The sequence below is a fragment of the Macaca mulatta genome, chromosome 9 (assembly GCF_049350105.2).
Source record: "Macaca mulatta isolate MMU2019108-1 chromosome 9, T2T-MMU8v2.0, whole genome shotgun sequence".
Lineage (NCBI taxonomy): Eukaryota > Metazoa > Chordata > Mammalia > Primates > Cercopithecidae > Macaca > Macaca mulatta.
Window position 1 is genome coordinate 7,419,488 of NC_133414.1, and position 222,078 is coordinate 7,641,565.

General features: G+C 45.9%; 4 protein-coding genes, 4 long non-coding RNA genes and 1 other non-coding gene across 36 annotated transcripts; 5 read left to right on the top strand and 4 right to left on the bottom strand.

Annotated features, from left to right (window-relative positions):
* Positions 1-3,580: 3,580 nt before the first annotated feature.
* ANKRD16 (ankyrin repeat domain 16) lies at positions 3,581-32,859 on the bottom strand. 5 transcript variants are annotated; one of them, XM_015146413.3, is made up of 8 exons: positions 31,904-32,859; positions 30,731-30,951; positions 28,616-28,658; positions 27,158-27,266; positions 26,196-26,357; positions 23,284-23,362; positions 20,807-20,997; positions 3,581-3,958 (listed from the first exon to the last, which is right to left on the bottom strand). In XM_015146413.3, the coding sequence occupies exons 1-7, from the start codon at positions 32,215-32,217 to the stop codon at positions 20,840-20,842; spliced, it is 1,086 nt and encodes a 361-aa protein (XP_015001899.2). In that variant the 5' UTR covers positions 32,218-32,859; the 3' UTR covers positions 3,581-3,958; positions 20,807-20,839. The 5 variants fall into 5 exon arrangements, 3 of the variants coding, with proteins under 3 accessions (XP_015001899.2, XP_015001898.2, XP_015001901.1); XM_015146412.3 differs by lacking the exon at positions 3,581-3,958 and adding an exon at positions 11,879-12,188; XR_013397906.1 differs by lacking the exon at positions 23,284-23,362.
* A 248-nt stretch (positions 32,860-33,107) lies between these two features.
* Positions 33,108-81,754, top strand: FBH1 (F-box DNA helicase 1). Of its 13 annotated transcripts, XM_077945682.1 has the most exons (24): positions 33,108-33,208; positions 33,970-34,135; positions 36,869-37,404; positions 37,951-38,081; positions 45,930-46,085; positions 49,008-49,609; positions 51,915-52,045; positions 52,147-52,282; positions 54,205-54,395; positions 57,297-57,389; positions 57,731-57,822; positions 58,954-59,122; positions 59,779-60,001; positions 61,258-61,345; positions 61,428-61,514; positions 62,179-62,315; positions 65,383-65,482; positions 65,573-65,694; positions 67,730-67,805; positions 68,418-68,615; positions 69,457-69,582; positions 71,536-71,642; positions 80,574-80,705; positions 81,271-81,754. In XM_077945682.1, exons 4-24 carry the CDS (start codon positions 37,991-37,993, stop codon positions 81,439-81,441), a joined length of 3,228 nt encoding a protein of 1,075 aa, XP_077801808.1. In that variant the 5' UTR covers positions 33,108-33,208; positions 33,970-34,135; positions 36,869-37,404; positions 37,951-37,990; the 3' UTR covers positions 81,442-81,754. The 13 variants fall into 13 exon arrangements, with proteins under 13 accessions (XP_077801808.1, XP_077801807.1, XP_077801809.1 ...); XM_077945681.1 differs by lacking the exons at positions 33,970-34,135; positions 36,869-37,404; XM_077945683.1 differs by lacking the exons at positions 33,970-34,135; positions 36,869-37,404; positions 37,951-38,081 and adding an exon at positions 45,383-45,685.
* Positions 81,755-95,467: 13,713 nt separating this feature from the next.
* On the bottom strand, positions 95,468-130,044 carry IL15RA (interleukin 15 receptor subunit alpha). Of its 10 annotated transcripts, none has more exons than XM_077945370.1 (8): positions 129,479-130,044; positions 115,274-115,391; positions 114,566-114,760; positions 112,113-112,211; positions 108,765-108,962; positions 108,151-108,183; positions 99,108-99,183; positions 95,468-96,279 (listed from the first exon to the last, which is right to left on the bottom strand). In XM_077945370.1, exons 1-8 carry the CDS (start codon positions 129,911-129,913, stop codon positions 96,168-96,170), a joined length of 1,266 nt encoding a protein of 421 aa, XP_077801496.1. In that variant the 5' UTR covers positions 129,914-130,044; the 3' UTR covers positions 95,468-96,167.
* Positions 128,014-131,391, top strand: LOC144331063 (uncharacterized). Its single transcript, XR_013397907.1, has 2 exons — positions 128,014-129,727; positions 131,200-131,391. It is a non-coding gene; the product is annotated as an uncharacterized LOC144331063 (long non-coding RNA).
* Positions 131,392-153,113: 21,722 nt separating this feature from the next.
* Positions 153,114-165,703, top strand: LOC144331064 (uncharacterized). 2 transcript variants are annotated; one of them, XR_013397909.1, is made up of 4 exons: positions 153,114-153,263; positions 156,483-156,697; positions 157,469-157,577; positions 161,827-161,962. It is a non-coding gene; the product is annotated as an uncharacterized LOC144331064 (long non-coding RNA). The 2 variants fall into 2 exon arrangements; XR_013397908.1 differs by lacking the exon at positions 156,483-156,697 and having other exon boundaries at positions 161,827-165,703.
* A 4,430-nt stretch (positions 165,704-170,133) lies between these two features.
* On the bottom strand, positions 170,134-221,776 carry IL2RA (interleukin 2 receptor subunit alpha). Of its 2 annotated transcripts, NM_001032917.2 has the most exon segments (8): positions 171,351-171,490; positions 176,585-176,651; positions 177,846-177,917; positions 178,288-178,359; positions 179,902-180,117; positions 182,662-182,772; positions 184,223-184,414; positions 221,467-221,530. In NM_001032917.2, coding segments are annotated over 8 exon segments (819 nt in total). In that variant the 3' UTR covers positions 171,351-171,465.
* On the top strand, positions 172,248-177,916 carry LOC107000025 (uncharacterized). Its single transcript, XR_001446968.3, has 4 exons — positions 172,248-172,370; positions 172,465-172,582; positions 174,865-174,933; positions 177,098-177,916. It is a non-coding gene; the product is annotated as an uncharacterized LOC107000025 (long non-coding RNA).
* On the bottom strand, positions 175,605-175,745 carry LOC114670218 (small nucleolar RNA SNORA14). Its single transcript, XR_003719700.2, has one exon. It is a non-coding gene; the product is annotated as a small nucleolar RNA SNORA14 (small nucleolar RNA).
* Positions 178,353-181,430, top strand: LOC144331065 (uncharacterized). The gene is made up of 2 exons (XR_013397910.1): positions 178,353-178,949; positions 179,767-181,430. It is a non-coding gene; the product is annotated as an uncharacterized LOC144331065 (long non-coding RNA).
* Positions 221,777-222,078: the final 302 nt, after the last annotated feature.

A 222,078-nucleotide genomic window follows, 5' to 3' on the forward strand; every position in this document is an offset into this window, starting at 1 on the left:
CCTGTAATCCCAACACTTTGGGAGGCCAAGGTGAAAGGATTGCTTAAGGCCAGGAGTTCGAGACCAGCCTGGCCAACACAGTGAGACACCCTACAAAAGTGGGATCTCTACAAAAATTTTAAAAATTAGCTGGGTGAGCTGGTGCGTGCTTGTGGTCCCAGCTGCTCAGGAAGCTGAGAAGGGAGGATTGCTTGAGCCCAGGAGGTCGAGGCTGCAGTGAGCTATGGTCACACCACTGCACACCAGTCTGGGTAACAGAGCAGGACCCTGCCTCTTAAAAAAAAAAAAAAAAAAGAAAAGAAATGCAAAATTAAAATCATGAAGTATTATCTCAAGTTAGTGGCCATTAAAAGTGTGATACCGTGGCTGGGCACAGTGGCTCACACCTGTAAGCCCAGTACTTTGGGAGGCCAAGGCGGGTGGATCACCTGAGGTCAGGAGTTTGAGACCAGCCTGGCCAACATGGTGAAACCCATCTCTGCTAAAAATACAAAAAAATCAGCCGGGGGTGGTGGTGGGCACCTGTAATCCCAGCTACTTGGGAGGCTGAGGCAGGAGAATCACTTGAACCCAGGTGACGGAGGTTGCAGTGAGCTGAGATTGCGCCCCAGCACTTCAGCCTGGACGACAGAGTGAGACTCCGTCTCAAAAAAAAAAAAAAAAAAGGAGTGATACCACACAGCTTTGGTGATGGGTATGCCTGGGAAGAAACCTTGGCAAAAGCGAGTGACGTGGATGTCTGTGGCGCTCGAGACCCATCCCAGCCTCCTGGGCATGTGAGCCCCACACTGCAGACACAGGGAAGTTACCAGCTACATGCCCCGGGCTCCCGTAGGTTCGGATTTTGAGATGTGACTTGGATTCTGCTAATTGCTTGAGTTTCGGAAGGCAGAAGCGAAAGCCGTATTTCTGCTTCCACTAACAATGGCTGCAAATGATTTTCTGTGCAGCGTTCTGATCATTTTGGCCTCTCGACTGCAGCAGATGAAGACAGCAAGCTTCTGGAGTTGGAAGCGGAGGCAGCAGCTTCCTAGACTGGCAAAGATTTTCCTGATTGAAAAGGAACTTCTTTTTGAGGCCCAGGTCTGAAGTACAGCCCTTGATACCGTCCCTGAAAGTTCAACGAGATTTGTTTTCCAGCCTTCCTGACAATTCTGTGCACCATCAGGACCCTGTAACAAATCTCCTCCTGCATAAGCTGGCTGCAGTGAATGCTAGTCGCTGCTAACTGAACTGTAACTGATACAGTTGGCAACCTAAAAAAAGGGACAGATCCTCTGATCCGCTTCTAGGAATCTATCTTTCAGTCATTCCCAGAAGGACACAAAGATGTATCCATGCCACTGCTCTTTATAATAACTTTAAAAACCCTAGAATGTCCTACAATGTCCAGAACCAGGGAACAGCTTAGAAAGATTGTGGCACATCTGAAAGATGGAATGTCAGAAAGAATGCAACATTATGCAAAGTTAAAAAGAATGAGGTAGATTGTTAAGAACTAATGAGAACATGAAAATAACAAAACAAAAAGAACTAATGAGAAACAATGCACTCAGTTTAAAAAGTTGCAAGAGTATTATATGATCTTATTTGGAATAATCTTTATTTGTACTGTCTGAATTATTTTTCACCAGGAGTAAATATTTTAGAATATAAACTCACTAAAAATGAAATAAAGCACATGAGTGTTACATCATATATAACCTTATTCAAATCCATGGGTAATTCCTTGAAGGTGTACCACGTGCAGGAGCTGTGTGCAGCCTTCTGGGGTTTGTAAGGTAAGATATAGTAACTGACTCAGGCTGGGTGCAGTGGCTCACACCTGTAATCCCAGCACTTTGGGAGGCCGAGACAAGTGGATCACCTGAGGTCACGAGTTTGAGACCCACCTGGTCAACATGGCAAAACCCAGTCTCTACTAAAAATACAAAAATCAGCAGAGCGCGGTGGTGGGAGCCTATAATTCCAGCTACTTGGAAGGCTGAGGCAGAAGAATCACTTGAACCCAGGGGGTGGAGGTTGCACTGAGCCGAGATTGTACCACTGCACTCCAGCCTGGGCGACAGAGCCACTCTGTCTCAAAAAAATAAATAGTAACTGACCTCCAGGGATGCACGACTCAGTGGCCTTGACTACCACTTATATAAATAGTTCTAACATTAGACAAACCATGTGGTAATTGCTACAAAGTGCAAAGCAGGAACAGGGGTGGAGAAATTAATTTTTGTGAATCTGGAAGACGTCTGAGGCTCTGCTGGGTGAGGATGAAGAGATTATGCCAAGAGCTAATTTTTATTAAATGCTTTTTCTACTCCTGGGTTCTTTGAGAATCATTGACATTTATTTATTTATTTATTTATTTATTTATTTTTATTTATTTTTTTTTTTTTTTGAGACGGAGTCTCACGCTGTTGACCAGGCTGGAGTGCAGTGGCGCGATCTCGGCTCACTGCAAGATCCGCCTCCTGGGTTCATGCCATTCTCCTGCCTCAGCCTCCTGAGTAGCTAGGACTACAGGCGCCCGCCACCGCGCCCGGCTAATTTTTTGTATTTTTAGTAGAGACGGGGTTTCACTGTGGTCTCGATCTCCTGACCTTGTGATCCGCCCGCCTCGGCCTCCCAAAGTGCTGGGATTACAGGCTTGAGCCACCGCGCCCGGCCATGACATTTATTATTTATTACATGCCAGACACGGTGCTAAGTGGCTTAGATGCAATGTCTTTTTTTTTTTTTTTTTTTTTTTGGTTATCAGATAACCCTTTATGAAAATATTTTCCTTTTCACTCTTTAACCACTGCTTCACTGTTGGTATCATCTGTGATACCATCAACATTGCAGCTCACAGACTGGGCAGTCCATGACCAGGAATTCCTTTTTTTTTTTTTTTTTTTGAGAGGGAGTCTCGCTCTGTCACCCAGGCTGGAGTGCAGTGGCGCGATCTCCGCTCACTGCAAGCTCCGCCTCTGGGGTTCACGCCATTCTCCTGCCTCAGCCTCCCGAGTAGCTGGGATTACCCGCACCCGCCACCACGCCCAGGTAATTTTTTTGTATTTTTAGTAGAGACGGGGTTTCACCGTGTTAGCCAGGACGGTCTCGATCTCTCTCGATCCTCTCGCCTCAGCCTCCCAAAGTGCTGGGATTACAGGCATGAGCCACCGCGCCCAGCCCCCAGGAATTCTTTAATGGTTCCAGAGAGTTCTCTGGCTAAAGACTGGTGCTGCAGCCGGGCGCAGTGGCTCACGCCTGTAATCCCAGCACTTTGGGAGGCCGAGGCGGGCGGATCACGAGGTCAGGAGATCGAGACCACGGTGAAACCCCGTCTCTACTAAAAATACAAAAAATTAGCCGGGCGCGGTTGTGGGTGCCTGTAGTCCCAGCTACTCGGGAGGCTGAGGCAGGAGAATGGCGGGAACCCGGGAGGCGGAGCTTGCAGTGAGCCGAGATCGCGCCACTGCACTCCAGCCTGGGCGACAGAGAGAGACTCCGTCTCAAAAAAAAAAAAAAAAAAGACTGGTGCTGCATCTGTTGGGCAATGTTGACAATCTCCTCAAAAGTGGTGCTTCCACTGTGTTTCATGTTTTTGTGTTTCTTTCCGTCTGTTGGTGGTTCCCGAAGGTTGTGACGATCAGGGCGGAGGCAGAAGGCACCACCTCAGTCTGGGCCTGTCTGTTGTGGCTGGTCAGTTTCACTGTCATCCTCAGACTCTTCCAGTCAATGGTTGGTGATGTCATCAGCAACCATTTTTGGAGACAGACCTAGGGAGCTGACCTTGGGGGCCAGTGCAGATGTGGCACCGACTTCGCCACTGACACACCTCAGATATACGACTTGGATCTCACTGGGGTCAAACATAGGCGGCTGCAGTCGGTTGAACTCAGGTTCAGGATGACTGAAGCAAGTTGCACTTTGCCTTCTCTGAGCCGAAAAGCGAAAGGTGCTCAGTCTCCGGGCAACTCTGTGAAGAAAGTTATTATCATCTTAGTTTACAGATGAAACTGAAGCTCAGAGAGGGCAAGCAGCTAGCGCAAGTCCCCACAGCTGGACTCAGGGCTGCTGGCCACAGGCCCTGGCTCTATATGCTGCACAGTCAGAGAGGGAGGGTCCCATGCGCGGTTGGAAGGCAGGAGGGAAGGTGAGGCTGGCGCTAGATAGTAACAAGCTGTTTGTTTTGGGCATTTCCCCCGTACCAGACACTGTGCTAAACGACCCTTCTGCTTTGTTTGCCTGGAAAAGTCCCCATCTTAGTGAATTCTGACTTTCCACCTACTGTCCCGGAGCAGCTGACCGTGGTGGAGAAAACTGCAGGACAGGGACCCTCAGCTGCCCCATACAGCCGGTGATACTGCCATGTCCCTGACTCCATGGGCTTTCAACACGAGGCCTCCCCAATGCAGTGTCCACACCAGCATTACCTGGGAACTTGGGAGACAAGCAGATCCCATAGGAGAGGGAAAGGGGAGCTGCCCTCAATTCAGATCGTTTCCCCTGTGCCAGAAGAATCAGTCCTCCAGATGGGTGAGCAGCACGAGGCCTGCAGTGAATGTTACTGTGCTGTGCGCTCACAAAGTTAGAGGGCAGAGCTCATATTAAAGGTTCATACTGAGAGGTGAAGCCAGCTGGACTTCCTGGGTCCAGTGGGGACTTGGAGAACTTTTCTGTCTAGCTAAAGGATTGTAAATGCACCAATCAGAACTCTGTAAAAATGTTGTCGGGCGCGGTGGCTCAAGCCTGTAATCCCAGCACTCTGGGAGGCCGAGACGGGCGGATCACGAGGTCAGGAGATCGAGACCATCCTGGCTAAAGCAGTGAAACCCCGTCTCTACTAAAAAAATACAAAAAAAACTAGACAGGCGAGGTGGCCGGCGCCTGTAGTCCCAGCTACTCGGGAGGCTGAGGCAGGAGAATGGCGTAAACCCGGGAGGCGGAGCTTGCAGTGAGCTGAGATCTCGCCACTGCACTCCAGCCTGGGCGACAGAGCGAGACTCCGTCTCAAAAAAAAAAAAAAAAAAAAGCACCCATCAGTGCTTTGTGTCTAAAGGATTGTAAACGCACCAATCAGCACTCTGTAAAATGGACCAATCTGCAGGACGTGGGTGGGGACAAATAAGAGAATAAAAGCTGGTCACCCCCAGCCAGCAGCAGCAACCCACTCGGGTCCCCTTCCACGCTGTGGAAGCTTTGTTCTTTCGCTTTTCATAATAAATCTTGCTGCTGCTCACTCTTTGGGTCTGTGCCAACTTTAAGAGCTGTAACACTCGTGGTGAGGGTCTGTGGCTTCCTGAAGTCAGCAAGACCACGAACCCACTGGGAGGAACTAACTCTAGATGCGCCATCTTTAAGACTGTAACACTCACCGCGAGGTCCGCAGCTTCATTCTTGAAGTCAGCGAGACCAAGAACACACCAGAAGGAATAAATTCTGGACACATTTTGGCGACCCCAATGGGAAACACTCAGGCATCAACAGGCTCACCCTTGAAATGCATCCTACACTGGGACCAATTTGACCCACAAACCCTGAAAAAGAGGCAGCTCATTTTTTTCTGCACTACAGCCTGGCCCCAGTATTCTCTCTCTGATGGTGAAAAATGGCCACCTGAAGGAAGTATAAATTACAATACTATCCTTCAGCTTGACCTTTTCTGTAAGAGGGACGGCAGATGGAGTGAAATACTTATGTCCAAGTTTTCATCAAAGGAGAATCCACAACTATGCAAAGCTTGCAATTTACATCCCACAAGAGGACCTCTCAGCTGACCTCCATATCCTAGCTTCCCTATAGCTCCCCTATTAATGATAAGCCTCCTCTAATCTCGCCCGCCCAGAAGGAAACAAGCAAAGAAATCTCCAAGGGACCACAACCTCCCCCACCCCCACTATCGGTTATGTCCCCTTCAAGCTGTAGTGGGAGGGGAATTTGGCCCAACCCAGGTACATGTCCCCTTCTCCGTCTCTGATTTAAAGCAGATCAAGGTAGACCTGGGGAAGTTTTCAGATGATCCCGATAGGTACATAGATGTCTTACAGTGTCTAGGGCAAACCTTCGATCTCACTTAGAGAGATGTCATTAGATCAAACCCTGGCCTTTAATGAAAAGAATGCGGCTTTGGCTGCAGCCCGAGAGTTTGGAGATACCTGGTATCTTAGTCAAGTAAATGACAGAATGACAGCTGAAGAAAGGGACAAATTCCCTACTGGTCAGCAAGCCGTCCCTAGTATGGATCCCCACTGGGACCTCGACTCAGATCATGGGGACTGGAGTCATAAACATCTGCTGATCTGTGTTCTAGAAGGACTAAGGAGAATTAGGAAAAAGCCTATGAATTATTTGATGATGTCCACCATAACTCAGGGAAAGGAAGAAAATCCTTCTGCCTTCCTCGAGCGACTAAGGGAGGCCTTAAGAAAATATACTCCCCGGGCCGGGCGCGGTGGCTCAAGCCTGTAATCCCAGCACTTTGGGAGGCCGAGACAGGCGGATCACGAGGTCGGGAGATCGAGACCATCCTGGCTAACACGGTGAAACCCCGTGTCTACTAAAAAAATACAAAAAACTAGCCGGGCGACGTGGCGGGCGCCTGTAGTCCCAGCTACTCGGGAGGCTGAGGCAGGAGAATGGCGTAAACCCGGGAGGCGGAGCTTGCAGTGAGCTGAGATCCGGCCACTGCACTCTAGCCTGGGCAGCAGAGTGAGACTCCGTCTCAAAAAAAAAAAAAAAAAAAAGAAAATATACTCCCCTGTCACCCGACTCACTCGAGGGTCAATTGATCCTAAAAGATAAGTTTATTATCCAGTCAGCCACAGATATCAGGAGAAAGCTCCAAAAGCGAGCCCGGGGCCCTGAACAAAATCTGGAGGCATTTTATTAAACCTGGCAACCTTGATGTTCTATAATAGGGACTGAGAGGAACAGGCCGAAAAGGAAAAGCGAGATCAGAGAAAGGCTGCAGCCTTAGTCATGGCCCTTAGACAAATAAACCTTGGTGGTTCAGAGAGGACAGAAAATGGAGCAGGCCATCACCTGGTAGGGCTCGTTACTAGTGTGGCTTGCAAGGACACTTTAAAAAAGATTGTCCAACAAGAAACAAGCTGCCCCCTCGCCCATGTCCACTATGCTGAGGCAATCACCAGAAGGTGCACTGCCCCAGAGGACAAAGGTTCTCCGGGCCAGAAGCCCTCAACCAGATGATCCAACAACAGGACTGAGAGTGCCCGGGGCAAGCGCCAGCTCATGTCATCACTCTCACTGAGCCCAGGGTACGTTTTGAGGGCCAGGAAATCGACTTCCTCCTGGCCACTGGCGTGGCTTTCTCAGTGTTAATCTCCTGTCCCGGACAGCTGTCCTCAAGGTCTGTTACCATCCAAGGAATCTTGGGATGGCCTATAACCAGGTATTTCTCCCACCTCCTCAGTTGTAATTGGGAGACTTTGCTCTTTTCACATGATTTTCTTGCTATGCCTGAAAGTCCCATACCCTTATTAGAGAGGGATATATTAGCCAAAGCTGAAGCTATTATCTACATGAATATGGGGGACAAGTTACCTATTTGTTGTCCCCTGCTTGAGGAGGAAATCAACCCTGAAGTCTGGGCATTGGAAGGAACAAACTCAAGCTCCAGCCTTAAGCCTCCCCACAGGACAACACTTCTCTTTATACATCACAGAGAGAGCAGGAATAGCTCTTGGGGTCCTTACTCAGACTCGTGGGACAACCCCACAACCAGTGGCATACCTAAGTAAGGAAATTGATGCAGTAGCAAAAGGCTGGCCTCACTGTTTACCGGTAGTTGCGGCGGTGGCCGTCTTAGTGTCAGTGGCTATCAAAATAATACAAGGAAAGGATCTCACTGTCTGCACCACTCATGATGTAATGGCATACCAGGTGCCAAAGGAAGTTTATGGCTATCAGACAACCACCTACTTAGATACCAGGCACTACTCCTTGAGGGACCAGTGCTTCAAATACGTATGTGTGTGGCCCTCAACCCTGCCACTTTTCTCCCAGAGGATAGGGAACCAATCGAGCATGACTGCCAACAAATTATAGTCCAGACTTATGCCACCTGGGAGGATCTCTTAGAAGTCCCCTTAGTTAATCCTGACCTTAACCTATATACCGATGAAAGTTCATTTGTGGAGAATGGGATACGAAGGGCAGGTTATGCCATAGTTAATGATGTAACCTTACTTGAAAGTAAGCCACTTCCCCCAGGGTGCAGCGCCCAGTTAGCAGATCTGGTGGCACTTACCCGAGCCTTAGAACTGGGAAAGTGAAAAAGAATAAATGTGTATACAGAGAGCAAGTATGCTTATCTAATCCTACATGCCCATGCTGCAATATGGAAAGAAAGGGGGTTCCTAACCTCTGGGGAGCCCCCATTAAATACCACAAGGAAATCATGGAGTTACTGCATGCAGTGCAAAAACCCAAGGAGGTGGCAGTCTTACGCTGCCGAAGCCATCAAAAAGGGGAAGGAGAGGGGAGAACAGCAGCATAAGTGGCTGGAAGAGGCAGGGAAAGACCAGCAGAAAGGAAAGAGAGAAAGAGACAGAGAGAGAGAGAGAGGGAGGAAGAGACAGAGACAAAGAAGGAGTCAAAAAGGGAGACAGAGAGAGGAAGCGACAGAGAGGCAGAAAGTCAAAGAGAGGAGAGAGAGGAAGAGACAGAAAAAGAAGAGTCAGAGAGAGAGAGAGAAAGAAAGTCAAGAAAGAGAGGAAGAGACAGACAAAGAGGGAGTCAGAAGGAGAGAGGGAGACAAAGAAGTCAAAGAGAAGGAAAGAGAGATGGAAGTAGTAAAGAAAAAACAGTGTCCCCTATTCCTTTAAAAGCCAGGGTAAATTTAAAACCTATAATTGATAATTGAAGGTCTTCTCTGTTACCCTACAACACTCCAATACCACCTTGTTTTCAGTGTAAGCAAGGGCGTAGCCTGAAAGCACTGAGGCCACTGACAACCCATTGCCTTCCTATCAAAAATCATTAACCCAGCAGGTTTCCTCACAAGGGATCTAAATCTTAACTAATTACCATACAAAGGTCCAACCGGACCTAGGAGGAACTCCCTTCAGGACAGGATGATAGATGGTTCCTCCCCTGTGGTTCCTCCCCAGAGTTTAAGGAAAAAAGACACAACGGGTATTCAGTAAGTGATAAGGAAACTCTTGTAGAAGCAGTTAGGAAAATTGCCTAATAATTACTCTGCTCAAAAGTGGGAGCTGTTTGCACTCAGCCAAACTTTAAAGTACTTACAGAATCAGGAAGGAGCCATCTATACCAATTCTAAGTTACTACGGACTGAACGAGGTTTTATTAATAGCAAAGAAAAATTAAAATCCCAAACTTATAAGTTTTTCAACAAAAGGAAAGTTTGCTAAAAGTTAACAGTGTAAGAAGTATTATCCTAACTTCTAATCTTATGGAAATCAGACCCTATCAATGCCCCTCCAAGCTCAACTCCTTCAGCTCAGAGCCATACAACTAATACCCTTACTTATAGGGTTAGGAATGGCCACTGCTACAGGAACCAGAATAGCAGATTTATCTACTTCATTATCCTACTACCACACACTTTCACAGGATTTCCCAGTTTGCAAGAAATAATAAAATCTATCCAGTAAGAATAGTAACTACAATCCCAAATAGACTCTTTGGCGACAGTGACTCTCCAAAACCACTGAGGCCTAGACCTCCTCACTGCTGAGAAAGGAGGACTCTGCACCTTCTTAGGGGAAGAGTGTTGCTTTTACACTAACCAGTCAGGGACAGTACGAGATGCCGCCTGGTGTTTACAGGAAAAGGCTTCTGAAATCAGACAATGCCTTTCAAACTCTTATACCAACCTCTGGAGTTGGGTGACATGACTTCTCCCCTTTCTAGGGGAGCCAGCTTGCTATTGCTCACCTTCAGGCACTGTTTTTTTTTTTTTTTTTTTTGAGACGGAGTCTCGCTGTGTCTCCCAGGCTGGAGTGCAGTGGCGTGATCTCGGCTCACTGCAAGCTCCGCCTCCCAGGTTCACGCCATTCTCCCGCCTCAGCCTCCCAAGTAGCTGAGACTACAGGCGCCCGCCACCACGCCCGGCTAGTTTTTTTTTGTATTTTTAGTAGAGACGGGGTTTCACCATGTTAGCCAGGATAGTCTCGATCTCCTGACCTCGTGATCCACCCGCCTCGGCCTCCCAAAGTGCTGGGATTACAGGCTTGAGCCACCGCGCCCGGCCCAGGCACTGTATTTTTAACCTCCTTGTCAAATTTATTTCCTCTAGGATTGAGGCCATCAAGCTACAGATGGTCTTACAAATGGAACCCCAAATGAGCTCAACTAACAACTTCTACTGAGGACCCCTGGACCAACCCGCTGGCCCTTTGTCTGGCCTAAAGGGATCCCCTTTGGAGGACACTACAACTGCAGGGCCCCTTTGTCACCCCTATCCAACAGGAAGTAGCTAGAGTGGTCATTGCCCAATTTCCAACAGCAGCTGGGGTGTCCTGTTCAGAGGGCGGATTGAGAGGTGATGCCAGCTGGACTTCCTGGGTCAAGTGGGGACTCTAGAAAGAGAACTTTTTTGTCTAGCTAAAGGATTGTAAATGCACCAATCAGCACTCTGTAAAAAATGCACCAATCAATGCTCTGTGTCTAGCTGATGGATTGTAAATGCACCAATCAGCAATCTAAAAATGCACCAATCAGCGCTTTGTGTCTAGCTAAAGGCTTATAAACGCACCTATCAGCACTCTGTAAAATGAACCAATCAGCAGGATGTGGGCGGGGACAAATAAGGGAAAAATAAAAGCTGGCCACCCCCAGACAGCAGCAGCAACCCACTCTGGTCCCCTTCCATGCTGTGGAAGCTTTGTTCTTTCACTCGTCATAATAAATCTTGCTGCTGCTCATTCTTTGGGTCCACGCCACCTTTAAGAGCTGTAACACTCACCACGAGGGTCTGTGGCTTCATTCTTGAAGTCAGCAAGACCAAGAACCCACCAGAAGGAATAAATTCCAGACACAATACCACAAAAAGACAAAAAAAGTGAAGGGGTGAGAAGAAACTTTTGGACAAGTTTGTACAACTTGTGGCCCAGGTGGCTTTGAATGCGGCCCAACCCAAATTTGTAAACTTTCTTAAAACATTGAGATTTTTTGCGATTTTCTTTTTTTTAAAGCTCATCAGCTATCCTTAGTGATAGTGTAGTTTATGTGTGGCCCAAGACAATTATTTTTCTTCCAATGTGCCCCAGGGGAGCCAAAAGATTGGATATCCTGTTTTTGGAGGTGAGGGATGTGTTTACTGCCTTGGCTGTGGTGATAGTTTCCTAGGTGCACAAATATGTCTGAATTAACTGTACATATCAAGGATGTGCAGCTTTGTGTACCAATTATACCTCAGTAAAACCATCACAAAAAGGAAAAGAACAAAAGAAATGCAAATTCCTAGACTCCACCCTGGACCTACAGGCCCAACCCTCTGGGGCTGCCCAGCCACCTGTCTCCAGCAAGGTGGGGGCCTGAGAAGCACTGCCCAGACCTTTGCTTCCCTAACGGACTATTTCACATCCTTCGCTAACTCCTCAGACCTCTTATACCGTGTCCTCACTCTCAGTCAATCACCTGCTTTCCTATTTCACTGAAGAGTCCAAGCACCTAGAAGACAGCTCGGTGTCTCCCAGCACCAAGTACCCCAGCTCCTGCTCAGCGCCCTTCTGCTTGGCTTTCCCTCTTGAGGCTGGAGAGGAACTGGCAGGGCAAACACGAATATTTGCCCTTGTGCACAAGAAGCTATTCAATGCAGCAGCCATGGCCGCCCCTGGGAACTAGCTGGAAGCAGCTGGGGGTTGCCGGGGCGGAGGGGTGGGTGGGTGGGAATCTGCATCTTTAAAAGTTTCTAATTTCAACTTTTATTTTAAATATAGGGGATACATGTGCAGGTTTGTTGCCTGTGTATATCATGTGATGCTGAGGTCTGCAGTAAGGATCGCATCCCTCAGACAACACGGTATCCAGTAGATAGTTTTATTGACTGGCCCCCACACCCCTGGACTCTCTCCCTCTGAGAATCTGCATTTTTCTTTTTTTCAGGATTCCTACATTTGAAGGAATCTGCATTTTAACAAGACTTTAGATGCTTCATAGGGACATTAGACTCATTCCTCCTCCTCACTTCCTGTCTGTTGGACCATTTTCTCAGCAATCTGTAAACATTAAAAAAAGAAACATTAAAAGAAACATTAAAAAAACATTAAAAAAAGAAACATTAAAAAAACATTAAAAAAAGAAACATTAAAAAAACATAAAAAAAAAATCTGCTCCATTAAAAAAAGAAACAAAAAACATCGATCCACATCCCTCTCCACTGCTTCATTTTCCAGCTCCAGGTCCTGCCTTCCCATTCTCTCTCAAACCTGCTCTGATCTTTGTCCAGCTCCTCACTGACCCCTTCACAGAGGCCCCCAGTGCACCCATGCGGTGAGATCAGCTTTGCAGAGGCCCCCAGTGCACCCACACAGTGAGGTAAGCTTTGGCTCTGGGCCTCTCCTCCCTGCGACTCTACCTGGGCACCAGCCAGCCCTCATTCCCTCCCTACTGCTTTTTTTTTTTTTTTTGAAACAGGGTTTTGCTCTGTCACCCAGGCTGGAATACAGTAGTGCAATCATAGCTCACTGCAGTCTTGACCTCCTGGGCTCAAGCAATTCTCCCACCTCAGCTTCCTTAGTAGCTGGGACTACAGGCACACCACGCCCAGCTAATTTTTTGTATTTTTTGTAGAGGCAGGGTCTCACCATGTTGCCCAGGCTGGTCTCGAACTCCTGACCTCAAGTGATCCGCCTGCCTTGGCCTCCCAAAGTGTTGGGATTACAGGGGTGAGCCACGGTGCCTAGCCATTGCTATTTTTAAAATGTTGTTTCAAATACCCCCATGGTGTCACTCCCCTTGAGGATGCATTGGGCCTTCCAGAGTAGGAAGAGGGAACAAGAGACCTGGTTCACTTATGGTGAAGCCAGGAGAGGTGTCATGTTGGTCAAAATGCCTGCAGGCCCCTCCTGTTGCTGTGCTCAGGCCAGAAGCTGCACAGGGCATGGGCTCATAAATGCATCCACTCCCCGTGCTTTCCCAGGAGCGCCCAGGCCTGTCCTCAGTATCAAGTCAATCACGTTTTCAGCATGGTGGAGGGAGGCAGGTTCTGCGAATGCCGCAGGGTAGGTTAATCACACAGGCCAATCAAGTCCCTGTCATTACCAGGATTGGCAGTGGCCAGCCCTCACTCCCTCTCGTTTCATTCTCGATAAAAATCACGTCACGTGGCCGGGCGTGGTGGCTCACACCTGTAATCCTAGCACTTTGGGACGCCAAGGTGGGTGGATCACCTGAGGTCGGGAGTTCGAGACCAGCCTAAGCAACATGGAGAAACCCCGTCTCTACTAAAAATAGAAAAATTAGCCGGGTGTGGAGGCGCGTGCCTGTAATCCCAGCTACTCAGGAGGCTGAGGCAGGAGAATCGCTTGAACCCGGGAGGTGGAGGTTGCTGTGAGCCGAGATCGCACCACTGCACTCCAGCCTGGGCAACATAGCTAGACTCTGTCTCAAAAACAAAACAAACAAACAAAAAATCACATCACTCTTTCCAACTGAAAGAGTATAATTTTAAAAAGTGTAAAAACTGCCAAATATAAGTCTACATTTTTATCCATTGAACGTGCTCCACAAATCCCCCACCCTCCAAGATACTGGCATTCAATGAGGCACCCATGTGGGCTCTGCCTTGGACTTCTTCTTCCTCCTTGCCCTGCTTCTTTCCTCCATGCCTCTGAGAAGGAAATGCTCCTTCTTCATCTGGAACTGAGCTTCCCAAGGGCTTCTAAGCCTACTTTCCACGCCTTCCGAAGGGCCTTCCCACAGAGCCCTCCCTTCCTCCCTGCTGGCTTCCTCCCTCTCTGGGCTCATTTCCCAGTCTGTAAACATGCCACACGCTCATCCCCTCACTCATCCTCTCGGAGAAAACTACTGTCCTGTCAAACCACTTTCTTCTTTCCTTTCCTTCATCACACAACGCAGCCAAGGGCGCAGAGTTGCTCAGGTCCCCGTGCAGCCCATGTCTCCCACCCACTCGCGCGGCCCAACCTCCGGTAATCAAATCCAACAGCCGTTTCTGTCCTCAACCTGCCACCCTTGCCTCCAGTTGAATTTGACAGAGCTCTACTGATTACTCTGTCTACATCTTAAAAACAAAATGGAAACCAACGAAAGAGGCAACACACACGACTCAATACGGACGGCAATACGATGGAGCATAAGACGGCCATGAAACACGACATTCACAAAGTTTTAAAGAGCATTAGGATTTGCTTGTAATGTAAAGTTAGAGAGCCAAGCATAGTGCTCACACCTGTAAACCTAGCACTTTGGGAGGCTGAGGTGGGCCGATCACTCGAGGTCAGGAGTTCGAGACCAGCCTGGCCAAAATAGTGAAACCCTGTCTCTACTAAAAATACAAAAATTAGCCAGGCGTGGTGGAGGGCGCCTGTAATCCCAGCTACATAGGAGGCTGAGGTATGAGAATTGCTTGAACCCAGGAGATGCAGGCTGCAGTGAGCCGAGATTGTGCCACTGCACCCCCGCCTGGGTGACAGAGCAAGACTGTCTCCAAAATGAATAAACAAAGTTAAGTGAAAAACTGCATATACAGCATCAGCTCAACTGTATGCATTTTATTTATTTTTTATTCATTTATTTTGAGACAGAGTCTCACTCTGTTGCCCAGGCTGCAGTGCAGTGGTGCAATCTCGGCTCACTGCAAGCTCTGCTTCCTGGGTTCATGCCATTCTCCTGCCTCAGCCTCCTGAGTAGCTGGGACTACAGGTGCCCGCCACCACACCTGGCTAATTTTTTCTATTTTTAGTAGAGATGGGGTTTCACTGTGTCAGCCAAGATGGTCTCGATCTCCTGACCTCGTGATCTGCCCTCCTTGGCCTCCCAAAGCGCTGGGATTGCAGGTGTGAGCCACTGCACCTGGCCCCACATTTTATTTTTTATTTCTTGGACGGAGTCTCACTCTCTTGCCAAGGTTGGAGTGCAGTGGTGTGATCTCGGCTCACTGCAGCCTCTGCCTCCTGGGTTCAAGCGATTCTATGCCTCAGCCTCCCAAGTAGCTGGGACTACAGGCGTGCCCCACCACACCCGGCTAAATTTTTTTTTTTTTTGGAGATGGAGTCTTGCTCTGTTGCCCAGGCTGGAGTGCAGTGGCATGATCTCAGCTCACTGCAACCTCCGCCTCCTGGATACAAGCAATTCTCCTGCCTCAGCCTCCCAAGTAGCTGGAACTATAGACACATACCACCACGCCCAGCTAACTTTTTTGTATTTTTAGTAGAGACAGGGTTTCACTGTGTTAGCCAGGATGGTCTCGATCTCCAGACATCATGATCCGCCTGCCTCGGCCTCCTAAAGTGCTAGGATTACAGGCGTGAGCCACCGTGCCCAGGATGGCTGGCCACTTTTTGTATGTTTAGTAGAGATGGGGTTTCACCATGTTAGCCAGGCTAGTCTCGAACTCCTGACCTCAAGGCCTGCCTCGGCCTCCCAAAGTGCTGGGATTATAGGTATGGGCCACTGTGCTCAGCCCTATATGCATTTTGAAAGACTAAGGGGAAATAAGAGTGGTTCCATCTGGCTGATGGAACTATAGATTATTTTTGTTTTCTCCTTTACTATCTTCTGTATTTTACAATAGGCTTTACAAACAAAAGTCAGAGATTAAAAGGGACATTTTTCTGGTCTGCCACCTGCTGGTGAATTCTAGCAACGTCCCAGGTTAAATTCAATTCAGTGCTTGCTCCTCCCTCTTCTCACTGTCTGAGCACCCTCCCTATAGTTCCCTCAGGCTTTAGCCTGACTTGCCATCTCGTTTCCATTCTGTGATCCTTTCCATCTTGTCTTGTGTATTTTCTGGTATAAATTGTTGTGGTAATATATGTTAGGTCCTCGCTATTTTCTTTTTTTTTTTTGAGACGCAGTCTTGCTCTGTAGCCCGGGCTGGAGTGCAGTGGCCGGATCTCAGCTCACTGCAAGCTCCGCCTCCCGGGTTTACGCCATTCTCCTGCCTCAGCCTCGGGAGTAGCTGGGACTACAGGCGCCCGCCACCTCGCCCGGCTAGTTTTTTGTATTTTTAGTAGAGACGGGGTTTCACCGTGTTAGCCAGGATGGTCTCGATCTCCCGACCTCGTGATCCGCCCGTCTCGGCCTCCCAAAGTGCTGGGATTACGGGCTTGAGCCACTGCGCCCGGCCGGTCCTCGCTATTTTCAAGTCATTACAACTTTTACCTCTTTCCATCTCTTTTCAGTGACTTTTTTTTTGAGGCGGAGTCTCACTCTGTTGCCAGGCTGGAGTGCAGTGGCGATCTTGGCTCACTGCAACCTCCAACTCCCGGGTTCCAGCGATTCTCCTGCCTCAGCCTCCCAAATTGCTGGGATTACAGGCGTTTGCCACCACGCCCAGCTAATTTTTGTATTTTTAGTACAGATGGGATTTCACCATGTTGGCCAGGATGGTCTCGATCTCCTGACCTCGTGATCTGCCCGCCTCGGCCTCCCATAATACTGGGATTACAGGCGTGAGCCACCGTGCCCGGCCGAGACTTCTGCTTTGATTGAGCTTCTTTTAATAACACACACTCACCATGGGAGCGGGTGTGCTTTTAGGACCAGCTGATAGCCCTGGCAGAAGTGGGCGTTAGTTGAGGCAATCAGAAATCCTGGCAAAAGTGTAGTACGTGCTCTGGGAGGCACGTTAAGCCACAATTGGCAATCAATGCCCTTGGTCACATTAGTGAGAACGCCCTGGCAGCCGTGTGGAGGGTGGATTTGAGGACGTGGAGAGGCGTGTTTAAGACATGGCTGCCACTCTCTAGGAGTGACAGTAGGGATGGTGTGGAACAGGCAGATTAGAGAGCCGCCCAGCAGCAGGCCTCCGCAGGGACCCCCGAAGAGGGAGCAGTCACGACTGACCCCCAGTTTTCCAACACGGTGGGGTGAGCTGTGGTGCCATCAACCAAGGCAGGAGTGCAGGCCTGTACGTCAGTGGGTTGTGGGGAAGGCTGGGTTTTGAATAAACTGAATATGAGACGGCCTCAGAACATCCATGCAGAAATGTAAGCAGGCGGTGGAAAGTAAGGGCTAGAGAGATCTGAGTGTTACTGACATTAGGGTGTCGCTGAAACCCGAGTCCTGGACAACAATGCTTCAAGAGAAAACCCAGAATGAGGGAGATGCTGGAGACAGAAGCTGGTACACATGAGCATGGAGGGTTGGCCTGACAGAGGAGTGCAGAGGCAGAGATGGAAAAGGCAGAAGGAAAAATCCAGGAGTGCATATTGCATGTGGCAAGACTCCAGAAGGGGGCAGTGATCAGTAAGTGAACTGAAAGGGTCAGTAACCTAAGGGCTAAAAGTACATCACTTGATATGGCAATTAGGATGTCGCTGGTATCTGAAAGGAAGAGTCTAAACAGAGCAGCAACAATGACGCAGGACTGCAGGGGGGTGGGTGGTGCCTACCAACTGAGGGTATCAAGCAGAGACTCTTCCTGAACGTGTGTATGGGAAAAGATGCTCCAGAGGGAATAACAATGAGAAGGGGCTGCAGGGTGCAAGAGTCAGAGGACAAAATGAGACAATCTAGGTAAGGGTTTAGCACTATCTTGCATATAGTAAGTGCTCGATGCACACAAAGGGCTTTTATCGCACATTCATTAACTATATAATACTTTTAAATTTAAAAGACAAAAATCAGTCCAAGGAGCCTGCATACCAGTGGGGGAGAAAAACAATGAACAAAATAAATAAATTATATGGTACATTTGCTAATAGCAAATGCTAAGAAGAAAAAATAAATTGGGGAAAGAAGATATCAAATGTTGAAGAAAGGATACAATTTTAGATAGGGTGGCCTGGGCAGGCCTCACTGAGAAGGTGGCTTGTAGGTAAAGACCCAAAGGAGGTGAGGAAAGTAACTATAATCAGGGAGTAATAGAAAAATATTATCATCATTGTCAGAGCATTCTTCATATATTATTGTTACGGAAACATCTGGTTATTATTCTATTATTGCTACTCTCTTTGCTGCAATTAATGTTTTTTTTTTTTTTTTTGAGATGGAGTCTCGCTCTGTCACCCAGGCTGGAGTGCAGTGGTGCAATCTCGGCTCACTGCAACCTCTGCCTCCCAGGTTCAAGCGATTCTTCTGCCTTAGCCTCCCAAGTAGCTGGGATTACAGGCGACTGCCACCATGCCAGGGTAATTTTGTTTTGTTTTGAGATGGAGTCTCGCTCTTGTCGCCCAGGCTGGAGTACAGTGGCACGATCTTGGCTCACTGCAAGCTCCCCCTCCTGGGTTAAAGTGATTCTCCTGCCTCAGCCTCCCAAGTAGCTGGGATTACAGGTGCATGCCACCATGCCGGGCTAATTTTCATATTTTTAGAAGAGATGGGGTTTCACCATGTTGGCCAGGCAGGTCTTGAACTCCTGACCTCAGGTGATCCACCTGCCTCGGCCTCCCAAAGTGCTGGGATTACAGGCATGAGCTACCATGCCCAACCCACGATTAATGTTCTTATAATCACTGCCATCTCTGGGTGTCTAGTAGTTTCAGCAGTGGCATCCGGTAACCATGGTTTCTATTACAAAAGTGCATGGAATCTTGGAAAACCGGGGACAACAGTGTAATATGCTGTGTTGTCATCATAAGCTGTTTGTAAGGGCAGAAGCAAAGCCAAATGGAAACTGATAGTGCATGCAGCTGCTGCAAACGCAAAGCTGCTCATGTGTGTGCTGAGGGGAAAGAGGGCAGCCCCAGACTGATCTTTCAGTCCCATCTGTACACGTGAAATATCCACACAACAGAACCATCTTCAGCCCCAGAGGGTATTGACGCAGGTATCTCTGGAACAACAGGAAAGTGGTAACTCATCTCAAATCAGTGCAGATGGAGAGTGTGTGTAATTTAGAGGTCACAAGACAGGAGTGTTTCTACCAGAACACTGATTTGGTGGTTAGAAACAGGAATCTGCTGATACCATCTGGGAATAATTAAGACGAACAGGAAATTCTTGCTCTGTGCCAAACCGAGCCCAACACTGAGAATAAGGTGGGTGTGCAATAAGCACTTGCTGGATCACACTCAACAAGAGGGTTCAATGTTGCTTGCGACTGATGCATACAATGATTAAGAAGCCTGATCTGGCCGGGCACGGTGGCTCAAGCCTGTAATCCCAGCACTTTGGGAGGCCGAGACGGGCGGATCACGAGGTCAGGAGATCGAGACCATCCTGGTTAACACGGTGAAACCCCGTCTCTACTAAAAAATACAAAAAACTAGCCGGGCGAGGTGGCGGGCGCCTGTAGTCCCAGCTACTCGGGAGGCTGAGGCAGGAGAATGGCGTGAACCCGGGAGGCGGAGCTTGCAGTGAGCTGAGATCCGGCCACTGCACTCCAGCCTGGGTGACAGAGCGAGACTCCGTCTCAAAAAAAAAAAAAAAAAAAAAAAGAAGCCTGACCTAAAATAATAATCATTCTTTGCAATTCAGAGAAAAGGATCAAAAAAGGAAAAGAAAAGGAAAAATGTAGAAAAAGAATCTAAATGCCTGAGGACTCATCCTATCTTTACTCCATTTAAGAGGCTACAATATCTTTTAAAGCTAAATGTCAAGTGTTTCATTCCTTAACAGTCAGAGGCTTCTGTGAGTGGACGGCACAGGACAGAAAATGGGTTTTAAAGACAAAACCCCATTCTTCAACTCAGTTTAACAGAAATTTTGTAAATATCTTAGTTACATTTTCTTTCTTTTTTTGAGACGGAGTCTCGCTCCATTGCCCAGGCTGGAGTGCAGTGGCGCAATCTCGGCTCACTGCAACCTCTGTCGGCTGGGTTCAGGCAATTCTCGGGCCTCAGCCTCCCTGGTAGCTGGGCCTACAGGCATGCACCAGCACACCTGGCTAATTTTTGTATTTTTGGTAGAGATGAGGTTTTATCATGTTGGCCAGGCTGGTCTTGAACTCCTGGCCTCAAGTGATCTGTCTGCCTCAGCCTCCCGAAGTGCTGGGATTACAGGCACAGGCCACCATGCCTGGTCCTTAGTTACATTTTCTACATGTATTTATTACTTGAAGGGGGCCAATACTGAATTTATCTATTAAAACAAACAAAAACCCTCAAGATTAAAACTTGATAGCTTAACGAGCAGTGTTTAGAATATATAAAAATCTTTATTAATTTCTTGTAAATGCCTGTGCAAACAGATTATAAGTATGTCCTTCTTGGCTACGAAACCAAAAGTGAACCATTGTAATGGCCAAGTAAAAGCTTATGAAGGAAGAAATTAAACAGGTCAACTACATTTTATGGCTCAAGTTAATAGCAATGTATGTGATATTTTTGTTATTATTATCATAGCCTTACCATGCAGCAGTTATTATATTTCATATATTTGTGAAAGTGTGCATACTATATTATATTCATTATATTCATGCATGGTGCGTGCTTCTCTAAGGATCCCACAATCTGATCTCACAAACATTATCTATTCTACTTTAAGAATACAAACAGTGAAATATGGACTACGGGAAGATTATGACTGTGCCCAGGACTCCATAATGTGCCTGTCATGGAGCTGGGAATTCAGCCCCCTGATCACTGGGAACTCCTCAGCAGGAGGGGAACATGCAGGAGGAGGGAAGGGAGGAAGAGGAGGAGATGGAAAACTGGCTTCCAACTCGTTTCGCTGAATCTGTGACTGACTTAAGAAGCAGGGTATGAATTACCATGCGCTTTACTGCCTCCTCTTGGAAACATCCTTATGTCATTGCGCTGTGGCCAGAGCCCTGAAGGACATCTGCTCTCCTTGGGAGGTGCTGAGCCAGTGTGCCCGTGACGTCTTCAGAATCCTTTAGTCCCGACTGTAGGAGAAACTTGGCACAGGCCAAATGCTGACCTGCACAGGCCAGATGCAGGGCTGAGGGGTGACAAAAATCATGTGGACTTAAAAACACAACCCCTGGAGCAATACTGACCTTGTGAGTTGATAGTGCCCAATAAGAATATCGATTCTTTCAATATCTTCCATAATTCATTTTCACAACTTCACCTACACTAGATCAAAATATTTTTCTTTTTAACCTGATTGGGTTGAAAATAGTTTTAAAGATAACAAAACCAGTTAGAGAGGATTTAAGAAATTGATCTAGGCCGGGCGCGGTGGCTCATGCCTGTAATCCCAGCACTTTGGGAGGCTGAGGTGGGCAGATCACGAGGTCAAGAGTGTGAAACCAGCCTGACCAACATGGTGAAACCCCATCTCTACTAAAATTAAAAAATTAGCCAGGCGTGGTGGTGCGTGCCTGTAATCCCAGCTACTCAGGAGGCTGAGGCAGGAAAATCACTTGAACCTGGGAGGTGGAGGTTGCAGTAAGCACTGCACTCCAGCCTGGGTGACAGAGCAAGACTGTCTCAAAAAAAAGAAAAAGAAAAAGAAACTGATCTAAAACAAGAAGCAACAGAGCAAGTTAACAAGATATAGGAGACATCCTCTCCATACTCCGGAATGCTCTAGAAACACACTTAAAATGGTACAAAAAACTTTCTAAAAGGTTTATTGAATTTGCTTTGTAAATAAAACTATCACCACAAATAATCATGTAACCAAAAAAACACTGTTGAACAAGCTTCCCACTCTGGGTATAGAAATCAATACTGAGGTTCCTGGTGTGCTGAGTTCAGGGGCACTGGTGGTTCTGCTGCCTTCCCTCCAGCAGAGAAGCGGTGTCCCTTCCTGGGCAGAGCAGCTGCCCTTTCCAGCCCTAGAGGGACTAGGTAGGTTCCTGCAAGTCTTTGAAGCATCAGAAAGATCTCACTAGGCCAAGTGCAGTGGCTCATACCTGTAATCCCTGCACTTTGGGAGGCCGAGGTGGGCAGATCACTTGAGGTCAGGAGTTTGAGACCAGCCTGGCCAACATGGTGAAACCTTGTCTCTACTAAAAATACAAAAATTGGCTGGGCATGGTGGTGGGCACCCGTAGTCCCAGCTACTTGGGAGGCAGAAGAATCGCTTGAACTTGGGAGGCAGAGGTTGCAGTGAGCCAAGACCATGCCACTACCCTCCTGACTGGGTAACAGCGTGACAAAAAAAAAAAAAAAAAAGATTCCACTAAACCCTTGCAAGATGGTCTTTGGCTCACAAAATGTTAGAGGGTTTATTTTAAAGTCCCAGTCTAAAGAATTCGCTCTCAGAATGTTTCTGAATATTCTAAATAAAAAAAAAATAATAGTGAATATAGTTCTATACTCCAAAATGGATGACCTGCGAAGAACTGATACAATACCTGGCTAGCAAGTGTCATCATGGATTAGAAAGAGACTGCTTTTATGACGCATATATTGTTATGGTTTAAAATAATAACAAAGGTTAACAACAGCAGTTGTAATGAGTGGCAGTCATCATCACTGCTATAATAACAATTATATGAAGAGAAACAGATATTTTAAGGAAAAGTAGCTGAGCTATTAGAAGAATAATATTAAGGCTGGTCGCAGTGGCTCATGCCTGTAATCCCAGCACTTTGGGAGGCCAAGGCAGGTAGATTGTTTGAGGTCAGGAGTTCAAGACTAGCCTGGCCAACACAGGGAAACCCTGTCTGTACTAAAAATACAAAAACTGGCCAGGCATCGTGGTGCATGCCTGTAATTCCAGCTACTCAGGAGGCTGAGGCACGAGAATCACTTGAGCCAGGAGATGCACGTTGCAGTGAGCTGAAATGGTACGCCACTGCACTCCAGCCTGGGCAACAGAGGGAAACTCTGTCTCAACAATACCACCACACGGCCGGGCGCGGTGGCTCAAGCCTGTAATCCCAGCACTTTGGGAGGCCGAGACGGGCGGATCATGAGGTCAGGAGTTCGAGACCATCCTGGCTAACACGGTGAAACCCCCGTCTCTACTAAAAAATACAAAAAACTAGCCGGGCGAGGTGGCGGGCGCCTGTAGTCCCGGCTACTCGGGAGGCTGAGGCAGGAGAATGGCGTAAAAACCCGGGAGGCAGAGCTTGCAGTGAGCTGAGATCCGGCCACTGCACTCCAGCCTGGGCGACACAGCGAGACTCCGTCTCAAAAAAAAAAAAAACAAAAAACCACCACAAAAAAAAAAAAAAAAAGGAAGAATATAAAATCAATGTTTTAAATATAAAAGTGTATTGGTTATACTCAGTTTACTAATTTCCAAGGCATATACAAAATTAAACGGTACCTGATCGATTTTTTTCATCTTTAGAATTGATGTCAGCTCCCAAGGATAAGAGAGTCTGAATTGTACTTGTATGTCCTTCCTGAATTGAAACAAATTTGTTATCACTGTGAGGGGGATAAAAGAAAACCTTTTGCAAACCAAAAAGTATCTGAGACAGGCCTCAATCAATTTAGAAGTTTATTTTGCCAAGGTTAAGGACATACCCGAGAGACAGATCTGTGTCTCTCTCCAAAGATGATTTTGAGGGCTTCAATATTTAAAGGGGATGAGGGCTGGAGTGAAAAGGAGGGGAGGGTACGGTCACATTACTGAATCCACGCTGCAGGATAAAAGGAGTAGGTGGGGGGAATAGGCAACGATACATTAAATATCTCCTTCTGCTCAGTAAATTGGCACTTTACATAAGATAAGGTGAATATAAAGTAGCTACCTGTGGAAATATTTAACCCTTTATCTGTAGCTATCTGCTTAGGAACAAAAGGAAAGGCAGCTTTCCGTATGACTCAGCTTTCAGTTTAATTTTTTTTTCTTTTGGCAGAGTGACTTGGGGATCTTAAGTTTTTATTTTCCTTTCACACTTTAAACCCAGACTCTAACATACATTAGGCACCTTTTCTAAAACAGTCAACTGCTAAAAGTGAATTTTCATATCTTTTTTCCCCTAATTTATTCTTTTTTTTTTGTAGAGACAAAGTCTCACTATGTTGTCCAGACTGATTGCAAACTCCTGGGCTCAAGGGATCCTCCCACCTCAGCCTCCCAAAGTGTTGGGATTAGAGGTGTGAGCCACTGTGCCTGGCCAAATTTTCATATCTAAAGTAAGATAGTGTATCATTCTCAATTCTAGTATAAATCATTAAATAAACATTTTGGTGACATTTAATTATTAGAATATAGATGATCAACTCTGTGGGCCAAATTACTGACCCAATGCAGTTAGTTTCCATCATTGTGAGCAGTACAAATCTTGTGATTTATACAGAACCCAAAACTCTAAAATTTCCCAAGCAAATACACTCTTCGTTAAAATATTTTTTTTTTTTTTTTTGAGACTGAGTCTGGCTCTGTCGCCCAGGCTGGAGTGCAGTGGCCGGATCTTAGCTCACTGCAAGCTCCGCCTCCCAGGTTTACGCCATTCTCCTGCCTCAGCCTCCCGAGTAGCTGGGACTACAGGCGCCCGCCACTTCGCCCGGCTAGTTTTTTGTATTTTTTAGTAGAGACGGGGTTTCACCGTGTTAGCCAGGAGGTCTGGATCTCCTGACCTCGTGATCCGCCCGTCTCGGCCTCCCAAAGTGCTGGGATTACAGGCTTGAGCCACCGCGCCCGGCCCTTCGTTAAAATCTTTAGGGCACAGATAAACTAGAAAAGATCATAACCTCTCATAAATGGGAATTCCTATTACAGCTAGTAGGAATTATTATATTTTGTAAAATAAAATATTATTTATAAAATAAATATATATATTTGAGATGTAGTCTTGAGATGTAGTCTGGGTGGGGTGCAGTGGCATGATCTTGGCTCACTGCAACCTCTGCCTCCTGGGTTCAAGTGATCCTTCTGCCTCAGCCTCCTTAGTTGCTGGGACTACCGGCATGCGTCACCACACCCAGCCTAAATTTTTTTGTAATTTTTTTAGCAGAGACAGGGTTTCACCATGTTGGCCAGGATGGTCTTGATCTTTTTTTTTTTTTCTTGCTCTGTTGCCCAGGCTGGAGTGCAGTGGCCGCGATCTCGGCTCCCTGCAAGCTCCTTCTCCCAGGTTCATGCCATTCTCCTATCTCAGCCTTCCTAGTAGCTGGGACTACAGGCACCTGTCACCACGTCCAGCTAATTTTTTGTATTTTTAGTAGAGATGGGGTTTCACCATGTTAGCCAGGATGGTCTTGATCTCCTGACCTCATGATCCACCTGCCTCGGCCTCCCAAAGTGCTGGGATTACAGGAGTGAGTCACCACGCTCGGCCTATGAAATAATTTATACACTCTTTGTCTAGCCAGTTAGTCTGCTACTATGTGATGAGACTACAATTAAGGTTCCAGGTTCACTCTTCCTATGGGAGGACCCTGTGGCCACAGAGCACATCCATGTGTATCTACCCAGCTGCTCGAAAGCAAGACATCAGGCAGGAGAATGTAATTGATTAGAAAAACAAGTAGGCCAGGCATAGTGGCTTACACCTGTAATCCCAGCACTTTGGAAGGCCGAGGTGGGTGGATCATGAGGTCAAGAGTTCAAGACCAGCCTGGCCAACATGGTGAAACTCCGTCTCTACTAAGAATACAAAAATTAGCCAGGCATGGTGGCACGCACCTGTAATCCAGCCTGGGCAACAGAGCAAGACTCCATCTCAAAACAAAAGCAAAAACAAAAACAAAAACAAATAAACAAAAAAACAAAAAATAAGTAAAGGCATAGAGCCAATAGATAATGTTAAGGATAATATGCAAAACGCTCCTAGCATTTAAAATAGCTACTTTTCCACTGAAAATGTTTGTTTATCTTCAATATTTCACACCCCAGAGAGCCTAGTAAATGCAATTCTCTTGCCCTGGCTGAAGAGTTCTTAACTTCTGGAATCCAGTATAAGAACGGAGAGCCAAGAATTTCATACAATGGGTATTTATGGCTTCAAATAACATTATTCCTGAAAACAAAAACCTGTGTGTGAGCGGGGAGGCACTTTATGGAGTAAAATTTTTTTTTTTTAAGTAAGTTTTTGCCTAGAAACAAATTCAAGTTAGGTTTCTGTTTGAAGAGATAAACTGCTTCAGAATCCTGACCATTTCAGAAGAATATCATGGGCAATTTCCTCCACAGAGATGGGGCCAAAGAAACCAGGCTACGGAGCTACCCATCAATGGAGTAAGGCAAGCCTCGGGGAAGCTGGGACAATGTTATAAGAAGTAACAAACCTTAGCTGCATAATGAAGTGCTGTGAGGTGGGTTGATGTGGCTCTCACATCTACATCGATACCAAGTTCAGAGACCAAGAATCGGATGGCTTTGTTCTGCCCTGTGACAGCTGCCCTGTGCAGAGCATGGGCACCCAGGCTGTCTTCTGCTGAAAGGCAAGCCTAGTGGGCAGAGGAGAGAAAGGAGCAAAGGTCAAAGATAAGAAACAGGGCAACTCAGATCTGGGCACCTGCTGGCGCTTCAGCAACACTGAGCTGTTTACGGATAGCTCTCTGGGTGGAGGATATGTAGCTTTTGTCTCATCCTCAAAGGACTCTTTTTTTTTTGAGACAAAGTCTCACTCTGTTGCTCAGGCTGGAGTGCAGTGGTGCAATCTTGGCTCACTGCAACCTCCATCTCCTTCATTCAAGCAAGTCTCCTGCCTCAGCCTCAGGTGTGTGCCACTACACCTGGCTAATTTTTATATTTTCAGTAGAGATGGGTTTTAACATGCTGGCCAGGCTAGTTTCAAATTCCTGACCTTAGGTTACCCACCTGCTTTGGCCTCCCAAAGTGCTGGGATTACAGGCATGAGCCATCATGCCCTGCTCTCAAAAAAGGGCTCTCTAATCAAAAAGATGGTTATGATTCAATGTTCCAGGCTATGGTGCCAAAAGCACTCTCAGCAGAGACAATTTGTTGTTATTATTGCTATAAAACAGCTACCATTTACTGAATATTTTGCCAACTGCTTTATGTACATTATATTATTTAATCCTCCTACAACTTTCTGAAGAAACTAAATTTCTCTCCATTTTACAGATGGGAACACTGGTGCTTAAAGAGGTCACCAAGTCGCAGAGAGAGTTTGGAAGGGCTGGGGAATGGAACCTGGGATCTGAGCAACGATGTGCTCTGTTTAGCCTGTGACCTAAAATGTGTAAGAAGAACCAAAAGAATAAAAACACAACCATTTTTATACCCCATGTTCATCAAGGAGCAGCCTAGCGACATCGATGTGACCACACTGGATTGCATCCATCAAGGGGGTGACGCCACAGTTGTCTCTGTAGTCTGGTTCATATTGGCACCTAGAGCCAAAACCCCAAGTAAGAGCTGAGAAAATTCACCACCTCAAACCCAAGGGACAGTTGACACCTGATCATCTGCAGGTGGACTGCATGTGTGGAAATGGCCTGTGAGCGTGGAGCTCTCTCTATTCTCCCCCACCTCAGTGTCCGAACTGAGCACTAAGCCTTCAGGAGCATGATAGTCTTCCCCAGCAGACCCGTTGTTCCTCTAACCTTCTCCATCCCATTTGACAGCACTTGGTCCTTCAGCTTCCTGCACCAGAGGCCCTGAAGTCATCCCTTGCCACTACCTTTCTCTCATCCTTCCTAATCAATTGATTACCCCCATCCCTCAATTCCACAGCCAAAATATTTAAGACATCTGTGTCCAAGCTGGGCACGGTGGCTCACGACTGTAATCCCAGCACTTTGGGAGACCGAGGTGGGTGGATCACCTGAGGTCAGGAGTTCAAGACCAGCCTGGCCAACATGGTGAAACCCTGTCTCTACCAAAAATATAAAAAATTAGCTGGGTATGGTGGTGTGCACCTGCAATCCCAGCTACTTAAGAGGTTGAGGCAGGAGAATCGCTTGAGCCTGGGAGGTGGAGGTTGCAGTGAGCTGAGATTGCGCCGCTGCAGTCCAGTCTGGGCAACAAGAGGGAAACTCCATCTCAAAAACTTAAAAAAAAAAAAAAAAAAAAAAGGGAAAATCCTCAATGTGGCTGATAGCATTCACCCTCCCCTTCAATGTTCAGGCTTCAGCATATTCTAGGCATCTTTCGGTTTCTTCAATCTACCACACTTTTTCCTGGCTGGGAGCATCCGTGGGTGCTGTTATTGCTGTCTGGAATGCTCCCTTGCCTCCCGCTTTCAGCTAATTTCTTTTTCTCCTTCAGGTCACAGCTTAAACACTGGCGCTGAGATTCTTTACTCTTAAGCCAAATTGGGTCTTCCCATTATTTGTTCTGTAAGGATCCTGCAAGTCCTTGTAATGCACACCGGACTTTCGGGACTCCTTCATGGTGCGTCTTTCCTGCCAGTCTGTGAGTTCCAGGAGGGTAGAAACTACATGTGTCTTGTTCTGTTGTGGCCCCCGCACCTGGTACAGGGCTTACTTTATATTAAGTGCTAAATGAATTTGTATAAATGCTTGTTGAAAAAAATAGAAAAATGGAGATTTTGCCACTGAAAACATTTCCCCAGATCTTTATTTTTTATATTCTTTAACTGCTTATGTCTTTTGTTTATTTTTCTTTTGAAAGCCTAATTTCTTTCTTAAAAATGTGTCTGAGCTCTTTACGTAGCACTGATAATAACTCTTTGTCATAGTTAGCAAATATTTTCCCCAACTTGTTGTATTGTTCTTACCTCTTAAGAAGCACCTTGACTGCCTCTAAATGGCCATGCATTGCTGGGAGGAGAAAGCTGACAATTAGAGCTTTTTAGTGCACACATAAAATACTTCCTGCCTCCTCGCTTTGCTCTCTGCCCCATTCTATTAGTGATAGCTTACAAGAAGGAGTCATTAAATAGGGTACACTGTTACTGCCCTACACAAATAAATATTTAACTGGATAAAGTGGTAAACAATGTTTTCACTTTATATGTATGCAGTCAACACTTGATTATCTTATCTTTACGTGCACTTTCACGGGAAACTTTCAATCCTAAACTTACGCTTCTGTGCTGCGAATCCCCAAGGCTAGTCCATTTTTGCCCAGGAAATGCAAAATATTGTAATAGTAATCCATGACAAAATAGCCTGGATTTAATTCCCCTACCAAAAGTAACTATACTCAAAGGTTATGACTATTTGTCTTCCCCTACTTTGGGTGAATGATGGAGTGCTGATTGTTTCTCCAGGGGAGAAACTGGTCAAATAATTTATGAGCTAAAAAAAAGTTTTCTACTTACTTGCAAAGCTTTAGAAAGGATTCCTTGGTCCCTAATTGCCAACTGTGGCTCATGCCTGTAATCCCAGCACTTTGGGGGGCCGAGGTGGGTGGATCACCTGAGGTCAGGAGTTCGAGACCAGCCTGGCCAACATGGTTAAACCCGTCTCTACTAAAAATATGAAAATTAGCTGGGCGTGGTGGCACGTGCCAGTAATCCCAGCTACTCAGGAGACTTAGGCACGTGAATCACTTGAACCTACAAGGCAGAGGTTGCAGTGAGCCGAGATCACACCACTGTATTCCAGCCTGGGCGGCAGAGCATGACCCTGTCAAAAAAAAAACCAAAAAACAAAAAACAAAAAGCAACACTATAAAATGTCACAAGTGATGATTTTTAGAGAAACTAAAAGCCCTGTATCCTAATCAGTGTACTATCTAGAAAGCTACAAGTTATTTTCTGAATTTTTTGATCTAGACTCTTGAGCTCCTTAATATCTAATTTCTGAAATTACAGTAGTTTTACTTTTTACTAATTGCTTTTCTTTTTACTTTCTTCAAACAAATGAGCAAATAGAAACTTTTTACTAATTTAAAATAATCTACAAATAGCTAATTCAGAGTTAAGAATTACTACTCCAAATAATAAAAACTGTAACCCAAATTTACATTAGATGTTATTGGGCCAAGGCATTTAATTATGAGTACTATATTTATTTAAATGTATAGCACTATGGTAGGTGTTACTAAGGCTATGAGGACATATATTTCCCTCCTTCAAGAGTAACGATGTAAACATGATAAAGAAAATAGCACTAACCAGTTACTTCGTGCTATGTGCCAAGCATCTTCTAAAGGATTTACATACATCACGCTCTTTAAACTCTACCACAACCCTGAGACATACCATCACTGACATTATTTGGTGGATGAGGAAACTTGCTCAAGAGAGAGACTGATTTCCTTGCCCAAGGCCAAAGACTATGTACCACAGAACCAGCTCATGGGCAAATAATCTAGGGAGGATAACACAGATACATACGAAAAATAAACTAATACAACAGCATGCTAGCCAAGTTATGTTAGTTTTAGAAATTGATTATATGCCAAAAGGCCCCTAAATGCTCTTCTTTTTTGAGATGGAGGTTTGCTCTTATTGCCCAGGCTGTAGTGTAATGTAGTGCAATCTTCGCTCAGTACTACCTCTGCCTCCTGGGTTTAAGTCATTCTCTGGCCTCAGACTCTAGAGCTCCCGAGTAGCTGGGATTACAGGGAGCCGCAACCATGCCCAGCTAATTTTTGTATTTTTAGTAGAGATGGGGTTTCACCATGTTGGCCAGACTGGTCTTGAACTCCTGACCTCAGGTGATCCACCTGCCTCCAGCATCCCAAAGTGTTGGGATTACAGGCGTGAGCCACCGTACCTGCGCACCCCCCACCCCCTCCTCCACCCAGATGTTCTTATTCTCTGCCTTCTGTTTTCCAAAATCCTCTTTTCCCCAGAAGGTAACCTGAACAAGATGAGGTTGGGCAGGGCTGGGTGAAGCAGCCACATGTGTGTACTGCACGCCTGCAGAGCTGTAGGCTGTACCTGCAGTGTGCAGAGGAGTCCTTCTAATTTTGCTCTCTGTCTTCCAGGCATCTGGGCAAACAGTGAGCAGGTACTGGAGGATCAGAGGGTCGCCTTCTCGACTGGCAATGTGGAAACTGTTCCAGCCATCTTTGTTCTTCAGGAGTGGATTGGCGCCATGTTCCACCAGCTCCTGGATCACCCCCAGGTTCTTCCTTGTGCAGGCCATCATCAGAGGAGTCCTAAGGCCAACCAGGAGAAGCTGTCAGATGGAAGCAGCTGAGACATTAGAAGCCAGGGGCCAGGTCTTCAAAACACACACATCCTTGGCACAGATAGGAAACCTAGAGGGTTGGGGCTCTGGCAGGCAGGAAACAGCTTTGACCGGCGACCTCTGTGCCTTCTGTGAGGACCCTGGGAGAAATAATAAGGGGAAAATGATTGTAACGAATGTGTACCTAGAGGAGAGGGTGCCTGGGAGACAAAGCTGCTTATGAGCTAGTTCACAGGAGAGCAGTGAATTGGGGCAGAGCTAAGAAAACCCACAGACAACCCTCAAAACAACCGGGTCTATTCCCCTGCCCCAGTGGGGAAGACGTACTTCCCCATGTTCCTAAAGAGGTTCACACCCTCTAACGAACCTGACCTAGTGAGTACTGAAATCAGCGTCAATCTAACAAATGAAATGCAATTGGCTTGTGTGATGGTGTGGTTTGACTGTGGTGGTTATCCATGGCTGCACGTATGTGATACAGCTGCACAGTGCTCTACACACACAAGTGCGTGAATAACTCAGGAATTCTGGATATTGATTGGAGCAATGTCAACTGAAACCATGCATTGATGCAGAAGTAACTGAGCTAAATGTCTCCAGAACGTCGCATCCAGGAGCTATCTGTACAGTGCACACACTTCATTGTTTGGTAACATTCTGTTTGGTTATATTCTACATTATTCTGTGCTCTAGAAAGGGAGGTGACTGGCCGGGTCAGTTAACCAACAAGGGCAAGAACGACAGACTCTGCAGGTCAACTGCGTTTTAAGGGAAAGTTGGGCAGGAGGTCCCTGCCGCTGGGTAGGCCTGGGGTGAGACTAGGAGCTGAAAATAGCTATGGTGTCCGAGGGGATGGAGAAGCACAAGGAACTCGCTACGACTCTGCGGGTAGAGACGAGGCTGGGTGTCTCCACACCTACCAGTCGGCCTTCTTCAGGCAGTCGACCGCTGCCCCCCGGCCCAGCAGGTAGCGCACGCAGTCTCGGTGGCCCATGGAGGCCGCCTCGTGCAGAGGCCTCTTGTAGTCTCGATTGGTGGCCTCGATGTCCATGCCCCAGGCCTCGGCCAGATAGGCTAGCACGTCCCGATGCCCGTGGCGCGCGGCGCAGTGCAGGAGGGTCTCCCCGGCTGGCCCCGGGCAGCCCCCCGCCGCCTGCAGCTCCTCCTGCAGGGCGCGCAGCCGGCCCTCCTGCACCAGCCTGTAGAGGCGCCGCGGGTCCCCAGGCTGGGCCATCGCCGCGGGTCGGGCCAGGCTGTGCGGGACGGCGGCGGGCGGGACACCGGCGGCCGGGCAGGGAGAGGCCGAGGGCGAGTGGAACTTTCCGCCTCTTCGCGCAACCTGCCCCGCGCGCCCCGGACCCGGCAGAACCGCCTCTCACGCCCCCGGCCTTGTCCCCGGCAGACCTGCCTCCTCACGCCCCCGGCCTAGTCCGCAGGCCGGCTGGCCCCTCACAACCCCGGCCTGCCCCGCATGGGAGAAGCCGCGGTCCCGGGCACCGGGCGGTTTTTCTTCAGGGACGGGGCGGTCCGGGGTGAGCGCGGAGGGGCCTGGGGATCCGAGAGTACTCGAGTCCGCCGTCCTGGAGCTGCCGGGGCCGATTCAGGACTGAACACGTGAAGGAGTGGGACGCGCCGTTACACCGCAAAGACCCGAAGCGGAGGGTCCGGCAGGGCGCGCACAGCCTCGCCCCGCGCCGGGCAGGGTGGCTCCTGAGGCAGTCGGGCCAAGCGTGACCTGCCCCACGCGCGTCCTCAGGGCCGCCCTAGCCTCCAGCCACTGGGGACCGCCGTTCCTGCGCTCCGCCCCAGTCCCCGCCCTTCGACAGCCGCGACTCCGCGGGAACCCAGGCAGCTCGAAGGAACTCTGGGAAAGTTTCCCCGCTCCGCCCCGGCCCGAGCGGAAGCGCAGATGGGGCGTGGCCCGGTAGCAGTGGCCGCGCCCCCATCGATTGCGCATTTCGATTGGCCTTAGGGGCCGTCTGTCAGCACGCCCCCTCCGGTCTCGTGTCCCGATTGGTCACAATGGCCGTCTGTCTGGCTCCGGCGGCGGGCGCTTCCCGGGACTGCGGCGGGGCGGAGCTCGCGGAGGAAGTCGGCGGGCGTCTCGGGTTCCAGGTCCCGGCCAGAGGAGGAGCTAGCTGCTGGGGGACGCTGGGCTGGGCGGCCGGCGGCGCGGGCCCGGCGGCGGCGGCGGCGGCGGCGGGGCCCGGGTCCGGAGCGCCACAGTGCGTGAGGCAGCAGACGTGGCAGGGAGTGTGGGAGGGGCTCCGCCGTGTGGAAAACTTAACCTTCGGTGTCCTGCGCTGGGGGTCCGGGCCCGGGGTGGGGCAGCGGGGGTCCGGGGGGCGCGAGGCTGGGCTCGGGCAAGCGCGGGCGTGGGGGCTCTGCCACCCGGGCCGTGGGCAGGTGGAGGGCACGGCGGGGGTGCGTGGGGGAGGCCAGGGCGCTCACTGAGCTCGTTCGGGAGCGGCCCCCGCGCTGCCCCCCAAGGCCAAGAAGGCTCAGCGTGTGGGTCCTCGGGGCTGGAGGGGCACGCGCGAGGACGTGGCCTCGGCTGCTGGCAGGCCAGCTTTCCCGTCTACTGTGACGTTTTGACCTTGGGCAAGTCATTTTTCGCTGCCCTCTGCCCCTGTGTCATCGGTAGCCTCTCTGTCCCTCACCTGAGCATGGGAAGCCTAAGGCGATATGGGAGGTCTGGCGCTGGTGGAGGGCACGGCGAGAGCTGGGTAGGCTGTGGGTGATGGAAGAGATCAGTAGGTATTGGGTTCCTTACCCGATCTGATTAGGTGCCAGTCACTTAACCTCTCCGTGTTTTCAATTCCTTTAGGGAGTAGAATGGGAGTCGCTCCTATTTGCCAGGCCTAAAAACGAGTACCATTTACATTTTTTATTGCACTTTGTGGTCCAAAGACAACCCTGTAAGGCATCAGTAGGGTTTTACAGGTGGGGAAGTGGAGGCCTAAGGAAGTCAGTGACTTTCTTACAGAATTACAGGTGATAAAGTCTTCTGGAAAGCAGGATGGTAGCATGTGGTGAGCGTCCGTCAGCGTCTGCCCCTGTGGTAAAATGAGCGGAGATAAATGAAAAGACTTCTGGAATGGGCCCATGAAGATAAGTCCGTTTTACTCCTGAGCAGATTGAGTTTCGTTAAGGTAACAGTGATGCGGATAAGCCGCTGGAGACAGAACTAGTCCAAGTGTCAGCTTTGCTGAGGTTATTGTTCTATCGTGCCTTGTCACTCAAAAAAATAAAAAAAAAATAAAAAAAGAAAAAGGCATAAAAGTTGTTTGAAATGCACAAAAGTGTAGGGCGTGCCAAGCAAGGTTCTGACTGCTGCCGTTGAAGTTAGTGCAAATTGGAAGTTGAGGCATCTGGTAGTTTCATACTTTTTGCTTTTACCCCCACCACCCTCCTAGTTTCAGATGACTCTATCTTCTCTTGCATTACGTCTCTAGTTTCCCTGTTTTTTAAACATAGTTGAGATACATGGGTTCACAATAGGTTGGAATATATATATATTTTTGAGACAGAGTCTTGCTCTGTTGCTCATGCTAGAGTGCAGTGACACGATCTCGGCTTACTGCAACCTCTGCCTCCTGGGTTCAAGTGATTCTCCTGCCTTAACCTCCCAAGTAGCTGAGATTACAGGCGTGTGCCACCATGCTTGGCTGATTTTTTTGTATTTTTTTGTATTTTTAGTAGAGACGGGGTTTCACCATGTTGGCCAGGCTGGTCTTTAAACTCCTGGCCTCAAGTGATTCACCCAGCTCAGTCTCCCAAATGCTGGGATTACAGATGTGAGCCACCATGCCTGGCTAGGTTGGAATATTTGAACCCAGGATAATTGGTTACTTCATTGGTGTTGCACATTCAGTTTGCCTCTTCTGTCTTCTCTATGAACTTATTTTGGTCTGTATCCCCCTTTGGATAACTAAATGATAATGTATGTGAATCTGTCCCGCAACTCCTGTAATTTTCTGGGGCAAAAGCTTGGTCTAGAGGGGTGGGATCTGAACAGTAAGCTAATGGATGGAGCTGTTTCCTGGGTCTTGCTGTTTTCCAGTTGGGCTGCTCATTTCTTTTGTGCAGGCTTTTGGAGGTTGTGGTCTGGCCTTTACTGTCACAACACACATAATGGTCATTGGCACTGACTTGCTCCCTGGCTCGCTTTCCTTTTCCTCCTGTTCTTTTTCATGAGTATGCTATTCAGCATGCCCATCGGTACACTGATCATTTGACAGGTTTCCTGATTTGTGAGTGTGTGTGGACACCACTATTGGTATTAGATTTAGAATTCCAATTTTGGGTTTGTTGCCATCATCGTTTCTCTGCTTGTCTCATTCCTCTATCCCTCGTAGGCTGATTTTATTTGGAAACTGAATTTGGATTCTGTCTTTGCCTTTCTGGCTGTGAAATTACCTACTTTTAGAAAGCATCTCAAATCTTATATCTGTAACTGTCATTCACATGCCTTTTGAAGACCAGTCTCAGATTTCAGAGGACCTCCTGGAGCATAAACATGGTATTCCACAGATAACTTAAAAAATTATTTTTAAAACTGGGACTTTCGGCCTCCCTCTCACTCCGGGGGGAAAAAGTGATTAAAACACAAACACTGTTTGTCTTTTATTCCTTAACATGGTTAATGACATTAACATCTTTTTTAACATTCTACTAGAAATGCCAGTTATCCTTGTTGCTTTTTATCTTTTATGTTTCTCTTTCAGTCTTGTCAAACAAAGCTATGCTCTTACTCACCTGTCCTCTGCCCAGGGTCTGCTGCTCTCAGGCCTTTGCCAGCTCTCATATAGGTTGGTATGGGGGCTTTCTGACTTGTTTTCCTGACAATCTCCATGTCTCTCCACCTTCTATCCTCTTTCCCGAGTCACTGCCCTAAAGTGTAAATTTGATTGTGTAATGACCCTGCTTTAAAAATTGGATGAGGCCAGGTGTGGTGGCTGATGCCTGTAATCCTACCACTTTGGGAGGCCAAGGCGGGTGGAATCCCTGAGCTCAGGAGTTCTAGACCAGCCTGGGCAACGCGGTGAAACCCTATCTCTACTACTAAAATACAAAAAATTAGCTGGGTGTGGCGGCGTGCACCTGTAGTTGCAGCTACTGGGGAGGCTGAAGCAGGAGAATCACTTTAACCTGAGAGGCAGAGGTTGCAGTGAGTGGAGATTGTGCCACTGCACCCCAGCCTGGACCACAGACAGAGTGAGCCTCCGTCTCAAAAATAATAATAATAATAATAATAATAATTGGATGATATCTTGAAGCTCCTACCGGATAAAGTCCAATTTCTTTTTTTGAAGCCCAGTTTCTTTATCATTATGTGTAAGGACTTTTGTAGTCTGTGGCTCCAAATTCCTTTTCCAGCCTTGTCTCCTGTCATTCCTCATCAGGGAACCTCTTGTTTTGATGAAGCCCAGCTTTCCTGCCACATGCCTCTGTATTTTTGCACACATTGTTTTCTTCCGCCTTACTGAATCCCACAATTCTTTCAAGGCTCAACTCTTCATAAAGCCTTTTTCAACTTGCCTAACTCTGTTTACGTTTCTTTACTATCACAACACTTCATGCATGCATTTATGTGGTTGTTATATTGCTTGATGTTTAGTAACTTGTGTTTGTTTTGGTAGCCGCCTTATGGGTAGGCTTATTCAGTTTTGTATCACTAATGTCTAAAATAGCATTTAACACCAAGGATACCACAAGACAAAGCCCTCACAGAGTTTATAATGAATCTGAGACATAGCAGATACGTAAAAGTAGTTGTGGAATGAATTGATTGTAGAAAAAACCCTTCAAATATATAAAATTATATTCTAGACCATAAGTAGTGATCTTTCTCATGTTTTTCACACATTCCTTCCTTTCCTTAGGAAAAACATAGACTGGAAAGCCCCGCCCATCCTTGTTGGCTGTCATACACGAGTGCTGTCTCCAAGGGAGTCATAGGTGTCTCAGATGTGAGAGGATCCCGGGGAGATTGAGCTTACTACCTGGGAACTTGTGGATTTCTGGAGAAGCAGACTGTGGTAGCCTGGCTGTGCGTCAGTGAATACCCGGGAAAGGAGCTGGAGCTCTATTTTGCTTGCTTTCTGTATTTGTTTCTTTTAGAGCTAATGGGGACACAATATTTTGAAGTTTTTCCATTTCAGGTCTATGGCATTTAGTGGTATTTTCCTTATAGTTATGTTTTCCAAATACTTTTCAATTTCTTTGGTTCTGACATTTCACAATGATTTTTTAAAAAATGTAATATGGAACTTAAACTTGAGGTTTTCAGAAGCTGCTTTCAAGGTTTCTAGATGCAGAGAAAAGAATATCACCGTAGGAAGTGCACTGGACTAGGGGAGTCAGGAGACCCGGGTTCTTGCATTGGCGCCGTCACTCATGAGCTACGAGATGAATTCAGGCGAGTCCTCCCGGAGCCCCAGTTTAATCATGGCACAATTATAGGATTGCTTTGAGGCTCAAATGAGAATATAGGAAAGAACTGCAAAAGCTGTAAAGCACTTAGGAGCTATTGGATAGTGGAGAGCTTCAAAACCAAGGAAGACAGCCTACACTGTAGAAGAAGTGCTGCAGCTGTGCATTTATTCGTTTAATCAGCAATTATTTATGAAGCAATGTATGTTGCATGCTGGGTGTAAGTACCTCTGTACTCCTTCCCACTAGAACAGAGAGCTTTTAGTCTGGGATGGAAGATGTATTAAATACAGACTTATACAAATAATTGTTACTAATATAAAATGTAATACATCGCAATTATATTAAAACAATAATTTGTATAAGACATGTTAAATGCACACTTAGCCAAAGAATTGTTACAAGTATCTCGGATGTGTGGGGTGGTTTTATTCCTGCGAAGTGCTTCCTGCCTTGAGTGAATACTTTTATGGTGCTGGAGTTGAGAGATAACACAGTTAACTGTTGAAACTGGGCCATTCCCATTTCACAGGCTGCCATTGGACCTGTGGAGTGCCTGAGTCATTGTGATAATGGGCCACATTGCAGGACCCCTGGGCCATCTCCACAGGAGATGCCAGAGGACAAGTGCCCACTTGCTGATCTTCACGGAGCACCCTGAAAGTAAGAGGCGTGTGGGAAACTGACCAGGGTGGTTAGCTGACTCCGAAATTGTCCAGAGGGCAACACTGCCCTCTGTGGATATTTGTTAAAGTTGGGTATGGTATTATAGCAGTTTCTCCAGTCAGATATCTTGTACTAGAGAGTCAAATTGATTTTTTTTTAAAGCAATTATTTAATAACAATTTTTTCCTTCCAGGAATTCTAAGTACTTATTGTCTTCATCTTGTCCATTTAGGTCTGTAATCTATAAGTTTTAAAGGACCTTTTGGTATGAATGCTGACTAGTAAAGGTAGGGGAAGAAAGGAAATTATTTGGTATCCATTTCAAATGATCCTGAATGGTTAGGGTAAGCTTTGCTGCATTAACAAATAGATCCAGACATGTAATGGCCTCACAGTAGAAGTTTATTTTTCAATCCCATAGCAATCTAAGGAGGCTGCAGGTCATGGTGGTGGTTGGAGTTTGTGTGTGTAGGTGTGGGGAGGGTTCTCTTTAAAGCAGTAGTCTGAGGATTGAGGCTGCTGGAGGCTCTTCTATTTCGAACACCCGGCTTCTAAGGATGTCCTGGGAATCAGCTTCCCAGTTAAGAGGAAGAGGAGAAGAGTGAAGGGCAGGTCTGGAAGAGGTGTGCACTGCTGCTGTTCCCACTGCATTGGCTGGCAGCCGGCGGTAAGGCAGCGTCCACCTGCACACAGGACGGGGAAGTATGGCCTGGCTGTGTGCTCAGGGAGAAGAGCAACAACATGCTTTGCAGCAAAACCTGAAACACTCAGTTTCACTTTCTGTGACTTGTTTTGTAAGTTGTTTTCAATAAAGAAGATTAAAAAAAGAAGGCAGGCAAACGAAAGCATAGGAGAGGAGTGGCAGACACGCAGTTCTCGTTCCGTGAGTGCGGGAGTGTCTCTTGTTTCCCGCTTGTGCACTTAGAGGGATGAGGGGATAGACGTGGTTCCTTCCTTTCAGTTCCCAGTAGTAGAGTTCTTGTAAGGACTCATTCAGGGGAGACTGATAAGGGTCTCCTCTCCATCGGGGACCTCACCAGGGCGTGGAGTGGGTCAGCGTGGGCTGGAAGGGGATAGGCTGTCATCAAGGTGAAGAGATTTGAGGGGTGGTGGAGGGCTAAACTCCACATCTGACCACTTCGAAGTCAGCAAAGGCCAGGAATTGCTGAGGTAGGGCTAAAAGCTGAGGGTTAGCAAAGAGGTGGGTCCTAGAATGGGGACCCCTGGGATGGAGGACAGAGAAGTCACACAGTTAGAAAGCCGTCTCAGAAAAGGCAGTGTGGGAATGAGCTTACTTAAGCCTGGGGAATATTCATTTGACAAAATGGTTTGTGTATGTTCTGGTTTTTCTGCCGTGACACCTGAGGGCTCTAACACGTTTCTGTTGGTAATTGTGGAAGACAGTGTCCAAGGGTGGGGGCACAGATGCCCAATTTGGTGTGTGGGAGACCAATTTCAACAACTCTGGGGGCCTTGTAGAGTTTGCAAAGCCCCATAAGTGATTCTAATCTCTCTGCACCCACAAGAACCCCTAGTTTAGACACAGCTTCCCTTTATCTGTGGTTGTTCACAACAGATAACTTCACTCCCTAAAGAATCACAAGCAGCTTCTAACAGTAAATGCCCTTTATGGGAGGTGTAAAGTGCACTTGCTATGTAGGGAGGGAGGCATACCATGAGCTTTGGGTGACTCAGGGAAGGAGGATTTTTATGGAAGAAGTAGCATTTGAGCATCTTTATTTTGATAAAATTATTTTTGAACTGCTTTTTAAAAAGGTATATTAGGAAGAACAGAATAGAAGGGTGATTAGAATTCCAGTGTAGTGTTTTGGTTTTATTTTTAACAATTTAGCAAGAACATTAATGCTGTTAAAACAAAACTGATGTGCCTTTTAGGAGACACTCAGATTGGTGTGGTAGTCACACAGTTCTTCTGATGCTTCTGTTGCTAGGTGTTGACATAGATTTAGAGGTAGGTGTTGTCACCCTCAATGTGAGTGGCTCGAGTACTTACATATATATTGTCTCATTCTCTGAATTCAGCGTGGCAGGTTATTATAATCCTCATTTTCATAAGCAAGGCTTTGGCGATGAATATACCTGCCAAGTGTGGGTCTTCTCCTGCACCCCACAGCCTTGGAGGGGCTTTAAGGGAACATTAAGTGTAATGCCTGCAATTGCAGAGGAGGTGGACACAGGGCTCTTGCGCAGGAGGTGGACACAGGGCTCCTGACTCCCAGTTCAGGGCATCACAGCATCTGTCTCTGAGACCAGAGATACAGTTTAGTTTTCCTGACCTCCAGCTGACGTCAGTAAAGTGATTTTTGATACATATATCCAATAAGTCCAAGGGGTGGGGGATCCAATAAAAGTGTTAATAAAAATCCAATAAAAGTACCAACTCTTCCCCCAGCCAAGCTATGGCTGGTAACGCCATTCCAGATATGTGATATAGGTTACTCGTCTTAGTGCACAGAGCCAGATCGCCAGTCTAAGCGCCCCTCCCCCAGGGCTGAACCTTAACTCCTCCCAGGGTGGCTTCATGCCAGAACATACTGGAATATACTGGAACTCCCTCGAAGCAGAACACAGTGTTCCAATGCTCCCATTAGCGCTTTCTGTTACTCCTGTGTCTTTGTTGGATTTTTGCAAACAATCTTTGCAACAAGCATTTTGGATTCAGATGTATTTTCTGAGATAAATACATAAATAAAAATCTATCATGTTCATATTACCTTTTCCAAAGCAGTTCCTTTTGGGACTGAACATTTTTGATGTTCTGTCATCAGTCTGTTGTGAGGTACCAGGGAGGTCTCCCTGTGGGAGCAGTTCTACAATATATGCCTAGGGATTAGAGTATAGGCTCCTGGACCTCCCAGCTGAACTCTTCTCCCTGCTCCTCACCCTCCTTGACCCACTCAGTATTCACAGAACGTGTGCTGCCTCAGTCCATTCGGGCTGGTATAACAAAATACCATAACTGGGCCGCTTATAAGCAGAAGTCTGTCTCTCCCAGATGTGGAGGCTGGAAGTCCAAGATCAAGGTGCCAGCAGATTTGGTGTCTGGTGAGGGCCGCTTCCTGGTTCATAGACGGCACCTTCTCTTTGTGTCCTCATATGTTGGCAGGAGTAAGGGAGCTCTCTGGGACCTCGCTTATAAGGGCACTAATCCCGTTTGTGGGGACTTCACCCTCGTGACCTTATCACTTCCTAGAATCCCACTTTTTTTTTTTTTTTTTTTGAGACACAGTCTCTCTCCATTGCCCAGGCTGGAGTGCAGTGGCACAATCTTGGGTCACTGCAGCCTCCACCTCCCAGGTTCAAGTGATTCTGGGGCCTCAGCCTCCTGAGTAGCTGGGGTTACAGGTGCCTGCCACCACACCTGGCTAATTTTTATATTTTTAGTAAAGATGGGGTTTCACCGTGTTGCCAGGCTGGTCTTGAACTCTAGACCTCAAGTGATCCACCTGCCTTGGCCTCTCAAAGTGCTGGGATTACAGGCGTGAGCCACCATGCCTGGCCCAGAGCCCCACCTCTTCATGCCATCACCTTGGGGGTGAGGATTTCAGTGTGTGGATTTTCAGGAACATGAACATTGAATCCATGGCACAGACTATGTGTCTGGCTCCACGCTGTCTACATACAGAGTTACGGCAGTGAACAAGGTGGGCTAGCTGCTTACCTTGGGGCATGCGTACTGTCTTTTTGACTCTCAGGCATTTGATTGAGACATCTCCATATAGTTGATGGTCATTATCAATGCACTGTTGTTACAGTGAGGTGGCTGCAGAAGGCTTCAATAAAGCCATTCTTACATACTTCACGAAAAACGTTCCAGGGTTCACCCTGCATGTGTAAGTACCTCTTCTATACAAATCTGCCAGCCTCTGTTTGTAGCTATTTCCAAAAGCCAAGTGTAGAAGGCCGTCATAGATTTGGGTGGGCGTCAGACCCTTCAACTGAGCCTAATTTTCTCGCTGGTTATGTGCCTTTTCATTGACTTTCAGAAGCCTTCTGGGACCTGACACACCATTCAGCTAAGCAGGCCTGCAGCTGGCCTGAGGTCCCGGGTCTCAGATTTGAGTGGTTTGACGTTGATCTTGCTGCTTTGTGATTTTTTTTTTTTCCTTCATGATTTTATCCATGAAAGCTTTTCCTCTGCAGGCCAGTTTGGCAGTAGATGTTCACCTCCTATTTAAGTGAGATATTCACTATTGGTAACTTTCTTTAGTGAGTGTCTCCAGTTATTTATTTTATTTTATTTTTTCCTTTTTTCCTTACCCTTCAGCAGGACACATAGTGTCTCCAGTTCTAATTATAGATACTGTACTGACCAGCTCTGAAGCAATTGGGACTGTTTGAGGAGAGAGAAAAGCAGGCATGAGTCCAGTCTCTTGGATCTGTAGGGCCTGTGGATTTGCTGCTGGGAATCCTGCAGCCACTCCTGCTGTTGAGCCGTGTGCGGGACACCTCACCCAGGATTTTCGGGTGTTCTAGAAGCCATGTTGCTGCTGTCCCGTATTTCTTTTGCCGATATGCCCAGAGGTCCCCATTCAGGCAAAATAGTCCTTGGGATATATTTGTAATACGAAGGGTTTTGAACAGAGGAAATAAAATTTCATGTCTTATTTTTTAAAAAGAGAACAATAAGACTTTATGTTTTCTTTCCAATGTAGAAAACTTCAAATTTGGTTTTTAATGTAGAAACACTTCACATTCATAGTTTGTTACTGTGTGAATAAGACGATGTGCTGTTGTTTTACTCTAGATAAACTGGTCAGCAACATTACAGAACCAGCACAAACCAGCACAAAACCATCAAAGTGGAGGGGTGTTTGGTTTTCTGTCCATAATAAGCGAGCCATGTTACTGGTTAGTTTAGAAGGGTGTTTCCAGTAATACAGAATTGGCTGTAATTGGGCTGCTAGTACACTTCCTGCTTTGCCATTAGGCGGCATCTTTATAATTTGAAAGATACTTCAACGTCTTATGCAAGCTACTCACATAAACCTCGTTAAATAGAGGGAACAGGTAAGTTTGTGTGCCTGCAGTTGGATAATTTGACAGACAGTTTTGAGCATTTTTTCTCATCTGTTCCTGGTGACACCTCTCAGACTTAGACGAGATCATGCACGTTCAGGGTGGGATGGCCGTAGACCTATCAGACTTAGAGACCTGAAGTGCCCTGAAGCCATAGAGCTACCAAGTGGCCAGCTGAGGGCACCAGCCCAGCTCTCTTGCCAGGCCCTCCGCCCACTCACCGCGCTGTGCTGTGCTGCTTCGTGAGAGTGAGCGCATTTGTGCGTGCTGGGGCCTGACACTCGTGGAGTTGCACCCAGCTTCTAAGGTCAGGTGGTTAGAAGATCTCCAGCATCCTTTCCGAGGGGCTCGCAGAACTGGTTTTGTGTGTTGAATTGATTTTGGAAAAGTCTTAAAATATGAAGTTTTTTTTAAAAAGCTGCTATTAAACCTTGAAAAAGTTAACTGAAATTTGGAAGTGTGATTTCTGAATTAGCTAGGGAGGAATAATGAGAAAATATTGTAAACGGTATCAACTAAACTCACTGGGGTCTTGGTTTTATGTATTTTCAAGCTTAAAGGAAATGTTGAGCTGGGCACAGTGGCTCACATCTGTAATCCTAGTACTTTGGGAGGCCAAGGTGGGCGGATCACTTGAGGCCAGGAGTTTGAGACCAGCCTGGCCAACATGGTAAAACCCTGTCTCTACTAAAGATACAAAAGTTAGCTGGGTGTGGTGGCGGGGGCCTGTAGTCCCAGCTACTTGGGAGGCCGGGGCAAGAAGATCGCTTGAACTTAAGAGGTGAAGGTTGCAGTGAGCCAAGATTGTGTCACTGCACTCTAGCCTAAGCAACAGAGGGCGACTCGGTTTCAAAAAAAGAAGAAAGAAAAGAAATGTTGAGTGAGATTCTGGCATTTGATACCATAGTTTAGTGGTGGAGTATTCTTTTTTTTTTGAAACGGAGTTTCGCTCTTGTTGCCCTGGCTGGAGTGCAATGGCATGACCTCGGCTCACTGCAACCTCTGCCTTCCGCGTTCAAGCGATTCTCCTGCCTCAGCCTCCTGGGCGCATGCCACCATGCCCAGCTAATTTTTTCTATTTTTAATAGAGACGGGGTTTCACTATGTTGGCCAGGCTGGTCTTGAACTCCTGACGTCACGTGATCCACCCGCCTCAGCCTCCCAAAGTGCTGGAATTACAGGTGTGAGACACTGTGCCCAGCCTAGTGGAGTATTTTTAGGACCTGTGAAAATATGATACCGATAGAACCTGATTTTATTCTCTTTTGACCATCTCCTATAAAGGCTAACTTTAATTCTTTTTTTTTTTTTTTTTTTTTGTGATAGAGTTTTACTCTGTTGTCCAGGCTGGAGTGCAATGGCACAATCTTGGGTCACTGCAACCTCCACCTCCCGGGTTCAAGTGATTCTTGGGCCTCAGCCTCCTGAACAGCTGGGGTTACAGGTGCCTGCCACCACACCTGGCTGATCTTTATATTATTAGTAGAGATGGGGTTTCACCGTGTTGCCAGTCTGGTCGTGAACTCTAGACCTCAAGTGAACCACCTGCCTTGGCCTCTCAAAGTGCTGGGCTTACAGGCATGAGCCACTGCACCTGGCCTACTTTTTATTTTTAAGAAGTACATCTTTATATTTTAGTGTTTAATGCCATAAGGAGGCTTCTGCATCTGTTACTGCATGTTTAATGCCACGTGCAGGAACAGATGCAGAAGCATGGAGAATCTTGGTTACACATGGACAAGAATTACCTGAAAGAAGATGAGTACTACAAAACCAAGTATTTCAGAACCGTTGAAACAAAATTCTAGGCTTAATTGCTGCTGTAGTGTTTTGCTAAGGGAAGATACGAAGTTTTCTCCTCTAAAGGTCCTGAAAAGGAATTGGCTTCTCTTGCATTTGGGGCTGGGGGAGTCGCTGTTGTCCTTTCAAGTCTGTTCTCAATACTGAGGTGCTCGGGGGGGCTGAGAGATGTGTGCCCTTTGGTCCTTCTCTCAGGGAAATTGCAGCCTGTATTATCACGATGTTTTGCTTCTAGTTATGTGCTTTTCATGTTATGTGCTTTTTACTATAATTAAAAAATTTTAACAATTTAACAAAAAAAGTTATAAAAGTTTTTTGTTATTAAAAAAAATAGCCTATTCTTAAATACTTTTGATTATTATAAAAAAAATATAAATGGCCTGGATAAAGTTAAGGAAAAGATGCCAAACCTCAGTATATCCACTAATGACAACTTCTTTTTTTGCTGTGTTGCCCAGATTGCAGTGCAGTAGTGCGATCTTGGCTCACTGCAACGTCCACCTCTTGGGTTCAAGCTACTGTTTCGCCTCAGCCTCCTGAGTAGCTAGCATTGCAGTCCTGCACCACAAGGCCCAGCTAATTTTTGTATTTTTGGTAGAGAGAGGGTTTTGCCACGTTGGCCAGGCCGATCTCCAACTCCTGGCCTCAAGTGATCCACCCACCTCCGCCTCCCAAAGTTCTGGGATTACAGGCGTGAGCCAGTGCACCCAGCCACAACTTTTTCTTAAATGAGCATTTCATGACCAAAGCTTCTAGAAAGTGTAAGTAGAAAAAAAAATCTTAAGATCTTAAAATGTCACTTAGGATTCTTCCATTCTAAGAAAGAAAAACGCTAAGAAACGGAAAGGACAAAGTTGGTGGGCAAGGGGAAGGGGGAAGGGTTGGCTGGGGTGTTGACAAAATTGTGTCACTATACAGAAACATGAGTATAATGTGTTGGCTAGCTTGTAGAATCTGCGATAACTAATGAATATCCCCTTTCTTCTACCTGCTGGTATGAAACAGTGAGACGGTTTAAGCGGAAGCATCTTACTGCCATCGACTGCCAGCATTTGGCTCGGAGTCACTTGGCTGTGACCCAGCCCTTCGGTCAGAGATGGACAAACAGAGATCCGAACCATGGTCTCTATCCTAAACCCAGAACAAAAAGAGGGAGTAGGGGTATGTCTCCTCCAAAACTCTTGCATTTCAAAACCTATAGTGTGTGGGTCCTTTGAATATCTCCTAGTTTAAAAGTATTTATAAATGTTGCTGCTGTGACTTTGTAGTCTTGATGCAATAGCTTGACACTTTATTATTTGTGACTTTTCCATGAAAAAAAAATTTTTTTTTTTTTTTTTTTTGAGACGGAGTTTCACTCTTGTTGCCCAGGCTGGAGTGCAATGGTGCAATCTCAACTCACTGCAACCTCTGCCTCCTGGGTTCAAGTGATTCTCCTGCCTCAGCCTCCTGAGTAGCTGGGATTACAGGTGCATGCCACCATCCCCAGCTAATTTTGTTTTTTTTTAGTAGAGACGGGGTTTCTCCATGTTGGTCAGGCTGGTCTCGAACTCCTGACCTCAGGTGATCCATCCGCCTCGGCCTCTCAAAGTACTGGGATTATAGGCGTGAGCCACCGCACCCCGCTGAGTTTTCCATGAAAATTCTGTCCTATTATCATAGTTCCTAAAAGCTCCGGAAAAGTGTGATGGAATGAATCCTATTAGCTTGTGTAAAGTGATAGAAGACATGGGCCAGTGTCACTCCTATTCCAATCCAGAAACATTGAGATTAGTTGACTCTTTGTTCATCTTCTCTGTCCAATCTGTCACTAGGTCCATGTGTCATTATTTTTCCTCCAAAATGTTCCTTCATCCTGAGCTCTTTGTCACCTAGTACCTGGACTACTACAGTAACCCTGCTCCTTGACTTCAGGTTTTATCTCTGCTGAATCAACTGGAATGTCCCCCCTAGGTACCAAATGAATTCCCACTTTAGTTAATAAATCTAGATTGCCTTATTTCCCTTTGATACAACTAATTTCAGAATCCAACTCAAATATTATCTGGTTGTCCTTTTTTTTTTTTTTTTTTGAGGCAGAGTCTTGCTCTGTCATCCAGGAGTGCAGTGGCACCTTTTCAGCTCACTGCAGCCTCTGCCTGTCACCTCAGCCTCCCAAGTAGCTGGGACTTACAGGCACGTGCCACCATGCCCAGCTAATTTTTGTTTTTTTTTTTTTTGTAGAGACAGGGTTTTGCTATGTTGCCCAGGCTGGTCTCAAACTCCTGGGCTCAAGAGACCCACCTGCTTCCGCCTCTCAAACTGCCAGGATTACAGGTGCGAGCCACCTCTCCCAGCCTGGTTGTCTTTAACTATTGTATGTTTCCTGCTGTGGGAGCTACTATAACCAACTCTGTGAGGCAGTTTGAAACTTACTTATATCCTGTTTGATACTGAGTTTGTTCCATATACAGAAGTCTGTTTCTTCTCTATTTTGAGTTCTTTACTGACAAGGACTTGTGAGGTGGCCCTGAGCAGGTGGTAAGGTCTCAATGACTGTGGGTGTCACTGGATTCAACAATTGGAAGATACCAGGATTTGGCTGGGAGCAGTAGCTCACGCCTTATTTGTAATCCCAGTACTTTGGGAGGTTGAAGTGGGAGAATTGCTTGAGCCCAGAAGTGCCAGATCAGCCTGGGCAACATAGTGAGACCCCGTCTCTATTTAAAATAATAATAATAATATTTTTTAAAAAAGAAATTTTTAGGATTTAACCCTGATCATATGGATTTAACCTATAGTAATAGTGATGTGAAAACTCTGGGTTTCTATCAAATTGCCCAAGAAAGAGTTAACCGTTTTACACATATATATATATTTTTTACTAATATAGAAAAATATCTGTTTCAGTTTCATAAATTTTGTTCAAGGCTAAACCAAGTTTCAGTCCATTCTCTTCCAAAGTGAGTATTTTGGTTACAGCCATTTAGAAAGGAACTATGTATTATTGATAAGGTGTTTACTTCTTTGGCATTTAAAAATTATTTTTAGGAGTTTGAAAATGCTGTGGGATGTATGAAATCACCATTTAGGCTTCCCTATGTTCCTGAAAAATCTGTGAGGTCAGGAAATGTAACCATTTTTCACTTTACATTTGTCTCAGAATCATTGGTGCTTAGTAAATGCTCACTGAACAAACATGTAGAAGAGATTAGGTACCATTCTAATACTATAAAGAGAATTCTGAGTCCTGCCTTTTTATTTTAAAATAAATTAATGTGTCACCTTCACAGGAAGAAATATGAATAAAAGCTGGGCACAGTGGCTCACACCTGTAATCCCAGCACTTTGGGAGGCCGAGGCGAGTGGGTTACTTGAGGTCAGGAATTCTAGGCCAGCCTGGCCAACATGGCAAAACTCCATCTCTACTAAAATACAAAAATTAGCCAGGCATGGTGGCATACGCCTATAGTCCCAGCTACTTGGGAGGCTGAGGCAGGAGAATAGATTGAACCTGGGAGGCGGAGGTTGCAGTGAGCCAAGATCATGCCACTGCACTCCAGCCTGGGCAACAGAGCGAGACTCCATCTCAAAAATAAATAAATACATAAATAAAAAAGAAATAAAAATAAAAGTTTTAGCACTGTCAAATGAGAAGAGTGAGATTTTCAGAATCCTGATAACCCCAAGCATGTGAATTTCTGCTTAAGCACATGTAGGCTTTCTGTTGTGAGTGGGAGCGGGGCACTTTGTGAGTGGTGGTGTGGTTGTGAGCAGTCACCTCCTTTTTGTCTGTACATTCAGATGTTCCCTACGTAGCCTGTTTCTCTGTACTTGTATTTACTGCAGGGAGTATTGTTGGCCATCACACCATGCGAAGACTGGTCTCTGTCTCTTTGCAAATGTGTGTCTGGTTATATGATAGAGCCAAATATAAATATCGTTTGAATTAGTTATTTATATAATCAGCTGGCCCATACATGTGTTTTTATCTCTTTCCTCTGTTAACATAGAAATTGAAAATTAGTGTGTCTTATTTGGGTTAATAGCAGGTCAACAGTCATCGTTCATTTCTTGTCCATCCTGTTTGGGTTATCTCTACAGGTCAGGGACGTCAAAGATGTATCCCTGAGTTCTTCCTAGCAGGCAAGCGGCCGTGCACCAATGACATGGCCAAAAGCAATTCTGTTGGCCAGGACAGCTGTCAGGACTCTGAGGGTGACATGATCTTTCCTGCAGAGAGCAGCTGTGGACTGCCTCAGGAAGGCAGTGGAGAAGCATGGCTGGGCTCATCAGGGTCTGCCCCGCCCTCCAGGAAGCGGTCTCGGTCCTCTGAGGAAGAGAGTAACCAGGCTACCGGAACCAGCCGGTGGGATGGAGTTTCTAAGAAAGCTCCGCGGCACCATTTGATTGTGCCATGCACAAGGCCTAGGGAGGCCAGGCAAGAAGCAGAGGACAGTACGTCTCGACTCTCTGAGGAGTCTGGAGAAACCGACCAAGATGCTGGGGACATGGGTCCTGATCCCATTCCTGACTCATACTATGGGCTTCTTGGGACCTTGCCCTGCCAGGAAGCACCAAGCCACATTTGTAGCCTGCCTAGTGAGGTCCTGAGGCACGTGTTTGCCTTCCTCCCGGTGGAAGACCTCTATTGGAACCTGAGCTTGGTGTGCCACCTGTGGAGGGAGATCATCAGTGACCCTCTGGTGAGTGAGTGCTGGAGTTGGGAGATGTTTCCTCTAAAAGCATGTAACTTTGCTTAATGTATGCTTCTAATCAGAGGATCTTTTCAGAAATGGTTTCCATTTGCCTTCAGAAGACATTCAAACTCCTTAGAGGCATTTAAGGCCTTCCGTGTCTGCCCCACCCTATGACTCCAGCCTCTTTGCTCACTTCCACTCAACACGGCTTCCCTGGGTTCCATCTACAGCTCATCTGCTGTGTCCTGACCACAGACTGCACATTCCTTCCCCTCCCTGGGTTGCTCTCATCCTCCCACGCCGCCCACCTGGAGGGTTCCTTCCTCATATCTCCCTTGACTTCGTGTTTTTCTTTTTTTTTTTTGAGACAGAGTTTCCTGCTGTCGCCCAGGCTGAAGGGCAGTGGCACGATCTCGACTCACTGCAACCTCTGCCTTCTGGGTTCAAGTGATTCTCCTGCCTCAGCCTCCCCAGCAGCTGGGATTACAGGTGTGCACCACCACACCTGGCTAATTTTTGTATTTTCAGTAGAGACGGGGTTTTACCACGTTGGCCAGGCTGGTCTCTGAAACTCCTAACTTCAAGTGATCTGCCTGCCATCAGCCTCCCAACTGCTGGGATTACAGGCGTGAGCCACTACGTCCAGCCCGTTTTTGTTTGTTTGTTTGTTTGTTTTAATGTAAGCATTTATAGCTATAAACCGCTCTCTTAAAACAGCACAACAGCATTCATTGCGTTTCATAAGTTTTGCTATGTTATGTTTTCATTTTCATTTGTCTCAAGATATTTTCTAATTTTCTTTGTGATTTCTTCTTTGACCCATTGGTTGTTTTAAGAATATGGTTTTTTGTTTGTTTGTTTCTGTTTTGTTTTGAGACAGAGTCTCTGTCACCCAGGCTGGAGTGCAGTGGCTTGATTTTGGCTCACTTCAATCTCCACCTCCTGAGTTCAAGTGATTCTTGTGCCTCAGCCTCCCAAGCAGCTGGGATTACAGACACGCGCCACCATGCGCGGCTAACTTTTGTATTTTTAGGAGAGATGGGGTTTCACCTTGTAGTCCAGGATGGTCTCAAACTCCTGGCCTCAAGTGATTCGCCTGTCTTAGCCTCCCAAAGTGCAGGGATTATAGGCATAAACCACCGTGCCTGGCCAAGAGTATGTTGTTTAATTTCCATGTATTTGTGGGTTTTTCAGTTTTCCTTCTGCTGTTGATTTCTGGTTACATTCCATTGTGATTTAAAAAGATACTTTGTATAATAACTTCAGTGGTTTTTAAGTTTGTTGAAACTTGTTTGGTGGCCTAAAGGGTGATCTATCCTGGAGAATGTTTCAAGTGTCCTTGAGAGGAACGTATATTTTGCTGTTGTTAGGTGGAGTATTCTGTATATGTTTGTTCAGCCCACTTAGTCCATAGTGTTGTTCAGATCCTCTGTTTCCTTATTTATCTTCTGTCTGGTTGTTCCATTCATCATTGAAATGGCGGTGTTGAAATCTCCTTCTGTTATTGTGTTGCTGTTTGTTTCTACCTTCGGTTCTGTCAGGGGTTGTTTCCTATATTTAGGAGCTCTAATGTTTGCTGCATATATATTTATAGTTATTGTACCTTCTTGGTGAATTGACCCTTTTGTTATGTCCTTTGTCTCTTATAACAGTATTTAACAGACAAAATTGACTTACAATCTGTTTTGTCTGATATTGGTAGAGCCACAGCTCTCATATTATTTTGTTCTCATTGAAACTCTGAGCTATGTGTACTAATGTTTCAGATAGGGAAACTGAAGCTATAGCTTTTCCCAGATTCTATAACTATAACAAGTTAGTGTTAGAACCAAGATCAAGACCCAGTTCTCCTAGTTTCCAGTAAAAATGTCTGTACCATTTCTGGCTGATTTGCCTGGCTTTTGAATTGTGAGCTGTGATTGCTTTTCACTGGTAAAAGGTTATCTCTATGTTTGTGGCTTAATCTGCTTTTTTTCTTTCTTTCTTTCTTTCTTTTTTTTTTTTTTTCCTGAGATGGAGTCTTACTCTATCACCCAGGCTAACGTGCACTGCAGTGGCTTGATCTCGGCTTACTGTAACCTCCGCCTCCCGGGTTCAAGTGATTCTCCTGCCTCAGCTTCCTGAGTAGCTGGGACTACAGGCATATGCCACCATGCCTGGCTAATTTTTCTATTGTTTTTTCAGTAAAGACAGGGCTTTGCCATGTTGGCCAGGCTGGTCTCGAACTTCTGACCTCAGGTGATCTGCCTACCTCATTAATCTGCTTTCTAATGGCCTTTGCCTCATGTTATTTTGTTTTTTAACTACATAGTTCATTCCTTGGAAGAAGCTGTACCATCGATACCTGATGAACGAAGAGCAAGCTGTCAGCAAAGTGGACGGCATCCTGTCTAACTGTGGCATAGAAAAGGAGTCAGACCTGTGTGTGCTGAACCTCATACGGTGAGCTTCACCTGTTGTAAGGAAGGCGTCTTTGAAGTCTTCCTTGTACATCAGTGCTTATGGTCACCCTACTCATGGCCTCTCCCATGAATGTCTTACAGATACACGGCCACCACTAAGTGCTCCCCGAGTGTGGATCCCGAGAGGGTGCTGTGGAGTCTGAGGGACCACCCCCTCCTCCCTGAGGCTGAGGCGTGTGTGCGGCAACACCTCCCTGACCTCTACACTGCTGCCGGGGTAGGTCTGGAGGCTGCGGGAGAAGGCGGCATCTTATTTCACTGGAGGAAGCTTCAATTGAGGATGACTTTATATTTATTTTTAATATCTGTATTTAATCTCTGAATGCTTTGAAGCATGTTGTCATCGTTCCCAATGGAGAAATAGAAGGCCATATAATTATAGAGTCTTAGATTTAGAGGAAATTTTAAAAAATCATTTAGTCTGATTTCCCATTTGGTTGAGGAATCCTCTCTGAAATATTTCTGAAAAGTGGTCATTTAGCCTCTGAACACTTTTAATAATAGGATTTCTTTACAAGACAGCCCACCCCATTATTGACAACTTGGCTTATTTGAAAGGGACAGAAAAATTAAGGGTCTTGCTATAGTCACACAATGAAGTAATGAGAAGCTGGAAATAACCCTCAGTCTCCTTGAATCTCAGCCCTGTTGCTCGTCTTCCAGTTCAGGGGTTCCCAGATTTAATCTTCGAGGCTACGTGCAACCTCTGCGTGTGTTTTGCTGGCCACAGAGCGCTGGGAACCCAGGCAACTGCATTTCTCTTTATCTTGAAGAAGATGATTGCTGATGATGGTGGAGTGGGTCTTCTTTCATAGGATGGTTGAAGTGAGAGGGGATGGGACATTCCTTTCTTGGAATGTGTTCTTTTTTTTTTTTTTTTTTTTTTTGAGACGGAGTCTCACTCTGTTGCCCAGGCTGGAGTGCAATGGCCGGATCTCAGCTCACTGCAAGCTCCGCCTGCCGGGTTTACGCCATTCTCCTGCCTCAGCCTCCCGAGTAGCTGGGACTACAGGCGCCCGCCACCTCGCCCGGCTAGTTTTTTGTATTTTTTAGTAGAGGCGGGGTTTCACCGTGTTAGCCAGGATGGTGTCGATCTCCTGACCTCGTGATCCGCCCGTCTCAGCCTCCCAAAGTGCTGGGATTACAGGCTTGAGCCACCGCGCCCGGCCGGAATGTGTTCTTTAACACAGAGACTTGTAGTAACTTAAGAATGGTAAAGGCTGGGTGTGGTGGCTCACACCTGTTATCCCAGCACTTTGGGGGGCCAAGGTGGGTGGATCACCTGAGGTCAGGAGTTCAAGACCAGCCTGGCCAACATGGTGAAGCCCTGTCTCTACCAAAAATAAAAAAATTAGCCGAGCATGGTGGCATGTACCTGTAGTCATGGCTACTCTGGAGGCTGAGACAAGAAAATTGCTTGAACCTGGCCAGCGGAGGTTGCAGTGAGCTGAGATCGTGCAACTGCACTCCAGCCTGTGTGAGAGTGAGACTTCATCTCAAAAAAACAAAAAACCTGTGTCCACTATTAACTTTCTGTGTAAGTGAACATTTATGGAGACATTGCTAAGAGGAGCATGCTGTCTTCACAGAATAAACTTTCCGTAATTTCATATTTATTTAACTTACCATGAAAAGTTATTACTAATAATAAATAGCAAGTTAACACCATCATGCTGGAGAATTGCCAGACTTTATTTCCCCTACAGCCTGCGAGCAGCCCTCTCCTGTGTCTGCGTCTCTCTTGCCTCTTGGGTGGGCGCCCCCTGCTGGCTGTTTTTCTCTGGCCCCGCCAAACGTTATGGGCCTGAGAGCCCCCGTGGCCTGGAGAGTAGGGTGGTGAGATGACAGGGAGCTCATATTTTTAGACTGTCTCTCTATCCAAGGTTCTATGTTAGATACTTCATCCATGTTATTTAATTAAAGAAAACTAAGATCTCAAATCCAAAAGTGATGAGAAGGAGTCCAGGGCGAACGGAAGGGCTCCTCTGTTTCCCAAATACCACTTGGAAAATTTGGATTCAATCCAGACAGTCTGTAGCCAGCAGCTGGACCCCCGGCTCGGCTCCTTCCTGCTGTGATTCGTATTAACCATGGCCTGTGTTTGGGCTGTCCCTCCTTCCCTGTGCACCTGGCTTGCAGGGTGTCAACGTCTGGGCCCTGGTGGCGGCTGTGGTGCTCCTCTCCAGCAGTGTGAATGACATCCAGCAACTGCTCTTCTGCCTCCGGAGACCCAGCTCCACGGTGACCATGCCAGATGTCACCGAGACCCTGTACTGCATAGCCGTGCTTCTCTACGCCATGAGGGAGAAGGGGATTAACATCAGCAATAGGTAATGCCCCGGGAGGAGGGGAGGGGATGCTGTGATAACGGGAGAGTCCCAGATGCGGCAGCAGGTCCAGCCCTGCCACTTAGCGGTATTAGCAGGCGGCAGGCTGTGGGACCCACCCTGCTCCACCTCAGTGTCATCTTCTGCAGGAGCCAGGGGTGGAGAGTTTGATGTGGAAAGGCTGGTAAGAGTGCGTTATGAACGTACAGTTCTAGATGGCTGCAAGATACCACCAAGGCCGATTTTACCATCATGGGTCCTGCAGCCTTAGGGGAAGCCCCTCGCCAAGAGAAGCCTTCCTTATTCACCTGTGGCCTCGCTTCCCTAGGAAAATGTTAGGCTCTGCTTCCTCCGTTTCCCACTTGTGGGATGGAGAAGACTCGTCCCTCTTATCACGTGGGAGAGGCTGTTGCGTGTGGGCTGCTGATTCACAGGGGCCCCGATGGTTTCCTCAGCAGGGTGGGGAGTGCCTGGGGAGTCGTGTGCATCTGACAAACACTGAACACCTGTGCATGTCCGATAGTTGTCCACGAGCCAGTCCACAGCTTAGAGCAGATTCCTGATCTAGTGAGGGAAGACAGGTCCTGTGTAAGTGAATGTGTGAAAAGGCATTTTAGTGAGTAATGAGCACTGCAGAGAAACTAGAACAGAGTGCTATGGGGGGAATGCTGCTTTAGAGGGGTGGAAAAAGCTTCTCTGAGCAGGTAGTGTCTGAGTGAAACCTGAGTGTGGAGGAGGAGCCGCCGTTTCACAACTGTGGGGAGAGCAGTTTAGGAGAAGGTGTAGATGCCTTAAGGGCCTGAAGATGGGAATGAACTTGGGACATGTGAGGAAGAGAAAAAGTGCAGTATGGCAAGGGTGGGAGGGAACACAAGATTGTGAAGGACGGACAGGAGCACTTGAGGGATCTTATAGGCCCGGATTAGAAGGTAGAATAAAGCCAGGCTCGGTGGCTCACACCTGTAATCCAGCACTTTGGGAGGCGAGGCAGGCAGTTCGCTTGAGGCCAGGAGCTAAAGACCAGCCTGGCCACCAAGGAGAAACCCCATCTCTATTAAAAATACAAAAATTAGGCCGGGCGCGTTGGGCTCAAGCCTGTAATCCCAGCACTTTGGGAGGCCGAGGCGGGCGGATCACGAGGTCAGGAGATCGAGATCATCCTAGCTAACACGGTGAAACCCTGTCTCTACTAAAAAATACAAAAAAACTAGCCAGGCGAGGTGGCGGGCGCCTGTAGTCCCAGCTACTCGGGAGGCTGAGGCAGGAGAATGGCGTAAACCCAGGAGGCGGAGCTTGCAGTGAGCCGAGATCTGGCCACCGCACTCCAGCCTGGGCGACAGAGTGAGACTCCGTCTTAAAAAAAAAAAAAAAAATTAGCCGGAAATTTTTGGTGGTGCGTGTCTCTATTCCCCGGTTACTCGGGAGGCTAAGGCACGAAAATCACTTGAACCCAGGAGGCAGAGCCTGCAGTGAGACGAGATCATTCCACTGTACTCCAACCTGAGCGACAGAGTGAGGCTCTTAAAAAAAAAAAAAATGTAGACTAAAACTCAGGGTGTGCTGGGCAGCTGGGGAGGGCCTTGTCCCTGAGTTGGAGTGATGGGGACAGGTAGCTCGACTGTGCAGCCATCCTGGAGAAGCAGAAACCGTCGGGAGTGGGGCGGGGGAGGGGGTGCCTTCTCCAGGGAGACTGGCCTCTGGAAGTTGCAAGCCCCGAGAGGAAGGTGGCTGGTGGCACCAGGGGAGTGACGGGTGCCCAGGCATCAGTGGCAAGGTACCAGGAGGGAACAAGATTCCCCAGAAGTGTCCAAGAGTTTGCTGATGGCTGCCTTCTTGCCGCATCCCCACAGGGTGGAGAGAACACTCTGGCATCTCCTCTTAGGAGGACCCTAATGCCTCTGGATCAGGGCCCTGCCCTTGTACTCTCACCTAACATTAACTACTTCCTTATTGCACACACCACATTGGGTAGCGCTTCAACACGGGACTTTCAAGGGACGCACTTCAGTCCATGGCAGTATGTATGTTGATCTTTGTTGCGTTTCTATGTGTCTTCCTGTTTTTTCTGGGAGATAATATAATCACATCTGAAATGTTGGATTATTAAAGGTATTTGTTGCATTGGAGAGGTCGAGGCTTGGAGACAGGCTCTTCTCGCTCTGGGGGTGGGGAGCAGTGCACTCGATTGTTGGGGGAGTGAGTCCAGGCTCACCCCCTGGTCTCCCCCACAGTCGAGAGGAGATTTGGAGAGGCTTTGGAATGGCATGTGCCAGCTGAGTCTGACGAGTCTGACAATGTCCTGTGCCTCTGCTGATTGAACTTTGTCATCTTTGGTCCCTCTTGGTGACTTGGAGGCTGTTGTTTTCAGGTCCTTAGTAATCAGATCTTGTTATCCGTAGCGTAGTCCCTTTTCTTGGGACCTTAAAAGATAGAATGCGTTCATGCTTCTAAAGCAATGTCATGTCATAAGAAGTAGACAGCAGAGCCACTGAGGTTTAGAAAGAGGCTGGTGTTTTTATCCGCAGGTATAGTGAGTATCATTCAAACAAGAGTCTCAGTGCTAGGAGCAGTGTTTCCCTTTGCCTTCCACTGGTCCTTACAGCTCTTCTGGTTGTTTAGCTCTTAAAGTCACCGCTGGTGCCCGTCATTCCCTGAAGAGCCTGTCCTGGTCTCTTCCTCGTCTTGGTGATACACACAGAAACTACACCTTTCCCAGGACTGTTATCTGAGAGTGCTTTGCCAGCCACAGATATATTTAAACCCTTTTCTTTCTTTTTTCCATTAAATGGTGGTAGGTATTTTCTTTTTAGAAATGGGAAGGAGTTTAAATCCATCTGAGGAAAAATAAGATACAGATTGTGACTTGAATTTGAAACTTTCTAAATCTCCTTTTTTTTCTGGTAGGATTCACTACAACATTTTCTATTGCCTATATCTTCAGGAGAATTCCTGCACTCAGGCCACAAAAGTTAAAGAGGAGCCATCTGTCTGGCCAGGGTATGTGTATATGTCGGTCAGCATGTGTTTTGTCTTCTGTCCTTGACTCTTCCTTATACTTAGGGAGGGAGATGTTTCGCTTCACTTTAGCAACGTCATTGAGGCATAATGTGCATTGCGTAAAATTCACCCATCCTAAGAGTGCAATTCAGTGAAATTGCCTGAGTGTGCGTCAGCATTATAATCTAGCTTTAGAACATTTTTATTCCCGTAAGGGGAGGCCTTTTTCTGGTCAGCTTTTGTATATCGTATTTGTCTGTTTGGTTTTTGGACAGCCTATCCATCCCCTGGACTTTTCATGTCTTTCTGTTTTTCTCATTTCTCTTCTGTCATGATTATAGCAAGAAAACCATCCAACTTACGCATGAACAACAGCTGATTCTGAATCATAAGATGGAACCTCTCCAGGTGGTGAAAATCATGGCGTTTGCAGGTGAGGGCGCCCACATCAGGCTCCCCAGGCGGTGGTTTTCCGCCTTTTCTCCCTACAGCCCCTTCCCGCTACCCGCCAGGGCATCTTTGCTCTGATAGGTCATCCAACTAACCATTTGATAACAGATCAAATAATCAATCTCAAAAGCAATTGACCAAGGAATCCTTGCTTCCCCGGACCACTCCATGAACATCCACAGTAGAATTCCTGTTGACGGGTCGTTCACAGCAGTTAGTTGGTGGGGTAGATGCCCCCAGGATTGAGCCCAGCATTGTGATGTTTGCTGAGGCACTGACGGCTTCTGGAGAGGGAGGGCATGTTCATCTCCAGCCCAGGGTTTCAGTAACTCCCTAGTTTTGTGGGGTGACGTCTAGAGGGTCTGCCTTGGATTCAGTTTTAACGTATATTCATAAATATATTATCTACAATTATCCTGCCTCAGTCAGCCACACCGATCCACTTACAGCCTCCTGAAGTACTTGCTTATTCTTTCATCACAGCCTTTGCTCATGCTATTTGCTATTTTTTTCTACCTGTAATCCCTTCCTGCTCCTTTTGTGGCTAAATACCCTGCTAACAACAACGACAATGTATTAAATGCCTGCATTGTGCCTGGCATGGTGCTGATCCTGATAGCATTCCATGAGGTTGCTTAGTTATTCTTATTTTATAGAGGAAGAAATTGAAGCACAGAGAGCCTTGCCCCAGGTTGAATAAGTGGATTCGTGGTGGAGGCAGAATTCAAAGCTGGACTTGCCTCTCTCCGGAGACATGCTTTCCCCTCCCTAACCCTCGCCTCCTGTCCTGAGGGGCATTTTTGCCCTCAGGAACCCTACCTCTAAGGGATACCCACTTATTTCTGAGAAGCAAACTGAAGCTCATGAGGTCAAGGGGTCCGCCTGTCCTTTGTCCCTAGGCTGGAGCCTACCTGAGCTGAGATCCCAGCCCGCCTTCACCCAGCTTCGAATCTGCTGCTCTTTTTGTGGCACTACTTTTATCAGCACTGAAAAACTTGTCACTGTCCTGCTGTCAAGACAGAGGTGTGATAAGCCTGGACAAGGCCTGATTGGGGATCCCTGGGCATGTCTTGTCTGGTCAGAGGGTCACCTCCTTTCCTCCTGGCTTCCCCAGGTACTGGGAAGACCTCAACCCTGGTCAAGTACGCAGAGAAGTGGTCTCAGAGCAGGTTTCTGTATGTGACGTTCAACAAGAGCATCGCAAAGCAGGCCGAACGCGTCTTCCCCAGCAACGTCATCTGCAAAACCTTCCATTCCATGGCCTACGGGCACATAGGGCGGAAGTGAGTACTGCTGTCACTAGTGGCGCCGTTGCTGCTGGCACGGCCGCGTCTTACTGTTTTCCCCTGACGATTACATGTGAACTTACACCACAGTGACCCTGAGAAGTGTAGCGCTGTTGTCTCCACTTACAGGCAGGAAATAAAAACATAGGTTTAGTCTTTTGTACTTTTATCCTGTAGCAACATATTGTTTACATATAATGCCGTCTTGCCGAGAGGGGTGTTGTCATGGAACTGAGGCACAGAAAGTCAGAATTACTCGCTTAAAGTTCAGTCTCACAAATCCTGATCAGTTGTAGGCTTTCCTTGGAAGGGAGTGAGGAAGACTTGTCCGAGGCACACTTGCCTCAGGTCTCCTGGATGTAGAGGCATCAGGGAACTCCGAGTGTCCCTCTGGGGACCTCCTGGAGCCCAGCTTCATGGTGGAATAGCAGTGTCTGCTGTAAGCTGGTTCCTCTTCTGGTTTGGTACATGGGAGTCCTGAAAGCGGTTTCCAGTCAGAAAAGGACCATGCAGAACTTTCTTGCTTTAAAACATTTGGTCTCGCCTGTGCGTGGCACTTGAAGCTACCTCCTGGTGACGTTAGAGTGGAGGAGATGTTAAATAGCACCGAGCCAGGAAAGCCACATGCTGTTCATTGGGGATGGGTATTGCAGGTACCAGTCGAAGAAGAAGTTGAATCTCTTCAAGTTAACACCTTTCATGGTCAACTCCGTCCTTGCTGAAGGGAAGGGTGGATTCATAAGAGCCAAGCTCGTGTGTAAGACTCTGGAGAACTTCTTTGCCTCCGCTGACGAAGAGCTGACCATTGATCACGTGCCTATTTGGTGTAAGAACAGCCAAGGACAGAGAGTCATGGTTGAGCAGAGTGAAAAACTGGTGAGTGTCTAAGTGTATGAAGTGTTAGGGATCTGAGAATGGGGGAAACAGGAAGTGTTAGGGATCTGAAGATGGGGAAACGGAAAGTGTTAGGGATCTGAGGATAGGGGAATAGAGGAAGTATTAGGGATCTGAGGATGGGGGAAATGGGAAGTGTTAGGGATCTGAGGATGGGGAAACGGGAAGTGTTAGGGATCTGAGGATGGGGGAAACGGAAAGTGTTAGGGATCTGAGGATGGGGGAAACGGGAAGTGTTGGGGATCTGAGGATGGGGAAACGGGAAGTGTTAGGGATCTGAGGATGGGGGAAATGGGAAGTGTTAGGGATCTGAGGATGGGGAAACGGAAAGTGTTAGGGATCTGAGGATAGGGGAATAGAGGAAGTGTTAGGGATCTGAGGATGGGGAAACGGGAAGTGTTAGGGATCTGAGGATGGGGGAAGTGGGAAGTGTTAGGGATCTGAGGATGGGGGAAACGGGAAGTGTTAGGGATCTGAGGATGGGGAACAGGGGAAGTGTTCGGGATCTGAGGATGGGGGAAATGGGAAGTGTTTGGGATCTGAGGATGGGAAAACAGGGAGTATGGGACAGCATTATTTCTTCTTTCACTTTTTCAGAGCTGTTCGTAGGAGGTTGAGGGTGGGAGGGTGAGGCTGTGGGCCCATGGGGATGGCTGTGAATTGTTGGATATTTTCTCCTGTGGAGGATACCGGTGACCATCTCACTTAAGCCTCAGAATAGTCCTCCCATTTAACGAGAAGGCAGACATGGAACGACCTGCCTGAGTTTATAAGAGCTTGTCACTGGGGTTTCTGGACCTCAAGTCTGATCTTGACTGAAGGCTGGAATCTCTCTTCTGATTTTCTTGGGTTATTGGTTCTATGGAGTAGATTTTGCTAGTGGGAAAGTCTGTTTCTTATTTTTATCAAGTCTTTTTCATTTGCCATTGTTTTTATGAATTAAGAATCAGTCATAAATCTAGAAAAACAATTTGGCCTTTTCTGGTTCACCTAACTGTTGTGACCTCTGCCCTGTCATGGGCGTGGCATGGCCCGGCTGCTTCCTGTCTCAGCACTGGAGACCCTCTGTGGCGTGGAGAGGCTGTTGAGGAGACCCAGGAGGTTAGGGAGGTGCCTGCGGTCCCCCTTCTGTGATGATGCCCTGGCTCCACTGCTGTATAGGAATTGAAAGTGTGACTGCAGGGTGCTGCCTTTGCCAGGGTCTCAAACTCTGGGTTACCATATACCTTCCTTCCTAGAATGGTGTCCTTGAAGCAAGCCGCCTCTGGGATAACATGCGGAAGCTGGGGGAGTGCACAGAAGAGGCGTACCAGATGACTCATGACGGTAGGCAGCTACCGGATGGCGGGGACTGGCAAGTGGGACTGCCTTCCTGGAGTTACAACTCCTGCCTCTCTCCTTATTTTAGGCTACTTGAAACTCTGGCAGCTGAGTAAGCCTTTGCTGGCCTCTTTTGACGCCATCTTTGTGGATGAGGCTCAGGACTGCACACCAGGTGATACGCTGTTCAGGACATCAGTAGTCTCAAATACGTAGAAACAGCACTATGATTATGTAAGAGGACACCTGTGTGAACTAAGTTGATTATTCTTATTTGTGATAAAGAAGAGGATCTTCTTAATCACCTTAGGATTTCAAGCTGCCCCTTGCCCTCACCCAAGCAGATTTCTCTGTCACCATAGGTTTTACTTAGGTTATTCTTAACATGTTGGCCAAGTTGTAGACCCGCAGACGATAGGGACCTAGATTCATGCTCAGTGGGAAGAGATCGTCCATTGAGAGGGAAAAGCTTGTGTTGTTTGTTTCTCAAGTGGCTAAGAGAGAACAGACAGTGTTAATGAGTCTGACTTTGTAGGTCAGTTTCGAGTGCTGTAACATTAAAGACAATTTGCCTCATCTTAGATTTGCCTGTGTTGTTTTCTTAGGTTCCAACAGTTCATCCAGGGCGAAACATAATCTGCATTCCTAGGACCAGAAACTGTTTGTTTTGTCCATTATAAAATAGCTGCTTTTGATGGAGTGTGCCTGTCCTGCAGGAAAAGGCGACCTTGAGGTCCAGGGTGCCCTGGCTTAGCTTCACGGAAGTGTTTTGTCCTTTTCTTTTTGCTGCCTGGGGTGGAGGCCTCAAGGTTTCTCACTTTTCCTCTCATTGGTTACAGCTATCATGAACATAGTTCTGTCTCAGCCATGTGGGAAAATCTTTGTAGGGGACCCGCACCAGCAGATCTATACCTTCCGGGGTGCGGTCAACGCCCTGTTCACAGTGCCCCACACCCACGTCTTCTATCTCACGCAGGTAAGTGCACGCTCTGCATCGGAGCCATTTCTTCTCCCTCCCAGTGTCTTACGTGCTGGGCCCTGTGCAAGGTGGTATGCCAGGCTCACCAGAGCTAGCAAATCCTTGCTTCTAAGTAGTGGTTCTCAAAGTGTGGTTCTCGGGGTCTGCCAAGTCAGACTGTTTTCATAAGAGGTGCGTGCACAGCGGTCATCTGAGGAAGAGCTGCTGCGGCTGAACTGTGAACTGACGGCTGCTGCCGCCTTGTATGTTTGTACTTAGAACAGTTGTTAGACCAGCGCTGGTTGTTCAGACTTGTGTATTTGGCACTTTTTCAAAGACGAATGAAACAAGCTGCGACTTCAGGGAAAATAACTGACAGTGTTTGTTGTCAAAAATAACATCTTTGCTTTCAAGTGAAATTAAAATTTTGGCAAACTCTCCCATAATGAACATGACAACTCACAGTGTCCTCGATTATGCGAAAAGTTTATTATGCGCGCCTTCCTTTCCAATCACATGTCTGCGTGGGGTTGAATTTTCTTCATGTGTGTCAACCAAGACAGCATATCACAGCAGACAATGCAGATGTGAACACAGGAAGCCAGCAGTCTTCTGTTACGCCAGGCATTGAAGAGATTTGCAAAAATGGAACATGGTGCCATTCTTCTTGGTGAATTTTTTTCTTTGTTCTGGGAAATATATTTCAAAAAATATGTTCTTTATGTCGTCACATAAGAGGCTTTTGGCTGGGCATGGTGGCTTATGCCTGTAATCCCAGCATTTTGGGAGGCCAAGAAGGACAGATCACTTGAGGTCAGGAGTTCAATACCAGCCTGGCCAACATGGTAAAACCCTGTCTCTACTAAAAATACAAAAATTAGCCAGGCGTGGTGGCTCACGCCTGTAGTGTCAGCTACTCGAGAGGCTGAGGCAGGAGAATCACTTGAACCCAGGAGGTAGAGGTTGCAGTGAGCCGAGATTGCACCATTGTACTCCAGCCTGGGCGACACAGTGAGACTCTGTCTTTAAAAAAAAATAGTTTTGAATCGTTATTTTTAAATGAATTAAAATTTCTAATATGATAAATATAGATAGATAGAGCTCACGTAAATAAAAGCTCTTTGGAGGCTTTTTAAGTGTGATTTTTAATTGTGAAGCATCCTGAGACCAGAAGTTTGAGAACCACTGCTTTTAAGAAACTCATTTCTACTTAGAAGAGATGTCTCAGCTGGGCATGGTGGCTCACGCCTGTAATCCCAGCACTTTGGGAGGCCGAGGCAGGCGGATCATGAGGTCAGGAGATCGAGACCATCCTGGCTAACATGGTGAAACCCTGTCTCTACTAAAAATATAAAAAATTAGCTGGGTGCTGTGGCGGGCGCCTGTAGTCCCAGCTACTCCAGAGACTGAGGCAGGAGAATGGCGCGAACCTGGGAGGTGGAGCTTGCAGTGAGCCGAGATCGCGCCACTGCACTCCAGCCTGGGCGACAGAGCAAGACTCCGTCTCTTAAAAAAAAAAGAAGAGATGTCTCACTTGGATGAAAGTATCAACTGTGCTGTGTTTTGTGATGTTATTGAAAGTTCCGTAGTTGCCTCTGTTACGCTTCCCTTGAGCTCCTGCTGCTGTGGTGATTTAGGGTAGCATCAGTGCAGAAGTGTTTTGTTCTTTTAATAGACAATATTTTTTTAGAATAGTTTCAGATTTCCAGAAAAATCGAGAGGAGAGTTCTCATATGTCCTGTACTCAGTTTCCCATTACTAACATTTTATCGTCTTATATTCATGTGGAACACTTGTCACGATAATGAACCAACATTGATACATTATTAATAGGCTGAAGTCCATGGTTCATTTGCATTTCCTTAGTTTTGAAATAATGTCTTTTGTGACTTCAGGATCCCATCCAGGATCCCACATTACATGTAGCCATGTGTCATGAGGCTCTTCTTGGCTATGACAGTTGCTCAGACTTTCTCTATTTCTGATGTGACTTTCACAGTTTCCAGAAGTTCCAGTTAGGCATTTGTAGGCTGCCCCTGTGCTGGGATTTGTCTAATGTCTTTTCTCATGGTTAGGCTAGAGTTCTGGGTTCTGGGAGGAAGACCACAGAGGTGAAGCTCCATTTTCATCACATGCTGTCGAGGTGCATGCTGTCACCATGGCTCATGACTTGAGGTTGACCTTGACCACCTGGCTGATGTAGTGTTTGTCAGGTTTCTCCACTGTAGAGTTCCTCTTTTTTTTCATCCTTTCCCTACTGGATGCTTTGGAAGGAAGTCTCTATACACTCAAGGAGTAAGTGTCCACGAATCTTCATAAATTATTTGGAATTCTTCTGCAAAGGAGATTTGTTTCTTCTATCCCATCTATTTAAATATTCAATCATTTATCTAAATATGAACTCATGGATATTTATGTTATAATTTCAGTTATGGTTCACTCAGAGTAGTTTTATAGTAACAAAGTAGTGTTTGTTTAAAGTCTAGTTTTCATTTGCTATTCACCAAAGCACCTGAAGTTGTGTGTGCATGAAAACAGGCCATACACACTCTGAGTGTAGGGAAGAATGATATCTTGTCAGCTGGAGGGGTGAAGGAAGCAGGGTCTTGGGCTGAGTTTTGAAGGTTAGGAAGTGACTTTGGTAGATGCAAGTCAGACAGAAAGCAGCGTGGGCTGAGGCAGGGCAGCGTGGGCAATGTGCAGGTGCTAGTGCTTCTGCCATGGCTGGTTGGTGCAGGGCAGTGGTTTTAAAGGTAGTGTGGAGAGGGATCTCAAAGGCAAGGGGAGAAGCCCTCCTTACCCTATCTTAATCTTTTGTATGATTTAGACTTCACTAGATTTGATTTGGAGAAAAGGGTAGATTTGCTTAAAAGAAAACTTTACTATTTGTGTTGAGAATAACGGAAAATAAAGACTGCCGGGTTGTGAAGGGCCTAGAAAGTGAGCCCGTGAAGTTCGCTTTCCGTGCGGGGGGTCAGGAAGAACTTGTCGGGTCTGGCCTGCCTGGGCTGTGGTGGCAGTGATGGAAACGCACGGACACACCGCAGGGCGGGCGTCTGACTCCCTCTGTCTTGCTGTTTTCCAGAGTTTTCGGTTTGGTGTTGAAATAGCTTATGTGGGAGCTACTATCTTGGATGTTTGCAAGAGAGTCAGGAAAAAGACTTTGGTTGGAGGAAACCATCAGAGTAAGGCTTTGAGTTACTTTTCTCTTTTATGTTACAAAAGTTTTCGTCTTTATTTCGATTTGCCATAGAGTTTGCGCTCTCTCCCTAAAGGTGGCATTAGAGGTGACGCAAAGGGGCAAGTGGCCTTGTTGTCCCGGACCAACGCCAACGTGTTTGATGAGGCCGTACGGGTGACGGAAGGGGAAGTCCCTTCAAGGATACATTTGATTGGGGTAAGAGTACATTTCTGTTGACCACTTGATGCACAGAAACGTTGTAGATGAACATACCCAGTGAAAATGTTCGCCCTCATTGGGATTATCATGCAAGAAAGCATTTGGGTTTTTGACTCTTTCCACCGGGCTGCACCATGGCTGGTCTGTATCCCAGGCCATTCCGATTATGACAGTGAAACATTCCTGGAAAGGCAGACACAAGAAGGGCTGGGGACCTTAGTTTCCACTCTTTAAACAATGAATGCCCTTCTTCCCTTGACAATGCCAGTGAGGCCGCGGGTTACTGGAAGCTTTTCTGGTTGTGTGTTGTCGTTAGTGTGAGAACAGCTGAGCTGACAACACGCGGAGTACACACCTAGGCTCTAGTTCTGACTGGTCACTAACCGCGTGTGGCTGGGGGCAAGTCACAGCTTCTGTGTGCCTCATTCTCTCCACTCTGAGGTAAAATAATGCCTTGCCTTACCTGTTTCACAGGGAGTTAGAAGGATTCAGTGGCATGTTTACAGCATTTTTAACCCTGAAGCAAAGTTATTTGACAAAAAGATATTCCCTCATTCATTTATGGAAATGTTTTCAAGAGCCTACTATGTATTAGGCACTCAATGAATATAGCAATGAATCCTAATCAAAAGATGTTTTAAGTTTATTTATAAAGACTATATAACAATGGTATAGAAATTTTGGAACCTAAAAAAGAACACATAATCCCAGTATTTCATATTATAGTTCTCATGTTTGCTATTTTTGTCTTTGTCCTTATAGATGTGTATTTTTGCATAATTGCAAGTATAGGGTACCTAGAAATGGATGCTGTTTTTCACTCAACACATAGGCATATTTTCCTTCATTACTGTTTTAATGACCTTGTAGTATTTGGTGTGGTAAATAATAACATAATTTAGCCATAGTCATTGTTGTAAGAGAGTAGTATTTTTGGAATATCATCCACACTGGCATGATGTAAAGCGAGTGGTTCTCTCTACCTCTCTTAAATCCACTTATCACCTGTACCATGTGTCATTACACGTGACCACACATCTGATTGTGGGTTATAATGTCAACTGTGTTATTCTGCCCGCTGTTTTATGTGAGTGTTTTACGTGTCCCTCCCTAAAAGATGTCAAGCCCTTGGAGTGTGAGGCCCTGGTCGTATCTGTCTTCTGTATGGGGCCTGGTGCTGTGTGAGTGCCAGAGCCCAGCCAGTGCTTAGCGTAGATCTGGGCTAAACAGGGCACAGTCAGGCTGTCTCCTCCAGGAGCTGACCTGTTAAAATGTAGAAGAATCTGGACCTAGAGACATTCTGTAGTTTCTTTTTTTTTGAGACAGAGTCTTGCTCTGTCACCCAGGCTGGAGTGCGATGGCGGGATCTCGGTTCGCTGTAACCTCCACCTCCCAGTTTGAGAGATTCTCGTGCCTTGGCCTCCTGACTAGCTAAGACTATAGGTGTCTGCCACCACACCCGGCTAATTTTTGTATTTTTGGTAGAGGCGGGTTTCACTATGTTGGCCAGGCTGGTCTTGAACTCCTGGCCTCAAGTAATCCACCCACCTCAGCCTCCCAAAATGCGGGGATTACAGGTGTGAGCCACCGTGCCCAGCCTGTAGTTCTTTTCTCACAAGAAACAGTGGTAAATGTGCATGCCAAGCACTTTGTATTCAGGCACCGTTTGCATTCTTTAGAATCGTCTCATGTTCCTGGAAGGTGCTTAACTTGCCTTTTTATTGATGCGAAAGCAGCGTGCAGCTATAGATCTTGCCTTTTTAGAAAGAGTAGGAGGAGTTTGAGGTAGCAGCGGTATCTTAGAATGTGGTCCCTGGGAGTGTTCAGGCCACGTGGCAGCCTCGCGCTTTCTGCTTCATGAAGTTTCCTGCTTGCCGCCTGTGCTTTGGGTGTAACTCAAGATCCATTTCCAAGAAACCATCTCATTTCAAAACCCCATCCCTGTATTTGCTTTATTTTGTTTTGTTAAAGCAACAACAAGCAAAACAAAACACAACAAAAAAACAAAAATCCCACCAAAAAACTTTTTCAGGGGATTAAATCATTTGGATTGGACAGAATCATTGATATTTGGATCCTTCTTCAGCCAGAGGAAGAACGGAGGAAACGTGAGTACCCGCCTGGCCTTGGTGCATTGGAAGGAAGCACCCAAGGGACAGGGACGAGAAAGAAGCAGGCCCGGTCTGAGTCAGGGACTCGTTTCCCTCCAGAGAAGGGAGAGCTAGAGCTCTCTTCCCATGAAGAGGGGGGTGCCTCAGGCCTCCTGTTTTCATAGATACTGACAGACTTTTCCAGATCCTCCCCACAGGAGCCTCAGTCTCTTTCCAACACTGGTCCCATAGGCTGTCTTCCCCTGCATCTTTCTGTCTGCCTGGGCCACTTTATACGTTGTACACTTCCACGTGGGCCCCAAGTGATAGTGTCAGACATTTCTAGAGCGCTTTTCTTTTCCTGTTGACTGCGCTATTTCAAATCCCTGTGAAGTAGGTGAGGATCTTGAGCCTAGGGTTTTGCTCCTCAGTCGGAGACGGAGAGGCCACCGCACTGCACTGACTTGCCCAGGGACACACAGCGAGTTAGTGATGCAGTCAGGCCTGGAACCTGGGTCTCCCCACTTTAAGACCGTCCGCTCTTGTGCGGCTGCTTAGGAACGTGCAGTACCTGCCACCATCTGTGAGTGGAGCTTGTGTCACCTTAACCTGTGCGTGTGTTCTCCTTAGAAAACCTCGTCATTAAAGACAGATTTATCAGAAGATGGGTGCACAAAGAAGGCTTTAGTGGCTTCAAGAGGTATGTGACCGCTGCTGAGGACAAGGAGCTCGAAGCCAAGATTGCAGTTGTTGAAAAGTATAACATCAGGATTCCAGAGCTGGTGCAAAGGATAGAAAAATGCCATATAGAAGATTTGGACTTTGCAGGTAAGGGAAACAGTTGGTTTTTACCTTCCCCCTAAGAGGAGGAGCAGATGGTCTGCTGCTGTTTTTTTTTGTTTTGAGACAGAGTCTTGCTCTGTTGCCCAGGCTGGAGTGCAGTGGCATGATCTTGGCTCACTGCAGTGTCCCCCTCCTGGGTTCAAGCAATTCTTCTGCCTCAGCCTCCTGAGGAGCTGGGACTACAGGCGCCCGCCACCACGCCTGGCTAGTTTTTGTATTTTTAGTAGAGATGGAGTCTCGCCATGTTGGCCAGGCTGGTCTCGAACTCCCAACCTCAGGTAATCCACCCACCTCGACCTCCCAAAGTGCTGGAATTACAGATGTGAGCCACCGCGCCTGGCCTCTTCTGCTGTTTTCTTCCCTGTGTGAAATATCTTTGAGCAAAGATGGCTTTATTGCTTAAGGGAGAGGGGAGCAGGGTTCTGGTTCTTCCTCAGGGGCTCTTTATTTCTGTTCTACTTTCAAGCCCGTAGAATGGGATTTTCTAGTCCCAGGTCTGCCACGTGTAATGTCAGGCAAGCCGTGCAGCCCTTTTCTGGGCTCTGTCCCTTCATGTGTTAGATCCAGAGGGTGGGTAGAGCCACTCTGGCCTCTGGGGTGTGATTCTGAGAGGCACTAACTCCTGCAACTAATTTTCAACTTCTCTCCTCGTCTTTTTCTTTTTTCTGTTCCCAACAGTTGTTTCCTCTTTCCCCCTTTTCCCACAAAACTGCACTTAGGCAAGAACTGTTCGAGTTCAGAGTCAAGTGGGAAGCATGTATGTTTTTGTCATCTCGTTTCTTTGCCTTGGAAGCCCCGTCTAACGTGTGCTGTGTTTTTATCCTAGAGTACATTCTGGGCACTGTGCACAAAGCCAAAGGTCTGGAGTTTGACACTGTGCATGTTTTGGATGATTTTGTGAAAGTGCCTTGTGCCCGGCATAACCTGCCCCAGCTTCCCCACTTCAGAGTTGGTAAGAGGTGGCCGGGTAGTGTCAGGTGCTGTTGTAGTGAGTGGTGACTGAATTGTTCCTTTTCACTGCCTTGTTGTTTGTTGGATGCTGTGGCCTCCTGGTAGGGCACTTCTGGAAAAACAAAACCACAAAACACCTCCTAGTCTTAAACTTTTGATTCTTATACTGTGGTTTTTTAAAAAACAAAACTTCCCCAAGGCGCACCCCTCTGGGGGCTGCGTGGGGGTGATGATGTTTGTGGTGGCCCTGTGAGCCCCGCGCTGCTCTCAGCTCCACCTGTGAGCCCCACGCTGCTCTCAGCTCCAGGTTTTTCACCATCAGGCTTTGAGTCTCCAGCCTCATGAAAGCTTTAACGTATAGTTTACTTGCTTACCAAGTAATTCCTTTAATTAATTCCTCTTCATTTATTAAAGAGATAAGAAAGTCACAAAAGGAGAAGTAGTAAGCATTCTGTATCATTTGTCTGTTTTTTTTTTGTTTTTTGTTTTTTTGGTACAGACGGGGGTCTCACTATGTTGCTCAGGCTGGTCTCAAACTCCTGGGCTCAAGCAATCCTCCCACATCAGCCTCCCAAAGTGTTGGGATTGCAGGCGTGAGCCACCACAGACATTTGTCTGCTTTGTTGTTGTTGTTGCTATTGTTGTTGTTATTATTATTTTGAGATGGAGTCTCACTCTGTCACCCAGGCTGAAGCGCAGTGGTACGATCTCGGCTCACTGCAATGTCCACCTTCCGGGTTCAAGCGATTCTCCTGCCTCAGAGTAGTTGGGACTACAGGCGCGTGCCACCATGCCCGGCTAATTTTTGTTTTTTAGTAGAGACGGGGTTTCGCCACGTTGGCCAGGCTGGTCTCGATCTCCTGACCTCAGGTGATCCACCCGCCTCGGCCTCCCAAAGTGCTGGGATTATAGGTGTGAGCCACCGTGCCTGGCCTTGTCTGCTTTGTAATAAATTTGTACTCAAGGCTGCTTTGTAATAAATTTGTACTCTGAGCATCAGTGCTTTTGCTTTGATTTTAAATCTTAGGATAAAACCGTTTGAAATTTATGTACAAACAAACAAAGCTGTCTGTTAACTGTAGGTTGGAAATTTGGGGCCTAGCACACATTGGCATGCTGAAAATGGAAACCACAGCATTCGTGACTGCTGGCGAATATAGAACATGATTTGGAGTGGAGAGAGGAAGGGAGGCGGCCATGGAGAAGTTTACTATAGTACCACCTTTTTCGCCCTTCTGGTTTACATGTTTACAAATGTAATTTTTTGGGGAACATGTAATTTACATGCCACACAACCCCCCCATCCAAAGTGTACAGTTCCGCAGCTTTTTGCACGCTGTTGGATCTGCTGCTCTTTGTTGAGTTCCTGCCATTGTGTGGTGAATCGAGATGGGAGATGAGATGTGCGGTTGGGCAGCACAGACACACAGCACACAGCACACCTGTGTGTCTTCCTTGTTGTCCCGTGACAGTGTCAGGCATTTCCAAATGGGAGTCTGGTAGTCCAGAGGCAGTGTAAAGAAATGGAAGGAGACAAGCAGACTCGGTCCAGCTCCCAGGCCCTTGATTAGCCAAGGTCTTGTTTGTAGGAGTGACTTAACCTGTCTAAGCCTCGGTTTCCCCAGCTGTCTCATGGGTTTTTTGTGAGAACTGGCATAATGACTGTAAACAGCCATCTGGCACATTGTGGGTGTCGAATAACCAATTAACACATTCCCAGGATTTACGTAGCAGGACTAAATAAAACCCAGTATTTTGTGCCACTAGTCTGCTGGGATTTGGTTTGTTTTTGGAACTGGCATTTGTAGGAAAATTTTGTATTTACAGCCAACAAATGTTGAGTGGTTTTCTGCAGGGAATGGATGGGGGCTAGTAAACATTTAGATGAGACATAAGGTTTTGTAAGCTTTTGTAAGGCTTTTTAGTTGAATTTTTTCCCCTTTACTTTGTTTAGAGTCATTTTCTGAGGATGAATGGAATTTACTGTATGTTGCAGTAACTCGAGCCAAGAAGCGTCTCATCATGACCAAATCATTGGAAAACATTTTGACTTTGGCTGGGGTAAGTGGAACGGGCAGCATGAGCTAACTTGATGCCATTGAATGTTATTTAGTCTGCATGAGGGGCTGACCTGGAGCCTTCAGAGGCCTTCGGATCAGGATCCTGGGTTGGAAGAGAAACGCTGCTTGCATGTGCAAAGGCCGACGACCAGTATAAGAAGTGTTCTAACCAAGGAAACAAAAATGTGGTTCTTTTCTAAGTCATTTCCTAATTCAGTTTAAAAAACTCTGTTTAAGATACCAGCAGTGGGCCAGGCACAGTGGCTCACGCCTGTAATCCCAGCACTTTGAGAGGCTGAGGCGGGCGGATCACTTGAGGTCAGGGGTTTGAGACCAGCCTGGCCAACATGGTGAAACCCCTTCTCTACTAAAAATACAAAAATTAGCCAGGTGTGGTGGTGTGCATTTGTAATTCCAGCTACTCGGGAGGCTGAGGCAGGAGAATCACTTGAACCTGGGAGGCAGAGGTTGCAGGGACCCAAGATGGCGTCACTGCATTCTAACCTGGGCGACAGAGCGAGACTCTGTCTCAAAAAAAAGATACCGGCAGTGGTCATGTATTTCTTAATTTCTCCCTTACTCAATTAGTTCTTTTTTTTTTTTTTTTTTTTGGTCTGAGACAGGATCTCACTGTGTCACCCAGGCTGGAGTGCAGTGGCACAGTCATCACTCACTGTAACCTCGTCAAACTCCTGGGCTTAAGTGATTATCTTACCTCAGCCTCCTGAGTCACTGGGACTACAGGCGCATGCCACCACACCTGACTAGTTTTTAATTTTTTTTCTAGAGATGGGTTCTTGCTATATTGCCCAGGCTGATCTCGAACTCCTGGCTAACGTGATCCTTCTGCCTCAGCCTCCCAAAGTGCTGGAGTTACAGGTGTTAGCCACCTTGCTTGGCCCCTATACTCAATATTCATAGGGAAAAAATGCCAGGAAGGTTTTGTGCACCCAGCCTTCCTCCCTCTCACTCTAGTCCGTTTTGAAATGGCATCTGCTGCTGCTACCAATAGACTTTCCAGAAGAACACATCGTTGCCGGGGAGAGTAAGTGTTCAGGTACCTGGCCTTTGTCACAGACATGTGGAAAAGTGAGCTGGTCAGCACTCACTCTTTACCCTTCCCACACACCACCTTCTCACACTCTACTTATTTTTATCTCTTTTTCTGCCTAAACAGCTGGAGTATAAACCATTTAGTCTTTTCAACCCGTCAGAAACTAGAACAGAAATTTGAGCTAATAGTTACTACTTAGTCCATCTCTCCCTGAACCCAAGATATTTAAGCCTGAAACCTAAAACTTAAGTGTAAAAGTTAATATAAATACTCTTTCTTGCTTAGCTGTCTCCAAAACAAAGATTGTGTGTAGCAGGATGGTTTATTCTCAGTTCCATATTGCCTACTGTCATGGGGTGAGCCATGCCGTACTGCCGTACGTGCTCTGGGGTTGAACCACAGGGTGCAGGCAGGGTGGGCGGTCACCACTTTTGAGTAAATGATATTCAACTCTCAGAGGTATTAAGTGTAGTAGATCCCTGATGCTCATAATGGAATATTTATCGAGGGCCTAACACTTGCCAAGCACCTTTCTGGGTACTGGGGCATAACAGTGGGCAGGGAAATTCCTGCCCTCATAGAGCCCATCCAGGTGGGGAGACGGACAAGAAAGTGAACAAATAGGATTTCTCTTCACATTTTTGAGGAAGATAATATCAAAACTTAAAAGGGAGAAGCTTTGCAAATAAATACTCTACAATGACTCATCAGAGGGCAGAAGCTTCTTGCATAAAACTGATTAGCTTGCATATTTATCACATTTTTTGTGTCTCCTTTGTCATTTTTCCTCCAGGCCTCTGTTAGGTAGACTGACTTGGCCATAGGAATGTTTCCAGAATTTGAAATCTGATGCATTTTTCCCAAAGCAGCTTTTTACCTGGGCTTCACTGAGTGCAACAGCTTAAGTGTCAGAGCTTAGAACTGAAGCCCTTTTTCTTTGGTTGCATCTTTACTGGCACATGGATCGTCTGTAGACTTTTCTGCAAAGGGCCAGGCAGCAAAGATTTCAGGCTGTGTAAGTCACATGATCTCTGTTGCAGCTACCCAGCCCCGCTGCTGTAATGCGAGAGTCCCTGTTGACAGTACATTAGCGAACAAGTGTGGCTGTGTTCCAATAAAATGGATTCACAGAAACGGGCATTGTTTGGATGTGGCCCATGTGTACTTTGCTGACCTCTGGTTTAAAGAAAAGTGTGACCTTAAAAAATCTCTAAACCAGTATCCCCAGGAGTTAAGCATAATAAATCATTATGTACAAATGAACTCTACCTATACAAACATTTTTGCATAAACTTTGATTTATAAGTGCTTTTTTAGACCCTCTAGTATGGTTTTCTCATGGAAGTCGTGTTACAGAAGTGGTCAGGCCTGTAACAAAACCATGTTGTCAATTGGTAGAAGTGTGCAGGGTATTACCGAGCAGTGATACCATCTCACAAACATGGGCTACACGGGACTTTTCATTTTTGCTTATGAAAATTTTAAGACATTAAAAAGTAAAGAAAGCAACACACTGAACACTCATATACAAATACTCATGTACATATACCTATATGTACACATCTCCAAGAAATAGGTACTTTTTTTTTCCATAACTACCGTGCCATTTTCATATTTTATATTACAATATGTGGCCTCTACTACCCAATCCATACTTATGCTTTTATGATTGTCTCAGAAATGCTTTTTTACAGTTGATTTGTTCAAGTCAGAGTCCAAACCAACATTTGATTGCTTGTCTCTTAAGTTACTTAATAGAGAGCTGTGCAGGACTCCCTCCCCACTTCTCCCATGCTCTTGTCTCATTGCAGAAACTGGCTCATTCATCCTATAGAGCGTTCCCATTCTTAGTTTGCTTCCTGGCGTGGTTGTGTAACTTGTTCTGCCATTGCCTGTCCTGGCTTTCCAGTAACTGGAAGTTAGCTGTAGAGGCTTGATTAGATTCAAGCCTGCGTCTCTGGCAGGCTTACCTCCACAGGCCGGAGCGGGCTGTGTGCTTTGCCACATAAGGAGGCTCCCGGGAGCGGGTTGGTTTTTCACTGTTAGTGATGCTGATTGCTCATCTTTTGAAGAGGCACAGCTAGGAAATGTGTCTTTTTGAAAAGAAAGAAAAAAACCAGTGATTCATACTGATAATTCCAATCCCAGTTTTTAAACTTTGTTTGAAAGAGACAGGGCCTCACTCTGTTGCCCAGGCTTTAGTGCAGTGGCACGATCATGGCTCACTACAGCCTCAACCTCCTGGGCTTAGGCTCAGTCCTCCCACCTCAGCCTCCCAAGTAGCTGGGAACACAGACGTGCACCATCACACCTGGCTGGTGTTGGTTTGTTTGTTTGTTCTTTTGTTTTGTAGAGACAGTGTCTCACTATGTTGCCCAGGCTGGTCTTGAACTCCTGGGCTTAAGTGATCCTCCCGCCTCAGCTTCCCAAAGTTCTGGGATTACAGGTGTGACACCAGGCAAATTTCAATATTTTGTTGTTAAATATAACACAAATATAAAAAACAGCATAATGCAGTTTAAAATGATGATGTTGCGAGCATCCACCAGATGAGAAGATGGGATCTGCTAGCCATCACAGAGCTGTCCTGTTGGCCCCTGGCCATCGTAGCACCCCCCCACCGCCCCCGCTTTCTGAGGGTAACTGTCATCTCAACAGATAGGCACTACCTTGCTTTGTTGCACAGCTGCGCCTTTGTTATTTATTTTTTAACCAGGTATGCACTGCCATCAGTAAGTGCTGAAAAATGATACTTTTTACACATGTTCTCTTCATTCTCCTGGGTTTCAAAAACTGCACTGTATCTGCATTATCAGAGGCTTTAGCCCTTCACACGTTCAGCCCTCATGAATTGTGTTCCATAATCTAGTTCACATTTAACACAAAAGGAATTTTACTTTTCTTACACTTGAATCTTTTCTCATACACTGAAATCTTGGTTCATAACACTATTTATTAATTACTTATTGATACTATTCCATGTATTTAAAAATAATCTTCAAAATAATGCTGGTATTAATGGAATACTGACTGGACTTGAAGATTTCCTAACAGCTCCATTTCTCCATTAATGATTTATTTATCATGTTCTGAAGCTACTTAAAGTAAGTCCTTTTTGCTTTTGTGGTTTTATTACCAACTTAATTTGCAGTTAGAAATGTATTTTATTTATAATATCTACAGAGATTGCTTTGCTTCTTTTTGATTTAATGGTCTTTTTTGATGTGTAAGGCCTGTTAATGTTTTCAAAGTCAAAACCTTGTGCCTGAGCATGGTGGCTCACTCCTGTAATCCCAGCACTTTGCAGGGCTGAGGCAGGCAGATCACTTGAAGTCAGGAGTTAGAGATCAGCCTGGCCAACATGGCGAAACCCTGTCTCTACCAAAAAATACAGAAAAATTAGCTAGTCGTGGTGGTGCACACCTGTAGCCCCAGCTACTTGGGAGGCTGAGGTGGGAGAATTGCTTGAACCCAGGAGGCAGAGATTGCAGCGAGCTGAGATTGCGCCACTGCACTCCAGCCTGGGTTACAGAGTGAGACCCTGTATCAAAAAACAAAAACAAAAAACAAAACAAAACAAAGTCAAAACTTTGTGCTGAGAGAAGTCTCATTACCCCCTCTTCACTTCAGACTGTTCTCTGCCTCCACCATTGGTAGTTATTTTCAACAATTAGCGATTAATCCTTCAGTGTTTCTTTATGCAAGTATTAGCAAATTCGTAGGTATTTTCGTATTCTCCTTTTCCACAAAAGGTAGCATTTCAGATACACTGTTGTGTACTTTGCTTTGTCACTTAGAAGCACTCATGGGAATCACTCTTTTATTTATTTTTTACTCTTTTATTTTTTGGCCTTTTATTCTTTTATTTATTGTCCTACCCAAATGAAGAAATCCCTCTTTATCAGCTCGCAGAGCTCTCTCGCCCTTTCATCAGCTGCGTAGTGTTCTGTGTTGATGCACCGTGATTTATGCCATCCTCGCTCATGGACATGGTCACTTCCAGCCTTTTGCTTTCATTAATAATGCCGCATTGCACAATCTTATGCACAGGTCATTTATGTTTTTGCCAGTGCATCTTCAGCATGCATTTCTAGAAGTGGAATTGCTGGATAAAGATAAATGCAAGTGTGACTTTTCAGTTGTTGTTTTGTTTTTGTTTTGTTTTGTTTTTGAGACAAGGTCTGGCTCTGTCACCCAGGCTGGAGAATGGCGGCACAATCTTGGCTCACTGCAACCTCCGCCTCCCAGGCTCAAGCCATCCTCCCACCTCAGCCTCCCGAGCAGCTGGGACTACAGGCATGTGTCACCACACCTGGCTAATTCTGTATTTTTTTGTAGAGACGGGGTTTTGCCTGTTGCCTAGGCTCTTCTTGAACTCATGAGCTCAAGTGATCCGCCCTGCCTCGGCCTCCCAAAGTGCTAGGATTACAGGGATGAGCCACTGCACCTGGCCAAGTGTGACTTTTCTAGATATGACCAATTTCTTCATGGAGATTGTTACCACTTTAGAGTTCCACCAGTTGTATGCATAAGAGTGAAATAGGCCCAGTGCAGTAGCTCACACCTGTAATCCCAGCACTTTGGGATGCTTAGTAGGGCGGATCACTTGATGTCAGGAGTTCAAGACCAGCCTGACCAACATGGTGAAACCCTGTCTCTACTAAAAATACAAAAATTAGCTAGGCGTAGTGGCGTATGCCTGTAATCCCAGCTACTCAGGAGGGTGAGGCGGGAGAATCACTTGAACCGGGAGGCAGAGGTTGCAGTAGGCTGAGATCGTGCCACTGCACTTCAGTCTGGGCAACAAAGCGAGACTCTGTCTCAAAAAACAAAAACAAAAAGCGAAGTAGACTTTTTAAAGCTAATTGGAAGGTTGTCAGTTGGTTGCTGCGTACATTTTGTTTTCCCCAGAGAAGAAAAGAATACAGAATCTAGAGAAATACTTCCGGGTTACTGAGACTGGGCTGGGCTGTCTGGCCTCAGGCGTCCTGCGAGGAAGTCGCAGAAAAACTGTTTATTTATGGGAACAGATTTTTTAAGGCTTTAAGACCTTGTGAGAGGTGGATGCACTCTGCTTTTTAAAAAACAAGCAAACCAACAACAACAAAAAAAACAAGAGTCTCACTGTGTCGCCCAGGCTGGAGGGCAGTGGTATGATCTTGGCTCACTGCAACCTCTGCTTCCTGGGGTTCAAGTGGTTCTCCTGTCTCAGCCTCCCCAGTAACTGGTAGTACAGGTGTGCACCGTGCACCACCATACCTGCCTAATTTTTTTTTTGGTTTTTTTTTTTTTTTTTTTTTTGGTAGAGACGAAGTTTCACCATGTTGGCCAGGCTGGTCTCGAACTCCTGACTTAAAGTGATCCACCTGCCTCAGCCTCCCATGGGATTACTGGCGTAAGCCACCATGTCCGGCCTTTTTTGTTGTTGTTGATCACAGCCTGTGAATAAATTTGGGGATATTCTGTTTTAGAAGTGTTGAATTCAGTCTGTCCAGGAGGGAAGGCCATGGGGATAATGAAGATCCCGAGTTGGGCAGTAGTTCAGGGGCTAGGAAAGCGTGTTGAAAATAGTGAAGCCGTGGGTGGGGGTGTTTTGGAGATAAAAAGCGAGCCATTGCTTCCTGTGCTGCCTAGAATGCTGTCTCTTCATCTCCCAAGAACAGGGCAACCTTCTTTTTCTCTGACCCCTCCCCTTAGAAAATACAGCTAATAGAATCACCAGAAGCCGTTTTGTTCATTTGTTTCTTTAAGTTTTGGGAAAGTGAAGGAAATTATTACATTGTTGAGGTGTTAAGTGACATGAAGTTATGTTTCAAAGACAGCTTTTTTTTTTTCTGTGACGGAGTCTCCCTCTGTAGCCCAGGCTAGAGTGCAATGGTGCCATCTTGCTCGGCTCACCGCCTCCCGGGCTCAAATGATTCTCAGGCCTCAGCCTCAGAGTAGCTGGGATTACAGGCGTGCACTACCATGCCTGGCTAATTTTTGTATTTTTAGTAGAGATGGGGTTTCACCCATATTGACCAGGCTGGTCTCAAACTTCTGACCTCAAGTGATCAGTTCGCCTCGGCCTCCCAAAGTGCTGAGATTACAGGCTTGAGCCACTACATCTGGCCAAAGACAGCTTCTTGGTCTCACAGAATCTTAGATTCTTTTTGTTTGTTTGTTTAGATATAGGGTCTTGCTCTGTTGCCCAGGCTGGAGTGCGGTGGCACAGTCTCAGCTCACTGTAACCTCAGCCTCCCCAGAAGCTGAGACTACAGGTGTGCACCACTATGCCTGGCTAATTTTTGTATTTTTGGTAGAGACAGGGTTTTGCCGTATTGCCCAGGCTGATCTCGAACTCCTGGGCTCAAGCGATCCTCCCACCTCAGTCTCCCAAAGTGCTGGGACTACAGGTGTGACCCCTACCCCTTAAATTTATATAAATAAAAACAGTTAATCTAGTGGGTTATGAGAGGCTTAAAAAGAGTGAAATGGCATAAAATCTAAAGAAATCAGAGAACACTGCATGTTAGGTTAAATCATGTTTTGTGAAACTTTTCTTCCATATGTGTGGAATAGCATTATATGTGTATAGCATTATAATGGTAACTGCATCAAAAACGGTTTGAGAGCCCAGCCCTGGAGAAACTTCTGGAGTGGACAGGGAGTCAGGTACAAGGATGTTCATTGTTGCATTGTTGGAAGTAGTTTGGAAACAACCGAGTAACCACAGCAAGGGAATGGGTAAATAAAATACAAGAGAGTGCTGTGACTGAGTCCCCTACAGCATTTTAGAACAACTAGGTGAGGAGGAAGCCAGAAGTGGAACATTCATGTAAATAGACACCTGTAAAAGGAGACCTGTGTCCTTGGACACATGTGTAAACAAGAAGCTATTTCACAGTGGGTTGGAGGCACCTCGCCAGGTTCATGGTCCTGGCTGTCCCTGGGGAAGGAAATGGAGATGACAGTCGAAGGGACTTCCGCAAAATCTGTGACTTCAGACATGATTTCACTTCGTCAGCTGTTAGTACTTGTTGGCCATAACTTGATTGTTTGCATGGTGGTTTTCGGTTCTTTTTCATACCTAGTAGGCAGGCCCTCTAAGAGTAAAGACCAAAGAAATCAAAATGTAGGACACAGATTGTAGAATAATTAGATCAATAGCCGGTCGTAATCCAGAAAATACGAAACTGTCCTTTGCTGGGCAGCAGGTGTGTGCGGTCCTGCTAGCGGATCAGCCGGTGACGTGGAGCCCCACGGGGCAGCAGCGAAGCTGACAGTGCCCTGTCCTTGTGGTGTTTCCAGCCCGGGAGGTCACTAGCGCTTCCTCTGGGTGCTCCTTTCCTGCCAGGCATGAGTGCCTTGCATGAATTGAGGGGTGTCTTCTCCTTAGCAGCCACCTTTAGCTGGCACCGTGCCATCTGCATTTATGGATAAAGACAGGCTTAGCGAGGGTATCATTTGCTCACTAGCACAGCCAGTACACGGGACGGTGGAAATGTACAGGGATGTTTGGGGCAAGTTTTCTTCAGGTCCTCTGTGTTGCCTACCTGGGTTGTAATGTGAATATACAAATAATTTTCTAAAGATTGAGCTGGGGATGCCTTAGCATAAAATAAAATCCAGAAATATTCTGGAAATGTCATTAGAGGCAATAGTTTTGCATGTTTATCCGTTAAATATATATATATATTTAAAAAGCAATCAGACTGTCAGTTGGACTGTCGGTAGCTTTGGAGGCAGGGAAAAGTTAGAGAAACTAAGGGAGAACAGGGCAGTCGGCGTTTTTCTCTTTATGGGACTTAGAGCGCATCTAAAGGGTTCTCACTGTGTTCCCAGCAGACCCTAGCGGAGGTATCGCCGTGATTCTCTTTCTCACTCTTTCCTTCTCAGGAGTACTTCTTGCAAGCAGAGCTGACAAGCAGCGTCTTAAAAACAGGCGTGGTGCGCTGCTGCGTGGGACAGTGCAGCAATGCCATCCCTGTCGACACCGTCCTCACCATGAAGAAGCTGCCCATCACCTATGTATGTCTGCTGTCTGTGGGACTTAATTCAGCCATTTGCGTGTTTTGCTAGTGAGCTTTATGCTTCTCTGGGTTGTAGGTGGGGAGATAAGAGAGAGCTGTGTGATCCTTTATTAGGGGCTTTTCATACGAGAGGCACGAGAAGTGTGCGGTCGGCCCCGGGGTCAGAGGTCAGGGCACGTGATGCTGCCTGGCCGTGCTGAAGCCATAGGTCTGGGAGGCTGGGTTGTGACACACGCTTAGAGGGAGAGCTGTTCCCTGGGGTCCCAACACAGCTTTTCTTGGTTGTTTATCTCAACTGGATAAATGGCTGTTTCTGCACTCAGGGAATTTGGGGGTGTTGAGGCCACCTAGATGGTGGTGCTGTGGGAGGTGTTATTCTGAGGGTGTGCACCCCTTTGAAAACATCAGAATTCAAATGCGTTGTCCCTGGGCAGCTGTGATGGGCAGATGTAACTGTAATTCAAATGCGTTGTCCCTGGGCAGATGTAACTCCATGCTTTTTGCTGGAAAATCCATGTTCTTTGGTGGTTCTCCTTAGCTCTCTTTCTTGTCCATCACCACAGAGCAACAGGAAGGAAAACAAGGGGGGCTACCTCTGCCACTCCTGCGCGGAGCAGCGCATCGGGCCCCTGGCGTTCCTGACGGCCTCCCCGGAGCAGGTGCGCGCCATGGAGCGCACCGTGGAGAACATCGTGCTGCCCCGGCACGAGGCTCTGCTCTTCCTCGTCTTCTGAGGCCAAGGCGCACGTTCTCCGCAGTGCAGAGCAGCTTGCCGAGGACCCCGCGTGAAGAAAGCCAGCGAGGGGGCTCCCGCTCCCTGAGACTCTGGGTTCACCCACAGCACTTTCTGAGGAAGAGGACACCAGCCCAAGCTGGACCTGCCATTTCTCCACTCCCTACAGACAGCCAGTCTCCACTTGCCTCCGCCCCAGACATATCTGGTCGGGGAAGTGGGGGATGTTCTTTTGATAAAAAAAAAAAAAAACATTTTATGTATTTAAACTTTTATTACAAGGTTTCAATTAAACAGGCATCATAGCACTGGCACACCGCTGTGTGATGACTGCGTCAGCACTGTTGTTCTGAGCCTGCCCTTTTTCCCGTTTACTGTTTCCTACAGCACTGTCACCGTTCACATGACACAGGAAGCAGAGCATGAGACGTGACGTCTTGGGTGGGAATTGGGGCATCAAAATTGAGACTTTGGCCGGGAGCAGTGGCTCACGCCTGTAGCCCCAGCCCTGAATCCAGCCAAGGCAGGAGGACTGCTGGAGCTCAAAGTTGAGGCTGCGAGCCGTGGTCACCTTACAGTTCACTGTACTCCAGCCTGGGTGACAGAGCGAGACCCTGTCTCAAAATAATATAATAATAATAATAATTAATAATAATGTTTTAAGGAGGTCAGATAAATTACAAGGCTAACAGGATCATAATCTCAGCAAGAAATGACTCCAGATGGGCTGGACCACAGCACCTGTGGGGCCTGGTGAGGAGGGAACGGATGTGAGGATTGGTGGTTCTCAAAGTGTGGTTCCAGTAAGCAGTGGCAATATCGCCTGGGAACTTGTTAGAAATAAAAATGTCCAGTCCCCACATCAGGCCTGCAGGATCAGAAACTTCAGGGTTGAGGCCCAGCTGTTGGTACCTAACAAGCCTGACAAGTGGTGCTCATGCATGCTAAGTTTGGAAACTTCTGCTCTCGATGTTTAGAAGGTAGAATCGGTCGGATTTCTGGAGTACTGGGATCATGACAGGGACACTCTGTGGTAGAGGTCGTCTTCATTGAGACAGGGAAAATGGAAACTAAAGCAGGTTTGTGTAAACGCAGTGATGAGTTTGTTTTTCAGCATGTTGAGTGGAACCATCCACGAGGCTGTTGGGTGAACACATCTGTCCTGCAGCAAAGGGCCTGGCTGGACCTGGGGACTTCAGAGTTGTCGGTGTGTGGGTGGTGGTGCAGTTTGAAGGGTTTCGCCGAGTTAATCCGGGAGAGGATAGAGAATGAGAAGAGCAGAGGTCTGAGAAGCAAAGCCGGCACACACGAGGCTTGGGGTGAAGAGAGGAAGAGGGTTTAAGAAGAGCGACAGCTGATCCAGAGGAGCCTCATGGTGAGCACCACTGAGCTCTAGAGAGGGGGAGTCCAGGAAAAGGGGATCTTCAGCATCCAGTGCAGTAGAGACCAAATAAACAAGGGTGGGCAGGTGTTTAACCGGCACTGTCAAGGTCAGTTGACATTAGCTGATCAGTTTCAGTGAGGGGAGAAGCCGACCACTGTGGCCTAAAATGTGAGTGAAAAATTTGAGGGCTAAGATGTGTGTGTTCATTTATGGTTTCTTTCTGAAACCATACTATAAGGGCAGTAAAAGGTTTGTGTGTGTGTGTTTTAACCCTTAAGGGCAAAGACAACAAGAAGGAGGTAGCAGCCATCCTGGAGAGCATCAAACATCTGAAGAGGACCTGGCCCCTAAGATGAAGGCTAGAGGTCAAAACCGAAGAATCAACTTGGAGCAAACTGTCTATACAGGGAGAAGAAAACATCTAAATATCTTTAACACATTCTGAGAATGAGAGGAGGTAGTGCATTCCATGGAGTAGGAGGATAGATACGTATAAAAGAATATTTGGGGCCGGGCGCAGTGGCTCGCGCCTGAAATCCCAGCACTTTGGGAGGCCGAGGTGGGTGGATCGTCTGAGATCAGGATTTCGAGACCAGCCTGGGCCAACGTGGTGAAACCCTGTCTCTACTAAAAATACACAAATTAGCCGGGTGTGGTGGTGGGCGCCTGTAATCCCAGCTACTCAGGAGGCTGAGGCAGGAGAATCGCTTGAACCAGGGACGCACAGTAAGACTTCATCTCAAAAAAAAAAAAAAAAATTTGGAGAAAAAAATATGAAAGAAAGCCAGTAGAACTGTTACAAGAATAAGCTGAGAATCTAGAAAGTAGAACAAAAACAAAGATTGAGAAGTAGTTAGAGGCTGGACGTGGTGGCTCACGCCTGTCATCCCAGCACTTTGGAAGGCTGAGGTAGGTGAATCGCTTTGAACTTGGGAGTTCAAGACCAGCCTGGCCAACATGGCAAAACCCATCTACAAAAAATGAGCTGGGTGTAGTGGCGCGCGACTGTGATCCCAGCTGCTCGGGAGGCGGAGGCTGGAGAATGGCTTGAGCCCGGGAGGTGGAGGTTGCAGTGAGCTGAGATTGTGCCACCGCACTCCAGCCTCGGTGACAGCGAGAGCCTGTCTCTAAAAAACAAAAACAAAACTAGGGAACCAGTTTAAGAAGCTGAGCATCTGTAAATGGGAATTGCAGGAAAAGAAAATGGACAATGGACAACAGAGTCAATTTAAAAATTTTTTTTAGATGGCATCTCTCTCTGCCGCCCAGGCTGGAGTGCAGTGGCGTGATCTTGGCTCACTGCAGCCTCCACCTCCCAGGTTCAAGCGATTCTCATGCCTCAGCATCTTGAAAAGCTGGGACGACAGGCATGCCACCACACCTGGCTAATTTTTTGCATTTTTAGTAGAGATGAAGTTTCACTGTGTTGGCTAGGATGGTCTCAATTTTCCAACCTTGTGATCTGCCTGCCTTGGCCTCCCAAAGTGCTGGGATTACAGGCATGAGCCAGCGCGCCTGGCCGAAACATTTTTTTAAATTATGAAAATTACCTGAAACTGATGGTAAGGGTTTCTGGATTGAAATGACTCATTAAATGCCCAGGATAATGGGTGAAAATAGGCCCACATTGGCCAGGCGTGGTGGCTCACACTTGTAATCACAGCACTTTGGGAAGCTGAGAGGGGAGGATTGTTCAAGACCAGCCTGGGCCTCATAGGCAGTCCTCATCTCTACAAAAAATAAAAAAAAATTAGGCGTGGTGGCACATGCCTTGTTCCCAGCTCCTTGGGACACTGGGGTGGGAGGATGGCTTGAGCCTGGGAGGTTGAGGCTGCTGTGAGCCATGATTGCACCACTGACCTCCAGCCTGGGTGACAGAGTGCGGACATAGCCTGGGGGGAAAAGGCAGTGATTAGGCCTCTGGAAGGCAACAAGTTGTATAGGAGAGAACTGTAGTTGACCCCCGACCTCGCCAACTCAGTGGAGTGTGCCTGCTTTTGTGGCCTTCATAAGGGTGAGCATGCACTGCAGGTAGGAGCTGTGTGCACATGTGGCGTGAACGAGCCGAATCTCAGCCTCAGTGGCAGGAAGTCAGTTACAGCGCCTGAAACTCAACCATGGAAGCAGAAGCCCACGCAAGCCCATCATTTAGAGACATCTCAGAGAGACAACACGCACTGAGACACTCAGCAGAAAGATTTCTAAATGTTTCCTTTTGGGAGAGGGAATGGGCAGGTGGAGGGGCTTTTTGGTAGGTGTCTTACATGACTATTGGCTCTAAACAATGTGTCTGTGTGATAGAACTGTAAAATACCAGTGGGAGGGGAAGATACGGACACTGCGTAGACTAGTTCTCACTCAGGAAGCAAGGCTGGCCAGAGGCAAGAAGTGGGTAGGGGATGATGTGGACTTAGGGAGGGGTTTTTGCTTTTAAAACGAGAGAGGTTTGTGCAGGGTTATGTGTTGAGAGGAAGCAAATTCAGAAAGGAGAGATGGAAGCCAGGTGAGAGGATTGGGACGGGAGAGATGAAGGAGAAAGGGGTACATTGTAAGTGGTAAGGGAACAAGTTTAGGTTACTCTCACCCAATAATTTTGTTTTTTTGAGACAGGGTCTTACTCTGTCACTCAGGCTGGAGTGCAGTGGTGCAATGACAGTTCACTGCAGCCTTGACCTCCAGGCCCAGGTGACCCTCCCACCTCAGTCCCTCAAGTAGCTGGGACTACAGGTGCATGCCACCATGCCCGGCTAATTTTTGCTGATTTTTTGTAGAGATAAGATCTCGCTCTGTTGCCCAGGCTGGTCTGAAACTCCTAGGGTCAAGCTGCCCTCCTGCCTCAGTTTCCCAAAGTGCTGGGTCGAGCATTTGGGATGGACATAGAAGGTAATGGAGTGGAAAGTGATGGAAAACACAGATGTGCTGGGCAGCACCCTCCCAGTTGAAATCAAACACCATCCTTTTAGTTGGTGTTTTTCCTTTAGCAGCCCAGGCTTGAGAGCAGAGACGTCACATGGTGGACTCAGACACAGCTTAATCAACCTAAGGCAGTGCAGCAACCCTATGGGACCTTCCTGCCTGGGAAGCTGGTTACCGTCACGCTGCCTGCCCAGCTTCCTTCCTGCAGTGGTGTCTGGTCTGGGTCTGGGAGCAACTCACTGGATCACAAAGGGACTTTGATACCTCTAGAATCAGACTATTAGCAATTTAACATGTATCTTCACGTCTGACCCCAGCCCTTCAGTCCTTCCTAGTCACCCTGAACCCCTGACTTTAGCAATGTGGGGTACACTGAGAGCCTGGAAGCTGATCACTCTAGATTTGCAGTGAGTGGGAGCGGTAGAGACGTCTGAACCGAGGCAGGCAGGGTTCCTCCAGCTCCTTGCCCAAACATGAAGATGGTGCTACACACACCCCTCACCAAGGCACCTCTGCACAGCTGGGTTGGTGTGGGGGCAGGGATCCCTTAGCCAGCAGGGGCTCTGCCTCTGCCCAGCCTACTTAAGGACAGGTTCTCCAAGAGGGCCCAGGGGGTGCCGTCCCCTGTGTTCCTCCTTACCGGGGACCTGTGTGTGTTTTATCCCTAGCGGCCTGGCCTGAGAGGTAGGTTAGATGGAGGGACGGGGGCTTCCCGCTCAAACGCCAAGGTCGCCAATCGATCACTCCATTTGCTGTCTTCGTGACATCTCAGCCCTGCCATGTCCCAGACACAGGCCCTGACTTCCTTCCGAGCTCTGCTGGCTCCTCCATGCACCCTTCCCCGCCTCCGGAAACGGCACCATCATCCGGCTGATACTTTTCTTCATGCCAGTTCACTGGGAAGCTCTCTTCACGCAACCTTCAGAACGCACCACCCACCCGCCCGCGACCCTCCACCGTTCTGCCTCCTGGACCAGTTGTGTATGTTGCTATGTGCCTCTGCCCCGGCCCAACTCGCTCTCATGTAGAGGGACCTGCAGTCTTACAATGAAGACTCACCCCGGCCACACTCCTGCCTCAACCCTGCAGGGCTCTCTGGCTGCCATGAGGGCGTCAGTCCAAGTTGGACCACAGCGGAAAGGCTGGGGTTTCCTGTCCACTTCCAGGCTGGCCTCTGTCACCCTACGCCCGTCTTTTAAAGGAACTCACTGAGGGCCCCAGAAAGCGGCCAGCACAGTGCTGACATCCTGAATTTTTCTCTTCTTCCTTTTTTAAATGTACAATTCAGTGGTTCTGATTGATTTTTTTTTTTTTTTTTTTGAGATGGAGCCTCACTCTGTCACCCAGCCTGCAGTGCAGTGGCGAGATCTCCGCTCACTGCAACCTCCGCCTCCTGGGTTCAAGCAATTCTCCTGTCTCAGCCTCCCAAGTAGCTGGAATTACAACCATGTGCCCCCACACCCGGCTAATTTTTGTATTTTTGGTAGAGATGAGGTTTCACCATGTTGGCCAGGCTGGTCTTGAACTCCTGACCTCAGGTGATCCACCTGCCTCAACCTCCCAAAGTGCTGGGATTACAGGCGTGAGCCATTGTGCCCTGCCTGAATTTTTTTTTGTTTTTTAAGTAATCATTTTCCTAATACATGTCTTCCTAATCTGGACCCCACAGATTAGGAAATGCTTTAGTTTTTAATACCCATGGTATTTCCACTACCACTAGTGAAGAGTTGTAGTTAAAACTCTTCCAAAGGATCACATTAAAAAAAAATAGCATCAGCCTTTGGAGTCCAGGATGAACAATAAAATAAAAAGTAAGTAGCCTGGAGGTCACATGGAGAGAGCTTCCCCATGAATTGGCGACACCTGGTGACAGGTAACACTTTAATCATGGCCTCACACACACACAATGGGGTCGGCCCCACGTCCTCGGCCAGCTCCATGTATTTTAGACTCTCTTACAACAACCCCACTTAATTGGCTGTGAGTGGCCCCAGAGCAAGACTCTCAGGGGCGGGGCGGGAAGCAGAAAGTGCTGATTCCGCGGGCGTGCGGAGGAGGCTGGTGGCAGGGGCTCAGCTCAGCTGCTCCCAGGCGTTCCTTCCTCCTCTGCTCATGTTTGGTGCCTCAGCGTCGCTGGGCAGTGTCGCTGGGCAGGCTTCTCCTGGCCAGCCACCTGCAGCCCTTGGAAGGAAGACCTTATTATAACTCTGAGGAATATACAAGTTAAACATGGAAAATTGGAGAAACTGGCGCCTTAGGACAAAGGCTAGAGTGTAAAAACAAGTCCATTAAGACCCCGCCTGGGCTTTCTCCCAAACCTTAGAGTTTAATTAAAATAATGGAGGCGTTCTTGTACACCTTGTACCAGGATCCACTTTAAATGAAGTAATTGGGCCAGGAGCAGCGACTCACGGCCACAATCCCAGCACTTTGGGAGGCTGAGGGAGGATTGCTTGAGTCCAGGAGTTCAAAGACCAGCCTGGGCAACATAGTGAGACCCTGTCTCTAAAACAAGTAAGAAAAAAAGGAAGTAATCGTTCCAAGGCTCTGAAGTAATTTTCCAGACCCCAGACCCTAGTGACAGATTAAACAGAGGAATATACCTCAGCTTGGAGGTGTACTCCTGCACAAAGGTATATGGTTTAAATGTATATAAGCACTGAAAAAAAAAAACTTACAACTTTAAATTAGTATGGTGAGTTACTCTGACCTTCTCCCTGTAACGGGCTACAGAAATCAACTGCCTTCTTCCCCACTCTGTCTGCAGCTTGTTGTTGGACCATGAGAACAAGCAGCTGGACCTGGTTTTGTCTGGGAACGGGAGCAAGAAAGCCTTTCCCACAGGCTTCTCCAGCTGACTCACATATTGTTGGTCAGAACTAGGCGACCTGCCCACTCCTAAGCCAATCATCGTAAGGAAGAATGGCTTCAAATCATCAGGGTTTTATGTCCTGGAGCTTGGGATGAGGTCAGCTTTCCATGATGCATACGGCTGGATGAAAGAATAAATCCTAAAAAAGTGGGAATGTATTCGAGAAGGAAGGGGCAGGTGCTGATTACCCTGTAAGTAAATAGATCTCATTTAGGAAGTGAAGTCAATGTTTATTAGGAGCCTCCTGAAGGTAGATGCTATCGGATCTTTGTGTATGTGAATTCCTTCAGTCCCCACAGCAAACCTGGGAGGCAGATGACAGCTGCCTTGTGCAGATGAAGAAACAGGCTCTGAAGAGTCACTGGGCTGGGCCCTCTGTGCTCAGTATCACAGAGCAGAGCTTGGATGAAAACTCAAGTTCAATCTCAAACCCATAGCTATGTGAAGAGTTGGAGTTAGAATTCTTCCAAAAGATCACTTTTTTCTTTTCTTTTTTTAAAGCATCTGCCTATGGAGTCCAGGATGAACAATAAAATAAATATTTAATAGTATGGAAGGCTTTCAGATGTTCTTAGCCATAGAATTCTTTAGGCCTAATTTTACTTTCAGTTAACAAATGCAGCTGCTGTGATCACTCAGGACGGGGATGGGCACCCAGAGTTCCTTCTCCGCTCCCCACCTGTGCTGGCCCCTCAGGCGCCTCTGGAGCCACCAAGCCTTCCCGGAACACTTGGAAAATACCCGCAGCCCCTGCAGCCCAGGAAGGCTGGCAGCAATTTGAGTACCCTCTGGGTGGCATTGACTCCAAGAAGATTACACCCCATTTTAAAATTATTTTGGAGACAAGAATCCCAGTCTGTCGCCCAGGCTGGAGTGCAGTCACGCAATCACTGCTCACTGCAGCCTCACGCTCCTGGGCTCAAGCGATCCTCCCACCTCAGACTCCTGAGTAGCTGGGACTACAGGTGAGCCATGGCACCCAGTTACACACTTCTGTAACTAGGACTCTTGGCTCTCTGCCCAGAGGAATGAAGACACAGCTTTGGAAAGAGAAGCACTGACCTTCACGGTGAGGGCGTCCACCAGGAGGGAGCGGTTTTGCCGAGCGGAGACTTGGGGCTGACGGCCCTACGGGACCCTTGCTCTTTTTCAGTTTCATTTTCCTTCCAGTTACTGAGCAGCCCTCCCAGGACCCGAGGATGCAGGGTGTGCAGGGGCGGCGCGGTGCTTCCCTGGCCAACTCCTGCCTTGCCGCCAGTTGACCTGGCTGCCCAGCGGCTATGCTCTGTCTTTCCTGAACATGTCGCTCAATTTCCTGTTTGTGTTTTTGTCTCCATCACTCCCCTATTTAGAATGCTCCCTGCCCATTTATTGAAATTCCACCCATCCTTCCAGCTCACGTCCTGCATTCCTCAAGCCTCCAGGCCTTGGAGCCATCTCTGCCTTTATGGGGCTCGTGTCCCATTAGTGTGTGTGCTTGTGATTATCTACTAGCTTGTGGCATAAGGTTTTGCTTCGTGTTTGTTCTGGTATGCTTCTCTTTTTGACCAGGCTGTGGGCTTCTTGAGGATTAGTACCAGGCTTCACTGTCAGGATCTCTAGTGGCTAGTGAGGGGAGAGACTGACACCAGGGTCTCCTGTAACCCTCACGCCTCTGGGAAGGGAGTGCATGTGCCGTCATCCCCACTGCGAAGATGAGGCAATGTCAGTGCACGTAGTGCCTCCAAGTGACAGGGCCAGCAAAGGGTAGAATGGATGTTCGACACTCAGGCTTTTAAGTTCTATCCTCTTTCCACTGCACAAAGACAGTATTTTGCAGATGCCACATGCATAGAGCAGATAATAAGTGTTATGAAGGCTCAGAGGCAAATGATTTTGTATAATTGAGTCATTGGCAGAGGCTCTGGGGCTGGGTACGGTGGCTCACGCCTGTAATCCCAGCACTTTGGGAGGCCAAGATGGGTGGATCACTTGAGATCAGGAGTTTGAGATCAGCCTGGACAACATGGTGAAGCCCTGTCTCTACTAAAAATGCAAAAATTAGACGGGCGTGGTGGCACGCACCTGTAGTCCCAGCTACTCAGGAAGCTGAGGCAGGAGAATTGCTTGAACTCGGGAGACAGAGGGTGCAGTTAGCCAAGATCGTGCCACTGCACTCCAGCCTGGGCAACAGAGTGAGACTCTGTCTCAAAAAACAAAACAAAACAAAACCCAAAACTGAAAAAACAGAGGCTCCTGGAGAAGGTAAACTTGATCTGGTTCTGGAAGGTGAGTTGGCTGTAGGAGACTGTGAAGGAAGGACAGGGGCATTGGGCGTTGGCTATGGGCTTGGCCTGTGAGGAGGCCGCAGGTGGGACGTGGGGGTGGAGGTGCTTGCAGCAGGGCCCAGCCCAGCCTTGGGAGCTGTTGTTCCCACTGAACGGGCTGAATCCTGGGATCCTGAGGGTCTAATTGGGATTCTCAGCAAAGTTTTCTCCCCATGCGGAAGGGGCAGGGGGAGAAAATCGTCAGCAGAACAGACTTCCTTTTGCAAGATGACCCCTCGAGCAGGAGGAAATGTTGCAGCACTCAGAGGCAGAACTGAGGGCTGCTTCTGAGGGCAAGGGAGGTTGGGGGATCCTATCAGTCCTCCCAATGTCCCCCTACGTTTTTAATCCAGTACAGGAACCTCACCCTTCTCCAATCAGTGCTCTCCCTTCCAGCTGGGAAACCTGCTGGGGCCATGGATTCAGCTAATGTTCTTCAACTTGACAGCTTAGACTCTTTTTTTTTTTTTTTTTTTTGAGACAGTGTCTCCTCTGTTGTCCGGGCTGGAGTGCTATATGGCATGATCTCGGCTCACTGCTACCTCCTGGGCTCAAGCAATTCTCCCACCTCAGCCTCTTGAGTAGCTGGGACTACAGGCATATGCCACCACACCTGGATAGTTTTCGTGTTTTTTGTAGAGACAGGGTTTTTCACCATGTCGTTTGGGCTGGTCTTGAACTCCTGGACTTAAGCGATCCACCTGCCTTGGCCTCCCACAGTGTTGGGATTACAGGCATGAACCACCGCACCCAGCCAAAGGCTCAGACTCTTAAGACGGGTTTTCAGACATCCTGGCCTTGCATCTGTAAGGGATGAAATTCCGTGTTGTTCTAGGAAGTCTTTAGGTTTCAGTCTGTGGCTTGAATTCAGACTTTAGAGATTTGAACTTCTAATTCTCTAAGTTTTTCAGCGCCATTAAAAGCAGTCACCCGCCTATGGCCTCAGATTTCTCGTAGCCATACGATCTCAGGATGGAAGCAACAGTCTCCAAGAGCCGGGCTTGCAGCGGGCATGACATCCCAGGCACCTCTTGGCGAACTAATTACCGAACTTCCTGGGCTGCTCCGTCCCTGTCTCTGCATATCATCAGAACATTTGCTCTTTTCTCTCCTCTCTAAGGCAGATAACCAACCGCAGACGTTCCTTATCTCCCCTCTTCTCCATAATTTGCAATACCCACTCCTGGTACCGAATTTCATATCAGCTAGGAACTTTTCAGTGACAAGTAATGAAAACCGAATCTGTTACAAAGAAAAAAGAAACGTATTGGAAAGATACGAGGGGCTCATAGAGTCCTGGGAAATGGGAGGCTTAGGTTTGGAAAATGGTTAGGACCCAAAGTCTCCTGGAGAGCCCAGGAACAGGAGGCCCAGCAGCCGGTCAGTGCTTCTGAGGCCACTGCTGGGCACTGCCCTGTGAGCACTGTGCTCTTCATTCTCTGTATTCAACAGCTTTGTAGTCTAGCTGAGAGGCCCTGGAGGCCACGCCCAGGCCAGGTGCCCACGCGCGGCGGGAGCAGGGAGAGGGGAGGTCAGCCCCTCTGTGTCAGTGCGTGATAAGGCACCCCAACAGGATAGAGGAGCCCCAGTGGAATTCTGCATTCCCATTCTTTCTCCTCCTTTGTGTGGAACATTTCTCCTTGGTGTTTTTTGTTGTTGTTGTTGAATTGGAGTCTCTGTCGCCCAGACTGGAGTGCAGGGGTGTGATCTCGGCTCACTGCAACCTCCACCCCCAGGGTTCAAGTGATTCTCTTGCCTCAGCCTCCCAAGTAGCTGGGATTACAGGCGCCCACCACCATGGCCGGCTAATTTTTGTGGTTTTTTTTTTTTTTTGAGACGGGGTCTCGCTCTGTCACCCAGGCTGGAGTGCAGTGGCCGGATCTCAGCTCACTGCAAGCTCCGCCTCCCGGGTTCACGCCATTCTCCTGCCTCAGCCTCCCGAGTAGCTGGGACTACAGGCACCACCACCTCGCCCGGCTAGTTTTTTGTATTTTTTAGTAGAGACGGGGTTTCACCATGTTGGCCAGACTGGTCTCAAACTCCTGACCTCAGGTGATCCACCCGCCTTGGCCTCCCAAAGTGCTGGGATTACAGGCATGAGCCACTGTGCCCTGCCATCATTGGTGATTCTTTTAGTGCATTTTAGCCTTGTAATTGACAGAGGGCCTCGGGTATGGCACTTTCCTCTGTGAACTGCGAGTCAGGATGAGGGACGGAAGGTTTCAGGAGAGGAGTGGGTGTTTCATCCTGAATAGCTAAGAACAGTGCCATTAGAATGGGTGGATTTACAGTCACTGAGGGGAGTAAAGTGTCAACTAAACCCCCGGGTAATATAGTGCCTAATATTCCCTAAAATATGCACACATTGAGTTTAGATTAGTGCCCGGCAGTGTGAGGTGTGGGGGAGGCTGTGATTTGTGTGGGGCTGGTCCTGCCTCAAAGGAGCACAGCCCCGTGGTGAGGCAAACCCGCAGTACTCGGGACTCCGCTCTGCGCTGTGCAATTCCGAGCCAGCAGGGGGCAGCCTCAGCCAAGAGGAAGAGGTCCTTGTGGACGACAGGGGTGGAAAGTCAGAAACGGGGGTCTTTCCCTGTGTCTTTTGGTCCCTGCTCTCCCACTTCCTAATGTCTGGAGAAGGGTTTAAACAGGGAAAGTCACACCACAAGATATATGTTAAAAAGTTAGACAGGCAGGAAGAAAATGGAAGTCTGCATCTATACAAGGGAATAAAGAACGTTGTAAATGGTTAAAAAAAAAAAAATGAAAAGGGGAAAGTTAAGAGTCTTATTTCTTGGCCAGCTGCGGTGACTCAAGCCTGTAATCCCAGCACTTTGGGAGTCCAAGGCGGGTGGATCACCTGTGTTCGAGACCAGCCTGGTCAACATGGTGAAATGCTGTCTCTGCCAAAAATACAAAAATTAGCCAGGTGTGGTGGTGCACGCTTGTAATCGCAGTTACTTGGGAGGCTGAGGCAGGAGGATCACTTGAACCCAGGAGGTGGAGGTTGCAGTAAGCTGAGATTGGATTGCACCATTGCACTCCAGCCTGGACAGCAGAGCAAGACTCTGTCTCAAAAAAAAAAAAAAGTCTTATTTCTTGATCAAGGAAAATCAAGGCAAAATATAAAAGGCGAAGAGCAATCCATTTTCTTCAAGGCAAACGTGTAGGGCAGGGAATGAGGGAAGAGTGGGAGATGTGAATCATTTAGATTTGTGGCAGCTGAAGACATGGGGACTGAAGGTCAGGTGTGTTGGCTCACGCCTGTAATCCCAGCACTTTTGGAGGCCGAGGCAGGCAGACTGCTTGGACTCACAAGTTTGAGACCAGCCTGGCCATCATGGTGAAACCCCGGCTCTACTAAAAATACAAAAACTAGCCAGGCATGGTGGTGTGCACCTGTAGTCCCAGCTACTCCAGAGGCTGAGGCATGAGAATTGCTTGCGGTGGAGATTGCAGTGAGCCAAGATTGCACCGCTGCACTCCAGCCTGGGCGACACAGTGAGACTCTGTCCCCTCCCCCACAAAAAAGAAGTCAGTGAAAAATGGCACTTTGAGAATATCTGATTGGGCACTATGCCCATGCCCCATCCCCCAAATGCCCACAGTGGCTCCCTCCTCCCCCTGGCTGTACAAGGGGTAGTTAGTGGCTGGTTTTCAGCCAGGACTGCTCTCCTCCTACCCCACCTATACTCCCTATTACTTTTGCCTGGGCTCCATGACTCACACCTGTAATCCCAGTACTTTGGGAGGCTGAGGTGAGTGAATCACTTGAGATCAGGAGTTTGAGACCAGTCTGGCTAACATAGCAAAACGCTGTCTCTACTAAAAAAATATAAATATTAGCAGGGTGTGGTGGCGCATGCCTGTGGTTCCAGCTACTTGGGAGGCTGAGGTAGGAGAATTGCTTGAACCTGGGAGGTGGAGGCAGCAGTGAGCTGAGATCTCGCCATTGCACCCCAGCCTGGGTGACAGAGCAAGACTGTTTCAAGAAAAAAAATTTTTTGTAGAGATGGGGTCTCACTATGTTGCCCAGGCTGTTCTTGAACTCCTGGGCTCAGTCAATCCTTCTGCCTCGGCCTCCCAGAGTGCTGGGATCACAGGTGTGAGTCACTGGGCCCAGTGTCCCAGCTCCTGCTCTGATCCAGCTCTAGCATTAACCGAGCTTCGTGGCTGTGGGCAGAACAACTTCTCCAGTCCTCAATTTTCTCATCTATAAAATGAGGCGGTGGGATTAGGCCCATGATTTTAGAAATAAACATCAAAAACAGCAAAGAAAGTAAGAGAAGAAGAAGGGAAGAGACGATGTGTAAACCATTGCTGAGCTGAGCCCGGACTTGCCACCGTGTGGATTAGATAATGCTGCTTCTCCTCACATGGAATTGTGGGAAATTCCCCAAAACTGTGACCAGAGCCAGCTTTAGGCAAGGCTTTTTCTCCTTCTGGAAAGAACACCTGAACTCAGTCACCTCGGACTCTGCCTTCCTACTCTTTCTCCTCCTTTGTGTGGAACATTTCTCCTTGGTGATTCTTTTAGTGCATTTTAAAAATATTGAAAATAGACGTTTTATTTTGTTTATACAAGGTACAATGTCAAAATACAAATCATATATAATGTGTAGCTATAATAGACAAGGAAGTATAAATATAAACACATATATATGTAAAATGGCACTGAGTTGAGGTTTCTTCTTTGCGAATCCTTTGATGGAAAGGATTCGCTTGGCTCAGCATCTCTCCCACCTTTCCCGGGTCCCTGTCTGTGTGTGCAGAGCAGCTGGAGACAGGGTGGTTAGAAGCCCCAACGCTGGTGTCTTCCCTGGAGACACCTCCCACGCCAGGAGGAGCCTTGTAGTTGACAGAGAGCTTCAGGTTTGTCACTTTTCTCTGTGAACTGCAAGTCAGGATGAGGGACGGAAGGTTCGGGGCAGGGGTGTTATTTCATTACCACAAGTATTCCAGGCAGCTCACACTGTAATAAAATAAAACCCTTGCCCAGAAGCCTTTGGTCTCTCCTGGGAAGCTGGGTCCTGGATCCGAGGCAGGCAGGTGGTGCCCATGGGAATGCGGAGAACCTGCTTCCCCGTGCAGGAAGCGCCGACCCCGCAGTCCGTGAGATCCTGCTGGGACGTCTGAGAGGCCTGGTGGGCTTGCTCCTGGAGCCCACCTCCTTGCACCTCTTCTCAGTCATCTTTAGCTAAAGCAGATAGGCTCCTTCACTCCGGACGTAGCTGGGCTGGTTTCCCCGAGTTTCAGAGGTCGTGAGAGCAGTTTTCCAAGTCTTCATCTCTGCTGCTGGTCTCCCCAGTCACCGGCAGAGCCTCCATGGCTTCCATTTCAATGCTGGCCGGCGGGGGAGTTTGCCTGCAAAGCAGGTGGTTCATAGGTTTTGAAAAGAGGAGGGGGTTGGCCTCAAATCAACACGCTTCCCACTGAGCATGTCCAGCACTGTGGGGATGGCAGGAGCAGACAGAGGCCCTGCCGCAGGAGTCAGACAGAGAGCACTTAGTCCTCAGAGATGGAGAGAACCTAGAATGCCTACCTCTACAGAGAGTACTAAATCCTATCTAGCGGCCAGTTGTGGTGGCACATGCCTGTAATCCCAGCACTTTAGGAGGTTGAGGTGGGAGGATCGCTTGAGCCCAGGAGTTCAAGACCAACCAGGGCAATATGATGAGAATAATAAATCCTCTCTAGGTATTTCCAACCTCCCCATCCACCAAAGATCCACCAAATGTTGTTGGAGCAACTCACGCCACCCCGCGCTCACCCCACGCTTTGCCAGTCCTCTGCCAAAAAGCCGTTCAAATGGCAGGAATAAGAAAAGGAGAGAGTGACTGGGAGCCTGGCCAAACCAGACTTGATCATCTTGAAAAAAGTGATTTAATATTCATGAAGCTTTTAAAAACAGTTCTTAGCACTTAGTATGTGTGAAATAAATACAGAAATACACAAGTCAATCAGCTCCTGAATGACAAGCACAGGGGAGGCAGGACACTGGGTGCCGACGCCCTGGGCATCTGGCTGGCACCTTCTCCCGGGGCAGGTGAAACGTCCCTCCGGAGGAGCAGCAGCTCTTTAGGCCATTTTAAGGTGAGCAGTGTGAGCTGCCTGGAGTGAGAGCTAAAATAAGGCAGGATGCGGGTGCATTCACTGAAAATAATTTGCTAACAGCCAATTTGTCAAATGGCAAATCTAATAACCCATTTGCAAAAAACAAGTTTATGGAAAGCATTAGTTCACCAAATGACCAAGTAATTTATCAAATTTATCAATTCTTCTTTTCCTTCTTTTTTTTTTTTTTTTTTTTCTGAGACAGGGTCTCGCTCTGTCTCCCAGGCTGGAGTGCAGTGGTGTGATGCCGACTTGCTGCAACCTCTGCAGACAACCACGCCCAGCTAACTTTTTGTATTTTTTGTCAAGATCAGGTTTCACCATGTTGGCCAGGCTGGTCGCAAAAAAAAGCGATCCATCCACTTCAGCCTCCCAAAGTGCTAGGATTACAGGTGTGAGCCACTATGCCCGACCATGCCAATTCTTCCTAAAGATATATTTATTTCACTTTTTGAGCTTTTTAAAAATGAAAAAAATTTTTTGTGTGTGGGGATCGGGTTTCACTATGTTGTCCAGGCTGGTCTCAAACCGCTGGGCTCAAGTAATCCTTCCACCTCAGCCTCCCAAAGTGCTGGGATTACAGGCATAAGCCACCATGCCCAACTGAAATATCTTTCATATAGCCAGTAAATATTGCTGTTTTCCTCATATGAACATACTTATTGGCTGTATATACCAAATTTACAAATCCTTTTTAAGAATATATTTTAATGTAATTTTCATAAAAAGGTGGTATATACATTTAAACATATATTCAGTGAATATATGTATTCATTATAACCTGTTAAAAATATAATTCCAAATTCAGCATTTTATATGGAAATTCTGTAGTTATTAATAATGATATTTTGAAAATTGTTTTAAAAGTCATTTTCTGTTTTGTCAACATTTTTCATTTTTTGAATTCTTTGGAGAAATTTTTGAGTAACATCAATGTTTGTTAATTTCTCAACTGTCTATGAGGTTGATGGCATTTTTTATTGGTTGGGATGGTATTCACAGCTTTTGAAGATTTATGTGAAGTTTTAGATACTGGTTTTCATTTTGACTTTATGGTAGCATTTCATGGAATGTTCATTTTGTCAAAATTAGGCTCAAAGGGTCACATAATTTTTATATTGATATCACATTTAGAAAAGAACGTTTTATAACTATTAATAGTAACTAAAAGTTTAGTTTGGACAAATCTGAAATCTATATCAGTATGGAATGCTGGAATACTGGTTAGTAATTGATAGAAGCACAAAATTAAGGCCAGAATGCCATTTGAGGATTTAATCAAATAATAATAACACTGCCTAAAGATTAGAAAAATGAGAAAAATTTAAGAAGTCAGCAAGTGGCAGAAACATTTTTGCCAGAAATGCTAAGATGTAGAATTTCAATGATCAGGAATACAAAATTAAGGCTAACATGAATGAATATATTTGTAAGAAGGCATACCCCTATTCAATGAGGACCTGCAAGAATATATTCACGGGGATATCACAAGAAGAATGGATAGGACTGCATGCGTTGGCCACCCGGTGCACTTTCTCTGGCCGCCCCATTTCTACCGTGGGCAGGGGTAGCGGGCACTTGGGCTTGGGGCTGGCTCACTGCTCCTCGGCTCTGGCGCTCGTTGGCCCCTACAGAAGGGGTGTGTGGTAGCCAATGGCCAGGAAAGGGGTCCTTCTTGGGAGGGGGCATTCTGGAATCACTATGGTGCGGCTCTTTTCTTTCTCTTTTTTTTGAAACAAAGGCTTGCTCTGTTGCCCAGGCTGGAGTGCAGTGGCGCCATCTTGGCTCACTGCAACCTCTGCCTCCCAGGTTCAAGCAATTCTCCTGCCTCAGCCTCCCAAGTAGCTGGGATTACAGGTGTGCACCACCACGCTTAGCTAATTTTTGTATTTTTAGTAGAGACAAGGTTTCACCATATTAGAAAGGCTGGTCTCAAACTCCTGACCTCAAGTGATCCACCCGCCTCAGCCTCCCAAAGTGCTGGGATTCCAGGCGTGAGCCACCGCGCCTGGCCAGGTGCAGCTCTTTTCTCGTGAGGGAATACTTCCTCTTGCAGAGGGAGTAGCCATGCAACTCACCTTGACTTGATGTAGCATGCCAGGAGAGACACAGCGCTCAGTCCACACAGCAGGACGGTGGATGTGGAGATAGCCACTGAAAGAGAGGAGACCACGCTGAGACACCCAGGAGCATATTCATTGCTATGAATTGCAAATTCTTTATCATGGACGTTCTTACAGAGGGATCCAAGGGCCTCCCAACAAGCCTGCTGCTATGGACATTTCTTAAGGTCCATGCAATTCCCTCTATTCTATGTCTAGGTAAAAACACATTCTCTTTCCTGCTGAGGGTGCCAGCTCCCTGTCGTCCCACACCTCTGCTCCTCATCTTTGTCCTTCTCAGGCAGAGTGCCTGGGCTGACGGGGCAGGGACGGGGCAAGTCAGGAGGCAGCAGTAAGAGCCTCAAGGGCAAAGCCAGGAGTGGGATGAGGAGAGAGTGCTTTTGCTGCTAAAGCCAGGGTTGAGAAAGCAGACAGGGACACCCCGCCTCTGCAGTCCCCAGTACAACGCCCCCTTTTCTTCAACTCACAGGTTTAGAAACAATAGCACCCAGTGCCATTTTCCTTCCAATTTCATTTTTTTCTCACTTGCCATTTTTTTCTTTTCTTTTTTTTGAGACAGGGTTTCCCTCTGTCACCCAGGCTGGAGTGCAGAGGCACTATCTCGGCTCATTGCAACCTCTGCCTCCTGGACTCAAGTGGTTCTCCTGCCTCAGCCTTCTGAGTAGCTGGGATTCTGGGCACACACCGCTACGCCTGGCTAATTTTTTGTATTTTCAGTAGAGACGGGGTTTCACCACGTTGGCCAGGCTGGTCTCAAATGCCTGACCTCAACTGAACCACCTGCCTCAGCCTTCCAAAGTGCTGGGATTATGCAGGTGAGCCACTGCATCCAGTCTACCTACAACTTTGTTTTATTTTTTTATTTTTTATTTTTTGAGACGAAGTGTCACTCTGTTGCCCAAGCTGGAGTACAGTGGTGTGATCTCGGCTCACTGCAACCTCCAGCTCCAGGTTCAAGCGATTCTCCTGCCTCAGCCTCCTGAGTAGCTGGGACCACAGGCACGTGCCACTATGCCTGGATAATTTTTGTATTTTTAGTAGAGACGGGGTTTCACTATGTTGGGCAGGCTGGTCTTGAACTCCTGACCTCGTGATCCATCTGCCTCAGCCTCCCAAAGTGTTGGGATTACAGGCGTGAACCACTGTGCCCAGCCAACTTTTTCTTTTCTTTCTTTTTTTCTTTTTCTTTCTTTCTTTCTTTTTTTTTTTTTTTGAGACGGAGTCTCGCTGTGTTGCCCAGACTGGAGTGCAGTGGTTCGATGTTTGCTCACTGCAACCTCTCCCTCCCAGGTTTAAATGATTCTCCTGCCTCAGCCTCCCAAGTAGCTGGGATTTCAGGCACCTTCCACCACACCTGGCTAATTTTTGTATTTTTGGTAGAGACGGGGTTTTGCTATGTTGGCCAGGCTGGTCTTGAACTCCTGATCTCAGGCCCACCTTGGCCTCCCAAAGCGCTGGGATTACAGGCGTGAGCCATGGATCCTGGCCACCTACAGCTTTTGATGGCAGAGAAAGAGCAGTAAGGAGAAAGAAGAGGTCTTTTGAGAGATGTTATATATAGGAGGAGGTTAGGATTTGGGACCATTTTGAATAAGTTGAAACGAACAGCTTGGGGCACTGACAGGTGTCACCTGAAGTTTATCAGATAGCATAGGAAGAAGGGGGTCTGTCTGTGTGAGCTAGGGGCTTAGTCGGAGGTCAGGGGAACAGAACTATTGTTAAAAACACTTGCAGGCCTGGTGCAGTGGCTCATTCCTGTAACCCCAGTGCTTTGGGAGGCTTAGTGGAGAGGAACGCTTGAGGCCAGGAGTTCAAGACCAGCCTAGGCAACATATCAAGACCCCCCATCTCTACAAAAAATTAGCTGGGCATGATGGCACACACCTGTAGTCCAAGCTATCTGGGAGACTAAGGTGGGAGAATTGTTTGAGCCCAGGGGTCTGGCGCTGCAGTAAGCTGTGATCACGCCACTGTACTCCAGCCTGGGCGACAGCAAGACCCTGTCTCTAAAGACAAAAACAAAAACAAACAAAATGCACTTGCAGGTTTGACCAATGAGCCTGACTATTGTGAATTTCCCTGAAAAAACATCACCCAGTGCTCTGCATGCAAGACGATGACACTGAGATCTGGAGCAGTGGTTGCCGCTCACTGAAGACCATGGGCCGCACGTCTCATGGACCCTGGGGGCTTTGAGGGCCTTTGCTGCATGACCTCCAGGCCATGTCCATATACCAAAATAAACCTCCCAGGGCTTGGCCTTCCAATACAACTCTACTGCAAAACATCTGAGTATAAGGGTGTAGGGACACTCAGAGCCCTGTGGCTGGGAGTGTAAACTCGTGCCATCTTTCCCAAGGGCAGTTGAGAAGCGCACACTCTTTGACTCTCTAGTTCAACTAGAATTTACTCTTAGGGAATAGACAAATACAGGGGTATTCACTCAAGTATTGTTTAAACTAATTTTCTTTTTTTTTTTTTTTGAGATGGAGTCTTGCTCTGTCACCCAAGCTAGAGTGCAACGGCATGATCTTGGCTCACTTCAACCTCCGCCTTCCAGGTTCAAGTGATTTTCCTGCCTCAGTCTCCCGAGTAGCTGCGATTACAGGCACTCACCACCAAGCCCAGCTAATTTTTGTATTTTTAGTAGAGAAGAGGTTTCACCACATCGGCCAGGCTGGTCTCAAACTGCTGACTTCAAGTGATCCGCCCCCCTCGGCCTCCCAAAGTGCTGGGATTACGGGTGTGAGCCACCATGCCTGGCCTAAAATAATTTTCAAGACGCTAATCTGAATCTCTTATCGACAGACAATTAGTTAAATAAAATGTGGTATGCCCATATGATGGAATACTATTCAACTATTAAAAATTATAAAATAGATCTGCATTTATTAACATGGAAAGATGTCTGCAATATCTTAAGTTAAAAAGATATTGAGATAAAAATGAACCCGCAGGCTGGGCTCAGTGGCTCACGCCTATAATCCCAGCACTTTGGGAGGCTGAGGCAGGTGAATCACTTGAGGTCAGGAGTTCCAGACCAGCCTGACCAATATGGTGAAACCCCGTCTCTGCTAAAAATACAAAAATTAGCAGGGCATGGTGGCGTGCGCCTGTAGTCTCAGCTACTTGGGAGGCTGAGACAGGTGAATTCCTTGTACCCGGGTGGTGGAGGTTGCAGGGAGCCGAGATCGCACACTGCACTCCAGCCTGGGTGACAAAGCAACAGTCTGTCTCAAAAAACAAACAAACCAAACAAACAAACACAAAATACAACCACAATAGGCTGAGTGCAGTGGTTCACACTTGTAATCCTAGCACTTTGGGAGGCTGAGGTGGGCAGATCACCTGAGGTCAGGAGTTTGAGACTAGCCTGGCCAACATGATGAAACCCTGTCTCTTCTAAAAATGCAAAAATTAGCCGGGCATGGTGATGGGCGCCTGTAATCCCAGCTAGTTGAGGGACTGAGGCAGGAGAATCGCTTGAACCCGGGAAGCGGAGGTTGCAGTGAGAGTCATTGCACTCCAGCCTGGGTAACAGAGAGAGACTCTGTCTCAAAAAAAAAAAAACCAACCAACCAACCAAACAAACAAACAAAAAACACCTACAATAATCTCCAACCAGCCATTTGCATGTCCATATGCACAGAAAAGTCTTGAGGAATATATACAATGGTGGGATTCGAGATAATCTTTATTTCTTTTTTTTTTAAAGTTTGTTTTTTTCTCATATATTTGCAATGACACTGTAATCAAAATAAATAGTAAAATTACAGAAACAAAACAACTTGTAAGTAAATAAAAAAGCATAGAAAAATTGTTACAAAAGAAGTAACAGAAAACACGAGAAATTAATGAAAAATGTTTTGAGTTTTCGGACTTAACATGAATCATTATTATGACTAAAAAAAGAAATCTGTCGTAGTGGAGATGCCGCACCTGACAGTAAGCTCTGTCTTCATGTTGGCTAGTGAGTTGACGCACATTGACGGTGTAGGGGGTGTTTTATTGGAAAAGGCAACATGACATAAACTGTGCTTCTACCTTCAGAAGATCCCTCCCCATTTCTATTTAAGTGACAAGAAAATCTGCAGAATGAAACTCAAGAGAGAAGAGGGCTCCTGAACCAAGGATAAAACAAAGCAACTTGAACTCAGCGCCAGACCCTTGGCCTCTCCCTCAGTGACATCCGGGCAACTCCAGTGAAGACACGGAAACCAGAATCACCAAGGCAGTGAATTAACAGCTTACCTGCCAAGCCCTTTTATTGTTTCCTGGGGGGTGTGTAGATTGGAGGAAAAGGAAGAGAAAGAGATCTGGTGAGACAGAGGAGGAGCGAGGAGGAAGGAGAGAGGGGAAAGGTGATTACTGCAGAGGAGGCCATGAAAACCACATCTCCCCACCAGCCCCCACCTCCAGCCTGTGCGCGGATTGGGTCCAGGACAGAGAAGGTAGCTGAGACAGCCGGGGGCCAGTGTTTGGCATGGATGATGAAATATCCTCATCCTCTGGGCATATGCAGGGAATAGCCATTCCTCAGCAACACCCTGACCAATTAGGCCAATCACTGGGTGTTAATACCCGTGTGTCACTGTGGCCAGAGCTCCTGAGTGCCTGCATCGGATGAAGGCGATTTTGAGGGAAGAGCGTCAACTCAAGTACTCTGAGCAGCCATCTGGTCCTATCCTCCCTCTTTTCTTTCCTTCCTTCCTTCCTTCCTTCCTTCCTTCCTTCCTTCCTTCCTTCCTTCCTTCCTTTCTTCCTTCCTTCCTTCCTTCTTTCCTTCCTTCCTCTTTCTTTCTTTTTCTTTTTCTGTCTCTCTTTTTCTTTCTCTTTCTTTCTTTCTCCTCCCTCCCTCCCTCCTTCCTTTCCTCCTCCTCCTTCTCTTCTTTTTCTTCTTCTTTCTTCCTTTCTTTCTTTCTCCTCCCTCCCTCCCTTCTTCCTTCCTTTCTTCCTCTTCTTCTTTCTTTCTTTCACTTTCTCTCTTTCTCTCTTTCTTTCTTTCCTTGTTTTCTTTTCTTTTCTTTCCTTTTTTTTTTTTTTTTTTTTGAGACAGGATCTCACTCTGGAGCCCAGACTGGAGTGCAGTGGCACCATCATAGCTCACTCTATCCTCAAACTCCTGGGCTCAAGCGAGCCTCTTACTTCAGCCTCCCAAGTAGCTTGGACCACAAGTATACACAACTACACTTGGATAATTTTTTTAATTTTCATTTTTTGTAGAGACAGGGTCTCACTATGTTGACCAAGCTGGTCTCTCAAATTCCTGGGCTTACGCAAGCCTCCCGCCTTGGCCTCCCAAAGTGTTAGGATTACAGGTGTGAGCCGCCGTGCTTGGCCTAGTGGTTTCTTTTCTATCTCTATTGCACTAAGCATGTGGCAGGTGTTGGGTTCACAGTAGATACTCAATAAATACTTGATTGATCAAGTTAAGCTTTTAAAGTTCTATAAATTGAAGTAAATTTAAAGTGACATTTGCTTTTTAATGAGGGATCTGTATTTCATAATAGCTTAGGACCATTCCTGGCACAGAACAGAAACTCAGTTTACATTGAATGGATGAATGATAAAACATAGAGGCAGCTCCTGTCAAAGGCTGAGCACATCGACTGCAGCAAATTCATTTCAGCCATGAAAGCCCAGAGGCATATTGCCATCCTGAGAAGTAAGTCCTCACACCTGGCATACTAAATCACACTAAACCATACTAAACCTGGCATACTAAGTGCTGGCATCGTGGCATGCTGGCCTTTTAGTTTACAATCAAGAGTCCTCAAGAATAGCTTCATCAGGGATGGGAGACCAGATATTGGAATAATTGTAGAAAGTTATTGATAAAAAGGGCTGCCAACATGGAATCAACCCAAATGCCCATCAATGATAGACTAGATAAAGAAAATGTGGTACGTATACACCACAGAACACTACGCAGCCATAAAAAGGTGTGAGATCATGTCCTTTTCAGGGACATGGATGGAGCTGGAAGCCATCATCCTTGCAAACTAACACAGGAACAGAAAACCAAACACCACGTGTTTTCACTCATAAGTGGGAGTTGAACAATGAGAACACATGGACACAGAGAGGGGAACATCACACACTGGGGCCTGTTGGGAGAGGCAGATGGAGGGAGAACATCAGGAAGAATAGCTAATACATGTGGGGTTTAATACCTAGGTGATGGGTTGATGGGTGCAGCAAACCACCATGGCACACATTTACCTATGTAACAAGCCTGCATGTCCTGCACATGTGTCCTGGAACTTAAGGTAAAATTAAATTAAATAATAAAAAAAGGGCTGCCAAGTAAGCCAGTAGATATTTAAGACAATGAAACTATGAACCATATTTCTTAAAATTTATTAAAATGTTGAAGCCCTCAAATTCACTCATTCATTTGCTTACTCATTCGATATTTATTGAGCATCTACTATGTAGCATTTACTGTTGAATTAAAAAGAGCAAAAGCATAGAGCTAATCATTTATATAACTTATTTTAAAAAGCAAATTATGATATTGGTAGTATCAATGGGTTGATTGAAACGTCAGTTAATTTACTGAGCAACCACTGTGGTAAAGCATTGTTAATACTTTCTTATGAAGACGGGCTCAACTGATTGCTTATTCATGCAGAAGTAGCAACATCCACTGATGTTCAAGGAACCAGTGAGTAGATCTCCCACACATAACTTGTGCTCCTGGATCTCAGGGTGGCTGATCCAACATAAAACACCTGAAGTTTTTTTGTGTGTGGCGTCTCTGTATTTCCACAGTTCCTTGCGCAGAATTATCTTTGTCCATTGTAGGCATTTGGTTAATGTTTATTACATTACATTTCAGAATTTGGGAGAAAGTTTGTGTGTGTGTGTGAGTCTCGCTCTGTCTCTTAGGCTGGAGTGCAGTGGTGTGATCTCGGCTCACTTAAACCTCTGCTTCCTGGGTTCAAACAATCTCTTGCCTCAGCCTCCCGAGGAGCTGGGATTACAGGCACACGCCACCATGCTCTGCTAATTTTTGTATTGTTAGTAGAGACAGGGTTTCACCGTGTTGGCCAGGCTGGTCTCGAACTCCTGGCCTCAAGTGATCTGCCCACCTCGGCCTCCCAAAGTGTTGGGATTACAGGCGTGAGCCACAGTGCCTGGCTGCTTTTTTAATGTAATAAAAGTCATGAACTGGAAAAGGCAGATTATAGATTATAGCCCATCATCAAATAGTTGTTGGAAAATCTATGTAGAAAAAATGACCCCTGAACTTTACATGTAGGATTTTATCCCACAGATATTCTTGCACTTACGGATTTTCAATTAATGGCTGTTTGTAAGATAACCACAGAATGTAGCAATCACATGTCCAGATAGGGGGTTGGCTAAATTAATGGTGGCAATTCCATACAACGGAGTATTCTGTAACTGTTAAAAACGATGAGATGGTTTTTGTGTCCTGATATGGGGGGATCTACAAGGTATGCCAGCAAGTGGAAACAAACACGGTACTGAACAGAAGAAATGAAGCAACTGTCCAGCATTCCTTATCCTCTATGTGTTTATTTGTACAGTCTCTCTGGAAGGGTGCCTGGAAATCTGGTAGCAAGTGTTGCTTCCTTCCTGCAAGGGGATTTTTGAGTTAGAAATGGGATTTACTTTTCGTCTTTTTTCTGAGACAGGGTCTTGTTCTGTTGCCCAGGCCAGAGTGCAGAGGCGTGACCACAGCTCACTGCAACCTCTGCCTCCTGGGTTCCAGCAATTCTCCCACCTCAGCCTCCCAAGTAGTTGGGACTACAGGCATGTGCCACCATGCCCAGCTAATTTTTTGTGTTTTTAGTAAAGATGGGGTTTCGCCATGTTAGCCAGGCTGGTCTTGGACTCCTGGCCTCCAGTGATCAGCCCGCCTTGGCCTCCCAAAGTGCTGGGGTTATAGATGTGAGCTACCTTGCCCAGTCTGATTGTTTTTTTAAACTATTCTAATCAATTAACTGCTAAAATGTCCAAAGTCACTTGATGTTTTCCCAGATGACGTTTGATGCAGGTAAAAATGAGACCACAAAAATATGAGTCATTCTCTAGCAGGAAAATTTATGAACAGAAGATTAAAATAATTTTTGCCCATATCAAATTACAGTTGGTTTTTTTTGTTACTTTGGAAGCTTGTCAGCCTGGAGCATGACTTGCTTTCTTCTCATTACTTGCGTTCTTCCTCCCTGCCTGCTTCCCTTCTTCCTCCTGTTCTCCCCTCCTCTCTCAGCTCTCCTCCCCTCCCTTCAGGTTTTCCTTTTAGTCTTGCAAACGCTTTCCCCTTTTCCTCCTTATCGTCACTTGCACATTCTCTTTTCTATTCTCCTAGCCTTAGCATTGCATGTGTCTTCTGTAAGGAGGAACAGTTTTTGGTTTTATTTTGTGTTGTTAACTTTTTTTCTTTTTCTTTTTTTTGCTTTTTAAATAGAGATGGGGTCTTGCTATGTTGACCAGGCTGGCCTCAAATTCTGGCCTCAAGTGATCCTCCCACTTCGGCCTCTCAAAGTGCTGGGATTACAGATGTGAGCCACCATGCCTGGCCAAGAGGAATGTTTTATACTGAAAATGTGGACAGCTTCTCTGTTAAGTGCACGGCGAGGGACCGGCAGCTTCTGGCAGAGATGCTGTAATGTCAGTGCTGGCATTGGCACCTGTGGCTTTGGATGCTCCGTGCGAGGGAGGTGGACCCTGCTGTGTAGAGCTGTGAAGAGCTGACCTTGAGCCCTTTTGTGGGGTGCCAACACTCTGGGTTCAACTCCAGTAGCCTGACCGCTAGAAGCTACCAATATTTAGAAAAACAGGCACATCAAACAGAGAACTCCATAAAGCAGCTATTGTTTAACTTTCTATGTGATGGAGGCCTTCTAAGTGTGGAAGGGACTGCTGCCAGGATTGTGCTGGGCGGCAGGCCTGGGCCAGGACCACCCAGCACCTGGGACTGTGGTCACCCTGATCATAAACATACTTCACAAAGGGACACACTTACCAGTGGTGTCGCTGTGGCCCTGTGGATACACACCTGCGGAAAAGAGAGGAGAGCATCACGGCTCGAGTCCTAGAGGTCCTAGATCCTCATGAAGCAGGAGAAACTCGGCACAGCTCGGCTGCCATCTTAGCACCCTCGGAGACTCGTGGCTGGCGTAACCAGACTCGTTTTAGCAAAGAACAAGCAGGGTAGCTCACTGAGGTGCTGGCCACACTTAAGAATCAGATAAGCTTTAGAGAAGGTCCACGTTACCCACAGCTCCTCCATTCCACAGATCCTGGCCCCGGACTGCAGGGAGCTTCCACCACCTCCTACTGCGAGAGGGCACAGATGCCACTCAGAGTCTCAGCACGGGCTCTGCTGTGCGGGTGATAAGGCTGGCCCTGTCACATCTTGGCGGGTGGGCTTGTTTTTCTAGTTGCCCCAGCCACAGAGAAAGCCACGGAGAAAGAGGACAGGCCAGGAGGCTGTGGCTGGTGGCTGGGGGCAGCAGGCTACCCAGTGAATCCCGACTTTGGGTTGACGGTCTAAAGCCGCCTTGTGCTGGATCTCAGCCCCGATCTCAGAAGCAATAGTGAGAAATGGACCTCTCCTGGGGCAAAGCAAGTGCTAACCTGGCGGCTGGTGGGAGGCGGATGCCGTGAGTTCCCAGGTCTTGGCTGTTGTCTGAGAGGGGCCGTGGGAGGACCCATGACTGCCTATCTCTGTGGTTCCTGTGGAAGACGATGTGGAAGGCATCAGCCGGGAGCTCGGGACAATAGCTGCTGTTGTGGCCGCTGTGGTGTTTGAGCTGGGAGATGAAGCTGCAGGCTCTGTAGAGAGGCCAAGGCAGGGAGAGCATCAGTGTGCAGACTCCCCTCCTCTCAGCTGCAGCACAGGGTGATGTGGGCGCTGCCGTAGTGAGTCACCCGGGCCAGCCCTCCCTCTCCCACAGCAAACTGCTCCTTAAGAGGGTGACATAGCTGTTCCTCTGGAAGGGCCATAGGACCTGTGAAAACACTAAAGAACATGGCTACTATCACGGCACGTGTAAAGAAAAGATCAGCCAGACACAGTGGGTCATGCCTATAATCCCAACACTTTGGGATGCTGAGGTGCGAGGATCGCTTGAGTCCAGGAGTTTAAGACCAGCCTGGGCAACATAGCAAGACCCTATTTCTTTTCTTTTTTTTTTGAGATGGAATCTCACTCTGTCACCAAGGCTAGAGTGCAGTGGCATGATCTCAGCTCACTGCAACCACTGCCTTCCGGGTTCAAGCAATTCTCCCTGCCTCAGCCTCCCGAGTAGCTGGGATTACAGATGCACACCACCATGCCCAGCAAATTTTTGGATTTTTAGTAGAGATGAGGTTTCGCTATGTTGACCAGGCTGGTCTCAAACTCCTGACCTTAGGTGATCCACCCACCTTGGCCTCCCAATGTGCTGGGATTACAGGCGAGAGCCACTGTGCCCTGCTGCAAGACCCTGTTTCTACAAAAATAAGGATAAAAATAAATTATCCAGGTGTGGTGGGCGTGTGCCTATAGTTCCAGCTATCTGAGAGGCTGAGGCAAGAGAATCACTTGAGCCTAGGAGTTTCAGACTGCAGTGACCACTGTACTCTAGCCTGGGGGACAGAGTGAGACCCCTGTCTCTTAAAAAAAAAGGCGGGGAGGGCAGGGGGTGGGTGGGAAGAAAAGAAAGGTGTTAAAGATCTTGTCATTCAGCTTGTTTACTAGAGAAGGCAGGCCCAACATTGCAGGCTCAGCTGAAAGCAGGTGAAGCTGCGTTGGCTGAGGATGCTCGGAGCGGCTGAATGTGAAACACATGAAGCCTGGGCTCTGGCCTGAACTCTCTGGGCTGTTGGAGGAAAGCATCCGGATGAGCTCGCTGTCAGGAATAGAGGCTGCCTTGGGTTCAGAGTCTTCCCTTCTTTGTCATTCCCCAGAAGGTGGCTGCCCCTGCACTGTAAAGGTACTGTTCCCTCTCCATGAAAAACGTGTCTTCCGTTGTGACAGCTACGGAATTTAGCAAATGTGGGGCCAAGCGCTGTGGCTCTCTGGATGCACTGTTGTTGCTGCGTTCCCGTGGTCTTCCAGCCACACAGGTCATGAGAAGTCCTCACATCCCCTTAATCCTTTGTCACCACCTCGCATACAACTTGCCCCGCCCTCACTGCCAACGCTCCAGGGCTCCCTGCAGACAGGGCACACCACAGCGTCCTCAGCCAAGTGCCCACGGTCGTGCCAGCTCAGGTCAAAGGCTGCTGTCACGTCGGAGCTTCTGACTGCACAGTTGTGTCTCGACAATGGCCATCGGACCAGGCATTTGGGATGCGAGAGTGGGGAGGATGGGAGAGGCTTACTGGATCATTCTCCTCCTTGGGTTAACGAGGTGTGACTCAGATCAAAGGGGTTGTAGAATTACCTCAAGTTTAAGTGGAGCCAGCCCCTCAACCCCTTCCTCCCTGTGCAGGTGACTCACTAGGAGGGAACCTTGTTTAGCTGCTTCTTCCTCCCTTAAGCTGCAGGCCTCAGCCTTGGCCACTTAAGAACCACCTGGGGGCCAGGTGCAGTGGCTCATACCTGTAATCCCAGCACTTTGGGAGACTGAGGCTTGCGGATCACCTGAGGTCAGGAGTTTGAGACCAGACTGACCAACATGGTGAAACCCTGTCTCTACTAAAAATACAAAAATTAGCTGGGCGTGGTGGTGCACACCTGTAATCCCAGCTACTCGGGAGGCTAAAGCAGGAAAATCGCTTGAACCTGGAAGGCAGAGGTTGCAGTGAGCCAAGATTTCGTCTCTGCCCTCCAGACTGGGCAATAGAGCAAGACTCCATCTCAAAAAAAAAGATCCACCTGGGGCTGGAGAGCAGTGATTTCCAGCTTGCACCCAGGCCAACGGGAGTGCTCAGACGTTAGTGCGTATCCACAGCTGACAACTGACACTCTGCAAAGGATGGCTGCGTTTTGTAGTATGAATGACAACAGACAGGCCCATCCCTGGGGGCAAAGGAGTAGGCAGGGGCCAGGGACAGCCACAGGCTGGACGATGCAACACTAAAGCCAAGAGTGAACTGTAACATGAAGGTATCATAGCACGCAGGGCAGAGGATCCCAAGAAAGCATCCAAGATTTCAAATTTTCTGAACACTGAGAAAGTGCTGAGGAAATCGGTCCTGACAATCTCCAAAGACTCTGTTGAAGCCTGGGACACTGGCAGCTTCAGGCAATGCCTCTACAATAGAGCAGTCACCGTGATGTGCTGGTGTTTGGGTCTGGGTGGGGGGCAGCTCTCCACGGGTCTCTGACATTTCTGCACATCTTGTAGACAAGGGAGCTGACTGCCCTTTCTCTGGACCATCCTCTCAAGGGTGCTTCTATAGCAAGGGCCTTGGAAGATAGGGACATGGTCTCCCCTGGAGCAGAGAGCAGGCGTGATTACTGCCCATGACAAAACACTTGGGTCTCCAAAGCCGGGGCTTCCTCTCCCACAGTGCAGCCCGCTGAGCGGACAGGCATCTGTTGAGGCCCAGCTGTGCTGTCCCTGCTGGCTAGGGGACGAGGGAATTGATGCAAACATGCTGAAGCTCCCGCTGCTTGCTGGCCTCCCATCCTGGAGTGCCCTCGTTTCTGCCAGCACCCATGAAAATGTTGAGGGCTGAGACACGTGCAACCTCAAGCCTCAGTCTACTTTCAGTTCTTGAAGGTAAGTGTCTACAACTAAACATGATATGACATATTAGTGAGTTTTAAACCACTATTCATTCTGCACATATAACACCTGGATATCAAGCAACCTTGATTTGAAAAAGAAAATTAAGCTGGACGTTCTTATTCTTGATTGAATAAGACATTTGTGCTATTGCCTAAGTCTGCAGTGGCACACCACGGAGGTCCATGAGTCTGCAGGCTTGGTGATGGGGGCTTTGGGTGTTGGGAGGGAATAAATGTCCTCAAGAAGTTTCTGACCTTCCTACCTTTTCCAGAAGGGGAGAGGCTCTCTGGCTGTGGGGTCACCCCTGCCGTCGTTACTGTGAAGGGTGGCGCTGGCCTTTGGCGAGCCAGGAGAGGGTCTCCTAGAGAGAGGATAACCACATGGCACTTATGATCCTGAGCCTGGAACCTGGGCTAGCCTCAGAACTGGATACAAATAAAATATATTAACACAGGCTTACAGTGGAGGCATGAGAAACAATGTTTCCTCACCCAAATGCAAAGACAGACTGCAAACTATTTTTCTTGCATTTCCGAAGACTGCACAAGTTAAATATCAAATTTATTTTGGCTGAGATGATATTAATGATATCAATTCAATTTTATAATAATGGCTATTCTTGGGAAAATAAATGATCACTCAATAGATTCTATTTTGTTTGTTTGAGACAGGGTCTTGCTCCGTTGCCCAGGTTGGAGTGCAGTGGTGTGATCACAACTCACTGCAGCCTCGACCTCCCGGGCTCAAGAGATCCTCTTGCCTCAGTCTCCTGAGTAGCTGGGACTACATGTACGTGCCTCAATGCCCAGGTAATTTTTATTTTTTTACTTTTAAAATTTTTTTGGTAGAGACAGGGTATTGCTATGTTGCTGAGGTTGATCTTCATCTCTTGGTCTCAAACAATCCCTCCCACCTCGGCCTCCCAAAGTGCTGGGATTACAGGTGTGAGCCACCATACCTGGCTTACATTTCGCTTGTTTAGCAGGAAAACAAAATCATTCAAAGCACAAGAGGTTGGGAAGCGTCACAGAGGGAGTCGTGAGTGATCAGAACGCGGAAGGATCTTTGGACTAGGTGAAAGCTAAAGAGGCATCCAGTCTTTGGGCTCTAAAACCCTGATTCTGGGTTCTCTTCTTTCCTCTCCTATCCTGACCCTGTTTGGAGCCCACAGCTCTTCTCCATCCCACATTCATTTGCCCAAAGGACATGGAGCATTGAGGAGACCTGACTTTCCCTGCAGTGAGAAAGTCCTTATTTTACCTCGGGCTTACAGGTTCCAGGGAGTCCCAGGACTGGCAGGTTAAGACCCACCGTGGTTCCCACAGATCCTGCTCTCCCCGCCACGCTCAGCTTTCTCATTCACTCACTGATACCACGGGGTGCTGTGTCCCCAGGAGCGGTTTCTCCGAACAAGTCGGAGTCTTCCTCCCTGTCCTCCCTCTGCTGCCTGTGGGACTCGCTCTGTTCTGGGGGAGGAGGCTGAGCCCGCACTCCCAAACCAGTGGCAATGTTCAGCGCCTCACGGAGCTCCCCTCTGTCCCCGACTGCAGAGGGCGGGAGCGATGGGGTCGCTCCATGCAGGGGCGCGCTCATCCCTGCCCCAGAGACGAGCTGGGGAAGCAGAGAAACCTGCCCTCAACGTTTGTCAAATGGGAATTCTCTTGAAAGCCCCCGGGTTAATTTTTTATTTTTTCCAGAAGGAGGAAGAGGGGGGCAGAAGCAGGCCTGAGTGTTCCAGAAACAGCCCCAAGTGGCTCCCACCCGAGGCGGTTTGGCCGCTTCTGGGATGTTTATCCAGGTGCAGGTAAAAAAAAGTCGATTCTTGCCACCTTCCCTCCCTCCTGCTGGACACCATGCACAGCTGACTGAGCACAGGGCAGCCCTGCTGCAGGGCCTGCGCCCATCCTCGGGGCTGGGTAATGAGCGAGGAGCAGTGATGGCTTCCAACATCCACCTTCTCATGAGAAATCCCAAAATTTCGCACACTAGTGTGCTCGTGAGTGCCCACCCAGCTCTGCAGCCAAATTCTCTTGCCAGCATCATCTCAAATCAAAGCACTACATGTAATAAGAGTTAACAAGTACCAGGGTTCACGCCACCCTCCCACAGCCCGCAGTGTGGATATCAAGTCCGTTTTCCAGATGACCAGCCAGAGTGCCAGAACGTCACAAGAGCCGCCCAAGGCCTCCTGGGTGGTAGGCGGCAAAGCCAGGATTGAAACCCAGAATTCTGTGACCCCAGCACCTGTGTATTTCCAACGTCAGGAGCTGTTGCTGAGGATCCCATTGGTGTCTTTTTTTTTTTTTTTTGAGATGGAGTCTTGCTGTGTCACCCAGGCTGGAGTGCAGTGGTGTGATCTCGGCTCACTGCAACCTCTACCTCCCAGGTTCAAGCAATTCTCCTGTCTCAGCCTCCCGAGTAGCTGGGATTACAAGCACATGCCACCATGCCCGGCTAATTTTTGTATTTTTAATAGAGACAGGCTTTCACCATGTTGACCAGGCTGATCTAGAACTCCTGACCTCAAGTGATCCTCCCACCTCGGCCTTCCAAAGTGCTGGGATTACAGGTGTGAGCTACCATGCCCGGCCCCCACTGGTGTCTTTAGCCTCTGACCTCAGCATAGATCCCTTGACCCCTGAGATGGTATCTTCTCTCTGTGCTGCCTTGGCGGGGTGGGGGAGGGAGGAGGGTGGGGTGGCGTGGGCTACTCACTAATGCATTTGAGACTGGGGGTTGTCCAGTGGGCGATGTTCGTGGCCTTGTTCAGCACGCACTCAGTCAGGCTGGACGTGCCGGCTTTACGCTTGAAACCAGAGTTACAAATGTACCGCTCCCTGGAGTACAAGCTGTAGCTCTTGACCCGGATGTCTGCGTGTTCCACGGACACTGGGGGAGGGCACGTGATGCCTGCAAAAGTGCAGAGGACAGGGGAGGGTGAAGAGGTTTCCACTTGTAAGACGCGTTCTCCAGGCACACGCGGCGGTAGTCAGTAACTTTAGGGCTGAGTTCAGCTTATCCTAGGGGTGCCTTAGGAAAAGCCCCAGGTGCCAGGCACATGGAGGATGTGCAGGAAGGGCATCCATCACCCAGAAGCCTTCCCAGAGCCTCACCTGAAGTGCCAGTCAGTCAGCAAAACTAGAGATGGGGGCGTGGGGAGAGGGTCATCGATGAAACGTCCTCTCCGTTCATTTCCCACTCCTCTCCAAGCCCTCAGTAGTCTTCATCCCTCTCCACTGTGGACAGAGCCTCCAATTCTCACTGAACGACAGCAACTGCCTCCAGATAGGCCCCCTGCAGGCTCTCCCACAGGCCTCTGCGGCCAGCATCACCTTTAGAAATGCCTCTTTGAGCCTGGCCAACATAGTGAAACCCCATCTTTACTAAAAATACAAAAAATTAGCCGGGCATGGTAGCACACACCTGTAATCCCAGCTACTGGGGAGGCTGAGGCAGGAGAATTGCTTGAACCTGGGAGACAGAGGTTGCAGTGAGCCCAGATCACACCATTGCACTCTAGCCTGGGCGACAGAGTGAGACCCTGTCTCAGGAAAAAAAAAGAAAAGAAAAGAAAAGAAAAGAAATGCACCTTTGACAACTTCACTCGTCCCTGACCACCCAGTACTCTTAGAATAAAAACAAATCTTTACGAAGTCTTCAGGGCTCGGCCAGCCCCTCTAGCTCTCTTCCCCCAGCCATAATGGTCTTGGGCTCCCCTCACACCACTCACCACGCTACCCACCTCTTCCCAAGCACAACCCACCGTGGCACTCTGTCTCCCACCACCCTTCCTAGCTCACTGAAACACCGCCTCCTAAGGAAGACCGTCCGTCTCCCTGAGTACACAAGGGCCTGGGCTGAGTTCTTTCTCCCCTAGTCTCTTCCACAGTTTGTATTGGAGATGTTGAGATTATGTAATTCACGTGCATCCCACTGTGTGTGCTCTGAGCCAGATGAGGGTAGAGCCACATCTGTTTTTGCTAACACTGGGATCCTGAGCCCAGCACTATACCTGAAACTAGTAGGTACTCAAGAAATCCTTGTTGGAAGAACAAATGGATGAACTCTGTTACTCAACCACAGTCTTCAGCCTGACTTTCTCATAGAAGTGAGTTCAATTTATTTCATTTCTACCTTTGTAACCAGTTTATCTCATTATCCTCTCTTTTTCAGAAGAAACCAGAAGCAAGATGAATTGCTCCAGACAGCTTTACGTTTGTGACAGGTGGAATTGGACTCAGACTCCAAACTTCAGCTACACATCCGGCAATGGTGCAGGAGCTCAGTTCTGTGGAAATGAGGGGTTTTACGAGTCCACATCTAAGGGGATTGGCCTCAGAAGCAAAGAAAAGATGGAAATGGGTGTCACTTCCATTTCCATTCTGGGGACACTGTATTCACTAATGGCTTTTAGTTGTTGTTGATAATTATTTATTAACAACTATTGATATTTCTTTGTCCTTAAAAATTTCCTTTCCTATGTAAAAGCACATAACGTAAATGTTAAAGACAACCTGACTTGAGTGAGCTATAGGAGAACTTCAGGCTTTTTTCCTACGTTACGTAACAACAACAACAATGAAACTTGTAAAAAAGAAAGGTTGACTTGTTTTCCAGTAGGCAAAAATGAATGAGGTTGGTGTTATTGATCATGTACCTAATATAAAAATCTGTGGATCCCAGGAAAGAATCTATTCAAGGCCTTAATGACAGTTAACATACAATCCCCTTTGGCACCAATTTTGTAGACCGTGGTTCTATAAAGAAACTCCAAAAGGATCGCCCTTAGTTCTTAAAAGGCAAGGAGGCAGCTAATGTATGCCAATATGGTTGGCTTTTCCTTGTTTAAGATGAGGTCTTGTCCAATGCCAGAAAGATTTTTTTTATATAAGATAAAGTCTCACTCTGTCCCTGGAGGTAGAGTGCAGTGGTGTGATTGTAGCTCACCACAGCCTCAACCTCCCAGGCTCAAGCAATCCTCCCACCTCAGACTCCTGAGTAGCTGGGACCACAGGCATGTACCACCATGCTCGGTTAATTTGTTTTTTGTTTGTTTGGTTTGTTTGTTTGTTTGTTTTGTAGAAATGGGGGTCTCTCTATATTGCCCAGGCTGGTCTTGAACTCCTGGGGTCAAGCGATCCTCCTGCCTGGCCTCGAAAACTGCTAGGATTACAGGCGTGAGCCATCATGCCTGGTCTGAACGATTCAATTGTGGCTAAATTTAAAAAGCAAGGTTTTTCTTTAGGCACTTTAAATAACTGTAAGATTTTCTTTTTACTATTTTTCTTATGAACGAATCACATTATTAGGTTTTCTTGTGCATCGAAAAGATGAGTAAGAAATGGTTTGGGTGTGGAGGGGCTGAGGGTGGGCAGTGCTGGAGGGCACTCTGGGTCCTGGTGCCCATGGGGACGTGGCCAGAAACATCTCCCCCAGACTCCCCACTATTTGAGTATGTCTAGGCCCTGAGTGTCACTGGCTAAGACACTGGTACAGGGCAGCGATGGGGGTTACCAAGGCAGCTGTAAAACACGGAAACCAACGGGCTGCCTCCAGCTGCTGGGGCTTGTCTCTTTGGTTCCAGGTCAGGAAGCTCTCGGTAAGTCCCTGCTGAGCAGTTGGTGCAAAGGCTGGGTCCCAGACAAGAGAACTGAGTGAGGTCATCTTCCTGCCGCCTCGGGGTAGATTGACGGGGAGACCAAATGCAGTGGCAGGAAGATTTGCAGCCTGGGATAGGGAGGCCCCTGGCGGCCTCTGTGCGGAGGTCAGTAGGCTGTGGCCCACAGGCCCCATCCAGCCTCCACCTGTTATTGAGAGTAACGTTTTATGCCTCTCTCATTCATTAATGTCTTGTCAATGGCAGCTTTCACGCGCAATGGCAGAGCTGCATAGTTGGAACAGAGACCTGCCTGCCCGCAGAGTGTAAAATAGTTACTATCTGTCCCTTTACAGGAAAAGTTTGCCAACCCCTGCTCTATGTAGCCTTTACGCAAAGTACTGCATTTGTTTTGTTAGTAAGACCAATTGCCCAGTGCATCAGCACAGACCTGGTAACTGAGGTTGACTAAGGTGATCTAGCCCATTTCAAAATAAAATAGTTTCCGTGTGGCAAAACCCAGCATCAACCGGAGGCAAATGGTGAAATGAAAAAGAAATTGCATCCCATGTTATATAGGGCCATTCCTCTCATATGTTTATGTTTTTGTTTTTGTTTTTGGAGACAGGGTCTTGCTGGAGTACAGTGGTACGATCATGGCTTGTTGCAACCTCAACCTCCTGGGCTCAAGTGATCCTCCCACCTCAGCCTCTCCAGTAGCTGGGACCACAAGCACATGCCACCATGCCTGGATAAGTTTATATATATGTGTATATTTTTATATATGTGTATATTTATGTTTATACATATGTTTACATATGTTTATATATATATATTTAAGTTTATGTGTGTGTGTATATATATGTATTTTTTTTTTTTAGAGACTGGGTTTCACCATGTTACCCAGGTTGGTCTCAAACTCCTGAGCTCAAGTTATCTGCCCGCCTCCACCTCCCAAAGTGCTAGGATTACAGGTGTGAACCACCATACCTGACCTCCTCATATATGTTAAAAGCCCTTGAAAATCAGCAAAAAGTGTGCCAAATCCCATGGGAAAACAAGAAAAAGATAAAATAGGAAGCTTACAGAAAAGGAAATACAAATGGCTCTTAAATATATTTTAAAATGCTCAATCTTATTCACAATGAAAGAAGTGTTAAAAAGAAAGCTACAGGAGACGGCACTTCTAGCTGCCAAATCAGAAAAGAGCTGAAAGTTGAATAATAAACCTTTTAGGTCAACCAGAACTTTCAGATTGCTTGTAACACCCTAGTGAGGGCATATTTACAGTCTCGAAGATTATAGAGGTACATGCTTTCTGACCCCACAATTCTGCTCCTAGCAATTTATCTTACAGATATGTCTGCATACCTGCGAGACAGTGTTACAACATATTCCTTAACCTAGCAATTCCACCCCTAAGAATTTATTTTACAGATATGCTGGTATATTTGCAAACTGAGTATATACAAAGTTATGGATTATAACAGCCAGTATCTGTAACTAATCTTGTATGTTGTCAGTAGGAGACTAATTAAGTAAATTTGTCTTGTTTTTTTTTGTTTTTTTTTTTTTTTGAGACAGTCTCACTCTTGTCACCCAGGCTGGGAGTGCAATGGCACAGTCTTGGCTCACTGCCTGCAATCTCCGCCTCCCAGGTTCAAGCGATTCTCCTGCCTCAGCCTCTGAAGTAGTTGGGATTATAGGCGTGTGCCACCACACCCAGCAAATTTTTGTATTTTCAATAGAGATGGGGTTTCACCATATTGGCTAGACTGGTCTCGAACTCCTGACCTCAAGTGATCTGCCCTCCGGGGCCTTCCAAAGTCCTGGAATTACAGGCATGAATCACTCTGCCTGGCCCGACAAGGGAGTTTTTGGCACTCATTTAAAATTTCTCTTAAAGTCATGAGTAATACCTTGTTCATACCCTTTCAGGTCATGGAATTGATTCTATCAATGAATCAATTTATAGGTTCCTCTTACTATGCTCTTCTGAATTTCTTTTCTTTTCTTTTCTTTTTTTGTTTTTTTTTGAGACAGTCTCACTCTCTCACCCAGGCTGGAGTGCACGGGTGTGATCTCAGCTCACTGCAGGTGCAGCTTCTGCCTCCCAGGCTCAAGTGATTCTCCTGCCTCAGCTTCCTGAGTAGCTCAGACTACAGGCACCCGCCACCATGCCCGGCTAATTTTTGTGTTTTTAGTAGAGACAGGGTTTCACTATGTTGGCCAGGCTGGTCTTGAACTCCTGACCTCAAATGATCTGCCCGCCTCGGCCTCCCAAAGTGCTGGGATTACAGGCATGAACCACCGTGTTAGGCCCTGAATTTCTATTCTAATAGCTTTTAACTGGATCAAATTCTCCCACCTCCATCTCAAAAATCCACCCCCTCATGTGTGCACATGTGCGCGTTTAGCTTGGTAGAACCGTAGGTTTCACTCCCTGCTACCAAAATCTTATACCTGCACCTGTGCTGCTTTGTTTTATGTTAAAATATCTGGGAAAATACTTAGGTAGGCAGTGGGGGTAGGGCAGGGCAGAGAGGAATAACCATAAAAATCAGCTCAAGTCAACTCCAGAAACATCTGATAGCAGGTCAGAATGGATAGTCCCATGAAAACACAAGACTCTGCTCTGTGATAAAATATTCCTTCCTTCTGTGAAAGCCTGAATCGACCTGGACATGTGTTCCTCTCTGGGTGCTATTATATCATTGGTGGCTGAACAGTCAGTCTCCCACCAGCCACAGGGCAGTGACTCCAGAAAACAAGGGAGACACGAGGTCCCCAGGCGAAAAGTCAAGAGAAAGACTGGATTTTAGTTGGGGGAGTGACTAACTGGTCTTTCCTCACCCCCAGCCTTCTCTTTAGCATGGCTGTCTTGGCCCTGGAGAGACCTTGCCAGCTCATAGAGTCAGCTCCTGGTCTCCCCAGGACTGAAAACCCTGCCATGAGTTATTCTGAAACCTCGGAAGGCGGGGGGAGTCTAAGAACCCCTCCCTTATCCCAAATGCCACACAGTTACTTGCAAGATCGGGCCATTTCTTTTACTTTTCTTTTTCTTTCTTTCTTTTTTTTTTTTTTTTTTTTTTGAGACGGAGTTTCACTCTGTCGCCAGGTTGGAGTGCAGTGGCATGATTTTGGCTCATTGCAACCTCCGCCTCCTGGGTTCAAGCAATTCTCCTGCCTCAGCCTCCTGAGTAGCTGGGACTACAGGCGTGCGCTACCACATCCAGTTACTTTTTGTATTTTTAGTAGAGACGGGGTTTCACCATGTTGGCCAGGATGGCCTCGATCTCTTGACCTTGTGATCCACCTGCTTTGGCCTCCCAAAGTGTTGGGATTACAGGCGTAAGCCACCACGCCCGGCCAAGATCAGACCATTTCTTTGCAACTGCAAAGACACCTTGTTCCCCATGAAGCATCCTTTTCCCAAAGGCTGCTGTTGCTTTCAGTTCTGGTTGGTCATTCATACATTTTGGAATGCTTTCTATTCCTGGGATATAGTGCGTTGGAGAGAGAGTGGATGAACCGACGGACACAGCTCCACTCTGCAGGAAGTGACTGGTGTTGTTTAGTTACAGTTGTTGGTACATGCCCCTGGAAAAGTGCAAGGGTAGCTGGGAGTAAATTTGATAAAGAATAGGCTCGGTGCAGTAGCTTTGTAGATTCTATTCTAGTCTAATAGCAGCTTTGTAGATTCCATATGATTTTCTATAGAGATGATCACATCATGGATTCTCCGAGTATGTTTTATGATTCCATTTTATCACCTTTGTTGGTTATTAACTATAACTCATTGTACTATTTTAGTGGTTGTTTTAGGGCATCCACTATATATCTTTACCTTATCCCAGTTTTCCTTCCGGTGATGTTATACCACCGCATACATATTCTGTAAGGATCTGAAACAGCAGACTTCCAGTCTCTCCCCCAAGCCCTTGTGCTATTGTTGTTATACGTTTTGCTTTGACATACATTATACCCTATGACACATTGTTATTATTTTGCTTTAAACAGTTGATTGTTATTGATTAGCTAAGGATTTTAAAAGGCATTTGCACTACACTATTTATCATTTCTGGGGTTTTTCGGTATCTACTCTGTCATTTTGCTGAGAAAGGAAGTCTTATCAGTGGTTCTTCCATTATGAACGGTCCTCAAACCAAGATAAATCCGTGAATAGATGATGTTTGAATGTACAAGGATATCAATTGTACTGCAGCCAATCCAACCAGGCAAATGATGGCCAGTGACTTACTTTGTAAAGTTGGACTGTCTCATCACTATATTGGAGATATTACTAACACTGTTTCATTTTATTATTTTATTTTTAAAATGATTTTATTTTATTTCATTATTATTTTATTATTTTATTTTATTTTGAGACAGGGTCTAGCTCTGTCACCCAGGCTAGCGTGTAATGGTACGATTATGCCCCACTGCAGCCTCAAACTCCTGGCCTCAAGCAATCCTCCTGCCTCAGCCTCCTGAGTAGCTGGGACTAGAGGCGCATGCCACCGTGCCTGGCTAATTTTTTTTTTTTTTAACCTAGAGACGGGGTCTCACCATGTTGCCTAGCCTGGTTCAAACTCCTGAACTCAAGCCATCCTCCGGAGATAATACATTTAATTGAAGCAATAACTTCATTTCTACATGCCTGAATCATATCTTTAGATACTTCAATTATACTTTCTATATATTTTCTCATAACATTGTTCCCTAGTTATTCAATGTAAACAAGTCTCACCTTGTTTACAATATTATAAGCTCCTTGCAGATGGTATGTATAGTTTACAGTCTCTGGTACTCTCACGTTCCTAAGCCTGGTATACAATAGATATTTTCTGAATACATATACCGGAATTATGAAGTAATGGAAATTGGAGTAAACTTACGGCTCTGGGACTTTCAAAACTCTGAAGTAGCCAAAAACATATACAACAAGTCCTAACGATCATTTAAATGAAGTTACCAAAATAGTGTATGGGCCACACCTCTTTCTGCTTCCCAGAACCTGTGAATCAGAGCTCCTTATCTATCAGGTTGGTGTACAGAGTCTAATAAGAGCTGGCAGCCTCGGCCCTGGTTTCATATCCAGAGTTCAGAGGTTGTCGGGTTAGCGTGGTCCCCCTGCCCTGTAAGCAGAGTCAGAATCAACTCCAACATTCTCCTCACTTACAGCACCTTTCAAATGCCTGCACGAGCTAAGGGCAGTAGGATTCAGAGAAGTGTCAGATGTGGTTCCTGCCCTCAGGAAGCTCACTGTGGAGCTGGTGTACGGAAAAGGCAGAGGCCTCTGGCCTCACAGTCACCCACCACCTTCCTTCCTTATTTGCCCCGCTGAAATGTCAGCCAAGTCAACACACTTCCTTTTGGAGCTGGCTACAAGTACAGACTGTCTCCAGCTCACTGCCTGAAACTTGGCAATTCTTTTCTTTCTCTCTCAGACTCATTAACTGAGCTTCCCGACCCACCTCTTGTGTGCCAGGTGAATTTCTCCATAGCTCAAATCCTTAAATAATGATTTTTGGAGGCTTGCGAGAGTTGAGGGCTACAGGTTAAAGAGCAAATGAAAGGAAAATAATGAAATGCATTCTATAATTTTAGGACTCGAGAAGACATCCGGCCTCTTCTGCCTCCTGCATTGACACCGCCTGCATTCAGGATTTCGTCACCACCCACCAGAACGATTGCAAAAGCCTCAACATAGCTCCTATTCTCTGGACTCTCCTGACTACAGTTCATTTTTCACACTCTACACAAGAGCAACCTTTTCACCATGCAGTTCCAGTAATGTTCCCCTGCACAGAAACCCTCAGGGGCTCCCCACTGCACAGAAGGGAATCAAGCCTTTCCAAGAAGAAGCATTCAAATCACATCAACTATGTCCGATGAGCAACACTGATATGACTCCCAGGATATATACTGAGGAGTTTTATATATATTTATTCATTTAGATACATATTGTTATTACTATTATTATGTTTATTGTTATTTTTGAGACAGACTCTCGCTTTGTCGCCCAGGCTGGAGTGCAGTGGACAAGCTTTTGTGAATTGGACAAGCTTTTGTAAAGTCATGAAAACATTGCCAGACAAGATCAGCTATAATTAAAGGTGAATTAGAAAAAACTCCAAAATTCTAGATCTTAATCGTGCTATTTCTTTTGTAATTTTATTTATTTACTTTTCTTATTACAGAACAATTCAAATTATGGCAGAAAAAATAAGAAAAGGCAGACAACTGCATACACGGCCGCATATGACCAACATGACATATTCCCTATTCAATGACAACTACTTCTTGATCTTCTAGTAAAACATGAATCATATGATGTCTACTACTTGAAAACAACTCCATTTTATTCACGCAGTCCTCTGCTGTTTAACATTTAGGTTGATTTCGACAAATCTCATGTTTTGTGTGCTTATGTTTTCACCACTTTTTTGCTATCAGTAGGGGCACAGAAGCAGTAACAACTAGATAAAATGGATAGGAAATAAAAAATAAAAGGTTTGGGAAAAGACCCCTAGAGTTCTCAAAAATGGCTTAAAAATACTTAAAGACACATAAAAAGGTGTGAAAACACCCCCAAGTGAGCTTATACCTTATATAAAAAAGCAAACTGAAATAGGTGGCTAGGGATATTTGTCTTCAAAGAAAGCATTGTCTTCTCAGCTGCTTTTGGCCATCGCCCGCAATCTTTCAGACTGAAATGCCTAGTAGCACAAGAAGGAGACTCCACCCCTTAGTGATATTGATTTATCCAACCCATGAACATGGTATATCTCTCCATTGATTTAGTTCTTTAATTTCTCTAAGCAATGGTTTCTGGTTTTCCATATACAAGCTGGAGACAATGTTATTTACTCTCTCAGTGATGAGAAATGTGCTGTTCTCTACAATTTCATACCAGAATCATACTACCATGTAGCAAATTTAACAGTTTGGGTCCACTTCTCTTCCAAGCTCATTTAAAAACATCAGGTATCTTCTGCTCTGTCATCCCTCTGCCCATCTTTAATGCCAACATCACACTGTCTTGATTACTGTTACTTCATATTAAGTCTCACAATCAGGAAGTCGTGTGCTTCCAACTCAGTTCTGTTTTGACCATACTAGGTCTTTTGCATTTACATGTGAATTTTGGAATAGTTTTGTCAATTTCTGCAAGCAAACCTGCTGGAATTTTTATCTGGAGAGACTTCACACCTTAGTGATATTGATTTCTCCAACCCATGAACATGGTATATCTCTCCATTGGTTTAGTTCTTTCATTTCTCTAAGCAATGGTTTGTGGTTTTCCATATTCAAGTCTTTTACACCTTTTGTTAGATTTATCCATAAGTAATGCTTTTTAATGTTATTTCAAATGACTTTTTAAAAAATTTTAATTTCTAATTGTTCATTGTGAATGTATAGAAATAGAACTAACTTTTGTGTAGTGGTGTTTCGTGTACTGCAACCAACCTACCCACATATGGCTGACTGATGTTCAAAAGGCATAAGAGCAAGTCAGTGAAGATAATCTTTTCAATAAAGGATGCTGGAATAATTGGATATGCATAAATAGAAATGAATAAAACCCCAAAACAACCTTCAATTCGTGCCTCACATTATAAACAAAATTAATTCAAAATGGATCACAGCCATAAATGTAAACCCTAAAGCTATAAAACTTCTACAGGAATGCATAGAAGTAAACCTTTGTAACCTTAGGCTAGGCAAATATTTCTTAGATATGACACCAAAAGCCCAAAACACAACATAACAAATTAATAAATTAGACTTCATAAAAATTAAAAACTTCTGCTTTTCAAAAGACACTGCTAAGAGAAAGGGTAAGCCACAGAATCTGAGAAAATATTTGCAAATCATATACCAGATTAGGGCCTTGTATCCAGAGTATATAAAGAACTCCCAAAATTCAATAATGATACAACTCAATTTTTTATTCTTAAGACAGACTCAAAAAAAAGAGTCTCGTTCTGTCGCCCAGGCCGGAGTGCAGTGGCGCAATCTCAGCTCACTGCAACCTCTGCCTCCAGGGTTCAAGTGATTCTCCTGCCTCACCCTCCTGAGTAGCTGACATTACAGGCATGGGCTACCACAGCTGGCTAATTTTTGTATTTTTAGTAGAGAAGGGATTTTACCATGTTGACCTGGCTGGTCTCCAACTCCTGGCCTCAGGTGATCTGCCCACGGTGGCCTCCCAGAGTGCTGTGATTACAGGTGTGAGCCACCACACCCAGCTGATACAACTCAAGTTTTAAAAGAGCAAAAAAGATATAAACAGACACTACCAGAGAAGATATATACATGGCAAATAAGCACATGACAAGATGCTCAACATCACTAGCTGTCAGAAAAACGCAAATTAAAACTACAAGGAGAAACCCCCTACATACCTATTAGAATGGGTGAAATTAAAAAGACTCATCATACCAAGGGCTGACGAAGGTGTGAAGGAACTAGAACTTCCCTACACTGCTGTGGGAATGTAAAATAGTACAACTTTGGGAAATGGTTTAGCAGTTTCTTTAAAAATTAAACTTCTGAGGCCAGGTGTGGTGGCTCACACCTGTAATCCCAGCACATTGGAAGGCCAAGGCAGGCAGATCACCTGAGGTCAGGAGTTCAAGACTAGCCTGGCCAACATGGTGAAACCCCATCTCCACTAAAAATACAAAAATTAGCCAGGTGTGGTGGTGCATGCCTGTAGTCCCAGCTACTCAGGAGACTGAGGCAGGAGAATCTCTTGAACCCGAGAGGCAGAGGTTGCAATGAGCAGAGATGGAGCCACTGCACTCCAGTCTGGGTGACGGAGTGAGACTCTGTCTCAAAATAAATAAATTAAAAAATAAATAAAAATTAAACACCTGAGCGGTCAAGGCTGCAGTGAGCTATAATCATGCTACTGCACTCCAGCTTGGGCAACAATGGTGTAGGGCTGTTTCAAAAAAAAAAAAAAAAAAATTAAACATACACCTGCCATATAGCACAGCCGCTCTACTCCCAACCATTCTCTACCCATGAGAAATGAAAGCATGTGTCCATCAGAAATCTGTATGTCAGTGTTCAGAGCAGCTTTCTATGTAATAGTCGCAAACTGGAAACAAACCAAATGTCCCTTAACAAGTGAATGGTAAACAAATGGTGGGCTAGCTGTGGGTAGAATACTACTCAGTGGTAGAAACCAGTGAACTTTTTTTTTTTTTTTTTTTTTTTTAGAAACGGAGTCTCCCTCTGTCACCCAGGCTGGAGTGCAGTGGTGCGATCTTGGCTCACGGGTTCACGCCATTCTCCTGCCTCAGGCTCCCCAGCAGCTGGGACTACAGGAGCCCGCCAACACGCCTGGCTAATTTTTTTGTACTTTTAGTAGAGACAGGGTTTCGCCATGTTAGCCAGGATGGTCTCGATCTCCTGACCTCGTGATCTGTCCGCCTCGGCCTCCCAAAGTGCTGGGATTACAGGGGCGAGCCACTGCGCCCGGCCCCAGTGAACTATTTATACAAATTACAACATGGATAAATTCTCAGAATAATTACTGTCTGTGAACGAAGCCAAACAAGAAAGAGTTCCTACTGTATAATTCTGTTCATAAAAAATTCCAGAAAGTGCATCAAACTGATAGTGACCAAAAAAACAGATAAGTGGTTGCCTGGGAGATGGGCGAGGTGGGAGGTGAGGATTGTGCAGGGCATGAGGAAGTCTTTGGGAGTGATAGTTGTATTCACTCTGGGTGGTGGCAATGGTTTCATGAGTATGTATGCATTTACCTCCAAACTTATCAGAGTGTGCAACTTCAACACATGCAGTTTATTGTCTGTCAATTATACCTCAATAAGGCTGTTAAAGGAAGAAAAAAAAAAAAACCCATCGACTGGGCGCGGTGGCTCACGCCTGTAATCCCAGCACTTTGGAAGGCCGAGGCGGGCGGATCACAAGGGCAGGAGTTTAAGATCAGCCTGACCAACATGGTGAAACCCCGTCTCTATTAAAAATACAAAAGTTACCGGGTGTTGTGGAGGGCGCCTGTAATCCCAGCTACTCAGGAGGCTGAGGTAGGAGAATCGCTTGGACCCGGGAGGCGGAGGTTGTAGTGAGCCGAGATCGCGCTACTGCACACCAGCCGGGGCGACAGAGTGAGACTCCATCTCAAAAAAGAAAACAAGAAAGAAAGAAAAAGAAAAAAAAAAAAAACATCGAGAGCTTTGGGAAGGGAAGGCAGCAACACCTTTCTAAGGTCAAAAAGCAAGGCCGTGCAGCTGAGGAGGTTAGAGATCTCACAGTGGTGCTCCCTATCCACTCAGTCTTTAAGGAAGACGCCTCCTCTCTGCTGGGCTCTGACTGAGGCTGCATTTCACTTTCACATTGTGCAATCCAGCTGCCCCAGCTGCCAGCTATCGGGGCCCTGTGACACTGCTAGCCAGCTGGGAGGAAGCAACCAGGTCACCAACATAACTCTGCTTCTCAGATGTGAGGGAAAATCCAAGCATCAGAGTCTCACGAAAACGAAACTTCACGAAAATTCGCAGAGCTGGGGTGGGGGTGGGGTGGGGACTGGGGGCGTTCAGGCCACACCAGCCAGCAGCAACTGTGCGTGGAATGGCTTAGGCCAGGGCCTGGGCAGACTGGCCCGACTGGATGTAAATTATTGGGGTCTCGCTGAAAAACACACACAGATCATGGAATTACTAACTCCGATAGAGAGTCCATGGATGGCCTTCAGTGGGTCTTTGATCCCGAAATCATATCCACATTTTGTAAGTATGTGCATTCACGCATTTTTCCGGCGAGGGAGTTCGTAGCTTTCATCAGACCCTCCAAGAGCTCCCTGGCTATAAAAAGATAAAGAAGCGCTGGCAAGGATAGAGCTAGACCCAGCTACTGTTTCTCCTCCTTCCTCTGGCTCCCGGGACAAAACCCCTAGGAATCGCTCATTCCATCCTCCCTGCCGAGATCAGAGCTCCGCGAGCCGCTTTCTTCTCGAATACAAGCGATCACCAGATTTCTTCCCCCTTTTCATGCGAGTGTAGACTCCAGGCTGGCCCCCACCCGATCCCGACGGCCTCTGCTGGTTTCCTGAGCGCTTAAGAATTGGAAGTTGTTTCCAGGTCCCCAAGTGTGCAACTTGCCCGACGCTTTTCCCCCCGGGACACGGCACCTCCCCACCCTCCCAGCTCCCACTGACAAAATTTACTTTTGCCTGGGAGTCGGGAGGGTACTTTCTCCCGGACCCCTCCGAGGACCGCGTGCCGTGCAACAGCCGCACTGCTGTCCCTGCGCCTGGGAGAAGCGCACTAGCCCGTGTCTCCCAACTGCTGGACGCCGCCGGCTCCGCGCTCCGGTGGCCAAAACCGGCTTCGCAGAACTGCTCCTGACCTCGGCCTCGGAGACACCAGCCTGACCGCCCGCTCCCTTACGTGGGTGACCCGGGCGCGGCGGCGGCGCTCTCCTTGCGACCCCGGCTCCCGGCACGTGTCGCTCCTGCCGGGCGCCGCGCCCCCTCCCCGGCCCGGGCCTGCGCGCACCGCGCTCCCGAGGGCACCGACGCCCCGCACGGCCGGGGGAGATGGGGAGCCCGGTTCCCTACAGCTCTACGTCCCGGCCCCCTCCCGGGTCCCGCCCGGGCGCCCCTGCTCCCAGCTCCCTACCCCGCGTCGCTGGCGGTCGGAGCAGCAGCAGCAGCAGCAGCGCCGGGAGGCCGAGGGTCCGGGAGCCGCGCGCCCGCCGCGGGGCCATGGCCGCAACTCTACAGGGTCCTGCTGGACTCCCCGGGCGAACGCTGCCCAGGCCCGGGGGAGGTGGCGAGCGCGGCTCTGGGACCTGCGGCCCCGCCAGGCGCAGTCGCTTTCGCTTTTGCTTTGGCCCCCGAGGGTTCGGAGAGGTGCAGAGCGGTGACAGATCCGTGACTCAGCGTCCCCACCCCTGCTGGCGAAGGAGCCCTGCGGACCGCCGCGGCCCCGCATAGCCACCCCTGTCCCCGGGACGCACGGGCCGTGCTCGGTGGGGACCAAGGACTTTACCCACGCAAGCCCGGGAACCTCCCGGTCCTCCGCGCTCCTCGTGCTCCGGGACCTCCAGCGTGCACTCGGTCTGGTGTCCCCACTGCGGAGAGAGTGGGCAAAGCCATCAGACAGCAGACTCTCTCCAGACCCCTCTGCGGCTCGGATCCACTCGACCTTGCCCCGCGCGGGTCGCCTCCAGCTGCTCCGCCTTCGACTTTCCTGGTCTCCCTCCGGGGCTCTGCAATCGCTTCTGAGCTGCCGGCCTGGGTGAGTGCCGGCGGTGGTGTCGCCGCGGTGCGGAGGCGCTGGCACCTGCCTGGTGCACTCAGGCCCGGGCGGAGCGCAGGCCCCGCCACCTGCTGGCTCCCGCGGCGCCCGGCGCCCGCTGGGGTCCCAGCTCTGCCACTTCGCCGAATTCCTGCTGCAGCTTTGCTCCCCCAGAAAATGCCTCATATTAGGAGAGGGGGCCGAGTGGGGTGACGGGGGAGAGGAGCCACAGTGCTTCAGCTCTGCGCCTCGCTTCCTTAGGTTCTTCCAGGCTACCGTCCCCCTCTTTGGCAGGTGGGGTTTTTCTTTCTTGGGGTCTCAAGTGAAGCCTGAGAACCGAGTCTGTAAGCTCCGAAGTGCAGATTCTCAGGTCTAGGGGTCACATTGGACAGGATGAGACATATCCGAGCCTCGGTCATTGTCTCTTAAAATCTCACGACGTGTTTATGAGGCTTTTGTGACATACTTGCAAATTCTCTTTGAAAACGAAATAATCTGTACAACAATCCCCCAAGACACAGGTTTACCTATATAACAAACCTGCACATATAACCCTAAACTTAAAATAAATAAAAGTTAAATAAAAGAATTTAGGACCAGGCACAGTGACCACTCCCGTAATACAATCACTTTCGGAGGTCAAGGCAGGTGGATCGCCTGAGGTCAGGAGTTCGAGACTAGCCTGGCCAACATGGTGAAACCCTATCTCTACTAAAATTACAAAAATCAGTTGGGCGTGGTGGCAGGTGCCTGTAATCCCAGCTACTCCAGAGGCTGAGGCAGGAGAATTGCTTGAACCCGGGAGGCTGAGATTGTAGTGAGCTGAGATCGCCCCACTGCATTCCAGCCTGGGCAACAGAATGAGACTCCGTCTCAAACATAAAATAAAATAAAATAAAACAAACAAAAGAATTTAATGGCGTAAAAACGTAGGTTGTTATGCATCCCCCTCCCCCCACCCCCCACACACAGTGGGAAAAGAGTAGATGAAAGCTTTTCCTACAGTCATGTTGAGCCTCATGACCTTTCTGTTAATGCCAGCTGGTATGTGCCTCGGTGGTCCCATAAGATTATGATTCCGTATTTTTACTGTAACTTTTCTATGTTTAGAGACACGGATCCTCACCACTGTGTTACAGTTGCCTGCAGTATTCAGCAAGGCTTCGTGCTGCACAGCTTTGCAGTCTCGGAGCAACAGGCTAGGCCGTGTGACCTCAGTGCGTAGCAGGCTATGCCATGCAAATTGTGTAAGTCCTCTGTGATGTTGGCAAAATGAGGAAATCATCTGACAAGCTTCTCAGAAACTATCTCTATTAGTAAGTGAGGCATGACTGTTCTTGCTCCTCTTTCCCTAAAAAGCTTAAAATTGGCATAAATGTAAAACACACTGAACAAAGGAATGCAGAGGATTGGTAATCCCACTTGGATCCAACCTGTAAATATAATCAATGTCAACATTTTGTGTGTTTCAGGTTTATGAAAACTTCTTTTGTTATGGACATTTTCAAATATCAAAAGTAGGGCCCAGATGCGGTGGCTCCCGCTTGTAACCCCAGCACTTTGGAAGACAGAGGCAGGAGGATTGCTTGAGGCCAAGAGTTGGAGGCCAGCTCGGACAGCACAGTGAGACCCCTATCTCTACAAAAACTTTAAACAAAACAAAATTAGCCTGATGTGGTGGCACTTGCCTGTAGTCCCAGCTGCTTGGGAGGCTGAGTCGGGAGGACTGTTTAAGCCCCGGAGTGAGGTTTGAGGCTGCAGTGATCTATGATGGTGCCACTGCATTCCAGCCTGGGCAACAGAGCCGGATCCTGTCTCTTAAATAATAGTTAAAAAAAAAAAAAAGTAGAAAGAATAATGAACCTACCATCTGGCAGTGACCACACAAGGTCCTTTCTTTTTTCTAAGCAGGAATAGCTACCCTTATTCCAACTGGGGAAATTCCACGTTATTCAATTTCCCTCAATACTTAAGAATATATCTCGGGCCGGGCGCGGTGGCTCAAGCCTGTAATCCCAGCACTTTGGGAGGCCGAGATGGGTGGATCACGAGGTCAGGAGATCGAGACCATCCTGGCTAACACGGTGAAACCCTGTCTCTACTAAAAAATACAAAAAACTAGCCGGGCGAGGTGGCGGGTGCCTGTAGTCCCAGCTACTGGGGAGGCTGAGGCAGGAGAATGGCGTGAACCCGGGAGGCGGAGCTTGCAGTGAGCTGAGATCCGGCCACTGCACTCCAGCCTGGGCGACAGAGCGAGACTCCATCTCAAAAAAAAAAAAAAAGAAAAAGAAAAAGAATATATCTCAAGATGATAAGATCAAATTTTAAAATTAACAATATTCCTTAATATTGTCAAATATATTCAGGCCTTATTGAATGCAGTCTGAGCATACCATGTATAAAATAGAGCATTTTTTATTCTATGAACATTTATGAAGTAGAGATTTCTCCATTCTTACAGATTCTTTGTAAAAGTTTTTAATAGTTGCAGATTATCATAGTTTAACATCCCCTCTATTATTTTAATATTAAAAATAAGATTGTCATAAATATCTTTCTACAAAGTCTTGTGAATTTAAGATTGTTTAGAATAGATTTCCTACAGTGGAACTATTGAGTCAACTGGTAGGGAATATTTTTAAAGGCTTTTTTTCCTTTTAAACAAATGTTTCTATCTTGCTTTCCAAAAGTCTTGTATCAATATACCTTCTAACTAGCATTGTGTTAAAGTATCCATTTTACTGCATTCTGGCCAAAAGTACATTTTAAAATTTGAAAATAAAATTTTAAATGTTGTTTGCTTAAAAGAACTTTATTTCATTACATATATATGTGTTGTTAAATAATGTAAATTTCAAACATACTTTGAAGTATAGCAATCCATAAATATAGTGGATATCCATGAGCCTACGGCCTCATCCTGTCAAATCTTAATATGTCTGCCCAATGTTTGCTTCAGGTATTTTTTGGAATAAAAAAATTACAGATAAAGTTGAAGCCCCTTTGTGTTCCTGCATCTTTCTCGTCCTCTGTCTTCTACCTTCTCACAGGTAATGTTTCTTGAAATTGGTACTCATTATTCCCAGGCATTCTTAGGCCCATTTTCCATGTGTATGTCCATGTGCAACGGACAGGAAGGTTTATATGTTAAAAAATTCATATGAATAAGGCTGGGTGCAGTGGCTCACGTCTGTAATCCCAGCACTTTGGGAGGCTGAGGCAGGAGGATCACTTGAGGTCAGGAGTTCGAGACCAGCCTGGCCAACATGATGAAACCCCATCTCTACTAAAAATACAAAAATTAGCAGGGTGTGGTGGCATGCGCCTGTAACCCAGCTACTTGGGAGGTTGAGGCACAAGAATTGCTTGAATCCGGGAGGTGGAGGTTGCGGTGAGCTGAGATCGCTCCACTTCACTCCAGCCTGGGCGATAGAAAGAGACTCAGTCTCAAAAAAAAAAAAAAAAAAAATTCATCTGAATAATACCATACAGGTTGAGCGCTCCTGATCTCCAAATCCAAAATCCAAAATGGTCCAAAATCCAAAACTTTTTGAGCTCTGACATTACACCACAAGTGGAAAATTCCACACCTGATCTCGTGGGGTGGGTTGCAATCAAACCACAGGCACATAACACACTGTTTATTCAGCATCCCCAAGGGGAAAAAGACTCTCCTAGCCACCTTCAGCTGGGAGATATCTTTTCTGTGCACACCCAGATTCCCCCATGCAAGCACACACACAGGGTGGTAAAATGGCATGTGTGCTGGTCAAACACACCCATGACAGGTCCCCACAATTCCCCATATGGAGCCAAGGCCTGCTCCTGTGCACTTCTCACTGTGGTATTTTTGCTTATTCTCTGCTCTCTGGTCTAATGATATTGTTGAAAATATTGGCCGGGTGCAGTGGCTCACGTCTGTAATCCCAGCACTTTGGGAGGCCAAGGCAGGTGGATCACTTGAGCTCAGGAGTTCAAGACCAGCCTGGGCAACATGGCGAAACCCCTCTACTAAAAATATGAAAATGAGTCTGCTGTGGTGGCAGGTGCCTGTAATCCCAGCTACTCAGGAGGCTGAGTCACAAGAATCACTTGAACCCAGGAGGCCGAGGTTGCAGTGAACCGAGATCGCGCCACTGCACTCCAGCCTGGGTGAAAGGGCAAGACTCTGTCTCAAAAAGAAAGTAAAAGAAAAAAGAAAATGTCACAAAGGTCTGCAGATACCCCTGTGGATAATAGCATTAAGAAAAATAAAGCATTTATGTGTATCTATAACACAGAAAGTCAAACTGTTGGGGACACTAGGCAGTGGTGTAAGTGTGAAACATCTTACAGAAAAGTACGGTGTTGGAATGACCACCACATAGGACCTGAAGAAACAGAGGGATAGACTGTTGAAGTTCTGTTCTGCAAGTGACTAACAGGAGTTAATGGAAAATAGAAAAATCCTGCATAAAATAAGGGAAGATCTCGATTGTGCACTGGAAAAGTGATCCATCAGTATCACAGTGGACACATGCCACTTAATGATACCCTGATCATGAAACAAGAAAGATCTATTATGATGAACTAAAAATTGAAGGGAATTGTGAATATTGAAGGTTGATTGTAGAATTTAAGAAAAAATATGGCATTAAATTTTTAAAGATTTTTGGCGATAAAATATCTGCTAATCACAAAGCAGCAGAGTAATTCATTGGCTAGTTTGCCAACGTCATCGCCGCTGAAAATCTGACACCAGAACAAGTCTATAATGGCCATGAAACATCACCGTTTTGGTGCTATTGTCCCAGAAACACACTGACGCCTGCGGATCAGATGGTCCCAACAGGAATTAAGGAACCCAAAGACAAAACTGTGCCGGGTTGTGCTAATGTAACAGGCACACATAAGCCCAAACTGCTGTGATAGGCAAAGGCTGCATCCTTGCTGTTTTCAAGGAGTGGTTTTCTTACCAGTTCATTATTATCCTAACACAATACATGAATTACCAGGGACTTCTTTTCTATTCTTTTCTTTTTTTTTCTGGAGACAGAGTCTTGCTCTGTCACCCAGGCTGGAGTGCAATGGAGTGATCTCAGTTCACTGCAACCTCTGTCTCCCAGATTCAAGCCATTTTCATGCCTCAGCCTCACGAGTAGCTGGGATTACAGGCACCCATCATCATGCCCAGCTAATTTTTGTATTTTTGAGAGACAGGGTTTCACCATGTTGGCCAGGCTGGTCTTGAACTCCTGACCTCAGGTGATCCACCCACCTCGGCCTCCCAAAGTGCTAGGATTACAGTCGTGAGCCCACGCTCCTGGCCTTTTTTTTTTTTTTTTTTTTTTTTTTAGACGGAGTTTCACTGTTATTGCCCAGGCTGGAGTGTAATGGCACAATCTCGACTCACTATAACCTCTGCCTCCCCATTTCAAGCAATTCTCCTGCCTCAGCCTCCCAAGTAGCTGGGATTACAGGCGACCACCACCACGTCTGGCTAATTTTTGTATTTTTAGTAGAGACAGGGTTTCTCCATGTTGGCCAGGCTGGTCTCGATCTCCTGGTCTCAGGTGATCCACCCACCTCGGCCTCCCAAAGTGCTGGGATTATAAGTGTGAGCCACTGCGCCTGGCCTCTTTTTTCTTTTTTTTAAATTTTTTTAGAGTTGACGTCTCACTCTGTTACCCAGGCTGGAGTGCAATGGTGCAATCCATAGCTCACTGCAGCCTTACACTCCTGGACTCAAGCAATCCTCCTGCTTCAGCCTCCCAAGCAGCTGGGCCTATAGGTGTGCACCCCACACCTGGCTGATATTTATTTATTTATTGCTAAAGATGAGGTCTCACTATGTTGCCAAAGCTGGTCTCACACTCCTGGCCTCAAGCCATCCTCCCACCTCAGCTTCCTGAGTAGCTGAGATTATATGTACCATCAGGGACATCTTTGCTGATTAGTCTCACAAACATTTTGTACCAGTGGCTTGTGTCACTGTAGGGAGGGTGGACTGGATGACGACTGCAAGATTTTGTTTTTCTTTGACAACCGCTCTGCTCATCCTCCAGCTGAAACTCTCATTAAAAGTAATGTTTATGCCATGGGCTTTCTTCCAGACGTGACTTCATTACTTCAGCCATGTGACTAGGGTATCCTTAGATCAATGGATATCAATGGAGAGTAAATACGGCAACACTGCACACTAGCAGCAGTGAACAGAGGGGTGGGTGTGGAAGTTTTCAAAAGGCATTTAGCATGAAAGATGCCAATGCAGTTTCCCATGCTTGGAACACAGTGACTAACGACATAGCCATGTGTGCATGGCACAACCTCTGGTCTGCGACTGTGTTCAGTGATGACGATGAACAAGGTGATGACATGGAAGCACTCCATACATGAAGTGGGAAAAAAAGTGATGTCTGACCTCCCTACGCAGGCAAAAAATATACCTTCAGAGTGTGTCAGCATGCTGGGAGAAGTGGATATAAAGTTTTTAACATCCATACTGAGGCTCCAGTTGTTCGTTCACTGACCGATGATGAACAATGGCAAAACGGTTCTGAACCAAGGTGCTTGTGGTAACAGTGATGATGAAGATAATGCTGTTATCACTGCAGAACAAGCACCTACAGGCGCCGTGATGAAAGTATGCCACGGGCTCATTGAAGGACTAGATCGGTGTGTGTTTGAGGCAGGATAAGCAAGATGAGGACACTGTGCCAACTTGTCCCCTTGTGTGAAGCCCTGCAGAACCCTTTTGCAGAGTCTCCTTTTGCTTGCGACTCTCCTGCGTCAGCACCTAGCGCTTTTGCAAGATAAGCCACCCTATAGGATACCAGCAGATGGCCAGATGGTTACAAGTTGCTGCTGCCCGATTCAGCCCAGGAAAGAGAACAAAAGCCCCTTATTCATGATGTAGCTACCCCAGTCTCCAGCCAATCGGCACCAAAAGCCCAAGAAGCTATTAGCTACGAACTCCTGCCTTGAGGGTAGGGACTTCTCCAGGGTTCCGCGTGTGCATCTAGGCTCTAGGCTCAAGGTTTAGCTTATAGTGACCTTTTCCTTTTCCTTTTTTTTTTTTTTTTTTTTTTTTTTGAGGCAGGGTCTTACTCTGTTGCCCTGGCTGGAATGCAGTGGCACGATTCCAGCTCACTACAGCCTTGAGCCCCCAGGCTCAGGTGATCCTCCCACCTAAGTCTCCTGAGTAGTTGGTAGCTGGGATCAAAGGCACCTGCCACCACGCCCAGCTAATTTTTTTTTTTTTTTTTGTATTTTTAGTAGAGATGGAGCTTCACCACGTTGGCCAGGCTAGTCTCAAACTCCTGACCTCAGGTGAACTGCCTGCCTTGGCCTCTCAAAGTGCTAGGATTGCAGGCATGAGCCACCGACCCCGGCCTACAGTAATCTTTTAATCAGAACACAGCATAATAGGTGGAGTTGGAAGCCCACTGTCATGGTTGCTGTTGTCTGTCAGGTCTCTGATGACGCCACTGGGCTGCTTAGTGACCCTGAACACATTATGTTTTCACTGGTTTAATGCTATGTCATATTTTTTACTGTTAAGTACTCATGTGTAAATAAGTGTAAGAAAACAATTGCTTATAAAGGTAGCACATAAATTCAGAGTCAGGAATGCTGGTGATGGCAATCATCCGTAGATGCTCACGTGGGTGACTGCAGTGGCAATAACTTTGCTTTCTGGGCGTTCAATAGACTCAAACTGTTTCATGCACAAATTATTAAAAATATTGTATGAAACTATGTGTAGTTTATAGGCTATGTGTATGGGGTACATATGAAACATAAATGAATTTTATGTTTAGACTTAGGTCCCATTCCCAAGATATCTCATTGTGTATATGTGAATATTCCAAAATGTGAAAAAATCTGAAATCTGAAATATTTCACATTCCAAGCATTTCAGATAAGGGAGACTCAACCTGCGCTGTCATGTCATTCCAAAACTTTCTTTTTCCCTTAGCATTAATTTCTCCATTGATACATGTAGTGGTAGGTCATTAATTTTAACTGTTAGGTAGTGTCACACCCTGCTATTCTCCACTATTATCTGCGCTATTTTCTGCCGTAACTCCTAAAAGCTTCAGGTAGTGTCCAGTGCTGGTCTAGACTTTCCCTCATTGTATAAATTGAATGTTTTCACAGGAAACTGGAAAAGACCAAGGCCAGTTATTGATTTAGAATGCCACTGTACACTCAAAGGCTCTTCTTTTTTCTTTTTTTAACTTTTTAGAAATATTGTCTCCATAAATTATTTTCACTTAGATAATTAGTCCATTGCTGGGATACTCACTCTGTTCCACAGTCTCTGCCAGTTATTATAGCTCTGTAATGTTTTCAAATCTTGCAGGAGATGGTCTGCCTCATAAGTTCCCACTCCTCGAGGTTTCTTTGCTATCTTTCTAAAGAATATTCTTATGTTTGTTCATCCAGATGAAATTTTGAATTTTTATTTCCGATCATCAGTTACTTCTTTTAAAAAAAGGATCCAACACTTGAATTGTATTTAGATGGAAATTATGCTTAATTTCATCCATATTCCATAGGGACTGCTTTCCTGGGTTAAATTGATGTGACTTGACGGTATCTTAAAAAAACTTTTTGTTTGGAAATAAGTGGAGATTCTCATGTAGTTGTAATGACACAGAGAGATCCTGTATGCCCTTGACTCAGCTTTCCTCAATGGTAGCATGTTGAATAGCTAAAGTACAATATCACAACCAGGAAATTTACATGGATACAACACATAGACATTCGAATTTTGCCAGTGTTACATGCGTGTGTGTGTGTGTGTGTGTAGTTCCAAGCAATTTTGTCACATTATAGGTGGTTGGGTTATGGCCCCTCCACAGCCAAGAGGCAAGGCAGTCAGCACACCAGGCTCCCTTGTGCTGCCCTTTTATAGCCACAGCCATCTGTCTCTATCCCCTTTCCCTAAGCCCTGACAGCCACTGATGCTATCCATCTCTGCCACTTTGTCATTTCAAGAATGTTTGTTATATAAATGAAACCATCCAGTGGGTGGCCTTTCGAGGTCAGCTTTTGCAAACAGTGCAGTTCTCTGTAGATCCATTCAAGCTGCTGCACGGTCCTTTTTTTTTTTTTTTTTTGATGGAGTCTCACTCTGTCGCCCAGGCTAGAGTGCAGTGGCACGATCTCGGCTCACTGCCAGCTCTGCCTTCTGGCTTCACACCATTCTCCTGCCTCAGCCTCCCGAGTAGCTGGGACTACAGGTGCCCGCCACCACACCCGGTTAATTTTTTGTATTTTTAGTAGAGAAGGGATTTATTCGTGTTAGCCAGGATGGTCTGGATCTCCTGACCTTGTGATCCGCCTGCCTCAGCTTCCCAAAGTGCTGGGATTACAGGTGTGAGCCACCGTGCCCAGCCTGCTTGGTCCTTTTTAGGAGCAGCATGGCAGTCTCTTTAGAATGTGTGACCCTCCCATCCAAACTTCAGCCATGCCTGGCCTTTTCTGTGTGTATTAATTTCCTAAGCCTGCCACAACAAAGCACCAAACACCGCGTGGCTTGAAGCAACAGAAATTTGTTGTCTCATGGTTCCGAAGGCTGGAAGGCTGCAATCAAGGGGTCAGCAGGTGTCTGATGGTTCTAGGGGAGAGTCCTTCCTGACCGCATCCAGGCTATGATATCTGCCAGCTGTCCTTGTCATTCCTTTGCCATTGCTCCTGCCACACGGCTGTCCTCTCCCTGTATCTCTTCCCAGAATCCTGCCTCTGTGCATGTCGACATCCAAATTCTGTCTCGTTATAAGCACACCAGTCATACTGGATCAGGGCCCATCCCAGTGACCTCATTTTAACTTGATTGTCTTGGTAAAGACCCTATCTCCAGACCTGGTGTGGTGGCTCATGCCTGTAATCCCACCACTTTGGGAAGCCGAGGCGGGTGGATCACGAGGTCAGGAGTTCAAGTTCAGCCTGGCCAGCATGGTGAAATCCTGAATCTACTAAAAATGCAAAAAATTAGCCAGGCATGGTGGCGCACACCTATAGTCCCAGCTACTTGGGAGCCTGAGGCAGGAGAATTGCTTGAACCCAGAGGTGGAGGCTGCAGTGAGCTGAGATCCCACCACTGCACTCCCGCCTGTGCGACAGAGGGACACTCCGTCTCAAAAAAAAAAAAAACAAAAAAAACCAAAAAACAAAAAGACCCTATCTCCAAATAAGGTCACATTCTGAGGGTTAGGGGTTAGGACTTCAACATATATTTTTGGGTGGACACATTTCAACTCATAACAACACGATATTATTTTTGAGAGCAAAGTCCAGTATCTGTTTTCTCAGACCGAAGGAAATGAGATGGCTTGGGAAGAGTGGGCTGCCTTGGCTGAGCATCCACCACTCAGGAGAGACTCAGGTGAGGGTCGTTCTGGGGCTTCTCGCAGGGGATCCATGCAGGGTGGGGATCAGCTCGGCAGTTACCATTCAGAACAGAGCTGGAGGTGGGGATGAGGCTCAGGCTCAGGAAAGAAAAGTCCTAGTGACAGGGTCTTTGGCCATAGACTGTCGGCAAGACGCAGACAGAGGACTCAGCTGGGGAGCGGACCCAGGCAGAGAGGAGGACGGCGGACGGGACCAGGCAGAGGGGAGGACGGCGGACGGGACCAGGCAGAGGGGAGGACGGCGGACGGGACCAGGCAGAGGGGAGGACGGCGGACGGGGCCAGGCAGAGGGGAGGACGGCGGACGGGGCCAGGCAGAGGGGAGGACGGCGGACGGGGCCAGGCAGAGGGGAGGACGGCGGACGGGGCCAGGCAGAGGGGAGGACGGCGGACGGGGCCAGGCAGAGGGGAGGACGGCGGACGGGGCCAGGCAGAGGGGAGGACGGCGGACGGGGCCAGGCGGAGGGGAGGACGGCGGACGGGGCCAGGCGGAGGGGAGGACGGCGGACGGGGCCGGGCGGAGGGGAGGACGGCGGACGGGGCCGGGCGGAGGGGAGGACGGCGGACGGGGCCGGGCGGAGGGGAGGACGGCGGACGGGGCCGGGCGGAGGGGAGGACGGCGGACGGGGCCGGGCGGAGGGGAGGACGGCGGACGGGGCCGGGCGGAGGGGAGGACGGCGGACGGGGCCGGGCGGAGGGGAGGACGGCGGACGGGGCCGGGCGGAGGGGAGGACGGCGGACGGGGCCGGGCGGAGGGGAGGACGGCGGACGGGGCCGGGCGGAGGGGAGGACGGCGGACGGGGCCGGGCGGAGGGGAGGACGGCGGACGGGGCCGGGCGGAGGGGAGGACGGCGGACGGGGCCGGGCGGAGGGGAGGACGGCGGACGGGGCCGGGCGGAGGGGAGGACGGCGGACGGGGCCGGGCGGAGGGGAGGACGGCGGACAGAGACATCAGGAAGAAGAGGGCCCAGGGTAAGGGATTTTTAAAATTTTTTTATTTTTGCTTTAGAATCCTAAATTTTTAAATGGAGATATATTCATATGACATACAATTCACCATGTTATTTCATTTTATTTTTAGAGACAGGGTCTTACTCTGTCACCCAGGCTGGAGTGCAGTGGAGTGATCATGGCTCACTATAGCCTAGACCTCCTGGACTCAATCAATCCTCCCACCTCAGCCTCCCAAGTAGCTGGGACGACAGGTGCACACCACCATGCCCAGATGGTTTTTGTACTTTCTGTAGAGATGGGGTTTCTCCATGTTGCCCAGGCTGGTCTCAAACTCCTGGACTCAAGAGATCCTCCCACCTTGGCCTCCCAAAGTGCAGGCATTACAGGTGTGAGCCACTGCACTGCACCCAGCCGAGGTGATGCATTTCTAATGGTCACCTAGTAATAGTGTACTTGGCTTTTGACTTAGGAACAAGGGCCAGTTAGAATCTGTAGAGGTCCCTATAAGGGAATCGAACTGCTGCTGCCAACCTGGAGACCTCAAGACAGTGAAACTGAAGTGGAGAAAATGAAAGAAAATGAGTCGACTGACAGAAGGGGTTTCCTTAAGAGTATAGGTATAGAAGAAGGAACTGCTTTTCAATACTCAAGTAGAAAAAAATCGCATTTCCTTATTTTTGTAAATTATATCAGATGTGGCTCTGAGCTTCCACTTGCCAAGATCAACGAAAATCTAACACTGTTTTTCCCTCCACTCCCTGCTATGGCAAATACTTCTCTTCCCTTCTCTGGGGTTGTACCAAAACCCAGGAAAAATAGGGGGAAGTGGCCTGGGCCTGGGTGGCCTTGGTCACTACTAAGACAGTCATTGCCCAGACCCACCTTGCCCTCTGTCCTCAGCAAACCCGCCTCACTCCCCTCTAGTTAGTTAACCTCTAGTTAACCTCTTCCCAAACACTTTTTGCATATCCACTTATCCTCACTGACAATCTAGCCAGATTATTTTAATTAGCCTTGTTCTTCCTCTAAAAAAAAAAAAAAACGCCTATTTGGTCAGTCTCCCTGGCACCCTGCAGTCAGATAAACAAATGAACATCGAACACATAAACAGTCAGTGAACTACATCCCTGGGGTGAGAGAACCCCAAATTCTAGAAGACAAAACTGACCTGCTCTCAGGGAAAATCACCCTTCACTTTCTTTTTTCCTGTGATGAATCTTTGAAAGGAAAAATTCCCAAGAGACCAATCTATTTCTTGATGATTCACCCAATTGTATAAATTCGAAGCCTCCTAAGCCTCAGGCTCCAGAGTAACTGGGACTGCAGGCATGTGTCACCACGCCTGGCTCATTTTTGTATTTTTAGTAGAGACGGGGTTTTACCATGTTGGCCAGGCTGGCCTCGAACTCCTGACCTCAGGTGATCCACCTGCCTCAGCCTTCCAAATTGCTGAGATTACAGGTGTAAGCCACTGCGCCCAGCCTGTTGTTGAACTCAAAGCTGTTTTGCAATTGTACTTTTTAATTGGAAGCACATTCTCTCCAGTTTTTGTGTTTTATTGACCATAAGTCTCTGTTCCTGGCACCGTGCACATGTAGAAGGCAATGATAAATAATGTCATGTGAATAAAACAGCAGCTTTGCACAATTTCAACCCTCTTCTGAGTCTTCAAGAACATCTGAATTACACCCACCACTCACTGTCAGAAGCCCCTCTTTATTTTCTACCTTATTTCTTTTTTTGCTTTCTTATTTCTGTAATACCTTGCACCTTTTATGCAGGAGCCCTGTGAATATCTGCTTTTAAGCATCACATGTTGTGAATGAGAATTATGAGATAGGTTTTCATAAGTCTTAAAAATAATAGTCTTGCTCTGTCATCCAGGCTGGAGTCCAGTGGCACGATGATAATTCACTGCAGCCTTGACTTCCCGGGCTCAAGCAATCCTCCTGCCTCAGCCTCCCAAGTAGCCAGGACTACTGACACATGCTCACTCTACCCAGCTAATTAAAACATTTTTTTCTGTAGAGATGAGGTCTCACTATGTTGCTCAGGCTGGTCTCAAACTTCTGGCCTCAATGGCTTCTCCTCTCTTGACCTCTCAAAGTGCTGGGATTACAGGTGCGAGCCACCGTGTCCAGCCTGGTTTTTATATTTATGTATGCTTTATGTCTGTATGTGTGCATCTATATCTATGTATTTATTTATATATATATCTCCAAATGGGTTCCTTTGGGCAAGTTATTAACTTCTCTGTGTCTTCCTTTCCTCATCTGTAAAATGGAAATAATAGAACCTACACCATAAGGTGTTTGAGAGGATTAAATGAGTCAACAAAAGCATTTTGAAGAGTGCTTAGCATGTAACAAGCTCTCAATACATGTTAGATATGAAATATGCAACAGATACTCTATAATATGTTGTCCTTGGTAAACTATCTAAGGTGATTGTAGAGAAAGTTGTTAGCTAAAAATGTTAAGTACAATTTAGGGGCTGAAGAGTGTCTGGAGAAACATTATCTGTGATACTAAGCTAGGGCCATCTGTCCAGGCAGAATGCCAGAGTGAGGAGAAGGCGGGTGGGGAGGTCCCATGAACAGATAGTGAGGACAAAAACCCCGCCCTGAGTGGAAGTCCCAACAGCTGGGAGCAATGTTCCAGGTCTCTTGCTGTCCCTTTTTACAGCAAGACAATGCCCAACTAAGATAGTAAAACTGTGAAGCGGATTGCCCCAAGAGGAAGTGGCTTAATGTCCCCTCCTCTTTGTAATTCCCCTACTGCCATCATCCTCCTAAGAGCACAGCGTGGCCTCTTGCCCACCAGTCTCTTCCCTCACCTCACTGAAGATTGGTTGCCCTTTCTCTTCCATCTCCAACTCCCCCTCTACCTTCCTTACCTCCTGGTAAGAATCCCGGAGAAGGGAAATCTTTAAAGAGTTTTCTGCCTTCACCTTTGTTTTTTGGTTCATCTCTTAATGATCTCAGGATAAAATGAAAGGAGAGAGTGATAGAAACTCAGGGTTTAAAAAAATGTAAACCCAAGATGTGTCTGGGAATCGCAAACTCAAATGCCTACAGGGTACAGGCCACAGGGTTGGGGGCACCAGACAGGAGGGAGTGGGCTGCCAGCTCTGGTAGGGTATAAGAGAGCAATGTATGTCTACTACCTCATATTTTTAGTTAGGTTTTTTGTCTTGTTTTGAGATAGGGTCTTGCTCTGTCGCACAGGCTGGAGTATAGTGGCGTGATCACAGCTCTTTGCAGCCTCTACCTCCTGGGTTTACATGATCCTCCTGACTCAGACTTCCAGGTAGCTGGGACTACAGGAGCACGCCACCTCACCAGGCTAATTTTTGTGTTTTTGCAGGGACCAGATTTTGCCATGTTGCCCAGGCTGGTGCTGAACTCTTGGGCTCAAGTAGTTTTCCCATCTTGGCCTCCCAAAATGTTGGGATTACAGGGATGAGGCACTATGCCAGCATATTTTCAGTTTTTGAAGAGACTTTGAAATTATAGGTCCTTGTGTAAAATCTCCCACTTTATAAATAGTGATTATGGTTTTAGAAAAAAATATCAAAATCCTCCCGGGCACAGCGGCTCACGCCTGCAATTCCAGCACTTTGGGAAGCTGAGGTGGGTGGATCACTTGAGGTCAGGAGTTCAAGACCAGCCTGCCCAACAGCGTGAAATCCCATCTCTACTAAAAATATAAAAATTAGCCCAGTGTGGTGATGCATGCCTGTAATCCCAGCTACTCAGGAGGCCGAGGGAGGAGAATTGCTTGAACCTGGGAGGTGGAGGTTGCAGTGAGCCAGGAGATGGCACCACTGCACTTCCAGCCTGGATGACAGTGAGACTCTGTCTCAAAAGAAAAAAAAGAAAGAAAAGAAAAGAAAGAAAAAGAAAAACATCAAAATCCCATGCAAGTCAAAGTCAAACCACAGCCTTTCCGACATCGAATCCATAGCAATCTTCTTTTAGCCAGGCAACTATTAGAAGTGTTTCTGTTCCCCTACCGTGTTAGAAAATCAGAAATATTTACCTTACTTGAAATGAATTTCATTCATGAATTTCATTTTATTTTACTTTCCTGTTTGTTTATTTATTTACTTTGAGGCAGAGTCTCACTCTGTTGCCCAGGCTGGAGTGCAGTCGTACAATCTTGGCTCACTACAGCCTCCGCCTCCTGGGTTCAAGTGATTTTCCTGCTTCAGCCTCCCAAGTAGCTGGGACTACAGAAGCATGCCAAAACATCCGGCTAATTTTTGTATTTTTAGTAGAGACAGGGTTTCGCCATGTTGGCCAGGCTGGTCTCGAAGTCCTGAACTCAAGTGATCCATCTTCCTTGGCCTCCCAAAGTGCTAGGATTACAGGCGTGAACCACCATACCCAGCCTATTTTTTTCAAATTGACAAATAATTATTTATTAGTTCTTTCAAGAGTCCTTGACCTAAAATGTTAAACATAAAATGTCTATGAGGTGTAACATTTTACAGATATTATAATTTTTTAATGTAAAAACTTATAGGCTTCTAAGTTGAAACATAAGCTATTTATGAACCTAAAACTATTTTATTTATTTCTCTGGAGTTAAAGTCATTTCTTGCTCTCTTTTTTCCCTAAATTATTCCTTTAGCTGTCATAAAGTATTTTTAAAAAACCACCCAACACAGCTGCTTTAAATAAATAAAATAAAGTAAACAGGCTTCAAAATGAAACTGTTTCCAAAATACATAACCAATGCTAGATTTTATCTTTTTAATTTAGTTTAATTAAGAAAAAATTTAAGAGACAGGGTCTCCCTGTTTTGCCTAGACTGGTCTCAAATTCCTGGTCTCAAGTGATCCTCCTATCTCAGCCTCCCAAAAAATGTTGGAATTACAGGCATGAGCCACCACAGCTGGCTCCAAGAACAGATTTAGAATTTGGATCTTGGTAGACTGAGGTAGCTCAGCTAGGGAAGACTGTTAGAACTAAAAGAAGCTTCATCTATTTCAGAAACTCTCTCTACATGTTCTCCGAAAAGCAATAGGCAAAGTTTGTTTATCGATGCAAAGTAAATATGAAAACCAGAGATGTGCTTTGTATCTTGTGACTTAATTTAAATGGCCTTGAAAGGAGAAAATGTGCCACTCTAAACCCTTCCTCCTTCTTGCTGGTTGGAATGCAGCCATAATGATTGGAGTCCCAGCAGTCATACTGGACCACGAGGATTCTTGAAAATGGAAGCCACAAGCCATCCATAGAGTAAGAACAAGATGGAAAGACGGTGAGTCCCTGACACCAGAAGGACCAAACCAGCCTGGTCTGTCTTTCTTTGAACTTATTGAATGTGAAGGAGAACATCTATGTTGTTTGTCATTATTTTTGGTTTTTTGGTTTTTCTCTAACAACTTTTTTTTTCTTTGTTTTTTTTTCTTTGTTTTTTTTCCTAAGAGACAGTCTCCTTATGTTGCCCAGGCTGGTCTTGAATTCCTGGGCTTAAGGGATCCTCCCCAACTTGGCCTCCCAACGTTCTGGGATTACATGGTATGAGCCAGCACACCAGACCCTAACAACTAAATTTTCTCCTGACAGTATATCTAAAAAGAGAAAATACATTTCCAATAGGCTTGGATTTTTTTCCCTTGTAGATTTCATTTGTATTAGCTATAGTGTTTTCATTTTCTTGATGGAAGTAAAGACATATAGTATATTGTTTATTTTCATCAATTTTAACATACTAGTAAGCGGATCCCCACATCTTCATTACATTTTTGTGATTTAAAACACATTTCATTATATTACATTTATATAGAACATATAGTGATATTATATTTTTAAAGAGAAAGAAGCTTATTATTATAAGAAACTTAATAACCAAACTTATAATAGAAAGAACATTCATAAAGTTACAATGTATACAAGATTATTCTAAGAATTATATTATTAAAAACATATTCATATTGGGCATTTCTTCATTTAACCTGGTGAGTCGGATTTTAAAGGGAAATTCTGGCTAGTTATATTATCTACCTGGCCTAATTGACAAATTTTTATGATTTAGGTCTTTGAGGAAATGGCTGGTTGTATTACTGGTCTCTAACCTTCAATTTCCAGAGCAGATCTCAGTGGCTTTTGAAAAACACTATCTTGGCTGGGCGCGGTGGCTCAAGCCTGTAATCCCAGCACTTTGGGAGGCCAAGACGGGCGGATCACGAGGTCAGGAGATCGAGACCATCCTGGCTAACACGGTGAAACCCCGTCTCTACTAAAAAATACAAAAAACTAGCCGGGCGAGGTGGCGGGCACCTGTAGTTCCAGCTGCTCAGGAGGCTGAGGCAGGAGAATGGTGTGAACCCGGGAGGCAGAGCTTGCAGTGAGCTGAGATCCAGCCACCGCACTCTAGCCTGGGCGACAGAGCGAGACTCCGTCTCAAAAAAAAAAAAAAAAAAAAAAAAAGAAAAGAAAAACACTATCTTATTAACTGGATATATTTACTCAATCATCTGTACTCCCTAACTTAGTGACACTGATACACAAAGTCCTCCTGACTTTTTCATCATTTCTGTAGAGCGTTTCTTATCTCCAGATTTTCTGAAGCAGGCAAAAACTCATACTTATGAGCGACATAATTTGCAAGGCCCAGTGCAGAATGAAAACACGAGGCCCCTTGTTCAAAATTCCTAAGAATTTCAGTGTGGTAACAGCACAGCATCAAACCAAGTTCAGGGCCCTTCTAAGCAATGAAGCCCTGTGTTACAGCCCAGGTCACATGCCCATCAACCCAGCCTTGGGTAGATCCTAAATTGAATCAGCTCCCACATTAATCAACTGATAGAAGAAGATACATGCCATTTCTAGGTGTCAGTATTATTTACCTCAGTCTCTGCTATTCCTTTACACACAAAGTCCAGCATTCAATCCAAATTGTAAGAAAGCCCCAAAACAAAACAGTCAACAGAATCAGACAGAGAAACGCTGCAGATGCTCAAACTAGCAGAGATTTTAACTGATTAGTATGTTAAAGAGTCTAGTGAAAAGGTGGACAACACACATGATGGAGAATTTGATCAGAGAGATGGAAACTCTAGAAAAAGAGTTAAATGAAACATGAGCAATGAAAATGATTGTTATAGACTGACTCGTGTATCCCAAAATGTATATATTGAAGCCTAGTCCCCAATGTCACTGTATTTGGAAATAGAGCTTGTCTTAGCAGACTAATACAATCATGGTCTCAGCTTTAAAGGATTCCTTCAACAGGCTTACTCACAAAATGAATGTAGCAGAAGAAAGAATTGGTGAACGTGAAGAGAGGTCAGTGGAAATTTTCCACACTGAAACTTAACAAGTAAAAAGAGAGGAGAAAAAAAAACCTAGCATTTCAAAAACCGTAGGATAATATGAAATGGTTTAACATACATGTAATTGAGTCCCAGAAGAAGACACAAGAGACAAGGCCAGAAGAAATGATAACAACTGAGGTTTTCCCCAGATGAATGAAAAACAACAATCCACAGATGCAAGAAGGTCAGATAACCCTAAGCAAGATAAAAATGAATAAAAACACACCTGGGCACATCCTAGACAAACTGTTGAAAATCAGCGTGAAGAGGAAATCTTTGAAGGTAGCCAGAGAATAAGGAAATAGTCCATAAGGAAGACATTCTATGAAGCAGACTTTTCATTAGGCACTATGCAAGCAGAAGATGATGGAATGACATCTTTAACATATTTAAAGAAAAAAAAATCCACCTAGAATCTTATATTCAGTGAAAAAATTTTAAATTATGAAAATATTTCATAAATAAAAAATAAAGCTTTTTTTTGGCAAATAGAAGAGAATTTTTCATCATAAGTACTACACTACAAGAAATGTTAAAATTCTCCCGGCAGAAGGAATCTGAGACTGGAAAGAAATTCGGATCTACACAAAGGAATGAGGAGTGCTTGAAACCACTGTTCTGCCATAGTGACAGAAAAAAATATTAAAATGTGGGCAAATATGGAAAACATTTTTTCTTATTTTAATCTCTTTTAAAAGATAATTGACTCCCTAAAGCAAAAATAGTAACAATATATTATGAGATTTATAACATGTAGTAGTATAATGCATTTTAATAACAGCACAAAGGATGGGAAATAAAATAAAAATATACTACTAAAAGATTATGCATTTAAGGGGAAGTGTTATTATTTGAAGATAGGCTGTGACAAGTTAAAAATGTATGTTATAAATTCTAGGGCAACCACTAAAAAACAAATAAAAGTATAGCTAGTAAACCAAGAGTAGAGATAAAATGGAACCATAAAAATACTCAGTTAATTGGCCAGGTATGGTGACTCACACTTGTAATCCTAGCACTTTGGGAGGCTGAGGTGGGCGGATCACTTGAGATCAGGACTTCAAGACCAGCCTGGCCAACATGGTGAAACCCTGTCTCTACTAAAAATATGAAAATTAGCCAGGCATGGTGGTGCATGCTTGTAATCCCAGCTACTCAGGAGGCTGAGACAGGAGAATTGCTTGAACCTGGGAGGTGGAGGTTGGGGTGAGCTAAGCTAATACCACTGCACTCTAGCCTGGCCAACAGAGCAAGACTCCATCTCAAAACAAATAAACAAACAAACAAAACAAAACAAAACAATCAGTTAATCAAAAACAAGGACAGGGCATAAGAAAAAAAGGAAAAAGGAATAGATGGGACCAATAGAAAACACATAGCATGATGACAGATTTAAATTTGATCATATCAATAATTAAACTAAATATACATGTTTTAAACAGCTCCAGAAATTAGATGAATTATCAGATTGGATTTCCAAAAGCAGGACCCAACTATATTCTTTCTACAACAATCCCATTATAAATATAAAGACACAGCTAGGTTAAAAGTAAAACAATGAAAAAAAATACCATGCTAACACTAATAAAAAGAAACCCAAAATAGCTATATTAATACCAGACAAAGTGGACTTCAGGATAAAGAATATTACCAGGGATAAAGAAGGACATCACATACTAACAGGGTAAATTAATCAAGAAGACATTGCAATCTTATATGTGAATGTACTTAAGAATAGAGCTTCAAAACACATTAAGCAAAAACTGATAGAACTAAAAGGAGACATTTAAAAAAATCTGTAATTATTGTTGAAGTGTGGTCCAATACTCCTCTCTCAGTAACTGATAGAACAAGTAGATGAAAAAAAATCAGGAAGAATACAAAAGATTGAAAACACTTTCAAGACAGTCCATCCAACAACAGCAGAGAGAATACACATTGTTTACAAACACACATGGAACATTCACCAAGAGAGATCCCTTTCTGGACCATTGAAAATAGATTCTATTCTGGGCCTCAATAAACATAAAAGGATTCATATCATATAAAGTATATTATCTACACAACATAATTAAAATGAAAATCATTAATAGAATGTTATCTAGAAAATTCTCAAATATTTGAAAATTCAACAAAACATTTTCAAATAATCCACAGGTCAAGGAAGAAATCACAAGACAGAAATTTTTTTTAGCCGAATGGGATGAAAATGCATTATTTAATCCGAGGGATGCAGCCAAAGCAGTGCTTAGAGGGAAATTTATAGTATTAAATGCCTATATTACAGGAATAGAAAAATCTCAATTCAATGATCTCAGCTTCTACCTAAAGAAAATATAAAAAGAAAAGCAAATTAAACTGAAAGTAAGCAGAATGAAACAAATAATAAATAGCAGAAGCCAATGAAATTAAAACAAAATTAATAGAGAAAATTGAGGATACTAATAGCTTGTTTTGAAACAAGCATTAAAATGCACAACCCTGTAGCCGGACTTTTTAATGAACACCAGTGCCACTTACCAATCCCAGACTATTTTCTCAAATGACATAAAGCACAAATTAAAAATAAAATGAGTTAAAGAACGGACAGAAAGCAGTTTGGGGCCCTAATGGTCATTGAAAGCAGATTGGGCCATAACCTTTCTCTTTTTTTATAGGTAGAAAAGTGAAAGAATGATAACATAAAACACAACAAATTACATATTTTGAAAAGTTTGCAAATAACACAATCATTACAAAATTTAGAAAAATAATGTATTAAAATTAATCGTCTAACATACTTCTATAATGTTTTCAGCTGCATTTATTATTATTATTATTTTATTTTATTTTATTTTATTTTATTTTTTTAGACAGAGGCTTGCTCTGTTGCTGAGGCTGGAGTGCAATGGCATGATCTTGGATTCAAGTGATTCTTGTGCCTCAGCCTCCTGAGTAGTTGGGACTACAGGCATGAGCCACTATGTACGACTAATTTTTCTTTCTTTTTTTTTTTTTTTTTGTATTTTTTTTAGTAGAAATGGGATTTTGTCATGTTGGCCAGGCTGGTCTCCAACTCCTGACCAAAAATGATCTGCCCACTTTGGCCTCCCAAAGTGCTGGGATTATAGGTGTGAGCCACCACCCCCAGCCAACAATGATTTTATAAGATCACTTTCCATAGAAAGGTCAAAAAAATAATTTGATATTCACAGAATATCAAATTCTGCGGCCATTCCAACCATATCTGACCAAAACCAGAGGCAGAGAATTTGAGACATTAATTAGTCTACTACTTCTATTGTTTCTGATCTTACCATGTACTAGTGTCACTGTGTTTTTTGTTTTTTTTTTTTTTTATTGAGACGGAGTCTCGCTGTGTCGCCCAGGCTGGAGTGCGGTGGCGCAATCTTGGCTCACTGCAAGCTCCCCCTCCCGGGTTCACGCCATTCTCCTGCCTCAGCCTGCCGAGTAGCTGGGAATGCAGGTGCCCTCCACCACGCCCGGCTAATTTTTTTGTATTTTTAGTAGAGACGGAGTTTCACCGTGTTAGCCAAGATGATCTCGATCTCCTGACCTCGTGATCCTCCTGCCTTGGCCTCCCAAAGTGCTGGGATTACAGGCGTGAGCCACCACGCCCTGCCTAGTGTCACTGTTGAAAATAATTTTGGCATGGCCTGATATATTTCTGTCATTACTGTAGTGATGGATTTCCTCTCCAAGAATTCAATGAAGTTTCACTCAAGTTCGCTCACATTCAACCATTCTTCCTGTGCCAGATATTGACTGTTGGTATTAAGTCCCATAGTAGTCCTTCCATATACTCTCTGTTCCTGCTCAGTCTAGAAGCCTGAAAACTACATTTCCTAATCTCTCTTGCCAGCTAAGTCCAGGTGATTTTGCTCAATAACACAAAATTGTAAGTAGGAAGAATCCACAAGCCATTTTGCTCCTGGCAGCAAATTTAGAAGGATCGTAGAGTTCCAGGCTCCTCAACAGCAGTAGGAACACCACTTCCCTGGTGCCAGAGGTGGCTGTAACAGCAGCCATAGCAGCAAGCATGTGCTCATAGGCTCTGGGTAATAATACCTTTTGTAACTCAAACTCTAGGGGCAGTAGGGACTTCCTTTAGACACGGATCTGTAGGTAATCCCACCTTTTGCTCTGCTAAAAATTCCAAAACTTTTGTAACCAATTGCTTGTATTAAATCCCCTTCTGTTTGAAATACATAGAAAGGTGTTTGTTTTTTAAACAGAGTCTTGCTCTGCCCAGGCTGAAGCGTAGTGGCGTGATCTTGGCTCACTGCAACCTCTGCCTCCCGGGTTCAAGCGATTCTTCTGCCTTAGTCTCCCAAGTATCCGGGATTATAGGCATGTACCACCATGCCCAGCTGATTTTTGTGTTTTTAATAGAGACGGGGTTTCACCACGTTGGCCACGCTGGTCTCGAACTCCTAACCTCAGGTGATCTGCCCGCCTTTGCCTCCCAAAGTGCAGGGACTACAGGCATGAGCTACTGCACTTGGCCCATAGAAAGATTTTTATCCTCTTGGCTGGATACTGATAGAGACAACTCTCAGTGCATGTTTACTAGAACAGACTTATTTATGTGCTGTGCTAGTTCTAGCCATTCCCAGAAATATTCAAGACCTGGCTTTGGGCCTGGATCACCAATACAGATTGCTTGTGACCTCACAGTGTGTTGTAACTTGTGATGTCTTTTTCCATCAGCACCCCTCATTGGGATCATCTTCATATATTAGAGAAGTTCCACACACTGAGCCTCACAAAGGAAGGGGTCTGGGTATCAGATTCCCTCTTCCCAGGAAGTGCTTTTGGAAATTTACTTACTGCCGACTGAGAAGCTCTGCAAGCTGCAAGGTCAGTTCTGGAAGGGGGGTCTTTCCATTGGTTAAAGGTCTTGTCACCCGCTTTCCTCAGCGGCAGAGTGGCTTCACTGCTGCACATTTGCATAACGAAGGGACCAGTACTCACAATGGGGATAAGAAGCTGTGTTTTACGGTAACCAGCAATATCCATCCTGACAGAGAGGAGACTGGGACCTAGGATTAAGTCAACGTAAATTCCACCTTCCCAGACACACTGCGAAATAAGGGGAAAAAATAAATTTTGAGTTTAAAGACTTATTTCTTTCCACTGTTCACCAACCATTATAATCTAGAGACTTGTATTCTAGAAGGGCAGCTTGCTAAACAGATTTCCACAAGCAGAAGCTAAATGTAATAAACGCAGATTTCAGTTTGCTGTAAAGAGAACAGTTTTGCACTAAAGTCAGGGCTGAAGAGTATCCTTGTCTCTTTAGTAATCAGATGAAAATTTAGTTCAGTAATTAGTGACAGACTTTGAACTTAGACAAGTTAATTAAGAACTGTGGGCCGATATCCCTGTTTTATAAGAATTATACTTAGAAAATAATTAATGTGCTTTTCTTTTTTGTCTTCCTGAGATCTCAGTCTTTTCTGCTGGCCTGGGACACCTACCTGTTTTGTGGGGAGTGATGAGTTTAGGTTTGTTACAGAGAAACGCAAAGAAAGGACTAAACTCTTAAAGATCATTGATTCGAAAACATATGTTAACCCTCACATTTAGCATTTCTAAATCAGGTGTGTCTTACAGCCTACAGTGTGTCGCAGTTTTAGTGGTGATGCTCTTTTCCCCTTTATTTCTTAGGAGTAAAAATAAAAGCATGGTGAATCTTATAATTTATAGCATTGTAGATTTAATGAAATACTTCTGATACTCAACTAGCATTGACATTTTAAATTAAGATCCGCTTTACATGAGTTTTGACAAATGCAAACACCCTTTCCTCTATCAAGTCATAGGATAGTTCCTTTTCCTCAGAAATATCCCTGGCGTCCCTTTCCAGTCAATTCCTACACTATCCTCTGTCCCTGGCAAACATGGTTCTGATTTCTTCTGCCACAGACGAGTTTGCCTACTTTAAAGTCATAGAAACAGAATCGTGTGGTACATGATCTCTCGTCTGGACTCTTTACTCAGCATTTTGTTTTGCACTTCTGCCTGTTGTGTGTGTTCATAACTTGTCCCTTTGGTTGTGGGATAGTCTTCCATTAGATTAATATATAATTTGGGCCAGGTGCGGTGGCTCGCGCCTGTAATCCCAGCACTTTGGGAGGCCACAGCAGGTGGATCACTTGAGGTAAGGAGTTCGAGACCAGTCCTGTCAACATCGTGAAATCCCATCTCTACTGAAAAAAAAATAATAATACAAAAATTAGCTGGGCGTGGTGGCACATGCCTGTAGTCCCAGCAACTCAGGAGGCTGAGGCAGAATAATTGCTTGAACCCAGGAGGTGGAGATTGCAGTGAGCTGACATTGTGTCACTACACTCCAGCCTGGGCAACAGAGTGAAATAGTGTCTTTAAAAAAAAAAAAAAGATGAACATATAATTTGTTGATGGACATTTGGGTTGTTTCCTGTTTTTGGCAATAATAAATAAAGCTGTGATGAACACTTTTGTACAAATATTTGTGTGTGTGTACACATATATATATACACGTTTTAATTTATCTGAAACTTTTCTAGGAGAAGCATGGCCGGGTCATCTAGTAGGGGCATATTTAAAATAGGATTTTGAAGCAAAACAATCAATAATCCTCTCAGCCAGGTTGCTTTCTCCAGAGAGAATGGTTGCTAATGTCCCTCTAGCATATCAAGTGTCAGGTTTGATGGCTAGCCCTTAGAATTCTTTTTTTTTTTTTTTTTTTTGACAGCATCTCTGTTGCCCAGGCTGGAATGCAGTGGTGCAATCTCAGTTCACTGCAAACTCTGCCTCCCAGGTTCCAGCGATTCTCCTGCCTCAGGCTCCCGAGTAGCTGGGATGACAGGCATGAACCATCACGCCAGCTAAGTTTTGTATTTTTATTAGAGATAGGGTTTTGCCATGTTGGCCAGGCTGGTCTCGAACTCCTGATCTCAAATGATCTTCCCAGCTTGGCCTCCCAAAATGCTGGGATTACAGGCATAAGCCACCGTGCCTGGCTGGTTTATTAATTTTAAATGACTAACTGTCCTTATGAGAAGTCCAAACCTCAGCATCATGCAACATAATCATGTAACACACCTGCACATGCACCCCCAAATCTAAAATAGAAATTAAAAAATAAAATGATTAACCATGAGACATTTCTGGGCAGGGAATCTATTGGAGAAGAGGAAAGAAAAGCCTGTGCACCCCAAAGTTGTGGTTCGTGGAGCGAAGATGCCATTTGATTCTTCCGGGTAGAGTGGGCAGACGATCCTTGCAGGACCTGGGGGGAGACCCATATTTGAGAGTCCCCACACGTCATTTCCCCTTCCAAACCCCTGATCTGCCAGGGGCTCTTGATTGAACCTTATCCACTCTGTGTCTTTCCCTTTGTCTACTTCAGTAATTTGTCAGGTGAATTATTAATTCAGTCAGAGTTTGGTTCAAAAAACTCCTTAGGATTTCATTCTCCTCTTCCTTGGAGAGCTCCTGTTAGGGGTCCGCAGCCGGGGAGCCCTCTGGGGAGGGGGCCTGGCATGGTTACGATGGGCCACACATGGGAGGCGGGCAGGTCTCCCTCAATTTCTGTCCCTGGTGTCTGCAGGTGCTAAGGATTCCCAGTGGGTGGCACCTGTAGATCCCGGGTGCCTATTCCGTTCCTGGCAGGCTTACCTGCCTGCAGCTCTGGCCCCAGCTGCCTGCGGGTCTGCAGGGGATGGATGGGGAGCCCAGGCCCCTCCCTTGTTAATTCCCCGCGGGTGTGCCTGCTCAGGCTCTCAGCTCGCCATCCCTCACCGGTTGGACACGCGGGGACATTTGGATCTCGTTCAGGCCACATTTGCCTGAGGGAAACTCAGAGAGTTGTCAAGCTTTCTCCCGCTTTTCCTCCTTCCCATGGGCAGGACTTGTACTCCTGGCTGCTGCTTCCAAAATGCAGCCTGACTGTCCTAGTTTTTGGGGTATCACAATGTAATGGATTCTGCGTATTAAAACCTACGCTTCCTCCACAAACTGCAAAGCAGCAAAAAGCAGAGACTTGGGGCACAGACTTCACCATCCCTCTTTTCCTTTTCTCTTCCGTCACAGTGACAACAGAGAGCGGCGTGGGTGGGAAGGAAACCAGTTCTCCTGCCTGTCTCCTGCTGCCCCACCTTTTCGGTTTTGCACCTGGTGGAGTGTTCCTGGCAGAATGTTCCGGCAGAGCAGCACCTGGTGACTTTGTTCTCACAAGTCTGCCTGGAGGCGTTGCATGGGAACAGAGCACACAGTCTGGAGCCTTCGTGTGGGAACTCTGCCACACTGTAACACTTTACACGTCATTTTGTCCCAACAGCAATGGAGCCACTTGTTTCTAGGTTTTCCTTAAGGGGTGGTGCTAAATATTTGTAAAATGAACACATAAAGAGCCTAGAGTTCACAGGCCTTAACAGATGGTGTTACATCCTATCGTGAGGCATGTGGACAGTTTCCGACCACCTGTGTTCACCCCTAGAATTCGGATTGATCTGGGCACCTCTGGGAAACCTATGGGGCAGGATCCGTGACTCTAGTTGCATTTTTGGAAGAGTGAGGCTGGGGGAGAAGAATAGGGAGGAACGCAGACGACGTCCTGGTACCTGTCTTGGAGATTCTTCCGTGGGTCTGTGTCAAAACCTTGTGGAAAGCAAAGCTGGGGGCAGAAGCTGGGGACGCAGGATTCACGAAGGATTCTGTGAGACTCTAGGACACAGTTAACTTGTCTTAGTGCCCAGGTGATAAAATACGACATATAATGGGAAGGAGGAGCATGTTCCCCTCCCATAGGTGGAGCCCAGGAAGGCTGCCTGGCAGGATGCCGAGGACTCCTAAAAATATCTGAAGGAGACTGTGTATGTGTGTGTGTGTGTGTGTGTGTGTATTATCACCAAGAGTGCAGTCTCACCTGAACCTGCAGGCTCTGAAGGAGAGAGAGAGAGAGAGGGTGTGGTGAGTGTGTGTGTGTGTGTGTGTGTTATTTACAGGCTATTATCAAGAATATGGCCTCACCTGAGTCTGCAGGCTCTGAAGGAGATCATGTTTGTGTGTATGTACAGGTTATTACCAAGAGCACAGTTTCATCTGGACCTGCAGGCTGGTGAGGCCAGGAGAGATTCACTCAGGGGCCAGTCCAAAAAACAGAACCTGGCTAGGAATTTCAAACAGGTAACTTTTGAGAAAGGGTTTTATTGGGGGTTTAGTGAACGTTAAAAAACTGCACATATTCAAAGTACACAATTTGGTAAGTTTTGGCATAAGTACACGCCCATAAAACCACAATCAAGATAATGCTCCTCTGTCTTCTTCCCCGACAGTCTTTGATCTGCTTTCTGTCACTATAGGGCAGTTGGGATTTTCTAGAAATTTATATAAACGGAGTCAAGCAGTATATATATATATATTTTTATATATATATTTTATATATATATATAGTGGCAAAAAGCACATAATATAAAATTCACCATCTTAACCATTCTCAGGTGTACAATTCTGCAGCATTAAGTACAATCACCTTGTGCAACCATCACCAGTATCCTTCTCCAGAACTTTTTAGTCTTGCAAAACTGAAACTTTGTTCCCATTAAACATTAACTCTGGCCAGGTGTGGTGGCTCATGCCAGTAATCCCAGCACTTTGGGAGGCCAAGATGGGCGGATGACCTGAGCTCAGAAGTTTGAGACCAACCTGGGCAGCACGGTGAAACCCCATCTCTACGGAAATACAAAAAAACTAGCCAGGCGTGGGGGTGTGGGCCTGTAGTCCCAGCTACTCGGGAATCTGAGGCAGGAGAATCGCTTGAAGCCAGGAGGCGGAGGTTGCAGTGAGCCAAGATCACACCTCTACACTCCAATCTGGGCAACAGAGTGAGACTCTGTCTCCAAAGAAAAAAAGAAACAAAACGAAACCATAACTCCTCCTTCCTCTTCCCCCAGTCCCTGGCAGTGACCATTCTACTTTCTGTCTTGGTGAATTTGCCTACTCGAAGGAGCTCAGATAAATGCAATCAAACAGTGTTTGTCCTTTCGTGTCTGGCTTATTTCACTGAGCCTAGTGTCCTCGAGGTTCATCCGTGCTGTAGCCCGTGTTAACATTTCCTTCCTTTTCAAGGCTGAATAATATTCCATCATGTGTATGTACCACACTTCGTTTATTCTTTCATCTGTTGATGGACACCTGGGTTGCTGCCAGCTTTGGACCATTGGGAATAATATTGCTATAAACTCTTTGAGACCCTGTTTCCAGTACTTTTGGGTATATACCCAGAAGTGGAATTGCTGGATCATATTGTAATTCTATTTTTTTTTTTTTTTTAGCATCTACCATACTGTTTTCCACAGCAGCTGCTCTGTTTTACAATCCCACCAGTAGTACACCAGAGTTCCAATTGCTTCATATCCTTGTCAACACTTGTTATTCTCTGTTTTCTTTCTGATAGTAGCCACCCTAAAGGGTGTGAGGTGGAGGCTTAAAAAAAATGTATCCCAGTAAACAGCCTGTGGTGATAAATGTTCCTTATGTTCCTTATGCATTTTAAAAGAATGTTTCTTCAGTCTTTGTTTGGTAATGGTTCTATACATTTCAATTAAGTCAAATGCTTGATAATGTTAAGTCCTCCATATTTTATTGGTTTTTCTCTCTACTTGTTCAACCTGTTTCTGAGAGTGACAGAAACGTATTGAAATCTCCCACTGTGGTCACAGATTTGGCTATTTACTTTTGCAGTTCAATTAGTTTTCACTTCATGTATTTTGAAGCTCTAGTATGAAGTACAAAGCAATCCAAACAATCCTAGTATTAGGGTTGCTCTGGCCTCCTGATGAATTGATCCTTTTAGCATTATGAAATGACTTTCTTTGTGCTTGGTTATATTCGTTACTCTCAAATTTGTTAATCTGATATTAGTAGCACCACTCCAGCTTTCTTGTGCTAAGTGTTTCTAATCTTTTTGCTTTCAATTTTTTATTTCTTATGTATGGATATAGTTTATTCTTGCTTTTAAAATCCACTCTTATAATCTTTGTCTTTTGATCGGAATGTGTAGACAATTTACATTTAAAGTGGTTATTGCCGGGCATCGTGGCTCATGCCTGTAATCCCATCACTTTGGGAGGTGGGCAGATTACTTGAGGTTGGGAGTTCAAGACCAGCCTGACCAACATGGTGAAACCTCGTCTCTACAAAGATACAAAAATTAGCTGAGCGTGGTGGTGCATGCCTGTAATCCCAGCTATATGGGAGGCTGAGGCAGGAGAATTGCATGAACCCAGGAGGCGGAGGTTGCAGTGAGCTGAGAGCCCACCACTGCACTCCAACCTGGGTAATAGAGCGAGGCTCCATCTCAAAAAAAAAAAAAAAAAAAAAAAGAGGATTATTGATATGGTTTGGTTTCAATCTATCATCTTGCTTAAAACAAACAAACAAAAAAACCGTTCATCCCGTCTGTTCTCTGTTACCCTTTCTCTCCTGTCTGCCTTCTATTGAAGTGAATTTTAAATCTTTCCCTTTTACTGCCTTTTGTTGGTTTATTACTATAACTTTTCATTGTGTTGTTTTAGTGGTTGCCTCAGGGTTTTCAGTACACATCTAACTTACCACTGTCTACCTTCAACAGATATTATCACAGTCACACATAGTACAAGGACTTGAAAATAGTATACTTCCATTTCTCCCTTTTATCTATTGCTTTCTTACATGTTATTGATAATTATGTTATGTACTCTCCCTACATTTGTGATTATTTTTGTTAAAGTATTTTTAAAGGTATTGAAGTAAGAAAAGTTTCCATCATTTTACCCATGTAGTTACCATTTCCTGTGCTCTTTCTTCCTTTCCATAGATCTGTATTTCCAACTTGTACTATTCTTCTTCTGTCTGAAGACTTCTGTATTAGCTCCCTAGGGCTGCGGTCACGAAGTACCACAAACTGGGTGGCTTAAAGCAGCAGAAATGCATTCTCTCATAGTTCTAGAAGCTGGAGGTCTGAACTCAAGGCATCAGCAGGACTGTGCTCTCTCTGAAGGCTCCAGCAGAAGCCCCTTCCTTGCCTCTTCCTAACCTGATTATTGCTGACAGTCCTTGGTGTTCCTCAGCTCGTGGTATCAAACTTCAGTCTCTCCAGCTGGGTGCAGTGGCTCGTGTCTGTAATCCCAGCACTTTGGGAGGCCGAGGCAAGTGGATAACTTGAGACCAGGAGTCTGAGACCAACCTGAGCAACATGGCAAAAACCTGTCTTTACTAAAACAACAAAAAAACAAAAATTAGCCAGGTGTGGTGGCACTCACATGGAATCCCAGCTACTTGGGCGACTGAGGCACAAGAATCTCTTGAACCCGGGAGGCAGAGGCTGCAGTGAGCTGAGATGGTGCTACTGTACTCCAGCCTGGGTGACAGAGTGAGACTCTGTCTCAAAAAAAAAAAAAAAAATCCTCCAATCTCTGACTCTGTCTTCACCTGGCTGTCTTCCCTCTGTGTGGGTCCGCGTCCAAATTTCCCTCTTCTTATGAGGACACCAGTCATATTGGTTTAAGGTCCACCCTAATCTGGTATGACTTCATCTTAACTTTGTTACATTTCCAAACATTCTGTTTTCAAACAAGGCCACATTTGCAGGTTCCAAGTAGATGGGAATTTTGGGGAGATGTTATTCAACCCAGTGAAATTTTAGCTGAGGCCTTTAATATTTCTTGCCATGTAAGCCTGCGGGTTATGAAGTCTTTCAACTTTTATATGTCCAAAAATACTTATTTCATCTTCATTTTTGAAGGCTATTTTCTCTGGATATAGAATTTTAGGTTGACAGTTTTTTGCTTTCTGTAGTTTAAAGATATTGCTCCACTTACACTGTTACCAGAGAGAAATCTGCTGCCTTTATTTATTTATTTTTATTTATTTTGAGACAGAGTCTCACTCTCTCACCAAGGCTGGAGTGCAGTGGTGCGATCTTGGCTCACTGCAACCTGAGCCTCTTGGGTTCAAGTGATTCTCCTGCCTCAGTCTTCCAAGTAGCTGGGATTACAGGGATGCACCACTATGCTTGTCTAATTTTTGTATTTTTAGTAGAGACAGGGTTTCACCGTGTTGGCCAGGCTGGTCTCAACTCCTGACCTCAAGTGATCCGCCTGCCTCGACCTTCCAAAGTGCTGGGATTATAGGCGTGAGCCACCGGGCCTGGCTGTCATCCTTATTATATTTCTCTGCAATGGTTCATTTTTCTCTGGCTGCTTTTAAGATCTTCTCTTTATTACTGGTTCTAGGAGTGGGGTCTGTGGCTTGGGCCTTACGAAATCAGAATCATCTCACATCTTCTGGTCACAGTGCAGCAGTAGATATGAGACCTAGTTTGAGTCAACAAGACTGGAGAAGGCATTTGCTGGAAGTGCCAAAGGGGGAACCTTATTTCTTTTCTTATTTCTAGATGTGATCATCTGATATTAATTCTGGAATAGCGACAAACTGTTGGCTATCACGAGGCTAAGCTGGTCTTTGGATAAACTTGACATCACTGGAGACAGAAAAGAGAGAAGAAAAAATACCCATAACCAGGTTCTTGATAAAGTTGCTGAGTCATGCAGGAAGCACCACTGGAGGGTACACGGTTATGAGAGACAGTGGGTTTTGATTTTCTATCACAGTCACGAGTCACTTAACGATGGGGACACTTTCTGAGAAATGCACTGTTAGGTGATTTTGTTGTTGTGAAAACACCACAGAGTGAACTCGCACAAACCTAGATGGCAGAGCCTACCACACCGGGGCTGCTGTAGCCTATCTCCCCTAGCTACAAACCTGTAAAGCAGGTTACTATACTGAATACTGCGGCGATTGTGATACAATGGTATATATTTGTGTATCTTTTTGTTTGTTTGAGAGAGTCTCACTCTGTTACCCAGGCTGGAGTGCAATGGTGCAATCTCGGCTCACTGCAACCTCCGCCTCCTGGGTTCAAGCGATTCTCCTGCCTCAACCTCCCGAGTAGCTGGGATTACAGGCATGCACCACCACACCCAGCTAACTTTGTATTTTTCATAGAGATGGGGTTTTGCCATGTTGGTCAGGCTGGTCTTGAACTTCTGACCTCAGATGATCTGCCCACCTTAGCCTCCCAAAGTGCTGGGATTACAGGCGTGAACCACTGCACCTGGCCATATTTGTGTGTCTGAACATGGAAAAGGTATGGTAAACTATAGTATTGTAATCTTATGGAACCACTGTCGTGTAGATGCAGTCTGTTGTTGACTAACACATTGTTATGCAGTGCATGGCTGTATTTACAACTCAGTCTTAAGTGATGCATTTGCTGATACAGTGCTTGATAATCCTATTGCCCTGAGATAACAAGATTTCTTCTCATCCTTACCCTCATATCAGTAGGCTAGCTCTGAAGGTATGTTCATTGATATCGTAGAAGAAGAGGACATATGTTTCGCATTGCACTCTTTAAGAGGAGAAATGGAAATAGCAGGGAGAAGTTTTTAAAATTTCAGCAGCTTTCTCTTTGTGGTTTCTGACTTAGCCAGAATCCATCAGGAGAAAGGAACACCTCCACATGAGCCAACATTTCAGAAAGCCTTCAGGGGTGTTGGAGACCGAGTGCAGTGATTTTCTGAAGAAGAGTAGGGGAGTATTCAAATTAATAAAGAGAACCAATGCTATTTTTTCTTATCTACTTGTTTACCTCCTGTAGAGAATTTTTTTTCAGATAATATTTATGGAACAGAAAACATGTATTTACTTGAAAGTCTGCTGTCATGTTGAATGTTGATTCTTGAGTCCATTTTCCCTTGAAAAGATTTTGATACTAATATGACTACACAAACAGAATTTTGGTGGAGAGGGTGTTTTAGTCTGTTTTGTGTTGCTGTAACCTGAGAATACTGAGACTGAGTCTTTCTTTCTTTTCTTCCTTTCTTTTTCTTTCTCTTCCTTTCTTGCTTTCTTGCTTTCTTGTTTTCTTGATTTCTTGCTTTCTTGCTTTCTTTCCTTCTTGCTTTCTTTCCTTCTTGCTTTCTTGCTTTCTTTCCTCCTTTCTTTCTTTTCTTTCGACGGAGTCTCACTCTGTGGCCAGGCTGGAGTGCAGTGGCACGATCTCTGCTCATTGCAACCCTGACTCCCGGGTTCAAGTGATTCTCCTGCCTCAGCCTCCCAAGTAGCTGGGATTACAGGTGCATGCCACCACACCCAGTTGGAGACGGAGTCATTTATAAAGAAAACGTTTTATTTGGCTCACAGTTCTGGTGTCTGGAAAGTTCAAGATTGGGCATCTCCACTGGGAAAGGTCTTAGGCTGCTTCTCCTCGTGATGGGAGGTGAAGGGGGGCTGGTGTGTGCAGAGGTCATATGGCAAGAGAGGAAGAAAGGGTGGGGGGAGATGCCAGGCTCTTTTTAACAACCAGCTCTCATGGGAATGAATAGAATGAGAACTCACTCACCGCTCTCACTCAGGGAGGACAATCATCTATTAATGAAGGATCCACCCTCATTACGCAAACATCTCTTATTAGGTCCACCTCCAACACTGGGAATCACATTCCTACATGAGATTCGGTTGAGATAAACAACTGTTAGAGATGTTTGAACCAGAGCAACTCCATCTTGAATAGGGGCTAGATAGACTAAGGCTGAGACCTACTGGGCTGCATTCCCACATGGTTAAGGCATTCTAAGTCACAGGATGAGACAGGAGGTTGGTGCAAGATACAGGTCATAAAGACCTTCCTGATAAAACAGATTGCAGTAAGGAAGCCAGCTAAAACCCACCAAAACCAAGATAGAGACAAGAGTGACTTCTCGTCATCCTCACTGCTACCATGACAGTTTACAAATACTATGGCAACATCAGGAAGTTACCCTATATGGTCTCAAAAGGGGAGGCATGAATAATCCACCCCTTGTTTAGTATATCATCAAGAAATAACCATAAAAATGGGTAACCAGCAGCCCTCAGAACTGCTCTGTCTGTGGAGTAGTCATTATTTTATTCCTTTACTTTCCTAATATACTTGCTTTCACTTTACGCTACAGACTCGTCCTGAATTCTTTCTTGTGTGAGATCCAAGAACTCTCTTGAGGTCTGGATCGGGACCCCTTTCTGGTAACAAAACCATATCCAAACAATAGCCAAGGGTGTCATTTCAGTAGGAGTGTGGGTGATTGATACAGTTAGGCTGCTGCCCTAACAAGGGCAAAAATCACAGCAAATGGGAGGGTTATTTCTGTCTCACATGCAGTCCGAGTGTGTGCACAGATGGTGGGACACCTCATGGGTCAGACTCCTAGCCTCCTTTAATTTTCTTTTCCTCTCAGGCTTCATGTGTGGCTTCTGTCCTCCAAGTGATTCTAGCTCACGAGAGCAAGAGCACACAGCCACCAGTGAGAGGAGATGAAGGAGGGTGTGCGTGTTCTCTTCAAGGGCACACCCTGGGTGTCACATGTCACTTCTGCTCATATCTCTGTAAACCAAACATAAAATTCTAAGCCTCCAACTGACTGAATGGGCCCCTTCTTGTCCAAGGGGATCCCCAAGAAACTGAAAAACTAGTTCAAGTCATGACAAGAAGTGGGGGGTTGACTCACCTGATTGTAATCCTTCCCTTTGGAATTCAGGCATCACTGACCAGCATTACATTAAAACAGAGATCATAAGACTGAAGAAACAGACCCTTTAGCAGTAAGATACCCAATCCCAACTTGACTCTGGTATAGCATCACGTGACATATAACAGGCCAAGAAGGAAATAAAATTATTTTATCCCAAAATATTTTTTGACATATTTTGAAGTGACCTTGCAAAGCTGTCTCTTAATTTCCATACTGGAGGAATCTCCTTTCTCCTAATGGGTCTTTTCCAGAGAGTTTGACATCTGTAAAGGTCCAATAAGAAATATGTGCTATCTATTCTCTCTGCAGCCTGCTATCTGGAGGCTTCGTGTACATGACAAGGACATTATCTTCCACAACCCCACCCCCCTTATCTTAACTCAAGCATTTCTTTTTACTGACTTCAACTCCTCAGCCTTAGCTTAACTCTTTCAACCAATTGCCAGTCGGAAAACTTTTGAATCAACCATGACCTGGAAGCCTCCCACTTTGACATGTCCCACCTCTCTTGGCTGAACCAATGTATACCTTACATGTATTGCTTTATGTCTTTGCCTATAATTTCTGTGCCTTTAAAATGTATTAATATCAAACCCAGCTGTAACTCAACCACCTTGGGCACATGTTCTCAGGAACTCTGAGGCTGTGTCACAGGTCATGGTCTTTAATCTTGGCAAAATAAACCTCTAAATGGATTAAGACCTGTCTCAGATACTTTTTAATTTACATCTTATTGTCCCAGTTTAGTCACATGACCACACTTAGCTGCAAGGGAGGCTAGAAAATATCATCTTTAGCTAGGGGGAGAAATGTGTTGGGTTAAAACTTGGGGATTTTATTACTGATAGTGGAAGGGAAGAATGGATCCACAGGACCATAGAAATCTCTGTCATAATGGTTTATTTTCGTAGTTGTTTTAAATTCCCAGTCTGATAATTCCAACATGGTAGTATCTGAGTCTGGTTACAATGCTTGCTTTGCCTCTTTAATCTGTGTTTTTTTGCCGTTTAGCATGCCTTGTAATTTCTTGTTGAAAGCTGGACCTGATGTATAACATAAAAGGAACCAAGGTAAATAGGCCTTTAGTGTGAGGCTTTATGTTTATCTGATTAGGAGTTAGGCTGTGTTTACTATTTGCTGTAGCTGTAGGTGTCAGAGGATAAAATTCCCTCTAGTGTCTTTGTTTTTGTCTCCCCTCTCATCTTTGGGCTTCCCTGGAGACCGCTTCTTAAAGAGGGACTGAAACATGCAGTTGTTTCAGCTGTAGTCCCCTGTGACACACAACAACCCCATTCATGTAGTGGTAAGGTGCAGGGGGTGAGGAACCATTCCATAGTCTTTTTTTTTTTTTTTCATTCCATAGTCTTATGATTAGGCTCAGTCTTCAGCAAGCCTGTATCCCTGGACTGTGATCTTCACAAGTGCTTTTCATTCCCCTCCTCCCTTAGATGAGACAAGAAGGGCAGAGAGGCTAGAGTTGGTTATTTCCCTTCTTTCAGGTTGGTTAGACACTGGTAAAATTCAGGTTGGTTAGACTATGGTAAAATTGAAGATAGTGAGGAAAATACTTTCCTTGAGGGCAGGCCTTGTTGGACAAGAACTGAATACTCTGGCATATTTCAAAATGGTACCTGTCAGGCCTCTGAGCCCAAGTTAAGCCATCATATCCCCCATGACCGGCAGGTATACATCCAGATGGCCTGAAGCAATTGAAGATCCACAAAAGAAGTGAAAATAGCCTTAACTGATGACATTCCACCACTGTGATTTGTTCCTGCTCCACCCTAACTGATACAATATGTTCTTCCCTGCCCTTAAGAAGGTACTTTGTAATATTCTCCCTGCCCTTGAGAATGTACTTTGCACGCCTATCCCAAACCTATAAGAACTAATGATAATCCCGCCACCCTTTGCTGACTCCTTTTTCGGACTCAGCCTGTCTGCACCCAGGTGAAATAAACAGCCTTGTTGCTCACACAAAGCCTGTTGGTGGACTCTCTTCACACGGACACACGCGACACTACCTTTTCTCTTTCTCCTGTCAAAAGCACAAGGAAGTTTTTCTCCCATCTTCACTGTGAAGACCTCATTGAGTTCCTGGAGGGAAAGGTCATGAAAGTGGGGACCCCTTGTGACTGGGCTGCTCCCCTGAAATTTTCGTCTCTCAGAAGTGTCCACACTGAGCCTCCAGCAATTTGTCAGTTCCCAGTTTCGGTTTTCCTGCCCCTCTGCTGGTTCCAGTAGCAGGGTTTGTTCCTGGGCTTCTGCTCCGGGAAGTTGTGATTTCTTTGTATCAGCCCGTCTGCCTCTCCCATATTGAGGACAGTGAGCTACCCTGTACTGTTACTTCTACAGACCTAAGAAGAGTTATTGACTTTCAGTTTGTTCAGGTTTTCAACCCACAGCAAATTAATTGATTATGCACATTGGCAGCCAGCCAACACAACCCCTCCATGAAAATCACTGGCAGGAATTCATCATTTAGCTGAAGGAATACCAGTGAGTAAAAACTAAAACCAGTTCACGATGGTTCTGGTGATGGATCAGGAACAGCAGCCTTTCCTGGGTGCTATGCAAATTTTACGTTCTTGATAGAATACCAAATTGGAGTCTTCCATAAACTTTAGTAATATGCTAATTTTAGTTTTTGAAAACAAAAATTCAGGGTCTCCTGATAACTCACTTAATAGAATACTAAAGTCACCATAAAGACTTCAGGAGGATCCTTCTGGGCTGAGGACCCTTCTTTGAGAATCTTGAATAAGATAAGCAATATTCAAATATTTTGGTCTTGGGATCTCCTTTTTAGAAAGTTGAGGTGAAATTTACATACACAATTAACCATGATAAAGTATACAATCCAGTGGCTGTCATGTGTTCAACACGTTGTGCAACTACCTCCTCTCTCTAGTTTCAAAACTTTTTTACCACCCCAGAAAAATCCCCTGGCGAACACTTATCTCCTTTCTGTCTCCATGGAGTTGCCTATTCTAGATATTTCATATAAAATGAGTCATACTGTAGTGACCTTTTGTGTCTGGCTTCCTTCACTCAGCATAATGTTTTTGAGGTTCATCTAAATGGCAGCATGGATTAATACTTCATCCCTTCCTGTGGCTAATACTCCACTGGTAGGGATATACCATGATTTGCTTAGCCATTCTTTTTTTTTTTTTTTTTTTGGAGGAAAGAGTCCCTTGGTCACCCAGGCTGGAGTGCAGTGGTACCATCTCGGCTCACTGCAACATCTGCCTCCCAGGTTCAAGGGATTCTCATGCCTCAGCCTCCCATATAGTTGGGATTACAGATGCGTGCCACCATGCCCAGCTAATTTGTTGTATTTTTAGTAGAGACAGTAGAGATGAGGATTCACCATGTTGGCCAGGCTGATCTCTAACTCCTGGCCTCAAGTGATCTGCCCACCTTGGCCTCCCAAAGTGCTGGGATTACAGGTGTGAGCTACCACGCCTGGTCTTTATCCATTCATTTGTTGTTGGGTATTTGGGTGTTTCTACCTCTTGGTGAATGTGAATAATGCTGTTATAAACAGTCGTAGTTTGTGTTTAGACACATGTTTTTGTGTTGTTTGGGTGTGTACCTAGGAATAGAATTGGGTCATAGGACAAATTTATGCTTAGCTTTTTGAGGAACTGCCAAAACAGACTCTGTTTTGCACAGTGGCTGCACCTTTTGACATTGCCACCAGCCATCTGTGAGCATTCCTAGTCTTTTTCTTAAAGTCATCTTAATGTGTATGAAGTAGTATCTCATTGAGGTTTTGATTTGCATTTCTGAAATGACCAGTGATGTTGATATGCTTGTTGGCCATTTGACAGGACCTTTTCATGTTATTTAAAACTATTAAAAACTATGGAGGATACCAGGCTGGGTGCTGTGGCTCACACCTGTAATCCCACCACTTTGGGAGGCTAAGGTGGGTGGATCACTTGAGGTGAGGAGTTCAAGACCAGCCTGGCCAACATGGTGAAATTCCATCTCTACTAAAAATACAAAAACTAGCCAGGCTTGGTGGTGGGTGCCTGTAGTCCCAGCTACTTGGGAGGCTGAGGCAGGAGAATCACTTGAACCCAGCAGGCAGAGGCTGCAGTGAGCCAAGATTGTGCTACTGCACTACAGCCTGGGCAACAGAGCAACACTCCATCTCAAAAAACAAACAAAACAAAAAAACCCCAAAAAACTATAAAGCATTTTTGGTTATGTAAATTATAGCTAGCAATACTTATCATATTTATAATAAAAACCAAGAGTTTTTTTAAAATATCATTTATTCTTTTATAAACAATAGCAATAAATTGATTGTATGCTAACAGCAGAGTGATGACATCATCACATATCACATAGCTTCTGGAAAATTCCACCATACACTTTTGAGAGAAGGAGAGTGAAATGGTCAATAACATCTTAGTATTATCATGGAAAAGTTTTGATCTTATAGACCCCTCAACACCCAAAAGGAGTAATTCAATTCTACTCAAGTAAGATTTAAATATAGATATATTTTTTTTCTGGTCTGAGATTCTTCTCAACTTTAATCAGAAAACATATACCTGAAGGCGGAGGGGGAGGGTGCATGGATGAGTCTGTTTGTATGTGGTTGGTCACAGAACAGACAGAAAATAGTTATTTAATCTGAATCTGGACCCTGCTGAAAACTGCCCGTTATTTTTCATAACACTCTCCTGCCCCTTCAGAAATGAAAACTGGCTGATAATTTCCTGAATGAATAATTTTCGTTAATCTTAACCATGTGATGATGTTGAGCTAGAATGCTGACTCAACTGATTCGTGAGGGGAGATCTGACACCAGATATGGAACCAGGACTTCCACCGAAATAGCTCTGGAAGTTGATTTTTTTTGTGGGAGTTGAGAGTGGATGGGTGTGCAGAGCAATAGCACAATGGTTCTCAAAGTGTGTTCCTTGGAATAGTAGTAGCAGCAACAGCACCTGGGAATTGTTACAAATGCAAAACCTTTGGCTCTATTCCAGACTGACGACTCAGAAACTCTGGAGACGGGCCCAGCGAACTGCTTTAACAAGGCCTCCAGGTGGTTCTGATATGCTGAAGATTTTGATTAATGTTTGAGGACTGCTGGTATGCTCTTCTTTTCTTTTTTTCCTTAAAGACAGGGTCTTGCTGTGTTGCCCAGGCTGGAGTGCAGTGGTGCCATCGTGACTGACTGCAGCCTTGAACTCCTGGGTTCAAGCAATCCTCCTGCCTCAGCCTCCTGAGTGTCTGGGACTATAGGCATATGCCACTACATCCAGCCAATTTTTAATTTTTTGTAGGGATGGGTCTTGCTATGCTGCCCAGGCTGGTCTCAAACTCCTGGCCTCAAGAGATCTTCCCACCTTGGTCTCCTAGGTAGCTGGGGTTACAGGCCTGAGCCACCGTGCCCGGCCTGATGTGCTCCTTTCCACAGTTACATTCTACTAGTGTGACCTCCATCCCTTCTCCCTCTTCACTTCCTTCTTTCTTTCCTTCCTTCCATAAACACTGAATGTACGGATCCCTTTTTGGTGTTCTTAGACACTTCCCAGGAAACGTACTCATTGATTTGCACGTTGTGTGTCCACGTGTAAACATCAGATTAGTGCAGGCCAAATTCAGGGTATCATTCATAGCAATCCCAAAGAAACTAACTCTTAAAGAGGCCTATTAGTAATGCACAGGTAAAACCTTGATAAGTATGATTCTCTGCCTGGGACCTCATTTATCCTTCTGTTCCTGACATTGCCTCATGGGTTTGGCTGCCCCGTTTTGAAGTTACCCAAAGATTATTCTGCCATGGCCTCTGTTTTTTAGAAATTCAAGACTGAAGGCTCAGTAGAAGGGGGTTAGCTTAGAGGATTGAGCCAAGGGTAAAACGATTTCTGGGTAGCAGCCCAGAGTTCTTGAACGATGTTCACTGGGTAACGTGAAGGGGAGAATCAGCAGTCAGAAGTGGCTGGGAAAGGAACCACGCGGACAATGTCCAGTTGTATTGGGTACAGGGTGTGTGTGTGTTGTGTATTTACATTAGTGCTAGGGCTTTCCTTGGGATTCCTGAACTGGGAAGTTGGAATGACATGAATGTAAACCTACTGTTCTTTATACTACATATAGCGTGGCGAGAGTTCCACACCATTCATGCTTTAATGAACACACATACATGAAAATAAGATGGACAGTTCTAGTGGTCTTGCCCTTTCTCTTCAATGACAAAATTGCTATTTAGAAGTGGGTAGCGCTCGCTCTCTGATGGGACTGAGTTGGCGTAGAGACAAAGTTGCCTCTGCCCCGTGTCCTGTGATGTGACTTCAGAGCTTCCAAAACCCAGGCGAGCACAAGGGATGTCTCCTGGGCGAGCATTTAGCACCTTTGATTTCGCTTGGGCTTCATGACTTCTGTTGTCTGTTCTCGGCTTCTTACCAAGAAGTTCTTGTTCTTTTGGTTTTCTAGATTGTTCTTCTATTCTTCCTCCTGTAGTGGTGTAACAAAGTCAGGGTCATATGTGTAATATGGCACCAAAAACATGTGGTCCCCACTCTAAACCAGTGTGCGCGCCACCATGCCTGGCGAATTTTTGTATTTTTAGTGGAGACGGGGTTTCACTATGTTGGCGAGGTTGGTCTCGAACTCCTGATCTTGTGATCTGCCCGCCTCGGCCTCCCAAAGTGCTGGGATTACAGGCATGAGCCACTGCACCTGGCCTAAGTTTTTAAAAACTATACAGCAGACAATAGCTGTGGAACAAGAATAATAAACAGCAACTAACTGTGCTAAATGATTTGCATGCAGTAAAGCACTTAGTTTCTAGCCAGCACTCTGCTATAGAACTTTATGAGATGATGGAAATCTTTTCTAGTTGTGCTGTCCAATAACACAGACACCCGTGGCTAGGGAATACTTGAAATGTGGCTAGTGCAACCGAGGAACTGAAGTTTTAATGGTATTTAATTTATTTGAGTTTAAATACACTTAAGTATCCGCAGGTGGCTAGTGGCTACTGTATTGGACAATACGGTCTTAGTCTTTTCCCAGTCCTTATTTGGCTCATGGGAATTTCTAATTACTCCCTACTTCACACAGAGTTCCCACAGCAAAAGGCTCCAAGCAGAGGTGTGCTGGTGATGTTTAACAAGCAGCTCTCTGACGACGTTGCCTATCTTCCCTGGTGTAAATCCTCCCTCCACACCCAGCTTCCAGCTGGCAATGTGACATCACTGACCACGTGATTGGAAAGAGCTGCGTAGTAGCCACCGTTGAACGGTATTTCCACCATGCAGACACAATCGATGTAAACCACCCAGGGAACAAAGATAACAGTAAAATGTAGCAAATAATTAGGAAGTGATTAGTTGTAAGTAATTCTTGTCTTTGATTTTCATGTAGTTTATTGAATTGTAAATTTAAATACTTTATTTTATTTTTATTTTTTTATTGTTTTGAGACAGCGGCTCAATTTGTCAGTCAAGCTGAAATGCAGTGGCGTGATCACAGCTCACTGCAACCTTGCACTCCTGGATTCAAGGGATTCTCTCACCTCACCCTTACCAGTAGCTGGGACTACAGGTATGTGCCACCGCACCTAGCTAATTTTAAAATGTTTTTGTAGACACAAGGTCTCGCTTTGTTGCCCAGGCTGGTCTCAAGCGAGCCTCTCACTTTAGTCTCCCAAAATGCAGGAATTACAGGCAGGAGCTACTGCTCCCAGCCTAAATGCTTTAGTTTTACATAATGGCTATGCTTAAAAACCAGTTTGCAGAAGTCCTGAAAATTTAACTGCTGCCTCTCACAAGCCACCGTGAGCCTTCTCTAGCACGTCACGGACTCCTGGTCATTGCCCAGAACAAACAAAAAATATTTCCCCAAACAAAACTCTCTTTGGCTAGGCTACAGTGATCTTTCGGTAATTCAAATGCAGCTTTTCTGTTGCCACAAGAGGGCACCACGAGTTGATAGCAGATTCTAGGAAGGATTTTGGACAAACTGACTAGAGGAGTCATTTCTAGATGTATGTTTGAGTCTCCCTAAAGACTGTAATTCTGGGAGACTTTGTGGGAACTCACATAGGTTCACACAGTTCTTTGTTTCACAACATCAACACTGAACCATTCCTACTTCCAAATAGCTTTGTCCTCTGGGCCCGAAGGCTTTTGGTCTTCAAACTAACAAATGAAAAAAATCCTTGTAAGGTGTTAAGGCTTGTCAAGTGTTCAGCCTGAGGAAGGAGAGGATGCAAGTACTGAGTACACCTACAACACGTCAGCCATGTCACATCCTTCCCCTCCTGGAATCCTAAAATGACACCTTGGGAATCCGCTGACCCCTTAGAGAAACTGGTAGACTGTCAGTTATATGGATCATTCCTGCTACAATAACCCTGGGAGGCTTATCATTTGCATTGCAGTAATTTATACTTTTAAATTCCAGGAGGAAAATTAGGGTATATTATGGGCCTGATGACCCATATAAGAAAGGAAGAGATATTTTATTTTTCTCTCTGGCTAGGCTAAGTGCTTCGGTTTTGGGGGCGTGGATCTGCATTTTCTCAGGGTCTTACTGTGGAGTTTGTATTAGGGTTGGCCAGAATATATGCTGGCAGGGGTCAGGGAGGCCCTGGATAATCAAGAGAGATACAGAGTGAGTTTCTAGAGTTTACTTTTTCTTTATCTTTCTTTTTCCTTTTTTTTTTTTTTTAAACAGTCTTGCTCTGTCACCCAGGGTGGAGTGCAGTGGCATGAACTCGGCTCACTGCAACCTCCGTCTCCCGGGGTTCAAGTGATTCTCCTTCTCAGCCTCCCGAGTAGCTGGGATTATAGGCCCACACCACCACGCCCAGCTAATTTTTGTATTTTTAGTAGAGACGGGGTTTCTCCATGTTGGCCAGGCTGGTCTCGAACTCCTGACCTCAAGTAATCCACCCGCCTCGGCCTCCCAAAGTGCTGGGATTACAAGCGTGAGTGTGGCCAGCTTCCCTGATTCTTAATGCTGTTATCTAGTGCAGTGATCCTCAGAGTCTGCTCCCTGGAACCGCAGCATCAGTATCACGTGGGAACCTGATAGAAATGCAGATTCCCAGACCTAAGCAAGACAAGACGATTGCAGCAGAGACTCCATGGGTGAACCCCAGCAATCTGTGCTTCAAGGAGCCCTCCAGATGATTCTTTAAACAAACGTTTTTAAGTTGACACACAATAGTTACACATATTTATGGGGTATGTAGGGATGCTTTGATACCTGCAATGTGCAGCAATCAGATCATGGTATTTAGCATATCCATCATCTCAAACATTTATCATTTCTTTATGTTCCTACAGATGATTCTGGTGCAAATTCAAGTTTGAAAACCAATGGCCTAGTGTAGGGTTGTCAAACCTGGATGCATATGTATTAGATACATCCGAGGGGCTTTAAAATGTACAACTATCCCAGACATAAAAGGCCACATGATTCCATTCACACCAAATGTCCAGAATAGGCAAATACATAGAGAAGGAACACAGAGTAGTGGTTTCCCGGGGCTGGGGAGAATGCGGAACTTGGCAGTGCGGGGCTTCTCTTGGGAATGACGGAAGTATTCTGGAATCAGTGGGGATGGCTGCACAACATTGCAAATATACTAAATACCACTTACTGTGGTTTGAATACACCCTCCAGAGCTCATGTGTTGGAAACTTAATCCCTAATCCAGCAATGCTGACAGGTGAGATCTTGAAGAGGTGATCAGGTCACGAGGGCTCTGCCTCATGAATGGATTAATGTTGTTATTGCAGGAGTGGGTTTGTGATAAAAGCTGAGTTCAGCCTCTCCTGCTCTCTCTCACTCTCTTGCCCTTCTGCCTTCTGCCACAGGATGACATAGCACAAAGGCCCTTGACACATGGGGGCCCCTGGACCTCAGACTTCTCAGCCTCCAAAATGGTAAGAAATAAATCTCTGTTCTTTATAAGCTACCCAGTATCAGGCATTCTGTTATAGCAGCACAAAACGGGCTAAGACACCAATAAACTGTACACTTTATGACAGTTAAATGGTGAATTTGATCTCAATTAAAAATAGGTACTGATGTCTTGGGTTCACCCCCAGAGATTCTGATTGGAGCCCAGTCATTGATACCTTTTACCTTTTTATTTTTCTTTTGAGACAGAGTTTCGCTCTTTTTGCCCAGGCTGGCACGATCTTGGCTCACTGCAACCTCTGCCTCCTGGGTTCAAGCAATTCTCCGGTCTCAGCCTCGCAAGTAGCTGGGATTACATGTGCTCAACACCATGCCGGCTAATTTTGTATTTTTTAGTAGAGACAGGGTTTCACCATATTGTCCAGGCTGGTCCCGAACTCCTGACCTCAGATAACCACCTGCCTCACCCTCCCAAAGTGCTGGGATTACAGGCGTGAGCCACCGCACCTGGCCTATCTTTTAACTTTTTAAATTATTATGCTGTTTTGGCTGAACAACCTACATAAGCTACAAAAATATTTCTTATTGCAACAAATTTGTTCTTCTATTGTTGCAAATGAAGATTCCCCCCAAATTGAAAGTGGGTCACAATGGTTTTGGTGACATGATTTCCCTCTTGTAAACATCTCTTAAAAGATGTCACAGCTATGAATAACACTGAGCCACAGGAGAAGCATAGCCCTTTGGACCGCCTTCCTTTTCCTGTGGCATTTACTCGGACCTTGCCACTCACTGGTATTTTAGAAGACTCTCTCCTGGATGTTCTAAGAGGCATCCAGGGTTGGAAATCTGAGTTAATGCAAAAAGACCACACATGGGTTACATTCCTGGTCAAGGGGATACTGGTGTGAGCCTCTGCAGAAAGGAGGGTGGGGAGCACAGGATAGGCAAAGCTCAGCACAGATGCTGCCCTGGGTCCTCTATAGGTAGGGGCTGGGTGGGAAAACCATGGGCTCTAGATTCAAGTTGCAGTGCTGGCTTCTGCTGTGCCATCTTCTTCAAGCTGTTGCATCTCTCTAGGCCACAGCTATTCCAAAGGTTTCTGAGAAGGTAGATTTCAATAATGTTTATAAAACAAGCATCAAGCCTGGTGTATAGTAGGTGCTCAATGAATGTGAGGCTCCTTTGCCTTCCCGTTTCCCTGGTGCTTTAATTTTTGTTTGTTTGTTTGTTTGTTTTTTGAGACAGAGTCTTGCTCTGTCACCCAGGCTGGAGTGCAGTGGTGCGATCTCTGTTCACTGCAACCTCTGCCTCCCAGGTTCAAGCGATCTTCCTGCCTCAGCCTCCTGAGTAGCTGGGATTACAGATACCTGCCACCATGCCCAACTAATTTTTTGTATTTTTAGTAGAGACGTTGGCCAGGCTTGTCTCAAACTCCTGACCTCAGGTGATCCACTCAGCCTTGGCCTCCCAAAGTGTTGTGATTACCAGCGTGAGCCGCCACACCTGGCGGTGCTTTAATGCTTTTTTACTGACTCTTGGAGGCATGGATTGGCCTCTCCTTTTGCCAGTCCCTGAACTGCAGGTGATTAGAGCGAGCATGGGGCAGGGTGGGCAGGGCTGGGTGCAGGACTTTGATCTGACCGTGTGCTGCCTTGGTGATACCGCACTTACTGTCTCCGCTGCCAGGTGAGCCCACTCAGCAGGAGGACGCTGATCAGCAGGAAAACACAGCCGGCCACTGTCAATAGAGAGAGGGAGTTCAGCAAAGGGCCCTGGGCTTGGCATGGGGGCAGCAGGAGCCAGGACCACAGGGCAGGCTGAGGACATCCCCAAAGAGCAAGGTGGAGGCTGCAGCCTCTCTTCCCTGTCTCAGGACGCAGGTCCCTCCCCGTGGGATTTCCTAGGAGTCCTGAGGAACAGGGCGGGGAGGACAGGGTGAGGGTGGAGGGAGCTTCCCCTCAGTATGCACCCTTCTCTCACACAAGCCCCTCAGAAAGGCTCAGAGGCCAGGCCTCGAGCGCCTGGTAAAAGAAATGTTAAAATATGCAGATAATGAGAAGCACATTAACGTCTCCTGGAAGGGTTCAGGTCTTCCGGATACTGCTCTGCTGAGGTTCTGGAGCCTGACGTTTATTTACTTTCTAGGCAGATGCAACCTAAGAGTGTGTTTTTCCCTCCTACCAGGAAACGACGGCCATGTTTCTGGAAGCCTGTCCTCTCTGCCTGGCTACATGGCTCCTTCCTCCCACTGTTGACCCCTGACAGAGGCTCAGGGTACAGCCCTTCCAGATCAGCTTGAGAGGGGCTGATGCGACTGACTTGAGATTTCGCTCACAGCATCCTGTAACTGGTTCATGGGATTCTGAGCTGTCAGCATCTGGATTAGCTTTTCACTCACACATTCTGCAGTGTAAGGAAGGGGTCTTTTCAGTCAACCAACCAACCTACCAATCAACTAACCAACTAACCAACCTACCAAACAACTAACCAACTAACCTACCAACCAACTAACCTACCAACCAACCAACCAATCTACCAAACTATCTACCAACCAACTCACTAACCAATCAACCAACCAGTTAACCAACCAAACTACCAACCTACCACCCTACCAACCAACCTACCAACCAACCTATCAACTTACCAACCAAACTACCAACCAACTAACCCACCAAACTACCAACCAACTAACCAACCAATCTGCCAATCTACCAACCTACCAACCAACTAATCCACCAACATACAAACCAACCTGCCAACCAACCAACCAACCAACCAACCAATTAACCTCCCAACCTACAAACCAACTTGCCAATCAACTAACCAACCTACCTATCAACCTACCAACCAACCAACTAACCTACCAACCAGTCAACCTGTCCATATCTCAGCCTGGTGTACATTTTGTCCACAAAGCCAGTGCCCCACTCACCTGCTACCTGGTACTCTGTTGTAAATATGAACGTTTCCATGGTTGCAGCCACTTCTGTCTGTATTCGAAAATCTGTGAAAAAGAGATAAAGAGAGACACTCCTGCTATTGTGACTTTAGGATGGCACGAGGCTAAAGGAAGTCAGGGCGTCTCTGTGGATGAGAAGCTCAGAGGCTGGTAGGAGACACGTGGTGGTGGTGAGGACAGGAGTTCCATCTCTGCCTGGGGACCGTGCTTGGTCCTGGTCCTGGGTTCCCTCTTTCTGACACTTGCTTTGGGGCCTGCAGGTCGCTGAGGCCCTTTCCCTGCTGAGAGGGAGAGGAGGCTGATGTGGGCGTCTCCCCTACAGGTCACCTCTGCCCATCTCTCTGAGCCTGGCTCCTGGCCACCCCTGCTCTTTTGGACTAGGCCTCTGGGGTCCAGCGTCTGTCTTCTCCCGCACCTGTTGTTGTGACGAAGCGGGAAGTCTCACTCTCAGGAAGGCCGTCGGGGCTTGCCTGAGGCTCCTCTTCACCTGGGGGAGAGAGTGAGTGATGCTGGTGGAGCTAAAGACAGGAGTCAGGGCCTCACTCCCACCCCGCCTGCCCTGGGCAGCCGGCCCCAGATATCCTGAGGAGGCATGAATCCTGGTGTGGGCACTTCTCTGGGGATGCCACCCCACATGGTTCCACACCAGGGGCACTGGGAAGCTGTGAAGTGGCCTCAGCAGAGCAGACGAGGCTGAATTCTAACTCTGACCCTGGCTGTCCCCAGATCTCTGAGCAATGGTTTCTCCCCAGCCTCCCTACTCAGTCCGGGTTTCCATCTGTGACTTGGAAACAGGTCATAATAATACAAATGTCACTGAACCTTTGGATGGAGCAGAGATGCACTAAGGGACAGCTGCTTCTGTGCCAGGTTCTCCAGTCCTCCTGAGGGGTAGCAGTCCTGGCTCTGCCCTGCCTCTCACCCTCTTCCAAGGAAGCGGCAGGCATTCCCTGGCTGTCAGGGTGGCCCAGCGAGGTTGCTACGGGAACAAAACAGCCTCCCCAGGGAACCCAAGAGAAGGACATGGAGTATGAGAAGTGCAGTGAGCAAGAAAACCAGGAATACTTGTGGTTGAATGTAAGTCGCTTTTTTTGTTTGTTTGTTTGTTTGTTTGTTTGTTTGTTTGTTTTTGAGACAGAGTCTTGCTGTTGCCCCAGGCTGGAGTGGAGTGATGTGATCTCAGCTCACTGCAACCTCCACCCTCTGGGTTCAAGTAATTCTCCTGCCTCAGCCTCCTAAGTAGCTGGGATTACAGGTGCCCACCACCACACCCAGATAATTTTTATATTTTTAGTAGAGATGGGGTTTCACCATGTTGGCCAGGCTGGTCTCGAACTCCCAACCTAAAATGATCTGCCCGCCTTGGCCTCCCAAAGTGCTGGGATTACAAGCATGAGCCACCGCGCCCAGCCTGCATGTAAGTCACTTTTGATTGTCGCGATACTAATAAGATTTCAGAAGGAAGATAGCAGGAGACCTCAACATCGGTGGGCTGAGCGTTTGCATGCATGTGTGTGTGTGCATGTGCACTGAGTAAGTCCCGACACTGCACATTTTGTGTTGATTTATCCAAGCTCCGCTGGGGAATGGCACATGGGCAAGGAGCATGCTGACTGCAGAGTATTGTTCAAATCATGCATTTGCACGATCACCAGTAAGAGGAAAAATGCGTGAGTGGGAAACTGGACTTGCCCTTGGAGCCAGAGGAGGCCTCGGTGGCTTAGAGAAGTAGTGGACTCAGGACCAACTATGAGGCAGCATCTAGGGTGCTTAGGAGAGAGCTTTCCTTCTCTTCTGTCTCCAACCTTTCTCCCCACTCAGGGCACAGGGGAACCTTCATTGAAGAAGCCCTTGGAGTCCATCTGGTCTATTTAAAAAAAAATTTTTTTTTCAGAATGAGAAAAAAGGGAAGCCCAGGGAGATCAAGGGGCTTGTCTAAGGACACACAGCAGGAGAGGTCAGGGATTCCGCCCTGGTCAGCCTGATGGAGAAAAGCAACACTGTGGATCCCAGAAGGGAGCCACCATACCTGGAAACTGACTGGGCTCCGTTTCACCTGTGCATATGAGCTGGGGCTGGGTCCATCTTGTCTTCCCGTGGGTCATTTTGCAGACGCTCTCAGCAGGACCTCTGTGTAGAGCCCTGTATCCCTGGACGCACTGGTAGTAAACCGTCTGCCCCACCACGAAATGATAAATTCTTTCTGTGGCTTCATTTTCCCACGGTGGAGGTTCCCTGCAGTGACCTGGAAGATGGAAGGAATGCTCTGAAGGCAGTTGGGGACAGCACTGCGAGTGAGTCCAGGTTGCCTCTTGCTAGGGACTGGACCTTGGTTCTTACTCTTTTGACTGCTTGCTCATCCTTTCATTCAACCAATATATGTTGAGAACATCTGAGCGTGGGCAAGTTCGCTAGGCCCCGTAGGAAGGCATGAAGACCCTGTCACTCCTGCAAGGGGCGGACAGTGGATTGTGTAAGAAAGGCATGTGAAGGATAGCAGACGCTGGCGATGGGGACACAGAGGAATGAGCGATTTATTCCGGTTGGTGCTGCCCCGAGAGAGGAACACCACAGCCAGCTCTTGGAAGACAGTGCAGGGGTTGACAGTGGACAGGAGTGGGCGGGTCAGTCTCCGCTGAGACACAAGGGCAGGCTCAAGCCTATTTGGGCCAATGGAGCATGAAGACCACCTTGGATTTCTGCTGGACAAGTGAGGAAGCACATTCTTGGGGGCGGCCGGTGGACATCTTGGGATGATGGCGGAAGGACTGGGGGCAACCCAAAGCCAGGAGGAGGGACGGGCTGAGGGAACCTCAGAGAAATGGAGCACCATCTCTGATCAAGCCACACTGAAGCTTGACACACATGTGCCCTTTCAAGGCTTCTCAAAATTTCCCATTCCCAGAACTTTCCACTCACCCAACTACATCCCAGGTCTGACTGACCTGCGGCCTGAGACCATGTCTTATTCTGATTAAATCTCTGAATTCCCCACCCACAGCCCCCAACCTGGACATATGGAATTGTATGTGCCCTCTAACCTTAGCCTGTGAAACTGCACACGTGCTCTGAACTTCCAGACTCTCCCCAACCCTGCATACCCAACAGAGCCTCTGTAAATGTCCTACAGAGCCTCTGGCTCAGCAGAAAGCTGGGTGGTCCTGTCCCAGGCTGGCTCCTGTCGTGTGGCACGTTGAACATCACGACTGAACTTGTGTTTTTGTCTCAGGATAAAAGGTTATTTGACAACCAATACAAATCATAACTGTCTGAACATGTTGGAATTGGATTTGCTTCTTTCCAATGAAAACACCCAAACTGAGACAATCTTTGAAACATCCCTCAGGCAGAGCCAGCCTTGGAGAAAGGACACTAAGCACTGGCCTCTTTGAAGCTTTCCAATAACTGTGCAGGGTGATATGGGGGAAGAAGAACAAAACAAACAAATGTGCTTGGAAACACCAGTCCAGGACAAAGTCGGAGGGGGAAGGAGTAAGAACATCGTGTTGCAACTGTGCCCTTAGATTAGTCTGTTTAAAAAAATAAAATAATGGAAGCTATAAACTCAAACTCTTTTAAAATAAGTAATCAGGAGAAAGTTTCCTCATCTAATCGGGGAGACCTGAGGTCTGATTCCAGCCCTACTATGTGAGCTTAGCCAAATCTTTTGATCTTTTCTGCATCTCAGTTTCTTCAGTAAATTGAAGTAACCCTTCCTGGTCCTGACTCATCGTATTGCCAGGCTCAAATGGGAATGGTGCCTGATACAGTTCTTTGTAAGGCTGTAAAATTAGCAAAGGGCTCTGAAGTCTCCTAAGGTCAGCCCCTGACCTTAGAAAGCTCAATTCTTCCTAGCAGGTTCTGTTTTTCTTTTTTCTTTTTTGTTTTGTTTTTTGAGGGGGGACAGAGTCTTCCTCTGTCACCCAGGCTGGAGTGCAGTGGTGCAATCTCCGCTCACTGTGACCTCCGCCTCCTGATTTCAAGCAATTCTCGTGCCTTGGCCTCCTGAGTAACTGGGACTACAGGCGCCCTCCACCATGCCCGGCCAATGTTTGTATGATTGTAGAGACAGGGTTTTACCATGTTGGCCAGGCTGGTCTTGAACTTGTGACCTCAAGTGATCTGCCCGCCTCAGACTCCCACAGTGCTGGCATTACGGGCATAAGCCACTGCGCCTGGCCCATTTTCTTGACACCATGAGTGAACCACCATTCAGTCATGGGAAAGCTGAGGGCAGGCAAGGAACAGCCGCAGTGCTCACTCATGCACAGACTGCTGGCCAGGACACATGCGTCTGAAACTTTTGAGACTCACAAGTGTGGCATGTCCATTTTACAACCTTACCCTGCAAGAAATATGGGGAAGTGAATAATTTTTTTGTGGTGCGTTCTTTTGTGCTTAAGGGGAAGACGCAGAGCGTTTCCTGGAGGGCGGGGATCGTTGTCACACTCTTGTTTGTGTCTCCTGTCAGCAGGGCCTGGCACACAGACCCAACAGATGATTGTAAGTTGAGTTGAATTTGGGTTGAATTCTATTTGGCCAGTTACCAAACCAGGGAGTGAGCCCAGACCTGGATTGGCTGCCGTCAGATTGGCTCGAGTTGCTGAGCAAACAGCCTTTGGGCAGCTCTGCACTAGCTCTTGTCTGCAATGATGTCCTGGGAGGAGGGAGCAACATGCATGTGTTTACAGAAGGCAGGGCAAACTTTCTTCCCTTGGATACACATCATCCGCCTGCAAGAGAAGGGTGGGCTCTCAGGAGTTAGCTGGAGGGCAGATTCATCTCTCACCTGGAAGGCTCACTTGGTCCGCCAGCTGCATTTGACTTTGCATTTCTGTGGTTTTTCTTTCTTTCTGTTCTTCAGGTTGAGGTGTCACTTGTTTTGTTGTGTTCCGAGCAGCTAAAAAATATAGATGGAATGATGCAGATAATTCCACAAATACTTAATAGAAAACACCGTTCATGTATTCATTCACTTGAGAAGCACACTTGTCCAGTGCCCACGATGTGTCTGGCGGTGTCTGGCTGCTGAGCTTACAAAGATGAAACCAGAGCACGCCCTCCCTCGGGTGGGGCCTGCTCGCACACCTCCCAGCACCGGCCTCTGGGTATTCATGTGCATATGGCAATGCCCACGACATGTATTTGAACGTGTGTATGCGTGTCTGTGTATGTCATGTATGTTATGTGTGTATGTGTGTGTGTCTCACCAAAAGGGACTCCTTGCTTGCTATCAATTGTTTTTGAGTTGTTTGACGGCAGCAGAAGTGGTCTCACTCCACAACGCACTGATCCTTTGCTCCCTAAGACTGCTCAGAATGCTTAAAGTTAGAGACACCATCTTAACAAAATGACAAAGAAACTTCTAGAACAGTCCTGTCTATTGTGAAGAATTTGGCAAAGGAGTTGAGTCTGAGTGCCCCAATGAGGGGGGTGATCAGAATTCTGGCTCAGGATAAAAGAGGGTGTCTAGGTCAGGCGTGGTGGCTCACACCTATAATCCCAGCACTTTGGGAGGCTGAGGCAGGAGGATTGCTTGAGCCCAGGAGTTTAAGGCCAGCCTGGACAACATGGGGAAACCCCATCGCTAACAAGAAATACAAAATATTAGCCAGGCATGGTGGTGTGAGCCTGTAAGGCCCAGGCAGGAGAATCACTTGAGGCCAGGAGTTTGAGACCAGCCTGGCCAACATGGTGAAACCCTATCTTTGCTAAAAATAAAAAAATTAGCCAGGCATGGTGGTGCACACCTGTACTCCCAGGTACTTGGGCAGCTGAGGCACAGGAATCACTTGAACTCAGGAGGTGGAGGTTGCAGTGAGCTGAGATTGCACCACTGCACTCCAGCCTGGGTGACAGAGTGAGACTGTCTCAAAAATAAAAATAGAATTGTGTGGCCGGGCACGGTAACTCATGCCTGTAATCCCAGCACTTTGGGAGGCTGAGGCGAACGAATTACTTGAGGTCAGGAGTTCTAGACAAGCCTGGCCAACATGGTGAAATCCCATCTCTGTTAAAAATGCAAAAATTAGCCAGGCGTGCTTTTGGGAGCCTGTAATCCCAGCTACTCAGGAGGCTGAGGCAGGAGAATCACTTGAACCTGGGAGGCAGAAGTTGCAGTGAGCCAAGATTGCGCGCCATTGCACTCCAGCCTGGGCAACAGAGTGAGACTCTGTCTCAAAAAAAAAAATTGTGTTTAGTGAATGACTATTTCAGGAACCACTAAAATTAGTTATCCTGTAGACTGGACTGGCCCATTTGTGTCTATAGGGCTGAGTGAACCAAAGCTGGGCTTTGTCTCACTCTGCTGCAGTTCTCTTTTTCTCGGTAGTCACAGAAGGGACACTTACCAGAGCTTGTGCATTGACATTGGTTGTCCCAGGACGAGTGGCTAGAGTTTCCTGTACAGAGCATATAGGGTGACCCGCTTTTTATTCTGCGGAAACCTCTCTTGCATTCACAGTTCAACATGGTTCCTTCCTTGTAGGCCACGGCTTTGAATGTGGCATGTGTGATTTTTGGCGGGTCATCGTCACAGAGCTCTGCAAAGCAAAAGAAGACTATTAGGAGCTCAAGAGGCCTCGAGCAAGTACTCACATATTTAATCCTATAATAACTTTCATCACATATTTCTTCACTTTATTTAAAAGATGGTATGCCCCATTTTTTGTGAGAAAGGAACTAAGGCTGCTACCATTGTTCTTCAGAAACCTTTGAATCAGAGCTGGCTCAAAAGTTAGCTACGACCAAGCTCCTCTCCAAAGCACAATGTATTTCAAACTAGATGAGTAGAAATTAATGAGGTTTTATTCTGAATATGCCTCATGTCAAGCAAGTACGGAGAGAGGAGGGCCAAGGAAAGTGAAGAAAGGAAGGAGCAAAGTTACGTACATTTAATTGAGGGGCAAAATGTGTCTGTGCAAAATACTTTTCAGGATATACAAATTGTTAGACTTTCTATAATTAATGACTCTGTGCCATTTTTTGAGAAATATACAGAAAGAACTTCACTCAATGTCTGGCAAATAGGAAATGTGTGTTTCTCACCCACCTGCTCACCTCTGAGTTCACCAAATACCTTCTTATATTATGAAGACCTTACCCTCCCTCAGTCTGAAAAATGGACCCTGGAATCTCACTAAAGACACCAGAAGCAGTGGTCAAACATTAAACTGTTACAAGGAAAAGTGGCACAGGTCTAATCAGAAAAATAATTCCATTGCCTACTTTGCAACAGTTTCTCTGCTTTAAGAGATTAGATTTTGGGGGGAAATATCACATGCTGGATAAAGGAAGTGGACGGGGAGATGACAGGGACAGGAAGAGGCAGGAAAGCAGAAGTCTGTGGCCTCTCCATCGATGGAAGCCCGCATGGAGGCTGATCAGGGCTGCTGGCTGTACTCATGGCTGTGGGTTGGCCGGTTGTGTATTAGTCGTTCAGGTTGAGTGAAGCTTCTCTATGCACTTAGTTTCTGCCCAGCATCTTGTCATCTAGAAGACCATCCCCATCCAATGACTCAGGACTCTCCTGACACCCCTAAGAACTGAAGGTAGCAAGGCTGGGCGCAGTGGCTCATGCCTGTAATCCCAGCACTTTAGGAGGCCAAGGGTAGATCACATGAGATCGGCAGTTCGAAACCAGCCTGGCCAGCCTGGTGAAAACCACAGTCTCTACTAAAAATACAAAACAATTAGCCAGGTGTGGTGGCATGTGCCTGTGGTCCCACTTACTCGGGAGGCTGAGAGGCTGAGGCAGGAGAATCGCTTGAACCCGGGAGGCGGAGGTTGCAGTGAGTCGAGATCACGCCACTGCACTCCAGCCTAGGTGACACAGCGAGACTCTGTCTCCAAAAAGAAAACAAAACAAAACAAAAGGAACCAAAGGTAGGGAGAAATCAGACAGCTTGGCCCATCTCTAACCAACAAGGGACTAAGCAAAAGCAATTTAAATGGGCTCCATGGGCTAGAAATTACGGTGGAACAGGAACAGGCAACGTAAGTGCTCACTAAATTCTGGTAATCTCATGATAAGGCAAGAGCAGCAGCATGGTGGGAAGGGAGAAAGATGGGTTTCTAACTTCTAGCTCCAGCAGTTTACAAGCTACATAGTTTTATTGTTTTACTTCTCTAAGGCTCAGTTTTGTGGTGTAATAATAATTATTTTATTGATTTAATGATTACAGCAAATAATATAATAAGGTAACTTGATGAAAGCCCAGAAAATAACAGAGGTGGAATAGATGGTAGTTCTGTTCCTTTCCTTTTTTTCACTGTCCAGAAAAAGAGAATGGTAATTCAGATAGAGACTGGACTGACGTTTACTTTAACCTTTAACTCCCGCAAAAGATTGTCTCTCTGTACTTCTCATATCACTGGTACCATTTGTTGGCACTTATTATAGATCAACACCAACCAATATTTCACGTATCAGAAGATAAATCTGTTGCTAAAGCCAGACATGGATAATAATCAGAAAAACCAGTGAAGACTTCTGCTTCCAGCCATCACAGAGTAACTGGGACCAAAACTTACGTTTCTGCTGAAACAGCTGTGAAACCAGCCCAAATGTATGCAGCAAGTGCTTTCAGGTGCTGAACAACAGGCAGCTCAGGGCTACATGATTTGGGAGGAGGGAAACACACGAGAGGCGCCCACGGTTGCCCTGGCTTCCTTCTTGGGGTGCTTTCCTCCCAGGCAGCACCCAAGTGGAGCCCAAGCAGAGTGGTGGGCTCATTGACGTGACATGACTGGGATTTGTGGGGTGGGGCTCTGGAGAGGGCACTACATGAAGGGTGCTCAAAAAGTATGTATAGGGGTCCACCCCAGGTTCTTAGCCAAGAGCTGGTCTGAACCTGAACAGGGCAGAACTTAGAGAGACTTAGCCCTGATCACCCATTGTGAGGGCTAAGAGAAGAATAGTTATACTAAGTTTTATTTATAAAAACAGGTGTCTGAGCTGTGGGTTGTAGTTTTCCAATCCTGCTCTAGAGAAAGAGACACCCCTAGGATGAATTTCAAAACCGAAATAGACCCGCCCTTACAAAGATTAAAACCAAGCCTAATAGACAAGAGGATGTGCTAGTCATTTACCTGCCTATCAGAGCAAAATGCATTACCTTTTAAAGGACCACAAGATAATCCAGACCCTTTATAATGTATAGTTCATAATATCCAGCAAGTTAAAAGAAAATCTAGACATGTGAAGAAACAGGAAAATGTGACCTACTTGACCTACTCAAAAAAGTGCTCAATAGAAACAGACTCGTAAGATTGACTGGGTGCAGTGGCTCATGCCTGTAATCCCAGCACTTTGCGGGGACAAGGCAGGCAGATCACCTGAGGTCAGGAGTTAGAGACCAGTCTGGCCAACATGGTGAAACCCCATCTCTACTAAAAATACAAAAAATCAGCCGAGTGTGGCGGCGCATGCCTGTAGTCCCAGGTCCTCAGGAGGCTGAGGCAGGAGAATTGCTGGAGCCTGGGAGGTGGAGGTTGCAGTGAGCCAAGCACCCCAGCCTGGGTTACAGAGCGAGTGAGAGTCTGTCAAAAAAAAAAAAAAAAAAATCAGACCCCTAAATTGACCCAGATTTTGGAATTAGCACAAAAGGAGTTTAAAACAGTCGTAATAAGTATGCTCAATGTCTTAAAGCAGAGGTCAGTAAACTACGACCTGCAGATTTGCTGCCATTTATTTATTTATTTATTTTTGAGACAGAGTTTTGCTCTTGTTGCCCAGGCTGGAGTGCAATGGTGCAATCTTGGCTCACTGCAACCTCTGCCCCCTGGGTTCAAGCGATTCTCCTACCTCAGCCTCCCAAGTAGCTGGGATTACAGGCATGCGCCAACATGTCCGGCTAATTTTTGTGTTTTTAGTAGACATGAGGTTTCACCACGTTGGCCAGGCTGGTCTTGAACTCCTGACCTCAGGTGATTCACCTGCCTCGGCCTCCCAAAGTGCTAGGATTACAGGAGTGAGCCACCATGGTCAGTGGTTTATTTTTATAAATAAAGTTTTATTGGAAGAAAGACACACCCATTTATTTACATTTTGTCTATGGCTGCTTTTCTGCTATAATGGCAGAGTTGAGTAGTTGCAGTGGAGTAACATGGCCAGGTAGCCTAAAATATTTACTCTCTGACCCTTTCAGAAAAAAATTGCCAACTGCTAATTTAAAGAAAAAATGGTTGTAATGAGTGTAACAATAGGATATCTCAGTAGATAAATGAAAACTAGTAAGTTTTTCTTTTGAAATGGAGTCTTCCTCTGTTGCCCAGGCTGGAGTGCAGTGGTGTAATCTTGGCTCACTGAAACCTCTGCCTCCCAGGTTCAAGTGATTCTCCTGCCTCAGCCTCCCAAGTAGCTAAGATTACAGGTGCATGGCACCATGCCTGGCTAATTTTTGTATTTTTAGTAGAGACAGGGTTTCACCATGTTGACCAGGCTGGTCTCGAATTCCTGACCTCAGGTGATCAACCTGCCTCGGCCTCCCAAAGTGCTGGGATTACAGGTGTGAGCCACCATGGCCAACCAATATTTTTAAAAATAAGAAAATAAAACTAAAAGTTACAGTATCTGAAATGAGCCTAGCCAGGGCTTGAAGGCAAATCAATAGAAATTATCCAAACTGATGAACAGAAGAAATTTGAAATAGAATAGACCTTTGGCATCCTGTGAGACAATATCAAATAGCCTAACCTACATTTCATTGAATCCCAAGGAGAGAGGAGAGAAAGAATGGAGCAGAAAAAATATATAAAGAAATAATGGCCAAAAATGTTTGAAATTTGATGACAGATATGGATTTACAGATCCAGATGTTCACTGCACCAAGCAGGATACGGATAAAGAAGAGCACATCTAGGTACATCACAGCTACACTGCTGAAAACCAAAGAGCACATCTAGATACATCACAGGTAAACTGCTGAAAACCAAAGATAATGAGAACATCTTAAAAGCGGTGAGAGGAAAAGGACACATACCTACAGGGGAACAATGATGAATAACAGCTGACTTCTCAATAGAAACAATGGAAGCCAGAAAACAATGGCACAACATATGCAAAGTTTTAAAAGAAAAAACCCCATCAGCCTTGAAATCTACCTAGAGACAATATCCTCCAAAAACGAGGGTGAACTTAGTATATTTTTAGATAAAAGAAAGCTTAGAGAATTTATTATGGCACATTTGCATTATGCTAAAGAAAAATTTTCAAGCAACAGAGAAATTATACTAGCTAGCAACATAAATCTACATGAAGTAATAAAGAACACTGATAAATATTTAGATAAGTGAAAAGACCACTTTTTGTTTTTAACATCTTTGAAAGACAACTGTTTAAAACAAAAATAATAATATGGTATGGTGGGTTCTGTTGAACATGCAGTTCTAGTATAAAAGTTAGGAAGAATGGAATTGTACTGTTTTAGGTTTTTATATCATATAGAAAATGGTACAATATTAAGTAAGTAGATTGTGATAAGCTAAGGATGCATACTGAATAGCCTAGAGAAACCACCAAATAATACCACAAAGAGTGTAGCTAAAAAGAATATTTGGTGAGCCAAACTGAAGAGAGAAAAGGAAGAATAGAGTAATAAAAACAGAAAGGGAACAACTAAGAAACAGATAGCAAGAAGGTGAACTTAAAGCCAGTCCTATCAGTAATTACATTAAATATAAACGGACAAAAATCCATACATTAAAAGACAGAAACTTTCAGACTGGATTAAACAGCAGGGCCCAATTATATGCTGTCTTCAAGAGAACACACTTTAAATACAATAAAAATGATGGTTTGAGAAAAAAGGATAGAAAGAGACATAATCTACAAAGGTAAGCATAAGGAAGCTGGTGTGGTTATATTAATATCAGGAAGTAGATTCCAAGATAAGGAACATTATTCTCAGATAACATGATTGTTTACATAAAATTACTGAGGAATCTGCAAAATGACTACTAGAATTTAGCAAGTTAGCAATTTCAGTATATATATATATATAAAATCACTTGTAGTTCTATATACTGACACAACCAATTAGAAAATTAAAAATTAAAAACAATTGTATTTACAATTACATAAAAAAACATAAAATGTTTATAAATAAGTCTACCAAAAACTTGTAATACCACTAAACTGAAAACTCTGAAATATTGCTGAGACATATTTTAAAAGAAGCAAATGGAAAAATATACAATCTTTATAGATTGGAACATTCATTTAAAAAATCTATTCACCTTAAATTGATCAATTAATTCAAGGCAACTGCAGTTTAAAAATCCAACACAATATTTAGTAGAAATTCGGAAGTTATTTCTAAACCTCCTTAGAAACGCAAAAGACCTAGAATATCTAAGACAATCATAAAGATGTACACATTTAGAGGATTCATGACATCTGATATTCAGGCTTTCTATAAAACTATGGAAATCAAGGCAGCATAGTATTGGCATAAAGACAAACAGTAATGAAACAGAGCAGAAAGTCCTGAAATGGACTCACTCATGTTTGTTCAACTGATTTTTTTTTTAAACAAATAAATGTGCCAAGGAAGTTCAATGAGAAAGGAAGAATCTTTTCAACAAATGCTTCTGGAACAAATGGATAAATGTATGAGAAAAAAACCTCACCTCTTATGCAAGAATTAATTGTATTATTTGTATAAAGATAAAGATCTACATACTAGGTCTATATCTTATAGATGTAATCATAAAAGGCAAAACTACAAAGATTTTAGAAGAAAATAAAGGCAAATGACTTTGCAGGTTGGAGATAGGCAAAGATTGCTTATAGAGGATGCAAAAGCACTAACTATAAATGAAAAAAATGGAAAATGTCTACTCATTCAGAGACATTAAGAAAATGAAAAAGACTGAGAGAAAATATTTGCAATATATTTATTTGTCACAAACATTTGTGTCCAGAATATATAAAGAACAACAAAGCAATAGTAAAAGGCAAACAGCCCAATAAATGGGCAAAGACTTGAACAGCCACCTCCCCAAAGAAGATATATGATTATCAATAAACACTTGAAAGTGTGCTTAATATCGGGTATCAATAAAATGCAAATCGAAAACCATGATGAGATAGCCCATTAGGGAAATGGAGGAAATTGATAAAAGACTGATAAACCAAACACTGGAGAGGAAGTAGAGCTACCGGAACTCTCTTACATTACTGGTGGCAGTGTAAGTAATGCAATTACTTTGGAACACTATTTGAAAGTATTTTGGCTGGGCATGGTGGCTCATGCCTGTAATCTCAGCACTTTAGGAGGCTGAAGCAGCTGGATCATTTGAAGTCAGGAGTTCGAGACCACCTTGGTCAACATGGTGAAACCCTGTCTCTACTAAAAATACAAAAATTAACCAGGCATGGTGGTGCATGGCTGCAATCCCAGCTACTCTGGAGGCTGAGGCAGGAGAATCACTTAAGCCCAGGAGGCAGAGGTTGCAGTGAGCTGAGATCATGCCACTGCACTCCAGCCTGGGCAACAGAGTGAGACTCTGTCTCAAAAACAAACAAAAACAAACAAACAAAAAGAAAGTATTTTTATTGAAGTTAAATATATATCTACCCTACAATTCAGCAATTCTACTCCTAGGTATTTATCTAAGAGGAATGAAGGGATATGTCTACAGAAAGACTTTTATAAAATATTTATTTACTTCTTTCTTTTATTAAGCCCCTTCCATTCTAGGACATAGTAGCTTTATTAATAATAATCAACTCAATAATTCAAATATCCATCATTGGGAGAACAGATAAGTAGCTTATGATATAGTCATACTATAGAAACCACTCAAAAACAAAAAATAATGAACTATTGATACAGGCGATTGATAAATCTCAAAAATGTTATGTTGAACAAAATAAGCTAAACACAAAATAGTGCACACACTTTGCTTTCATTTATACGAAGTCCAAAAAAGACAAAAGTTATATCCAGAGACAGAAAGCAGACAGTGGTTTCTTGTGGTAGGTGGGTATTGACCAGAAGGCAGAAGTGATGGAAACGTTTATGCAGCTGTACACATTTGTCAAAATTCATCGAATTGTATGCCTCAGATCTGTGCCTTTCTTTACAAGTAATTTTAGCTCAACAAAATCAATGAGAAGCATACTTAGCAACTCTTTTGTAATTATTCATTCGCACAAACAGCCAGGATTGACCACAGATGCTTTTGGAATCTGAAATGCCAATCACAAGCCAAGAACATTTCTAAACACATCAATTGGAAAAGAAGGCGACAAATTGTCTTGGAAGCTGTTTTGTGACCTTAGAAACTCTTTAATTCCATGAGGGTGTGTTTTGCTAGATGAGGTAATGGGCATTTTCAGAGTCATCATAAATTAATCTGAGTGTCTGAAGAGGTCATGCGGGGACAAGGGGAGGTTCCAGAACTTCTTATTCTCACAGACTTTCCTTTCATAAAGAATCTTTCCAGGCCGGGCGCGGTGGCTCAAGCCTGTAATCCCAGCACTTTGGGAGGCCGAGACGGGCGGATCACAAGGTCAGGAGATCGAGACCATCCTGGCTAACACGGTGAAACCTCGTCTCTATTAAGAAATACAAAAAACTAGCCGGGCGAGGTGGCAGGCGCCTGTAGTCCCAGCTACTCGGGAGGCTGAGGCAGGAGAATGGCGTGAACCTGGGAGGCGGGGCTTGCAGTGAGCTGAGATCCGGCCACTGCACTCCAGCCTGGGTGACAGAGCGAGACTCCGTCTCAAAAAAAAAAAAAAAAAAAAAGAATCTTTCCTGGAATTTAGAAACATGACACCTCCAGGTCTGTAGCTCAGTAACCACTAAAGAGCTTGACTGTAATCCTTTTCCCTGAAAGGCCTTGCCAGGAAGTGCCAAACATCACCTGAAGGCAGCAGGAGGTAGAAGAGTGTGTGGAAAGGTACGCTGGAGGGTTGCTCTTTTTCAATCTAATGGGAATAAATTTGGGATTTTTTTTAGCCCTTCTCAGCATAGTGTTATAAAAGCAGCAACAGAACAACATCCAGAAAAAGAATAAAAAATAATTTGTCTAAAAGTCTTGCACAGTAATAACAAAGGAGGATTCCATTTATATGACTCCAAAATGTTGAAATCATCTTTCCCTATATTATCATTCTTTTATTTTTTAAGACAGCATACAACTGCCCTCATTCTCTAGTTTTACTCACTACGAATGCTAAAAATTACTTCTCAAAATTCAGCTAACAAGGGCTTTTCTCTGCCTTTACACTTCCTCCTGTCTTTCCAGACCCACCTCCTGCTTCTCCCAATGGGTCTTCTCAACATAAATAATTCTCTCCCGGAATATTTTCCAGTTCCCAGCTCTATGCACTCCCCCAGCTCACACCACAAGGGACCTGGGAGCTTGGGAGGCAGACAGAATTTTCCTTAGAAGAGGGGAAGGGGAATATTTTTCTCCCCGTAATTTTAAAGTATTGGCACAATTCTGGATGTAGACATCACCTTCTTCTCTGAGAGTATTTGAAGTGTCTGGTGTCTATGGACTGTGGGAAAATTTGAGATGATCAATTCGGGAGTTGGAGGTGGGGGTGTAGGGTGGTAAACACTCCAGGCTTAGAAATTGGGGCTCCCCACCCTGCTTTAGGGTCTTACCCAAAGGGGTTGGCACAGGGCTGAGAAGCAGTGGGGCTCCTGTCCACCCTGCCCAGCACCTACTCCCACCAGGCAACTCAGTGGTATTTAGTCTGCCAGGACTAGCCCAGAAACTTGAATGGGACCCTGAGAGAGCCAAGGGTCCCTTGGGCGCCCCCAGGGGCTTTCTGTTTGCCCTGGGTCTCCCTGTGTGGGCAGGGATGGAGAGTCAGGGCCTGCCTTCACGGCAGTAGGCTCTGAGTTGGCGACTGGCGGCAGGCCAGGTTCTAAGTGGGCTTCCCAAAGCCACATTCAGGCTGGACAGAGCTGCTCTTGCACACGGTTTCTGTGGGCTGGATTTTCTCTGTTGCACGCATGCTTAGTATCTGTCTCTCTCTTTGTTCCTGAGTGGTGGGCCCCACATGTGGCTCTGAGCAGGCTGTATCTCCATTCTGGCAATAAAAGTACTCTGGACACTGTTAAGGTGAGAAAAGAAAAGAAATCAGGGCTCCCAGGAGGAAAATCCTGAACCACAGGCTTTGCAGTGAGGTGGCCTTTGCCTTTAGTTTTTGTGCCTTTTATGTGGGCAGAGGGAAAAAGAGACAGCCAGCAGTTTTCATTAATCCTGAAAATGCTGAGGGCTTTGGCCTGGGACCCACACCAAGGGCATAGGCAGAGAGTCAAACCGAGCTCTTCTGGTGTTGAGCGTGTTCCACATCTTACGCTGGATTTTGCCGTGAATGCTCAGACATGGACAGAATCCCACTTGTTCCTCGTTCTTTTCCACCTCACCTGCATCATTATGGCTGAAATACATGATCATGGGTGTATCTTTCCTTGTGAATTTGTTGCCTCTCTGAGTTCTGTATGCAGCTGAAGGGTAACACCCCTTGGGAGCTTTTGCCTTGTCTGGCTGACACCTTGGCAATCGCAAGTGACTGTGACGGAGAGCTACCTCTTCTGGAATGCATCCTGGAACAGGTCTGGGAGAACGGAGGGTGCAGATGAAGGGCCCTCGACAATGCTTCTCTTTGCACTGTGGGGTTCCCTTTCAATGGACTGCTAGAGATTCAACTTCTCTGTCTCCTCGTGTGCCCGCTGGAAAGGGAGAAGCCAGGCGTTTGTAGTCCTCCTGCCATAGATGACCAGAACGACCTAACCCATGACAAACAGCGACAGGTTTAGGGATTCAAGCCAGCTTTTCTGACTCCCAGGCACCTGCTCTCTCCTTTCGACTGTTGGGACTCTGCTCTCAGTCACTCGTCGCTTTTCCCAGAAGGACAAATGTGCGGCTTCTATGTCTTGGATTTTAAATAAAAGCCGAGGAACTTGGTGAAATGAGGTGGTCTTTGCCTTCCGCATCTCTCTCTGCTCCTCCGGGCAAGAGGCCACATTTTTCTTGCCACTGAGGTTAAGTGAAAACAAAACAAAACAAACAAACAAACAAAAAGAGACCCTATTCACAGTAAAGATAAGCAGCGGGCCAGCGGCTCTTCCCTGACGTGGAGTCATGAGCCCTCTTTATTTGATTTTGCCACATACCCGCCGCTCCACTCCCATAATCTGAAAGGTGTCTCTTTACTTTTTATCACTTCATTAGTAGAATTGTTGTGTCCCTTGAGTTAACCAGAAATACCAACCCTAGAAGGAGACGTGAGGGACAGTCATTTTAGAGAGTGGATGCCACTGCTGAAGAAGAAGGACATCCCGGTTGGCTGCTCTAGAGCCAGCAGGACGGTGCTGAGGTTGTTGACAGCAGCGTGTGTGCAGATCCCCCAGGATCTTGCAGATTGGGATTTGACAGGGCAGGCGTGGAGGCTGAGGCTATTTCTAACAAGTTCCCACATGATGCTAGGGCTGCAGATCCCCAGGCCACACTTGGAGTAGTGAGAGTTTCCAGTGCGCGAAGTCCCGGCTGCTCGCTCAGTCCTCCCTCCATCTGCCCGCTTCATGACGACAGGACCCCCATGCCTCCAGTGCACAGTGAGCACTGCTCAATCTGCATCCACAGCGGTTTGTGCCCCGACGCTTTCTCACTCAGCATCTAACAGGGTGCCGTGAAAACGTCACTGGCTGGAGGAAAGGTGGGTGAGTGAGAAACGTTTGTGGGTTGAGTAACTTTTTGTCGTTGTTTTTTTTCTCTGATGTTCAAAGTGAAAGAAAACTCATTTGGCCCCTGCAGCCCATATGAGCAACATGAAAGATAAAGGAAAAAGAGGCTTATAAAGGATGTGGACCGAGTCTGAGATAAGATTCTTTGCCCCTGGGATGAATCAAGGTCAAGTTGTTTTACTCTTAGCCCAGCCAGCCCTGGGTAAAGGCTTCATCGCTCTTCTCTTTCCTATCCATATATCAGAGCTTTAAGCTCTACTTTTACCCAGTGAAGATTAGAATAACGCATGGAGCACAGGAAATGTCTAGATGATGATTCACTGAGCTTTACAAGGGACACAGGTATGCATCAAGAGCTTGGGCCACTGGGTAAAGAGAGTCTGGTTCTTGCTCTAACATGGTTCATCTTCTGCGTCAGAATCAGACAGATTGTGGGTGTCAGAGATCCGAATCTTCCTCTTGTTCCAGTCACTGGCTCCCTGTGGTCCCTTCTCATTTCAGATGCTCTGTCTGTAACATGAAATGAAAAAAATTCCTCCCAGACCCCTAGCCAAGTTTCACCTTAAGCTCATTGACTCACAGAGGAAATCCCTATAGGAGACTGGAAAGAAGATGTTGGAGCCAGAGGCTATCTTTGATTGTCAGGTGAGGTTTACTGTTTAATAAGAACTCCAAAGATATGCATAATATCAAAGGTTGTCTCTCGCTTCCTTGGGAAACTCAAACCAGCAGTTTAGGCCTTTAGAAAGTAAGTGGTTTGGGTGCAAAATAAAATACCACAGAACATGTCAAACATCCCTTTTAATGGTATCATAGAATATAGGAACGAGAAGAGACCTTAAAGATCATTTAGGCCAACCTCTACATCTTCTAGATAAGAACACTGAGCCTGTGGTCATTCCACAAGTTTGTGGCAAGCCTTGGATTACAACAGATCACCAGGTTCCCTGACTCCTAGTTCAGTGCTTTTCCAACACCCAGAATCATAATCTTCAGGAAGGAGCATGCTTTTCACCTATCTGTTGAAGGTTATCTCTCACAAAGAGGTGGAGCTATGTCTAAACTATCTGGGTGCTGGGAGGTGTTTGTGTGATGTTGTGGTTTAGTTCAGATTATTATCTTTGAAGAAGTCAGAGGGCCCAGGCCCTTTATTTGGGGTTATCTATGTAATAATAACTATGATATCTGATCCCTGCATATGTGCTGCTTCTTTGCATATATTACCTTCAGTGCTCATTATGGCTCTGAAAGGTGGATATTGTCATCCCCGCTTTACAAAGCAAGAGATTGAGGTTCAGAGAGATTAAGTAAGTTGCCTAAACCACACAGCTCAAGGTGATGGGACAGGAGTCACGTGAAAGTCTACCATTGCTGCCCTCATGTCAGCCTTCTAAAAAATCTCACTTTTACTTTCAGGAAATTCTTTCAAATAGCAAACATAAATGCACACAAAGAAGCAAGGAGGAAGAAGACAGAACTGTGTAGAAAAGGTTTGTGGAGGCAATTTGTTCTAAGGTTATTTATTATTTGAGAAGAAGGCTATTGTATTGGCTAAATCTGGGCTTTATAAAGTCTGGATTCACGTTAAAATGTTAAAAATTACATCTAAAATGACAGAGTAAAGTGAATAACTTACAAGCTATTGGGAAAAAAGAATAAAATAGGATAAAAACTTACTTAAATCAAAAGAAGGGGAAAATGCATAGAAAGAGAAGGTAAAAAGTAAAGAACAAAATAAGACAGTGGAAATTCATCAAACTATATCAGTAATAATTACCAATGTAAATAGACTAACTATAGTTAAAGAATGTTGGACTGCATATATTTTTTAAAATATGCAGTTATATGCTGTTCATAAGAGACATGCTTAAAGCATAAAGGCTCCAAAAGTTTGAAACTAAAAGAATGGACAATTGATTCCAAGAAATTATGTTAACATCAGACTTCAAGGCAAAAGCATTAATAGAAATACAGAAGTCAGTATGTATTGCTAAAGGTTCAATTCACCAGGAAAACATAAAAATGCTATATGTTATGCACTCAAAAACATTACTTCAAAATATACAAAACAAGAACCAGGAAAACATAACACTTACATACTTCTATGCACCCAACAACATAACTTCAAAATACACAAAGCAAGTATTGACAAAACAAGGATAAATTTAGAAATCTACTATCATAATGAGAAATTTTAACAGTGTCTTCCTTTATGATGGATAGGTCAAACAGACAGAAAATCAGTAAGAACAATCAAATGTCATAACCACAATTAACAAATTTGATTCCAACAATAGCAGAGCCCACTCTTTTTTCAAGCACACATGGGACATTTACAAGACAGTAGAGGAGTTGAAGGCAAGTTAGGGGCATAAGAGTGGGTATCTATGGGGTAGGAAAATGGAAGTCTAGATAAGGAATAAACAGAAGGAAATGTTGAAGGGAAAGCTCTGGGTGTCAGAATCTTCCTCCTGCTTCAGTCACTGGCTCACTGTGGTCCCTTCTCATTTCAGATGCTCTGTCTGTAACATGAAATGAAAAGAATTCCTCCCAGACCCCTAGCCAAATTTCACAATACCTTAAGCTCATTGACTCCCAGAGGAAATCCCTGTGGGAGACTGGAAAGAGTTTGTTGGAACCAGAGGTTAGGTGAAGTTGACTCTTGTGAGAATCTGAGCTTCTTTAGATTTGGATTTACCAGCCTGAAAAGTGTAATACCATCTTTTGGTACAGAGTTGTTTTGTTTTGTTTTGTTGTTTTTTGAGACAGGGTCTTGCTTTGTCACCCAGGATGGAGTACAGAGGCCCAGTCACAGCTAACTGCAGCATTAACTTCCTGGTCTCAAGCTATCCTCCTGCCTCACTGCCTCAGCCTCCTGAGTAGCTGAAACTATAAGCGTGCATCACTGTGCCCAGCTAATTTTTGTATTTTTTATAGAGATGGGGTCTTGCAATGTTGCCCAGGCTGGTCTCAAATTCTTGGGCTCAACTGATCCACCTGCCTTGGCCTCCCAGAGTGTTGGGATTACAGGCATGAGCCACCACCCCCAGCCAAGTTTTTTATTTTTATTTTACCAAAGATTTTTTATAACATTCCTTTGCATGGTATTATAATCTCATTCAGTGATCAAGACATGTAGGCTGAGAATCTTAGTCACTTGTTGAAAGTTACACAGCTAGGCTGGGCATGGTGGTGCACGCCTATAATCCCAGCACTTTGGGAGGATGAGGTGGGCAAATCACTTGAGCCTAGGAGTTTGAGACCAGCCTGGGCAACATAGAGAGACCCTGTCTCTACAAAAGGTACAAAATTTAGCTGGGCATAGTGGTGTGCGCCTGTGGTCCCAGCTACTCGGGAGTGTGAGTTGGGAGGATCGCTTGAGCCCAGGAGGGAAAGGCTGCAACGAGATTGCTTCACTGCACCCCAGCCTGGGGGACAGAGTGAGACCCTGTCTCAACAAAAAAAAAAAAAAAAAAAAAAAAAAAAAAAAGGAAAGAAAGAAGTTACATAATTTGTAGTGCAGACCAGTATCAGAGATGGAAAGATGAGGTGCTACCTCTACAGACTGCAGACAAAATCTACAGTCCTCTACCTCTGCTGCCACCTAACCCCTGGAGATACTGAGAATTAGGTCAGGTGGCTTATTCACTTGATGGCTCTTTCTCACTTACTCTCAACTTTCTCCTTGGCTTTTGCACTCCCTCAACTTTCCTTTTTCACATGTCAAAATTTCCCCATTTGCACTCATCATTTGCTCTTTATTCTTTCTTTCTTTCTATTTTTTTTTTTTTTTTTTTTTTTTTGAGACAGAGGTTAGCTCTGTTACCCAGACTGGAATGCAGTGGCACGATGTCGGCTCACTGCAACCTCCGCCTCCCAGGTTCAAGCGATTCTCCTGCCTCAGGCTCCTGAGTAGCTGAGATTACAGGCACCCACCACCACACCCAGCTAATTTTTGTATTTTTAGCAGAGATGGGGTTTCACCTTATTAGCCAGGCTGGTCTTAAACTCCTGACCTCAGATGATCCGCCCGTCTCTGCCTCCCAAAGTGCTGGGATTACAGGTGTGAGCCACCGCACCCGGCCCATTTGCTCTTTTTTCTGTGGTTATCTCTCTAAGGTGAATTCCCCCACTATGCACTGTGCCCCCCGCCAGTTACCCTCTCTCTGAGGGTCTCACCGGGTCCCCTCCGCAACTGATGAGCATCCCAGGTACTTAAAGGTCCTCCCAGCAATCAGTCCTCTTTTCCTCACAAGTCAATACCTCCTGAGAGTCGTGTGCCTCACTGTTTCTACTTCCTCTCGAACCACTCATCCCATGACCTTCTGGTGCGTCTTCTGCTTCCACTGGAACTATTTTAACAAAGTGCACCAAGAAGCTCCTAGTGGCCAAGCCCAGTAGTGTTCATTCTCCTCAAAATTCCTGCCTAAAATTTCATTTTTGGTATCATAAGAATCACAATCTCCTGGTTCCTCATCTCTTTGGCTTTCTTTCTCTGAATGCTCATTTAATTTGCATCTTTGCTCATTTAACCTGCATCTTAAAAATGCCTGAATCCCAGCACTTCAGGAGGCCGAGGCGGGTGGATCACCTGAGGTCAGGAGTTCAAGACCAGCTTGGTCAACATGGTGAAACCCCATCTCTACTAAAAATACAAAACATTAGTCGGGCATGGTGGTGGGTGCCTGTAATCCCAGCTACTTGGGAGGCTGAGGCAGGAGAATGGCTTGAACCCTGGAGGCAGAGGTTGCAGTGAGCCGAGATCACACCACTGCACTCCAGCCTGGGCAACAACATTACAGACGCCCACCACCAAGCCCGGGTAATTTTTGCGTTTTTAGTAGAGGTGGAGTTTCACCGTGTTGGCCAGGATGGTCTCGATCTCTTGACCTCATGATCCACCCGCCTTGGCCTCCCAAAGTGCTGGGATTACAGGCGTGAGCCACCAAACCCAGCCAACTTTCTAAGCTGAAAAACAATACTTAAAATGTTAATTGATTAAGCTTGATTGTGTCAGAATGAGGAAATAGAGTTTCTTTTGAATTCATATTCTAAGAACTATTTATGAGAACACTGTATTCGGTTGTTTCCTGTCACCTATATTCACAATAATAGATTATAACGGATTTCAATCTACTGAAGCATGGTCGGTTCTCCAGTTGCTATCAACCAAATCACCATGGTTGAATTTGAATACTTCCAGTGATTTTTGGTTGTTGTTGGCTGCCCACATCACCTATTATTTATTTAAACTATCCTATATACAAATACACTTTTATATACAATTACAAATTTTTTCTTAGCCATCATTAAATCAAACCTAAATTTGTGATATATGGTATTGTCTTAGTTGTTCGCTTTGCCTTTTGTCTCTCTTTTCCTAAATCTACCTTTTCTTCCCCAAAGACACTCAAAGACTTAGTGGCATCTTTGGGTTTTTCTCACTCCAATTGACTTTAAAAGAACCCTCATTATTAGTGATCTGATAAAACTGGTAACATAGATAAGGCATACAATTGTTAGAAAAAAGAAGACAAAAATAATCATTCTATGTGAGGAATTTAATTAAGTACTTAGAAAACCCAAGACAGTTAAAGTATTAGAACTATTAAGAGTTTGATAAGATGGCCAGATAGAAAATTCATTTATAAAATTCAACATTTTTTATATATCAGCAATAACCAATCCAAAAATATAATGGAAAATGACATTTTTTTAGCAGTTGCCAATCCTTAGTTGCCAGAAATGTGCTAAGTTCTGAACAGAAGATCCTAGAACTGGGAGAGATGTTAATTAACTGTGGACTTTTAACATCAAGAGTACTTTGAGAACTTAAAGGGTGAGTTAATTCTAAAAGTAGAATTAAAACATATAATATGCAAACTAGTAGAAGGAAAAGAGAAAATAAAGGAAACTCAATCAACTAATAGAAGACAAGAAAGGATAAATATAACAGTAAAAGAAAAATAATGGTTAATAAAAGTTCAAAGTAAAATAGCATAAATAAGTCCAAATGTAGTACAATAAATATAAATGGATTAAGCTTGCTTGTAAAAGACAGAGATATTCCGACTTAGGGGAAATAATTTTCCCCCAAGTCCTGCACAAGGTCTATTTTTGTTATTTCAAAAGACATCTTTAAAATATAGTGACATGTGAAGATTGAACTAAAGGGCTGGAAAATACATTATATGCAGATATTTAGTAACCAAAAGAAAGCTCAATAGTTACAATAACATAGAAGAAACTAAACCAAAAATGTATTTTCACAGATAAAAATCATTGTGGAAGTTATAATAATTTTGACCCTGTGTACACTCAACAATACATATTGTTGATAAGGTAGCCAGATATAAGAAAGCTCCATAGCTATGATAACATAAGAGAAACTAGACCAAAAAAGCATTTTCACAAATAAAAATTATTCTGGAAGTTATGGTAATCTTGAACATGTATACACTCAACAATACATATGGTTAAGGTGAAGAATTACAAAAAGAAATTAACTCTACAGTCAAACTGGAGAATGTTAACACATTTGCACCTGATTCTAGCAATGTATTAAGAAAAAAAAAATTCTGATCAGTCAGAATTTATTCCAGCAATAGTGAATGGTTTAACGTTGGAAAATCTCTCGATGTACTTAAGTACTTTTACGGTATAAAGGGAGAAAACCTACATGATCATTTTAATAGAAGAAGAAGAGCATCTAATGATGATGAAAAGAATATCCGTTATCGATTAAAAGAAAAAAAAATTTTTAGATAGTAGAAATAGAAGGAAACTTCTTTAACCAATAAATGGTAGACACTGAAATCTTACAGAAAATGACATCTACCTGATACCTTAAAAGCTTTCTATTTAATGGTGGAAACATATATAATTCCTGCTTTTATTCTCTACTGTATTGAACACCCCAGCTAATGCAATGGAACAAGCAAAAGAAATCAGAGGAATAAGAAGTGGATAAGAAAAAATAAAATTGTCATTTATAAATAATAATATCTACCTAGAAAATCCAAGAATCTACAATTATCCAAAGACTTAGTATCCATAATACATAAGGAAGACTTACAAATCGATAAGTAAAAAGCCAACAACCCAATAAAAATAGGGACAAAGGATATGAACAAGGAGGCCACAGAGATGACCAAAAAAACATATGAAAGCATGCTCAATATCACCAGGTATCACTGAAACTTAAGATAGTAATGAGACTTTATTTTATATTATCAGATTGGCAAAAAAATGTTAAAATTTCCCAGTGGTAAGTGATGATGAGGAATATGTGAGGAATTCAGGAAATTTTATAAATTGCTGATGAGGATTGCAAATTAGCATAGCAATTTCAATGAGAAAATTTTAAATATAGCAGTAAAATTGAAGCTGAATCAGTGATTTCACTTCTAGGTATATTCCTAGAGAAATTCTTGCATATGTGCACACATTCAAGGCTGTTTATCAGAGCATTGCTTGTAATAGGGAAAAAGCAGACACAATCTAATTGTCCATCAAAAGAAGGTTAGATTAATAAACTCAGCATTAGCAATAACTGTATTATTATACAATGTAATAATGTACAGTTGTTAAAAAGAATAAACATCAAGAACGAATCTCAAAAACAGTGTTGAGTGAAAAAAGCAAAGTTGCAAAAAGAAACAGTATATTATGCATTTAAGTATAAAATAAAAAACAAACCAGTAGTGTATATTGCATCAGGAGATACAACCCAGGTTCAAGAGAGCAGTTACTGGAAGGGAAGAATGGGATTGGGTTGGACAGAGAGGGAGCTCCACTATATCCATAGCATGTATTTATTTCTTTTTGTTTGTGTTTGTTTTGTTTTTTGAGATGGAATCTTTCTCTGTCACCCAGGCTGGAGTGCAATGGCGAGATCTGGGCTCACTGCAACCTCTGCCTCCCAGTTTCAAGTGATTTTCCTGCCTCAGCCCCCTGAGAAACTGGGATTACAGGTGTCTGCACCACGTCAGGCTAATTTTTTGTATTTTTGATAGAGATGGGGTTTCACTATGTTGACCAGGCTAGTCTTGAACTCCTGACCTCAGGTGATCTACCTGCCTCAGCCTCCCACAGTGTTGGGATTACAGGCATGAGCCATCATGCACGACAAGAGCATGTATTTAAAATAAACAAAAAGGACATGAAACAACCAAGGTAAACTGTAAACATTTACTGAATCCTGATGGTGGGCACATGATGGTTATATTAATCTTCATGTTTTTCTGTATTGTTTGAAATTTTAATAATTTTTAAATATTTATAGAACAAATAGGTTCTTCTTGCCAACCTCCCAAATGTTGATTCTTTACCAAAGCTTCTTCCAAAGGAAGTGATTAGTTCAGGGTCTTTTCCTTCTGTCTGTGGATGTGGAAATTTATCAGAGAAAGAAATCCCCCTCTCCCCCAACTCAGTGGCAAGTCCACAGCCGGAAAGTCTAACTCCCAATTTTATTTATTAAGTCAATCATCCAAATCACCTCTCAGTCCTCAGCAGCTGAATTCAATACAATGATTAAGCCTCGAGCGTCTTCCTAGAGAAGGTGGTAGTGATGCAGGACAAGCGAGACCCAGGGTGGGGCTTAGCCCGCAAGGGTCCTTGGCTTTGCCCAAGAAGGAATTCAGGGGCAAGCCAGTGGTAGAATGGAAGAAAATAGCTTTATTGAAGTGGCGATGTTGTAGTTCCTGCTGTGCTACAGCTCCATGACTGCTTCTGCCGAGCAGGGCAACCACATAGGCAGAGAGTGGGAGGTCAGGGCAGTTCTGCATTCATATTTATATCTGCTTTCAATTACATGCAGTTTAAGGGGCAGTTTGTGCAGAAATTTCTAGGGAAGGGCTAGTAACTTTTGGGTCATCTGGTCAGTGCTATGGAAAGGAGCAGGAATGCCTGGGTGTTGCCATGGCAATGGTAAACTGACACGGCACACTCATGGGTGTTCTTATGGAAAGCTGCTTCTGCCCCAGTCCTGTTTTTGCTAGTCCTCAATTTGGTCCGGTGTCAGAGCTCTGCCTCTGGAGTTGAGTCCCACCTTCTACCTCAGTAGGAGGATTTTTAAATGGCATAATTACAGAGATATACAATTTATGTATGCATGTGACCAGAGGAAAAAATAAGAGAATCCAAAATATAAGTGGTAGTATTGGGACTTCACCTACCACTCCCTCTCCACCCATTCTTTTGGCTGGATCAGCACCCAAAAGCAGAGCACAAACCTTGGGCCATGGTAGGTTCTGAATGAGTACTTGAGTGTGTTCGCATTAGCATTGGTGCTGTTACCCATTGATTGGTTCATTCAAACAAACATTCCCCTTCCTTGTTTCATTCAGCAAGCACAAATGTTGAAGGAAATGTGGGAGAAGTAAAGTGCCTGTTTCAGGGCTTGGGGGATTTAAGGAAGTTGCTGTCATCAAAGAAAAGTTGCCTGATTCCCTGGGGAAAGGAGAAGAAGGCCGTGTGCTTCAAGGAGGAGACCTTTGCTTCAAGGAGATCTCCAGGCACTTGAGCACATCTCTGTAGTAATTAGCACAGAAGCACTGTAGTTATTTGTTATCTGACCCACAGTTTCTGAGGCCTGGTTGACTGGGTCAAATAGTCAGAGTTTCCGCAACCCTAAAATGAGTAACTCACAGGGTAAGACCCTTTTGGAGAACGACTGTGCCTTACTCAACACTTGTTAAACAACAACAACACAACGATGGGATGGTGGGGTGGAGGGATCTAGTTATTTTCTCTTTACTTAGAAGGAAAAAAAGAAGCAGGAAACCAAAAATACCCCTACAAGCAGCTGCCGCTAAACCATCACATTTTGGGACCTCAAATGCTTCCGCAAATGAAACGTTGGGTGCTGGTTATTTTCTAATCCTGGGAGTCTTCTCGGTCGACAACAGGTTTCCGGGCATGAAAGAGTTAACCACAAGCTCACCACAGAATGTCAACCCGATTAAAATAAAAGTTATCAGATTTAAAAGGGGGAAGTAGAAACAGACTCTTTTTCTTTCTCTGAAATCTTAAAGCAGTTTTTCCTCAAATCTTTAAAACCAATTTCTTGGGATGGAGTCATATTTTTAGTAGAAATATGCTAAATCGGTGACTCCCGCCCACAGTCTTTTCTGCAAGGAGAGAGACTCTTCTGAGAAACTGGAGCGAGGAGCTGAGGAAATTTTCAACTCAACGGAATTTCCCCTGAGAGTGTAAAGAAAGACAGAATAAGTAAGTATAACTTACTTACAGGTAGCAACTTAAGGAGGAAACAGAAAAGAAGGAAAAAGAAAAAGTCATCAAAAACGATGGCAACCTCCGAAGTCATGATGCTAAGTGTTTCTCCTGGGAACCACAGCCCAGTTGGTGTCAGGTGAAGGCCGGTCCTGTTGACACAAATCCTAATTGTGTCAGGCAGGCCAAGCCCACATGTCCAGAACCCAGAGTTCTGGTCAGGGGTTCCCAGCAGCCAGGCTCACTCTGCCCTGCTCCTCAGCCATCTCCCAGGGGGCACTGTTGTACCCCTTTTCCTTCCTGCTCTCAAGAATTCACACTCAGTTTTACACAAGACACACATTGCATATATTGTGTGTTGTTGACAGGGATCATGCCCTTTCACAGAGAATGACAATCCAAATGTGGAAACACATTTGGGAGAAAGCACATTTGGGAGAAAACCATGGGAAGTAGGGAGCACTGATTGAGGTTCTGGGGTCTTGGGGCCTTCAGATACTACCATGATCTGCTAATCTACTGTAATTTTGCTTAAGAAGGATTCAGTAGAGACAGACGGCATCATGAAAGTATCAAATCCACATGTTCACAGATGCTACCCCAGACATCAGGGAAGACAATGACATTTCAGGCACTGTGGGACTGGTGGAGTGGACAGCATAGAACAGAGAGGTTAAAGTTGTAGGTTACATGGTACCAAAAGCCCATGCCTGTGCTCCAGGGACTGGCCTCAGACACATAAATGCAACCTCAAGGCTTTTGCTGAGTTCAGTCTTTGTATTCAGCTGTGGGTGGGTCAAAAGGCCTGTCTGCTGACCCAGCCCTCTCCTGCAGCCATGCTGAGAGGAAGCACAGGCTGCATTTCTTCAGAGTTCCTTTAAAGTATTGGTTCTCAACTATTCCTGCCTTAACACAAATTCTTAGTCAACATACAACATTTGATCTCTGATAGTTTCAGTAGGTGGGTTCTATTCTTTTCAACAGATACCTAGGGTTAGTGGGGGTGAGCATTCACACTGGGCTTCTTAGAAAGCTGAATTCCAAGGTGGCCATGTTTCTTAAGGACATGGGAACTTAAGATGCAGGTGGGGATCCCATGTCCTATTGGAAGGTTCAAAGGCTTCCTCAGCACAGTGCTGAGATCCTGCTTTTTACTCGGGTGTAGGACAAGTAGTTATTAAGCCACAGAATGTTAGGACTGAAAGGGACAAAGACCCTCTCCATCTCTGCATGCTTGCATGGAGAACATGTATGCATTATCCAAGGACTCTCAAATCACTGCATGTCCTGCACATGCCCTAGCCCTGAGGAGGGGCTGAACCCTTGCTGATGTGCAGAAGGGGTTAATCAGACCATGTGGACACAGCTAGCCCAAGGAACAATCCCCATGCCAACAGCATTCCATCCCGACCTCATGCCATGTGCACAGCACCTGATGCTGGTGGTGTCAGGAGTGTGGCCTGTCCCACACTCAGAAGGTAGGATGAACATAGAGGAAATACTAGGATGGCAAAGGCTGGTTGTCACCTGGGGGCCTCAGAAGCCACAGCACCAGAGGAAGGCTCAGGAGTCAGCCCACTCCAAAGCTCTTACTGCCTGTAGCATGCACCCTGCATCCTGCACCCTGTGCCTCCAGGCCACCAAGAACGGCAATCACATCAGCTGAGATGCAACACACTGCATGCCGAGCACACAGCAGAGCTCACACGCAGAAACGTTCTAGGCTTCCCTGACACCAATGAAGGAGCTTATTATGAATATGAAGGATAATTAACATACCTATTATTTTATTAGACATCACAATTCAAATATAATAAAGTATATAACTATAACATAAATATATCATAAATGAAATATATAAAATACCATCTTATCATATGAAATTATCTTATATGATAATAAAATAATAACTATACAGATATATAATAAACAATTAAGATATGTTATATAAAATACTATAGTGTACTCATTAATATTAGTATATTATATGATAAATATATATAATAAAAGACATCATACACTAATAGAGTATAATAGTCAATATAATTAAAATTAATACTTATGCAATAATTAATTATGAGATGATGTGTTCTTCTCATCTCCATTCTATAGAGGCAGGAACTAAGGCACAGAGAGGCCCAGGGACTTGCCCAGAGCCACACAGCCCCTCGGTGGTGGAGCTAGGACTTGGACCCAGGCAGCCTGACAAGCGTGTGCTCTTACGCACGAGTGTCCGCCTGTCCTCCCGCCTGCCCTCCCTCATGTGCTGGCTGCATCCTGCTCCTGTGGCCCTGACCATCAACTGCCCTTGTCATGTGTCTGTCTCGCATCACAGGAAGGCTGTCATGGGAATCCTGGGATGGGTGGTGATGAGTAAGCAAGAAGAGGGGTTGCTGGCGTTAAGAGATTTTAGAAGTTGGAATTGCCAAAAATTGAGGCTGGATTAGGTGCATGGAGGACAGAAAGGAAGAAACAAGAATTTTGCCCAGATTTCCTGGGCAATGGGGAAGATGGGGTGCCATTCATTGAAATAGCAAGGAGAGGAGAAAGAGTAGGTTCCGGGGAGGGAGGACAGTTCTGGATGTGTAGACTGAGCAGCTTGTGAGGCATCCACATGGAAAGGTCCAAGGGAAGGGCCTTTGGCCATGCAGACTACAAGTCCAGCAAGTCACATTTAGTGAGCACCTACTGTGCTCTGGTCACTCTAGGCAGGCTAGCTTATGTAGCCTTCCAGCACCCAGCAGGGTCTGTGTTATTCCCATTTCATACGAACAGAAGCTGAGGCCCACCAAGGTTAAAAACCTGCCCTCATGGACTTCCATGGAGGTTACTCAATGCCCTACAGGTTTGCCTTTCTGCTTCCCTTCATTCTTTACATAGACCAGTGCTTTCTCTTCTCCCTTCATTCTTCACATAAACCCAGTGCTGTCTCTCCAAAGTACAAGCCACGCCCTGACTGAGACTCCTCTGGGATGTTCTGTTCCTTCCAGGACACAGTTTAAGCCCAGTGACATGGCGAGGCTGCAAGACACAGCTCATGCCCAGCTTCAAAATCTCTGCTTCCACCATGTGTCTGAGCTCTCCTGCCATACGGGACTCTGTGTGGCTCTTGGAGCTCACCACGTGTTTTGTCTTGGGCTTTGGTCATTGTATTACTCAGGGTTCTCCAGAGAGACAGAACCAATAGGATGTATGCAGAAAAATAAGAGAATATTTATACGAGAATTGGCTCACTCAATTATGGAGGCTGTGAAGTCCCACGAAATGCCAGCTGCAGCTGGACAACTGGGAAAGCTGGTGGTGTGGCTCAGTCTAAGACTGAATGTCTAAGGACCAGAGGGGCCCTGCTGTAAGTCCCAGAGTCCAAAAGCTGGAGAACCAGGAGTGCCAGTGTCCAAGAGCAGAAGACACATGTCCCAACTTGAACAGAGATAACGCAACCTTCCTCTGCTTTCTTGTTCTATTCTGGTCCTCCATGGTTGGATGATCCCCACCACACTGGTGAGGGTGATTTTTCTTTACTTAGTCTACCAACAAGAAATTTACCCAGTCTATTCAATTCAAACGCTAGTGTCTCCTGGAAATACCCTCACAGACACACCCAGAGAGAATGTTTAGCCAGCTCTCTGGGCATCCTTAGCCCATGCAAGTTGACACATTAAAATTAACCATCATGCTCATGCCACACTTCCTAATGCATTTCCGCCTTCTCGACTCCTGCTTTCTCTGAAGAGCTCCCATTGGCTGTCATCTTTCTCTAGAAAGCCTCCGGGACCCTTCCCCTGTCTGTGCTTCGTGGCATTTCTCTGCAGTCCCAGACTTAGCTCCCTTTTCTTTACGCGGCACTCACCCTACTGTATCCATCTCACTCCTACCATCTTGCTAGTGCCTGCACAGAATGGCACGCAAAGGTTTTCGTAAAGGAAAGTAGAAATTCGCAAGTTCAAGCTAGGATTTGAATTCAAGTCTGTCAACTTTCCAAATTCATAAGACTTTTCCATTCTCTCAAGATGCTTTTCTGGTTGGGAAAAATTCCAGTAGGCAGACAAGACAGGGAAGATTAATCCAGAAAGGGAAGACGGTGTTCCCAGGAGTCCAGCTTGGAAATCACAAATGAGGTGGTTCCCTTTGAAGGACAGGAGGAGACCTACTGGCCAAGATGTGCTATGTGCTGAGGGAACAGTCTTGGCGGGAGAGCGTGTTGTGTGCCAGGCAGAGGAGGTGGCAAAGTGCCCCTGATGCAATGGAAATGACTGGAGCTCTTGCAGCGGAAAGGGCATCATGACAGGTGCTTTCAGGGGAGATCAACTTGGGGATGAATAACAGGGTGACTGAAAACCAGAGCTTCAGGGCCTGCCTAGGAAGCCCAGGAGATTAACGGTGCCTGTTGACAGCTTGCTTCCTATGTCAGGCCTGAACGCATGGGTTCTGCTCAGATCTACTGGCTCTTTGCTTTCTTGGGCGAGTGAATTACTGCCTCATGGTCTCAGTTTTCTTATCTGTAAAATCGAAATGGTAGCAGGGCATGGTGGCTCAAGCCTGTAATCCCTGCACTTTGGGAGGCTGAGACTGGTGGATCAATTGAGGTCAGGAGTTTGAGACCAGCCTGGCCAACATGGTGAAATGCTGTCTCTACTAAAAATACAAACATTAGTCAGACATGGTGGCGGGCACCTGTAATCCCAGCTACTTGGGAGGCTGAGGCATAAGAATCTCTTGAACCTGGGAGGCAGAAGTTGCAGTGAGCCGAGATCACGCCACTGCACTCCAGCCCGGGCAACAGAGTGAGACTCTGTCTCAAAAAATGGGGGTAGGGGGGAATGGGGCTAACAGTCCCCATCTCCTAGGGTGGTTGTGAGGAATCTGTGAGATCACAGAAGCAGAGCATGCAGCAAGGCCTGTCTGGCCTGGAAGTGCTCAGAGCTGGGATCCCAGCGCAGGACGAGGAGGAGGACGGGTGCCCTGGTTACAGGTCCTCTTGCACTGGATTGAAAACGAGGCCAGAGAAGCAGAGCTTGAGAGACTCTGGGAGAGGGAAAGTGAAACTGAAGGTCCAGTGGGTGAAAGGTAGTGAAAGCCCAAAGTGCAGTAAACCAGGGATCAACATCATCAGCCGAAAAGCTCACCGTGTGGTCTCAGCGCCACCTGGGCGTCAGCGAGATGTCTGGAGAAACGGCCCGTTTATTCTGAAACCCCCCTCCAACTTTTTTTTTTTTTTTTTTGTAATTGTTTGTTTTGCTTTCCATTTAAAATAAGGAGTTTTCTCCTTTACAGAAGTTCTTTTTGTTCTAAATCAGGCTTTAAGCAGAGGTGCCACCACAAGGACAGGAAGCAGAGACCACACCGGTACTCAGCTGTGTTGCAGGCTTTGCCTGGTTTCATCGTCGGGGAAGCCACCAGGCCTGCCCCCAGCCAGCGAGATGTCACGCATGCCGCTGGGTGTCATCCCCAAAACTCCCGGGAAACTCTCAGGGCGCCGGGGCAGGAAGAGGCTGACGTCAACTTAAATGCCGGGGACTTCAAACGAAACTTTTAGAAATGATTCCTTTGCCCTTTACTTGGTAACATAATAAACTGATCTTTCTCTGAAAAGATGGGCCAATTTGCTTCAAGGGGCTCATTTCATGAGGAGAAAATACACACACATATATATTTCTTTTCTTTTTCTTTTTTTTTTTTGAGACAGAGTTTCACTCTGTCACCCAGGCTGGAGTGCAGTGGCTCCATCTCGGCTCACTGCAACCTCCGCCTCCAGGTTCAAAGGATGCTCCTGCCTCAGCCTCCAAAGTAGCTGGGATTACAGGCATGCAGCACTACAGCTGGCTAACTTTTGTATTTTTAGTAGAGACAGGGTTTCACCATGTTGGCCAGGCTGGTCTTGAACTCCTGACCTCAGGTGATCCACCAGCCTCAGCCTCCCAAAGTGCTGGGATTAGAGACGTGAGCCATCATGCCCAGCTATATATATATATATATAATTTTTTAAAGAAACATTGCTGCTTTGCTACAAAGTATATAATCATGTAAACGGGACTAATACGATTCCTTCCTTCCTCCCTTCCTTGGAGGGGTCACAGACTTTTAAGATTGGGGAACGGTTCACATGCATGTGCGTGGGGCAGTTGGTCAGAGCTGTCTATGAGAAAGGTGCTTCTAGAATACTTGGGCAATGTGAGGTGGCAAACAGGATGTTATTAAAGGAATTGAAATACTCTCACTTGAAATGTTCCCATTTTCTCTGTAAAGGAATTTCTTGAGCAAAGGAAAACTCCACATCCTCTGTCTACCTGAAGTTCAAAATTAGTGGCGTTTGGTTTTGATAATTTTAGTAGTTGATGACAAAACAGTGCTCTCTGCTGTCCTCTCTGTCACATCGAACATGATGTGAATGAGGCAGTCCCTGATGTGAGCTGTGCTGGGTTTTGCAGGAGTAATGAACATCAATCTGCGTGTTCCATCGACTCCTTTGAACTTGATCTCAGCACTTAGCCTGGGTCATAATTGTCTGTGCAGAGGTCAAGGACGGGCTCTTATTCATCTCTGTGTCTCAAACCTGTGGCTGACACACAGCAGTTCCTCAGTGAACATTTGCTGAATTAATGAATGAACAAAGGAATGAGCAAACCAGTAGCCAGCAGTCCTGCCACACAAGAGGTTGTTTCCGATCGCCCTGATTCTCCCTCTTCCTCCTGTACCCGCAACCCATCTGCTGCCCCTACTGCTGTAGCAACAACTTCTCTCTGAAAACCTTCCGAAGGGAGAAAACGTGCCCCTCTCACGCCTCAGAGGCACACACCTATCCTTGCCTTTGTTTTTTTATTGCTGAGAGTACAGAAAGCAGAAGCTTCTGAAGGAGGTATCTATTTTGGTCCCAAACAGAAAAGAGTGGGTGATTCTGTGGGCAGAGGTGGCAATTCCTGAATGTGGTGTGGTGACTCACGCCCGGAGGTGCTCAGAATTTCCTCTGTTTTGTGGCTGCTGGGGCAGGTGCGACAGTGCCGCTTTCTCCAAAGATGCCCCAAGCTGCTCTGGGGGTAGAAGGAGGGCTGCAGGGAACATCAGAACCCAGAGAAGCCAGACCCCCAGGACCAGATGGGCCTTAAGCCATCCTGCAGGAGGCCGGCTGCTCCAGCAGGTTGAGGAGTGCCACACAGCTCTGTGGGTACCGCCTCACTGAATGTACCTGGGGCTGAAGGAGCAGTGGGCATTATTCATAGCCTATTACTTCACCTTTGTAAAAACCAAAAATAACTTCCCTGCTCACATGGCACCTTCGTCTTTGACCTTTAGCAGCAGTTTAGACAGGAGGAAAAAAGGCAGGTTCTGGAATGAGACCGCCTGTTTCCAATCCTAGCCCCTTCCTTGTTGGGCTACATCGGGCAACCCATTTAACCACTGTAAGCCTCAGTTCGCCAGGCATAAAATAAAACGGAGATGATCATATGACCTACTTTATTTTGGGAATTAACTGAAGTAATACTATGTCTGAACGTAATACCTGAAAGACAGCATTTAGGCAATGGGTATTCACTGTTGTGGTTCTAGCTAGTGTTCAAATGTTTTCTGGAACAAAGCTTGAAGCAAAGAAGCCCAAAAAGAAACATAGCTCTCAGTCTCAGAGTTGGTGCATGGCCGGCCTGAACTAGCCATCTGTTCCCTGGTCTATAGCTTTGCTCACTTTGTTACCAAACGAAATCAGGGCCTGTTGGAGACTGTCCTATTTTCCACACTCTTTAGAATAAAGAAACCAATGGCTTCAATACAACTTCCTTATTTAAAATTAATTATCATTTTGAAAAATAGAGGTGGGGTCTCACTATGTTGCCCAGGCTGGTCTCGAACTCCTGGGCTCAAGGGATCCTCCCCTCTTGGCCCCTCAAAGTGCTGGGATTACAGGAATGAGCCCCTGCACCCGGCTGCAGCTTCCTTTTTATTCTTTTAAAACATTGCTCTTTCTTCTCCTTTTGGGAAAAACGGACTCGATTGCTGCTAGTCCAATTGCATCAGCTTGTTCTTGCACTGCATACAGCGTGGGAGGGAAAGGCCTGGGAAAGGGGGGAACATGGGCCAGCGAGCTCGTCCGGCCACACCTTCTACCATGGGGCAAGCCCCTTCGCTGGCACAGGATGTGAATACTCCTGATCCGTATCTTGCCCCTTCCTTCCTCCCGTTCCTCTTCCTCCCAGCACAGTGACCTTCCGGTCAACTCCACCCGTGCCACCCACACTTTGTTGCCTTGGAGTTTCCAGCCACCTGAACCCCTCCTGTAAGCAGGATCTGGGTGGAGGGCTGCAGGCAGAGCTGCTGGTCAAGAACCCCTGGGGAACTGGTTAGGTGTGGGAGTGGGAGAATGGGCTATCAGGACAAAACCCCTGGGACTCCAGCCTTGTGGTGTGCACGTGGCTCAGGCTGGGTCAGGGAAAAAATGTGGAGGTAGGGAAACAAGGCTCAGGAACTCTTTGGCTGCCGTCCAGGGTCATGTGGTGCTGGCAATAAGTGATCAGTGACCCATTGCACCAAGGACATCTGCTGGGGACCAATGACACCTGTAGACACTGCAGGGTTGAAGTTGGGTGAGAAGCACTCACATGCTGTCTGTCTGACCAAAAGTATTCATTTTTGTCCGAGAATCTGAGACTCCTTTTGCTCAGCACACACACCCAAAACTGCATGTATGTTGAAATATGGCTCATTATGTAGTTGTCCTGGCAAACGCCTCATCTCTAATTGGTCAGCTCACTACTGATGGAACATGGTCCATGTATATGACTCCAGCAACATCACTAGAAAATACCATCCTCCAGCCCTCTCCTGATATTCAGAACCGCCATTCAGAGCCAGGAGGTCCCAGGGCCACCTTCTCTGAGAATTTTTTTTCTAGTTCTCCAGGTAGCATGTCACTCTCCCTATTCTGATCATTTATGACATTCTTTGCAATATTTGATCTTTCCCAGATTGGTTTTCCCTTTTTCTAATTTTTTTTTAAGAGACAGAGTCTCACTATGTTGCCCAGGCTGGTTTTGAACTCCTGGGCTCACGTGATCCTCCTGCCTTGGTCTCCCAAAGTGCGGGGATTACAGGCGTGAGCTATCATGCTCAGCCTATTTTCTCGTTTCACTCGCAAGTTCTGTGTGGGTAGAAGCAATGCCTATTTCTTCTCTGACATGATAGCCCTGTTACTCAAAATGGGGTTACTCAAAATGCACCAACAACATAGGCCTCCTGTGAAATCTGTTTACACCAGAATCTTAGGCGCTAACCCCTAACCTCCCGAGTCAGAATTTGCTCCATGACAAGATCCCTGAATGATTTCTGAATACATTAAAAGCTGAGAAGTACTGCTTGAGCACACCTGTTCCTAGTGAATCAGACCAACCATGAAAGTCATTATTCCATCTCTCTAATTTGGTGAGTTTCAATCCTAAGTGCAATTTGGAAATATACAAGGAACTGAAGAGAAGGTATTGTGATGTTCAGTTCTGTTCCCCAGAGAGTCCACTTAATTCATCTTAATTAGTCTCAGACATCACTTTTTAAAGCATCCTGGATGCACACTAACGTACAGCTGGCGTTTTGAACAATTACTTTCCACACATTTCCCAATGGGAACTGTGTTTCTTTTTGACAGAAGCAAACCCCAGAGTCGCCTTGAGATCAGTCAAAAACTGGAGTAATCTTAGAGTGGAAAATACCTAAAATTTCTAGAGACAATTATATTATTGTCTTCCCCTAAATGAGTGAGTTACTTGAGAATATGGTGGGGGTATTCAGTGGGGGCTATCGGCAAACACTGTTGGCTGACTTTAGGGTGGGAGCCACTCAGCAGAAGTTCTGTCTCCCGTGTTGAACTGTGAGCACAAGAGAACAAGAGCTGGAACTTTCTTCATCTCTGTAATCCTTATGCATGAATGGATGGATGAAGGAATACCACTGAGAATTCATGTATAGATTGCAGATGTGCAGGGAATATTGAACTGAAATTTAAGAGGGCTGGATTCAAGTTCAGCTTCTATGTGAACTCTTTCAGTGAAGAATGTCTTATCATTTTTAGAAGTAATCAACTGAATTAAGATTCTCTTTTCCACTGGGCACAGTGGCTCATGCCTATAATCCCAGCACTTTGGGAGGCCCATGCAGGTGGATGACTTGAGGTTCAGAGTTCAAGACCAGCCTATGTAACATAGCAAAAACCCCATCTCTACTAAAATTACAAAAAATGAGCCAGGCATGGTGGTGTACGCCTGTAATCCCAGCTACTCAAGAGACAGGCGGGAGAATCGCTTGAACCCAGGAGGTGAAGGTTGCAGTGAGCTGAGATTGCACCACTGCACTCTAGCCTGGGTGACAGAGTGAGACTGTCCAAATAAAAAAAGATTTCCTTTTCTCTTCTCTCAGGGAACGGCCTGGAATAGAGAAGAGAGACGGGTTCCTACTCATGTAAAACTTCTCCAATGGGAGACAAGGACATTGTTTGAGGGGAAAATTCCTACACAAGCAAACAAACAGCAGAGGATACCGCCCTCCCCCCTCCACCCCGTCCAGGGTAGGAGCACAGTGGATCACCTGCTGCCCTGTGTCTTGTGGCCTCTGTCCCTGGAATCTCACTGATGGAAATGTACCAGTCCCTCAGGACTCCTTTTCCATGTCACCCTCATGAAGCCTTCTCTGATAGCCCCACGCTCAGTAGATCTTACCACATATGACTTGTGTTACTATGATTATATACATGCCTTTCTCCTCACCAGCTTACGACTCTCTTAAGGATCAGGACTATGTCTTGCTCATTTTTACATTTCCTATAGTATTGAAAGGGGGCATAAAAGGTATTGGATAGATTTTGAGAATTGAGTGAGTGGAGTTTTTGCCTTGACACCTGCAGCTGCAGCAATTACAAAAGCAATGGGTCATGCTGGCTGCCAGGCAGTACTTCTTCAGAGCTGGAAATAACCCACAAGGAGACATCAGGCTTTGGTGCATTGACACACTACAGTCGCTCAACCCTGACCCTGCCAGTATGTCTTCATTTGGGAAACTTTTTCATCCCAAAGTTCCCCAGCTTGAAAATGCCTTTTAAGCAGAGCTTATTTTATTTCCTTTCTGTAATTCTTGACATAGAGTGAAGGAACTGGAAGGGAGTTTCAAGATCCCTGGGTGACCTCCTCATTTTACAGAGAGAAATCTGTCAAAAACTCACGCCCTCCCGGTGTCCTCTCCTCAGTGCTTTGGCCCACTTTCTGATTCCTGCAAGGTTTATCTTCCTGCTAATTCTATTCCCTGTGACCTCAGGCAACATGCCTCATTTCCTGAGGGAATTCTCTCCTTATCTGTAAAGTTTCTGCTCATCCTTGGGCAAGAAGAGGAGCGGGGAAGGAGCCGGAACAGCCACCACATTGAGGGACTGCCTGCCTTGATGGTGCCCATCACTAGCAGAGGAATGACTCCAACAACAAAAAATCACAAAGAGTACTGGGCATGGTGGCTCATGCCTGTAATCCCAGCACTTTGGGAGGCCGAGGCGGGCAGATCATCTGAGGTCAGGAGTTCGAGACCAGCCTGGCCAACTTGGTCAAACCCCGTCTCTACTAAAAATACAAAAATGAGCCAGGCGTGGTGGCACATGCTTGTAATCCCAGCTACTTGGGGAGGCTGAGGCAGGAGGATCGCTTGAACCCGGGAGGCAGAGGTTGCAGCGAGCCAATAGCTCGCCACTGCACTCCAGCCTGGGTGACAGAGTGAGACCCTGTCTCAAAAAGAAAAAAAAAAAAAAATCACAAAGAAGTATTCAGAATACCCAAGCCTTTAGGCAAAAACCAGCCTAGGAATACTTCTCTATCAGGGGAGTGGGATGGAGGAGTTATAGAGCCCACCAACCATTCTATATTAGCACCTCTAACTGATGCATTCGTGAAACTCATTCTTTTGGTGCAGAATTGCGAAGTCAATTTTTTTCTTTTTCAATTCTCCCATCTAAAATGAAGCATACGCCCAGGTGATTTATCAAACTGTCTGTTTAAGGCATGCTGTTTTAAGGGAAGTAGCAACTGCCTCATGAAGCGCTCCCAATGTTTAGGAAAAGCCCTTCCAGCCTCAAGGCATGTCTTGAAGATGAATGAAGAAGTAACAGTAGCAATAATACTTTGGGATCTCAAGAAGTTGAAAGATTAAATGTGAAGGGTTAAACATTTTGTGTTTGACTGACAAAGGCGAAGATGGGAAATTCCATTGTGGGCAGTTGTCTTTACAAGAAGGGATAATTACACAAACACATGATCTCAATGGGTTTCCGCACTGTTTTTTTAAAGAATTATTTTTGAGTCTAGAGGATAAAGATTTGATCACAGAATTCCTAGAATGAAAGAAAGATGATCAAGGGACACATAAGCTCTCAGAATTTCCACAGTTCTGAGAAAGGTGCCTTCAATAACGTGCCATATTGGTAATACCAGGAGAATTTTCTTTCTGACCACATCCCAGGGCCCAGTAATATAGAGACTAAAAACACTCAAGTTGACTAATACGTCCTCATAAACCCTTGCCATGTTAAATGGTAGCTTTGGAAATTTTCAGAATGAAAATCTGCCCTTATGAATCAGCTAGAAATTGCATCTGTTGACAGTCTGATTTCATTAGAGAACTCTCACCCTGAGGAATAAAAAGTCTGATTTGTTTCAAGACTGGAGTTCCTCTTGGAGAAAAAAAGTCTGTGATGAAATGGTTTCTTACCCTGGAGTGATGCCAGAGAATTCCTGTTGATTCCAGAAACTCGACCCATGTCATTGTCTTTGGCCACTGGGTCCTCGTTTGCCTCGTGATTGGACAATTTTAAGAGCCTCATGACCTGTCTGTGTGCACCTGATCTCCCTCCACTCTATGCCAACCTCATCTCCATAAAGCTCTGACCCTGTTTGCAATAAACAGAAACAGAACAATCCAGGGAGACCAGGTTCAAACCCTGGCACTGTCACTGCCTGTGCGAGTCTGAGTTTTGGGTTCTTCTTCATCTACGGGTTCATGACATCCATACTGCAAAGTGGCTAGGAAGATTACAATAAGACACACATCTGGCACATAGAAGTTACTTTCTAAATGGTAGTTTTAAATTTTCTTGTAGTTCTTTATCACCTACTAAGTGAAGTTAAGAAGTTATAACTAGGAGAATTCTCTTTCTGACCACATCCCAGGGCCCAGTAATATAGAGACTAAAAATGCCTAATGCCTTAGATGATTCATTTTACCTCGTCCTAACTTTCCAGTTTGAATTTCCCATATCCCCACCCTCCCTGTCCAGGGTAGGAGCACAGTGGACCACCTGCTGCTCCCTAAGGCGCTCCTATGTTTTGGCTTATAGGGGCCTCTCTCCCCGGAATCTCATTGATGGAAATTTACTGGTCCCTTGGGGCTCCCTTTACATGTCACCCTCATGAAGCCTTCTCTGATAGCCCCAGGCTCCGTAGATCTTACCACACTCTGACTGGTATTACTGTATTTATATCTATGCTTTTCTCCTCCTCACCTGGTTATAAATTGCTTAAGTGTCAGGGCTATGTCTTGCTCATTTTTGTATTCCCTATAGTGTTGAGAGGCAGATGGTGTATGGATAGATGTTGAGAATGGTGTGAAAGAGTCCTTATGGGACTCTACTTCCCCTCCTCCCACCAAGACCACTCAGACCCTTGGATAAGTCACCAATGGCTAGAAATAACCCGAGTTTACTTGAAATGTGTCTTCCAGAGGCAGAGCATGATTAATTGTCAAGATTTTGCTGTTCTTGGCTTGGACTGAGTTAGCAAAGACCCTGTGGACATAGAAATCACATTGAAAACCTTCCTAAAAGTATACCCTTGTTATAAGAACGACACAATGGGCTCTGAGGACTCAGGGGAAAGGGTGGGAGGTGGGTGAGGGATAAGAGACTATGCATTGGGTACAGCATACGTGCTTCAGTGGTGGGTGCACCAAAATCTCACGAATCACCACTAAAAAACGTATTCATGTAACCAAACACCACCTGTCCTCCAAAAACCTATTAAAATAAAAAATATAGGCCAGGCATGGTGGCTCACACCTGTAATCCCAGCACTTTGGGAGGCTGTGGCCGGTGGACCACAAGGTCAGGAGTTTGAGACCAGCCTGACCAACATGGTGAAACCCCATCTCTACTAAAAATACAAAAATTAGCTGGTCATGTTTGCACACACCTGTAATCCCAGCTATTCAGGAGGCTGAGGCAGGAGAATTGCTTAAGCCCATGAGGCAGAGGTTGCAGTGAGCTGAGATCATGCCACTGCACGCCAGCCTGGGCGACAGAGCGAGATTCCGTCTCAAAAAATAAAAATAAAATGAAAAATATATAATAAGTAAATAAAATTTCCTCTTTAAAGACATTCCTACATCTGGGCCAGCACACAGCCCAGCATGACTTGGCCACTTCCCCTAAACAAGAAAGCAGACTCCTTAAATGCATCATCATGCTTCATTTCTTAATAAATTATTTCTGCAGCCAGTTGGCATTCTACTTGTTGTCATTGTAGACTTTCAAAAAAAACTATAAACTTTCTTATCTGTCTTCCTGAGTAAGCAAAGGGAAGACATTATTAGAAAATTCACACTCAATTAGGAAGAGTGGTTTGAGGTAGAAGTTGGTGGTTTTTTATTTCTTTTAAAAAAAAGTCTTGGCCAGGCACGGTGGTTCATGCCTGTAATACCAGCACTATGGGAGGCCAAGGTGAGTGGATCTCTTGAGCCCAGGAGTTCAAGACCAGCTTGGGCAACATGGCAAAATCCCATCTCTACAAAAAAATAAATTAACCAGGTGTGGTAGCTTGTGCCTATAGTCCCAGCTACTCAGGAGGCTGAGGTGGGAGGATTGCTAAGCCTGGGAGGCGAAGGTTGCAGTAAGCCAATATCGCGCCACTGCACTCCAGTCTGGCTGACGGAGACAGTGTCAAAAAAAAAATTTGAGAAAATCCATTTGAAAGAAGGAATGAAATTTAAAATTTGCATATATAAACACATATACACATACATATCATGTATATATATAGTATTATGAGAAGTAGTAATGTTCTAAAAGAGAGTATGCATATTTTTAAAAATTTCTGTAAAGTTGCACTTGTAAGGAAATTCCTAGGTATTATTTCCTGAGGCAGTAAAAGCAATGAATACAACCTTGAAGCTAAACTTTTTTGAGATCTTAAATTATCCCAGTGTTTGATATATGAGTACTGATGTCTCCAGCAAATTAACCTGAACTTAAAGAGCTTCCTGATAGCTTCTTAGCTGGGGGGTGGGAGTGCAGAGAAGAAAGGAAATTCACCGAAGAATAAAAGATAATTTCTTGAGGAACCTGCTCATCGGGGCCCTGTTAACATCCAAGTATCCCAAATATCATGCCACACCATTCTTCCCAGAATTAATCGTCAAGGACTGAGAAGGACAGGAGAACCTAATGCTATTTCAGGCTCTCTTGACGGACGAAGGAACACTGAGGCATAAACTGGGGTCCCCGTGGGTCACGGGCAAGAGGTGGAACCCAAGATTCAACTCCCTTCTTGGAACCATCTACCTGGGGACTCCCTCTGGCTCTGTGGCTCGGGAGAGGGAGGCCCATCAGCCTTCCTGGAATTCCGGAGGCACCCACAGGCCCTTACCTGCCTGGCAGCCAGGCACCGTGATGAACGTGAGCAGTCCCCACATGAGCAGGTATGGATCCATCTTCCTGGCCCTTGGGACCTGCCGGGACAGCGAAGAGAGGTCTTTCTCTGCAGAAGGCCCCGTTGCCGTCAGCCTCTTTTTGGCATCGCGCTGGAGGATGTGGGATGGGAAGATGGGTCCGCCTGGACTGTCACCCTTGTGGGCCCATCCAGTCTCTATCGGAGTCAGGAGTTGCTCTCTTTAAGTATTGGGCTGGTGCGTTCAGCCAGGAAACTGCCTAGCACTGTCTTCTCTCATCTCAAATATAGGAAGTGTTTTTTTTTTTTTTTTTTTTTGATGACAATATAGTTTGCGGTAATTTTTCAAACCAGGTTTTTTTTTTTTCAAGTTCAATTGCTGGAGGTGTGGGCTGGGGTTGATGAGAAGGATTGAACTTCATTTATGAATCCTTTCTTCAGCTACACCCATAAAAGGAGAGGGAGATTCCCCTGCCGTTGAAGGTAGGGTGAGCAAGCACTTCTTGGCAGTGGTCTCACCCAGCACTTCCTAAGCTGAGTCCTCCCCCAGGGCTGTAACGTCCTGAGGAGTCAGCAGGGACCACCCGGGAT

What these genes read in the sequence shown, in the direction of transcription:
- ANKRD16 (XM_015146413.3), bottom strand. Translation starts at nt 32,217, where the DNA reads ATGGCCCAGCCTGGGGACCCGCGGCGCCTCTACAGGCTGGTGCAGGAG. An exon ending in GACTCCTCTGCACACTGCAG is followed by an intron (nt 28,659 to 30,730) that starts GTACAGCCTACA and finishes TTCTCCTCCCAG; the next exon opens with CAATGCATGGCCATTTAGAG. An exon ending in AGATGAAAAAAATCGATCAG is followed by an intron (nt 20,998 to 23,283) that starts GTACCGTTTAAT and finishes GTCACCCCTCAG; the next exon opens with CCCTGCATCTGGCCTGTGCA.
- FBH1 (XM_077945682.1), top strand. Translation starts at nt 37,991, where the DNA reads ATGGGCCACATTGCAGGACCCCTGGGCCATCTCCACAGGAGATGCCAG. An exon ending in AACAAAAAGAGGGAGTAGGG is followed by an intron (nt 46,086 to 49,007) that starts GTATGTCTCCTC and finishes TTATCTCTACAG; the next exon opens with GTCAGGGACGTCAAAGATGT. An exon ending in GTACCAGATGACTCATGACG is followed by an intron (nt 61,346 to 61,427) that starts GTAGGCAGCTAC and finishes TCCTTATTTTAG; the next exon opens with GCTACTTGAAACTCTGGCAG.
- IL15RA (XM_077945370.1), bottom strand. Translation starts at nt 129,913, where the DNA reads ATGAGGCATTTTCTGGGGGAGCAAAGCTGCAGCAGGAATTCGGCGAAG. An exon ending in CCTCTCCCCTTCTGGAAAAG is followed by an intron (nt 108,963 to 112,112) that starts GTAGGAAGGTCA and finishes GCCTCTCTACAG; the next exon opens with AGCCTGCAGCTTCATCTCCC. An exon ending in GCATGCTACATCAAGTCAAG is followed by an intron (nt 96,280 to 99,107) that starts GTGAGTTGCATG and finishes CCTGCTTTGCAG; the next exon opens with GCAAACTCCCCCGCCGGCCA.
- IL2RA (XM_077944870.1), bottom strand. Translation starts at nt 221,530, where the DNA reads ATGGATCCATACCTGCTCATGTGGGGACTGCTCACGTTCATCACGGTG. An exon ending in ATGTCAATGCACAAGCTCTG is followed by an intron (nt 182,773 to 184,222) that starts GTAAGTGTCCCT and finishes TATATTTTTTAG; the next exon opens with CTGCTCGGAACACAACAAAA. An exon ending in GGACCAAGTGAGCCTTCCAG is followed by an intron (nt 180,118 to 182,661) that starts GTGAGAGATGAA and finishes TCCATCTTCCAG; the next exon opens with GTCACTGCAGGGAACCTCCA.